The 275,750-nt window shown below is 42.2% G+C and overlaps 35 protein-coding genes, 1 long non-coding RNA gene and 2 other non-coding genes across 55 annotated transcripts; 21 read left to right on the top strand and 17 right to left on the bottom strand.

Moving 5' to 3' along the window:
• Positions 1-4,268: 4,268 nt before the first annotated feature.
• On the bottom strand, positions 4,269-5,970 carry LOC108091609. The gene is made up of 3 exons (XM_017190890.2): positions 5,663-5,970; positions 4,746-4,906; positions 4,269-4,591 (listed from the first exon to the last, which is right to left on the bottom strand). The coding sequence occupies exons 1-3, from the start codon at positions 5,772-5,774 to the stop codon at positions 4,517-4,519; spliced, it is 348 nt and encodes a 115-aa protein (XP_017046379.1). The 5' UTR covers positions 5,775-5,970; the 3' UTR covers positions 4,269-4,516.
• A 43,288-nt stretch (positions 5,971-49,258) lies between these two features.
• LOC108091605 lies at positions 49,259-50,095 on the top strand. Its single transcript, XM_017190883.1, has one exon. It carries the CDS (start codon positions 49,425-49,427, stop codon positions 49,803-49,805), a length of 381 nt encoding a protein of 126 aa, XP_017046372.1. The 5' UTR covers positions 49,259-49,424; the 3' UTR covers positions 49,806-50,095.
• Positions 50,096-53,593: 3,498 nt separating this feature from the next.
• LOC108091580 lies at positions 53,594-54,022 on the bottom strand. The gene has a single exon (XM_017190856.2). The coding sequence runs from the start codon at positions 54,020-54,022 to the stop codon at positions 53,594-53,596; it is 429 nt and encodes a 142-aa protein (XP_017046345.2).
• Positions 54,023-63,675: 9,653 nt separating this feature from the next.
• On the bottom strand, positions 63,676-64,284 carry LOC108091611 (keratin-associated protein 19-2). Its single transcript, XM_017190892.1, has one exon. The coding sequence runs from the start codon at positions 64,205-64,207 to the stop codon at positions 63,776-63,778; it is 432 nt and encodes a 143-aa protein (XP_017046381.1). The 5' UTR covers positions 64,208-64,284; the 3' UTR covers positions 63,676-63,775.
• Positions 64,285-67,807: 3,523 nt separating this feature from the next.
• Positions 67,808-68,345, top strand: LOC108091595 (glycine-rich cell wall structural protein). The gene has a single exon (XM_017190870.1). The coding sequence runs from the start codon at positions 67,845-67,847 to the stop codon at positions 68,244-68,246; it is 402 nt and encodes a 133-aa protein (XP_017046359.1). The 5' UTR covers positions 67,808-67,844; the 3' UTR covers positions 68,247-68,345.
• A 2,635-nt stretch (positions 68,346-70,980) lies between these two features.
• LOC108091597 (probable H/ACA ribonucleoprotein complex subunit 1-like protein) lies at positions 70,981-71,677 on the top strand. Its single transcript, XM_017190871.1, has one exon. It carries the CDS (start codon positions 70,984-70,986, stop codon positions 71,344-71,346), a length of 363 nt encoding a protein of 120 aa, XP_017046360.1. The 5' UTR covers positions 70,981-70,983; the 3' UTR covers positions 71,347-71,677.
• A 20,899-nt stretch (positions 71,678-92,576) lies between these two features.
• LOC108091623 lies at positions 92,577-95,477 on the top strand. Its single transcript, XM_017190919.1, has 8 exons — positions 92,577-92,711; positions 92,787-92,913; positions 92,989-93,132; positions 93,190-93,362; positions 93,423-93,629; positions 93,692-94,284; positions 94,410-94,847; positions 94,913-95,477. Exons 1-8 carry the CDS (start codon positions 92,676-92,678, stop codon positions 95,379-95,381), a joined length of 2,187 nt encoding a protein of 728 aa, XP_017046408.1. The 5' UTR covers positions 92,577-92,675; the 3' UTR covers positions 95,382-95,477.
• Positions 95,478-95,815: 338 nt separating this feature from the next.
• Positions 95,816-106,313, bottom strand: LOC108091624 (RNA-binding protein squid). 2 transcript variants are annotated; one of them, XM_017190920.2, is made up of 8 exons: positions 106,003-106,313; positions 103,527-103,567; positions 103,180-103,454; positions 102,873-103,116; positions 102,670-102,795; positions 97,503-97,610; positions 96,985-97,146; positions 95,816-96,926 (listed from the first exon to the last, which is right to left on the bottom strand). In XM_017190920.2, the coding sequence occupies exons 1-7, from the start codon at positions 106,167-106,169 to the stop codon at positions 97,073-97,075; spliced, it is 1,035 nt and encodes a 344-aa protein (XP_017046409.1). In that variant the 5' UTR covers positions 106,170-106,313; the 3' UTR covers positions 95,816-96,926; positions 96,985-97,072. The 2 variants fall into 2 exon arrangements, with proteins under 2 accessions (XP_017046409.1, XP_017046410.1); XM_017190921.2 differs by lacking the exon at positions 97,503-97,610 and having other exon boundaries at positions 106,003-106,311.
• A 549-nt stretch (positions 106,314-106,862) lies between these two features.
• On the top strand, positions 106,863-113,723 carry LOC108091630 (ras GTPase-activating protein-binding protein 1). Of its 2 annotated transcripts, XM_017190929.2 has the most exons (5): positions 106,863-107,095; positions 107,244-107,396; positions 108,802-110,397; positions 110,609-110,859; positions 110,994-113,723. In XM_017190929.2, the coding sequence occupies exons 3-5, from the start codon at positions 108,963-108,965 to the stop codon at positions 111,393-111,395; spliced, it is 2,088 nt and encodes a 695-aa protein (XP_017046418.1). In that variant the 5' UTR covers positions 106,863-107,095; positions 107,244-107,396; positions 108,802-108,962; the 3' UTR covers positions 111,396-113,723. The 2 variants fall into 2 exon arrangements, with proteins under 2 accessions (XP_017046418.1, XP_043065219.1); XM_043209284.1 differs by lacking the exons at positions 106,863-107,095; positions 107,244-107,396 and adding an exon at positions 107,708-107,788.
• LOC108091631 (ribonucleoprotein RB97D) lies at positions 111,466-115,981 on the bottom strand. Its single transcript, XM_017190930.2, has 5 exons — positions 115,871-115,981; positions 115,535-115,809; positions 115,150-115,433; positions 114,425-115,099; positions 111,466-114,363 (listed from the first exon to the last, which is right to left on the bottom strand). The coding sequence occupies exons 1-5, from the start codon at positions 115,910-115,912 to the stop codon at positions 114,356-114,358; spliced, it is 1,284 nt and encodes a 427-aa protein (XP_017046419.1). The 5' UTR covers positions 115,913-115,981; the 3' UTR covers positions 111,466-114,355.
• Positions 115,727-116,040, top strand: LOC108091633. The gene is made up of 2 exons (XR_001771407.2): positions 115,727-115,822; positions 115,884-116,040. It is a non-coding gene; the product is annotated as an uncharacterized LOC108091633 (long non-coding RNA).
• Positions 116,041-116,664: 624 nt separating this feature from the next.
• LOC108091632 (heterogeneous nuclear ribonucleoprotein 87F) lies at positions 116,665-120,066 on the bottom strand. The gene is made up of 4 exons (XM_017190931.2): positions 119,883-120,066; positions 118,114-119,152; positions 117,835-117,934; positions 116,665-117,665 (listed from the first exon to the last, which is right to left on the bottom strand). Exons 1-3 carry the CDS (start codon positions 119,928-119,930, stop codon positions 117,840-117,842), a joined length of 1,182 nt encoding a protein of 393 aa, XP_017046420.1. The 5' UTR covers positions 119,931-120,066; the 3' UTR covers positions 116,665-117,665; positions 117,835-117,839.
• Positions 120,067-120,592: 526 nt separating this feature from the next.
• Positions 120,593-126,106, top strand: LOC108091672 (serine-arginine protein 55). 4 transcript variants are annotated; one of them, XM_017190991.2, is made up of 9 exons: positions 120,593-120,723; positions 120,995-121,152; positions 121,417-121,487; positions 121,555-121,662; positions 122,145-122,226; positions 124,573-124,646; positions 124,704-125,015; positions 125,263-125,427; positions 125,605-126,106. In XM_017190991.2, exons 2-9 carry the CDS (start codon positions 121,027-121,029, stop codon positions 125,717-125,719), a joined length of 1,053 nt encoding a protein of 350 aa, XP_017046480.1. In that variant the 5' UTR covers positions 120,593-120,723; positions 120,995-121,026; the 3' UTR covers positions 125,720-126,106. The 4 variants fall into 4 exon arrangements, with proteins under 4 accessions (XP_017046480.1, XP_017046479.1, XP_017046482.1 ...); XM_017190990.2 differs by having other exon boundaries at positions 122,130-122,226; XM_017190993.1 differs by lacking the exons at positions 124,573-124,646; positions 124,704-125,015; positions 125,263-125,427; positions 125,605-126,106 and adding an exon at positions 122,636-124,099.
• Positions 126,107-127,890: 1,784 nt separating this feature from the next.
• LOC108100310 (two pore potassium channel protein sup-9) lies at positions 127,891-135,297 on the bottom strand. Of its 2 annotated transcripts, XM_017204116.2 has the most exons (9): positions 134,909-135,297; positions 132,902-133,721; positions 132,441-132,596; positions 132,243-132,369; positions 131,782-131,972; positions 131,533-131,720; positions 130,495-130,655; positions 129,942-129,974; positions 127,891-129,745 (listed from the first exon to the last, which is right to left on the bottom strand). In XM_017204116.2, exons 2-9 carry the CDS (start codon positions 133,026-133,028, stop codon positions 129,502-129,504), a joined length of 1,227 nt encoding a protein of 408 aa, XP_017059605.2. In that variant the 5' UTR covers positions 133,029-133,721; positions 134,909-135,297; the 3' UTR covers positions 127,891-129,501. The 2 variants fall into 2 exon arrangements, with proteins under 2 accessions (XP_017059605.2, XP_043065074.1); XM_043209139.1 differs by lacking the exon at positions 129,942-129,974 and having other exon boundaries at positions 134,909-135,295.
• Positions 135,298-141,060: 5,763 nt separating this feature from the next.
• Positions 141,061-142,273, bottom strand: LOC108092077 (26S proteasome non-ATPase regulatory subunit 9). Its single transcript, XM_017191553.2, has 3 exons — positions 142,164-142,273; positions 141,459-141,785; positions 141,061-141,393 (listed from the first exon to the last, which is right to left on the bottom strand). Exons 1-3 carry the CDS (start codon positions 142,263-142,265, stop codon positions 141,160-141,162), a joined length of 663 nt encoding a protein of 220 aa, XP_017047042.1. The 5' UTR covers positions 142,266-142,273; the 3' UTR covers positions 141,061-141,159.
• A 570-nt stretch (positions 142,274-142,843) lies between these two features.
• LOC108092076 (serine/threonine-protein kinase stk11) lies at positions 142,844-145,358 on the top strand. 2 transcript variants are annotated; one of them, XR_001771428.2, is made up of 5 exons: positions 142,844-143,916; positions 144,015-144,209; positions 144,269-144,429; positions 144,499-144,829; positions 144,900-145,358. XR_001771428.2 is itself a non-coding variant. In XM_017191552.2 (4 exons), exons 1-4 carry the CDS (start codon positions 142,844-142,846, stop codon positions 144,756-144,758), a joined length of 1,689 nt encoding a protein of 562 aa, XP_017047041.1. In that variant the 3' UTR covers positions 144,759-145,358. The 2 variants fall into 2 exon arrangements, 1 of the variants encoding a protein (XP_017047041.1); XM_017191552.2 differs by having other exon boundaries at positions 144,499-145,358.
• On the bottom strand, positions 145,180-149,016 carry LOC108092075 (integrator complex subunit 5). Its single transcript, XM_017191550.2, has 8 exons — positions 148,865-149,016; positions 148,027-148,802; positions 147,546-147,890; positions 147,210-147,474; positions 146,727-147,145; positions 146,027-146,671; positions 145,821-145,963; positions 145,180-145,747 (listed from the first exon to the last, which is right to left on the bottom strand). The coding sequence occupies exons 1-8, from the start codon at positions 148,969-148,971 to the stop codon at positions 145,466-145,468; spliced, it is 2,982 nt and encodes a 993-aa protein (XP_017047039.1). The 5' UTR covers positions 148,972-149,016; the 3' UTR covers positions 145,180-145,465.
• A 517-nt stretch (positions 149,017-149,533) lies between these two features.
• On the top strand, positions 149,534-159,415 carry LOC108092078 (serine/threonine-protein phosphatase 4 regulatory subunit 3). Of its 3 annotated transcripts, none has more exons than XM_017191555.2 (10): positions 149,534-149,764; positions 153,063-153,452; positions 153,518-153,705; positions 153,995-154,933; positions 155,080-155,257; positions 155,317-155,572; positions 155,639-155,911; positions 155,979-156,112; positions 156,180-156,952; positions 157,133-159,415. In XM_017191555.2, exons 2-10 carry the CDS (start codon positions 153,341-153,343, stop codon positions 157,229-157,231), a joined length of 2,952 nt encoding a protein of 983 aa, XP_017047044.1. In that variant the 5' UTR covers positions 149,534-149,764; positions 153,063-153,340; the 3' UTR covers positions 157,232-159,415. The 3 variants fall into 3 exon arrangements, with proteins under 3 accessions (XP_017047044.1, XP_017047045.1, XP_017047043.1); XM_017191556.2 differs by having other exon boundaries at positions 153,058-153,452; positions 156,000-156,112; XM_017191554.2 differs by having other exon boundaries at positions 153,058-153,452.
• Positions 159,416-159,560: 145 nt separating this feature from the next.
• Positions 159,561-160,799, top strand: LOC108092090 (cilia- and flagella-associated protein 36). The gene is made up of 4 exons (XM_017191579.2): positions 159,561-159,678; positions 159,735-159,943; positions 159,999-160,159; positions 160,322-160,799. The coding sequence occupies exons 1-4, from the start codon at positions 159,576-159,578 to the stop codon at positions 160,779-160,781; spliced, it is 933 nt and encodes a 310-aa protein (XP_017047068.1). The 5' UTR covers positions 159,561-159,575; the 3' UTR covers positions 160,782-160,799.
• On the bottom strand, positions 160,797-166,525 carry LOC108092086 (leucine-rich repeat-containing protein 40). Of its 6 annotated transcripts, XM_017191571.2 has the most exons (13): positions 166,252-166,509; positions 165,683-165,730; positions 164,660-165,042; positions 163,611-163,801; positions 163,351-163,554; positions 163,060-163,183; positions 162,826-162,998; positions 162,355-162,758; positions 161,978-162,298; positions 161,739-161,882; positions 161,491-161,679; positions 161,244-161,429; positions 160,797-161,185 (listed from the first exon to the last, which is right to left on the bottom strand). In XM_017191571.2, the coding sequence occupies exons 2-13, from the start codon at positions 165,688-165,690 to the stop codon at positions 161,080-161,082; spliced, it is 2,433 nt and encodes an 810-aa protein (XP_017047060.1). In that variant the 5' UTR covers positions 165,691-165,730; positions 166,252-166,509; the 3' UTR covers positions 160,797-161,079. The 6 variants fall into 6 exon arrangements, 5 of the variants coding, with proteins under 5 accessions (XP_017047060.1, XP_017047062.1, XP_017047061.1 ...); XM_017191573.2 differs by lacking the exon at positions 161,978-162,298 and having other exon boundaries at positions 166,252-166,499; XM_017191572.2 differs by lacking the exons at positions 164,660-165,042; positions 165,683-165,730; positions 166,252-166,509 and adding an exon at positions 163,862-164,211.
• LOC108092088 (carotenoid isomerooxygenase) lies at positions 166,072-168,902 on the top strand. The gene is made up of 4 exons (XM_017191577.2): positions 166,072-166,316; positions 166,792-167,300; positions 167,399-168,431; positions 168,487-168,902. The coding sequence occupies exons 1-4, from the start codon at positions 166,272-166,274 to the stop codon at positions 168,760-168,762; spliced, it is 1,863 nt and encodes a 620-aa protein (XP_017047066.1). The 5' UTR covers positions 166,072-166,271; the 3' UTR covers positions 168,763-168,902.
• LOC108092089 (adenosine deaminase 2) lies at positions 168,817-171,284 on the bottom strand. Its single transcript, XM_017191578.2, has 6 exons — positions 171,122-171,284; positions 170,086-170,571; positions 169,856-170,025; positions 169,592-169,773; positions 169,356-169,492; positions 168,817-169,299 (listed from the first exon to the last, which is right to left on the bottom strand). The coding sequence occupies exons 1-6, from the start codon at positions 171,189-171,191 to the stop codon at positions 168,842-168,844; spliced, it is 1,503 nt and encodes a 500-aa protein (XP_017047067.1). The 5' UTR covers positions 171,192-171,284; the 3' UTR covers positions 168,817-168,841.
• A 1,274-nt stretch (positions 171,285-172,558) lies between these two features.
• Positions 172,559-174,930, top strand: LOC108091915 (adenosine deaminase 2). The gene is made up of 6 exons (XM_017191300.1): positions 172,559-172,759; positions 173,044-173,541; positions 173,600-173,769; positions 174,027-174,208; positions 174,270-174,406; positions 174,462-174,930. The coding sequence occupies exons 1-6, from the start codon at positions 172,690-172,692 to the stop codon at positions 174,923-174,925; spliced, it is 1,521 nt and encodes a 506-aa protein (XP_017046789.1). The 5' UTR covers positions 172,559-172,689; the 3' UTR covers positions 174,926-174,930.
• A 47-nt stretch (positions 174,931-174,977) lies between these two features.
• On the bottom strand, positions 174,978-175,689 carry LOC108091925 (low molecular weight phosphotyrosine protein phosphatase 1). The gene is made up of 4 exons (XM_017191310.1): positions 175,665-175,689; positions 175,418-175,602; positions 175,189-175,362; positions 174,978-175,130 (listed from the first exon to the last, which is right to left on the bottom strand). The coding sequence occupies exons 1-4, from the start codon at positions 175,687-175,689 to the stop codon at positions 175,026-175,028; spliced, it is 489 nt and encodes a 162-aa protein (XP_017046799.1). The 3' UTR covers positions 174,978-175,025.
• A 67-nt stretch (positions 175,690-175,756) lies between these two features.
• Positions 175,757-176,574, bottom strand: LOC108092169 (low molecular weight phosphotyrosine protein phosphatase 1). Its single transcript, XM_017191692.2, has 3 exons — positions 176,458-176,574; positions 176,044-176,393; positions 175,757-175,902 (listed from the first exon to the last, which is right to left on the bottom strand). Exons 1-3 carry the CDS (start codon positions 176,486-176,488, stop codon positions 175,816-175,818), a joined length of 468 nt encoding a protein of 155 aa, XP_017047181.1. The 5' UTR covers positions 176,489-176,574; the 3' UTR covers positions 175,757-175,815.
• A 56-nt stretch (positions 176,575-176,630) lies between these two features.
• LOC108092168 (low molecular weight phosphotyrosine protein phosphatase 2) lies at positions 176,631-177,608 on the bottom strand. The gene is made up of 3 exons (XM_017191691.2): positions 177,301-177,608; positions 176,880-177,232; positions 176,631-176,747 (listed from the first exon to the last, which is right to left on the bottom strand). The coding sequence occupies exons 1-3, from the start codon at positions 177,344-177,346 to the stop codon at positions 176,652-176,654; spliced, it is 495 nt and encodes a 164-aa protein (XP_017047180.1). The 5' UTR covers positions 177,347-177,608; the 3' UTR covers positions 176,631-176,651.
• A 367-nt stretch (positions 177,609-177,975) lies between these two features.
• Positions 177,976-179,181, bottom strand: LOC108092167 (elongation of very long chain fatty acids protein 7-like). Its single transcript, XM_017191690.2, has 5 exons — positions 179,065-179,181; positions 178,895-179,003; positions 178,714-178,807; positions 178,407-178,653; positions 177,976-178,350 (listed from the first exon to the last, which is right to left on the bottom strand). The coding sequence occupies exons 1-5, from the start codon at positions 179,078-179,080 to the stop codon at positions 178,016-178,018; spliced, it is 801 nt and encodes a 266-aa protein (XP_017047179.1). The 5' UTR covers positions 179,081-179,181; the 3' UTR covers positions 177,976-178,015.
• Positions 179,182-186,095: 6,914 nt separating this feature from the next.
• On the bottom strand, positions 186,096-186,916 carry LOC108091965 (ubiquitin-conjugating enzyme E2 G1). Its single transcript, XM_017191373.1, has 2 exons — positions 186,784-186,916; positions 186,096-186,724 (listed from the first exon to the last, which is right to left on the bottom strand). Exon 2 carries the CDS (start codon positions 186,713-186,715, stop codon positions 186,212-186,214), a length of 504 nt encoding a protein of 167 aa, XP_017046862.1. The 5' UTR covers positions 186,716-186,724; positions 186,784-186,916; the 3' UTR covers positions 186,096-186,211.
• Positions 186,917-215,281: 28,365 nt separating this feature from the next.
• On the top strand, positions 215,282-234,469 carry LOC108091960. The gene is given in 13 exon segments (XM_017191366.2): positions 215,282-215,612; positions 216,436-218,782; positions 220,575-221,664; positions 223,433-226,898; positions 227,653-227,944; positions 228,912-229,205; positions 229,355-229,585; positions 230,238-231,297; positions 231,300-231,574; positions 231,671-231,853; positions 231,922-232,014; positions 232,081-232,198; positions 233,118-234,469. Coding segments are annotated over 13 exon segments (9,504 nt in total). The 5' UTR covers positions 215,282-215,580; the 3' UTR covers positions 233,141-234,469.
• A 130-nt stretch (positions 234,470-234,599) lies between these two features.
• Positions 234,600-239,390, top strand: LOC108091964 (atrophin-1). Its single transcript, XM_017191372.2, has 4 exons — positions 234,600-237,692; positions 237,755-237,828; positions 237,923-238,263; positions 238,812-239,390. Exons 1-4 carry the CDS (start codon positions 237,669-237,671, stop codon positions 239,021-239,023), a joined length of 651 nt encoding a protein of 216 aa, XP_017046861.1. The 5' UTR covers positions 234,600-237,668; the 3' UTR covers positions 239,024-239,390.
• Positions 239,391-239,522: 132 nt separating this feature from the next.
• On the top strand, positions 239,523-243,010 carry LOC108091963 (endochitinase). The gene is made up of 7 exons (XM_017191371.2): positions 239,523-239,651; positions 240,112-240,733; positions 241,210-241,333; positions 241,436-241,927; positions 241,992-242,177; positions 242,242-242,424; positions 242,647-243,010. Exons 1-7 carry the CDS (start codon positions 239,648-239,650, stop codon positions 242,800-242,802), a joined length of 1,767 nt encoding a protein of 588 aa, XP_017046860.1. The 5' UTR covers positions 239,523-239,647; the 3' UTR covers positions 242,803-243,010.
• Positions 243,011-243,890: 880 nt separating this feature from the next.
• On the top strand, positions 243,891-251,364 carry LOC108091962. Of its 3 annotated transcripts, XM_043209278.1 has the most exons (14): positions 244,041-244,326; positions 244,501-244,740; positions 246,231-246,311; positions 246,568-246,639; positions 246,703-246,987; positions 247,053-247,091; positions 247,302-247,379; positions 247,446-247,523; positions 247,592-247,669; positions 247,736-248,358; positions 248,411-248,732; positions 248,891-249,063; positions 249,372-249,827; positions 250,027-251,364. In XM_043209278.1, exons 2-14 carry the CDS (start codon positions 244,680-244,682, stop codon positions 250,459-250,461), a joined length of 2,781 nt encoding a protein of 926 aa, XP_043065213.1. In that variant the 5' UTR covers positions 244,041-244,326; positions 244,501-244,679; the 3' UTR covers positions 250,462-251,364. The 3 variants fall into 3 exon arrangements, with proteins under 3 accessions (XP_017046856.1, XP_017046857.1, XP_043065213.1); XM_017191367.1 differs by lacking the exon at positions 244,041-244,326 and adding an exon at positions 243,891-243,941 and having other exon boundaries at positions 246,568-246,987; XM_017191368.2 differs by having other exon boundaries at positions 244,040-244,326; positions 246,568-246,987.
• Positions 251,365-251,552: 188 nt separating this feature from the next.
• Positions 251,553-252,067, top strand: LOC108092099 (COX assembly mitochondrial protein 2 homolog). Its single transcript, XM_017191592.2, has 3 exons — positions 251,553-251,570; positions 251,628-251,841; positions 251,906-252,067. Exons 2-3 carry the CDS (start codon positions 251,761-251,763, stop codon positions 252,065-252,067), a joined length of 243 nt encoding a protein of 80 aa, XP_017047081.1. The 5' UTR covers positions 251,553-251,570; positions 251,628-251,760.
• Positions 252,068-252,084: 17 nt separating this feature from the next.
• LOC108092098 (protein Abitram) lies at positions 252,085-252,887 on the top strand. The gene has a single exon (XM_017191591.2). The coding sequence runs from the start codon at positions 252,085-252,087 to the stop codon at positions 252,751-252,753; it is 669 nt and encodes a 222-aa protein (XP_017047080.1). The 3' UTR covers positions 252,754-252,887.
• Positions 252,888-253,260: 373 nt separating this feature from the next.
• LOC108092097 (protein BCCIP homolog) lies at positions 253,261-254,399 on the top strand. Its single transcript, XM_017191590.2, has 3 exons — positions 253,261-253,478; positions 253,542-253,668; positions 253,736-254,399. Exons 1-3 carry the CDS (start codon positions 253,356-253,358, stop codon positions 254,377-254,379), a joined length of 894 nt encoding a protein of 297 aa, XP_017047079.1. The 5' UTR covers positions 253,261-253,355; the 3' UTR covers positions 254,380-254,399.
• Positions 254,400-254,628: 229 nt separating this feature from the next.
• Positions 254,629-258,768, top strand: LOC108092096 (putative aminopeptidase W07G4.4). 2 transcript variants are annotated; one of them, XM_017191587.2, is made up of 5 exons: positions 254,629-254,763; positions 255,002-255,133; positions 255,963-256,239; positions 257,347-257,445; positions 257,501-258,768. In XM_017191587.2, the coding sequence occupies exons 2-5, from the start codon at positions 255,120-255,122 to the stop codon at positions 258,635-258,637; spliced, it is 1,527 nt and encodes a 508-aa protein (XP_017047076.1). In that variant the 5' UTR covers positions 254,629-254,763; positions 255,002-255,119; the 3' UTR covers positions 258,638-258,768. The 2 variants fall into 2 exon arrangements, with proteins under 2 accessions (XP_017047076.1, XP_017047077.1); XM_017191588.2 differs by lacking the exon at positions 254,629-254,763 and having other exon boundaries at positions 254,832-255,133.
• A 12,293-nt stretch (positions 258,769-271,061) lies between these two features.
• On the top strand, positions 271,062-271,134 carry Trnaf-gaa. Its single transcript has one exon. It is a non-coding gene; the product is annotated as a tRNA-Phe (tRNA).
• A 253-nt stretch (positions 271,135-271,387) lies between these two features.
• On the bottom strand, positions 271,388-271,460 carry Trnaf-gaa. Its single transcript has one exon. It is a non-coding gene; the product is annotated as a tRNA-Phe (tRNA).
• Positions 271,461-275,750: the final 4,290 nt, after the last annotated feature.

The raw sequence follows: 275,750 nt of genomic DNA, 5'->3' as shown, positions 1-275,750 counted from the left end.
AAGGGGCTGGCAGGCAGGCATGTCGCGTGAAAAAGCCAAGGAATTGCCATTCCTGCATTTCTTACTTGCAATCTAAATTGTGTGCAAGTGCAATAAAACATGCATGGAGTTGTCGTTAACTTTTTGCTGGCCGATAATCCGCGGTAGTGCTCCTTTCATGCTTGGCAATAAAAACTACATGCCGGATTACAAATTAAAACATGTTGATTCTGGAGCACAGGTTTAAATTAATTGTTTGATTTGGAACTTAACCTGTTAAGCTCATAAAATATCGTTACTTAAAAAAAAAAGATTTATTATCAGAAATATTTGTTCTTAAATTTAATATTTTCTCTTTGGCTATAAAACTTATTAACAACTTCTTTCTAAAATAGTTTGTTGATTTTTGTTTGACTTTATCTAATTGAATCTTATTACTTGATATTTTTTTTAAGGGAAATGTTTACTTACTTGTTTTTATGACTTTCCAATCAATATCAGTTTCTCTGAGTGTATTATCGCCACTTGGCCAACGTGAAGCGTCCGAGTCGCCACTGTTTGCCATTCATTTTGTTTCTGTTTGCGCTTTGATTGACGGAAAGCTGTGAGCTGGTGAGCTGGAGACCCAAGAACAGGGAACAGGGAACCTAGAATGGAGAATCGAGAATCGAGAACGGGGAATGGTGAATGGAGGATGGAGAGAGAGAATCCTCGCGCTGCATGTCCTTGCGCTTGTCCTTTCGGAAAACCAATGCCATCGCGCTGCCCCAGCATTATTAATGATTTTTCCAAAGTTTTCGCTACATTTTATGCTACATCTTCTGGCCCGTTGGGCTTCGCTCCAATCTCCACTCCACTCCACGCCGCTTATTCTGGTGTTGGCCAGAATGTTGTTGGCCAGGATAGTAATGTTGTTGCTGGCGTATTGTTGATTGTTCTTTTATCTCGTCTCCGTCGATTCGTTGCGTTGCGTTATATTGCTGTGTTCCATTTGACTTTGGGTTTTGAATTTCCGCCAGATCTCGTGGGTTCATTTCCCGCCAGCTTGCAGCTCCATCAGCTCCATCTGCCCGATTTTCAGCTTCAGCTTCTGTTTCTGTTTCGGTTTCGGCTTCTGTTTCCAGTTTCTGTTTCAATTTTTGGCCCTGTTTTTGATTCTGGTTCTGGCTTGGTGTTTGGCCAGCGTATTACGCTTATTTGCCCGGTTTCGGTTTCGGTTTCCCCCGGACAACATGGCTGCCGCTCTTTGCATCCTTGTTGTGTTGCAACTTCCGCTTCCGCCTCAGCTTTTTTTTGTCCGGCAAATGTTGTCCGTTCGCCCGTCCGTCCGTCTGTTAGTCCGCCATTTCCTCCTAGATAAATACTTGTCAATCAGTTATTAATTGCTTTTCAAATTTATTGAATTTGCGGTTGCTTGCAATTTGGCTTTGCTTTCTTTCTTCTCCATCGCTTTTTGTGTGGTGGCCCTTCGTGATTGGCAGAAAATGTTGCCATCGCTTGTTTTTTGCCCAGTTGCTGAATTTTGTGCATGTCAACGGAAGGTTCATTAAGCTGCATTTTTCAGCAATTTGCTGCCGAGCTGAGTCAATTCGATAGCATTCTACGCATTTAGCATTGAAGATATTTGCCAACAAAGCCTTTCGGAAAGATAGTCGCCTTAATGGAAACGGAATAGCACACAAGCCAATTCAAGTATCTAAATGCACAAAGTGAAGAGATATTGGGACAATAATTGATTGAGGCCATGGAAGAACATAATTGATCGTTTCAAACGAAAGTGGCATGTCAAAAAGGATATTTCCTAAGCCCCCAAAAAAACATTGATGGCAAAATGGGGGAAAATTGTATTTTATTTAGCTTGGCTAAAACGAATTTAAAATAACCTCAATAGATAATTAAAAACTATCATTGAAAAAAAAATGGAACACAATTTTTATGCTCCGAAAAACATGGGTAATCGATTTAAAACTCTTTGACACAATCTCCATAATTTCCATATATTTATTCTATACGCCATGAATTGCCAAATTGAAGTTTTTCAACAAGCACACCATTAACTTAAAAATCTGTTAGATGCGAAATTTCGTTTGCATCTAGCTCACATTCAACGCTCTCATTTGGCGTGTAAATATGTAAAGCAATTTGCCACTCTGCCAGCCATTTGTTTGGCTGCCTTTCATTTCGCAGGCTTTTGCCGTTTTGATGGCGCTCGTTAATTGCATTTTCCTTGGCCAGGTGATAGACAAGCCGCGAACTGAAGTGACTGCAGCTTGGTTCTCCCTTCCACCCCCTTGATGTTCCACCCTCTCTCCCCACCCAAAAAGTTCCTGGATATCCCGATGCGAATGTGATGTGATGTGCCTGCGATGCGAGGCAATGCGATGCGATGCGATGCGAGGACAAGGACAAGACATTCGGATGTGTCGGTTGCGACAGTTGGAACAAAGCGATATTTAACCAAGGTGACAGGTGGGAAAGCGGGCAGAAAGCGGGCTGAAAAGCGGGCTGAAAACCGGAACAGTGCGCGTGAAAGGTATGTGGCCGCAGAACAACAAACAGCGAAGCGGCAACAACGAAATGCAATTAGCAAATAGATGTGGCCATGCAATGCAGAGATGCTGCTCTACCCTCCCCTTTTTTCCCCTCCCTTGTTTGTGTGTTTCATTAAAGCCACTGGTAGGTTTAATAAAAATGCACAGAGAATAGTTTTTAAAAACAAGGCTGGCATTCGGTTGAAACAATATGTTCCACATTTTTCGCTCTGAAGTAGTCTGCCGCACACATGGATTCTCGCAATGGACTCTGCGCCTCACTAACTTCAATTGCTGTGCGGGGAGGCAAACACTATACTCTATACTCTATATATATGGAGTAGAAAGCCACAACTTTCCCATAGTCACCCCCACACTATATAGAAGCCCATATAGTCCATGGGTTTGCCTTACTTTTGTTTCGCCTTTTATGGCATATGCAGATGGCCTCGTTGCAACAGCTAAAGTTGTTGTTGCTGCTGTTGCTGTTGTTGCTGCAAATGCTGCTCTTGTTGCTGTTCGCGCATCTGGCAACATCTTGTTGAGCTGTCAAAATATGCTTGTTAACAACATTTGTTGCACCGCAGCAACAACATCGTGCAACAGCCAACAGCCAGCAGCGAACAGCAACAACAATTGCAAACACGCTGAGAGCCAAGTCTGAAGACTAAACACTGAAAAGACTAAAGACTAAAGCCGGCGAATGGTGCAGCTGCTTTGGCCTAAACATGTTTGCTGAAGCTGCTACCCAAAATGTGCTACCCAAATGTGTTTTCGGGCCATTTATCATCAGCTGCCCGCTGTCTGCAATTTCAGCGGCGTTGCAGCAACAGCAACGAGCAACCAGCAACTGCAACAACATCAGAAGCAGCAGCAGCAACAGCAACAGCAGCAATATCCAGCTAAGAGCTGAGCTGGAGCCTCCAGCCTCGGCTTGAAATTCGAGCAGCGTGCGCGCACAAGGTGTCTACATTTCAACGCCCCAACTGTAGAGAGCTCTCCAGTCTCCAGACTCCAAAACCCACTTGCAACTCCTTTGCGAAAGGCCCAAAGCAACCACCGACCGGCTGCCGTTGCCGTTGCCATTTGCTGTTCCTGGTCAACTCCAGAGTCTGCCTCATTTACACTGAAATTATTCCGCATAAATCATCTTAATGTTGCGTGATTTTTAGACGGCCTTTTAGCGTCTCCCGAATGTCACTTAAAATCTGGCACATTAAAGCCAACAGGAGGAGGAAGTCGACGACGAGGGCTGTTTCAACACCAGATACGAGCATAAATCAAAATTAAATAACAGGGAATGAACTCTCCGCTCGCTGCGAGGAAGCTTTGTGTAATGGAAACCCTTGTTGGCCGAAAAGGGAGAATTTAAACACCGAACAAGCAAGAGTTCATCTACGGCAAAATAAAATCCAACTCGGAGGCAAATATTTAAATGAATAAGCAAAGGTATTTATGCTGGGTAGGTAAGTCAAGAGTTTCAGGTGTCCAGAGAGAATATCTTTCTCTTTGACAGAATTCAAATCGGACGTTAAATGTATTTCAAGTATGTATTTCTTTTGACCCAGCAAGCAGTGAAATTCTGCAGGTTAAAATTTATTTATGCCCTTAATAGGGCTCCTGGTAAATAAACCCCCGTCTTTTGAGTTGGTATTCCCTTTAGAATTTCTGCAACTCAGAGCTGTCAGTTGTGAGCTTTAAGTAAAACACACACAAAACTCAAGGCAGAACCCTCGCCAAAGAGAAATGCTGTCAAGATTGAGGCTGAAGTTTTTATTTTTTTTATTTTATTATGTCTCAGCATCTGTTGCCCGGCGAGACGAAAGGAAGGCGCACTTAATACATAATTCGTGTACACATTATAATTACAAGCGATGCGATGCGATGCGATGCGACCCAGCAGCCATAACATTTCGGTTATGGGCCCAAACAAAAAAGCTACCGACTGATTTAGCAGATCAAAGCCCACACAGGCAACACATGAGGCGAGGCACTTTGAAGTTGATTTACTTCAACTTTGAGTTGGCGTTCGCGTTCACGTTCGCGGGAATCACATCTTTGAGTTCGCAGCACAAATGATACTTTGTTGATTTGATGTTGTCAGGGGAGAGATATACGCCGCATTCCGTCGAAGAGAAAAGAGGCGAAATTTCATTAGAATCACAGCCATTCGGGGCTTATTGTTCTTTCCAGACACTTTTATTGTGCCCAGCACCCCGTATCCCGGCAACTTACGCCTTGGTTCTTCGGCTTGCAGCGGGCCCGCTGCAAGGATCGCATTATCACCGGCGGCATGTGCTCCTTGTACATCGCGTAGTGCCGCAGGACCGAACGGCAGGCGCTGAAGTGCACACACCGTCCTTCAGTCCGCTCCGGCGTCTGGCAGCTGGGACCCACTTTAGACGACGGTCATCCAGGCACAGTAAAAAATTATCATACAAAATATAAGAAAATTTCAGAAAATATTAAAAAATATCTGATAATATCAGAACATATCAGAACATTGACATAAAGCAGATAAAACCGAAGTTATTATCATATATTACAATAATAAACAATATTATACATTAATTACAATATCTAGTAAGTCTACCTCGTACCAGAAAATCTTATTTGAATTGTTTTTGAAAACCATTTTTGCATACTTTTTAATGTTTAACTATATAATATATAGCTTAATATACCATTCTTCATAATATCTGTATACTTTTACTTTATGTAGAGATATGTTAAATATGTTCTTATAAAGTTAAAGAAATTAATGAGTTTAAAGAGCTATGAAATTTTGTATTAAAAAGATATTTTAATATATTTCAGAAGAGTATTTCACTTAAAGTTTAAGTAGCGCATAATCTGAAACCGAAATTCCATTATATATTTGTTAACAATTTCTCAAATTTTTAGAAGCTTAATAATTCACATTTCTTGGAATCACTTTTCTAACAACCTGACATATGAAAATTCAGATTGTGAGCTTTGTGCATCAATTGTTATTCTCCCATGGAATAACTCAAGCTGGCACAACATTTTCCGAAAGTAATAGTGAGTTACCCCACAGAGGAGCCTACAATGTCATGGAGACATTTTGTTTTTTCACGTGTGGCTGGATACATATCCATAATCAATGGCCTGCCAGCGAACCCGGGGCTTACGTGTGTGGCCGAATGTGGATGGCATCAGGACGAGGAGTTGGAGCAGGAAGAGCAGGAGGAGCAGATTCAGGATGACGAAACCGAACGGAATCAATCGAGATGTGCGCCGCATTGTGAATTTACAATTTTCAAAAGCAGTTGTTACGCCGCAGACTTTCCCGTGGAACGAGGATGACGATGCACGGCTGGTTGTACTTTAAAGTCGCGTTAAAGTCTTAAGAGCTTTAAGCGCCGAAAACTCACTCCGATGCGAGGAGCGAGCGAAATCCAGACTAAGTCTTGGACTGGGTGCCTCGAACTGGAAGCGAGTCTCTGGGTTCTGGGTTCTGGGCTCTGGCAGCAGATTGTTGCTCAAGTAAACAGCTTGGGCTTGGGCAACTTTTGATAAGCGAGTGGAAAAAATGGGCAAATCAGGGGGGTGGGGGGTAAGGCGGGTTGGCGGGGAGAACGCGCTTATCGACGGCGTGCAAAACAAGAGGCCAAAAAATATGTACATAATATGTAAACAAAGCACACAGATACTAACCAACACAAAGGGGCAGCAGCTACAGCTACAGCAGCTCCATCCATAAACACATGTTTGAGGCGGCGCGTACCAGTTTGAACTTATGCCGGGCGCCTGCCGGGTTGCGTGGGGTTAAACGTTAACGTTAACGCCAACAGCGGAGCGGCAAATGGAAATTTATTATACATATACATGTATATGGTATGTAGATATATTGCAAAGTTCGAAATGAATTTTAGCAGCTGTGGGCTGGCAGCGAAACCCGAAAACCCTAGAGTCACCGCTTTCATTCATCTTCGCAGAAGACGAAGAACCACCAATATTTACACAGGAAGAACCTCTCCTCAACATTCACATACTTTTAATTAAATTACATAAGATGTTAATATAATATCATGTTTAAAATCAACTTTACTTTTTATGCTTTTTCAAAACAAATATCTTATTAGAATGACCATCTCCGATTTTAAAAAATTAAACGCAGTTCGTTAAGTAATCCATCACAAATGTTAAGAGCTACGTCAGTTTAAGATCGGATTAAAATTGTCAGAATTATGGCTTCTGGAAGACCATAAACGATATCCGATTTGGGATACTGATTTTGGGTCTCCTATTGCAATTCATCAGAAAATTGGAAAAGATCTGACATGAATAGGATGCAAAAAGTGGACCACCTCCGATTTGAAAAATTTGAACGCAATTCCTTCAGAATTCCCATCACAAATGTTGTTTAGTTTGGACTAGAGATAAAATTGGCAAAGTTAGTTGCTCTGGCAGTACAACTTAAAACTTCTCCATTAGTTGAAGTTAATATTTTTGTTCGTGATTGATGGAAGTCAGTAGGGAGAAGCCACCACCTTGTAAGCCGCTTACCTTGGGGCATTTCACCCCTGCTGAAAAGCACAATGCACACTCCTAATTAAGTATCCTCGGGGCGGTGGTATTGTTCAATAAATACCAATTTATGCCTTCACTTGCTGTCTTGGCCCGGCTTATAGGTGTTCCTGCCCTGACTTGCCCTGCTATTCCGGCCAAAATCACAGTCGAATTCAATTTTATTCAGCCCATGGTATCGCACACATGTGCACACGGGTGTGTGTGTGTGTGTGGATGTGCATGTGTAGTTCGGCTGCCAAAAGAGAAGATTTTAATAAAAATGTAAATTTTTTTAGTTGCCTTAGGGGTTCTTGGCGCTGGCAAAAGCCAATAAAAAAGTATTGCTCGTTATGAACTTGGCGGCAGTTTTTGTAGCTGATACCGGCATCCGCAGCATCCCCAACGCAATCCAAAACCAACTTGGCCAACACCACACCACACACACACAGGCGGTGCACGCAACTCCCATCGAAAGTATCATTTGGCCAGGTTAAAGTTTTTGGCCGCCTCCGAATGTCATGCCAATTGGCTCTCGTTCCCCCATCGCGTGCGTTCGAGAAGATTGCGGCTTTATCGAATTATAATTGCGGCCATAAAGAAAAGTTTTTATGTTTCGTTTGCATTTTAAATATTCCCAGTTCTCTGGGTTGGTTTTTTCCATCCTTTTTTTTCCCCGGAATCTTGAGACAAGCAAAGGTGGAATTTGGTTCTGAATGCCAATGTAAGGAAGTAGGAAATAATAAATGTATTGTATGAATCCAAGCAAATTATGGTTTAAACTTTCCTTTAAAAACAAAAACAATTGTTAATCCAGTTAACTTCTTCAGCGACCTCAAAAAGAACCTATGTTTTGCAATAAATGAAAGCTTTCCGTTTTATAATTTTAAAACAAGCCATTTCATTTGTTTCTTTTATCGGTATTGTGGCAAGTCTCCTTCTTTGGACATACGCACGAAGTAAAACAAATAATGATTGATTTAATGGACATCGAGACATTATCGAAGACATTGCAAAACGCTAAGCAAAGTGTTGACAGAGCCATTTGATGGGCCATAAAGCCAGCCACATCATTAAAAACCCTTTCCCGAGAGAGAAAACATTGACACTTCGACTCCGCCGGCTAAATGCCGAATGGTCCCCCATTTCAATTTGCTGCCACTGCCACTGCCACAGGCCCCTCCTTCAATCACCCCCGCATCGATCACATGTGTAAACGTTTAAGTACGATATTTAGATATGTGTTTGAAAACATGCCGGAACCGAGGCATAAAAACCCAAATGCGCATAATAAAAAGCCATCGTCATAGACTTCAACTTCAACTCCAGCCGAATGGCCCCATAACCATTGCCCATCTGACATATAGAGTCCATATACGCATATATACATATGTATGGTCTATATGCTGTATCCGAATCTGAAACTGAGAGCCGTCGTAGCCCTTTTACAGATGTGCGATAAAACAACGGGCTGGGCAACAAAAGGCATCGGAAAATATGAGAAACAAAGCATAAAATAAAACACTTCGGAACTTCGAGTTGACAATTTGAAGACGCCAATAAAGTTTCCTACGCCACCCGTTCCATCGATTTTTGTTTTTGTCGTTGCACGCTGCAAGTGCACAGAGAAAAAATAAGAGTTTAAATAAATATTACTAGGAATTCCATTACCTTTAATATTTTAAACATGCTATTAAATACCAATATTATTTCTACTTATTTTCTTCTTATTTTAACTGGTTCAAAAAAGATAAGTCTACTTAAACCAATAATTATAAAAAATTTATTTTATCTGAATTTATGTGTGATATTAAATTCTTGTCTTGCTCAAATAATCTCTCTCGTTTATTGCAATATTTTTGCTGCGTGCCGCTGCAGTTTTCTGTTTTTTCGCTTTCCCCTTTTTCACCAATAAAAATTCTTTGGAAATCATTTAGGAAAACGCATGCATGCACATCATGTGCACGCCAACGCCCACGCTTCCACTCCACCCCCTCCCCCTCTTTCCCATTCCGCCTCCGGCCACGCCCCCGCCCGCCCCCCGCACACTGGGGAGATTCCCAGAGCGGAGATAAAACGCGTGTCAGACACGACAATGCCATGGATCATGTGTCAAATTGTGACTTGCAGTTCATGGCACTCTCCGGGAGTCGCAACTAGTTACCTGCAGCAGCAGCAGCCGAGCACTTTCGCATGCACATGCTGGAAAAAACTCCAAAAACTCGAATACTCAGATACTCGGATACTGAGATACTCAGATACTCGGTTAGTCGAATGCTCAGCTCGAGGCGACGGCAAACGGCACACGCAAATGCACTTTTTGATTGCCATCGGGGTAACTTGCAAAGCAACCCAAACCCAAAATTCAAACCAACCCACCGCCCAACCATCAGTGGAAATGGGAAAATCTCCTCACACACACACACACACACACACCCACACACCCACACACCCAATCTATATCTGTCTTTGGCTTTTCTTATCTGGCTTTGGCTGTTATTCTTATGAATAGTCGAGTGCGAGGCGCACGGACACATCTGCAGACCGAAGACCAGAGACTCCGAAGTGTGCCGCTGTGTGTTGCATTGTCGTTTTATTTGATGTTGGGGTAAAAGCTTTTATCAAAAATCGTATTGCATGCAAATTAGATTCCTCTGCGATATTACCACTGTGTCTCGCCTTTGTCCGCCAATCTGGAGAAACTGCAGTCTCCGCCATTCGACTGATGGCATTGTCGCCCTGCATTCATCTCCTACTTTTTTTCTTCAGCGTATTTTCTTCTTTTTTTTTGTATTTTTGTGGAGCTTCTTCTGCGGGCCTTCTGATAAAGATACCGACGACATGCACACGACAATGCTGCCAAACGCTGATGATTCAGACATTGCAACCCAAAGCAGTCTGATGATGCTGCGCTGCTCCCGCTTCTGCTGCTCACGAGCGGCGACTCTTCTTCTTCTTCTTCTTCTGATTGTTGTTGTATTAGTTGTTGTATTTGTTGTTGCTGCTGCTGCCAATGCGATATTGCCGCTGCCGCCGTGCTTGGTCTTTTGTCGCAGGTCTCAATTGACTTGATAAACTCCTTCCTACGGTTTTTTTCAATTCCGTCGTACGCTTGTGCTTGTTAACGTCAAACGGCTACACACACAGCCACACTGCGAGAAAACATGGGTACTCACAAAGGAAAATTGATTTAATTGGATAAATACATTTTTAAGAAATTATTTTTCTTCACAGCTTAAAGATTATGAATTCTAAATGATTTATAAATGATTGCCTTAAAAACTTTTGGATTTTTATAATATATTTTGTATATATAGATTAAAATGCTCTCTTATTTAAAAGGGATCCAAAATGATTTTTTGTTTTATTACTAAATTAACCTATTTTTTGTTAAACAATAATAATAATAGAATAACTGGAATTTATAGGAATATTACAGCATTTAAGACTGTGTTTAAGTACTCCTTCCTTTCTTTCTTATTCTAAGAAATAAGTTCTAAACTTTTTTTTGTTCCAGTGCTCAAATCAGAAATGCAGGAAAATGGGAAAGGGGAATGGGGAGCTGGATAGTCACAAAGATGCAGGCGTAAAATGAGTTCATTTTTTCTGTGGACTCTATCGAGCACGTCTTATCTGAAGTCGCATACGTATTTGGCCGTGGCCAAAAGGGAGTGGGAGTTGGCCTCAAAGAGGGTATTTTATAGAGACAGAGAGAGAGAGAAAGGGGAAAAGAGGAGGCTGCACCGGCTTAAACACACTTGAATGCATTTCCATTTCATGGCTATGGCTTCATTGCCGCCAAACGTCGGCGTCTGCCGCTTTGTCTGGTGGCTATGCGCCAACTTGCCAAATAAAAGGTAGAAAAAAGCCAGCTGGGACACCTCTAGCTCTGCTCCCTGTTTGTGTAATAGCGTTCATCGAAGCTTAAGGTGTATAAATCACACACAATGCGGTCTTTTGTAGTTCCAGGCGACACCCAGCACACCCAGTACACACTCACACGTACACTCATACACACTCACACACACTGCAGTGGAAAAAGTGCGCAGCGTTTAGCTCGACGTTTTTTTTTCCACTTTTCTCCACAGTTTTCCTCGGCTCTTTTGGGTCTAAATTATGGCCCTGACGTTCCGCTTTAAATGCTGCCAGGCAGCTGGTGTCGGTTTCCGCTCGGCATTTAAATAATAATAAAATGATAATTTATTTTTAACAATTTGTTGCACTGCTTGTAATCATTTGTTAACTGTTCGCTCTCCAAAAAAAAAAAAAAAAATAGAAAAGCCCATGGCGACGAGGCGTTTAAGCCGCTTACCAGTCAACCCGTCGACCAGTAGACCACTTGAGCAAAACGGCTTGATTTGACAAAGAAAACAAAGACGGAGCAACGGCTGCCACTTGAGGAGGCACTGTGGCACTGTGTGTTGCTGCATAGTGAACTAATGCCCTCTGATAAAGAGTCAAAATATTTAAGCGGCATATTTAAAATCAAATAAACACATCAGCCAGCCATCAAAAGCTTGCTGAACTGTAAACTGAGCTTAGTTGCGCTACATTTAAGACCCAACGTCGTCGTAGTTTTCCCAGTGCCGCCTTCAGTCGACCGGCAAACGACCCACTTTTAGCCCCCGGCTTTAAGTAAACAGCTTAGCTGAAGCTCGAGAGCTCTGCATTCACCATTCAGCCAGCATCCAGCATTCTGCATTCTCCATTCTCCATCTGTATCTGTATCTGTATTTCTGCATCTGTATCTGTGTCGTCTGCAGTTGCAGATGCAGATGCACATGTACTTTTGTGTCTTTGAATCCAAAGACGAGCATGGCCCGAAGATTCGAATTTGTTTATGGCCAACTGCGGCTGCAACAAATGTAGTTACATTGCGTAGATATCTCCGTCTGTCTGTGGCAACAAATTTGTACACATGTTTCTGTCATTTTATGGAATTATGTGTAGCTCTAGACCAGTGTGATTGTGCGCCATATAAAAACGACAAACGAAATAAAATCACTTTTTTCCACAAACACACACACACACACACACACTTTTCATTCGACAGACGCACCATGGATGGGAACACACAAATAGGCATAAAAAATATTTATTGCTCTCATATAAATTATTGAGGAATTAATTGAGGCTAAACGGAGGTGATGCGGTGTGGAAATCCAGACATAAATCACATATATTGATGAATGAAAAGTGAGGTGCTAGGCCCTTGGGCTCTTTGGAATTTTGTGCATCGAGAATAAAGACGATAAAATGCCCAAGTACTCAGGTGAAAAATGGAAATGAAAGCGATACTGTTCTCCATAGAAAAGGCTACCTTTACAGACGGATAAAATTTCCCTTTTTATCAACCATCTTGTAATCATTCTTATTTTCATTCATTATTATGATTATGCATATATTTAGATTTCAAAACAAACACTTCATTGAGGTCAACAAAGTTAATTGCCTATATAAACGTTAATAATTCCTATTTTAGGGTCATCATTTTGCTTCTCTATGCGGCTATAAATTTCTAATAAATATTCATATTTTATTCATTAATGGATTTAAGGCTACAAATTACGGCAGGCCAAAATTGACAGTAATTTTAAAGAGAATATGCAGATTAAAATGGAGTAGGAATTTTTTAAAGAGTTTGGGATTTTAGTTTGGTTTTTGAAGTGATGTAAAAACGGTTTTGCAGTTCTTTAACTAGTTTGGTAGTATAAATTTAAATTTATTTAGGTTAGAGTTGTAACTGTAAGTTTAAAATATTTATCTCTTATTCTACAAATATTTATCTCTAATCTTCTGTGGCTCGAAATCAGGTTACCCAGAGGTCTTATCGCTCATCTCAAAATTATTTTACCCTTTCTGGGCAGCCATTCATCTGTCAATAAGCCCGATTACCATTCGATAATTTATTCATCAATATTTTGGTCGAACCAATAAATTTCGTAGCACCCCCATCTCTAGAATTCGGTTTTCGAGCACCTGCACGGTTCAGAGGTTAGGGAACTTTTTGATCCCAAACATAAATTTCGGAGCCATTGTGAGGTTGTTGGGGAATTTGGAACTCCGTGGACCACGAACCATAGTCGCCGAGCTCCATGTCTGTTTATCGTTTATTTCAGCAATGACAGGTGCAGCTGCCATCGACAGTCGACGAGAATAAGATGGGCAGCCATCTCCATCTCCATCGCCTTCGCCTTCGCCCCTTTGCCTTTTGTTTGTTTACCGAATCTGAACTTTTTAGCTGCTCCAACTCACTGACTGACTGACTGACTGAGCATCTCACTTTCAAGACTTGGGGGGAAAAAAAGGAGGACGACGGTGGGGTGTCGACGGGCTGTTTATGTTGTTAAATGCAAAAATGATTTCCATTAAAAACAAACAAATGGCGAGACGCACGTAGCAGAGGCCGCTGTGCGTGGTCCGACGAGTTTTTTTTGGTTTAAAATGCAATAACCAATAAAATAAATTGCCAAACAAAATGATCAAACATTAGGCGTTTTGCTTGTTTTTCATCGCCGTTTTCGGTTGCCACCGGCATGTTCCTTTCTGTTGTTTGTTGTTATTTTGTTATTTTGTCGCAAATGTCCCTCATTATTGCGTGATATTTATTTAGGTTATGACTTAAGTTGTGTCACGTTCGTCTAAATTTATATCCAATATGTTGACTATCAGCGGGCGCATTCACGGACACATCCCAATCTAACCGCTCGACTCCCTGGCCGCCCATCGAAATTTATGCCGCAGATTTGGGACTAGCGATGTATAGCAGACATATAGCCATATTCTCCAAAGCCGCACATTTCTTGCTCTGCTCCCCGATGCCGAGACAGAAACTATGTGTTTGTATAGGAAATTTATATGCAAATATTCAATGCACGTTGGTTGTCGTGCGCATTGCATTCCACTCGGCGGGGAAGCTGTACACCTCGAGAAAATTTTGAGTTAAAGGTAAGAGGTCTAATAACATTTGAAATTCTTGAAAATCCTATGCCAAACCAGATTATGGAAGGTAAACGTTGAGAGAACAGTTGGATATGCGGATAATGTTTCCTGTATTTTAAATTTGGAAAGGAGCCGATTTTATTATTAAAATAAAAAGTCGAATCCTTCAGAATAAGATTGTAATTGTAAATTAATTGCATTTATTTCTGCTTATAATCTTAATACATTTTACAATTAAAGTTCGATAGCGCAAAAGAACATTGGCACCAATTTTATTTTTTGTGAGTGAGCGGTAAGTCCTAGAGGGAAATCTTACTCCCAAGCTGCACATAAAAAATCAGTCTCAATCTCCAGAGATTTCCGTGAGCTCAGAGCTAAGAAGAAAACGACTTTTCTTGCAGTGCAGCTACCAGCAGCAGCTCAAAGCTCACGGCACACAGCACGCCACTAATTGGACCCAGCGGTTCGCCATCATCATCGTGATCGCATTTAAATGTGCTGATCAATTTACTTAAATGTTAATGGCAGCCGAGGGCGTGCCGCAAGCTGGGGGGTGGTGGCAGCAGGGGGTCAGGTGACCTAGAGGAGAGGGAGGGGGAGGGAGATAATGGTAAGCTGCGACCAAAGTTTAAGTTCAGCGGAAAGTAGAGCTGCAGGTGAAAAAGAAGGCGGAGGTGGTTTGGTTTGCCTTTGGTTTTCTGGGGTCATGCTGGTTGGCTTTTAATGCGTTTCGGCCATGTGGATGTGAATGTGATTGTGATTGTGATTGTGCGTATAAAACGAAATATGACAGACATAAAGTGAAATTAGCTGCCAATTCGAGATGGCAGCGCCGCATGCGAATTGTTTTATATTTGTTTGGCGGCAGCATTAAGCCATTAAAAAAGAGGCGCCATAAAACACCGCAAGCCGTAGCTATCACGCTGGGATTGCCATTACCCGATGTGCCCCGCCCCCTTTTCTCCACCGCCCCGCACCCCCCTCCCTTTTTTTCTGCCTTCCCTCTGACAAAGCAATCAAATCAAATTTGTTTGGCTTTGTGCGTGCTTCATTTCTCTGCCAGCTTGTTTGTTTGTTGCGCTGCTCCTTTCCCCATTTCTCCTCATTTCTCCGCTTTTCTCGCCCTCTTTCTCCGGCAATGCAGCCTAAAAGCATGCCACACATTTTTCACAACAGCTTAAGCGACGCAGCCAAATCCGCTGCACTTTTTCATTTGGCTTCAAGTTTTTTGTCTATGTCTAAACTTATTATCATTTTGGCTATTTATTTTATGGCTCATAGTGTGGCACGAGCAAGGAAAAAGGGGAGGGGAGCGGGGGGAGTGGCGCTGCTACAATTGTTTTCACATGCAAATGCTTTTTGCCCCATGCCGCCAAGCATTTATATGCAAATATATATACATGTGAGTACAACAGAATAGTAGCATTTCCATGTTTTCCCAAAAAAGTAAAGTCTGCTTGAAAATCTATTTAAAAACTGTCTTCTTTAGTCGGAATAAATGGGAAAAACAATTTAAATCTAAATTCATATGTGTATCAAAGTGTATAGCAAGATAGTTTTGAAGGCGAAAGAACATTTTTGATGCTTATTTGCCAAATTGTTTGGCGCAGGAAAATAAATGAAAATATAAATATGCGACAATCAAAAAGAAATGATATTCTTAACAATTTAAATGTATAAAACCTTTTTAATGCTTTACCAACTATATTTTTCAAATTTTTTCCAATTGCAATAACAATTTTTTTCATTTCAGTTTTATGATTGTAGTAAGAAGAGGGATCAACTGCAGAAAGAAAATCGCTTTACCTGTTCTCGAAACTATTACCATTCATTTGAATATAGCTGTACGTGTATGCCCCGGCTTCTTTTCCCACGATTTTCCTTCTCTCCGGTTCGTTTTCCACCGCCCCACAGCGAGACACACTCAAAAAGAGATTTCCACTAAAAGACAAATGCTACAATATTACAAAGGGCGGAATGGGGTATAAAAATACAGGGGGTCCGTGCTACCTTGAGTGGCTGCTGCAAATGCTGGAGGGTTGTGTCTCTACGCGTTCGAGTGGCAAAAAAAATCGCTGAAGTCGCAAAAATTATTGCAGTTGGCAACTTTGAGCTGACGCACACTCTCGCACATACAAACACTCACTTATAGAGTGCGCTTGCGATAAAAATAAAGTGACAGCAAAAACAATTGCAAACTTGTGCAATTAATAAAGTGAAAAGTGAGCAGTTCTCTCCTCCGATCGACCTCTGCGATTTAAGGTGTGTTTGTGCCGGTGGGTGGGAATGTACATACATATATATCAACGTGCGTACATATATTCCGATTATATATCCGTCGACGGAGAGTTAAAGCCCAATGGCATCGGCAATGTTTTCACACGTGTTGTCGTTTAAATATTTAAATGCGCTCCTGGCAGCAGCGGCGTTGACAACGCCAGAAGTTTTACATGTTTTGCTGTGTGTTAAACCCGAAAGCAAACTGCTGCAGCTACATCTCTTTCTCACACTCATTCTCATGGTGACATTCGGCCAGGGACGGATCCACTGGGAAATTTGGGGGAAAAGCCACCTGATTCGAGGAAAATATGAATTTAATGAGGTTTGAACTAAGCTGGATGCGCATTACTATTAAGGTACTTTTCAGCATAAAAAAAGTACGTATAACTAATTGCATAATATTCTAGATTAGATATAATAATACATTAAATCAAAAAATTCATCGAAATCATTTGGTCAAATAGTGGCTTCAAACCAAAGAGCCAACATTATAAGGATAACTTCTTTCATTATCATTCGTTAAAACGAAATCCATGTTCTGTGTAACCACTTATTTAATAAAGAAGTAATAAAGTCATAAACTTAAGATTACCCAGAGATAAGAAATTGTGTTTCTCCTTCTTTTTCTGATAGAGATCTCCCCTTCCTGCAGTTTATTTAGGATCCGCCCCTGCCAACACCTCACCACATTGACATACTCGAGGATGAGTTCGTTGGTAGGTGGATTTTTTCTTCTTGTATGAACATGCGATGCCAACATCGTCGTCTTCTTTTATCAGACAAACTAAGCGCAAAATTAGTTTTTGAACTTTTTAAATTGGTTTATTTCATGGAGTTTTGATTTTTAGCACGTTGCGTAACGAGCCCGAGAACCGCGTACCCGTAATTGGCTGGCCGTGCTCAGGAATTTCGCGGGGGAATTTCGCTGGCAACGCCGGGGAGTCCACGACTTTCTTAACGCCTTCATTAGCAGTACGTTCGTGTGTGTGTGTGTGTACTATACTGTATGTGTGTGTGAGTGTGCAAGTAACTACTCAATTTGCCCGGCAACTTAAAGCGAAATCATTTTTTCAAAATCTTTCACCTACACAATTTTGCAATTATTGTAATACGAGCATGGAGGGCATGCACTCATATTTTATGACATTTTTTTTACCGCCTTTGTTTTTTGTTTTTGTCGAACGGTGAACAGCAGCTCCAGAAAGTGTCGGGCCAGCACTTACACACACTGGCACACCCACTCATACTCACACACAAACACATATTAACTCACCAATACAGTGGCAGGAAAGGAGGGATACGTGCGAGCGCCATCCATGCTCACTTAATACCTTATAATTTGCTGTGAGTCGTTGCTTTCATAAAATATACTTTATGAACAATAATTCATACGTGTTTGTAACGGCGCGAGTGCAAGTGTGTGTTTGTCGGTGTGAGCCAGTCCGACGGTGTGTGAGTGAAAAGTGCATAAAAATCAATTTTTGCGCATAAAACAGCAACACAACAAGCAAGAAAGTAAGGGATAAGGAAAAGGAATCGAATTGGTGCTATCATGGATTTCACTTCCCTGAAGAATATAACTTGTATGTTAATTAGACATTCACAAATTGTATATTTTAAACATCACTGAGAGGCCCATAAAATATAATTTGTGCCATTGCATTGTTTTCACAAATCAGATAACTGAACTTTAATAATAATAAATTATCAAATCTATTAGCTATTTTTGCTATTTAGTTTTTAGACATCGACTTTTAATTGGCAAAGAAGTTAAAGACTTCAGCGATTTTCAATGCTGTTTGGCCTCCAATCGTCATTTATTTTTTGAAGGCCAGTTGGCCGGATTTTCCAGTCAATTCACCTGGATTTACCTGCCCGAAACGACCGCTTTGCAAATTTTGGATGTGCGGTATGTGATGGCAGGCGAGGCAAGCAAGCGAGGCAAAGGCGAAATAAAACAACAGCAACAAAGTCGCGTCCACGACGACAACGTTGCATACTTTTCAGATGACAAGAGGCGGCAGAAAGGGGGCGGGAAAAGTGGAAATGGCGGGAGAGGCGGGGAGGAGGGTCATGGGGGGAGGGGGCAACGGAATGGCTTTCTCGAATAACCCTCTTGCAGCACACACTTGAAACTGATTACATGCACAATTTTGCCCCGTTCTTTGTTCGCCGATGCCGGAGCAAAGGCCCTGGGACTGAACCAGGATACCAGCTCCTGTCCTTGTCCCCCATTTACCCACACCCCAACCCCCCTTTCCCTCCCTCCACCCCCTTTCCCACTCCTGATTCCGCCACTCCCCGCGTCCTTGGCCCCCACTTCCCATCGGTCCGGCAATTGTGAACTGCTCTGCATGTGTGTGCATACATACATATATGGCATTGTTGTGTATTCCTGTGGCCATCGTCGTCCTCGTTCGTCCTGGCTGCCTCCGATTGTTGCCGTTTCCATTGCCGTTTCCTCTCAATTCGCCAACAGCCCCACTACCACTTCCACCCACTCCACTGCCAACAATCCACCCGCTCAATGCAATTATTTCAACAAATTTAAACCTCAGCGAAATAATAAACGATTCGTTTTCAGATTAAAATGCAATTTTCATAACTTTTTGTACAAAGACATGGCCAACGGGCAGCGGATAACCACCGTCCGATTCGGATTCGGATTCCCACCATCCAAGCATGCCTCAACCCTCATCCCTCATTCCTCATCCTGCAGGACTTCAGAACTCCAGTAACGGATGAGTGGAACCTCCTCCACTAGCCACAATTACTACTTATTTTATTTATATGCCGGCGCATTAATATTTCACAAGGTTTTTCCTACCGACCAATTTTTCTTTCCTTCCACATCCACTCATTGTTGTTGCAATTTGCATTGTTGTTATTGTTCTTATTTGTTGTTGTTGTTATTGTTGTTGTTGAGATCTGCGGCCTTCCATTTATCATACATTTCCCAATTTACTTTATGCAGAATTATGGGTAAGCGTCGTTGCTGTTGTCATTCTTTCTTTTTATATATACTATAGTTTATGGTCCGCTTTTATGATTGAATTAACTTTTGTTCGGGTCTCGCGGTTGCACTCGCCGTCAATTAAGTTGCGTAGTAAAATCAAGCGATTGAGCAGACTGCGTGCATAATTAGCAGGAAGATTTTTCCATTAACAGGTGATTCAATAATTAAGCCCATCAGGACCAAGTGACGATAATTTCAAACACATTCAAGGTACATCACACACACACACAAACCGAAGACATGTCACAGCTGTGTGTCATATTGACAATATTTGATAAGCACTCGGGCATGACCAATTTGGCATTCAGGCATTCAGGCATTGAGGCATCAAGGCAACCAGGACGAAGCTGGAGACAGGAGTCCTGACCCTGACACATTGCGCCTTGCATATTTTAGACCGGTCAGGATCCATTCGAATGTCATCTTCACGGCCAGTTGGTCAGTTAATTAGGCACTGATTGGCCAATAGTGAATGGTAAATGGTGAATGCCAAATGAGATATCAAAGTGTCTATAAATCCCTCGACCGGACATGCAGCCAACGGACGACTGGAGGGGCCAAAGTCAAGTTGGTGTGGTCCTTATTAATAATTTTGATCAGCCATTTGCATAATTAACCTCCTAATCATTAGTTAAATATTCGAAGATTAAGCGATAGAATAAGGAGTCTCTTAAGATTTATTTTGAGCTGTCGATTTTACTTAATTAAATTTAGCAATTTACCTTGAATAAAGATACAAAGACTCACCTGATTAACTTGGTAAGTTAGCTTGGTCATAATATTTATGGGCCATCTATTAAAATGAAATCCATGGCCACGCCTTCTTATTGAAATTCAGTTTAAAGTGCTCCAAATACCTGGAACCGTGTACAATGGCAGCATTTATTGTCATGACTTTACCGCTGCCATGATAATGTGATATACGTCAACGTCAATTGGATCGGATTGGATTGGATGATTCCAAAGCCAATAAGCTGTCATTCGGTTTGGGGGCCAGACCTACGAGCAGCCCGACTTGATTTATTGCCGGAAAAACAAAGCCACCCCTTGAGTTGTTTCTCTTTTCTCCGCGTCGACCACCTCTCTCGCCCACTTCACATTTTCGGTCCCTGGATCTCTAAATATTATGCGACTTGTGAGTCTCGAGCGAGTGAGTGGAAAAGCTTTCGTTTTTCGAGTGTATCAATAGCACAGCATTTGAAATGAATTGAAAATACTTGAGATTGAGAGTGCGGAAACGAATGGTGTGTTGCCGTGACTCTACAGTTGCCTTTCAATCTTTCAGAAGATTACGAACTTGCCAAGGCGCACTCGGTTCGGTTAATAATAGCCAGTTGGTTACTCGGGAAAAATGTGTTTAATATACTAAGCTTGGGCTATTGAAAATCAATACTTGTCTGAAGTTCATCTGTTTACCTTGACTTAATGTTTCGAATTAAGCCTTTCCTTTCAATGTCTCGTTAAGGTCTACAAGCAATTATCTCAACTTGTTCTTTGTCACTCGAGTGTTTCTTTTTTATCTGATGTCCTTTTACTCCTTATCTGGCAGGAAAACGATTGATTGTTTGCTTTTTGTATCTGTTTTATTCCCTCTTTGCCTCCTTTCACTTTGCCACTTAAATTTATGTTTGCTCAAGAATTAAGGTATTATTTTCCATTTTTCGATAATGTTGATTTCGATAAGTTTTATTTGTGGTTAATGAACGTCCATTTTTATGGTTCACTTCTTTTTTAGAGTTTTTAATGCAATTGTATTATTTGCGGTATTAATATGAATTTGACTGACCGCCATGACAGCCATTTTGGATGTTAATACATTTTATTAATCATACGCACCAATGAACAGTCAATAAATGAGCAATGAAATTGATTTGCATTGACATTTTTTAATTCAATTATTTATACATTAAGTTAGGCAAGACTGTATAATTAATAAATAGGTATCTGAAATCATTTTTGTATTAATCATACGCACTGATTCAAAATAATCTGGAGTGACATCGTTATAAATTATATTTAACGTTAAAACCTTAAGTAATCATGTGGCGCAAACCTTTTAAAAATGTTTTATCTCCTGCATTTATTCGTTGCTGGGAAACACCCACTCAAAGAATTTATTCCACGACACATGAATATTCGAATTGTAAACCATTATTTAAACCGGGATCTTTAAATTGGTAGAATGTGCACGTAATCAAGATACACGGTTGATTTCCCGCCCTTACGCAAATAAACCCACAAAGAAGTGTTCGCATGTGTGTGTGTGGCCAAAATGCTTGATAAATACTTTCCCGGAACGGCAAAAGTTGTCCAATAAATTGGCTCAGACGGTCATCAGTCGGCTCGTCCGGTCGTGTGAAGTCTGTAATTTGCCCGACGAAAAATGTTTAATTTATGCACGTTAATGAGCCGCATCTGCAATGGAAGTCCACGGGCAGTCGGCCCATCCAGTCAATGCCTTTTATCAGATTTATTTTTAAGTGCATTTCTACATATGTGTGTGTGGGTGTGAGTGTGAGTGTGTGTTTTATGTAAATTTAATTTCATATTTCTTTAATTTGTGCTGTATGCAGTTGTGTCGCCTGCAGTGCGGACTGCATAATGATTATTTCGGCGAGGATCACAAAATTTATATGCTTTTAATTGCACTGCAATGGCAGTTTCATTATGCAATATTTCCCCACCCACCCCCAACTAATTATGCGAATTGGCCGCGTGTGTTAATACGAAAACAGTTTTAGTTTTTCATTTGCCATTAGCAACTAACCGGATGTCGAGTGTGGCGAAATTATGGCACAAAAATGCGACAAAACCATTTGGCTAATTATCTGGGCCGTTTAATTAGTCCGGCCAACACCAGTTCCGGGTTCCATCATCATCAATCGTTTTTCGGATTGGTTGGCCAGCCTCGTTGACCACAATCGAAGGTAAAGGCACCCAGGTAAATTGGCACAATTGATAATTTCATTGAAACACTCAATCAACAACTGGCAAATGGCTATAAATCGGAATGTCCCTGTGTGGATGGATCTCCACTCCTCGATTTGCCAATGTCTATATTTAAGTTTAAATGGCACTTTTCTCAAAAGGCTCAGCAGCTAACACACACATATACACACACCTACTAACACACAGACACACGCACCGACTGACTGACATCCAAAGAGACAAGCTGCCAATTCGTGCAATCGACGTGCATAAAACTAAAAGAGTCAGCACAACACAGGCAAGAAACGAAAAAACAAAAAAAAAAATACAAAAACCAGGGGGAAAAAAACATTGAAAAATCAAAAACGAGCAAAATTTTTGTTATTGCATTTGAAAATGGCAGGCGTTGCAGGGGCGTACTCAGGGGGCGTGGTCGGGGGCGGTGAATTGCCGAGCCCATGCATGCGATTGCACTCTCAGTGCTCCGCTTGTCCTTTTCCTAGTTTTTTGCTTGTTTGCCCCCTTGAACCCTCCCCCTGCTTGCCACCCATGCCCCCTTGAAAACCCCTGTCCCCCTTTCATCCTTCTTCCTGTCCAATCTTTTTTTTTCTGTGTGCCGCTTTTGTTTTTCGTTTTTGTTCTGGGAATGGCAATTGAATGGTGAAATTTCCTAAAATGCAGTTTGAGCGCACGCCTGAGACGAGAGATGAGACATTCGAGGCTGAACGACAGCAACAACAACTTTAGCAACAACAACAACAATCAGAAAAAACTGGACTGCAACAACAAGTGGAACAACAATAGACATAACAACATGCCTTCGAGTTGGTCCACGTCGTCCGTCTATATCTATATAGAGATGCCGTTTCAGTCACGAAGAATCGTGCTTTTGGAACTCTCGAATTCCGCCAAGCTGGCAATTTGATGTGGGCCGCTCTTTTGATTGCCAAACCGTAAAAGGCAAAAGTTTAATTTGAAATCAGCGTACGCAAAAGTAATTTTTGAAAAACTCCCTGGCCAGGCGTTTGACACTTAACGAGTGCGGGGGAAACTTTACGGGCAAGTGCTCCAAAAGTTGTCCACCTAAAATAAACTAAATTACGAATTGCCAAAGTTTTTTTACGTGGCGATTCCCTAATTCAGAGATTATGCGCTCATTTGAGCATAAACCATTTTAAAATCATTTCATTGATTATGATTATGATTATGATTTTAGTACTTTATGAACTAACTAACTTTTTAATTGGGTTATCTTGACTATCAAAAAGTTATCATCATCAAAATGAAATGGATATTAATAAAGATAATAAAGATTATGATTATTATTAAAAAAAGCTTTTAGTTATAAAACCTGACCTCAAATGCTTTTTAAATATTCTGGCATTCTCAATTCATTTAACTCTTATAAAATATAATGTCATATCCTTTCCCTGCTTGAATTGCCTTTGTGAAATCAGCGGCTGCAGGTCACCAGCCATATTTTTGGGTCAGGCCAAGCTCCATCTCTGATGCCAATGACCATGTCTCAATTTTGGGGAGCCCTTCATTTAGCTGCATGTGGCCCCAGTGTGCCTGTTTGTTTGTGTGTTTGTACTTTTGGCTTTGTGCTGTGTGATTTTTTGGGCAAAGTGGGCGTCAGCTAGGCGGGAATTCAGGGGCCACTGACGGGGGCGTGGCACGGCGGCGGTCAGGTTGCTGCAGTGCCAAACTAGTTGTTAGGGCCGCCGCCAGCAGAAAACGTGGAGCCAGCAAAGTGAGCAAGTGAGCAGCAAGCTGCAAAGAGAGAGAGAGCGGGAAGTTCCGACATGCCACACGTATGCACACAATGAACAGTCAGGCAGTCAGTGCATTGCTCATACGCAACGTTGGCCAACTTCCACGCCCACAAATGAAGGTATATGGTAGGTAGGTAAAGGTGCCACAGGAATAGGAAGGAGCAGGCCAGGAAAGTCGCAGTTGTTTGCGAAATGTACTCAGCCAAAAAGGTTGGGCGGTGGACAGGCGAGACAAGCAATTCACATGCGACTGCAGGCGAAACCAGCGATTTTTCCGGGCTCTCCCCAAAACTCCCCGTTCTTGCAATTTGCTGCATATCATAGCAGGCATGCCAGACAGCTGTCTCTCGATGACTTTTCCCAAATTGGCGCAAGATATTTCCCTGATGCTCGTTAATAGGCACCCTCGATTTCGCCCGAGATGCCGAGATGCCGAGATGCCGAGCTGGCCAACCCCAAAAAAGAAAGCAGCTACTAATTAAAAATGCTGCGTCTAATTTTCTACCCTTCTGGACTTTCGATCCGGACTTTTTGCCATGTGGCCTCCTGTTTACCAAAGAGTCTGGCTGTCACTGGCAGGCTGAAGCGGCTAAACAAGTTGCCTGTCCGTCTGTCTTTCTGTCCGCCCGTCCGATGGGCAGTCAGTTAAAGGCTCGTCATTCGTTTGTTTATTGTGCGCAATGATTGCAAGGAGTTTTAAAACTGCTGTGATTGCCCGAACCGGGCTTGACTTGTCCTGACTCGCATCTGAATCGAAATCACCCCGAGAATCTGCCGGAGAATCCAAATGGATGGGGTTGGGGGAGTTAGTCGATGGAGAAGTCCGTGTGCAAATCGTTGGAAACAAAAATCACATATTGTGCACACGTACGCCAGCTTAGAGGCCCCCCAGTTTCCACCGATTTCCCCGTTTTCCCCCAATTCTTGTTGGCCAGTCCCGAATTGCAGTCGCCGTGCTGAAACTGCTGCATTTGGCCGGTATGCCATGGCCATGCCATGCAATTTTTCCCAGGTAACAAAATGAATTGCCTCCCGGCCGACTGGCTGACTGCCCGACTGGATGGCTGGCTGGCTGGCTGGCAACGTCTGCTTGGGCCGCTCTGCAACTGCCGCCGGTATTGCTGCTGCGGCTGACAGTGTCGCATGCTCAAAGCGGACTATTTGCTGTTATTCCACTGATATTTTGAGAGTGCCACCGGCCACACAGCAAAAAATAACATACACACACACAGCCCGAATCGGACTTAAATTGCCGGGTCAATCGAATATTTAGTTGGGCTTCTGCTTAGGATGTACAGCCGTTGTGGAAGCTTCAATGTGGTAATGTATGGGCTTTTTCATCGGAAGGGATTTAACAGAATTATAATTCCTGGTGCAGAAATATTCGATATGTTTCCTAGGCACAAGATCGCACATTTAAATAGCAGAAAACCTGCGTAGGCAAATGCAGATTTGAGTTACTGTCTTTTGTTTGTTTTTGAAGATTTTCTAAAGGGAATTTAAACTAAAATTAAAAATGTTTAATGATTACAAGTTCCCTGGAAACAACTGAAAATCTGAAGCTTCTAGTAATTTAAATTGAATTTTAACTGAATGGAAAAGGTTCCCAAACTTCTTAGGATCTCTAGATATGAAAATCATTATAGTGGCCAACCAATTTCAGTACCTTTTTCCTCTAAGTGCTGGCCAGACCATCGAGAGTCGAGTGTGGGGCCAATAGTACATATAGATGAGTGCAATTTACCGCTAACAATGCCATGCACTGGTAGTTACAACAAATGTTAGGCGCAGCCAACAACCGCAGCCCATTCGAATGGGGAAAATCGTGGAAAGCGGGATGGAAAAGCGGGTAAAACAGGGAAAGCGGGGGGATAGAGGAAAAGCGGGGGAAAAGGACTAACTACTTGGTAGCTACCTAACGACTCGCACACAGTACCTCCACCACTACTACAACAATGGCCTATACATACTACATATGTTGACCATGGAAATGCATAAATAATGCGCCACAGCGGGTGGGGTTGGATGGTTGGATTGTTGGATGGGGTGGGGTTATATGGCCTACAACCGTTAGCCAGGAGTCACTAGCCGGCTGTGCAGGACTGCAGGTCCTGCGACTCTCTGTTTGCCATATTCGAACATTCGCATCAGGATTTCCCGCCATTGTACTTTTTGGCTTTTGTTTATTTACAGTCAGCGCAAAAATGTTTGTTATGCTCCGGGTGTCCTGCCTGTGAGCTAGTGTTAGTATTTTGCATTAGTGTGTGTGCTTGTGTGTGTCTCTGTATGCGGTTTTATTCGTGTCTGCGTGTGTCTAGTTGGATTTAGGCTAAGTAAGCCGCATACACCTGGTGACCACCCCAGACCAATTTAATACATGATGGCACGGCTGAGCTTTCAATATTTGACTGTTGCCGTTGTTGGTCGATGGTCGTTGGTTGTTTTCGTTGTTGACTTTGTTGGCTTTGTTGCATCCCGCCTAAACAACAAATGTCACGCGTTGACTCGCCTCCAATTATTCATGAGCCGAGCGTTATTAATTTGAAAGCATATTTATCACAAACGAAATCTACGCCACATGCCATAATAAATCAACGAACGTTTTTCGGTCCCACATTAAATTCGCACACTCACACTCAAAACAGCAGCGCTCAGAATAATAGCAGAAGTTAAAAGGACATATTTTACACCTCCATCCTCTTCCCTCATATTTCATTTGGTTCACCTTATCAGTAGAATAATACACAACATTTTAAAGGCAATATTGTATTGAAATTGCTTAAAATAAATTCAATTTGTGATTAAATGAAAAAAGATACTTCCAACATTAAAATTAAAATGCATTTCATTATTGAATATTTAAGCACATTTAAATTTATTGGTTATGCATTCTAAATTAAATAACCACTATAATTTTCAACACATTTGTGTATTTACATAGCCGATTACATAGATTTTGGCCTTGTGTGATGGGTGGTGGGTGGGTCTTTTCCCGTTAGATTGAAAGGAAAGGGCAGCTGGGTTCGTCTGGCCAAAACGAGTCGGTCTTGGTCTATGTTATATCCATATTTAAGCACGCCAGCTAACCGTGTGACAGTCAGTCAAAGTCTCAAGATACGAAACACTCAAGGTGATATGAACCTTTTAGCCGGGGACCTCGTGCTTCGGCGTCCTTTTGGTGTCCTTGACGGAGGTCTGCTTGCAACAAAAGCCGCAGCCAGCAGCAACAACAACAACATCAATGATGGTGACGATAAATACATATTTTCGCAGCCGCTGCTGCCTCTGCCAGCAAAAGGTTGACAACGCGTCATTATATGTCAGACATTTTGGCTGCGACTTCAAAAGCCAACACAACGGCAAACTCGTGGCCCAAAAGCTAAGTGGGCTTACATAGATCGAGCACGTACAGAGAAAATATATTTTCTAGCTTAACATTGATTAACATTAATCCTAAATTTAAACATTAAAATGATAAACAAAAACAATCACAAAAAAATGTAAATAGCTTATTGGCTAATTGATTTTAATTCTCGCAGTCAAAAAAAAAAAACAGGTAAGCTGTTGTACAAATTAGATTAAATTACCAATTAATAGTTTTAAGAGTTTAATTTAAATTAGAAATGCATATTTTTTAAATACCTATTTATGCTGCTAAAAAAGGAAAGGCTAGAAAAAAGCCCACCATTTGTGATATTGGTTTTTGCTCTCTGCAGCAGCAAGTGGGTTTCAATGCCAACGTATGAAATTCCAATTGTTTGGCTCCCCTTTTTTTTGGGGATCGGCTCCTGAGCTTCAACTGATGCTAGGTTTGGGTCTAAAAGCAGGCGGGTCGTTTCATATTTTCGTGTGTCTGTATATGTGCTCTCGGGGCAGAGCTAACCCAATTGCAATATTAAAAGCATGCCTGCCGCAGAAAGTTTCCCCAGCCAGGAAAGCGTGACGCTGCCAGAGGAACGTCGACGTTTTGCGGCTTTGCTGCGGCCGCTAAGCTGGCTGCCAAAAAACCGGAGACGCAGCCACATTGCAGGATGAACCAGGAGAGAAGGATGAGGAGGAGGGGGGAGGGAGAAAGAGGGGGTTGCGGTAGGAGGGAGGGCACGCCCGTGGCAGCGACACGTTCAAGGACACCGATGCCGCAGGATTTCACAATGTGTGACGCGTCTCGAATTTGGTGTGAGAGTGTTTGGCGTTTCGTTTCGTTTTGCTTGCTTTTTTTGCATTTTTTTTAATATTTTTTGCATTGGCTGGCTTTTTTCTTATTTTACTTTTTACTTTGGGTGTTCCGCCCGAAAATGTCAATTTACCGCAAAAAATGCGCACACACAAACACACACTCTCACACAAGTGAAGCTATACATTACCCATACGCCATGTATGGGAATATTTTTGGCTGTGCACACATATCATGCCGTACTTGTTCTTGGCCGTGTTTGGGCAAATTGGCCAAGGGTGTCGGGCTAAATGTGTAGAAGAATATTAAAATTAAATATCCCACGAGCCGTACAATGGGAATGGAATCCTTTTGATGCCATAATGAGGAAATAAACATTGATGAAATTTCTGAGCAAAGTGAATTGCAATCCACAACTTGTTTATATGTTCACATTTTATATTTTAGATTTTGCTAATCGATTCAATTTTAAATTCAAATTATTTCTTCAATAAAAGCAAAGAAAATGTGTTAAAGTATTTCGAAAGGTAAGTTTTTATACCTTACAAAATCAGTATTCAAATATCAAACGTTCAACAATTCAATCTTAATACACATGTATGAAAAATCTCTGGAATTCTTTTTATGCCACGTATACGTTGCAAAAATTACTACGAAATAACAATTATATTAACCCTTTTATTAAGTCTTTAAATAAAAAAATTTTCCATTTTCAAACAAATTAAAAAGACGAGAACATAATGAATACCGAAAATTCCAATGGAAATTGAATACCATTGAAATCATAATATGTGAATAAACGTTGACAACATTCCCGGTTATAAGGTAAAAGGTATGGTAAAAAAATGCCGTCTTTGTCCTTATTTCATTTATTTCATAATTTAGCTGTCATGCCAGTGGAATGCTCTTAAAAAAATTCGACGTTTTTCTAAAAGTCATAAACAAAATGGGATAAAACAATTTCAATTGTTCAACTAAGGGGGAAATGAATTAAAAAATATATTTAATTACTTAAAAACGTCTCTTAATTAAATAAATATAATAACGATCATATTGTTATATTACAACTTACATAAAAAATCATGAAATTCTACAACTTTTTAACATACTTTGCACTTTCTAAATTGGTCTTTACAAATCTCGTCATCATTTATCAATTAAATATACATGTTATATAACAGCTTTTAGTAAAATTTAATTTATGCCATCCATTAAGGGAGTCGTAAAAATATGCAATATACGTCCTGTCATGTAATTTGCAAACACCGCATGGTTGCGAGCCAAATTGAAGGTGATGGAAATATTTCCAATTTGATTATTATTACCATTGTGCAACCCGACGACAACGTCGATGAGTCGCCTCACTTCTTGACTGAATGGCTGAATGACTGAATGGCTGGCTGACTGAATGGCGGAATGACGAGGTGACTGTCTGACTGAAGGACTGAATGACTGACTGTTGGACGGTCGGACAGACGGACTGAAGGACCGACTGAAGTTGGCCTGACAACATGCCTATTGCCTCGACGACACTTGGCGATGACACTTCCGTGCAATTGTACGCCGCTCTTGGGTTCCGGCGATGACTGGCTCCGGGATCCGGGTTTCGGGTTCGAGGTTGGTGATTGGGGACTAGGGGTTCCGAAAACGCGGGAAACGGGCAACGTTTATTGGGTGTATGCCATGTCGTTTATTGGCCCGTGTGCGTGTCGCCAGTCCATATATGAATATTTGTGGCAATTCTTATGAATTTTCAGGGGGATGCGGGGATACGGGGAAGTGGGGAAGTGGGGCTACGGGGTCCGGGAGAAAAGTACGGCATGTCAGGCCGCACGACACGGCCGTACAGGATGCGGCAATGAGTACGGGTGTATGAATGTATGGCTGTGTATGGGTATCCTCCTCCTTTCTGGGGCGGAATACAAACGTGGAGTGGAGTCATTGTGTGAGCCGTTATTATGGCCATTTTGGTGCGCGATGATGCGCTCGGTTATTTGGTTATTTGGGCAAATCAAGCAATTTATTCGCAATTGTCGTCGACGCTGCAATTGTGTGGAAATCGATATGCGTTGTTATTTTAACCGATCATTTCCTTCGCCGCAGCCATTACACAATGAAAATTGGCAGTCGGCAGTCGGTGGTCGTGGCTATAAGTATATATATATATATATATATAGCTATAGCTATAGCTCCTGCTGTCGCCGGGGAAATTTGATTTATGCATATTTCCATATGATTTATTTCATTAGCATCATGCGCCGCTCCCTTTGGGTTTCTCCCTGCCTTTCCCTTCCTTTTTCCCAGAAATGGTGGATGCTACCTTCAACTTTTCCGTTTACCTTTTTTTCCACTCCTCCGTCGTCGTCGTTGGCGAGCATTTTATTTTTTAATATTTATTTAAACATTTGTTGCAGCTTCCTTTTTCATTTCTCGTCCGTTACGTTTGAGTGATTCAAACTTGACGTTTGCCTTTGTATAAATTTTTTCTGCCTCATTTGATGCAGAGAATGAAAAGTTTCCTTGCACCCCGCTTCCAAATGGCGAATGGAACCGTTTGGGAAAAAGCAAGCAAAAAGTGTGTAGATATATATATATCCACAAAACTTTTGTTAAGAAAATATGAATTCCAAATGAAAATATGCTAGAAATGAATTGAAACTGTAACGGTTGGAGCGACCAAAAGAGCGCGTGCACGACCGAGCATCACGGCAGAAAAATGGGATGGGGTGCTGAATGCCAATCCCTTGGCCGGTATAGTAACCCTCCTCCATTTTCCCTTTTCCCTTCTCCACCGTCGGTCGCACAAAGTTGCAAATAAAACAGCGCATAAGAAACAATATACAATAAAAAGCAAAGAGGAGCCGGAGCAGAAGCCAACGCAAAAGCTGGAGATTCCGATGCCGGATCCTGAGCACTGCCAGATGGAAATGAAAGGCAAACACGATTCAGTTAACGAGTGACGAACGCTATTGCTAACTGGGGACTGCTTATGCTCGCATGTAGGTACGTCTATGCACTCAGGAAAAATCTTATAAAATTCTTAATAGATAGTTATTCATTAAATATTTAACCAACATGTTAGCTGCCAAAAAAAGTTGATAAATTCAGAGTCAACAAAATTAGGAACTTATTGAAAACCACACTTCAATATTGAATACTATGTTGTATCAGCTTTTTATAATTAAAAAAAAATTTAAAAGAAACAAATTAAAAGTCATTTGGTAGGCTTATAGATTTAACATTCTTAAAAAAATATTTTGATGGTTTATTTTCAAGAATTCAGTAAATTTTTTAATAATATTCTGATAGACGGCGCTTTCCTCAAAGTTTTGAATCACTTTATAAAACTGTAGAAAATTGGTTACTAATTTGAGTTTTTTCTAGTACCTAAATCCATCTAAAATACATCTGTTAATGTTTTTGCAAGTGCTTCTGCGTATATAGAATCGTCTATAGAAATTGCTGCTCCTCCTGGCCGGCATCAGATAGAGCCGGACTTGGCGTTCGTGGACGTCGACGTGGATGTGGAAGTGGACGTGGACGTGGACGTGGCCTGGCATTGGCATTGGAAATGGAAATGAAAATTGGTAGGGGAAAAGTGAGAAAAGCGAGTCGCGGGGCTGGACTTTGGAATGCTGCTGGCTGGCTGGCTGAATGATTGCCTTGCCGGCCGAACTGACTGACTAACCAATGAACGGTTCAAAATGAATGACTGAATGAATGAATAAATGAACGGATGAGCGCACCTCTTCAGTTGGCTGCATTCGCAAACTCGTTCCCCCAGCCATCTCGTCTCGTCTCGCATATCTATTGAACTTGGCCGGAACGGAACCAAGGAAGCCTTGTGGCCCACTCTCTATTTACCGCAAAGTACAATGGAAGTTAGTTCCTGCGAGTCGGCTACTTTATTGAGCGTAAGTTTTTCGGCCAGGCCGTATTATTTGATGTGGTCGGTTATGAAGTCAAGCTCAGCAATTGAGGAGGAGGACTAGCGGCGAGTACATTTTGCCAGTTTGCTCGTATATTTCTACTCCAACGGCCGATAAAATTAACTATTTTGCCAACGTGCACGTAATGGGCGCATCATTTGCCACGGGCTGTCTGCTTTCCCAGCTGTCTGCACATCCACATCCACATTCACATCGACATTCACATCCACATCCTCGTCTTCGTCCTCGTCCTCGTCCTTGTTTTCGGTACTCGATTCAGTGACTGTGGCCCATTTCCTGGTTGAAGTGCTTTAAATTGCCATAAAAATGCGCTATCGACTGGCATCTCCTGCCGGCTGTTGTTATTACTGCCTGTTTTGTGCTTTTCCCTGCCACATTTCTACACTCAATTTGTACAAATTTAATTGTCTGCTGCCCTCGTCTTGCTTCTATTTATTTATTTGTCCGCCGCCGCCTCCGTCTCTTTTCTCTTTCTCTGTCTTTTTCCCTTGTTCATTTTTTCGGTTAACGCCTGCCAATGCCAATGCCAAAATGTCCAGTGTCCGCTTTTCGGGGTAGAACCTTTTATGGCGTTTTATTTATTTACGATGCGCCCTTTAAATCAATGAACCATACGCCTAGCCTTGTCGCTTAAATTTACGCACAACTTTGTGAGGAAGCGCCGAGCATCTACGAAAAAAATAAAAGTTTGCTCTGCTTTATGGGAAACTCCTAGAAGGTAACGTTTAATAAAAGGTAGTGCTTAAGCAATTCAGAACTTCAAACAAGTCCAAGTCCAAAGTACGAGTAAGTAAAGGAATATAGTAAATAAAAGAATACAGGTTGGATATGACATTTTTAGCTTTGTATTTAAGAGGCACTCAGAAGTCGACTCTTGCAGGATGTGATTCCCCTTTTTGTTTTGTGCGCGCTAACAGCAATCAGCTAGTAAATCGAATTTCTTGCCTAAAACAACAAAAACAATGGGGACAGCAACTTCTGGCCAGCATAAAAAAAGAAGAGAGAGCGGCAAATAAATACAAATACAAAAGCACGACGCGCCGGATGGACGGACAAACTAAACACTGCGTTTGTTTTAGCAGCTTCCGTTTCCTGTTGGCAGCCAGAGGAGCAGCAGCAGCAGAGGAGCAGTAGCAGAGGAGTCGCAGCAGCAACAGAGGAGCATCAGCGACGCAGTCATCCATCCATCCGTCCATCCATCTATTGGGTCAACTAACCAAAAGACTAGCCCATACGCACGGCCATCCATCTATATCGTCTCGTTCTGTCCGCCCATCGAACCATTCATCCATCCATCCCAACGTATCCCATCCACATACACATCCACATCCCCGTTCACATCCACATCCACATGCACATCCACATTGAACCAGCCGATGGAGCAAACGTCCAGTTACCGCTCCTTTGACAAGCGGCAAAGCTTCCTGTTTCCCTGTTTTCCTGCCTTCCTGTTGCTCTGGCTGCTGCTATTCCTGCTCTTCAGAATGGACAGGGCTAAACGCATTTGTTCGAAGCTTGTTTAGTTTAACTTTAATTGAATTTTGTGAATTTTGCTTTTCTTGCCTTTGCCAATTCAGTTTCTATAGGTTTTTATACCATCTTACTCATTGGGCACAAGGGCATATTGACTTGCTCGTTTGCTGTAAACAAAAGTGGAACATGTGTTAGGGGTTTCTACAAAACAAAGTTTTTTTATAACAAGTTTTTCTTAACCATTTTTTTTTAATTGGTGCAAAAAGCATTTTACTTCCATTTACTGTAAAATACTAAGAAATATCTTTTTATAAGTGGAATTCAAAAGCAAAACTTGTTCAGAAATGGAACATCATTAAGTTATTTTATTGGTTATCATTGGGTATCTGCTGCTCTCAACCTCTGTTCAATTTTTTGCTTACTTATATTGTTCTAGTTGAGTTTTCTTTGCAGCCTTTTTATTTGTTGGCCCGCTGGCCAGCTGGTGCCACCTTTATATGGGCTGAATTTATTATGGACGAGAGCAGAACAGAACAAAAAACAAAAAACAGCCGGTGGCCGGAGTCCCCTGTTCGTCCGACAATCGAATGGATATCCCACAGAGAGAACTGCGGACCGGAGCTGGCCAGGACTCCAGTGCTCCACCATATGGCCAATGGCACGAGTTTGGCTCGTAAAAAGGCTTACATAAGTCGGCCCGGCAGTGGACTCGGACTTACCTTTTTGCCAGGCAACTGTAAAATTGTCTTGTTGCGCCCGGCAACCCTTTTTTGCCGAGTGGAAAGACCGAAATGTGAATTCAATTTGTATGCCCCGACCCGGAGTTTTGAATAATTTGTATGATTTAATTTTTGCGCTTTTCTCGGAACGAGCCAATAAAACGATTTCCATTGAAAGCGTTCTGCTTATGCGGTCGATCGCCGCTTCTCCTTTTTCCATTTGGGCCTCGGTGGCGTATACGCAACACTACTAATGGCCAACATCCGAAACAAAGCCCAAAATCAAAGCGAACACCACATCCAACTGCGACGACAGCTTAAGCCAATCAACGCTTTTCTGATTGCCAAAGTCAAATATGGCATTAAATGTGTGTTCACGCCAAAAAACACTACACTGCCCATTAAATGCATGCCCCAAAAGAGCTTATTTCATTTTAACAATAGTACTCACAACCTTAGGTATTTGATTTACCTACCACTTCATTTAATTTGGGTCTGCCAGGAGATTTTCCAAAGATTACGCAAATTAATAAACAATACATGCGAAATAGAATCTTCGGAAATTAAATGAATTTTGTGGCTAAGCCCATTCTTAAGCGGATCCTTTGTTTCCGGCTTTAAATCATTCTTAATAATGAATAAGGATTTATGTGCCGCAAACAATGGGAATACAGAAAAATGCATATATTAGCCAAAATTGATTAAAACTTAAAAAGAACACTTTACAAATAATTTTGAATACGTACATTTTTGAATATTTAACAAATCCAACCAGTTATTGGGAAGTTTAGAAAGGAGCAACCGGAAATTTATATAAGCAATAAAATTCGCGCTCGAAGGACATCCACATCGTAACTGATTGCGCAATTGTTGCGGTGGCTAGTGCGTTGAATAATATTTGTGTGCGCCAACTTTTCGACGTCAGTGTTAATCTGGACGACAATTATAAGCCATATCTATTATGCTCTTTGTTGAGCTGCATAAATTATGCGCAAAGCTCCGTACTGTCCACAAAACCAATGCGGTTTCCCAGAGACCTCGCAGACCGTAGGAGTTTTATCTAAGCCCAAATAAATTTAATCAACCGCAATCGGAAGTGTTAGAATAATGACACAATAAACAATAGCAATTAAAATATCAAATATAAATCATTGTGTAAATTTACAGCCAATGCCATGAAAGCCAAATAGCTGAATGCCAAACAACCCAAACAACCCGAAACAAAACTGCATGGAAATGCACAACAGGAGTTATTACTGGCCCATAGATACGTGGCAATTTGCGTATACTCGTACATTTATTTGTTTGCATGACTATTTTTTGCGATAAAAAGTCATAAAAAGCGTGCAAATGCCAACAGGCAAACAGCCTGTTTGTCTGTTTGTCCGTCCGTTTGTCCTGTTGTCCGTTTGTCCGTCGATTTGTCCGTGTGTCTCTGTGTTTGCGGTTTGTGCGTGCAGCTAAACACACACTGAGGACCCCGGATATTCCCCAGACCCCCAAATTTTCCCCCGGAGGCGATCGAAGCAGCCGTAAACGCATGCATAAATTTGCACGCATAAAATCAAATCAAAATTCAACGACATGTGACAATTTTATGTCCACAAAATTATGTATTTGTTGAAAACACACAAGCGACAACAACAACAACAATGGCAAGCGAAGCACGACAAAACAACAATAATGCAAAGCAATGAAAATAACCACAATGGCAGATACAACAACAACAACAAAAACAACAATAATACCAGCGGCAATGTGAACAACATCGAAAACGGACAGGGGAACTGAATCCTGGAACTGAATTGAGGGGCCGAAGGACTGCGAGACCGACGGACTGCCAACAAGGACATAAGCAATAACAACAAACAGCTAAAATAGCAACATGAGCAGATTATAATGAACAACATATTCGCACGGCCGCGCCCACTGCCACATCCTAACGGTTCCCTCCCCCACAGCCACCCAACCACCCCGCAAACCCCTCTTCTACCGCTTTCATAATCGCACACGCACTCAATTTGGGAGGGAAAGGAGGGGTGAAGAGGGGAAATGGCGAGGGAAAAGCAACAAAGCGCCACGCAACAATTTACGTGTTTTGACACTAATACAAAACCATTACAATACATGCACACTACAAAAAGAAAAAATATTTCCTTATAACAAAAAGTTTGTTTGTTAAAATCTCCGATGTTCTAATAAAACAAATAAATGGGAAAGACAGTAAAATAAAAATTAAAAAAATATATTCTTATTAAAACCTAGTTTTTAAAACCCAGAAATATATATTTTTTTTCGGAAAAACAATATTAGGTTTTCTTAGGCAAAAAACAAAACACAAGCTCATTACTTAAAACACTTACTCATTATAAAACTCTTATCCAAAATCCAGCTACACAGATTTTTTCTCCCAGTGCACTAATACACACGTGCGCACACGCCCACACCCACATCCACACCAGCCACGTCCAAGGAAGGAAAGGAAGTGGAGGGCGAAAAAAGCAAAGTTTCCACATTTTCCTAATGCGCCGAGTGGCTTTCACTCAATTTTTAGGTGGCCCAGCCGAGCCCAAGATGAGTGTGGGTCACCTTTGAAGTCCGAGACGAAATTGCCGAAGGGGCATATTTAACTAGTTTTACAGGCGATTTTGTCGAGAAGAAGGACCGGCGAAAGGAAATGCCAGGACAGAACGCGTTTGCATGGCGTGACTTTGGGAATGGACCGCACCTTGACTTTAAGACAATTTTCGATGGCCAACTGTGCGCTTCTTTTGCGTTATCTTGAAGGTCCTTGGGACTCGGACCGCCGTTGCCCCCCGGGGGAAAAATGGGTCAGGGCGGCCATGTGGTAGGGATTTTAATGATGAATTGCTCGGCCGACGGTGCGTATACGTTACATTTGACATTGACATATTTTGCATTAGCATAAAAGTATGCAACATATTTTCTCCCTTCCATTCTTTTGTTTTTTTTTTGTGCTGTTTCTCTGTCCTTTGTCCTTTCGCCAATGTCCTGTCGAGAGTGCTTGGGGAATTGAACAAGGACCTGAGGGGTCGGGGAGCAGTGTGAATGAATCCCAGTTATGATGAAGTATGTCAGGAATTTAAACACAATGCCAAGCAGTTAGGCCATCGCTTTCGCTTTAAGTAAGAGTTCTCGATGCCAAACTATCCCTTCACCTTAAGCACTCTCGATCGTTTGTAATCCTTCGCCCTCTCCTCGAAATGGAAAACTTGGCCAACCCCAGAAGCTTTTGTTCGACGAGCCCCTCGAGTTAAGCCTTCCACATACGGTACTTGCAGCTGGAAAAGCATTTTCACTGCTCATTTCACCGTTAGCCATGTGAATTCCGATGTGAAAATGCGCACATTTTCGACAATTACACAAAACGCAAAGTTTTGCCAAGGCAAATATTTACCGCAAAATTTCTCAAATTCCGGCAAACAAAATCTAAGACCGAGACGCAAAACGTGAATGTTGAGCACACTTGTAAAGTCATATTTGTCTGGGAGCAAAATGGTGCAAAATTTTAAATCAAATTTGCTGTGCAGTGCAAATAATTCATGCATATTACAATTTAAATTAGGCGTCGCTTCTAAGACCAAAGACAAATACAGATGCGGGCGCAATACGAAAAAGGGGTTAAGTGGGTGGGCAAAAGGGGGTTAAGGATTTGCTGATTCGGCAGTCGATTTGGCATTGTCTTCTGGTACACCAAATGTGCATGTGTGTTTGTGTGTTTGTGTGTTTGTGCGTGTGTATGTGTGGGTGTGTTCATTTATTGACAGATTGAAGGATTATGGAATGCCTTTGATAATTTGCTGCGGCTGCAGTGAACTTTAAGCTCATCTGGGCAGGACTTTTGCTGAGCCATATGGAAATCATTTTGGCTAAGCCATCCCCACACACACACACAAACACTAACACAAACACATACACGCAAACACACTCTACACACACAATGCAAATATATTTGCAGTTTATTTTGCGGATTTCCGGTTGCAGACAAATCAAAATTTCTGCTCAAATACACAAAATGTCAGTTGGCAAATGAATGGAAATGAAACCACAGTCAGCAATGTCCTGTTCGGTCCTCTCCTGTCCTCTCATTCCGCTTGTGACAATGTGACAATGAGCGATGAACTGAAGCCACAAAAGACAACACAGCATGTGAAATTAGTTTCATCAGCTAACGCCCCTCCCCCCAAACAGCCCCGCCCACTTTTCCGGGGAGAGGGAATAAGGGGAGTGTGAGAGAAAGCTAACTACACACAATGTAGAAAATTATTGGTTTCCATTTCGATTTGCCCCCCAAAACCCGCAACGCTTTAGCACTTTGCAACTTTTATTTAAAATAACAACCGACGCAAATATTACTGTCAACTGCTGTTCACAATATTTTCCACCGCCTCAATTAAAGTGTCAGCCAACAAAACCGTAAAAACTCACACAATTCTCGGATTCGAAAAACCGAAACCAAACCCAAAATTAGGAGAAACAACAACAACAACAACAGCAACAAAAACAGCCGAGTTGACAACGAAAACGAAACGAAAAAGTAAAACACTCGAAATTGTCAAAAACTTTTGCAGCTTGCTGTTAGCCATTTGCTGTTTTTATTACTTTGCTTTTAACTTGAAACAAGATTTTTGAAGTTCGGCTTCGGAATCGGTGTTCAGTTTGCGGTGCTGCTTTCGTTAAGTGGAGTGAGTGGTTGGGTTGCTGGGTGGGTGGTTGTATTTTTGTAGTGTGGTGCCATCGGAGAATTGGCCAAAACACAGTTTGCTCATCAGCTCTCGGACATGACAACAGCAGAAATACATTTTTCCGGGGCCTGATGAGTCCGAGAATGGGAATCAAATGGAAAGCCATGCAACTGCTCCACGGTTGCCACAATTTGAAATATTAATGTGCGAATCGGCAGGGACAGGATGTCGGCAAATCAGAAAGTTTTCCATCCTTAAATGTGCATTAAACGGAACATGGCCAAGAGCCGAATGCGAATGTTTATTGACCCGCTTTCTCCCAATAGACGAAATCCCAGCGACAAACGAGCGGATCTAACGAACACTTTGGAAAATAATATGGGATATTAATTGGCTTCAAACATAAATCACTCAATTAAGAAATCGATGTTAAAAACGATATGAAATTCAATTTAAATATAAATAATATTGACTTGAAATTGAAATAATATTAAAGTGTATATTGGATACTTTCATGATTGGTTCGAAGATTTTTAAAAAAGTTATAATAATTTTTATTTTAATACATTTCAAGGAACATTTTTGTTTCATGATTTCTCCCAAATTATTTTCGCAGTGTAGGGAAACAGGAACACTGAGACTGCTGTCAAGTTTATTAGCTCCGTTTGGCAAGCAGCTACTGAAATGGCAATGCGATACAACATTGGCTGATGATTGGCTGCCTTGATAAGCGGACGGGCATTAAGCTGACAAAAAGTGTAACGAGCCAAAATGAGAGGGAATGTTTTCCCACAGAGAATTGCGAATGGCGAAAAGCGAGTTGCGAGCAGAAAATGGCGAACTCGAATGGCGAAGGGCAGCGCAAATCCTTTAACACGAAATTAAGACACATAATCCCTGACAAGCAGTAATGGCAATCTAATATGCCAACGCGTACATTTTCGACTATCCTAAGCTCGCTGCTGATTGACAAGGCCAACGGGTAGGGAAAAGTGAGTGTTGATAACCCCCCTTTCCCCCTTTTTCCAAAAACTAAGTTCCGGCTAACAAAAACGACACACAAATTATGGCACTGCCATTGGAAAGGATGGATGGATGAGCAGCCCGCTAAGCCCTTCGGCATTTTGTTTGGCTTTAAAGCAAAACTGAAGAATGAAGAATGACTTTCAGCTGGCATTACCGAATGGAATGAATGCAAATCCCCAAAATCCATCACTGCCCCCCTGCCAACACGGCTTATCTATCACTTTAATTAGAGCTGGAAACAATGGCGACCGACGGCAGATGGAAAATAATTTAATGGCCTCAGTTCAGCTAAACCTGGCCAAGGGTCGGTGAAAAGGTTAGTCGAATTGAAATAGAAAATTTTAATTACATTTTCTGCAGTACTTCGGTGCAGGCGCCGTTGTTCTGTTCGTTTGCGATGAATTAAATTTCATTTCCCCGGCCGCCCTTTCTATTTCAGATTCCGTTTCTATTGGTCTGGTTTTTGGTTTATTCTGGTTTGGTTTGGTTTCGTTTCGTTCGGTTTGGTGTTCGGTTCGGTTTGGAATGGAATGGTTTGAACCATAGGCCATGGGCCGTGGGCCATGGGCATTTGGCTTTTGCATGCGCAGCGACGCCATTAAACAGCCGTTTCCGGTTTACGCGCTTTGAGTTTCCGCTTCAAACGGCAACAACAACGACGGCATCGGAGTTGCCGTAGCCCCAATTGTTGTTGGTCGAGTTGGCGCTGCTCCTGCAGCAGCTGTTGCCTTGGTTATTGTTCGCTCTTTTGTTGGCATCGCTGTTATTATTTCGAATCTTGCACACAACACACACCCACACACACACACACGCACACTCATGTGGATCCTTGGCGCCGCCTTGCACAATCTTTAATATAAGATTCAATTCCACACAAAAGGATCGGGAGCGGGAGCGGTTCGGGGAGCAGGAACAGCTAAATTTCGCGTTCGTGTGCAACACTCTGCCGAGGCGTGGAAAATCACGAGTACGCACTGTAGCGCACTCAAGAACGAGTGCCACTGCACAGAGAAAATATGGTGTTTATAACTTTAATGCAATATATAATTCAGATTAATATAATAATAGAAAAGATTGACAGAATTATAGAAAAGGTTTGAGCTTTCAAGTGCACGGCTTTGCCCATTTTTGGAAAAAGTCATTGTCCAGCTTCTTAGAGACGATCACCACAATCATTTTTAAGTATACCAATCCCAAAACGGAAATCATTTAAAACAGTTATGGGGTTTCAAATGCTGGTTTATGGCCATTTTCCAAAAGAGCAAAAAATCGAATCCAAACTAAGGATGCACTTTTTTAGAGGACTACTACAAGCATTTAGAGGTATGACAATCCAAAATCAGACTTGAATTAGGAAAGTTATGGGCTTTCAACTTCAGTTTTTTTTAAGCTTCCCATAAATTGTAAAAGAAAGACTTCCAGGAGGCATAACTTCGAAATTTTTATCTGATCTAAAAGTGACATGCCCTTTAATTTTTGTGATAGAATTCGTAAACAAACGAAATTTAAATTTTCCAATTCGGTGAGAATCGAGCTTTACTCCTATTCCCAACATTTGGTGAAGTTTTCTCGCTGTGCACACCGACAAAAGCAATAAGCAAGCAACATTTCTATTGCATGGCCAGGGCCAAAGACGCGAGCCGCAAAACATACTCGCACTCGTGCATTTCTATATTTTTAATTAAACGCAAAAAGCCCTTTTGGCAGCACGCAAAGCGCAGCTGCTGAGGCAGAAACCCAAGCGCCCGAGCTTTTCCAGCAGCCGTGGAAATGGGAAATGGGAGTGCAGTCGAACGAGACTGGGGAAACTGTGCTCGAGCTCGACGACGACGACAACTTCAAGGTTAAGTCGTCAGCTTTGTTTTGCCAAGGAGCGCGGAGGCAAAGGATTTTCCACACCGAGGTTACTGACTTGCTGCAATCTAAGTGGAATTGCAAGGCTGAAGCCGTTAAGTGTATTAAAATGTTGTTTTAATTTAGCTTAGGAACTATTTCAACTTGGCGAAAGATGTGACATCTTTGAAATTGAATTGCTAATGAAGTGCCTTGCACACACTGCTCATTAGTTTAAGGTCGAGTTTAGATATGAAAAGAAATATAACCTTTAAGATCAAATACTTAAAGGTTATATTAAAGTTATATTTAACAAATTTATTAAAACTTCAAGAACCTTTAGCTTGAATATTTCCGACTCTGTTCCCGGAACCACATGAAATAAATTATAAAGCGATGGAAATAGCCTAATTGAGTATGAGTTCGAGCTGTTAAATTTAAATAAACCTGAATAATAATTTCCTGCATTATTACTCGAGTGTTTTTCAGTTGGTCCTCGTGGCTTTCCATGGAAAGCAGATTCAATTTGCAGCATCAAATCGTGTTCGAGGTCTATCTGACTGCTTTTATTGTTTCACCTTATTGTGCGAATCGTGATGCCAACCTCCGGAGCAATGGCAATTCGAATTCGTATTGGTATTCGTATGGGTATTCGCATTGGTATTGGTATTGGAATTGGTATTGGTATTGGTATTGGTATTGGCAGAGGTATTGGCCTTCCGTTATGCTGACATTGAGCAGGTTATGGGCCATAGCACGTTTGGGAGCTGAGAGGAAAGGCCCTATGAAAGGCCAATTAATATTTCATAAAGGCGCACGTAGCCAAGACAATACGTACACTCACACACACATACACACACACACACACAAGCACAGACACACACCCGTGGAGAAAGGGGGATCGAAGAGGGGGGCAGCATACAAAAATCCCTCAATCACTGCCAATTAATGTCAGACACAGGCACTCATATTTGGCATTCAGCCAGCCATCGAGGCAGCTCGCAACGTCGTACATAAAAACAATAAATGATTTATACATAAAAACAAAGAGCAATGCGCGCAAAAGCCACAAAAATAAAAATCACACACACACACACACACACACACTTGGACGCACACACACATAACCAGAGACAATGGAAAAGACAGAGCCACAAAGTGATGGGAAAAAGAGGGGAGGGGGGAAAAGGGAAAATGGAGGAAAAAACGACCACAGCAGGAGATGTGAAACGTGAATTTTGTGAATTTTACTGACATATTTCTACTACAATTGTATATTTTATTATTTGCCCGAAATCAAAGCCAAACCGAATAGAAAAGGGCCAACTGGAAGGAGCCGCATTACACAAGGCACATAAATATATATATATACCTACTATATATAGATATATCTTCGGTTTGGGCTTTGCTACTCAATCGAGCGTTGGGTGGTCGGCAGGCTTTAACCATGGATAAAACCGTATAGAAAGGACTAATGAAGTCGCTTTTGTGTAGCATACATTTTGGGGCAGCTAATTGGAGCCTTAAATTACTCCCGTGTACGTGAGTTATCTTTAAAGGTACGAAATCCATTCGCCAACCCCCCCTCGTAATTGCTAGTTTTATCAATGGTTTTTGCTATCGGCGGAGTGCCTGTAGATTAATTTGCATATCTATTATTTTCATAAATAACAGCGAACTTCGCTTCCTGCTCCAATCACGGCAAAAACCAGTGCCCAAAAAAACACACGCCGACAAAAAATAAACAATTTAAGTCAATTTAAATTTCTGATGATTTGCAACTGTCAGTCGCGGCCCGGGGAAATTTTTTGGGCTGCCAGGCATAAAAAAGAATCAACTAACTCACCACACTATCAGTCACACTTAGTGCACGTTGCACAGTTTCCATTTTGATGAGCACACTCGTACACTCGCACACACAACTCGTCAAACGGAACTGAAACAAAGAAAACAACTACAACAGCAGATAGAAATAATAGTTAAAATTTATTTTAGGAATTAATAACTAATTAATAACTATGATTTACCATATAAAAATTAAATGAAAACAAGTGAATACTTCATATGAAAATTCTGAAAATGTTATTAACAACTAAATATATATTAGAGATTTTCTTAAGAATAAAAAATAAAGATAAATTTAATATTTTAGCTTGGTTTTCTATTTTAAAATAATATGTATTTGTAAAACACAATACTCTTATCGTACATTTTTCAGTGTATCGACAAAACGTAACAGGCAGGGCGCAAAGAAATTTTTAACAGGCAAAAAATAAATATATATGCGGGAATATGTATATGTATGCAGGCTATGGTTTATGCCCGGACAGGAAAAAAGCGACACAGCCATAGGGCTTTTCGAGTGGCTCGATGGATGGGGAAAATAGGGAAGAAGGGGATAGTGGAAAGGGAAAAGGGGTCCGCGAAAAAATCGGCGGGAAAAGGAAAGTGGGGAATGGCTAGTTTTTGGCTTGTCCAAAGTGCAAAACCGAAAAAGAAAAACAAACGTAAACAAAAACAAAACGCGGGAGTGCAAACATTTGCACGCACGCACAAATCAAAACATCAACAAAACAAAAATCGCTGGCGAAAACCCGCGGCACGTATACCCCGCAGGACTTTTCCCCGCCCCGCCAGCCTTCCGGGTTTTCCGTGAAAAGTCTCGGCGCAACTGTATACGTATTTGACATTTTAAACGGGCCAGTCGCCACTTGTCAATCTTTGTAAAAGTTCGCATTTCACATATTTTCTCGGCCCCCCCTTTGCCTTTCCCTGTGTTTGTGTGTCGTTTTTGCAATTTCTGGCGATTTTTTAGCCAGCTTTTCTCCTCTTTTTTTCGCGCTGTTTTCCCTTACATTTGTTTTTTTGTCAACGAACTCGCATTTTTGCTGGCAAATGGCTTTCCAAACGCCAGTGCCGCAACGAGCTCGCAAAGTCAGCCTAAAAGTATGCAAATAAAATACGCGCTCTTATCTGTTTGGCATTGGCTTTTGTGTGTTGGCCAGGCCAACATGGTCGCCAGCTGATGCCGCTGTGGCAAAAAGCGTAGCCAAAACAATGTTTTAAAATGCATTTGGGCATACTTTGCACGCCGGCACATTGGCAATTGCATTCACATACCATAAGCCGGTTGGCCCCCGCCGAAAAAAGGACCCCCATTCTCGGCCAATTCTGTCGGCCATTCAGCCTTTTTGGCCCACCATTTTGGGGGTATAGAGTAGAACACATAGTATACGGGGCCCACACAACCCCGTGCGACTCCAATCAACAAAATTGAAGCCATTGGTTATTGTTGTTGCTGGCGGGGCAGTGACATGCTGCCAGTTGCGGCTCATATGTCGCATGTAACGCCCCAAAAACAAAGAAGTAAAAAAGCCAAAAGTGAAGTAGTCACTTTTGTTTGGCGCTAGCGATAAAGTTAAGCAAAAAATCACTATTGCCGGGCTTGCACTTGGGCGGGCAGTCAGCGGCCTTAAGTTGAAGGGTATGCCAAATCGAAGAAAAACTTTAAACGGAAAGGTAAATTATTAAGGTTCCTGGAGATTGCTATCTGACAGGTAAAAGTTTGAAGGCGATAAAGAAAGAATAAAGTGACTTATACATTAATAAAATGTACAAATATTCGTTCAGGTTATTTTGACTAGATCAACTTATTTATCATTAAATGAACTTTAGTCTTAGCCTTCACCACTAAAATCTTTATCATAATGAATGAAGACTAAGCTCATTTTAGTCAAAACATAAAACAATTAGCCTAAGCAAGAACTTTCTGTTCTTTTAATAAATTTATCTCCCAGTAGAGAACTTTTTGAGTTTCGCTCAAAACTGTCTCGCATGTGACAATTTCCCCCGAAGTCTCCAATTAAGCAGAGATTATCTTTAAATTAACACAATTCCCGGTGGGGGCCAAAAGTTTAGCCCGAGATCTTTTCAAGGCACGGTATAATCCGCGTCGAGAATGCAGCATTATATGAACTTGCAAGTTCTTCGGCTTTCGGCTTTCAGCTTTTGTCTTCTACTTCTAACGCTGTCAGTGGCATATATGTCTAAATAATAGAAAAGTTAGTGGCGAAGAAAGGAGAAAGCTGCACGATGCACTCAGCTCATCTCCAAAATTTATATGGAGGAGCTGCTGCAAAAATCAAGTATTCGCTCATATGTTAGCTTTATGGCGCCATTTTGTTAATTTATTTCACTTGCTTGACAGTTTGTTTTCAATTTTTTATGTTCGTTTTCTGTTTTTTTTTTTCTGTTTTTTGATTTTTTTTTGCGCTCGGTTAGGTTGTGTTCTCTGGTCTGGTTTGGTTTGGTTTGGTTTGGTTGGGTTTGGTGTTTGGTTCAGTTTGGTTTGGTTTTGTCTTTTGTCGCTGGACAGAGGGACCGGACTTTGAAAATAAGAGGGGGCGAAGGGGCGGAAAAGTGGTGGCTTTCGGGGAGGAAATAAATATTTTTTCGCATTCCTTTTAGCGGTGCAGCTAGCATTTTCTGGTGGTGTTGGTGTCGCTGTGGTTTTGACATAAAGTGCGCTTATAAAAAACCGCCAAGTTAGAAGCGCCAGAATAAAATGTCTCCCTTTTCTTTTTCTTTTTTTTTTGTTGTTTTGATGAATGCAACGCTCGCAACGAGCTGGCCAAAAAATTGCACAAAAATAGCTGATAAATTTGCGCTCTCCGCAAAACAAATGGTTAAAGTTTTAAATTGAAATTGGGCCAAAAGGCAAGCGAAATTGGTAGGGGCGCTAGGTACTGCGAGCGAGCAGCTAAAAAATGTCCATAATAAATATCTCAATCAAAAAAGACAAGCGGGCAAAAAGTAGCATCAGCATCGGAATACAAATATGGCAGCAAATGGAACAAAACGAAATGAATATGAAGAGCGCTGTTTGCCGATTTTGCTTGCTGATAAAACAAAAGGCAACAAAAAGCGTTGCACAGATTAAAAATCTAAACTAAAAGCAGCAGCGGCAGCAGCACTGTATGGCTAAAAAAAGGAAAAGTATAAGCTCTTTCCATTTTCCACCATCAAAGATTTTACTTCGCTTCGTTGTGTTTTTTTTTTATTTTTTATTTCTCGTTTGTTAGATGTTGATATAAAACAAGCGACTAAATAAAAACCGCACACACACACACATACACACAGCGAAATTCTCAGAGGAGGGGAGGGGGTGAAGGGATAGGAGGGGGCTTGGTCCTTTGGATGGATTGAGAGCAGGAGACACACGTACAAGTGCAGGTCCATTTATCTTCTGTCATTGTGCGAGTGTTTCCGTTTTTGTAATGAATGTCCAGCTGTGTGCATTGCCCTGCGGACAAGGAGATGCCTCTTTGCCTCTTTTTCCCCCCTCACCCCTACCCCCTTCCCCCTTCAACTCGTTCCGAATCCAAATCCGAATCTGGCTCTAGATCTGGCCAATGCAAAGCCAAAGCCAGAGCAAACGAGTCTGGGTCCGAATCCGAATCCTACTCCGCATACGATTCCCTGGCTAAAACTGAAACCGAATCGGGATCTCAATCTGAATCGCTGCCACTACAATTGTCGCTAGACGCTCGCTGAAAGGCGTCTTTTATGTCGCTTGATAAGATAAGCCTCGCTTAAAATATATATTCGTCGCAATGTATTTATATGTATGCAGGGATGGGTGAAGATGCGAATGAAGAAGGATGCTGTGCAGCAGTGGGGTGGACCATACGAAAAGGATAGCCATCCAGTTTAATAAGCAGATTTAACATTTCAAAATTAAGAAAAAATATATTTCTAAGTCCATTTCTCTAGAATAAAAATGGAAAATTGTGTCATTTTTAGGACTGTAATGTATACTCTTAAATATATCAAGTTTAAACCTCTTCAGCCTGCTTTAGGGCTTCCCAAAACAATTTCTTTATCATAAGAATTTTAAGATAAAGATCCCAAGGCTTTCATCCAAGCTGAACCTTTGTAAGTCCACTCTAATGCAAACTCTTTGTGGAAAAGGAACCGGACATCAAGAAAGGCACAAGTGTGCAACTTGTATGCGGCACATTCTTAATCCGGGTTTTTGTCATTACACTTTCCACTTTATTTCCGTTCGCTCGCAGATTTGCGTTGTAAGCACTGCCCCATCCCCCTATCCCTTCCCCTCCCCCTTTCCCTTTTGATCCCTCCCCCTTTTCCTGTGAATTAGGCAGATTTTCTCCTTTCTTTTCGGTAGTTTCCTTTTTTTTCAACACCATATCTTTCTTTATTTCTCGTTTGGCCGGCAGTAGAGCAATTGGAAATAATGCAGTGAGGACAGTTCGGCACAAAGACAAGGCAATGGGCAGTGGACATTGGGCAGTGGGAAATTGAGATGCAGGGACTTAAAAACCGGCCAAGAAGCGAGGAAGAGGACCCAAAGTTTGGACTGAGCTGCTCTGCCAGGCGGGCAGTAAGCTGCTTGCCGGGAGACTGCAGTTCGGGGCTTAAATGCAGCCAACTGCAAACTCAAATGCCATCAGCTGTCGGGTTCAGAATGGGTATCAGGCATGTTAACCGACGATATCGACAGGTTTTATTTCAGGTAATATTCACAAACATTAAAAAGCATACATATATCGACAGGTGAAAATGTTGTTTTCATTTAAAATGCGAATATGTTTGGGTAATTGTTAAGCTCGTTGGTTTTATAAGTTTGTTTTTCAGATAGTTCATTTAATATATTACAATCTTGTTATACTTTTTTATTTGTGTTCACATATTTCACGAATTTTTGTAACAACGTTACCATTCCCATTTTTACATGAAACATTTTTTAATTGTAAATATTAATTTACATCGCTGTTGCTTATTGCGGAATTCTATTCATCGGCGACATATTAAAATCAACCTAACGAAAGGTTCGAGTCTTTTTGCCACCTGCAATTGATTTTTCCATAATTTAGCCTGTCAAATCGCCAGAAACTTGGGCAAATAATTCACTTGATTTAGCCCACGAAAAAGCGACGTGTCCCGCAGGGCAAACGTTAATTCGATTTGAGGGCATCCTCCGCCACCCGATTGATATATATACATATATATACGAATTCCGGCGGATCCAGTTCCCCGAGTGGCAACCTCAATTTACCCATTTCGGCAGTCCCGATGGCATAAGCGAATTCATCCATTAAAGCTGCCAGCAGCGTACATAAAGCCAAACAATTCCCCTAACTACCCAAATTGATCAATTTCAATTCACTGCAAATAGCCTGGGCGTGATTTGTTGGGGTGGCTGGATTGCCAGTAATGTTGCCCTACTGCTCGGTAATGTTTGGCAATATAAACTTTTTGTACTTTTACGATATAGGAGCTCACCACTCTACCTCTCCCTCTCTCTAAAAAAAAATCAAAACAAAACAGAAAAGTATAAAACGAGGAACGACACCTTTGGCAAGTAGCTTACTACAAATTTGTCAAAGCCTGGGAAAATCGAAAACAAAACGTGGCAAAAACTCCAATCGTTGGCAATAGCACGCAGCAAGGAAAAGTTTGCATTTCAAATTTCAAGTTATCCCGCTGCAAGGAGTTGAGTTTAGTTTGTGTTTTTTTTTTCTGGAGTTCCTTTTTTCTGAATGGTCAACTCCATGGACGATGTACTTGTGACCTACGGTTTACTACTCTGCTTACCGGTTCGATTTTTTTTGTTTGCCGTATACATTTACCTCCAAAACTTGGCAGCCATGCTGCAATTGATCCAGGATCTGCTTAGCCTGTTGCTATCGATTCTCCTTTTTGCCGCCAGCTGCATTTGCCGTTTGCCGGAGGAGGGACCTTTTCGGGTGATGTCACCACCAATGCGACTCCTCCAGTTCCACTTACGCAACGTGGGATTGCTGCTCCACATGCTCCGCGAATCGCTGCGCATCCAGAGCGCCGCTTTAGGACGGCTCAGCTGGCTCTTCCACTTCTGCGCCCACAGACGCACCTGGGTGATCATGCTGCAGTCCCACTGAGCAACTGAAACTGAACTGAAAAGTTATCCAGCGAGAGCAATAAACGCTCGCAAGTGCATGAAATTTAATGCACGTTTTAGCAACTCAAATTCGCGTTTTTTACACGGTATTTTTACCAAAAGAAAGCATATTCAGTTATCAATGATGTTGCTAAAAAAAAAGGGAAGAACAACTCTTTAAAGGAAAAAACTACTTAACATGAAGTTCCCAAGATGAAAATAATGCATTGTAATTAAAAGTAGAGCAAATAAATTAATAATAAAATAATTTATATTTGTTGGTAAAATATACATATCTTATCAAATATGTTTTTTTTCTAATTTTAAAGATATATCTTTTTGATTATAAAATCAAATGAAATACCAAGTAACCTTCAGTCGACTATAGTTAACCAGAATTTTTCGGTAGGGGGAATGCCGCCAAATGCATCCGCATTCGCTTTTAGCGCGCGCAATTGCACTTGAAGAAATCCTGGGGATTTCATGCGAGAATCCATTTGTCACAATGCCGAGTACGTGAGGCAGTGCTGCAGTTGCTGCGTTGCTGCAGTTGCAGCGGTGCGTGTAAATGTGTCGTCCGGACAGAGCGCGAGTCCTTCGGGTCCTGTGGATCCTGGGGATCCATCCTTTCCATCCCGTGCAAGCTCCCATCCACATCCACATCCACATTTAGTGCCAGTGATGCAGCTGCACTGCCGGGGCTCTATCACAATGACACTTCATTTCAGTTGGCCTCTGCGGCAAGGAGTCCTCGATGCTTTGCCAAAATATATGTACTATACACATCTACATGCCCTCGCATTCGCACTTGTATCCGCATCCGCATTTGCAGCTGTATCCGTGTATCTGTATCTGTGGTCATTGCCCGAAGCCTTTGGATGAGAAAATAGCCAGCTCTGGATTATTTGAAGCCGACCCAGTGCGTTCGCTTAATGGAGTTTCTCCAAAGGCAGCCGGTGGTGGGTAGCTTCAAGCGTTTTGGTAAGGTAACCGGATTCTCGGATCGCTGGCCTTGTAAAATCTTGGATTTTGGGCCAGTTCGAATTGCATTGGGCAGAAGGTCAAAGGTTGCGGGGAATGCCTGCGGCTGCTGTGAATGATTTAATGCTTTAATGATTCAACACAAAGTAGCTTTGCATCTACACAAACTATAATCTTTGAGTCTTTGTGGTTGGATTATTATTGTTGATTTCACACACCAACTGGCGCATATTTAGCACTATTTCTTTAAAAAATACTATGCCAGCTATCGCAATTTGACCAAGAACAAAAGCCAAGGGATTTAAATTAAAAGTACTTGTGGTAGCCCTTGATCTCTGCAATCCACCCTCGCTTTCACAGATTTCAAGTGCGAAAGCGAACGCCGCACAAGTTTTCATAATCATGAATATTGTTTATCGCCCTGTGAGCAGCTCAGAGTTCCCAGCCTTTGGAAGTGCATTTGAGCATAATGAGATAGACTCCGGACTTCAGACTCCGGTCTCCAGACTCCGGCGGAGTTGAACCGACTCCGTTGAGTTGCAGTTTAAGCCGCTCGCTAAGTGCTGAGTAAAAAATAACTGGGGCCATAACAAAAGGTTTAAAAAACAAAGCGAAGAGCGGCCTTTAGACACTTGACATCGCTTTGGATGGATGTGGCTTTAAGCCAACCTCGTTTGCCATGTGGTTGGCATTAAAAACCCTTTAATTGGCTCGGCGCAGTACTTTTTATAATACGAGTATATATGTTGTTTCAAGAGTTTACAGCGTATTTACACATAGAATTACATAAATGCTGAGCGCATTAACTTTAATTGAAAAGTATTTTTAATTAATAAATTTCAACACGTTGGCGCCAGCACAGCACATAATTGCGAGTAGGCATTAAAAAGTGCCCTTTTTCCCCCTCTCGATGAAGGGCAATCATCACAACAATAACAATATAATGTCAGCACAAACAACTGCATCCGACACATATATAGTATATGTATATGTACAATATATATATAGTCTATAGTACATCGTATTGATATGTCAGACACAACAACAATGGCAAACGGAACAGCGAGCAGCGGAAAAAAGGTTAATTGACCAACAAATAACTTAATTAAATCAAATGAAAATTAAACAATTCAATTTTTAATGAGGTTCGCTGGTTTTGACCTCGTTTCAATTATGAAAAGCAAGCACAATGGGCACAAGTGGCCGGAGTAGGCTGCTCCCGGATGACTGATTGGATGGATAGCCGGGCTGGAGGTCGTTCCGCCCAGCCGGAAAATCGGAAAAGTGGAAAAGTGGCGGTGCCAACAACTGACAGCTCTATTAAAATTTCGAATACCCTTAATTTGGCCCGCCTCCTGCGTTTAACTGGCCCTTCCTCTCCCTTAAAAAATGGGCAGTTCGAAACTATTAATTACAGGTGGCTAAAAAAAAGATGGGGGAAAGGATGAGTTTTTCAAGAGTGGGTTGGACCACAGAAACACGTGTGATCTACTAATTGCTGGAGCACTTAATCATAGCTTTGAAAAGCTCATTAACTGAAATTAGGGTTCCTTGTTAAAAATATCTAAATACAACCTCAGAACACAAAATAAAAATCACACGTGTTTAAAATTGTATTTAACCAAAAACAAAGTCTTGAATTTAATAAGCAACTTAAATTTACAGAAACGTTTGTAACATTTTGATATCGATATCGACATCGCTGTAAATAAAGCCCTGTTGAATCCATAATTAATTTTTAATGATTTACAATGTGACAACTGCTTGCATTGGGATAATTTAATATTGTAGCAGATCAACTATCAAAACTGATACATTCGCTCTTTTTAACAATTCACAAACCGAATGCCGTCCTCTGCCATTCGGCTCCCGTTGGGAGTTGAGTTCATAAAAAGCACATAAATTATGCAAATTGATTAAAAAATCAGCATACCTCGGCAATAAAATGATTATAAAACAGAATGAATAAACAATAGCCACTTGGCAAGCTGCAACAACTGCAGGACAGCACTTATAGGAGAACAATTTACAACTGCCGAGTGGCAATTGAAACTAAGACCGTGGAGGAATGTATTTCATTTGATTTTGCTTCTTTCCTTTTTTTCAAGCCCCCTCGCCCTTTTTGTCTGATTGTTATTGTTGTACGTTTAATGAATTTTATTGATTGCAAATACAAAATAAGAACAGCATCACGCAAATGGAAACCATTTACAGCTTAAAAATATTTAATTACCAACAACCCTTCGAAATGGGATGGGGATTTCGATGGGGGCTGTTGCGAAATGTTTCAGGTCTTGCCACCAAATTGCAATTAATCTTCTTTTAACAGCAAACTTTTGATCCGCTTTATTTGCATTTCGCTGCGGCCCACAGCAACAATAACAACAACAACAGCAACAACAACAACAATTACAAAAACAACAATCCAAATGGAAAGAAGGTGACCGTGGAGGGAAAATAACGAAAATGCTTGTCATAAAAAATTATCAAGGGTTAAAAATTATGTTACGCGTTTCATTTTGGTGGCCGGCGAAATGATTTATGCAAAATCTGTGCGGCCCCAAAAATGAATATAAATTGTGCAATTTCATGTTGTTCTTTTCACGTTCCCTCCTCTCCTCCTTTTTTTAAACTTAGCTCAACTTTTTGCGTCCGGCAAATTAATTTAAAAGCAGTAACAATAAGTAAAATAACAAACTGCGAAAGGGTCGTCGTCGGTCCTTCCTGGGCATTATTTATAATCTCACATTAAAAGGCATTCTAATCGATTTCGGTTTTTTTTTTGCAGTTTCGCTTGTAATCCCCGCATTAGCCGTAGATAATTTTCTGATAGCCAAGGTAGCCGGGATAGTAGCCACTGTTATAGCCATAATATCCCGGCCCGGAGTTGTAGTAGCTGTACGGATAGCCGGCGAATGACCAGGAGTAGCCATTGCCCCAGTTGAAAAAGGGAAAGCCGCCGGTGATGCTGCCGCTGAAGAAGATGCCACGCCTCCGACGCCCCGACGGAAGTAAATTCCGCCCAGATCCGCTGCCCCGCACCGCAGAGCCGCCAATTTCCTGCTCCAATGACAGCAGATCCGTTTTTACATCGCCAACTGGTGCCACATCCTTGTCAACAGCCGACGCGCCACTCAAGTGCGTGCCCAGCAGCAAAATCGGTAGCAGCAACAACAGCGGCAACACTTGCAACAGCGACAACAGTGGCAACACCAACAACCGACGCTCTCGGCGCATATTTAAATATTTAATTCCACGTTGAAAATATGATATTTATGTTTAATTCAATCGACAAACCGCGTCAATGCCTTCCATACAACTGCCACTCAAAGAGTCGTCGATGTTTCCTATTTATACGTAAAAATGCGGATTCAATTTAATGCCAACACTATTTGGCATTTGTTTTAAAGCTCTGCGCTCGCTAATTGAAGCCAATGCAAATGGATTTATTTAACAAACAAAAAAACCATAAATAGACAAAAAATTACGTGCGGTTAAAGACAAAAAATGTTCTAGCAAATGAAACGCATTAGATGGGGCAATCAATGTGATGGGGTAGAAAAAACATGAAAATATATTAGACATGAAGCTTGGATACTCTTTTCGTTTAAATAATTGCTTGTATTTTTAAGTTCTGAAGATACTTTTAATTGCTCAATTAAAAACACCTGAGTAATCGTCAGGCTATTTAATTTATTTAATTTACCCCTCTTCTGTTTTTAAATCAATTCCATTTTCAGGAGGAATTGACTTTAATTTTTATTTATACGTTCGGCGTTGAATTTTTTAAATCCAACCCAAAAGCAAAAAAACAGTAATTCTGTGCTGAGTTATTCTCCTCTTTAAATCAGGCATAGTTTGTGTACAAATAATATAGATTATTTCACCTATTTGACCTATTTAACCCGATTACAAGTTCAGAAAAAAACGATAAATCTGGATTTGCGGCTTGACCTGGGACTCAAAATACTCCTGTCGTGCCGAATCCAAAATCGGTTTATGAACCGAATTATGATTGCATGACAGCACTTGTCTGATATTCATCGGAAACACCCTCGCATACCCTCACATACCCTCTCGCCCATTTGAACGACTGACTGACTGCTAGACCTTGTGTCCCTTTTCACACATTACGCATACGCCGCGTTGTTGCGTTCTTTTCTTTCTTTCGTTGGCCCGTTCATTCGGCTCGCTTTGCTAGCTCGTTGGTTGCCAATTGACACATTTCATGTTCAGATATGCGTAAATAACAATTATTGTAATTTTTCAAAGCGCTCGTTGCGAGACAAAGCGTAGACTTGTGACAATTCAGCGATAATACAAAAGCGTAACCTTAACCGACAGCGTGTGAACCTTGAACTTGAGTGACAGGGGCAAAAGGCGCCGGATTCTTTTATTTTTTTTCCCCACTCGTTTTTCTGTATATACATACTTGTGTATATATTTATTCCCTTTTTGTTTGCTCTCAAGAACTCACTCCCCTTTTTCTTTCTTTTTTTTTGCCTTATAGGCGAGGATGTGTCGATGTGCCCGTGTCGGCGTGTATGTTTGCCAATGTGTCAACATTTTAGATTGCCTTGCATGATTTGCAAGAAAAATGAAGACAATAGTTGAGTTTTACACTCTCCACTCAACAACCGCAGCAAGAACAACAAAGGGGCAAGTACCGCTGTCAGCGTGTCACGCGATTTGTTGCCTCTGAACGAATATGAAATGAATATATTTGTCATAAAGGAAAGTCATGGCCCGCTGTTAGTGGGTGTCGTCGAGTTCTTTAACGCAGATTAACAAGTGCAGAGTGCAAAGAGTGAAGTGAATTGATGACGAAGGGTTATAAGTCTAATTGAAGTCCCGTAATTTGTATCAATCAACTGCAAAATGACTGAACTTAAAGAACTTAAATTGTAGGGAATGAAAAAGTGGAAATGCGTTTTTCAGACACTCAATTTTTATTCATATATACAAAACACTTTTTATGTTGCACGAAAAACCAATTTTGTATTTCCGTATAGCTTTCAATTATTGTTTTTGAAATGCTCGTATTGAAAGATTGGTATTCTGTTACTGAAGGGATTGGCGAAATCAACACTATTTTGCCTTAAAATAGCCACTAGCTAAATGAAATTTCTAAAATTTCTAACGTAGTTTCAAGCCTAATTGCACGTAATCCTTTTTTTTTAATGAAATATCCATTACTTTTGCAATTAAACAGCGAAATTCAAGCGAGCAGCCCTTTATGCAACTGACATAAATACAGTAATTAACATTTTCTGTTTGTCGCTGTCTGTTGTTGTTTTAAAATTAGTGTGCAACTCAGAAAAATTTTAATTGATTTAAATAAACACATGTTTGTTAATTAAATGTTATGCGCAGGAATGGGGAATGTGACTTTTATTGTTTGAATTACATTAATTAAAACAGTAGTTTTTACGACTTTTAGTTTGCCATCCTGCTGTTTTGCTCGGAGACTTTGAGCTCATCGCTGCTTTTTGCTGGCTGCAAAGACTTCTGCATGTTGGCGACAGGTTGTTGGTTAATTAATTCATTATGCGCATTAAGCGGTCGTTTCGGTTGTAAGTGTTCATTAGCATTCTCGCTATTTGCATCTATTCGGATGCAATTTTCGCGTTTGTGGTAATGACATTCGCAACCATCGACGCGCTCTGGTTTTTCCTATTAGTGGCGCCAAAATGTATGCTACACTTTCATCCAGAGATTCTCAAGCCAAATGTCCGGTATGAATACACGAAAAGAAAATATATAGTAACATTAGTTTGATACATACTGAAAGTATTTTTTGATTGCATATTTCAATCAATAGAAACTTGTCTTATTACATTGATTTCTGAAGGAAAGGATACTCAAATTATCCATATTTTTTTCGAGTAACAAAATGGAATTCTCCCAATATAGGAATATGTGTATATGTGAGTGTGCGATTATGCAATTGTGTTGGTAGTCAGTCCACTGGCCCGTGCCGCCTGTCTCGGAACAAATCAAATCATCATCAAATCATTCCAAAATCGAGTTAATTCATCTTCACAGTTCATTGCGCACTAACAAATGAGAGGGAGACGGCTGCTCTGCGTGCGAAAGAGATGGAACGAGGGGATAGCGAAAGAGACGGAAGGAGAGAGAGGGAGCTTCTGCACTCGACGAACGCATTTGAATGCGGTTTTCGGCATTTTGTCAAACGCAAAATATAAGTGCATTTTGTCACTGAATGGCCAAAAAAGTGGGTGGGGATGTGTGTGTGTGTGGTGCTTCTGGTGGATAAAAATGCGCGACTGGCAAACAACGCTGCGTATAAGCGATGCCTGATTGCGTTTCCGGTTTATGAAATTTGTGGTGCGCTATGCAATAATTTCTCGTGGCTTATGTGACGTCAGCACTGATGGAATGCCTAAATGCGTGTGCCTGAGTGAGTGTTAATATTTTGTCGATTTGCGATGCAATATTTTGTCATTTGCGAGAGCCATTATGAATTTATTTATTATTTTGCCAAATGCTCTGTGAGCTGTTGATTGCGTTTATTTTACCACCCACCTCCCCCTCTCCCTCCCCCTCCCACATTTTTCCCCGTTCCGCTTCCTTTTTCGCTGTGTGTCCGTGTGATTTTCAATTCGTTTTCGGCGTACGTGTGTTTTTAGCATTTTGCGTTAGCATCTGGCAAATTAAAGTGCAGGCAAGCAGAAATTCAATCTCTCGTTTGATTCTCTCCCTCTCACTCTCTCCCTCACACTTGCCATCTCGCTCTTTGTGCCAACTTTAAATGCGGCAAAAGTCCCTTTTTTAGGCTTCTCTCTGTCTGATTTAAATTACGAAAAGCGCACGTTTTATTGTTTGTTTCAATTGCCTGCTGACGAGCCATGGATTCAAGGAACCACTCAAAAAAATATTGATTCAATAAGTGTATATCAATACGATTGTCACTTGTTTTTTCTCACTTTTTAAATTTATTTATATCAACTGTTTCATTTTTTTATATAAGTTGTGGTAAGTTGTGGTATACATAAAAAATTATTTTCCTTTGAATTGGAATTATAACAGGGAATGGTATGTGGAGTTTATTTTTTAAATTCCAAAGGAATACGAACCCTAAAAGAATTTTTTGCAACATGAATCAGTTGTTTTTTTTTCTGTGCAGAGTTTGCAGGACGAGCGTAATCAGCAAATGTGCCAAACGTCCTCCAAGTTCGCCAACCAAAAAAGGTGGGGAAAACCAAATTAGTTTAATTTGTACGAAATCAAGCAAACGTATGAGAAGCAAAGAAAGCCAAAAGGGAAAGCCATGGCCAAGAGGCGAAGAGAGAGAGAATGGAGAAACGGCTGAAATTGTCTTCAGACAAATTCTATTTAGCATTTGCAAGGACCCTGGCCAGCGAAATGAACTTGGGCTAATTACTCAATGCAAATTAAAATTCATGTCAAGCAGATTGGATTATCCTCACGCAACATTTAATGTCGCACTTAGCAAATGGCCAACACAGCGAAAAGGTGAACGGATAGCGAAGTCAAGGGCGTGAAAATGCCCCACCGGCTGAGGGGGTGGGTTGGAAAATGGGAATAAGATGAGGAAAAGCCCAAGGAGCTGCGGACCGCTTCAGAGAGCAACAAAGAAAAATCTCTTTTGAAATGCTAATGTAAAAATTCTTTAAAGAAAATTACGCAATACATTATTTTGGTTTATTTTGCATTAAAAGTCAATTTAGTGTTAAGGTCCCGTAGAAAGACGGCACAAAAAGGGCATCCCGAAAAAACAAATGCCGGTGTAGAGCTAACCAAAAAAAAAAAAACCAAAACAAAAAAAAGGGAGCTGCAAAGCGAAAAGCGCGCAACAGGATTGGGTCCTGCCAATTGGATGGACAGCGGAGCATTTCGCCAGGACATTCGTCGGCGTGGGCATGACAACGCAGCTTGGATCCAGCAGCTTCCAACCCACCCAAGTTTTTATTTTGCATTTTAAGTTGTATCCGCGGAGAAGGACACGGGCCAAAAGCTTTCACACATTCCACGAAGGACGGCAGGTGGCAAAGTGGGCGTCTTGGGTTACTACCTGATTTTGTATCTTCATTGGCATTTTCCGAGGGAAAATGTTAACATTTTACATTGATAAAACTTACGGTAATTCGTTGCGTTTGCAAGATAAGATTTTTAAGGATTGTTGTAGAAAGTCATTCATTGCTATTTATCATAAGCAAAACAAGTAAACAAACTATATCCAAGATGAATCCAGTTTTTACTTAAATCTTGATTCCGTTTCGGGAATAGCCTTTGTATAAATAGCAATGTGAATTCTCCATAATTTAGTATTCATACACCTGCGTATTATTCATTTATTTTTAGGTTAAAGAACCACTCTTCCAAAGATACAACAAAAAGGTATTGGCTTGTGAAATATATTTAAATATTGATATTTCAATCCACTTTGTTTTGTTTTTCCAATATTGATTAATAAATATTTTCCATTTTCACCCGAGAGTTTTTGAATCCAACCTAAATGGTTCCAAGTTCCCTTCCAGGCAAATGAGATCATAAGCTTGCCGCATTTAACATCACAATATGCAACAAAAGCCATTATTATGGCTGCCTTCCACTTAGCCGCGCTTTTTTTCAACATTTACGCCCGGGCTTTTCCCATTGTGAGCCGGGCGGTCCTTTTTCGTTGAGTGTCCTGCGTGGGGGGGGACTTTCCACTTCGCCATCGTCATCTCAGAGCGCGGCACGCTGCCTCCGCTCTTTATCTATTAAAACGCCTTCCAATTTGCATATTTCTGCAGCTGTAACAGCTGTCAACGCTGGACGCGACGCAGGACTTATTGTCGCAGGGAACGGCGGCTCTTAAGATAATGTCCGCCGGCCAGCGGACTCTCCAACCCACCAACCCGCCAACTCGACGACTCGCCGACTGATGTATGATGTCCTGGGCAATGGAGTGAGCAAATTAAGGCCCCGGTCTGGCAACGCAAATCGGAATTGGGGTCCCTTTTCCAAGGACACTTTTTGAAATGCGCACACAGTAATCACATACTAAATTCTCGGGCTTTTTTGGTAAGCTAGAAACTTGGATATAACATTTTTGAATACCTACTGAATGGAAATTATTTCATAAATTTATTATATATTTCGTTAAAAATATGATACCTATATTTACATTTATAATAATATATATTAAATTTAAAGGAACTTTAGTAAGTCACTCCTTGACTGCTTCCTTTGGATTGTTAAATACTTTTTCTATAAAATAAAAAAGAAAATATATAAAAGACACGAGGAAATACAGAGTCCATTCTAGGAAATATCTTGCCCCGTGGACTTTGTTTCGTTTTATTTGGTCTTATGCCATTCTATTTTGCTTTCTTGGCTGGCTTGTAACGCTGTCACATTACCTACATCAAGTGTCACTTTAAAACGCATTTTTCTTTCACCCGCTCGGGTCTCATTTTGAAGTGTTGCTCTAAGCTGTCGCCACTTTGCTTTATCTAAAGACCGTTTCGTCCGATGTCCTGCCCGACCGATTTCCCAATTCCCCTACCTTCCCCTCTCTCATCGTTTTTGTCCCTCTGGTGGTGGGTCGTGTTTGTAAACAATTCGAGGCACATTAAGTTCCAATTAAGTAACATTCCAGGCAAATCGGAGAGCTGGCCGCTGGCATTTGTTTGTGCCATCATCGTTGTTGTTGTTGCTGTTGGTGTTGGCTTTTGTAGAGGCAGCGACGGCGGGTGAAACAGCAGATTGCTTTGTTAATATTAATTTGTCATTAGTTTGGCTTACGAGCGTCTCGTTTAAAATGCATTGATAGGCCAAGTGGCTCTTATCACAGCTACAGCTGCGAGCTGTGTGTACACAACCACTGGGCTGCTATGTTGGTTAGTTGGTTGGCTTGTAGGTTGTTTGGTTGGTAGATGGGTTCGTTGGTCGGTCGCTCGTCTTGCCATCAGATAAGTTTAATGCGCTTTAAACTGTTTGGCTAGAAGCTTGCGGCCTGACCGGAGATGGGGCCCAAATCTCCCCTTTTCAGCCGGGGTCCTTTTGAAAACTAGGCACAACTGTTGCTCGGCCACTTTGCTGATGAAAGGGTGCGAAGGTATTTCGGTTGCGGCCCAACCGCAGCCTCACCTGCAACCGGACTCAGGTTCTCGTCCTTCCTGCACCCAAAAAAAATGGGAAAAAATTCTTGTTGTTTTTCAACAAGTTTTTTTAATTGTACACTTTATTGTTTTGCAACAAGTTTTTTTAATTGTACACTTTATTGTTTTGCAACAAGTTTTTTTAATTGTACACTTAATTTACCGGTATTTTGTTGGCTAACTTTTTAAAAATGTACTCCAATTGATAATTAATAAACATAATAAATCATCATTTGCCTTTTATATATTTTATATTTTTTCTTTTATAACAATCATAAGGTTATACTAAAATGAATGCTTAAAATCTGTTTGGTTCTTCCTGGACTTAAAGGTTTCTAAATTTCCCCAGTGCAATCTTGGCTTTATCTCTGACCATCAGCTAAGAGAACCTTTGTGTGCTTTTCTTAGGGTGCCACTTTGATGGACAGATCTTGGAGCACAAACCATCGAGATTTCATTTTCCGCATCGAGTGCCTTTCGCTGGACAAGCTTCTTCTGTGAATCTGTGGCTGCTCTTTTCGCCGGCCATCATCTTGTTTTATTCTATTTCTATTTCTCATTCCATTTTCATTTCCTTTTTTTACGCTTCAACGCGAACGGACTATGCCACACGTATGTGAATATATTCGTTTTTATATAAACACCAAAGGCACTCAAAGGCTTCGGCCTCAAGTGTCGACGGTTTTTATTTTACGCTACTTTGAGCTGATACACATGCAAATACAAACACACATTGCGGGGGCCACAAAGCGTAAAAATGTATAAAGCTTATGCCAACTGGCAACCCATTCGGCCCATTCGACCAACTCAGCTCAGCTCAGTTCAGTCAGTCAGTCAGTCAGTTTAGTTTAGCACAACACCGAGCAACTACGCGTAAAAAGCAAATATATATTTTTCAATGCGGCGCAGCCACGGCAACAGCAGCAGCATCTGGCTTTCAATGGAAGTATAGAGTGGAACATGGCTAAAAGAAGGTGTTATCTGATTGCCATTTTAAACACAGCGCCCGCTGCAGCAATTTCGAGTGCAATTGGCAAAGCGCTGGCCGAATCAAAAGCGATGCCCGCTGAAAGGCGAGGCGAGCGCATAAAAAGCAGCAGCCGCTGCTGGATTCAATGAATGGCTTAGCGGTTCTAGTGTTTCTACAGTTTCCCCCCTTTTCCCCTTTTCCCACTCTCCCCTCCACAAAACCCGACGGCGAGTGCCTGAAGAGACATTAAAAGATAATCGGCAGCAAGTGGAAGCGCAATCATGGTTCTCCCAGTGGGGATGAAAGCCGGACGGACACATTCCGTATTTGTCAACGGATTGTCAAAGCCGAGTTTTCAAAAGCAGGAGTTTTCAGGGAACAAAGTCCATAAGCTAGATCATTCCATTGACTGGGTAGAATGCAACATGCTGTACTCTTTTTCTTCAAAGGGTTCAAAGCTAAAATAAATAGCTAATTATAACATTAATCTTCAGAAACTAAGATTCAGAATTAAACAAATATTTAACTTAAAACTAACAAACCCAGAAAACCTTACACAAATTTAACCTAATACAGCTTACGTATTACCGAACCTAAGCAGTCATTATGGGTAAATAATTATTAATTTACGTTCAATTACTGCAACTACTTAGTCAAGCGAGAAACCTAAAGACCACAATTAGTTGACGGCATTCCAGTCTGAATTATTAACGATTCCCCCCGCGCAGACAGGACATGCAAACAGTGATGACTTTATTGGCCCACTGCAGTTCTCAGTCTTGTTCTTGTCCATTTATTCGTTCCAGTTAATTGAAATAATAATTCATGCTCACGTAGCTTGTTAGGGCATTGGACATTTCCCCCTTTTTCTTGGTTTTCTCGGTCTGTCTTCGATGTCCTGTTGCTTGTTTTTCTGTTTGCGTACGCTTTTCCAAACCGAACAGAACCAACTGTGTGTGTGTGTGTGTGTGTTTCTGTTTGCCTACACTAAGCGAAAAGGGAATGAGTTGGTCTGGAAGTGCAACGGGGCGTATGTGCAACGCAAGTCGTTTAAAAGTCACACACACTAATTAAACGGCACTCGGACACTTCGCTCGACTGCCTTGTGTTTGTGTGTGTGTGTGGCATGGTGTGGTGTGTGTGGCATAGCAAGAAGTGGTGTGGTATAGTGCTTACACTATCGGCAATTAAAATCTAAAAAGTAGCCAGCTCCAGCTCTTCCTGTCTCCATGTCTGCAGAAACCCAGCCCGATGTCCACAAAGCTTTATGTGTGTTTCTTTTTTTTCCTGCTACACCTATTTGCTTAAGCTCCTCCACCCAGTTGAAGGTAAGTGATTGAGCTCTGGTTGGTGCTGAGCTGGGCAAATAATGCGGTGCGCCACGCTAGATTTTAATGAATGAAAGCGATAATCGTTCTGAATCGCCTCAAAAGAGAACTGGACACCGAGCAAATAAACACGGTATCGTGGGACCATCAAAGTGAAACGTTTGCGTTGACTAGTTCGACTTTTATACGCTTTTAAAGATATTTTTATGGGCAAAGTTTAGGATTTCACTATCAAGATGCAGCTGACTTTTTGATGGTACAGGTTGCCAAGCACTGATTTTTATACACACTTTATAAACTTGTACACTTACTGACTTTATGCTGCATTACCACAATTCAAAACATTTGAGTGATTTTTTTGCAACAGAAAGATAATATTAGCAAAATAAAACCTTTTTTTTTTTACTTTTATTCACCACAATCACATTTCCATGTCAAATCATTATGTAATCCCAGCTTAGTTAACCACGGTTAGCCAACACTTTAAATGTTATATAATTTTTATTTAGTTGAGCCAAGTTTTTTCGTTTTTCGTATGTTTTTTCTTATTTTGAATAGCCACTTAAACGAAGGGGGAAAGTGGAGAGACGCCGTAGATGCCGCCGCCTGTGGCACCGAAGCCGCCAATGGCCGGATATCCAATATTATAGCCACCGCCATAACCATAAGGACGACCATAATATCCGCCCGCCAGTCCCAAGCCGCTGGATCCGTACAGATTGCCGTAAGGATAAAGTGAGGAGCGTATGCCGGCGTAGCTTCCATAGCCTCCATATCCTCCGATTCCCCCGTAGCCTCCGTATCCTCCGATTCCCCCGTATCCTCCGTATCCTCCGATTCCCCCGTAGCCTCCGTATGGATAGGGAATTTGGCGACTCACTCGCTCTCCCCTCTCCGAATCCTCCTGTTCTCCAGACTCATTTTGCTGCAGCGGTTGGCCAACTGTTGCGGCGATTAGCAGCGCATATAATCCAAATAAAAACCAGCTACGCATTATCCTTATGGCTCCTTGAACTGCTTGCTGGTCACTTGACTTTATCAGTGGCTTTATGAGTGCTCCTCGCTGCTCCGCTCTCCGTTGGCTAACTGTGACCTGGCCAACTCGCGACCGGTGTCTTTATAGCCTAGAACTTTGGGCATAAAATGGAAACTTTTGTTTCGCCTTTTCCGCACTGGTTGAAAGGTGGGACTTCGTCTTTGTTTGTTTTGCCCGCCGCTTGTTAGCAAAAATTAGATGCTAATGTAAATGCCATAAAACAAACTATTAAAATATGCGAGTGCGAGTACGAGTACGATGCCTTTAGACCGCAAAAGCGGAACAAAAAGCCAATTCATATGGCTCTGGATGGGGTATATACTTTTGGTGGCACGCTAAGTGGCGCTCATGAAATCGAATGGCAGCCACTGGCAGTTTAAAGAGCAAAACATTTCACTTTGCACCGCAGCCAACTTCTGAGCAGTGGTGGCTATTTCAGATTGCAGCAAAAAAGCCAAATTATGTTCTAAATATTTTATGAATTGAGAGAGCTTGGGTTTATGTGAAGAGTTTTACAGTCAGTTGCGGATCCATTCGATGTTGGTTTATTTCTAAATTTTCTAATAAATAATTGGGTAGTGTTTGATCAAGATAAATAAATATCTAATTAAACTAAATCTGTTATTTGACATCCTATTTATAAATATTTTTAATTATGTATTTAAAAACCACCAATTCACAAATTGTTTATACATTAGTGCTCTTTAATTCCTTAGTATAAAGTCATTAAAATCTTAAAAATTAAATTTTTAATTCCTCTTAAATTGCTTAAAATGCCTTTAAAGCTAGTAACTAATTTTGGCTCGTAAGCCCCCAGTTTCTCTGCTCCTGCGGTCAAGTAAGCCGTGTAAATGTGTTAATTTCATTTGAAGGTAAGTTATGCTATTGACCAGGTTGGGACCCATTCCCATTCCCATAGCCATACCCAAACCACCTCCATTTCCATTCCCGTTCGCAGACTTTAGGCAAACGCCTCCAACTTGGAGGTGCGTAAGTGTGAATTGCTGTTAGCTGTTGCTCTTGTTGTTTGCCGAGTTTGGCTAGTTTGCGAGTTTGCCGGCCAGTTTGTTTGCCTGTTTGCTGCTCCGCTGTTTGTTTTATGAGCGCGGGCCGGCCATTAACAATGCTCGATGGCTCTATAGACGGCTTGAATAGCTCTCAATTGGTTTATTGCGGTTTTTGGCGCATGTGTTTCTCGTCGAAATCGGTTGTCTAATCCAACGGCAAAGCCAAAGCTGCTGCATTTTAATTCATTTATGCAAAATGCGAAATCTCTCTACCCATCTCCATTTCGCTGGCCAAATTTGCTTATTCAAATTTAAACGCTTTTAGCCAGACCAGAAAACTGGGTCAATTAACGATGTCAACGTCAAAATGATGCACATTTTGCTACCCACTCCTCTTACAAACCAACTTCCTCTTTCCCCCTTCCCCCCTTTTCACCCTTCCGCCTTCAAAATCCAGTGGATGGCGTAAACTTCCGCATAAATTTCTACCGAGAGACTGCAACGGGAAACTCAATGGGGGAAAAAAAGAGAAGAAGAATCTCAGACGCGGCATAAATTAAAAATACATTTTTTACTCGACCACGGCCGACCCGGCGAAAAAGTATTTTGACTATGATTGTCATAATCAGCGAAGAAGCTGCAGCAGGGAAAAGAGACTCGAAACTACAAAAAAAAACTAAAAGAGCTACGCAAACATTTACCCCACAGTCTTCCCTCGCCGCAACGAACCGGAGGGCGATTAGTTAAATTACTAATTTACATTGGCCACGGGTCCAGGTGCTCGCCAACTAATTCATGAATTTTTGGGTTGGAGCTCCAAAGCAGGTTCATGGTTATTTATGCGTCTTGAATTTCATTTCGCCGAATGGAAATTCATATTTTGATAGAGTCTACGTCATTTGAGCGGGAATTTTATTTTCTGAGGTTTCTGATTGAATTAAATCTTTCAATTAAATCTTAAAAGTTCGATTAAAGAGATGGAATAACTAATAATTAAACATAGTGTTTAAATTATTTTCTTATATGTAGAATTAGATACCATATTACATTGTGATAAAACTAAAGTCACGTTTATTACTAAAACATTACCTGTAATGCTGAAAAAATCTTTCCCGCAAAATCTTTTCCTTATTTTTCTGCAAGTCCTGCTTAAAAGTTTTTAATATTTTCTTGCTTGCATTTTGTTCGTTGCTTGTTTAAAAGTTCAACACAAAGTTTCGCTTCTACTCAGCAGAAGACTATAATGTTGTGAAAAATGTAGGCAGTCTAGTCATTTTTCTTTTCCTTTTTTTTTTTAATCCCTGTGACGATGGTCGGCAATTGACGGATGACGGGTCAGACGGTAAATCAGTTTAAAATACAAGTTTGACTTGTAGCACTTTTTTCACGTCCACTTTAAGTGAATAATTGAATTATAAGTTTTTATCTGAGTCTCGGCTTAAACTTTTACAAAAACGAGACGAGTTACTTAATTAGATTTATTTCTAAAACACCAATAACAGATAATTAAGTAACTGAAATATTAGCATATTATTTGTTTGTTTAAAAAAAGATAAGTTGATTCGAATTTAATTATTAAATTAACGACAACTTGTTTTAGATGTTATATAACTGTCTGCGGATTTTATAATTTCTAAGAACCTTAGCTTAATTCTTATTCACAAAAATAAAGTTGGAAATAACAATTTGGCATAGATAAACAATCCAGTTCCTACTGGAATTATGATGACTAAAATTTTTATATTTAGAAAATGAGTGTTACTAAATATACAAAATATCGCTGATTTAATTCTCTTTCTCTAAAAAACTAACCCCAAATGAAAAGTGCTAAAGAACGGAAGGCAAACCCCGTCTAAAAATGTGTTAACTGAGTAGGCTAATAACTGAAATGAGTCAGTGCGTCAGTCAAAATGAAAACGACAACATCGATGGCATTTGAATAACAACCAGTTGCGTCGACTGTTTACCCTTAGATTTTAATTAAGTCAAACAAACGTCTCAAAATCCCCAGACTTCGGTGCAAAGCTTTTCGAAATCCGAAAGATGAATGGAGAGGCCCACTTGAGATGCTGCTTCCAATGAACACTTGGCCACTTGTCTATCGATCTGTTTTGTTTTTATTTTGTTTTGCGCATTTGAATAGAGTCTAAGACGCCTGGAGAAAGCACAGCGAGCATTTCGACCATTTCGGTCCACTTCAGACCTCCTTCGCCGTTGTGTTTGCCAAAAACTTTGCCACTGCTCCGTTTTCGTTGCCTAATAGGTTTTGCGTTATTATTATGGCGAGTGTTATTGTTTTTATTGTTGTTGTTGTTGTTGTTGTTGTTGCTCAACGCTTAGCTTAGACAGTTAATACGAATCGGTGAATCGCTCTGCCGGCAGTATTCATTTCTGTTGGCGAAACACTCGCAACTTTGATGTTCCGCCCGGTCGAACCACTTCTACTTTTATTCGCTTCCTCAGCCGGCGCCTCCGTTCGCCAGTCGATAAATTGGAAATCATATAAATTGGCTGGCCGCAGAGTAGACTCTTCATAGAATCCATCGAAACTTTGTCGGTGATTAGTGGCAGAAGTTTTTCCCCCCAAAATGCGCACATTTGTTTGCCTCGCATTGGCGACCATTCTCCTGGTCGCCGGCTCCTCGGCCGCGGTATTTGAGCCCAGTGTGGCCGCCAAGCTCCTGGCTGTGGATGCAGGTGTCCAGGCTCCTTCGGCCGCCCGACAGGTTCGTCAGTTTGGCGGTGGCTTCGGTGGAGGTCCAGGTGGATTCGGCGGAGGTCCCGGAGGTGGATTCGGTGGCGGTGGCTTCGGAGGAGGTCCAGGAGGCGGTGGCTTCGGAGGTTCCGGAGGCGGTTTCGGAGGAGGTCCTGGAGGCGGTTTCGGAGGCGGCGGCTTCGGAGGTCCTGGCGGTGGCTTTGGAGGACGTCCTGGTGGCGGCGGCTTCGGAGGTGGCGGCTTTGGAGGTCCTGGCGGCGGCTTCGGACGCTGAAAAGCAACCACAAATCATCTGTGACTGACTTAGCTTAGACCACTAGAAATAGAATGTGAAATCAGAATGCAATTCAGCACGTTCTAATTAAGCTCCAAATAAATTTGATTAACCTAATTTCCTTGTCATTTGCATGGCTTTCAATGATTGGCAATATTCAAAGGTAGATGTGGTTTGCAAATACACTAAACCAATTCTGGTCAAGTTGAAAAACCGAAAAAAAAAGTTAGAGGTGATATGAAACCAGTGTTGATCCAGATAAATACAGGAAACACTATTAAAGATTTCTTTAGCAACCTTTTATACATTTTTTAATATATGTATACTATAAGCATTATAAAGTTACTTTTCTATAAATATTTCAAGTGTGTTAAGAACTAGCAAATCTTAAAGTGAAAAAAATATGTATTATGTAATTTTCCTTCTCAGTTTCCTTGGCTTTTTCCCATATATAACAAAGCAATCCATTGAAACTTAACCGCGCCTGCTGCCACTGGCGTCTTTTATCTAGCTTGCCAATCGCGTTGGCTCGCAAAAGTCGTTTAAGATTAAACGTTTGCTGTAAAATTCCTCTTTTGACAAGCGCCCTTTTATTGTTAAAAAATTAACTTGGCTTTAAATTTACGCCTTTTGTTATCCCTTGACCTTAGCGGCAAAGGACGACCACCCAAAAACACCCAAAACACCCACCAACCACCACCCACCGCCCATCCATACAAGGGTCATACGCCAACATTGATAAAAGTTTTCGTTTTTTCTTGTTGCCCCATCGCCCCTTTTTCATTTTTTTTTTTTTTCTGGCTCGTGAAAAATTTCTCGTTACTAGAACGCAGTCTTGTAAAAGGCTTTGTTAGTCTACACTTTCACGGTATACTTTGAGAACTTTGTTAAGAGGGGACTTTTTATTTTTCTCGCTTTAATGACTTTGCATAGTTGGGCTTTAAAGTATTCCACTATTTGCTTGAAGATTTTCCTCGCAAAATTCTCTGAAGCTGTTAATAATGTTTTCGGATAATTTAGTAGTCAGTAATAATTTTACTTAGAGCTTACATTGAATAATTTTAAACATTTATTACCGAAGCCACTCAATTTTCAATTACCCTCATGCAGTTTTCACCTCATTAAAAAGGCTTTTCCGAAATCCCCTTCAGAGTATTATCAATTCGATGACCTCTTGCTGCCAGCCGCTTTTGGCCATTTTGGCGAAGCTGCTCTTATCGAAATCGTGTCTCAATAAATCTACGGCACCTTCGGATACACACCCCACGCCCATTTTTCCGTGGCCGCCCCAAACCAAGGACAACGCCCACGCAGCTGGTGGGGAAAATCGGTGGAAAAATCCGGAGGCGGGAAAAAGCCGTTCGAACTGATTATCCATGTTGACCGTCGCGGCAGCAACAGCAACAGCAGCAGCAGCAGCCGCAGCTGATTGATTTGTTATTGAAAATATTAGGCCTGGCCCAGAAGGGAAAATCGAGATTTCCCCGATATGTTTGATGGGGAAAGGGGGGATGTGGAAAAGTGAGAAGGGGAGTGACGTGGAACGTGCTGTGCGTTTGGATACGCTTGAAACTTTTATAACTTTATGAGGGCGTTGTAATTTGATATCGCAAAGTTTTTTTATTGCCTTTTATAGCCTTATAATTTGGCCGCGATGCTGTTACTATTGTTGTTGTTCTTGTTAAGGTTCTTATTGTTGTTGTTGCTGCCACCGCTGGTGTCGCCACAAGAGAGATGCTGAGCCCGTTTTGCCGGCCCATCGGGCGTATACTTGTTGTTTTGTGGCGGCTTTTTGTTTACACGTTATTTATGGCTTATAAATACGTATCGCTTTTGTGGGGTAGGCGGCGCCTGGGGCGTCTCTTCTGAATTGTAAACAACTCACATGTGGCATGTACTTAAGAAATCTCTTAATGAGCATTAGATGTCGGCAAATGAAATTACCCACATGCACATGTTTGCCTGCTATTTGTAATTGGATTTGAGACGCTTTACCTTTTCTAGTCCCGTCATCCAAATGACGGCACATTTTGATTTTGATACCAGCTTATATAACTTTGCAATTGCAAACGTACAGATGTGATTGGTTCTAATTAAGTTTGAAAATGGGGGTTCCACCCACTTCAAATGATAATAAAGAACCACAAAAAAATTCCCGAGAATATGAGTATATTTTTGTTTATCCAATGGAATTTTTGAAGTATAATGACTTTGCTAGAAACACCGGCAATTGACGTAATGATAATTGGATTATTTCTTCTTTCTCTCTTTTTAAGCAACCCATTTGAGATTAATAACCTATGTACAAGAAAAATTCTATAATAAAGTATCTATGAATCAGTATCTTAGTATCGGGTTTTTCCATTTTTTATGATGTCAATTTGGCTCGGTGGGTTAAAGGGTAATATGTTGAACATGTTATTCCCAAGCTAGAACATAATTAACAGCGAATGAGGTAAGTCATAAACAGGTTGTATGAGCTGCGCAGAAATGATGTTGTTATTTTCCTTTTTTTTTTTTTTTGATTGTGCTCAGTTGTTTACAATTTTTGCTCGGGGCTCTTGAGTGTCGGGGGTTTTCTTCGCCCATTTGATTATGCTCAGGAAATTTAATTGTTTCAGGTCGTCCGCACTCAGAACCCGTTTAGAAACCCAGATTCATCAGGCGACTGAAAAAGGCTATATAAAGCGCCTAGGCGGGAGATCAACCAGAATATAACGAACTCAACCTGAGAACGATGCGCACTTACCACTTGAATCTATTACTGCTGAGCACCGGCCTCCTGGTTTTGCTGGCCAATTTGGGGACCGCGGCTCCTCAAGCGGATGAGGATGTACAGCAACTGACTCTGGCGGATGTAAATCAGGCAGCGGAGCAGCAGGAGCAGCCGGCTGTTCGCCTGGCCAGGCAATTCGGATTCGGAGGAGGACGAGGATTTGGTAGACGAGGATTTGGCGGAAGAGGATTCGGCGGAGGAGGATTTGGAAGGGGAGGATTCGGAAGGGGAGGATTCGGTGGTGGATTCGGAAGACCAGGTTTCGGTGGCGGATTCTTCCCACCACCACCTCCACCGTTCTTTGGTGGCCCCTTCTACGGCTAAGTGTTATTAATTTAACGTGACGTCACATGTGATACGATCAGAGCAGGATTAGCTGCATATAAATCAACGCGAGCTGCTGCTCTAATTACCCGACCAAGTGCTAAGCCAGTTTTTTAATGCGACTCGCATCCGTTTAAGTGGGTCGTCCTCTTTAAATTTGCATCCCAGGTGCTTAGCCATCCATTACAATGATGGCATCCTGTAAGGGAATGCAGGCATTTCGTATCTACAGCGTTAATGGCTTACATTACCCGAAGAGACAAAACTCCATTTTATACAAAAATAAAATTTATTATAATTAAGTTATACAATAAAACGATTTTAAACTTAACCTTACGACTATTAATCAAAAAAGAGTTCAGATTTTCCTGAATTGTTGAGACTTAAATTGCTTAAGATCTCGTTAATATATTATGTTTTATTATCAGGACGAAATAAATGAAGTTTTTTCCACTTCCCTATTAAAATCCACATTTTTATAATGGCAGATTTGCAGTGAATTTCTGTCCTGAGGCAACTAGACTGTTTTGTGTTCAATGCCAACCAACGACTTAATAAAGTTAAACATTAAAAAGTATAAGTACAGTGGATAAAAGGGTTGCGGAAAGGCGGGGGGAAATTTGACCTAGGGCGCTGGTGAAATTATAAAAATTTCATTTCAAATCACGTTGAGTGACATGCAGACTGAGCACAGGACAAGAAAACTTAATCAGCGATGTTAACGATGTCAGGCTGCGGGAAACAGGATGTCATTCTGTACCATCAAATGGCTCCATTCCGGGTCGCGTACTCGTATTTTATTTCGCTCTCTACTTTCCTTTTCCCCTCGCCGTATTTTTTTTCTTTTTCTTTTTTTTTTTTTTTTTTTTTTGTATTTTCTAATTCATATGCGTTTCAAGTTTTAATTACGTGGGAAAAAAGCGAATGAACAAACGAGCGGGTGCCATCGAGGGAGCAAAGTCAGGACCACGGGCGGGACTACTTCTGGCTCCTGGCTCCTTCTTTTTGGCTTGACTGACAGACAGGGAGCATCAGCAGAGAGTGGCAGAGTAGCAGAGTAGCAGGGAACATGAAAATAACAAAATACGCCCAATCAGCCCGGCCAGAACGGAAGCGAGACGATACACAGATATACAGAGGGGTAGACAGACGGCCAGACCTAGAGACAGACAGCCGCAGAGCCACAAAAACAAAAAAAAAAAAAAAAGAGAACAAAAAAATTAAGTAGCGAAATCAGCGGGTAAAAAAAATAAAAACGAAAAATAGAAGGGAAGGCAGAAGAAACCGGAGCCCCCGGAACAACACAAATAAAACAGGATAAAGGCGTTGCATGCCAAGGATAATCCGTGCAGCACTGGTACAAAGACGAAACCCGCGACTGACAGAACCGGAAGAAAAATGGTAGCACGCAAAAATTGTGAACTCACTTGACGTGGCTCATTCCGGCTGAGCTGGTACCCTGCACTGGAAAAAATGGGTAACTATGATTAAATACACAACAAGAAATGAGAAATGCATCATTACTATAAGTTTATTCCAGTTTTTTTGTTGAAAGAACATATAATTATTATTTTGCTTTATAAAACCTCTTTTTAGTAATTTTTATATTTCCCAATTTTAATCCCAAAATTTCTTTCTCTGCACTGACATTTTTCCACCCACTGCCAAATGGCATGACGACGTTGTTTGGTGTTGACGTGTTTGTGGGTGGATTGGGTGGTCAACGCTTGTTAGCTGCGTGTGGCGGCCAAATCAGCGCTCCTTTCGTGGCTTGGCCAGAAGATGTGGCCATAAACATAAATATGCACGAGCCACTGGAAACAGCAGCTGGCCAAATTGCTCTGTGCGTGCGTGCGTATTAAAAGGGGAAGATTCCTCAGGAGCAAAAGAAAAGGAAAAAAACCAGGAGGCAAAAAAAGAGAATAAATATCAGAGTAATTAACAATTACAATGATGCGAGCGAATTCCTGTTGTTGGCCAACTCAGCTCAGCTCAGCTCAGTTCAGCTCAGCTAGACCAGGTCCTAACGCTTGGCTGGCTGGTTAACGGACTGCTTGAGTGACTGACAGTTGCTATCAGAATGTGGATGCCTGTCCGTCCAAGTGTCCGTCCAAATGTCCTTCCAGCTATCTGTCCGTCTGCGGTTGCGGCTCCTCTTTGCTGTAACTCCATGATGCTGTCATTCCCACAGATGTTTTGGGTGTTTCGACCACTGCGAAATAACAATGCGAATGGGATTGGGTAATAACATTACCGTCAGCAGCTTGTAACGTTCAGGATAAAACGTATACTTCATATTTTTAGAGCAATCTAAGAAAGAGGTGGTAGTCTTACTTTGTAATACAAAGGAATTCAAAGGGAATATATATATATATAAACCAATTATTAACGATAACATGGGAAAACATTTCTTTTGCACTAGCTAGTGTGTTACTTATTCGGCTTATCAAAATTAAAACTTTTTGAAAAGCTTATGCTTGAATAAATTCGAAAATAGCCATTATTTGAGATGTGTTTATTTTCCTGCAGGTTTTAGACGGTTTTTGATTGGCTTGTTGTGTAATTGACATATTTTAACAACTGCATAGCATTTTTTTGGGTTTTCTGTATGAATATTTTCTAATCAATGATATGCATATGTGTACATTCCACATTCTTAATGTAATAAAAGGCTAAAGAATACTATTTACATATTCAGATAATAAACGAATAATTATATTAGTACAAAGGGATTTCACGCTCAAGTGTCTATTTATTACGCGAATTACGAGAACTTTTTACCAAAACAACCCCATTAAATAAAAGCGCGTTTTAATAAACTTTAATTCGCAGCCTGTCAGGAAAATCATATGAATTAGCCAGCGTTGGGGAAAAGCACTCTGAACCTTCTCCCCCCGCAACCTCAACTCACTTTGGCCAGATTAAGGATGATTTTATTTCGGTTTCGTTGTGTGCACTCCCGCCTGCCATGTTTAATTGTATTTGCGGCGATGGCTAACACACACACCCAAATACACAAAAACACACACAAACAAACACACTCTCAAACGCAAACACAAATACTCGCGCACTGATGGGCATGTAGGCACATCCTGCCGCAAAGTTTCGCTTGTGAAAAATCTAAGAAAAAATCCCTAATTAAACAGTTTGTCAGTAATGCAAATAAACTTTGCTAAACTTTTGGACACAGTCAACGAGCGCGTTTCGTTTCCTTCTTCCTTCTTCCTCAGCTTGTTGCTTATTATTCTTTGCTTTCTTTCTTATTTCGAAATTCTCCCTCTTTTAATTTTCGTTTTTTTTTTTTTTTGGTCAAGCACACAAAAATGTAATTATTAAAAAATTATGCTAAACACGCAATAAAAAGTTGGTAAGAGAAAAATAAGAAATTAACGAAGAAAACCGACCGAGGGACACTGGGCAAGAAAAAATGTGTTTTTAAAAGGCAAACGGTCAAAATTATATATTTGTAATTTTTCTTTTTTGTTAAACTTTGTTGTGTTCATTTTGCGTTTTGTTTTGTTACCCGCCCGCATGATGAAAAGAGGGAAAGTATAAAAAAAAAGTAAAGCGAGGCTGGCAACAAGAGCAAAATTAACAATTGTTAATTTAAAAATTGCACACAAATGCGTAATGCGAAAGTTTTTGCGCTCCGCCGACGGACAGCAACCCGTATTCTTTCCCATTCCCGTTTGCGTTCCCGGACCCGGACCTTAATTCCGGATCCCGCCAGACTCGGCTTGGCCACTTGTTAAGTGTTAATGAAATAATTATGCCAACTTTTGCCCGGTCCATCCACTGGCCGCACATGGCCCATCTCTATGTATTTATGCACTGAAAATAAAAGAAGAGTGCTGTTTAATAAATAAGGAGTTTTCAAGCGCTTAAAAACGTGCTGGAAAAACACGGACACTCCAAATATTATACATATATTTTTACTAATAAAATGGAAAAGGTTTGCAAATGTAACAATAGCTTATATCCAGAGGTTTCTTTTCAGTGTATCTAGTCTGAGTTGCATTCTTATGGAAGTCTTTAGAGAGTTTTAAATGGTTTGTTTAAATAATAACTCAAAAATAAAAAATGAGTCAGAGACTCGAATTTCTGGCCACAAATTAACTCATATATTTACAACTCGTTTAAATAGAGGATACGAGAGATACGACTAACATATAAAATTTGGTCTTCTTGGGTTTTTTCAGAGATTTATATATTTCTTAAAATACAAACCAAATATTTTCTTTTCGTTCAGAATTCACGTTTGACTTATAGACCTACAGTTTTACAATGCTTGCATTTTTAAAGCTATAGTTTTACAATCTTTTTTTCTTTTTAAAAGTATATATTCTGAGTATTTTTCCTTTTTTGATCAGTGTTATGTATACTCGGCCCCTCTAGAGAGCCTGCGGAGCAGCGTTATCCCGGCAGCCACTTCAGTTTTATTGTTCCCCTCAGCGCCAAGTTGGGAACAATGAAGTGTGAGCTGGAGTGCGGCCCCTGACCTCCTGCCCTTCTGGCCCCTTGCTTATTGCTTTTTTTAATTCGATAAACTGCCCTCCGAAGACTGGAAGGAGCGGCAATGGCAGCGACCTTGGTTTCGTGGCGCCCCCAACGCCTAAAAGCAGGCAGCGCTTTTGTGCCGCAGAGGCTTTCAAACGCCTAAGCCGCTTAATTACAACGAGTCGAGTCGGGGGCACCAGAGTTTGCCAGCTATTTGCTTAAGACGCGAAAATGTGATTAACAAGTGTGAAAAGCCGCCCGGTTCTCCCTTCATTTTTTCTTCTTCCGCTTCTGCATGTCTTGTTTCGAACTTTCTTTGCGAGTTCGGGAGGTTTAATTTTGCTTGAATAACTTTAATTGATTTAGTTTGACAGTGTGTGTGTGTGTTGGCAGGGGTCCTAAAAACGAGCTGTCATTAACTTAAAAATTAGCAAAATATTAAAAGGGAGTTTGAGGACATTAAAAGCGAATTTATAAGAATTATTTATCATTCAGAAAAGTTGTTTTATTTAAGACATATCTGATATGAATGTTCCCATTTATTTATTGAAGAACGTTAAACTCCACTTCACCTTCACCTTCAAGTTGTGTATAAGCCCACAATTGATTGAATTTGGCTTTTTAAATGGCTTAAACTTCCCACTGACAGAGGACAAAGTTGGCAAAGGATTGGCGTAGTTTTGTTGGCCGCACCAGATGCATCATTATCAAGCCGAATGACAGGTGTGCGCATGCCAATTTGGGCCAGCTCTAATTGAATTTAGTCAACTCCGGTGCTCCGTGTCTTCACGTTTGTCTGTTTCCTTGTCTTTTTTCACCGGAGGGCGGGACTCGAGGAGCGGTGGGGTTGTGCCGAAAAACTTTCCTGCCCTGTCATTGTAATACACACCTTGCCGAGCCGAATGTTGGTAGCGTCTTTGGAGCCACAGCTCCTCCATTGTTAAGTTGTAGTTGTAGCCTTAGTTATAGTTGTAGTTGTTGCCGTGTCAAGCAAATCCCAAGCAAGTTGCCCCACTTGCACTCCCGGCATCGTCGACTTCTTTGCCGACTTCTTCGCCATCGACGCCACCACCTCCGCCGCCAAACAATTAACGTTAATGGATCATGGTAACTTTTTCGCCTCTTTGCCACTGTGAAATCCCAGCGGTGCGTGTAAACTGGCAAAAGTAGGGAAAGCAAACTAAGAGAACCGAGCTCTGGGCGAGCCATCAAAGATGTCTGTTGCTCCCGGTTTGGGTTTCCCACTCCCAGCTATTTTGGCAAACCTTCTTCAGCCGCTTATGCTGCAGCTTCGGATTCGGCTTTATCTGCACTCGAAAAAGATAGTTTTTCCTATGAGAAAAAGTAATAAGATAACAGCTGAAGCAATGCGAATGGAAAAGTATTGGATCTAATCAACAAACACAGTTTTATTTACCATTGAAAATAAATGATAACATATCAAGTTTCATTGACTGAAATGCATAGTTTTATAATTTCCTTTTTCTACTATAATAAGTTAGTTATTAATCCCTGACATATTTTATAGATTTTCCCCCAGTGGATCCTCCAATGACTTTCGTTCAGCCTCTTCAGGATTCCCGCCTGTGATAGACAAGGCTGGCTGCTCTCCTTTCGACACCGTCGCCAACCGGTTTTGGCCAAGTTTTGTGCTGTCTTTTGCTGTTTTGCGTGCTCCTGCTGCGCGACTCCCTGCACAAACTTTTCCTGCTACTTTTCACTTTTTCTTTTTCTCCCCACCACCCCCCTCCCCCATCGTTACTTTTCTTTTACTTTTCGATTTGTGCAAGCGAGAGGAAAGGAAGCGGTAAAGGATGAGAAAGAGATGGAGTTGCGAGGAATGCGAGGAAAATGGGGAAAGCAGCGAGCAGCGCGCGCAACTTTTAACACACTCAAGTGTCGTAATTTTGGCTGATTTTTCGCACACAAAACAATATTAATGCTGGTAGTTGCACGGCGCGGGATCGCAGAAATCCCATCCATTCACCTCGAGCCGCAGAAAAAGTTAAATGAAAAGTTTTGCTTGCGCTGCAAACACGTCGCTTTTCCTCAGCCGCTTTTCGCTGTGCGTCTGACTTTTGGGCTGCGAGTCAAGTTGCCACCGCACAGGATCCGTTTGTACACATGTAGGCCTGGCTCGGCAAATATGCCACTGGTTGTATGTGTGCGCTGAGAGTGTGTAAGTGTGTGGGTGCACGTCGCACCCAACTATTGAGCAAGTTTTCAACGAGCCACCCTGCTGGGCCTGAAATAGCACCTAAGTATAGTGGGGCTAACCCCATCAACTAATTAATTCAAAAACATGTTTTTACATTTAATAAAAAACGAAATGTATGCAGTTGATATGCAGCAATGTAGGATATGCAAATTTGAACTCCTAATTAAATTCAATACATTTACAAAATAAAAACCTCATTAAAATTAATCAGGGAATGTAATTGTAATACTATGCTTAGGCGAATATTTTATTACAGCTAAAAAAAAAATAAGGTGGAAACGAACAAAATTTAAATGCGTTTTGAAACAAAAGATAATATTACGTATACGTAGTAATTAAATTGTGAATTTCGTTGTAAATTTCTTTACAAAATTCAAGTTAATTGGAATACTATGCTTAGGCGAATATTTTATTACAGCAAAACTAAATAAGGTGGAAACGAACAAAATTTAAATGCGTTTTGAAACAAAAGATAATATTACGTATACGTAGTAATTAAATTGTGAATTTCGTTGTAAATTTCTTTACAAAATTCAAGTTAATTGGAATACTATGCTTAGGCGAATATTTTATTACAGCAAAAATAAATAAGGTGGAAACGAACAAAATTTAAATGCGTTTTGAAACAAAAAGATAATATTACGTATACGTAGTAATTAAGTTGTAAATTTTGTTGTAAAATTCTTTACAGAATTCAAGTTAATTGGAATACTATGCTTAGGCGAATATTTTATTACAGCAAAAATAAATAAGGTGGAAAAGAGCAAAATTTAAAGGCGTTTTGAAACAAAAAGATAATATTACGTATACGTAGTAATTAAATTGTGAATTTTATTATAAATTTCTATACAAAATTCAAGTTAATTGTAATACTATGCTTAAGCGAATATTTTATTACAGAAAAAATAAACAAGGTAAAAACGAACTAAATTAAAATGCGTTTTATAGTAAAACAAAAAGATAATATTACGTATACGTAATTATATTGTGCATTTTATTGTAAATTTCTCTACAAAATTCAAGTTAATTGGAATTTTAAGAACCTTAGATTCATCCACTGTGCTAAGCAGCCAAACTGAATGGGGTAAAAGCGGAAGTCGCATCGTCAGGCACGTGAGCACCGCTCAAGAGGGCCAGGAAATATGGGCGAAGTGGGTGGTGGTGCGTTGAGGTGACTGGGCGGATGTTGGTAGAAAAAGTTTGGGGCGCAGCTTAAAAGTTATTAGCGTTTTTGGGACGGGCCAGGCGCTGAAGAAGCAGAGCTAAATGAGAATCAGAAGCCAGCGCATCTACGCAGGCAACCATAAAGTACTCTAAGTTTGCCATGTTGTGCGTATGCACATCGTGAAAAATTCATAAATAATATATGTTTTAATTTTGGGTTTAACGTCAACTCTTTACTTGTTAATCCAGTGTTGGATTATTACACATCACTTCGTTATTTTAAGGTATTGGAAAGATATATCGGAGAGATGGCTAACCAATCTCTTAGTATTTCTTTTTAAAACTTTTCCATAATGTCCGAAATTTTCTTAATTTAGAATTCAATAATTTTTCTTTGCGTGTGCGTAAGTGAGTGCCCCCTTTCGTTAGTGGTATTTGAGGTGAACAGCCGAAAAATGCCACCAGCCTGCCAGGATTGCGGGGCTGCGGAGGGCGGAAGGGGGGTGGCAGGGGAAGCCAACTTGGCCCCTGGTATTCATATTTGTGTTTGGGGCTTAGTACGTTATTAAGTTGTTACGTTTGGCCTGCTACAAGCAAAAACAGCAACATTAGCACCACCGAACGCTGCGGGTGGTTAGCTCAAGTCGTTGGGAGGATGGCTGCCTAGGTGGCTGGGGTGGTTGGGTGGTTGGGTGGTTGGGGTGGCTGGTGGTTCTTGGTGCGGGAAGTCGCGTGGGTCTCGCGCCCAGCTCCCAAAGGTATTGCGTGATATTTCAATTTGTTTTTAGTTGTAAGTGGCTTAAAATGATTTAATAACTCATCAAGGGATTTGCTTGTTGTTAGGTATTTACTTTAGTTTTCGTTGCCGCTGCCATTTCCCATTTTCCTGCTATTTCCACTATTTGCGCGGACTTACCTCAGACGAACGAACGAACGAGAGAGAGTCTACAGGGTTTTGGGTTCTGGGATTGGGATTTGCTTTCGGTTTTTGGTTTTTTGGGTTTTGTGCCTTCCCCGGATCGACTTATGGCATGCGAAAGTTTTTAAGTAGTTTTGTCGTTTCATATTAACAAAGTTTCGTATTAGTTTTTGCGCTTTTTCGCTTCTTTGCCATCATTAATACAAATAACAAACTAAACTCTGAATATTTGCGGAGGGTTTGGGTTTTTTGGTTGCGATCAACTATGTGCTTTCAACGCCCCCGGAAACCTCGGGAAAACACCGGGAAAAGCCCCCAACGCGATGTTTTCCATTATAATGAGCAAAATGTATTATGCATGTTGGTATTTGTGCGTACAAGTGTGTGCACATAGTTTTGCGGCAGCTGTGTAAATATTTTAAATGCCGCTTTAGACCTAAATGCACCCCAGGGAAACCGCCAGCTTTTCCTCAGTTTCTCGCCAGCTTTTTTCCAGCCCCTTTTCATCATGACATCAAATTATGTGTGCGAATACGTGGGCGTGCATTGTTTGTCCGTGGTTTAATTTTTATACAAAAAAATCGGGTATATTGTATATGTGTGATTTGCAAAACTTCTAATAATTAACGATTTTTAGCTTTAAACCAATTTGTTTTAAAAACAATAGCTGTGCAAAATGGCAACAACAAAACAAAACACGACATTAATTCTTCCCCAGTTCCTTATTAAATTGTGCTAATCTGTAGGCAATGCCATTAAATTCAATTTAAAGAATGGGTATCCTAACTTTGAACCGCTATCATTAAGCAGTTCAGACCGACGTACAAATTAAATTAAAAACTTTTCTCCCACTAATAAAACTGTTAAGGAATCGGCAAACTTGAACAGAACAGAAGGTATTGCGTAGTCGGAAAAGTGTGATATACAGACATTCTCGCATGAACAGAATATTCCCATTTGGGTTTGGGTGTAAGGGTTTGCCAAATTTAAAATGTGCACGAATTAAGCTAAATCAATTTCGGACCAACAAATTGTATAGGTTTGTTTTGCGGGCAGGGGCACCAGAATCCCAGGCCCTCAGCCGTAGTTTTTCCCCCTTCCTCCCCTCCCCCGCAAACGCATTGTAACCAGTCACGTAGCACAAATGTATCGAGGGGGCTGGACACCGACAGTAAACTACTGACCAAGAGGCTGGGACCAACACCAAAAGCAACTCGAACGGACGGACAAACAGACGGACAAACGGACAAGCGGACAAACGGACGGACACAAGGACTCACGGACAGATGGACACTTGGGAAAGCATTCCGTTCGACTTGCGAGAACCCTAGGAAATCCAAAGTAGTTTGTGCCTGTGTGTGTGGGTGTGTGTGTGAGGAGCAACGTAAAATTTGACAAGTTGTGAAATTCTCTGGCAGCCACAGAGCGCACAAAACAAAGTTTTGGTATTCTTTGTATATTTCTATGCCAAAAATTCAATACGGCTAATTACCCAGCATCGCAACAGGCCATTTGCACAGTGGGCGGTAAGCGATGAATGGTATTCCATTCATGTATGCTTAATTGGCGACTGGGAATTTTACTTGGAATTCCCGACGCTGGATATCTATGCCAAATATTCAATTAGGCTGATAACTTTTATTGATCAACGTTTCCATTGTTTTTAGTCGTACCGTACCCTTAACTCAGGCAGTTATCGATTTCAATTCAAATATCAATTACAGGCAGCTTTTTGAAATGCCAATTTCAATGCCGGTTGCTGACCCAATTTTCATAGAAACTGCTCCACTTATTGACCATTGTGCGATCCCTTGACTCCAGGGACCGTATCTATATGACTAAATGGGTGTTTTTGTGCACTAGGGGAAAAAAATATGTAATGCTTTTGAAAATCCAATTTTTCAAATTAATTTAGAAACTACAAAGAATGTATGAAAGTAGTGTTCTTTTAGAGTTAAAAGTTAAGAGTAGTTTAATAAAGCTAGTCTGATAAATCTCTTCAAATCGAACAAATTTTTTGGGTTATAAATATACACATTACAAATATATTTAATGAGACTTAACAACTGTTGACATTGCATCTCGTCATCAAAAGCATAAACTTTTCTTTAATTCAAGTTGCCAAATCAATACTTTATAGGTGACATTTCAACCTTTCTTATCTTGATTTTGAGGTAAAATCGGGCTCATGGAATGAATTTTCTTTCCGTGAACGTGTGTGTGTGTGTATTTTGGAGTGCAAGTTTTGGTCGTCGTCTTCATTGTTGGCTGTCCTCGTCCTCGTCCTCGGCGACGTCACAAAAGTTTCTCCTCCATGTGCCTGCTGGCGGCATGTGTTCAAGAGTTAAGTTGTGTCGAGTGTGACAGAACGAGGGAACTGCGGGGCCGAGGGGCCGAAAGGAAGGAACTGGAGGTGGAGGGTCTGCGGTATTCTTTGTGTGCTGACTGCACGAATTTAAAGCTGCCACACACTCTGCCAAACTGCTTTTTGACTTCTTGCAAGGGGGCCAGGCAGCAGTCAGCTAACCAGCTGATTACTTTGGCATTTGTTTGGGCCAACTGCGGTGAGTTGTGTGAAAAGGAGAGATCGGGGAGGACATATATCCGAAAGGGGATCCTTCGTATGCTCGTTGAACGTGGAGAGACGTTTGGTTGGTTGCTGGGCGTCATGCTTTATTTATTGGCCGGCTACGATGTCATAAAAGTCATACAAAAAAATAACCTTTTTGGGGGAAGCCCCAATAACGGGCGACACATTAGCCGACACTCTGGCTGTGAGACAGCGACAATGACATCGCAAAGTGCCCTGTCATAATAATAATAATACCAACAACAACAACAAATAACAACAACACCGGAGCGGCGCACGGCAACACCCATAACAATTAAGCTATATCAAATTGAAAAAGTTACTTTTTGTCTCACAACCTGTCATTACCACCGATGTATAAAAAAGATTGCCGGTGGGTGGGATTGCCAAATGATGATTAAGCAAAATGCGGCTTGATGTTAGCATTATAGATCAAAGATATAAACACAGAAAAAAAAAAAACAGAAAATTGTTAAATGTTTTGCAAATACATTTCTGATTATGTTCAAGAAAATATTTTGAATTTGATGACATTGGTTTTTATACTAAATGCAATTTTGTATTTCTTTGGCAGAGTCTAAGAGTAAATAAATGTGGTTTGATATGCATTTTGAATTAAATCTAAACAAGAAAATAGTCTTGTATCTTTAAAAGATAAATTCGTTGTTTATTTCTTAATAGTTTCTAAAGAGCCAAACATGAATACGTATTTCGTGTCTTAAAACATTTCAAAGAAAACAAGAATTTCTTTTCAGTTTCTTCTTTTGATAAGAGTTGTTAGGTTTTATTTTGACGTTTGACTTTTTTTATATTTAATTTGTGTTTATTGAAAATTGTTTTCTCTGCATAATCATTCTCACATAAACATATTCACGTTTATGTCTTCACAATGGCTTTGCCCTTAGCCCGGTTTTATGACCGAGCAAACCGTAAATCAACGTTAATTAAATAAAAAATCGCTACGCCATGGGAATGGAGTGGGGTAATTGACTCGCTCCTAGTTCGTTTACCAATATTAATACAAAACTTTCTCATTAAGTGCCATAATACCATCGAGCAAATGTCAAAACCAACTTTCTGTCGACCCAGAGTGACTTGCTGTCCGATTCTCGAGCGTCTCGCCAGAAGTCCTGAAACAAATACGCTTTTAATAAAGCGCATGAATAGCATCCAGCGATTGCAGCACTAATGAAAGAGTTAATTGAATTTTGTGCGCGTGTGTCCACAAAGTATTGGTTGCCAGGCAGCGACTGCAAATATGATTATAATTATTAATTAAATCCGTATTGTGTTGCAGTCGGCGGTTTTTTTTTCCTTAAAAATCTCGTTCCCATTCGACTTACTGCGATTCCGAAGAATGTAAAAAAATGCAAGTAATGGTTAAGGATGCAATCGAAAGGTTTTTTTTATGAGTTTATGCGGTAAACAAAAATTTGAAATATTATAGACATTTTTATTTTTCTTCTTAAAATTCATTTGGTTTTACCAAACTAAAAGACAACAAATTTCTATAAAACCAATTTCTAAGAAAAATTTTTTAACTGCTTTTAAATGGTTTTTGTAATGAATTACTTAAGCTTTAATCAATTCTATTGTATATATGTAGACAGGCTCAACATTTCTTAGAATTCAATGAACACAATAGGTTCAATGCCTTAGGGTTTAAATGGCTCACATTTGCACTTGTTTCGGCCAAGTTTAAGCTTGGCCAGTCACTGAGGAGATTCGCCTTCGAAAGTGTTCTCAAGGAATTGGGCTTATTATTCTCAAGGCGAAGGCTTGACCGTTTCCTGGAAAGGACGATTGGTCAGTCACCGGACTCCTGGGCTCCTTCAGCTAGACGTCTGTCTGCCTTCTTGACCAGGACCTTTTATCATTAGTTTCTATTTGAGTTAAGCTACCCTGCAGTGGCCGGGCATTTAATTAACTCAACTCAAAGTTTGAATTTGACTTGCGTAAATTAATACATTGGCCATGTTATATTGGCCCCCTGTTGAACTTGGCCAACCAGTACCAGCACCACAACTATGCCCCATCCCCAATCGTTCTTTGCATCGCAGTTGCCATCAGTTCGGTATCTTCGGATGAGCTGGCTTTTTGGGGAAAACTTCACTTACCGACGAACCCTTATCAACTTTCGCTACTGCGTTCGGCTAACTTTGCTTATAAATTTCATTCGAGTCATTTGTTGACACACCAATACACACACACACAGATACATACAGAGACAGACCCATCGAACACACAGATACGCACGCAGACGAATGCACACAATACAAAAGTCGCAAGTCGCGGAAATCGCGAAAAGTTGTTGAAGTTATCTGGGCAACGCAATTTCTCGTTCCGCTGCCATTGTTTATAGTTCGCCTTTGTATTTATAAGTTTCGCCCGAAAGTGCAAATAGAATTAAAATGCGACGAGGACGGAACTAACCCAATTTCGATTTGCCATTGCAGGGTGTTTTTTGTTCCGAGAGTTTGTTAAAGGTTTTTGATAGGAGATCGAGACAGAGAGTTGAATTTTCCTTTCAAATGATTTTCTGGATTTAACGTCACCAAATGGATTCCCCCACCTTTAATATCTCTTATGTAAAGATCGTGTTTCACGGTGTTTTGTAATAACATATATCGGGCTTTTCTTCATGCCATGGAAGTTAAATAGTTTTCGACTTTTTTATGGAGCTTTATTTTGGGAAATTTGTATACCAGCTTTTACAAATCGACCTTGGTTCTTCATTCAAGCTGCGGCTGGACATTGTCCTGGAAAAAGTAATTCAATAACCGTGTAACAAAAAATAGCGCCTGTATGCAAACAATTTGTAAGCAATTTAAAACAAATGTATTTTAATTGAATTGAGAGTCGGGATTAATTTTATTAATGGAGTTTTTAACCCTGTTTGTATGCATAAAACGCCATAGGTAGCTGCGAAGTGATTTGCTTTTAAAATCATGTGAGCCGAAAACGTCGTACTTATGTTTACAAATTTCGTAATTAAATTTTAAGTAAACATCAATTCAAAGCTCCAAATGAGATTTTGTGCAATAAAACTAGATGCGGGCTGGACTTGAAAATTGAGCAGAGCGAGATGCAAGAGACGGGATGTAAAAGGATAGGAGCAGCGTTGATGATGATGACACTAAATAAAAGATTTTATACTGTTGATTTTTGCGCTTTTTGCAACTTTGCACGTTGCATTGCACTTGATCTGTGTGCCAAACGTTACAACGACACTTGAGTAGGAGTGCGGACTGAAGATGGAGGCTGGTTGGACCGGTGGACTGGCGTTGGATCCTTGGTTGGAACCCAAGAAGTGGGTGGATGGGACTCCTGGCTGACTATCCTGGCTGTTCTGGCTGTCCTGGCAGCAGATGCAGCAGTTGTTTGTAGCATACAATCAGCTCGTTTCGTTTTATTGCCAACGTCGTCATAGAGCAGCGCCAACAACACACAGTTCACATAGTCCTCGTCCTCGTCCTCATCCTCATCCTCGCCTGCATCCTCATTCTCATCCTCATCCTGGTCGTCTTCATCGTCAGCGCTGCGACGTCGCCTAGACACAAGACTTGACAGCAAAGCAAAATTGTATTTACATTCAATTAGTGCCAACAAAATTGTCTTTGGCTGCTTGCCGTAGTCTGTGCCTAGTGCCACAACCATAGCCAGTTTTTCCGACCAGGCTCACCCGCACACGGCCAAAAAATATCCCCAAACTTAAACCGTCTTAATAAAAATAAGAGAACATTTGTTATGCAACCTTGTTAGGGGATTTCATTCACCAATTTCATTTAACGTAGGTAATGGCTTTTATTTTTTCAGGCATTGTTTTTTTACGTTTATTGTAATTCTATTTCTAATTTAGTTATTTTAGTTTTCGTTTATTTCAAGTATTTTTATAGCTTTGTAATTTGAAGCTCAACACAACCAAAACCCTTTTGGCGTTTAATTCAATATTCATTTAAGAACAGCTCCTGGCAATCACAATCATATCGAGATTTTTCCCTAACTTCCAGCTATTGATGAGTTGAAACTTATTAAACTTATAAATTGACTTGAAAACGAGACCAATTATTTTTCATGGCAACATGGAATAATGTTTTTATATATACTTTTTTGCCTGTGCAGAACTTCTTTGCAAGTTGGCTGAGCGTAAATTACTTTTCGCCTTGGGGCGAGAGGGGAAAAGGGGAGGCGGTCGTAGGCGTGACCCATGTTTTCAGCTTTTTAGTTGGAAGCTAAGTAATGTAAAATTTATTTTAAATAAACTGAAAATATGTTTTGGCTTGTAGTTGTTCATTTCTGTTTTTTTTTTGCTGTTGTTATTGTCGTTGTTGTTGTTGCCCCTGCCAGGCAGCCTGCTTATTTCTTGCCAAGCATTTTATTTATGCATAACAAAGCACCACTTAAATCTGCTCAGCGTTTTACTTTTTTCCTTTCTTGGTTTGCGCCGCTGCCTCAGCCGCTGATGCTATTCGAAAGTTTGCAATCTGCATGCCAAGTTGTCGACGTTTTCACACAAACAGGCCGGGAAAAATGGCAAGGGGGGAGGAGCGGGGGAAAATGGGAAACTGGGCAGGAATAAGGATAAGGAAAAGGAAGAGGCAGTGCAGTCGGGATAGCAAATAAGAGGGGGAGGGGGAAGCAGGGGGCTTTGGTGTTTGGATCCTGCATCGTAGCCGTGTGCCGAGTGCAAGTGCCTGCGCGTTTATAACTTTTCAACTGTTGTATGAAATTTTACAAATTAGATTCATTTCTATGCATTGAAATACATTTTCAAACTTTGCAGCAGAAAGTTGCCAGGATATTTGCTGCACACACACAGAAACACACACACACATCGAGAAGACCTATAGGACTTCAGGTCTCCCAAAAAGGACGTGAGGAGGAGCCATGGTGCCAGGACAACGACTCCGACCCAGTGACACAACATGCCAAAACTCAGTCTATTAGTTTGTCAGTTTATAAAGAAACATGTATAAAAGTTTTACATATTTGCAATTTCATTAATACAAAACTTATTTGCAGGCCCTATTTCCCCCTCTCCCCCTCCTCTTCCCATTACTCGTTTCCACAATTTTTGTTAATTTCAACTTGAGCACTCACACACACACACACACACACATATATACACGCACATGTACGGAGGAGATTCATCCAAAGTTGCTGGTGGAAATTCCAGAAATTGAAATGTGAAAACTCAAACATTCCGATGATAAAAAGCGGGAGGGGGGTGGTAAATGGGCAAAAGAAATACTCAACTCGAACATCATTTGCAGCAATAAAAGAAGTCAGAAGAAGCAATGCGTCAAATGTATTGAGGCGTGGTCGGGATGAAGGGGCGGGTAAAAGGGAAAAGGATCCGCCCCCCGCAGCGAACTCGCTCACTACGACATTATCATAATTAATTAAAAAAGTTTTTTAAATCAATTTCCAAATGCCAAGAAGTGTCTGCAGAGATGTTTGATGAACCGTGGCCAAAGGGAGCAGCTGAAAAAAAATTGATAACTTTGGCTTGTCATGGGCAAGGACGAGAATCGAGGTTCCTGCGAAAATTCCAAAGCATGAAATGACTGAAAACTTGATCCACTCAAAAATATTCTGTTAATTCCTTGATTAGTGTTTGCAATGGATCGGATGTCGGTTCGGACTCAAGTTTTAACAAAATTGGAGCAGATGCGTTTTGCCAGATGCAATTGAAGATAAGTTTCTAATTTTGATTAAAACGATTGCTTTAGGGTCTCATGTTAGTGTTCTGTCTTATGAAGAAATTAAAACATTTTTCTTTTGAAAAACTTAACAGAAAGGAGCTCACAACTTTGCCATTTTCAATTAGATTTTAAAGTGACATGCATTTATTTGGCTTAACTTTTCCAATTTTTTCTAATACGTGGTCTATGCAATATAAAAACACCCTTTTAAAAGACATCATTTATTTAAAATTAATCCTTTTATAAATCAATAAAAATAGTATGAAGCTGTCCACAGAACAGTATTTTACAGTTATCGATTATCTGCCTACCGGAATAAATGGCCGCAAACATATATCCCCCATCAAAGCAAAGGGAGCAAAGGGAGTCTGGTTACCATTAAAGAAATTGAAAGTGCACCATCCAACTGGATGGTACTAGTCACTAGAAGAGCGGCAAATCAAAAGCCAGCTGCAGTGCAATGCATTTTAATTTAGCCCACAACTCACACAAAACCTAAGGGAAGTACACCCATGCAGGCACACACACACAAACAAACAAACACACACAAATAGAAAAATGCAGGTGAAACACGCGCGGAGGCAGTACATAAATAAATACTTGAACAAATATTTACAACTCTGGCGCGGAATTATAAGCAGCGCCCGAAAAGTATGCACTACAAAAATGAAGCAAGGCTCCTGTATATGTGTGTGTAAGACGGCTCACACCTGTTTGCACGAGTGCGTGTGTGTATGGCAGTTCGGGTACGTGAGTGTGTGTGTGAGTGAGTGCAAGTGCGCATAAAACGCGCCGCAGCAGAAGTGAGCAGCATTTTTATTTATTTGCCGCGGTGTAGTTTTTATTTTTCTTTGCCCATTCCCTTTATTTTACCATGCTGCCAAATTTGTGGAGCTCGATTTCTAGCACACGAAAAAAACTTTAAGAACGGAGTTCCAGTTGTTCGAAATGACTAATTAGTAACTAGAGAAATGCCTTGATGTTGTGAAGTGAAACATTATAAAAACTTTATTAAAATCTAAACTTTTTTCAACCCTAGAACGTGATAAGCTTCTTTTAATAATGCAGTGCACTGCAGTGTTTAATTTTTAGTTCAAAATAATTTTTTATAGCATACTTTTCAAAACTATTTCGGTATGCTTAATAGGTCTTCACATGAAATCAAATTCCATCTGTAAATGTTAAAAACAATTCTCAGTGAAAACTGCGCCAGCAGCTGCAGCAGAAAGGCGGTGGGCGTGGCGCACACACACACACACATACATGGAAGATAAGACTTGCAGAGTGCAGGCTTGTTTGGCAAAGCGCCTGTTTAACACTTAAGATATCGCATTTCTTGGACTCCCATGTCTGCAGATGTGTTTGTATGCCACAAAGGAGCAGGAGGTGGCAAAAGATAAATATGCATGCGGTTGCTTTATAAGGTGAACGTGTCTATATGTTTGTGTCTGTGTGTGTGTGTTAGCCATTTCAACAGACGCGCCTCCTTTTTGCGCCGCCTTTCGCGCATTTGCATGCAATAAAGATGGCGGGGCGATAACTAGGTTGCCTGCCATTGTTTGCCTTTTCCCCATATTTCTCTTTGGCCATGTATGTCTCTGTCTCTGTGTGTATGTGTGTGTGTGTCTGTGTTTGTGTTAGCCGCACTAGTTGGCCGCCAAAAGCAGCAGCAGCAGACAGCCAAGCAGCCACTAAAATAAAAGGCAAAGTCCGCCAACTGGCGTATCCTGCCACTGCCACCGATTCTTCTTCTTCTTCTGCTTATTGCGCTGCCGCTGCTGCCATGCATTATGCAGATGTACACCAGGTTCATGAATATATATGCGAGCACTTTGTCTACCAACACAAGCACACAGCAGCAGGCACTGCACTAAAATCTAATTAATTTATTAACAAAATACAGATACATATATAAATTGTTTTCATACATCAAATAAAACAACAGATAAAATAAACTTTATAGGAAATCTGAATTAAAATGTTAGCAATCAAATATGAAAATAAATAATACATATTTGCCTTTCTTTGTTTACTTTTTTAGCAGTGTATAACTCTATGCACTTACTATTGTGCGAAAAAAAGAAAGCACACAGAACGAACTGACAAAATGCCATATGTTTGTGCGCGATAAGCTGCAGGACCCCCTTTGGTCCTTCGTTCCCCGAAATCCGCCTTCCGGCGACCCCATTTCAACAGCTCAGACCTGTAATTATAATTTAACACCGCATCAAATCAAACGGGGGCTAGGCAATAAGAGCGAAACACGGCCAAATCGATGTCCAGGCCATCGCACGCACATTTTCCGGGGCAAAACGGGCAACCTGAATTGCTCAACCAGCTCGAAAGCCCGTGGCTGGATGGCTGAGTAAATCAAAAATGTGCAATAAAAATTGCAATAAAGCACGCTTCAAAGGTACCTGGCTTTCAACGATGCGGGGGAGTTGGGTGGATCGAGGTTGGAGGTTGAGAGTAAAGCTCGGAATTGGATGGCTGCAGAACCTCATCTAAGCAACGATAATGATTGCAATTCATTTTTATGAACCCCAACTAACCGTTTCCGGGTATTACGATTCTCGTACCCAATTTGCCGGCACGCGTATAACAAAATTCAATTAAAGGTCGAGATTTACAGCAGTCGGTAGCGTAATGAGCGCTTTTTATGCTAAACGGGTCATTTCAAATCAGCATTAATGCTTCGTTTTAGATTTATGAAATACGCATTCAATCTGTATTAAATTAAACATATTAAAAGTGCGGTAGACGGCACAATTGATGGTCTGCACGAGAGTATTGATTATAGATTTGCATAAATTGGTATTACGATTTAAGTAAACAATTATTAAAAGAACAATTGTTGAGTTTAAACAAACTAGGTATCTAATTTTAGCTCACTTTATATTTATTATGAAGAAGGAAGACTGGATTTAAATGTAAAGTTAAGGAAGTTACTTTATTTTATTAAAAAAATAGTATCAAACAATTTATATTTTTTATAAAAACCTTTTGATGCTTTGGATTTTAAATTGGATAAAAATTAAACTGGGTGGCCTGTGTTTCAAACTATCATTCTGCATCAATATCACTGCAGCAACAATGGTATTTGTCTAGGCATTTTCCGCATCGACTCTATAACTGAGTGCGACATTCGTGACTCTGGGAGCGAAAAGGGCATCTAAACAAACACTAGAAATGCCAGCGAGGACCGCCCTTTAGCTTATTTTTAGTCGCGTGGCCAGAAGTGGCCGGAGTGGCCAGGTTGAAGTGGGCAGGTGGGCAGGTGGGCAGATGGGCAGGTGTGCGGGGCACCTGTCGTCGCCAATCAACCTTGACTAGAACTGGGCGTTGCAAGGTGGGAGGGTCACTGCCACAACCATAGGAGTCAGCTATGCACAAGGTTGCCTTTTGCTGCTGCCGCACTGAGGAAAATTTGTAATAAGTAACTGATTTAGATGGAAAACCGAAAGGTTCAACAGTTTAAAAATATAAGAAATTTAGTAACCATTAAATCAGAGTTAAAAGCATTTAACCATGGACACCTCACAATTTTAAATACTAAAAAACCCTCTAAAATCTTCTTTAGTGTTTGAAGCAATTAAAATAATATATTTTATTCCTTTTAAAAGGGATAAATATTTCGTTCAGTGACTTGTTACTGTTGGGTGGCTCTGGATGCGGTTTGCTTGGTTGGTTGGCCAGCGATTTTCCAATAAAGTGAAATTGCATTTGATGATGCCGGGATATGTTTTTTTTTCCAATCATTCTGATATTTTTCACCCCTACCCGTTTTGTTTTCCCATGATGTTTTCCTTTACCCCAGCCATTTATAGAAAATTGAATAAAAGTGTTGGTGGCATTGCGACAAACTGGTCGACGAATGAGCGCGTGATTGGAGGCGATTTGTAGGTAGGTGAGCAAGGATTGTGCTGCAGGACCTCTGGCCACGGACCACGGACCCCGGGTCCTGCCAGCGAAGGAAGTGATTAGTGTAGGGCTCCTGCACGGCTTCCTTGCGTGAGCCGAGAACCCGGGAGCAGGAACAAAGCAAACACGGCGCAGCGGAGAAATCCAATTTGTAATGGCTAGCTGGCTGGCTGGCTGGTCAAGTTGCCTTTGATTTCATTGTTTCACCGGGTTACCCACACACTTACACACTTACACCTCATAAGGGCTTTTGTTAACCTTTTCTACATTACAAACGCTGCAACAGAAAAATCAGAAAAAAGTTTTACAGCCAAGATGCATTCGACCAAGATTAAAGAGGGCGATGACAGGGTGAGTTCGAATACAATTCGCAGTCACATGCGTTGGCCATTAAATGTGGCCAACTAATTTGAATGCCTTGATTAGGAGGAGATGGAGCTCAACCAAATCTGGCGGGGATGTCGTAAAATTCAGGGTGCCATTTTCCGTTATAACTTCGACATCTGTGCCGAGCTAAAGCAGCACGATCCCAGCTGCAGCGGCTTCGTGTCCGGTGAGTAAACACATTTGCCGGAGGCATTTCCCCGGTTTTTATGACCGTTTTATGACCCTAACCCACCTTGTACAGAACCCATTTTCACGGCCGTATTGGGCAAATATCGCAAGGTGGCCGGCATGTCGGAGTCTGAGCTCCGGGATGTCACAGACTATTTCCAAATCCGAGATGGACGGGTGGCGTATCGCCAGTTTTGCAAAGTCGTCTGCAGCGAAAGTGAGTTTTATTCAATAAATCCTTCTTTTCAGTTTACTTACAAGGTTTTGGTTTTAGCCCTACACAAAACTGCTAAATCTGATTTGGCTACGGGATTGGAGTGGAACGATCCCTGGCATATGAATGTCATTCCCCAACCGGAGGATCGACGACGACTCTGCCTAATCCTGGTCAAGATTGCCCAGCAAGTTCACATTCCGCTCATGCCCTATTTCCAGGACTATGAACTGGTTAATATATTTAAATTAGAAAAACTTTCTTAATAAGTAACTCGTATTAAATTTATTCAGATTGCCCAAAATGTGGGAGTCGTGACTGTTGCTCACTTTTCCCGAGTGCTGCACTTCATGAAGATTCCTTTATCCGAATCGGACTTCCTGCTTCTCCTCAGGCGCTATATGAAGGATGGATACCTGGTTAACTACGTGGCTTTCCTCAAGCACATAGATAATATCATAGCGTATCTGGGCGAACATCATTTGCTGGATAACTCGCATGTAAGCATTACTTTCGGTTTAGTTACTTAACCAAATACATAAATGAAATCTTTTCTGTATAGGATATAATCAGGAACTTCCCTGGACGACTGGTGGAACTAGATCTTTCGCAGCTGCCGGCAATCGATGGCTGCAAGGTTGTGCAACCGATCTTTCCGGATGCCTGCAACTTCCCCAAGAAGAATCGAAACCAGTGCGACATTCTCTTCTGCATTCAGAACTATATCTATAAGAACCAAGTGCGAACCTCTGAATTCCTCGAGAGCTATGACTCTCTGAATATTGGCAGCATCACCAAGAATCAGTTTGAACGCGGTCTGTCCAACATGGGAGTGGGAAAGTATCTGACCCAAAGGGAAATGGGTATCCTGCTAGATCGCTACACGGATCCTGTGGACACCAATCGCGTGCGCTGGCGTAATTTCGCTGATGAGATCGATACAGTTTTCACCATAAAGAATCTGGAGAAGATGCCGCAGTGCGTTGTGGAATCGCCGCTTCGTCACATCCAAGAGTTGCCCAGACCAGGAGCAGTTCCATGGGAGATTGTGCCAGCGAATATTCGCGATATGTGTGAGGATGCGATGTCCAAGATACGAATTCGCATCAAGAATCGACGACTTTATCTGCATCCCTTCTTTAGGAGTTACGACAAGTAAGATTACTTATTATGCTCCCAAAAAAATTTATGAAATCTTTTTAAAGATCATTTAATAATAATTTAATAATAAAAATAATTTAATAGTAAATTAATAATAATTTACTCATTTTTCACTTCAGACTCAACAGCGGTCATGTGCGCTGCAACATAACCAAGCAAATATTCCGCACCAATGGAATCCTCTTATCCGATCCTGAACAGGACTCTGTACTAAGACGCTATGGCAATGAACTCGGTTTCTGCTACACCAAGTTCCTGGATGATGTGGATCCCGCGGAATATGCCATGCCCTCGATGGTCACCAAGCAGGAGCTTGTGGAGTGTCCGCCATTCGCAAGAGACAATTTGGAACCCGAGGATGTCAGCGAGGAGGTCATCGTACGCATCCTAACAGATTGCAAGAGACAGGCTGTGATTAAGAGCGTTGCCGTCATTGAGTTCATGAAGGACTACGATCGCCATCGCGAAGGAGAGATCCTCGAGTCGGACTTTAAGCGGGCTTTGGATAACTCAAGTGTCATTATTAAGGAGAATGAGGCCGACATCTTGTGCAACATGTAAGTGCATTTATAAACCCTTTATATAATTTCAAATTTATTATATTATCCCTTTCCATTTTTAGTTTCCGTTCACCGCATCGCGTTGCCTGCGTTCGCTACAAGGACTTCTGCAAGGCGCTCGACGAGATCTTTATTCAACTGGACACGAACATGGGTGACCAGGTGGTCACAGCGGTGCCCCTGCTCCACCTGCCCAATCTGGACTGTGTCGACTGCTTCCTGAGCTTCGATGAGCGAACCATTTGCTCGCAAGCTCTGATGAAACTGGCTCGCAAACCTGATGAGATCTCCAACTTGAGCCAGGTGTTCAAGGACTTCGATCGGGAACAGTGCGGCTCTATCACGCAGAACCAGTTTCTGCGCGGCATCACAGTGCGCGACATGCATGTAATGCTGAGCAGCCGCGAATTCCAGGCCATCTGCAAGTGCTTCGGGGTGAAGAAGGGCATGTGCATGGAGTTCAACTACCGGGAGTTCCTCAAAATCCTCGACCTTCTCTTCTCCACTGGACAAATGAAGCGCAACTATTAAGTGGTTTGAAAAACATCCCCTCTCAAAATTCTAAGTGTACCTTTTGTGATCAACTATTAATGATTAATATTAGACAAATGAAAAACAATTTGCGGACGTTTAAGTTTTCTTTAATGTAATTCGCTTTAAAACTGCCTGATCTCTTATCTTTCAGTTAAGTTAGGTTGTAATTTCGCTTGAGAATGTTTTTTTTTATTTTTAAGGGGGAGAAACTACGCTTACACACGCATCGTTTACAATATGATTTTGTTGAAATGCTACCTAAACTGCCCATCCAGCACACACCGGCATCTACAATCTGCTCTCCATCAGCTTTTGTCGGACGATTTCATATATAGACTTTCATATAGCTATAGTAATGTATACATATAGATTTGATTTAACAATTCTTATTTTTGCAGTGGTCTATACATTGTATGGTTAAGTAGATCATGTTTCTCGCTGTGTGGCTTTAGATTTTTATTAAAATATAAATCTCTTCCCATTCAGAAGTGTACATAAATATAGATATATGTATTATGTATGTATAAATGTAGTCTATGAGCGTAATACATGTCCGAAAACCAAAACTAATCTCGTTTCCGCTTTCTGCTCTGTATTATGGTGGATTTGTTTGTTGTAGGTTGCTTCTGCTTTGTTGTCTTGTCGTATATAGTTTTCAATCGAACGGGAAGAACTCAACCCGATGTGCCAGCCAGTCAACGCTTGCATGGTTTGTTTGTTTGTTTGTTTTATAATTATTATTACATATTACAGTTAATTCATAATTAAAGTTAAACAAATACTTATCCTCTATTGTATTGTGTAATGTATGAAACAATTTAGCTGTATGTATTTTGTTTTGTTTTGTTTTTTTGTGTTTTGTTTTGTAAGTATGTTTGTTTGCTTTGTCCTCTTATGTCTCCGATTCCCTGTGCTACTGACACGTTAAACAATTACCTCGCATAATGTATGGGACTACATTAGAAAAACAAATTAGTTTCGACACACAGACAACGCGAACGTTGCACGGCATTTAGTTTGGCAAATGTTGTGTGCCACGTTCTCCGCAAGGTTGTCTTGTGGGCTTTCCAAGGGTTGAAGGGTTGTTTTGGTGGGCGGTTGGTTGGTTGGTTTGTTGGTTGGTTGGTTTGTCGGCTTAATGAGCGTGTGGCTATGAAAAATTAGCCACTTGCTGAAAAATTACATGTGTCTCTATGCCTAACTATATGTGTATGCATTTGTGTTTTGTGTGGTTTGGTCTGTATGGTCTAAATGATGCTTCACTCCTGGCGCTGCTGCGGTGAAGTTGCTGCTGCTGCTGCTGCTGCTGCTGCTGCTGCTTTTGCTTCTGCTGCTGTTGTGTTTGTTTTTGGAATGGTGATACACAACAAGTGTGTAAAGGTGTGTAAAGGTAGCTGATGTTGATATTTTTGCTCCCAGCCAGCCAGTCTATTCATTTTCCTTTTTCCTTTCTTTTCTTTTCTCTCTATTTATATATATACAATTGCATATATATGCGGCTTCTCAGTTGGTGTGCGGAGGTGTGTTGTTTTCATAGTTATGCTGCAAAAAAAAGGTATTATTAATTAACTGGCAGTGGGGGAAGATGCTTTGAACTCACCATAACAAACTAAACTAGGTAAAATTCAAATAGTTTTGCAGTTATCTGGAGAATGCGAGATACCCAATGCCCACGACCCCTGCCCTTTTTAGTAGGGCTGATGCCTTTGCTGGCGTCCACCGCCGCGCTGTTTTCCGCCGTTGAAACCTCCGCCACCGCCGCCTGTTTTAAAACAAATGTTTAAGATTTACAAGGCATTAGTAAGTTCGATTCGAATTTATAAAAGGTAGAAAGGCATGCTCAACGTCTGCGGGAAGAAAGGGGAAGGACATCCAAAGATTTCTTTAACTACGCCAAACGACTAGATTTCTTTTTCGGAAAATTTTGACCAATTCTAGGGGGACATAGCAAAATAAAATAAACATAAGTCATGAGAAGCCAATGGAGGTGAACCAAAAACAATGGAGCTCGTTTACAAAAATAAAATCATTGCGATTAGACTATATAGAGAAGAGGATGAGAGGGTCCAACAGGTCGTTGGTTAGATAGTTCGCTGGGCGCTTTTATGAGTTTAATACCTTTGGGGCCGCCGCCGCCGCGGGGTCCACCGCGGCCACCGCCCATATTGCCACCACCGCCTCCGCCGTAGCCGTTACCCTCAAAGCCGCCGCCGTAACCGTATCCGTCTTTTGGTTTGCAAGGACATTTCGTGGTTCAATCACACAAAAGTATTCGTTGATTTCGTGGATTGTGTCGTATAGAAAATTGATGAGAACACAAACAAAGCTTATCTTATAAAACTGTGTAAGACGACACGAACGAAAATGAATAGGAAGTACTACTATGTGTTGCCAACTATCTAACAACGAACATTTTCAAAATACATATTATAGAACATTCAATAAAGAGCAGGGTATTTAAAACAAATCAAAAAAAATATCCTTTTTAAACATTTTGATTTAATGATTATTTTTGTTTATGGCATGTTGGCAACACTTTTACTCGATTGAAACTGCTGAGTGAGGGGTTTTCTTTGGGGATACGTTTGGTTTGGTCAAAATTTGTACTGCTTAACTGAGTGGACTCCACGCCGAGGGGAGACAATTCAAATGGCACATACCGCGAGAGCTGGAAAGGAATCACCTTCTCCGGATCCGGAGGAGATTGTGGTGGTGTTGGGAAGAGATCAGGGGAGGTTGTGGGCGGAAACTGAAATACACACAAAATTGTTGTCTGGTTTTTGTTTTTTTTTTTTTTCGTTTTTCTTTTATTTGCTCATTTCTTGTTTGTGGATTTTGATTATAAGATTTATGGTTAAAATGTTTCTCCGTTATATGCTGTAGCTCAAGAGTACAATAGGTTTTTGCTGCTTTAACATTTGGTTGATGTTGTTGTTGTTGTAGTTGTTGATTGCTGGTACACAATAAAAATTTAAAAAACAATTTTCGCTCGCTCTCCGTTTTGCAAATTGCGAGGAAACAGGCGCAAGGCGGCGCTCACACATACATGCGGTTTGATTGGTTGTTGTTGTTGTTTCGCTCGGTTATATATAATTAATATAACTCTGGTTGTTGTCTCAGATTTTGGTTAGTTGTCGACTTGACGCGACTCGACTTATTAACATGTTTCACAATGTATTGCAATGGATTTCTCAATTCATTTCATTCGATTTCTCATTTTACAGCACTCGTTATGCATTTATGTTTTTTAATTTTTACCTCATTTTCCACACAACAATTTCAGCATTTCAATTTCAAATTAGTTATTTTAAAAATGTTTGCAAATTTGCGAAAAGAAATTTTGTAAGGTTTTTGCCAAAAAATTTGTGAATTCATTTGCTGCTCTTGTGTGTGTGTATTTTGAATGTCTCACCTCAGCAAAAAGTAATAAAATTGTTTTCTTTTCTTTTTTTTGTATGTTAGTTAAATTCCTTTCAAAGGATCTTCGGGGATTAAAAGGGTCTGGGAAAGGGGGGGAAGTATGAGGGTGCGGATTTTGTCGCGAATATTATATTCTTGCGTGTCATAGAAAACGTTTTGCGAAAAACAAAAACAAATGCAAATAGTCAACAAATTTTACTTTATACTCGAGTTAATATAATGATTATAATAATTACTTCTCGTGTTCATTGTTGTTGTTGTTGTAGCTGTTGTTAAAAACAAGAAAACTGGTTGTAGCTTAAGAATTGTCTCAGAATCGGTTTGACAATATATTAATCTTCATTCATTTTAAAATTACTTTAGTGGTTTCATTATCAATATCATTTTTTTGTAGAGTTTTTCAATGCATTTTACTAAAAACAAATATTAATTACGCTAAATTACTTGTAAATATATACGTTTTAAATGTAATAGAAAAAGGAAGATTTAATAAAAAAATGAAAAACGTTACAGTTATGTGAAAAAGTTAACACTGTGGTGCGGTTTTGCTTGTAGGATCGCTTGATTGCTCTGGTCGCTTGGTTGTTTGCTTGCTTGCATTTGGATGTCGGTGGATAGTAGATGGATATTTTGTGGCTCTACTGGTGGTGTTGTTCTCACCAACGACCCTCGGATACCGATGGTATCGGTTATTAACCGGGTTAGCCGCTAAATCGGTTTACCCGTTGCGAGAAGTTTTTGACAAGACAAAGGCGCGGCTTGCGATCGTTTTTGGATATTCGCTTTTGGGTGGTTGGTGGCTGTTTTGAATTGAACTCTCATTGGGGTTTCTTTTTCTTATGTTTTGGGTTTAGTTTAGTTTGCTTTTTTCGTTTTTGTGAGGCGAAACATCGGAAAATTCGGTATTACAATCATATAATCGTATATAAATATGTTCAAAATCATAATTACGAAAGTAATATTACATAATTAACTGGTAAAAGTGTGGGAAGTGGGAACCAAAATACCCGATTCTGTTAACTATCAACTGGATTATATTTTTTGTTAAGATCTAACTCGGTATCAAAGCTCCCGCATCCCGCACTTTTCTAGGTTTGGTGGTTAGTTATCAATTTTTCAAGTTGTATAGTAACGGAATAGAAAATTATAAAGAAACTAAAAATATATTGTTGTTAAGGTTTTAATATAAAGTGGGGCACAAAATTATTGCTATATAATTGTACGGTAAGTATATGTAAAGGTATACAAAAATTTTGTTTATATCAAAAAAATTTGTTTACACATTTAAACATCGTATAATCAGTATAATAATTAATAAAAAATATAGCATAAAATGTATAAAACCTTTTTGATTGGATAATTTTAAGGTAAATGTCAAATTTTTTTCTTAATTTGTTTAGTTTTTTTTTTACTTTTTTGTATACAGACAACTTGCTAAAAACATTGAGAAACATGCAAATTCTTTGTAAAATAATTTACTCAAAGTTTATGAATAGAGATGTGTGTAAATGTACAAATGTATATATAATTGGTACACAGGCAAACTGTCGACGCACATTGACAACATTTGAAGTGATTCATTAGCAAAAGTTAATTTCATGTTCTGCTCGATTTCAAATTCAAAGATTTACGACTTATAAAAGGTATATTTATATATACATTTGCGAATAGCAATGCTTGTGTATGTGTGATTTGCTGGTGTTGCTCGACTTAACATTTAAAAACCATAAGAAAAATTATATATGTATATATGCTTGAATTAAAATTACTAAAATTGACGAAGTGTGTTTTCATTTGTTTTGTTGGAAAAGTTTCATTTTTGTTGCTACAATTAAGATGTTGTTGATGTTGCTATTGTAGTTATTATTATTTGTCGTTGTTCAGTAAGTTAGTTGTTTTTTCTTTTTCATTTGTTCTTTATCCTGGAATCAACGTATGAACATGCAGAATGCCGCAGTGCGCTCGCGGTGCAACTAAAACAAGTCTCAAAAATGGATTGTTTCTACGTTACGTTTACGTTACGATTTTGTCAAGAAAGTGCAGCGGAAATGCAAATAAAGCAAATAAAAGAACGATCTAACGAATTTGGCCGGGGTTGCTGCAGTTCAACCGGAATGACAATATCCCGGATCCGCTGCGCTGACTTTTTGGGCCCCGGCCTTCAGATCATAAGAGCTCTGGTTGTTGTACTCTTTTTTCGTATTGTAGTTGTTTTTTACAAGGATTTGCCTTAAAATAATACTATCAAAAATAGTACCATATTTAAATGTTACTTTTTATGTATAAATATATAACATTTGTATATATTTGATATAAATATATATGGTAGGTATATTGACGTATGGTGCATACGAAAACATATGCATTGCAAAGAACGTGAATATTATCCCGTTGCCGGGATAATAATATGTATCTAAAAATATATTTATATGCTATATATAAGGTATATATATTTAAATAGACATTGAATCAAAGCTTTGATTACGCGTTTCGTTTGTTTTTGTTTTTTGTTTGTTGTTTGTTGTCGTTTCTGTTCTGGTTTGTTGTTTAGTGTTTTGTTAAACAAAACAAAAGGAGAAACTATTTAAATAACTATTTTACGGGAGTGCTGAGGGGTAGTGGGTGTGAGTGTGTGTGTTTCAACAGATTTTGGTTTCAGTTGGTTCAAACAATAACAGTTTAGTTAACAATTAAAAAAGGCACAAGTTGCAATTGCGCAAAAGGCCAAAAACGCTGGCATTTCACACAGTTTCACATAATTGGCACATGCTCCTCGTGTGTTTATGTTTCTTTGTTTGTTGTTATATCTGGGTTTTATGTTATTTATGTTTGCTGTTTGTTTGCTGCCCTTGCGTTTGAGGTATTTGTCATCTTTGGAAAGTCTGTTGAAGGCGACCTCGCGACAACATCGCTGCTGAAGTGAGTCTAGTTGTTGTTGGTTGGTCCGGTCTGGTGGTCGCACATATATGGCAGAATCCTTCCCATATATATGCCTCAACTTGAACGTCACGTCTACTTTTCTCTTCGCTCCTTCTCACTCTTTAAACAACACAATCATTTTTACACACGCTTCGTCAGTTTTATGTTTAAATGCTACTCAACTAATAATTGGTAATTAAATGTTTCGTTTAAATGAATTCTCGTTTAAAAAGTACGCTTTAAAATTTAAAACATCAAATATATGCCTTTAAAATTATACGTAGTTATATATATAAGATAGATATAAATGTGTATATAAAAATTACGAATTTGCTTGTTATATTAAATGAAGAAAATTGTCTGTCAACATACACATTTTGTTCAATATAAAATGTTTAAAATTTATATGTTAGCATAAAAGAATTGATTTTCTTGTTTGTTTTTTTTTTAGTCTACAATATTTAAAAGTTTTCTTGTTTTTAGCGACGTTGCTTTCGTAGTTGTTGTTCTTGTTGTTGTTTGTTGTTGATGTTATTTTTTGACATCTGTATGCCATATAGCCACATGCACTTATATGCAAATATGCATATATAAAATACATGCGGTATATAACTATATATATGTTGTCAAATTATAGAAATGCAGCAAAACTTTCTTTGTTTTTGTTTTTCTCTTAGTTTTGTTTGAATGGGAAACACAACAACGTGGAAATTTGTATCAGATCGGGTCTATGGCAAAAATTAAAAAGTTCATATGGTGTACTGCGGTTGTTGTTGCTTTGTTTGCTTGATATTGTTTCTGATTTTTTACTGGCCAGCCTCTTTGTGGCTCGGCTCTACTTAGAACTGCTGATAGTTGTTGCTATTGTTCTTGTTTTGATGGTAATTACTCGACGTGTTGTTATTGTAATAATTGTTTTGAGCACTATTTTGTTTGTTGTATTTACCATAACCGTAGTCATATCCATTATAGTAGCCGCCGGCATAGTAGTCGCCATAACCACCGGCACCATATCCGCCGTAGCCGCCGTATCCCGAGTAGGAACCCTGTCCGTCCCACTGGTTGTTGTAGCCTAAACCATAATAACAAGGTATTACAACGCAAGTTCATGGAATGGGTTGACTCCTTCTTTCGGGGAGTTGTACTAACCACCACGTCCTCCGTAGCCACCGCGTCCGCCTCGCATTCCACCGCGAGGTCCACCACGCATACCGCCCATCATCTGGTTCTCTGGCTTGGGCGTTGCCCGCTTAACATCGACCTCCTTGCCGGCGATCTTCTGTTTGGGCGTCTTCAGCAGATCCGTGACCACCTGCTCCGAATCGAAGGTGATGAAGCAGAATCCCTTGCGCTGCGACTTTTGCTTGTCGAATGGCATCTCAACCTCAACGATCTTTAAAAAGTATTATTATATGGATGAGTATGGCTTCCAAAGAGGGTTTAAGGATATACTTACGTTGCCAAACTGTCCGAAGTAGGTTTTGATTTCCTCATCGCTAATCTCTGTGGTCAGACCACCGACAAAGATCTTGCCGTGGCGGGCCTTGGCCTTTTTGGGGTCGACTTTCTTGCTGTTGATTATGTGCTCATCGGCGGCGCTGACCTTGTCAATGGCCTCGGTGCTTGTGAACACGATGAAGGCGAATCCTCGGGAGCGACCGGTCTGGGGATCTGTCTTGACATTAATGCTCTCGATCTCGCCATATTTGCCGAAGTGATCGCGCAGTTCCTCTAAAGAAAGAAGAAAATAAAGAATGTGAGTTAAGATTGTAAAAAAAAAAACTATTACTATTTAATACTCACTCTCCGTGGTTTCCCAGCTCAGACCGCCAACAAACAGTTTTCTGCGAAAAGTCAAAGATAAATTGGTTAGTTTTATGGTATCAAAGTTTCATCAACATCTACGGGGGAACTTCTTGGAGGGTTGAGGGAATAAAGGGAATCAGGCACGAAAATAGGTTGTGTTTAATGCGCGAGGCAAATACTTTCTTCATTTACTTTAAATTTCTCTTCTCTTACTGTTTTTCGTATTGGCTGCAAAAGAATTGATGACAGAGCAAGAATACAAAACGAATAAAAAAAACTCACCAAATTTGAAGTGAAAAATTGCTTTAGTTACTGTATTGCAATTAAAGAATTGATCGGATAGTGTCAAAAAACTTGCAAACTCGGATATGAGCGAAAGAGTTCGAGGAGCGAGCGAGCGATCGATCGAGACACAAAACAAGCGAAAGATATAGATATATATAATATATAGATATGCAAGAGTGAATTATTTAGATTTTGGTTTTTGGGTATACTTATAATTTCTGTTTTGTACAATTAACAGTTAACAATTAGTCTTTATTTAATAGGATGAGAAAAATGCAAAGGTTTTTATGCTGGATTGTGGTTGGTTTTACTTTTCTTTATTTTTCTGTTCATTTTATTTTTTATAAAAAAGAGTGTTAAAAAAATATGCATTGACACTTATGATTTACTGTGATGTACGTTACTCATATAAATTTCTGGATTTTTGGAAAGATATCTCAGCGTTCTCGGCGGATTCCCGGCAAATTTGGAACAGTCTCGTCTCACGGCGGCGGAATTTCGATTGCAATTTAGTGATTGTGCGTCATTTTTTGCGGCAATTCATTACGTTACATTCGTTCTTTGTGTTTCTTTCATCGGGCGATATAATATAGATTTTGTTAGCTTCTTAAAAACAAACGAAAAAACTGCGAGTCTCTATTTCACTCGGTCTCTCTCTGTCTCCGATTACTTGGTACTTTTTTTTGTTGGGTAATAATTTACAAGTTATACGTTAAGATACAATACAATATATACTCGTATACAGTTTACATATGGATCCAATTTAAATCGAGATAATTTGTTGATAATTTTGTGTGTCGATAGTTTCTATATATTGGCTGACTGACTGATTGATTGTTTTAGTTTTGGTTAGATAAATACCATCAGCATCAGTATCGGCGGAGCGGAGACTTTTGGAGACTGGAGTGTGGAGAGGGTTGGTATCCACCAAGTCCGCCGAATCCGTTACCCTCTTGCCGGGGGCAGGAATACGAATCCAAATCCAAATCCGATTCCGAATCCAAATCCGACATGGGCATAGCTTATAACCCTGGCCATTTCACCTTTCTCAAAACCTGCCGGAGAGGAACAAGGTTAGTTCGCTCACAAGACAACAGGATAAGCTATGATTTTGGATTTAATTTCTCGATTCCATCATCCTTCTATCCTCTGGGGATTCTCCATCTACTTCAGCGGTGGTTTCGTATTTTCGTTTTAATGTACAGCATCGTGTGACTTAAGATTAAACTTAGACGTTAAATGATCAGTAGGATGGGCAAATGAAGTGTATGCTAGACCTAAAAACAAAACCAAGGGGCAAAAACTGAGGGCCAACGTTATTTTCTTTTTTTTATCCTATAACAATTTTATCACGCAGCAAAGTACATTTTTGTTTTAAGTTACTTTTTGTTTTGGCGCCTTGGCAACTCTTTAATGACGCCGGCTGTCGCTCTCCGATTGTAAGAGAGGGAAGAGATGGCGAGAGGGAGCGCGAACGAACGAAGCCGGCAAGCAAAAGAGAATAAGTGAAAACTGCAAAACACGCACACATACACAACAACGGACGTTAGTATGTATGCATGTATGCGGCAGCCATTTTGGGTACAGAACTGGAAGAGCACAAAATAACAACGAACAGCCGAACAAAAGAGTAATGCGAATAAAAAGAAATACTTTGGCAAATACAAACATAACTTTTTTCCAACTTTTTTTATTCTTGTTTTTTTTTTTTGCAAGTGAAAGGCAACCGTATGTTTCTCTGCGTGTGTGTGTGTGTCTGGGGCAACGTGGGTACCGAACATAACCTCACAAAGGGGGCCAAATGTGCTCCAAACTAAAGAAAACCCATGTTTTCGGTGCAGAAAAATGTGTGCGCAGAGGAGAACGGTGAAAACTTTCCATGTTTCCCGACGCTATGATGATGCATTTTCCCGAAGATTCTATTAATATGACTGAAGTACAGTCGCACCTACACCACACACACACACGCCACAAGCGAGAGCGAGAGAAAACACAAAAGGGGTCAGACTTCCCCCCGCAAGGCCCCGTAAACCCCATTCAACTTCGACCAACGACGTTAGCTTCACATTTACGTAACAGAATGGGCAGTATATATGTACATATATAGGAAAAAATCTGGGGGGCACATGATCATAAGCCCGCCGTAAAAAAAAAACGAAAAGACGTGCTCCCCGGATAATGCACATACCTGTCGTCGTCGCGCTGGCCGGATGCTCCCGATTGGTTGTCTGAGCTGCCGTTGGTGGAGCCGGCGGCGGCCCCATCCCCGTTTTCAGATCCCGGACCGTCGGCGGTCACGTCCTTGGTGAAGTCCTCGCCGTTCATCTCGCTGTCCACTTGCTGCTTGTCGGCCATTGTGTGTATGTTTTCGTTTGGGTTACTAAGTTCGGGGGCTAAACAGCACGATTTTCGGTTAATCTACGCAGAGCCGTATATTTTTTACACACTCGCCAAAAAGTCGCGCGAACGAATGACGACCGGAAAATGACAAATGCAAGCGACAGCGTGTGTATATGGGTGCGGCGTTGCCAGCTAGTTGTGTTGCCAAAACCGATTATTTGGTATTATTTTCGTAAATAACATGCTGATCTACTTGCACTACCTGCAGAAAAATATCTTAGCCGTTGTACGGCTTTTTATTGGCATTGTAGGCCATAATCCACCCCTAAATTGTCATTACATGAAGTTTACAGGGGCGCGTGACCGGTAATTTTGCGATCTGGCAGCGCTGTTTTCAGCAGTGTGCACACAACCAAGACTGCCGATATCCAAAAATACCAAAACACAAAAATACTAAACCATTTAGCCAATTAAAAAATAAATATAATAAAACCTTCACCAAAATAATGCTATTTTTTGCTTTTTTTAGGCAATATATTTTTAGGCGCATTAGAATTTCTTTGAACTTTTTACTTACAGTGATCATATATTTCATTAAACTTAATAAAAATTTCGAGGAATACCCCGAGCATAAATAAAATCCGCAGAAAATACCAATTTCGCCAGCCTCCAAAACAGTGTGTACACACCCGCCGCAAAGCCGCCATCATTCACACACCAACACACGCGAATAGCAACCGAGAATAAAACGCTGCAGAGGCAAAAAAAAAAAGAGGAACGAACGTCGGTTCTCTTCTCGATTCAACACACTTGTCCAATTTCATAGCGTTTGCGATTATTTTCTATTCAAAAGCCACAACCTATGCATCGTAACTTAATTCAGCCACAACTGTGATCGCCAAACATCGGAAAATAACAAAAAGCACGTCAAGAATTGCCAAGTTAGTTATTTTTAAAAAGAAAAAAAAGTTGCAACAAAGTAGACTAGTGTGCGAGTGTGTGTGTGTTTTGTGTGCAGTTTGCAATTTTGTATTATATTTTACAAGTTTTGCCACTGATTTTTAAAACATAAATACCGCATAATTTCAGCGCTCCACTGAAAAATCCACCTCCCCCGCCCCCCGCAGGAAGATAACAAAGAAAAGTGCTACAAAAGTTGCCGATTTTTTCGGCGAATTAAAATCCAAAAGCAATACACATTGTGCATTACAACAAAAAGATTGGAGGAATATCGCTGAAAAGGTGAGCCGGCGGCGGCCTCGTGTGCGCGGTCTAGAAAAACTGGCATTTTCCATTTTCAAATTGGGGTGGCGCATAAGAAAAACACAAAAAAATTAGAAAAATGCCCACAGGGCGTTTTTTTTTTTTTTTTGCAAGGCCCTCTAAATTTTGTTTCCATTTTAGCGGCTTTTTTTTATTGCTTGTGCATAACCTAAAAAAAGTAAGCAAAATTTTGTTTTTGTAAATTTTTGTTTAAATGATATCGCTTTCTTTGTTCTTCCTACACACGCGGTTCGCTAGCAGAGAGAGATGGAAAGAGAGCCAGAGAGAGTGGCGCGTTCGTAACCGTGTGTGTGTGCCGCAACTCTTTGTGCATTATTTGTTTTATCGGCAAATATTTATAGCTAAAAGTGGTAAAGAACGTATACAAACTACTTGATATAAATCATTTAATGGTATTCTAAGACTAAATCTGATTTAAGGCGAATCCCCGCCTTCTGGCAAAGTTGGAGTTTTACAAAAGCGGCGCCACAACCTTGAAGCCTGAACATAACCTCAATTTAATTCATGCTCCCCGCTTGGCGGCTTCGTTTTCGTTCTTAAGGCATGAGGTCATTTACTTACACACACACAGATGTGAATCCTTTAAGTCAGGATCGCAGGTATAAAACTGAAAGCACGTGCAGGGTTAAATGTGCTGCGACAACAAAACAGAATGAAACTTCGGGTGACAGCTGCACTACACTACATTTTCCCCTATTTCGCATGTGCAAATGTGTGTGGGGACAAAAAGTGGGTCAAACTGCATCGCGCTGCGTCTTTTTTTATGTGCACTGCGGTAAACTGAGCTCCTGAATAGTTGACCCCTTATCCTTTTTCCCAGTGAAACCCTAGATCCTCGTAAAAAACACAGCGGGGGTCAGAGTTGTGGGAAAATTTACATGTCTTTCAATTTTAAAATGCTAATAGTTTAGATAGATTTTACATTATCATTCAGTTGTGTATGTATACAGAATAGGCTTGCTAAAATAATTGTTCGTTATCAGCATGGCTTAAGTCGATGATTCATTTAATAGATTTCGTTACCCAAAAAAATTCATCATATTTTTCGTTTGTTGAAGATTAGGAAAATGTAGTGACTCAGAAGTAATTCTTTCGCTTTGCCCTTTGGTGTTAAAAAGTGTGTAAAGTAAAACGACACCAGTGTCAAAGATCTCGCCTTATTCACACCCCTTAAACCATCTTTTAAGCCTATACATATCCAAGTAACCTTATGCTGTGCTTTTAACAATATAATTTTGAGAAGTTGACACCGAGTTCCCATCGATTATACTTTGCCAGTTTTTCAAATCTTGAAACCCAACAGAAATTCTATATAGTTCTTACTTATGTAAAGTGCCGTTATATTTTTTGAACTGTTTCGCAGACGTTTTAATCCCACACTCGAGTCCAAACAATCGACATCGATTAGCCAAACGTGTCGAGAAGTCGGGAAAGCAGCTTAACAGGACCAGGAATTGAACCAGGAAACCGAGAACCGGAGTCGAGAAGCCCGTAGTTCAGTGCAGGAAGAACCAATCGCCCGCTATGGTCATGGATGCGACCCAATCGCAGCAGCCTTCGCCGCAGTCGGTGGGACGCGAGTTTGTCCGCCAGTACTACACGCTGCTGAACAAGGCGCCCAACCACTTGCACCGCTTCTATAACAACAGCTCGTCGTACATCCATGGGGAGTCCAAGCTGGTGGTGGGTCAGCGGGAGATCCACAACCGTATCCAGCAGCTGAACTTCAACGATTGCCATGCGAAGATCAGCCAGGTGGACGCCCAGGCCACGTTGGGAAACGGTGTGGTGGTCCAGGTCATCGGAGAGCTGTCCAACGATGGTCAACCGATGAGGCGGTTCACCCAGACGTTCGTTCTGGCCGCCCAGTCGCCGAAGAAGTACTACGTGCACAACGACATCTTCCGCTATCAGGACCTGTACAACGAGGACGAGCAGGATGGCGAGTCGCGATCGGAGAACGATGAGGAGCACGACGTTCAGGTTGTGGGCGGTACTGTGGACCAAGCCGTTCAGGTGGCCGGCGATGTGGTTGCTCAACAGCCGCAGCAACAGCAGGCGCCTCCGCAACCCCAGGCCCAGGTGGTTGTGCCCCAGCAGGTGGCTCCTGTTGCGGCCGGCGGAGCTGCCCCGCAGCAGATCTTCTACCCATTGCCAGCGGGTGCTGCTGCCGGACGTCCCGTGGCTGTTTTGCCACCGGCTCCGCAGGCCGCGGCGGTTCCTCTGCCCGCGCAGTTCACCGTGCCGCCACAACAGCCTATCCAGAATGGCGTTGTGTCGCACGAGGAGTTGCAGCAGCAGCAGCAGGTGCTGGTCCCGCCCAGCGTGTCGCCTCTGGTGCAGCAGCAGCAGCAGCCGAGCGGTACTCCGGTGTTGCCCATTGTTCCAGTGCCAAGTGCGGGCTTCCAGCAATCGCCACTGGTGGCACCACAGCTCATCCAGCAGCAGCAGCAGCCTCCACAGCTGCCTCCGCAGCAACAGCAGCAGCAGCAAACTATTCAGCAGCAGCCGTTGCAACAGCAGCAGCAGCCACCTCAGCAAGAACCCGAGGAAGTCGAGGTGCCGCCGCGACAGCTGCAGAAGCCGCCCACGCCCGTCGACGACTTCAAGACCATCCACGAGCAGCAACAGCAGGAGAAGTACGAGGCCGCCAAGCAGCAGCAGAACGAGCCAAAGACTTATGCGAATCTGTTCAAGTCCACGTCCTCCTCGCCCAGCGGCTTTGTGAACGCCGCCCTGCAGCAGCAGCAGCAACTCCAGCAGCAGCAGCAGCAACAACAGCAGTCGATCAGCAGCAACACCTACAGCTCGTCGACTGGAAACTCGGGCAGCGGCAATGGCGGTCAGGTTAGCTACTCGACCACCGCCTCGTCCTACAACAACAGCAACGGCAACTCGAGGCTGGACAACGGCGGTCCGCTGCCGCAGCGCAACAACTCGATCCGGAACAACAAGGGTGGTGAGTCTGCAAAACCTCCCTTAACTTTTCAGGGTTCATTAACCTTTTGCTCGACTTCGTATAGAATGTACTTTGACTTCGAACTCGATCATATTTCAAGAGATAAAACATTTTTTTGTATTTAATTTCTCAAAGCTGTTTTCGAAAGTATCTGTTTACATTAAGGAATTTTATTTAAACCCATCAATTCTTTTTATTTATTTTTGTTTAGACTTTGAGCAGCGCCGCTCGAGCAACACTCAGCAGTTTGGTGATAATCAGCAGCTGTTCCTCGGAAACATACCGCATCACGCCAGCGAGGATGATCTGCGCGATCTATTCTCGCGTTTCGGAAATGTCCTGGAACTGCGCATCCTGTCCAAGGCCGGCAACAAAGTGCCACCGGGCATGCGCAGTCCATTGAACTACGGCTTCATTACCTACGACGATCCCGAGGCGGTGCAAAAGTGCCTAGCCAATTGCGTAAGTAGAGCAGTTTAAAACTACCTCTTTCTTTCATTTTTATCCAGGCATAATGGATAAGAGAAGGGTAATCAGTTTCAGTAGACCTTGAGCTTGGCAAATTGGTGATTAATGGTATTTTCCTCATTTCATAGCCCCTGTACTTCCCGGAGAACTCACCTGATGGCCAGAAGTTGAATGTGGAGGAGAAGAAGCCGCGCGTTCGCAACGACATGGTGCCACGCCAGCCGATCGGCGGCAACAACCTCAACAACAACATGGGGCGCTTGGGCGGCAACAACGGACCGCAGTCGCGTCCGATGGGCAACAACAATGGCAGCGGCGGCGGTATGATGCGTAACAACGCCGGCGGCAACAATCTCCGCCAAGGAGGCGGCGGTGGAGGCGGAAACGGAGCTCCCCGCTTGGGCGGCGGCGGCGGTGGGTTCGGACAGCGCCAGGATAATCGCACCGGCGGCGGCAACAACCAGTCCAACGGACCGCTGCGCGGAGCCGGAAATGGACAGAGCGGTAGTGGCAACTACGGACGTCGCTAAAGGAGTTCCTCAGCACGACATCAGCAAAAGCAAAAAGCATCAACAACAACAGCAGCAGCAGCAGCAGTAGTAGCCACAAAAATAAGAACAGCAAGAACCCAACGTTAAGAACATCGACTTCTTCCACAATGCAATCAATCAATTAACATTCAAGAACATCTCATGCAATTAAACACACAAAGACACACGCAAATCCACCAACATAAAAGTAGTTGGAGCAACAAAAACTGTCAACTGTCCTTTAAATGTTCCTGAGCGCAACTCGGGGTGTCGAGCTAAAACAAAACAAAACAATGTGTAAAAGCTAAGGTCTTGAGTCTCTCCTTAGTTTAATTGCGTTTGGCTCGCTTTTTCCAGCCAGTTCGTGCCAAAAGATACCGAAATTCTGTGCAAATCTCTGTTGTGTATCCAAAAAGAAAGCTTCAGCTCGTCAACTGCTACTCTCTACCACCCACCCCCTCACGGAATCACCTTCACCTTGAAATACGTGTATTATGTTTAAGTCTCAACCAAACACACCCATTAGATAAACACTCATCGAACAAACACAAACAGACGGAAGACACACTCACTTACCCATCTTAGCATAAATGTAAACTTTAATTTCAACTATTGTTTGGCAAACTACCTTCAACATGAATCTAACTTAAGTTCGCAGGATGAGAGAAATTGGTTTTAAAATGAATGAAAGGAGCAATGCAACACATTTTCGTTTGATTTATCATTGAATAACCACAATTACTTAAGCTAAATAAAACAAGAAATTAAAAGGGAAAACTTAAACAACTTAGCTAAAGTTATAAACAGAAAACAAAACAAAAAAAAAAAAAGAACAAAAAAATGAAAAACCTTTGTAAAATGCAATTAAAAAGAGCAAAAGAAAGACTTGAAAAATAATATAAAAAATACAAAAAAAAAAATGTAATGAAGAAATGGTAACACGAGAAAAATGTAAGGCGCGGTAAAGCAAGCTACAATAAGATCAAGCAAAAACACACAAGAACACAAACCTCTTTAAAAAAACATTGAAAATGAAACGAAAATCAATTCAGCACCCAGCCGCAGGAATGAAAAGTGCGGAAAATGAAAAGCAAAACGCATCAACGTCGACGTTCAGCGCCCCAAAAGTCCGCCGCATTTTAGAGCCTGTAAACCTTTTGCTACTTAAATCTAATTTGCAGACACTGACACATTTAACTAGCTAGTCTATATAGGGAATCGAATGATGTTGAGATGGAGAGCTTGTAAGAGGGCGAATGCGGTGCCGGCGCCGCAGCGGGGGCGTGGTTGATGCAATCGATGAGGGGCGGATGAACTGTGTTTTCGCTTTTTTTTATTTTCGTTCTGTGTAATGAGTTCAAGGTCGTAAACCAAACTAAGTCAAGCAACTTAAACGATTTGGTGTTTCCAACGCAGTTGTGAACTAAAATTTAGTACATATTTTTTAAATAAAATCAAGAAAAGCCCAAAAAAAATAAGAGAGATGAGAACCATATAAAACACAAAACTTATTATAATAGTTGGAAGACGAAACACAAGCTACTAACATTTTTCTCAAGGTAAAACAAGCAAAACATGTAACAAAAAATATATACAAATATATATATATAAATAAAACAAAACTCATATAATTTAATGTTAACTTTTAGACTTACCAGAAATCTAAATATACATATATATATTTATATAACTGCTGCAGCAAAAGAGGAAGAGAAGGCAGGAAAGCGAGGAGGGGAACTAAAAACATTTGAAATCGTGTAAGATTCTTTTGAGTTTTGTAGCAGGCGTCCGAATATTTGCCCAAGTTATTCTTGTTTTGTTAAAGCTTAAATACTTTTGATTCGTTGGAAGCATATCATTTGTTTTTGTTGGTCGACGCCTGCTCTAGAGAATCAATTGCTAAATCAATTAATTTCTACAACTATTTCTAGAACCCACACAACAAACCACTCACGTTTGCAAGCCAGACATTTTTAGCACTGTGACGGAGTCTAAAGCAATTTTAGTACATTTTTTGTAAAACGAAAATGTTAGTGTTCAAATCTTAGCTCAACGATCAGTGCTGGAAGTGATTCGTTAGCATCAACAACAAAAAAAACAGCATCAAAACAATACAATACAAATCAGAGGTACTAACTAATTATATGTAAGCATATAGAAAAAAACAAAAAAATGTCATGCTCATTTCTTAACCGAGAAAATCACATTACTGCAGTTTGTAAAGAGTAAAGAAAAACACTTAATTATAATTTAATTTATATGTATACAACTACAAAATAATTATAATAATAAAAACAACCACAAAGATTCATCGTGTTTACCAGAAAACTTATGATTTGTTTTATTTATGTTTGCCATCTTCTTGTCAAGAATTTAATTATCTTATCGAACTGATTGATTTTAGTTTCTGGTAAATGCGATTGCGATTACTCCTGAAAAACACCAATAACTCCTAGATAAGACATCTGAAAAGAAAAAAACACCACAGATACGAGGATGAGAAGTTTATTTTACCTATCAAGGCGATTCCTGCGACTGAATCCGATTTCCATTGCCTTTGTGTTGAAACAACTGAGCATTCAGCATTTAAATGAAATTGATGCGCACAAAGCTAAGCAATTGAAAGCAATTCGCATAACTTTAATCAATCACAGCCCAGTCGAAAGAATTTCCACTTTCCAATCCCAAGTCTCAGACATAATTCAGTGGTGCGTTTTATAGCGTTTCAGATATAAAACATTACGCAAATCAATTCACTCATGCAATACTTTAAATGAAAACAAAAAAAAAAAACAACAGAAATAGTATAAATAAAGAACAAGAGTTTACGATTTTAAGTCTCAAAAATTCCCGTGTGCTTTATTTTTCTTTTTCTCGAAGGAATCGGATGTAAATCGTTAAATATCGAAAGTAACATTAGCAATGGATTACGAGCAAACGTAGATCGAGTTCTCATAATTTTAGATGCCTGCAAAAGATAATGGGATAATTTAAAAAACACTTTTCAAATCATTATTAAGATAACGTACCGTAGGCTGGTGATGCAGCTCCATTTTCAACCTTCGGGTTCATTAACTGTGGCTGAGCTGGCTTGAAGATCTGGCAGTCCTCGGTGGTTGACTTCTTAGTTGTCCCGGATCCAGTGCCCAATCCTACTGTCGATCCTCCATCTGCATCACCCCTGGCTCCCATGTCTAACGTGGCACTCGCAGTTGACGCCTGGATGCACTTGCAATCGTTGGTGGGACCAGGACCATCGGCGGTCGAAGTCTGGGCGTGTTTGTGCCCAGCCTTTGGTGGCCACTCGCGGACCTTGCTGGGTTTCCACTCGTGGTTAGCATATTTCCCAGGTTTCGGGAAAACATCTGGTCCGTATCCGGAATGAATGTTTAATGGTGGCTGCGGCTGATAGTGACGATTTGGATTGTAAGTGCCGTAGTGAGCGGTGTTCACCGGTTTCACTACAGATGTCACATAGGAAGCCCAACCATTGATGAACGCCGATGGTGGCAGGAGGGCTTGTGCCAGGTACGGATTGTAGCTAGTGCTGCAGCTGAAGCTGTCCATTGAGGACGGAAGAGGAGCCATGTAGCGGTCACGCACCGATCCGCTGATGGGGAAATGGGGGCGCTTGCTGGGATCCGGTTTCTGGGTGGACCTCTTTACCTCCACCGTGTTCAATTTGATCGAGTGCTTGACTTGAGCTGGAGTAAAATAATAATTATTGTGAATGTTTACATTTTTACCAACCCACCTAAGGCCCGTTCGGCATAGACGGGATCCTCAAACTCCACGAATCCGTATCCTCGCTTTCGACCTGTATCCTTGTCCATTAGCAATTTTACGGTGGTAACCCCTCCGAACTGCGAAAAGTACTCGCGAACGTTTTCCTCATCGTGACAATCCTTGAGACCGCCCAAAAAAATTTTGTTTGATACGACTCCCCCGTTTCCAAGTCCACCAATTTCGGGAATTATGCCACTTCCTCCTGGCTTGAAGAACTCGTGACGTGGCAGGGCACGCTTGGTCTCCACAGCTCTTAAAAAGAAATAATTATTAGGATATCTATATGTTAAACTAATTAAGGATCTACTATTTCAAATGAGATAAATTAAAAAGGTGATCTTTAGGAATCTTACTTGTTATCAACGTTGTGTGGCCGAGCCCTCTGGACATTTTCAACGGATCCAGGCTCGACATAGGTCACGAACCCGAATCCCCTGGAGTGACTGGTCACCGGATCTCGCATTACAACAGCATCGGCCACAGTTCCGAACTGCTGGAAGAAACTACGCAAGGTCTCAGCGGTCGTTTGGACAGATAATCCTCCAATGAATATCTTGCGCATGTGCTCGTCATCTTCACCTCCACTGATAGGTTTCGCAGTAGACACGTTGTGGTTCCGGACTATGCACTGTTTTGAAAATGTGAGGATTTTTTAAACCTTGATTTTACAAACTCCTAAAAGATTCTACCTCTTGCTGGCAGGAATGAGTTGCACTATTATCCGCGTCCATGTTGGTCGGTGATGCAGCAAAGAAATAAAATCGGACAGCGTTTAAATGACAGTAGCCGAGTTAAAGTCGTTCGAACGTCAAAATAAATTGTTAAGTCATTAAATGCAACCTTGCAATAGTTTTTGAACTATGACCTATCGTACCAGGGCTAAAATATGATTGTCACTCACATTCAGGAAAACAAAGCATAATTCGGCAAACGCTTTATAACTTCATACCTAAAGCAAATAAAGCTCTGCTCACCAAAAAAGTCGATTACACTTTCTGTGGATATCCTCCCAGCAATTAATAACAAATTTGTTTCATTTTGGCATACGTTTTTTATTGGAAAATTCAGAAATAAAAGTGCTGTTAGTAAAATACCGATTAGTTACCTGCACTTACCTCCGAGTTCGAACCAACTGAGTCGGAACCGACACCAACCAAAGTCCAAAGCGAGTCCGAGCGTCCGCTCTTTCGGCTACAAATTAGAACTTATATTTGGGGGAAACGAACCGGTGCGGATCGCAGCGCAGATTTCGTATCCGGCCCGGGAGCATCCGTCCGTGGCCCGGCCAGTCTTGCAAAGAAATAGGCAGTGCATTAGTACGCGGTTTTCCCCGAGGGTTATTTGGGGGACTCTAATGACGGTAACTATCCCTGCCCGCTACCCTGTCGATCGGAACCCACTGGGTTCTCTAGTTATCGCCCCGGATTGTGCTGCTGCTTCTGCTCCTTTTCGCGAGGATCTTGAGATCTGGCTCCTGTGATCGTTTCTGGTGGGTAACAGTGGTTAGGATTTTATTTAGCTTGTATCTTGTCGCTTTTGTTTCTCTCTCGTAACGAACTAATTACAGAACATTAAGATTTTTATGGTGGTTTTTTTCTGGCTTAGCGTAGCATCTACTTCTTAGTGGCTAACAGAGTTGGTATGTTTCGTGTTTATAGATTTTGCTTGCTAGGACACAGCGCGGCATTCGCCATTCAGGAATTACGATCTCTTTTCATTTTTCATTGCAATAAATTATAATATAAAAGTTCTTACATGTACAAAAACGTGATTACAAAATACGGTTCTATTTGATTTCTTACAATTCGCTGGATCGCTATTAAATAAAACCAATTGAAAATACAATCTAGCTGTGGGCCAACCCGACATGATAAAGTTCAAGGTACTCTACCTTCAAAACACCCTGTTTGCAACTGGTTTTCTCAATGAGAATCCGTTTCGTCGCTCAAATTGTTTCTATGGTAGTCAATTTTATAAAATAAAATTAGTTTAATTTATATTTTGTTGGTTGGTTTCTTTTCTTTTCTTTTCGTTTGTTTTCTTTTTTGTTATCATCATAGTTAAAACTAAGCGTTCAGGGTTCTTAGCATCCTAAACATGAATTGATCAGCGAATTAATGTTTACAAAAAGAGAGACAGCAGCAGTCAAACTGTGGGACAATTGGCGTCGGTTCGTTTCGCTTTTTGCTGATTTGCTTTACGAAGTTGTTTTTGATTTGGCCCGCAGGTTTTGGGTGCTGGCCCGAAAACTGATTGCTTGCACTTGCACACACACTCGGCCTGGTTTCTGCTTCTCGATCTGGGTTTCTTGGGTCTGATCTTGTCTGCCTGGTCTGACACACACCTGCTACTGATTGCCTGCCTGTGCCTGAGACTTTCATTTGGATTGTGCTTGTGCTTGTGCCTCTGCTTCTGCTTCTCTGCCTGCCTAGACTGCCTGTTTGTCGTCTAGCTTGAACTGACTCTCTCTCTATGTGTGTTTACCTAGTTGCGAAAAAGGAGAAAATTTTGCATTAGCTTCGATTCGATCCGATTCAGATTGATTGTTTTGATTGGCTTCCAACTAGCTGCCAACAACGACCAAAGATCCGAGCGTTTTAAAATATTCGATGGAATGTAATGGAACTTGGGTCCATTATGTGCATATATTTACCTCGTCTAGTAACGTCTATTGCCGCCGCCCATGTTTCCACCCTGGCCGCCTCCCGAATTGTAGTTGTTGCCACCGAAGCCCTGGCCGCCACCCTGGTTTCCTGTAAGAAATAGAATTGTGATATGATTGAGTTTAATAATTCTTATAATATGAGAAAGCAAGACAAAAATGGTAGTAGCCAAAAGCATTACCAAATTTGGTTTTTATACATACATATATTTAAATACAGTTCTAGGCCAAAAAGAGTATGAAAAAAGTGTAAAAATTATTATAAATTACCTTTGTTGAAACCACCGCCGCCTCCACTTCCACCTTGGCTGTACGGCGCCGGGCGGTTGTTGCCAAAGTTGTTGTTGCGCTGCGGACCGCCGCCGTAGCTCTGCTGGTAGTCGTTTCCGAAGCCACCGCCTCCGCCATTACCGCCCCAGCTACCGTTGCTGTTTCCACCGCCGTAGCCGCCTCCGCTGCCACCGTTGTTCCAGCCGCCGTTGCCGCCACCCTGGTTGTTCCACGGACCACCGCCGCCACCGCCCTGCTGGTTCCAGCCGCCTTGGCCGCCACCCTGGCCGCCGCCGAAGTTACCGCCGCTGTTGCCGAAGCCGCCGCCTCCGGCTCCACCCCAGTTGCCGCCACCGTTTTGTCGGCTCTGGCCTCCCCAACCGCCACCGCCGCCTCCCTGTCCGCGATCACCCTGACCACCGCGTCCGCCAGGCCGAGGGCCTCCTCGTCCTCCCTGGCCACCGCCTCCTCCGCCACCACCACCGCCGCCCTGGCGGTCCATATCCTGCTTGGCAATAGCCTTCTTGACATCGAGGCTCTTGTTCTTGATAGTGTGATTCTTCTGGAGGATGATCTTGTCGACGGGATCGTAGTCATCGAACTCAATGAAGGCGAACCCGCGCTTCTTGCCCGTATCCTTGTCGGAAACGATGTTCACGCCCACAATCTGACCAAAGTCCTTAAAGTACTCGCGCAGGCACTCCTCATCGTGATCGTCACGTAGTCCGCCCACAAAGAGCTTCTTCACAGTAGCCCCTGCATTTGGAGCATCGATCTCCTGGCGCGGCACAGCCCTCTTGGGCTCGACGGTGCGTCCATCGATCTTGTGCGGGCGCGCATTCTGGGCATTGTCGATCATGTAGGACTGGGAGTACGTAATGAACCCGAAACCGCGAGAACGCTTCGTCTTGGGATCCTTCATCACCACCACATCCACAATGTTGCCCCATTTCTCGAAGTGAGACTTCAGACTGTCGTCTGTGGTGCGGTAGTCCAAGCCGCCGATGAAAAGTTTGCGCAGCTGCTCTGGCTCGGTGATCTGCGGGTGAAATTAAATGGAATTCGGGTTCATTAAAATAACAAATGAAAAGGCAATAAATTGGCTTGTATCCGAATTCATACATTGTAACGCCCTCATTTTAAATTCCGCAGTCGAAAAAAAAATTCCAGACAACTTTGCATTGCTCGGTATAAATTAGCGTTTGAAAATACATGATCGCAATTAAATTCAGAGCAGAGAAGAAATAGCTAAACTAAGTAATATCAACTTAATGAAAACTTTCCTTAAAAGTTCGCAACTTAAATATTGGGCAAGTTAAAAAATTACTCATTTTCTTGTTATTAAGAAATCAGAAGATAAATAATATTTAATCAATTACCCAACTGAGTCATCCAGAAAAAAAATTATCATTAAAAGGAATTGTTTATGATAGGAATTGCGGTACCTGAATTAAAAACACGGGGCGAGAAAAACGCTGCCCGCCATTTTCTTTTTTACTATTTGCACCGCCATGACAGCTCGTGCGTGTGTGCTTGTTTCGTTTTTTTTTTTTTATTAATGCACAGCCGGTATCGTCTTTTGTTAATTGATTATAAACATAATTCACCGAAAAAGGGTCATCAAACTTGTGAGGTGTCATTAACCGGCTGAATGCCAACAAAGATGAATGGTCCACTTAATCGCACCTATTCAATTGTCACCGAAAAAGCCGCGTTGCAATTTTGTCGGCGTCGACATTTTGCATACATAGTTTCTTTTGTTAACTCACCTCATCGCCATCATCGTAGTTTCCATTGGAGTCGTTTAAATCTGCCATTCTTGTGTTGTATGTGTGTAATACTCAGGTATCTGTTAAGTCCAGCACAATTTGTCAGTTTTTCACTCTTTCTCCAGCAGACGCCCGAAAATTAAAGTGTACAGCACGCACAATGGAAAATATAGCAATGTGACCAACTTGCAAATGTCCTAATATACCATATCGCGTTTCTGAATTTTGGAATGGGGAAATAAAACGATAGTAATATTACAAATTTAAAAATTTCTAAGAAAATATTATATATTAAATTATGATACATTTTAACATAGCATAGACATTATTAATATTATTTACATTCTTACAGCTTATAAAAAAACTTTATTATCACGGAAAGATATCGATCCCAAATTGTTGATTATTATTAAAAACCCTTGTTATTTCTGCTCATACTTCCATTTCATATCATTTTGTGGTTGTTACATTTATTTAAAGAAACAAACGTAGAACGAGAACTTGTTTATTATCAGAATCTAAATATAGAATTCTTAATCGTGGTGCTCCATAAAAGTATAACATTTTTAATAATACATATATAAATCGAGCTAAAAAAAAAAAAAAAAAATGAATACCCTTAATTTACTGCAAGTGCATTGCCCGCCTAAAACATCGATAAGCAAAAACAATCGTTCCATTCCACCTTTGATAACATTGCCAAACATCGTTGTCGTCTGTCACTTTCACTTCCGTTCGTGTCGAGTCGAAGCGTTTTTTTCGTGTGGAAAAGAAGCCAGAAAAAAGAGAGTGCGGAAAACGAGTAAATTGTGAATTTACCTTTAATATTCTTCAGTAAACGGTACGTGCTAGTGAATGTGATTAAAAAAGTAACGAAATTGAAACGCTAGGGCCTTCAAATTGTATTGATTATTTTTGCGAATATTCTGTACACCCGGTACTTTGCGTACGTGTGTGTGTGCAGAGATCTGTAAATGCTAGCCGCCATCTTGGCAGAACATATATACACACGCATGAGTCGAATATATTTTTCTTGGAAAGGACAGTCGAGCAAAATAGAAGCCGAAAAAATATACGTTCCTTCTAAGTTTTTTTTATATAAAATATTTCAGCGCCTGCTTGAGACACGTAAATATCTGTAATCATGGTGGGATCTCGAGTATACGTGGGCGGTTTGCCATACGGAGTGCGCGAGCGCGATTTGGAGCGCTTCTTCAAAGGTTACGGCCGTACTCGGGACATTCTCATCAAGAACGGTTACGGCTTCGTGGTGAGTAAATAAAACTAAAAACTTGAATAAATTGTTCAGCCGAACTTAGAATGCTCATGCAGATGTAGTATGCGATATAAAAAAGTGTGGTCTCATTTTGATATTTTAAAAAATAACAATGTTGAATAATAGGGTTAGTATTTCTATGAAATATGTACATATGTAGTATAACAAAAATTGTACAACTCTGTTAGAGCATTAAAAGCAAAAGCTGCGTGACTTCGTATTAAACCCATAATCAATAAACACTAATTAAATTTTCAGGAGTTTGAAGACTATCGTGATGCCGACGATGCCGTTTACGAACTGAATGGAAAAGAGCTGCTAGGCGAGCGGTAAGTTATTAAAACAAAAAGCCCGCGAAACGGAGTGACTCATTGGATTGTGCTCTATTTTTTGCAGCGTGGTTGTTGAACCCGCTAGAGGAACCGCTCGTGGCAGCAACCGCGACCGCTACGACGATCGATATGGTGGTCGGCGGGGAGGCGGGGGCGGTCGCTACAACGACAAGTAAGTAGAGACCTGAAGACCAAACTAAAGTAGCGACGATAACGTTCTCTAACTTTGTTTGCGTTGAAGTTTGCCCTAGAATTAGCATTGCCAAATTTTCGTTTAAAAAACCTCTTCACACAGATAAGACCAGTTTAGACCAGTTCGAGTTGTATAACATTTTTTAAATATTTTTAAATAACATTTAAACTGATGTCCTCTGTGTGGAAGGAACCTCAAAGACACTGACTTGCTGTTTATCTTATTATTTCCACGACGCTCCGATTTTCTATGCATATTATGATTTTCTTTCTTTGCACGATACCATTCCGCATAGTAATTAATTCGTTTGTTCTGTTACGCATAACCCGAGTGTAAATATGCATATGTTCGAATATTCACCATCACCGTTGATTTTTGTGATGGAGCAGCGGAAGCAGCAGCGCAGTGTCAATACTAATTAGCGAATCCATTCAATTATTCACCAGAAACAAAAATTCCAGATCATCCTCTCGTTATGGACCACCCTTGCGCACTGAGTACCGCCTGATTGTGGAGAATTTGTCCAGCCGCGTTAGCTGGCAGGTAAGTGAGCATGGATCGATGCATCGGGCTGTGGTCTCGATAATCACTGTAGCTTAGACTCGAGGAGTGTAGAAATAGCCCTAATAACAGCTAACCGATTGAAATGGATCACTATTGCACCCACTAATCAACCTACCCCCATCCTCCAATTAAGAAACCCCCAACCTTTCAAGCCCTGTTTTGATTTAGATTACTTTCCCGGTGTCCCCCAGTTTTTTTTTTGTTTAACTCCTCCACTCTGACTCCAGCTATCTTTAATCCGTAAATTTTGCCATAAGTTGTACAGTTGACCTAGTCTTAAGTAAAACGAAAACATAAGAAATACTGCTAAAACCCTGGTACTGATCGGTGTAATCTACCCACCATTATTTCTCTCGCACACACCAACCGAAACCGATAAAAAAAAAAGAGTTTGATGTGTTTTTGACTGAGAGATTCCCTCCTCGGCTTGGGCCGAAACTAAAACCGCACCGGGCACACGCAACCCGATAGAGAATCGAATTGAGTCTAATTGAAACGCCGTGAGAGAGACAAACTAGTCACCGGTTGAGAGTGTTTCCAAAAAAAACCGTGAAGTTGTGGAAGACAGAGAGACAGTCCCCCCAGAGCAGCCCCAGATTGGGTCCGATCTGCGATCTACGATCTGCGACCTTCGACCTACGACCTCCACGATGCGCCATCGCCGCCGCCTCATCCATCAGTCCGTTCCGAAAAGCAAAGAATAAGTTCGATCAGAATCGAACCCAATAAACACAAACAAAACAGAAAACGAAAAGCCTAAAACCCAGACGATGACGATGGACGATGATGAGCTGCCCGGGTCCAAAAGGCCAGCCCACGTATGCTGATATTTGAAAGGCGTTGGCTGGCCTCTTGCGTTAGGTATTTAACTCTCTGCTAAACAAACATTCACAATTTTAACTAAACAAAACAATATTATATAAAGAATTGTCAAATTCCTTATAGCCATTGTGAGTGTGAGGGCGCGAATCGAACAAATCGAGTGTGGTTAGAGATGAGAAGCTTGCTTGAGATGATGTGAGATGGTCTTGGCGACGATGTGATGAGAGATGAGCGCATTTGACGATGATCGATCGAAGACGATGACGATGCTGGTCGCGCATTAAATCAGCCAACTTTGGCTAGAGCCTCCGAACTTAGTCCTTCCCCCCAAAATCTTCTGGCTTACGGCTGCTGCGGCTCCGGCTCCGGCTTTCTGGCTTTTTTGGGTCCGGCTAACTGCTACCGGCTACCGGCTACGGCTCCGTCTGCGGCTGAGACTGAGACAACCGACTAGACAACCAACACAACCCGTTGGAGCAGCGAGAGCAGCGTCCCGAAAAGTATTTCTTATTTTTGCAGTTCGTTTGTGCGTGAGGCGCCGAAGCCGCTGGTTGTCCGCCGCTGGTTGCCCGGCTCCAAACTGCTCCAAATGCTCCACTCTCCGGCCCTCTGGTGGTGCGGTGGTTCTGGCTAGCGATGTCTGCTCTGATCTGATCTGACCTCCTGACTGTATCCGGTGTGTGGCTCCCTCCGAAACGAAAACGAAAAACCGCAACACTTGAATACTTTTTTGCCATTTATAATATTCTTATGTTGTACACGTTAAAACCAAACCAAGTACGAATCCAAACCAAAACCAAAGTAACAAAACGTAACGAGGTCTGGCCAATCCATCCGCTCCGCTCATCTGACTGACTGCCTGGCTACGGTTTACTCTGGCTGCCTGGTTGAGTTAACGATGTTCGATCGGACTTTCGATGAGGTCATGAGGTGTCCTTGGTATCCATTGGCCCACAGTTACTAGGCAGACAAACTAAACTCTCGGTGTAGAAACGATGTGTGTGTCCTCCTCTCTCTGAAAGCGCATTAAGTAAGAATTCAATTACAACTATTTTGTTAACTTTAATTTATTTCCAAAAAAACCAAATCAACTCTCTATATATATATACTATCAACCACTGTTAACTATGATTGTTTACGCTTAAGTTTTGTGCCGCGTGCAGCGTGGAGTGTTTGAATGTTCCGACCGGAAGCTCTGGGCACCTGCTCGCCACTCCTCCTTCCCCCGAATTCCAACCGTAGGCAGGCGCGTCAAGGGCACAGGATAGAAGAACACAAACACAGGGCACAGAGAGATGAAAAGACAGAGAGGGACTTGTGTGAGACTGGGACTTGGTTAGGAGCCAAAACAAACCGGAAACATTCAAAACGCTCCAACTGCTGCACGGGTCGTGTCCTTTGAGTTGCAACCACTGCTGTCGGCTGCCAAATGTGCGAGATCCCTGCCAGTGCTTAGCTTTACTAATTCGTATCTTTATATTTCGACTTTCTGCGTCCCTGCAGGATCTTAAGGATTACATGCGCCAGGCTGGCGAGGTCACCTACGCCGATGCCCACAAGCAGCGCCGCAATGAAGGGTAAGATCCTATTTTAATTCAAAGAAATAACCTATATTAACATATTTCCTTTTGCAGTGTGGTTGAGTTCGCCTCGTTGTCGGACATGAAGACGGCCATTGAGAAGCTGGATGACACCGAGTTGAACGGCAGACGCATCCACCTGGTCGAGGATCGTCGCGGAGGACGCAGTGGTGGCGGCGGCGGCGGCGGACGTGGACGCTCCCGTTCGTCCAGCTCTCGCTCGCGCTCCCGTTCCCGCAGGCGCTCCCGCTCTCGCCGCTCGTCGCACTCGCGCTCCAAGTCGCGCAGCCGTTCCAAGTCCCGTGGTGGACGCTCCAAGTCCAAGTCGCCAGTCAAGTCTCGTTCTCGCTCCCGATCGCGTTCCAAGTAAGTGCAGAATTTCAATATTAATAGAGGGATCGTACTTAATTGAACTTTTTATAAATATTGAAAGTTCTTATTATATATATATCCTGTTAATGAATAGTAAGACCAGGAAGATCCTAATGTTAACTTAAATTTGAGCTCACGCATTTTGGTTTTGAAACATACTATATGGCTGATTAATTACGATCCCTTATTATAGATTGTTCTTTGCTTACCCACTTAATTTATTTCTCCTTTTGTGCTGCAGCAAATCGCGGGACGTGTCCAAGTCCAAGTCGAAGTCCCACTCCCGCACCCGCTCCCGTTCTCCCAAGCGTGAGCGCGACTCCCGTTCCCGCTCGCGCTCCGTCTCGAAGCGCGAGTCCCGCTCCCGATCACGTTCCAAGTCCAATCGCCGCGACTCCCGCTCACGGTAAGTTAGCTACACCCGCTGATCTCGGCTCCATATACACATAGACAGTTCACGATTCTTTCTTTCGTGCTTTCTTTGGTTTTGTTTGGATGCACCTGTTGTTGTTGTTCGTAGCCCACCAACTGTGGTCGTTCAAAAGCTGGTACTATAGTGTATTATAATGCTCTTCCATTACAGCGATCGATCCCCATCGGCTGACAACAAGTCGCGTTCCCGCTCCCGCTCTCGTTCGGCCTCGCCCAAAAATGGAAACGCCTCTCCGGACCGCAACAACGAGAGCATGGACGATTAGATTAGTTAGCTGTCCCCATTAATTTTAAAGCACTTGATTTTAGACTTCTACTATAACTATTCTACGAACATCAAACACTCAGACACCTTTATTTACCCTGCGCCACTTAAACCAAAACTAATGAAAAACCAATCATACAAAATCCACAAATCAGGTCATTTTTTAATTACCACCAAATTTGGCATATATCCTTTGTCGTCCCTTTAAGAATCCCACATTAAACTGCTGAGAAACGACTGAGATCAGTAGGTTGAGCAATAACTATGTGTAGTTGGATTCGAGGCGCCCACATTATCCATGGAATTACTGCGACTTGTACAACGGAACACCTAAAATTGTCTATACGAAGAGTGATTTCAATAAATACGGATACATTTAAATTAAAAATGTTGTTTGAATAAAAGAGGGGAGTGCTTTTTTAAAAGTAAATAATAAATAAGGTACTTCGAATTTAATCATATATAAATTTAGTTTATTGTTTTTCTGTTTTAATTTCGGAATATACACTGACGAGCAAAACTGTAACACGATTTCATTGTTTCAACTTCAAAGGTCTGTAACTTTTTTTCTAATGCACGGATTTTGAAGATCTTAGTCTTGTTTTGTAGGTTATATTATTTACTACTATTAAGTAAAATTCAAAGCCATTTGATATCAGTTAAAGAAAATGAGGCGCCAAACTGTAAAAAAAGTCAAATGTTACAGTTTTGCACTCTGGTTATTTTTTTAAGAAAAATTTTTATTAATGATTTTTTAATAGTGAGTTCACATCCCCTTGGTCTTTTTTAGCTCTTCTATGCGTCTGGGCTTATTTTGGGTATACCATCGTATCATTTCCGGGGAATATCATTCCATACGCCCTGTTGCCGCTCTCACAACTCCTTCATTCCACTTGGAGGAACTGCATATTTCTCCAGCTGCGATTTCACATGACTCCACAAGTTTTCTGTTGGATTCATGTCGGGAAATTGTGGTCGCCACTTCATAGATTGAAATTTCTGTTTTGAAATCCAATTTTTTACCAATATGGACGTGTGCTTGGGGTCGTAGTCTTGCTGAAAAACGCATTTTTCGGCAGAAAGACCCACCTTTCCAAAATTCCTTTGGAAGATTTTCTTGTAAAATGGATAGAAATTGCTCCTTCCGCATTATTCCATCGATTATCAACAAGGAACCAACTCCATTTAAATTAATGCTCCCCCAAACCATGGAACCGCTAGCGGTTTGTCACTCATTCCTTGGTGACTGGATCGTGGGATCTCTAGTCCAATACCAAGAGCGCCCATCTGACTCGAAGCGATTAATTTTTGTTTCATCCGACCATAAAACCTTGAAAACAAAAGTATTTTGGAATTGCTTGCTTTTTAAGACACTGGTAGCAATGGCTTACAGTATCCCAATTCGCTATCAAGCACGGTGGCGGTTCCATCATGGTTTGGGGGGCATTCATTTAAATGGAGTTGGTTCCTTGTTGATAATCGATGGAATAATGCGGAAGGAGCAATTTCTATCCATTTTACAAGAAAATCTTCCAAAGGAATTTTGGAAAGTTGGGTCTTTCTGCCGAAAAATGCGTTTTTCAGCAAGACTACGACCCCAAGCACACGTCCATATTGGTAAAAAATTGGATTTCAAAACAGAAATTTCAATCTATGAAGTGGCGACCACAATTTCCCGACATGAATCCAACAGAAAACTTGTGGAGTCATGTGAAATCGCAGCTGGAGAAATATGCAGTTCCTCCAAGTGGAATGAAGGAGTTGTAAGAGCGGCAACAGGGCGTATGGAATGATATTCCCCGGAAATGGTACGACGGTGTACCCAAAAATGCCCAGACGCATAGAAAAGCTAAAAAAGCCCAAGGGGATGTGAACTCACTATTAAAAAATCATTAATAAAAATATTTCTTAAAAAAATAACCAAAGTGCAAAACTGTAACATTTGACTTTTTTTACAGTTTGGCGCCTCATTTTCTTTAACTGATATCAAATGGCTTTGAATTTTACTTAATAGTAGTAAATAATATAACCTACAAAACAAGACTAAGATCTTCAAAATCCGTGCATTAGAAAAAAGTTACAGACCTTTGAAGTTGAAACAATGAAATCGTGTTACAGTTTTGCTCGTCAGTGTAAGTATATTACAAAGTCTTATTTTCACTATTTCGCATTATTTGCCTGAATTAAAATTACAATTTCAATTGATTTTATTTTTCTTGAATTTAAAGAATTCCATTGGTTATTTAAATCCCATTGGCTGAAATTTATTATATGTAAATATTTAAAATTTGGAAATTAATTAGCACGCTAAAAATGGTCAAGTTAAATAAAGTACATAACTAAGTTTTTAAACTGACAAAGTTTCGGTTCTAACAATTTATCGTTCTCTTTAAAGTAATTACTTGTATTAATTAAGTATACTATTATATACAAAGCACATAAGGATAAAAGAGAGATTTCTTTGAAGCGTTTGACGTCTCGAATGAGCATATTGGGTTTTCTTTATCGAAAAATCTATTTTAAATGCGAATGCCGTAAAACAATATCCACGGGGGGAATGCTTAACTAAGTGTGGGAGGGGGGAATTCGGTTGGACATTATCTACAACTATAACTAAATGCATTCTTTGCATAAATGCGAGAGGGGGAGGTCTTGGGGTCTGAGACGGTATGTCTGTCTAGCACACGTACGGTGCAAGCATTTGAATGCCCTTCTGCGACTAACTATCCCGTACGCGTGGGTTATTTGGCACATCGCGGAGTCACTTGAGCACTGGAGTCGCCTGGAATGGTTTTGGCTTCTAGCTAAGTAGTTCGACACTTGGTTAGTTCGAGGATGTCGCCTGAGTTGCGGCTACTAACTACATGCGCATCGTAATCGTAAACTAATATCAAGTTTGCCCTCGAACAGTTCGTAATCATGATAAGTCTGAATAAAATGGATTTTTAAACGTTATCTAACATTAATCGGCTATAGAGTATTTACAGCATTAATTTGACACTTCATTGCGTTTTATTTTGGCTCCGGGATTGTATTCTACGTTAATATTCACGATTAGTGGAAAATCAGTTAAAAACACATTGAATTTCTATTTTGAGTTTCTGGTGATTTAAAACAAAACATTTTTTAGTTCGTATGTTGTAGGATTTTCTTGGTTCAAATTTGGATCCTCTTTACTTCAAATAAAATAAATTACTTTTAAAATATCTGGCCTATGTAAACGTAGCAATAGGTACGCCGGTTGATCTTGGCTCCAGGTTATCGGAATCGGTATAGTTTTGCTATAGGCTACAGATGACTGGATGTTCGGTGTTAAAATAGAAAGCCTACAAGTGGGTGTTGCCGTTCCATAAACTTTCGCATCGCTTCTAGGTTCTATCGCTCGGAAATGGCAGTGGTTGACATTCAATTGTATAGTGCCCTAGTTGTAAGTGTTGTATATGTAAACATATAGGATTAGTCTCTATCATGTCCACTACGTGTTGTGTGGATTAATGCACTAGTTGCACACACACACTGTAAATGCACACACATAGCATAGCACATATCGGGGAGCCTACGAAAATTGCACGGTTATCCAAACGCCCAAGTCAATCGTGTCCTACATTCAGTTGCGAATCTACATAAGTATTTAAGTACTATTTAGAGCCTTGTTATCACTTTCGATTTGTAAGTCGTTTTGTGGCGAGGGCAGGTCCACAGGACTTAGGCCGCCGATTCGTTGTTCCTGCAAACCGCTTTAGTCCTCCACCAGTATTTCATATAGCCTCCTTCATCGTGTTCCTAGATGCGAATGGATAGAAGCGAGACATTCCGCTTCAGCAGAGTGTGCGGTCGCAGTTCGATGCTCGTCGTATCGGCCATGTCCACCATGTCCACGCCCATGTAGCTGCTGTCCACGGTCCCTCGATCGGCCAGCGTGTGCAGGCTCTGGGTGTCGTAGTCGTAGTTCAGGTCCTGCATCGGCACCACCTCCGGCAGAAGGTGTCGGATGTGGGTGGGCGAGCGCCTTAACTTGTATTGATTTCTGTTGGGTGAGATATGGTTATATCGGTTATATGCAGTGTCTATTTTAAAGGTCAAAACAGCAGAATTGCAGGATGGTTCATATAGCCTGATTCCATTTAAATATTTAACTATAATATGAACGTTATAATTTTATTAAAAATAACTAATCCGTAAAATCAGGCTACATATTTAATCGGATGGAATGGAAAGCTTACTCTGCGTTTTGGTTCTTTCCCAAGTGGTTACTTCTGCAGAGGTGCAAAACACAAAGTGCAATAAAAACAAAAATGAATTCACATATTCACAATAAACAATGATCCAAAGAGGCTCAGAAGTTAGGCAAATAACACTGAGGTTAATGAATCGCCAAAAGAATGTATTTGGAAACACACAACTTATAAAGACTAAAATGTATTTAAACATTTCCTCCTACCTCTGATATATTTATACTTTGAAAACCATGTCCTTAATTACCTAATTAAGATTTTGCTTACATAACTAATGAAAAACTTGGCAGGGGCAAACTCACTCGACCGTAAGTGTGAGCGAAAGCAAGCTATATTGTGGCAACTGGCTAGACAAAAAAAGGGAAATACTAAAGGTCAATCCTGGTGGTGAAAGGGTAAGAGCTTTCGAAAGCCCTCAGACACCGACGAGTCCTATCTCAGGGCACATTAGCCACTCTCTAGATAATAGAGCCGGAAAATCCTGCCAAGTGGCCTGTTCCCCTGAGCCTCTTTCCCAATCCGGCGATTACGAGGTACGTACCTCCTGTGCCGGTTTCCATTAAGACACATGCAGTGGCACGAGCACATGGACGAGGTGTTGCTTCCGTTCAGGGATTGGCCGTCGTGTCCTTCGTAGCCGCTCAGAATGGATCCGTTGGATGTTATCACATCGCCCTCCAGCTTCACGGCAACTTGCAGCGCCTGTAAGGGTTCGTTATATACAATCGTTAGATATATATCCTATATAGACCGAGAGGGGGTGTTCGAATGCCGAGTGGGTGGAGGAGTATAGCGTTGAAGACTGAGGAACGGTATTCGTGTGGTTCTGCTTGGAGGATTGGTGGTGCTGTTTCTTGTTCAGTGTCGTACAGAGAGAGCCAGGTGGTGAAGTAGTTTTGTGGTAGTAGTTTGTGGGAGTTGGTCAAAAGTATTTGGAATCTGAAAAACCGCAATCACCTCGTTGGTCCATAAACTGGACTTGGACATAAACTAAGCTCGCGTTTTGCATTTGATTCGATTCGTATCATTATCGTTTCGTTTCGTTTCGTTAAGTCAAAAGCAACCGAAAATATGCGAAAAAAGAAAATATTTATTCGATTTTTATTGGGTAGCTCTCGCATTTTGGGCCTGCATTGAATAGATTGTATAAATTAATTTGTTCAAAACATTGGTAAAAGTACGTAAGTAAATATCGAAAAAATTGGGAAACCGAAGGTGCAAGATCAATAGTTAGCCAAGTGTGCAGCAAAGTGGCAAGCAGATGTAAAAAAGCTATGGTTAATTCAACGAGTTTTGGTACAAAAGGTACGAGAGTATGAGACAGATGGAAGTTATACGAGTACTCGAGTAGAATGTACGAAAAAACGTTTTTAAAAAATTGTACATATTATGGAATCTAGGGTACAGTGAAGCGTTGGCATAAGGAAAAAGCTGGAGAGAGAAGCGCTTGACTACCAAAAAGGGGCCGAATGAATGTACGAAATTAGTAAAATCCAAAACAGTCCTCAAGTCTACGGAAATAAGTCAATCGAGTTGCTCGAGTTAATCCCGAGCCTCCAGACCCGGACTCCAGACTCACCTGCATGGCCTGGGCCTCGTCGCGTCGCTCATCCTCGGTATTCATTGTAACAAACCTAAGTACTAACAAGTTCAGCGAGGCGGCCACGATGGCCAGGCCGAATAGTATAAATATCAGTGCGAACATCACGTACTCGGGCTTCCTGTTCAGTGCATTGTCCCTCTGCAATGCCACCATGTCACCAAAGCCTAATGGATAGGGATCAGAATAACATATACTACATATAATCCAGAGAAACTGATCCCTTACCTATTGTGGTTAAAGTAATAAAACAGTAATATACTGAATCGAAGTAGCTCCAGCCCTCGAACTTCGAGAAGGCCGCAGCACCGCCGGCTATCGTCAGCGAACTGAGTGTGGTCACAACACATATAAGGTCCACTTCCGAGGCGACGGTCCTTTTGCAGCGCAGCGAGGAGCGGACCGCTTTGATAACATAGCTGTGATGGGATTCATATAGATATAAATACAAGATAAATGGGTCAATCCAAATAAAATAAGAAGAAATGTAGTAAAGTTAATTGAATTTAGTTTACAATGTTCATGCTCTGAAAATATAGCTATTGATTGATAAGAAAGCAATATAAAATAAAAAAGGATATAAAATAGAGTAACTTAACTACAAACTAAGAAATGCTAGTAAGAAGCAATCGAATTGTAATGTATGTACGTAACGTTAACGATTTAAACCTCCAACCACTTAACCTCACCTGCTCAGTCTATTCACTCTTTCTCCGATGCTCTGGAACATAACGAGGCCCAGGGGAATCCCCACAATGGCGTAGCACATCGTGAAGAGCTTCCCGCCCACCGTGCTGGGCGTCGAGTGTCCGTAGCCTGAAATGGTGGGTCATCATGAGTGGTTTGCCCTGCTGGCGAACGACAGCACAGTTGGTTAGGTAACCCACCTATGGTGGTTAGCACCGTGGTTGCATAATAGAATGCACCAGTGAATTTCCACTGCTGGCCGGCCTTGTGCGATTCCGATTTGAGCACCACAGTCTCCATGACTTTGAAGTCCTCCTGTGAGATATTGTATTTGCGTATTATCATGTCCTCGGCATCTGCAATTGGTAGAAAGAAAGCCGACACACAGTGTTAATGACGTAATTCACACGAATCTTGACGGTGGGTAATACTCGTCATTTTCTTTGGTTAAATTTTATAAAGCACTCAAATAAAAAAATATCTTACTCAATGATTTAATCTTTAAAGTGAAATTGAACCCATCTTTAAAAACATTCTTAATTTAGTTACCTAAGGCACATTGATTAAAACCAAATATATTTCAAGAAAATAATTATAAGCAATGCTAATGTTTTTTTTTCTCTGCATCCTGAAGGATGTGGCACTTGGGTGCTGCACTCACCTTGCAGCGCCTCCCAGCGACGCTTTTCCGTTTCCGATTCGAGGGCGTCAAAGACGGCGGCGCCGACGAGCAAGTAGGTAAATGTACACACGATCAAGGATATCGTGCGCACATTTTGTTTCTTCATTCTTCATTTAGGCGAGTATTGGGTGGTTGATCGTTGGTTCAGTGGCGTCGCCTCCGTTTGCGGTACAACTGGCAGAGCTCTTCCTGGCCGACCTGGCTCACCTGGCTAACCGGGCTGCACCTGCCGTCGTCCATATGGGTTTCTCTGACGCCTCCCGTTCGTCCTGCTTTCCGGGCGATTGCGAGTCGCTCTCAAAGGACGAACTTCCCAAATTGGGTTAGGTCCTGACGTCCGTCTACCGTTCTCACTCTTGCTTTTCGCTCTAGTTTTGTAGTCTCTCTCTTAGGTTTTACTTCTTCTCTTTTCTTTTTTTTGGCAAACTCACTTAGCACTTTGATTGCATTAAAAATAATATCACTCTGGGTTGTGTGTGTGTATGTGTGTGTGTTTTGAGTGGGGGAAAGGTTCACGTTTTAGTCGGTTAGCTGTGGGCGAGGACGAGGTGGTGGCGTTTATTTCTGTCACAGGCCGTGGGCCTTTGTCCTCGTCGCGTTCGTTGCGCCGTCCATGTCCTTGCGTTATTTATGCTGCCAGTGCCTGCGAACGTAGACGTGAATGTGAATGTGCATGTGCAGTTGCGGGCCATGCTGCAATCCTTCATCGGGCGGCGCTGCTCTCAAGGATTATGCCACTGCTCCTTCTGCTGCGGGTGACGGGCGCCATCGCGCTCTAGCTCCTGCCGCCGTGTCCTTCCTGCGTGGAATGGCTTGAATTAGGTTTATGGCTGGGCTAAAAATAACGCCTGCAACTAATCTGTCACCGTCAATGCACAGCCCCAACTACACACTCTCTCTGGTATTAACTTATGCAAATAAATGTATTCTAAACAGTAGTAGAAAAAAAACTTTAAAATTACTTTGATTTTAACTGGTTAATCTTTATTTCAATACAATTTTTAGGTCGCTTAAAAGGCGTTTAAAAGTATGCTATAAAAAAAGAACGTAACTGTTCGAGGTTTTAAAATATGTAATTTTGATTTTAAAAATAAAATTGTTCTATTTTTGAGATTTTAAAGCACCTTCGGTTATTAAAGAGCATCCTTCAATGCGATTTCGAGCTATTATTTTGAGCCGCGCTGTGTGTACACTTCATCTCACCTTACTCACACACTCGCACACCACACAAACATGCAAATGAAAAATTCATTTGCATGTGTCCTTCGCCAATGAGCGTAAGGATTTGTGGACACACTGGCGGACTGGCATTTTGGCAACGTGTGAAGCTGCGAAATCTCAGCTGTAATTGTTGAATAATTCAGTTTAAGACGCGGGATAATGAGACGCCGAAAAATGAAAGCTCTCCTTGAAAGTGCGTGAATGTTTTTGTGTGCTTGGCCATCTAACGACAATTTATTGATGAACAATGAGGCAGCATTGCAGTGTCCTGAATTATTCAAGTGTGTGTGTGTGTTTGTGTGTGAACATCCTTTTCAGAGTGTGTGAGAGAGGTTCAAAGCGCGTTGAAGTGTACGAACACAGTCGCACACACAGCAACAAAAAAAAGCAGAGCAGACACAGGCTTTTTTTAATTCATCGAGTAGAGTAGCCGAAATGTTGGTCCTTCGGTGCGGATTGTGGGGGTTGGTTTTCCCCTCACGCACACACACAAAACAGACACACACACGGACGTAAAGGATGCCCGCCCTTAGTTAACTTTTTTGTTAGTTTCCTCGCTTCTTGTTTGTTGTGCTATTTCGCGCAGCTTTCCCCGTTCCCATCCTCCCCAGGATTCCTCCACAATTCCCATGCACTGGCAATGACAGTGACACTATCAAGAGAATCCCCCACTCCGCCTCCCTCCTGTCCTTTGCGAAAAAATAAGGACGAGAGGCAGAGTCCTCACATCTGAATTGTTCCATTATGTAAAGCCCGCACACATACACATCCTTTCCGCGTGAACAGGATAAACTAGCAGGAATCGTAATTTTTTGTCGCCGCACAACAAGGATCCTTTGATTCGCCAACGATAATTGCACAAAATCCAGTCAGCGGCGAACCCACAATTTTTTCACTACCGTAATTTGGCTCCGTTTGGGCCACACTTTTGTCGCCACTCGGATTCGCATCCGTAATGCTCTCGATTTGACGGCTGCGGAAGCTTTGCTCCGGCGCACAAAACCGTCGGCTGCTGGCAGGGTTGTGAAGGATATTCTAGGTAAAAATTATAAATGTTTTTCACCAAAAAGCCAACGTGTTTCCTCTATTTTTACTTTTATTTCTTTTTAATGGCATACGGATGCTGCGGCGCGGGCGAAAAAATTTTTAAAACTTTAACGTTGTGTGTTGCTTAAATAGATTTTTGGCCGAAAGCTCGTCCTACGAACTTCTCTCCACGCAGCAATTCTCTCCCAATGTTAAACCTCTCTGCGGGTTTTACATTTTAGTAACCGGTTTTGCGAATCCTGCGAGAATATAGGGTTTGAGTCTAAGCTGAAGTCCAGCCGAACAAGTCGGAAATCTTTAAATATATTTAAGCAGTAGTTTATATAATTTTGAGATTCCGAATCAAGCAGCGCTGCCGACACACGTCAAAATAGCTACTTAACTGGAATTTAAAAATATTTTATTTTACAAAACTGCAAGAAGGCTCTTGATGAGATTCGGTGGTGCCGTGGACAGAAAAACCAAAAGCAAAGCAAGAGGATCTCAAATTTTTTCTTTTGCGCACTCTTCGTGTGCTAATTGGACTTTGTCTAGTGCAGACGTACAACTACAAATACTCATCTGTAGACGGTCACCATTCACTCCGCGCGCTGCCGCGCAAGAGGGGTAATGGATGGAAATCTTCATTCTAACTCTCAACCTAGCGGTAAGCAGTTTGATTATAAAAAAATGTTCCAAATAGCTGGTAAAACACCTTCGGAGATAAGGGAAGAGATCATCAGTTTACAACGCCCACTGTGCTCAAAATCTGCGAGCACTAGTACTATAACCTCAATGCTGGCTACAGCATCAGATGCGGAAATCAGCAGTGTTTGCTCTTCCGCGAGTATGGATAAAACTAATGTTTATTACTCCCAACGCTCATCTGGTAATTCATCCCCATTACCCAGAGGTGGGGCTGCAATTGTCTCTCCAACTCTTGGTGATAATTCAAAAATTTCTTCAACTCCGTTTTCTGATGCTGCTACCAAGTTGAAGCTAAGCCAAAGCCATCTGTCGTACAAGAGGAAGAAGCAACTTTCATATACTCCTTACCCTAAGAAGGTGCACAAAGAAAAGTTATCTGGATCACCCTCAGCATCAACCAGCAAGGCAAGCTCTAGTAATAGGTTTGCCTTACTAGACATGGAGGTGGACCTAGACAGTGACAGACCTGTTGAGGAAAGAAGTAATCTTTCCTTGGCAGATGCCCAAACAGATTTAAATGATGATATGGAAACAATTGTCTCAGATAATGAATTTGAACAAAATAATTCTAATGGCAAGAATAATCCCAACAATAATTTAAAACCACCACAAATTGTTCTAAGTTTTGTCAACCTTAACGATCTATTTGATGTTATTTCGGGGATCACTAGTCTAGATAACGTTATCGTTAAAGTAAATCAGGGATCTACAGCAAGAATATTTTCCAAGGACTCTAAAACTTATAGAGACATTGTTGATCATTTTGATGAAATGGAAATTGAATTCCATACGTACCAAATGAAGGAAGATAAACCACACAGAATAGTAGTTAAAGGGCTTCATCATAGCACATTAACTAGCGAAATTGTTGCCAATTTTAAAACCTTAGGTTTTGAAGCTCTTCAGGTGCATAACCCAAGATCTAGGTCTGACCCAGATGAGAAACTCAACATATTTTTTATCAATATTAAGCCATGTGCTAAAATTAATGCCATATATGATATAGTAACTCTTTGCCGCCAACGAGTGCGAATAGAAAGGATGCGTAAAAGATCTGAAATAGCTCAATGTATTCGTTGCCAAGAATTTGGACATACAGCGAAGTACTGCCGCCGGCATCCTAATTGTGCTCGCTGTGGAGAAGATCACCATACAAAGCAATGTGTTCGTCCCCAAGATCAACCGCCTACATGTATGCACTGTAGAGGGAATCATACAGCAAGCTACAAGGGTTGCCAATCTTATCAAGAATACCTTAGGCGATCGATGAGTTCAAAAAAACAATCAACGCGACAACATCCACAACAAAAACGTCAGCAACAACAGCCAATCCGAGAGCAGCAATCTCAGCAAATGCCTAACTCTTCTGCCAGCAATAATATAGGCTTATCTTATGCCTCTATTGTAAGAAATGGAATTGGTCATGCCCAGCGCCGTCTACATGATCTCCAAGCGCAGCCGCAAGTACAAAATTCGAAGAATACTCAACAACAACAATATGTGCTTGACGTTCAGTCTATATTGGAGCAACAGCAACAGCAATTTATGAAATGGCAACAACAACTTCAGCAACAGCAGCAGCAGCAATTCTTTTTGTGGTTACAACAACAGCAGCAGGAACAACAAAAGCAAAACAAACAGAACAGCCTTCGACTTGAAAGACTTGAAAATATGGTTTTCGAAATGGCCAATTCTATTAAGCAGTGGACTGGGGGCAAATCAGTGCTTCACAACAACGTTTCAGCCTCAAAATGAATACACTCAAAATCCTTATCTGGAATGTCAATGGCATTTCAGGTAAAGCCAGAGAAGTGGAATTCTTTGCGCACAACAACAACATTGATATTATACTTTTAAGTGAAATTAGGCTCAATCGAGGTGAAGTTGTCAAAATTTTCGGATATTCCTTCTATCCAGCATATAAACCTTCACGACATAATCAAGGAATGGGTGGGGCGGCGGTATTGGTAAGAAGCTCTCTCAGTCATTTCCCACAACGTATTATAGAAACGAAAAGCATTCAATTGTCTTCCATTAAAGTTGCGACCGGCTTAGGACTCGTGGATGTAAGCGCAATATACTGTCCTCCAGGCCAAAGAATTGTAGAAAGACATTTCACTGATATACTCTCTTCTTGTGGTCAGAGGTACATAGTTGGTGGTGACTGGAATGCTAGACATTGGATGTGGGGTGACACCTACAATTCACCCAGAGGCCGTGAGCTGGTTGAATCGATTTCAGCCAGAGGGTCCAAAATACTTGCCACTGGTTCACCAACGAGATACCCATATGTTCCTAGCCACACTGCTACTTGCATCGATTTTGCTTTATACCACGGAATTATGGATTCTCAAATCAATATCTGCCAAAACTGGGACTTGGAGTCTGATCACATTGCCCTTATTGTTAATCTACTAACAAATGGTTCCAATATCACCCGAAGCCCTCGGTTAATAACAAGTCGGACTGATCTCACTTCTTTCAAACAAATTCTTGATAACTCCTTTCAACTAAATTCTGCTCTGGACTCACGACAAGACATTGAGAATGCAGTTGACACTCTAACTAATAATATTTATATGGCTGCTTCTGCTTCGACGCCTTTGGAACCGGATTATCGTCCTATCAATTATGGTGTTGTTCTCACAAGGGAAGCCAAGGCGCTAATTGTAACAAAAAGGCGCCTTCGAAGAAGAGCAATTCGTTCTCAAGATCCTGAAGACCGTATTTTGTGGTACAGAGCTGCAATGCAACTTCGAACCCTTTTAAGGAGACTTCGAAGCGATTTTTTTGAGCATAAATTGTCTTCCATGGACTACACGGTGGATGCAAATTATTCACTGTGGAAATGTACAAAATCGCTTAAGCGCCAGCCCCTTAGACAGGTTCCTGTTCGGTGTCCCAGTGGTGAGCTCGCAAAAAATGAAGTGGAGCAGGCCAATGCTTTCGGTCTACATCTAGAAGAACGCTTCACTCCGTATAGCTTTGCATCGACAGTTCAGGTTAGCGAGACCCATCAAACTCTGGAGACGCCTCTGCAGATGTCGTTGCCAATAAAGCCTATAAGGATTGAAGAAATATCTGAAGTTATCCAGTCCTTACCGAAAAATAAGGCTCCAGGAATTGATAGAATTTGCAACGTAACGTTGAAGGCCTTGCCCATAAAAGCGATTCTATTTATAGCTTTAATATTTAATGCTATTATTAGGACTCAAGTGTTCCCAAAGCAATGGAAATTAGCAGCAATTCAGATGATCCACAAGCCAGGTAAGCCAGAGGCTGATCCTGAGTCTTACCGTCCGATAAGCCTCTTATCGTCCCTGTCCAAGTTGTGGGAGAGACTCATTGCCAATCGAATAGCAGTTATCATGAATCGAGACAATATCTTGCCAGACCACCAATTTGGTTTTCGAAGAGGACACGGCACTGTGGAACAAGTGCATAGATTGGTGAAACATATTTTGCAGGCCTTTGATGACAAAGAGTATTCCAACGCAGTTTTCATTGATATGCAGCAAGCCTTCGATAAGGTGTGGCATGTTGGACTTTTGCTTAAAATCAAAAACCTCCTACCTGCCCCCTACTATGGTCTTCTGAGATCCTACCTAGAAGAACGGGAGTTCAAGGTCAGAGTTAGGGACAGATACTCTGATAACTATAGAATGAGAGCAGGAGTACCTCAGGGCAGTGTGCTTGGGCCGCTGCTTTACTCTTTATATACAGTGGATATACCAAGCCCAAACAGACATCACATGATAGATCCTTCCAAAGCTTTGATTGCTACATATGCAGATGACATTGCAGTCATCTACAATTCCAGATGTCGGAGGGAAGCAGCAAATGGAATACAAGAATACCTTAAGGATCTTTCTGCTTGGTGTAAACGTTGGAATATGAGAATCAATCCGCAAAAAACTACGAACCCCTGCTTTACACTGAAGAGACTTGTATCTAACACCCCTGAAATCCAGCTAGAGGGAGTCAGTTTGGAACAGCCGTCGCAAGCAAAATATCTTGGTATCACACTGGATAAGCGCCTTACGTTCGGACCACATCTGAAAGCAACAGTCAAAAAATGTAACCAAAGGATTCAGCAACTGCGTTGGCTTACACACAGAAGGAGCACTTTGCCGCTGAGATGCAAGAGGGCAGTATATGCATTCTGTATCCTGCCAATCTGGCTTTATGGTATTCAAATTTGGGGGATCGCAGCCAAATCGAACTACAAAAGGTTACAAGTGTTGCAGAATCGGTTTCTACGTACCATTACTGACTGTCCCTGGTATGTGCGTGGCACGACACTTCACAGAGACCTAAATCTACACACTGTGGAAGAACAGATTGGGAGACACACAAGCCGATACCGAGATAGATTAGAAAGACACCGCAGCTTACTGGCTAGGAATCTACTCCCAGCGAGACCTTTGAGGCGTCTCAAAAGGCAAGGCTTTGCCAAGACGATAAGGAATCAATAAGAAAATACTATATATAATCCTCTTCTTAATGCTGAGGTTTGGTTTACTTTTCTCATTGGTGACACCTGTGTTGTTAAGTACTTTAATTTGCTGTACAGATTCTGCACTAAATAAATAAATAAAGAAAAAAAAAAAAAAAAAAAAAAAAAAAAGTAGTTTATATATGTATAAATACAAATTGTCTGGTTAAATGTTTTACACTATCAGCGTTAAAAAAATGTCTTGTTTTTTTTTATTGACTTGAGATGTTACAGTTTTAAAAGCACTGCGCATAAGCTCATATGCAGGTTGATAACTTAGCTAATTTCGAATTCCTCTGCAGCTTTAAAATTTGGATTCAAGATTGATAGAAATGGTTAAAAGCCTCACACTTCCTTTTCCAAATTCTGTTGGCTCCTCGATCTCTTTTTGCCTTTTAGTCCTCTCTTTTCAAGCTTTAACTTTAATCTCTTTTAAAGGTAAATATGAAAAAAAAGCCTACAGTTTTTTATTCTTTTAAAAAAATGAGCTCCAGCTCAAAGAATTATTATTCGTCACCCATTCAAAAATAACTTTTATGCTCCAATCACCCCAGTCTTGCCTACCTTCGGCAAATCTCTCTACTCTATGGCACAGTGACCTGACTGTCAATCACCAAAATGACTCCGTCTAAATTGGCCTAAAACCCCTTCTGAAATCAGGCTACCATCCGAAAATCAATGTTTACAATTAAGGGTAAAAATGTCCAGTGACCTGGCCATGAGCTGATAATTAAATGCAGAGCAAATATACAATGGCAATTCTGTCAAAGCTTAAAAGGTAACTAAATCAGTGCTCCATGGCCTCGGGCGGCAGGACGATGTTGCAGCCAAGAAGGCCGCGTCCACTCCAAGTTTTTGGCACTAGAATCAAATCCAGCTGCTGGTCACCGCGTTTCACTTTGAGATTGACATTTTGGTTCTGCATGTTGCGCACCACCTCGCCAATTTGGCCGAGTTCACCTTTGAAATTATTGCTATTGATGGAGCCAAAACGCAAAATGGCATCGCCCACACAAAGGCCCTGAAATGGTAAAAAAATTGACTTCAAGCAACACAATACTAGTTAATTTTACTATTTGAACTCACAGCTTTTTCGGCGGGGGAATCGGGACTGACTAGGTTGACCACTACTATGGCACGGGCAGGTGCCAGATCTGCAAAATTAGCTCCGCCTTGTGCTCGGTCACTGTCCAAATCCAGAGCAGAGGCGCGGTTTACCAGCTCGGGATCTGTGGTGGCAATCTCACTGTGATATTGGTTGAGCAGGCTTTGAATTTGATTCATCAGCTCTTTGTGGTCGTTCTGCAGGCAGATGATCGTTTGGCGGGCCTGACGCACCTGGTAAATATCGATGTCGTTCCGCGGAAAACCTTCGGCATCCACTAAAGGGCCACTCATTCCGACGTTGTCGTTCTATAAAGGATATAGAATATTAAAAGGATTAGATTAAGGTAGGTTCAAAAGATCCAAGACAAGTTTGTTTAAAATAACCGATGGTGTATACGGTTTTAAATTTTATAAAGTATATCATATATAATAAGAGTAATCAGCATGTCAAACAAAGATTTGTAATCCAATGAATAATAATGAGTGCGTCCTACTGAGTAGTCTCTGAATCAAGATCACCAACTGACCACTATCTTCAATTGCCTTTAACTATTGCTTCTAATTTTGTTTGCTCCTATAACTGACAACTCAGGATTATCCTTCGCTGCGTTGCCAACGGCTTGTTAAAGTTGATAAGCCCACCCAAAGTACAGGGTAACGACATGAGTGCGCGAGTTTACTTACGGCGGCCAGGATCTGCCCATTTTTGCTGATCTGCGCCTCCAATTGCGTTTTGGCGGCCATCAGGCGCTCTAGCCGAACCTTGGTTGTGATCCCGGCGTCCATGACTTTCTCGTTGCTTGTTTATAAGAGTGAGTTTTCAAATATTATTTGTTATTTCGTCAATTGTTTTCGTTCCTCGTCTCGCCAACAACAAAAACAATTGGGTGTGCTTTGCAGCCCTGGTGGTTTTTCGGCCAATGTGACCGTATTGCTCAAATCGAAATTTGGCCAAAAAATAATTGTTAAACAATTTTCGGAAGGGGAAAATAACAAATTGAACCGAGAGTAAACACAGGAATTAACAAATTTATATGAAAAATAGAACATCAGTGGTGGCCAAAAAGGGGGAACGGAATTCCCGGGGATTTTGCGTAAACTACGGACGACGACGACAACGAGAGACCTCGAGAAATCGCTGTGCAATCAATTCGAGTGTATTTGTGCGAGTTGATTACAAAAACTAAAGGTATTTTGAGAGGTGAGCGATAAAAACGCGTGCTTGCTGGTGAGGATTGAGTGTCTCGACTGCCCCCGCCCACAAAAATCCCACCGACTCGTGATCTCCGGGGCGCTCCATCGACTGTAAACCACCGGAGTGGGGTCACCTGCGCTATGTGATCAGTGGGGCTATCCGGAGGTTTATGCAATGTTCTAGCTCACCGCGGAGAAGCAGCCGGAGCGGGAAGAGCCAACAGGAGCCTGCCCAGATGACTGTGACCACGATGGAGGCGCAGGTCAAGGCAGCACACCATCACCATAACCATCATCATAATCACGGAGGAGGAGCCCAGCACAAGGACGAGGAGGAAGATCCGCCCGTCGAGGACGAAATGACCGTACTGCTGGCCAACAAGAACTATCACTATGAGGTCCCCTCCGAGCTGGACGACGAAGCCTTTGTTGAGCTTAAAGAGGATACGCAAGCCGCAGGCGCTGGCTTCTACAATCCGGATGAGCTGCTTCTCGAGGAGCAACCGCATCCACAAGTCACCTGGCTAGACGATGACGAGATCGAGACATTAGATCGCGTCACCCTGGACATGGGCAACATGTTCTTCAACCGGGTTGACAGCCAGGACATCATCTATCAGCAAAAAAAGAAGAACATCAAGATGGTGGGCAAGTACATAATGGGCGATGTCCTCGGCGAGGGTTCCTACGGCAAGGTGAAGGAGGCCATGAACTCAGAGAACCTCTGCCGGCTGGCGGTGAAGATCCTGACTAAGCGTAAGCTTCGCAGGATCCCAAACGGCGAACAGAATGTCACGCGGGAGATCGCTTTGCTGAAGCAGCTGAAGCACCACAATGTCGTGGAGCTGGTGGATGTCCTGTACAACGAGGAGAAGCAGAAGATGTACCTGGTGATGGAGTATTGCGTCGGCGGGCTGCAGGAAATGGTGGACTTTCAGCCTGACAAGAGGATGCCACTCTTCCAGGCGCACGGTTACTTTCAGCAACTCGTCGACGGACTCGAGTATCTGCACAGCTGCCGGGTGATCCACAAGGACATCAAGCCGGGCAATCTGCTGCTCTCCCTAGATCAGACGCTAAAGATATCCGACTTCGGAGTGGCCGAGCAACTGGATCTGTTCTCGCCCGACGACACGTGCACAACGGGCCAGGGATCTCCGGCCTTCCAGCCACCGGAGATCGCCAACGGGCACGAGACCTTCGCCGGATTCAAGGTGGACATATGGAGTAGCGGAGTGACATTGTAAGCCAAACTAAAATAACTAATATTCTGAAGAGAATTGGAATGTTCCTGTCCACCTTCATTTCTCTTTCTATGGCTCTACTAAATTATTATTTTAGATACAACCTGGCTACTGGACAGTATCCCTTCGAGGGCGACAACATATACCGGCTGCTGGAGAACATAGGGCGAGGTCAGTGGGAGGCGCCTGATTGGCTCTACGAGATGGATGCAGACTTCGCCAAGTTAATCTTGGGAATGCTGCAGGCTGATCCCAGCAAACGGCTCTCCTTGCAGGAGATTCGCCACGACACGTTAGTTGGGACTCTATTTGAGAATTGTTCATTTCTAAAATGTCAATTGGTATTCCCAGTTGGTTCATGTCCGCCCCACCGGTGACCGGCCCACCGATACCCATTCCCCCGCTGAAGGGCGACAAGTACCGCAACTCCACAGTGATACCTTACCTGGAGGCCTACCACTACGGCGATCAGGACCAGGAGGATGTCTACTTCACCGAGCACGACGTTAATCGTGAGTATAAAAGTCCCTAATGTGTATTACTTTCTTGTGATCTTCAATAACCATCGCTTGTCCACACAGAGGAGCTCGCCCGCCAAGCGGCAGCTGCGGCATCCGAAATCCGGGCCAAGCAGTCGGCGGCAGCACATGCCGCCTGCCACGCCTACGAGCCGCCTTCCACAAGTGCTGCCGCCGCCGCAGCCTCCTCCGGAAACCCACTGGGTAATGGAAGCAGGGAGGAGGCGCCAGTCAAAAAGAAGGGATCGGCGCTGAAGCGACGAGCCAAGAAGCTGACGTCCTGCATCTCCGTGCGCAAGCTGAGCCACTGCCGGACTTCGTAGGCGCAAACCAATTGCCGCCACTAAACTTAGATGCTAAGAGTAATCGAAAGGAATAACTTTGTTAACAAATTGTGAGGAACTTTTTGGTTTTGTTTTCCCCTTTTTTGTTGTCCTACATTCGCCAAGTATTTGTAACCATAGAACCATGTAGGAATGCCAGGAGCACCCTGGACGCCCGAACGATTGGAGCATCAGCAGAGACTCAAAGTTAGCTGATGTGAGCAGTTACTTTTTATGGGAAAGGAGGGGGAGCGATCGGGCGACACGAAAGCTATATATCCATGTGACAATACTGTGTATTATATGAAACAAATGAAAGCGTAAATTAGTCGTTAATATATGATGTACTGAAAGGCGGCGGAGGATTGCCGGATCGAGATGGTGCCCCATCGGTTCGCACACATAAAGAAACATGTTCAAGTGAAATTGTTGTTGGCTTCGTTATATTCTAAAACAAACTACACACACAAATGATGCGATTTTCAGGCGCCGTCGGTACAATAACTGCTGGACAGTATTTGCAAGGCCTAGGTTGAGATTTTAATTTTTACAAACCAATGAAACGAAAATAAAAGAACCCATTGAAGATCAAAATACAAACACTGCATTTAGTTCGCACCATCCACACTCAACACAATCCAGACTCTCCATTCCATCCACACACACGCTCATGCTCACACAACATTAGGCTAGCTAACTACGGATGCTTAATCTAGTTCCACGATCTGCAGCCGGGCCGTGGGATCCGGCTCGGAGTTCCCCTCCATAAGCTCGCCCATAATGAACATCTGGTGGTAGTGGTGCCCCAAGGTGGACAGCTTGCGTTGCATTAAATGTCGTAACGTATCCACATACTGTGGCGGCACTTTGGCCTGCTGTGCGCTCGTGTTGCGCCAGTGCAGACCGTTGTTGTCCACGTGGAAGAGCGCTGGAGAGGGGACATGATCCTTAAGGTAGTTCCAGATGCACTCGCGCAGCAGAAGGGCGATCTAATAAATAGGAGTTAGTTAATATACTTTTCACTAAGATAATTGGAACTTGATTGGTATAAATTAATCCTACCTCTGCAGATTCAAAGTGCTCAATGATGAGATGCAGATTGGTAAGTGGCGGTGGTATCAGTTGGCTCATAGCCAGCAGTTGCAGCATCTTTTTGGTGCAGAGCATCAGCTCATCGTTCGCAGCCGTGGGCTGAAATCTATTGACTGAAAAGAAAAACATTTTGTTTAGGATTTTACCAATAAGTTAAGGGAATGCATTAAACCTACCATTCTTTCCCCGCCAGTGATGCAAGCAGGTGGCGCAGAGCGCCCGCAATAACACGGAGGAGTAGCAAAGTGCCGGTCTATGACCCGCAATCAGTCCCAAAACCGCCCATAAAACGGGCGAAGTGATAAACGCTCTTCTTATTTGCATATCCCGCTCCATTGTGACCCTTGTGAACTCCTCATCCGGAAAGGGCAGACCGTTGTACATGACATCCGTGGAGACCAGCTCAACTAGAAGGAGTGAAACCAGCGAGTAGCCCTCCACATTATTTGGCTTCTCCAAATCGGCGCAGCAAGCATTTAATGCCTTCAAATAGAGCGCCTGTTTTTCCGCATCGCAGTTTCTGTCGTTTGTTGGCAGTACGGGTCGCAGACCACGTCCAATAATCCCGGAATGAAGCACAGATCGGTTCGAGTTGGCGCCAGAACTGGTGTGCAGGTTCTGCAGAATGAGCAGTTCGTGCTCAGGTATTTGCAGCTCATCTAGTTCGTACTCCTCCAGTTGACCCAACAGATGACCGTGATAAAAAAGGGCACCCTCAATCAGTTCCCGTAGGCAGACAGTTCTGGCAATTTTTCTGGCGGAGCACTGTCGCTGCAGCAGAGTGAATGAGCGATGCGAGGCAGCCGCTCGACGGATCACAGCTGCAACACATAACTCGATTAATAAAAGGAACATATCGCAGCAACAATTACTTACTCTGTTCCGTTAAGCCCACAAAAAAGTACTTTACGCTGAGCACGGACAACTTAAGGACCAGTGACGTTCGGAGGACATTGTTGCGACTGCCAGCATCTATGTTGTTCAGCAGGTCGACAATCAGGTGCGCCAATCGCATTCGATCCACGTCTTCATCTTCCGCTTTATCTTCGCCCGACTCCAGTTTTGGTCGCTTTCCATAGTCCTTGCCATTGCACATGTCATTGTTGTTGTTATTGTTCGTCTGCTGCGCCTTAAATTTCTCCGCACTCCGTTCAGCTGCATCTCTGTCCATTTTAAGAACCAATTTGTTGACGGTGCAGTCAAAAATTTGGATGATTTTGGGCAGGCATTCGTTTAGTGCTTGGTTTAAATGCTGAGCTTTGATATAAGGAGCCACGTTTTTGCTTTTGTGCATCCTGAAAGTGTTTGTTAAATAAGAAAGTTAGTGCTAACGTTTCGAGAACTTAAATATCTTCTTACCTGGCAAGTATGTTGAGGTTTGAGAATGTGTTGAACGCTTCTGAAGGTGTTCCCGGTGGTGCTGGCAACCGATTGTTAACCTGAACTTGCAATGTAATATCTTCCAAAACCATTTTAAAGCCAGGCGTAAATCCCGGAAAGTTAACCATGCCACTTTGGCCACCCAGCAAACGAATTAGAGCGCCTATACCATTGGGATTCTGAGCGTAGGACTTCTTGAGAAGCTGGGATATCGTCTGGTAGTAAATGTGTGGATGCTGGGAGGCTAAAATGGGGGAAAAAAATTGTAAGATCGTTAGTCTTCTCAAGTACTAAAACAATGTTATTTCTACTCACAGACAACCAGCAGCAATCTCACGGCCGTTTGCTGCTCGAAGAGATTGGTGCTGAGGCAGCTTTTCCACAGCATATACTTTGTTTCCTCATAAGCCAGATCTACCAACAGCGGAAAGTTTCGCTGGTTCAGCACCCACTGCTCCAGTTCCTGCATCGAATTGTCCAAAAAGTCCTGGCACCAAACGTACTTCTCGGCCATCTTCGCTGCCGTAATCAGCAGCGTGGCTCCGTGTTCGTTTAGCCGGAGAACAGCATTATTTAGCGTGGGCTGCATGCCGGCGAACATCTTATTGCTCAGCCAGAGCGGCGACTTTTGTACTATTACCTCGCACATGTCTTCATTATCTGCAAAGATACAAATTTTATATTTTTATAATATCTCGTACTAAATTGCATAACAGATTTGAGCCCTAAAAAAAATCGTTTATAAAAACCAAGAGTTTTTTTTAAGACAAGAATTATTTCTTTAGCCGGCACTCACATATTTCAACTAACACAGCGACCAAGCTTTCCAGAATCGTGTCGGAGTAGTTGGTGGTGATCAGGAGGAAAGGAACGACGGCCACATCAAGTGGTTTTTTTGGCGCAAAACCATCCTTAAGCATTTCGCGGAAGGCGGCTCTCAGCTGCTGTTCGTGGCACGAGGTCATGTAGTCTAGAATGCCCGCCTCCGAGTCCAGGTGACAGCGATAATCCTCGACAAATCGCTTGATGCCGCACTGCAGGATCTGCATGATGATCTTGTAGGGAAAGCAGCCACCTAGCCTGGCCACAATCCAGTCAAAGGTCATGGGAAAACGGTGAAAGGCGTTCAGCATGATCTCCACGCAAGCCTCCTCCTCCGGTTGGGTTAACTTTCGGAAGCAGCTGTTTATGAGGGTCATCAGGCCGTGCATGGCGCTGCATTCGAGCCAATAGTTACAGCTGGCCGTGATCGTCATCCGGCGCTGAGTGTACTTATCCGAAAGCTTGGCCACCAGTTCCAGGCTCCAGTTGGCAATTAGAGGCGACCAGGCGGGCGGACCCTTCCACACAAGACTCTGCAGAGCCGTCTTGACCAAGTTGAAGCTTTCGTATTCCGGAGCACGGAGTTGCTGTTGGCGATTGCCAGCTTGTTTCACCTGTGATACCGGCATTCCGGTCTTTGCGTCTGTCATCTCCGGCGAAACATACAGCTGCACACTAATCTCGGCAAGCAAAGCAAAGTACTCGAATACTATGTCCCGCGTGGCGGGTAGCTCCTCCAGGAATCCCAGCCTGCAAAAAATCCGGCGTTTTGTTTACTATGATTTTTTCGGACTCGGTTGGCTGCTACTCACGCGAGCTTTATGAGATTGGGGCTGGTCAGCAGCTGGGGACAACTGTGGCCATTGCTCACAGTCTCTATGAAGTGCTTGAGCTGATCCAACAGGTTCTGGCGCAGCATTCTGTCGTTTCAGGCATCGGGAAAGTAAAAAAGTAAAGTTGGCCAAACGAGCTAGGGATGAGAAAAATATCAAAAAAAATATCAATATATCGATACATTTAAGAAACTAAGAATTTATATCGTACAATTTTTTAGCCATATTTTCGACTTATTTCGTTTATAGTCTAATTTGTTTCCTGAGAGCCATTTTTTTTACAGAGTTCAAAGATTTTGTTTCATATAGAAAATGGGTGTGTTCTTAACTGTAGTGGAAGCTTTTCTTGTTATTGCTAGCTATGATTTTCAGTTTCGCGGGTATTTGTAGAAGGTTGCCGGACTGTCATACCGGCATTGTTGCAGATTTACCGCTCATTGGGAAAAATACTTTCTGTATTTGGACTCGGCTTTAAATTTTGGTAAAATTCGAATTTGGAAAACAAATTTTTGAATGATGAAGAATTTGTCTAATTATGTTACTTGAAAATTACAATTCCCTTGTAGGAAGCAAATATCGAACCATTATCGATTACTGTTAAAATTTATAAATGGAAACTAGTTCATCATTCAGTTATAGTTCACGAGTCGCCATATTGAAATTCGTCGTTCGGTCAGACCAACGCTCTAGCGTCGGTCCGCGGAAAATAGCAAAAATCACAATTATCCGGGCAGTTAGATTAGTCGAAAATAGCGCGTGGCCCCCCCAATAAATATGCGAAAGCGTAAATTGTACATAAACTGAACTGAAAGCAGCCAGCGTGCGAAGCACTGGAAGTTAAAAAACGTCAGAAACAGAAACGAAACAAGGAATTGCAGCGTGAGTGTATAACTTTTTGGTTGGTATTGCCCCCGCGCTCTCTCTCTCTCTCTCTTACACCGCACTCTCTCTCCCGCTCTCTTGCCCTCTTGCGGCTTCTGTGTTGTCTGCGTGCGAGTGTGTGTGTTTGAATTTAAGATTGACTGTGACTGTGTGTTCTCACGTACTCCGCGGATGATTAACGGCCTTGCGGAGAGATCGGACTAAATATCCCGGCTATATAGCCCATATTGGATCCCGATCTGGAATTGAGGGGAAGTTCTGCTCCCTTGGCTGTCGGCCCCCCTTTTATCGCACTTTATGCAACAACGCAAACGTCGGTCGTGTTGAATTTCTCCGCTCTCCGCTGTGTGTAGTGTGTTGGGTTTTGGGCAGCGTGGTGAGTTTGTCATCGTCTGTTTTTCTTTTTCCTGCGTCTTGTGTGCGTTTCAATTAAATGCAAAATCGGTATCGAGGAAATGCGGTATGGATACAATACACACATGAACAAACTATCGAATCAAAACAAATTCTGTTTGCAACAATAACAACAACGTGCGGCCAACAGTGTGTGGGTGTGCGCGTGTAGAGTATGTGTATGTGTGTTGGGGAGACGGCATTTTTCTTTACCACACGCCTCTTCTTCTTCCCCACAATACGCTGCAATTTGTGCGATTCTGTTTTGCGCCTGCCATTCGCAATAATTTTATTGAATGAACTGCAAAAGAGACGGCCCAAAAAGCGATGTACTTGCCAGACGTTGTGTCTGTGTTGGTAATCTGTGTGTGCTGTTTCGCGTTGTGTGTGTATCGCGTATGAAAATACATCAACTGTTGGGCAAAAGAAATGGGTAAAAAATAAAGAAAATTGGCTGAATTTGCAATCGCACCGGAGAGTGTTTATAATTGTGAAATTTTTGAGTTCTCCGCCCGCTTCTTTCACCCCACCTCCTGTCCCTTCAATGCCACCCCAAAAAGTTGCATACATGCACACGCCTTCGATTGTGCGAGTGTGTTGGTGTGAGCGCGCGCGTATTCCGCACACATTGTCATGCATGCAAAAACAAGATACGACGCGTTCGTAATCGTCAGACTCCTGAATCCCCCCTTTCTTTACCTGTCTTCCTGACCCCCTATTTTTTATTGCGAGAGAAAGAAAGAAAAGAGATATCCGTAAGGAACAGGCGCAATTCCAATTTGGACTGCTTTGTTTTTTTTTATAGAGTCCTGCATCCTTCGCATTTTCCTTTTCACCATTTCGGTCTCTACTTTTTCACGCCTTCGCGGCCACTTGCAGCTTTCGCTCGCGTGAGTCTGTGTAAAGAACAGGAAGAGAGAATCAAGACTCCATTATACAGTTGCGGTTCAAATAACGACATAGCTTAGTTTTATTATAGGGAAAAGGAATTAACAATGATATCTTGCGAGTTGTATTAAAAGGAGATTACATCGCTTCACTTAAATTTATAATGCATTATAATACTCTGATCACCAATATATAAAAAATTATTAATGCGAATCTAGATTTTAACTACGTCCTGTTCCAAAAAAAAAGAGATAAAAATATTAATTCAATAGTTTTAGCAATTCAACAAACAAAAAAAAAAAGAAACATCGCATCATTATCAATATGAGTCAAAAACGACATTATCTTGATCGTAATTGGATCTCTCCCTTACTCTCCGTAAGAAACCCAATTGTTGCTGGGGCGAAAAATACTGCCAAGTTGTCATATTTGCCAGACTTTATCGATGACTCCAGGGCAATTTTTCGCACACAGATTTTCTCTTGGCACTTTGGCAACCTTCTGCTGGTTATTAATAAAAATTTATAATGACCAAATCTCTGGCTCTGTGGCACTTGGAAATTCTCATGTATTCTCATGTTTTTTTTTCGCAGCTGATTGCGTAAACCGCTCGCGACGTTTGTTTTGAATTGCTGTTTTTGTTTTGGTACCGATTCTCGGGCCTATAAGTGTGAAATCTCTGGCTCTCTCGCTCAACTCTCCGGGCGTTATCAGTGCGGAATTGGCCTATGGCGCTTCATTGAAACTGGTGTGGGGAAGTATAGTATGGCGTATAGTATTTCGTTTCGTTTCTGAGATCTTAATCGTTGTGCAAATCGCTGTTGAATTGACGAAGCACGCATTTTGTGAACGTCTTGCAACCTTGGGTGGGCGGGCAACGGTGGGTGGCGTGGATTTTCACTGTCGATCTGGGGTGACGTAAATATGTTTGCGGTGGATTGCCAACTTTGAGGTGGCGCTCTTCAACGATGACGTAGCTCTTGCCGTTTCTGTTTATTCGTACTTTATTTTACACTTGCCCGTTGATTTTCGGCTTGCACAGAAAGAAAGAAAGAAATGTTGATAACTGTATCTGAATAATTATTAATTTCACCTACATTTTGTATGTATGTATGTCTTAATTTATTAAAAAAGTACAGATAACATTTGATGGGGGGGATAATCCCAAAAAATATTAAGAAAAATGTATTCGATTTTGACCTACTAACTACGATGCAATTAATATCTTTTTATCTGTGTAAGAATGGATAGTTTTGTTTGCCCTCCACAATCCCACACTTTGATTCTCCCGCTCTTCCGCTCTTGCTGTTTGTTTTCTTCGCGCGCGTGTTTGCACTCGCCGTGGGGCGAAAGCGCAGCGATAATAGTTGCTTATACATACATATATAGTATACCCCACTTATACCGAAAACTAAATCGCACAGATACACACGCACACTGTTACAGGCCTAGATCTAATGGAAAACGCTTAATGTTTGTAAACATACCGGGAACAGCACATTTCTTTTATTTTTTTGTTTGTTGTAATTCGCATCTAAATCTGAATGGTCTTCTCTTCACTTATCTCTCTCTACACTCTTTCTACCGAAAGCACATACTAGAAACGTAGCTTTCACATTTTCATTCATCGCGAAATTTCCCAGGAAATGTTGCAAATACTTAACGATAAGGTATAAGATGCATTTTCTAATCCCTAACCTCAATTTTATGAATCGGAATAAAACTGAAAAGTTTTTTTTTATCAGTTTGTGTGCCTACAATATCAAAAGTCTGTGTAACGTATCGCACTTAGTATTAATTTAAACTGTTAATTCTTGTTGTGTTTAATGTACGGCTTACTACTGTTCTAGTAAATAATTATAGGAGCCTTCTTGAACTACCAAATAATTAAAGTGAAATAGCGGTAGGCAAATTAATATATCACAGTAGTCTCTAGATTTTTGAGATAAGCATATGTTATTTTATTAAGCATTTTATAATATTTCATTGTATTTTACAACATCTTTCAGTGCAGTCTCTTCGTGGGCCCATCCCAATCCCATTAGTCCCCACCCGGCGCTGGAGTGGTAGCCTAACATGGATATAGAAGACAAGCATAAAAATTAGCCGAATCCTTTGAATTCTAAATTCAAGATCCTAATTTAAATTAGCCAAGTAGCATAGCATAGCCTATAGCCCCTAGCCAGAAGAACGGTTCCAAGCCGACAGTATTCGCGTTTATAGGTCAGTTAACCGAATTCCAAGGACATCAGCGAGTAACTCACCAGGAGAACTCCCAGGAGCAACATCATCATGACGACCGACACCCGCCGACGCGTCAAGCTGTACGCGCTCAATGCGGAGCGCCAGTGGGACGACCGTGGCACGGGCCACGTGTCTTCAACCTATGTGGACAGGTTAAAAGGTATGGTTACAAAGCTCAAAAAAAGTGTTTGAAAGACTTGTCATAACTTTCTTTAAATATTTCAGGCATATCCCTTCTGGTGCGTGCCGAATCCGATGGATCTCTGCTTCTGGAGAGCAAAATACAACCGGATACCGCCTATCAAAAGCAACAGGACACCTTGATCGTCTGGTCCGAGGGCGACAACTTTGATCTGGCCCTGAGTTTTCAGGAAAAGGCGGGTTGTGACGAAATATGGGAAAAAATATGTCAGGTACGTGTCTTAGAGCAAAGCAATAAGTATTAATTCATTTAAGCTTTAATCCTAATAGTTCGGGACCTAAATTTTTAATGATTTTAGGAAACATTATTCAATCGTAATGATTCAGCGTCTAAATCATTATCAGATTCAAGAATAATTTTATAGTGTAAAATTCTCAAAAAGGTTACTTTGCATGACCTTTTACATTGATAGAAACATAATTTGAAAAAATTACAACTTAGGCTTTATGAGAGTAATTTGGGTAATTTGATATTAACTTCGTTATTAAACACTTCTACAGGTGCAAGGCAAGGATCCATCGGTGGAGATAACGCAGGATATCGTGGAAGAGTCGGAGGACGAGCGTTTTGAGGACATGTCCGATACGGCGCCACCCATCGAGCTACCACCCTGTGAGCTCTCCAGGCTGGAGGACATCTCGGAGACGATACAGAGCTGTCTCTCCACGCCGCTGCGCAAGGAGAAACTGTCGATGGCTCTGGAATCGGAGAGCTACATCAAGAAGCTGTTGAACTTGTTCCATGTGTGCGAGGATCTGGACAACACAGAGGGTCTGCACCACCTGTTTGAGATCTTCAAGAACATCTTCTTGCTGAACAAGAACGCGCTATTCGAGATCATGTTTGCGGATGATACCATCTTCGATGTGGTCGGGTGCCTGGAGTATGATCCAAGTGTGGCCCAGCCGAAGAAGCACCGCCAGTATCTGAAGCAATTAGCAAAGTTCCGCGAGGCGGTGCCAATCAAGAACCAAGACCTGCTGGCCAAAATTCATCAGACGTTCCGGGTGCAGTATATCCAGGACATCATTCTGCCCACGCCGTCGGTTTTCGTGGAGGACAACATGCTGAACACTCTTTCCAGCTTCATCTTCTTCAACAAGGTAGAGATTGTGACGATGATCCAGGATGACGAGCGCTTCCTGCTCGACGTGTTTGCGGTGCTTACGGATCCCGCCACCGGCGACATGAAGCGTCGCGACACAGTCCTCTTCCTGAAGGAGTTTTGTAACTTCGCCCAAAACCTGCAGCCGCAGGGCAAGGACTCGTTTTACAAAACTCTTACCTGCCTGGGCATCCTGCAGGCGCTGGAACTCACTCTCGTTATGAACGACAAGAAGACCAAATCGGCCTCCATCGACATTCTCACGGCCATCGTTGAGTTCTCGCCGCTGGTAGTGCGCAACTATACGCTTAACCAGGCCAACAGGCCTGAAGGGGTAAGTTTATCTAATAGATTACGATATTATAGCTTGTGTGTAGGTCCAAACAGAATGTGAGACAGTTCACAAAAGTTTAAGGTTTCAAAAAAATGGTTATTCTTTTATAAACTAATATGTATATTTATTTTACTACATTTACTTAGGAGCGTATGCTACTAAACATTGCCATCGAGCAAATGCTGAACGATTCGGAGCCGGAGCTTGGCATTGCGGTACAGCTAATGGGCATCGTCAAGATCCTGTTGGAACCGGAAAACATGCTCACCGAGAAGGGCGATTTCCTCAACTTCTTTTACAAATACAGCGTCCAGACGTTAGTGGGTAAGTTCGACGTTTTGATTGTCTACAATTACAGGAATTACCTTCTTAATACTTTAAAGCTCCATTGATGCTTAACACGATGGGCGACCGTCCGCAAAATGAGGACTATCAGACAGCCCAGCTGCTGGGCATCGTCCTGGACATTTTGTCGTTCTGCGTGGAACACCACAGTTATCACATTAAGAACTTCTTACTCCAAAAGGATCTCCTTAAGCGAATTCTGGTGCTGATGAAAAGCACACACACGTTCCTTGTCCTTGGCGCTCTGCGACTGCTGCGCAAGATAATTGCACTTAAAGACGAGTTCTACAATAGGTAATTAAATCAAAGCTGATTTAAGTAAATAAGAGTGTTTACTAATGGGTTTTTTCTTGCCCACAGACACATTGTCAAGTGCAATCTCTTTGCGCCGGTTGTGGATGCCTTTATTCGCAACAACGGCCGCTACAATCTTCTGGAGTCGGCCATTCTGGAGCTGTTCGAGTTTATAAAACTCGAGGACATCCGCACCCTGTGCGTCTACTTCGTGGAGAACTTCAGCAAGATATTTGATGAAATCGAATATGTGCAGACATTCAAGTACTTGAAGAACCGATATGACCAGTACCAGGATAGGCTTAAGGACCGCGATAAGATGGAGAACCGAACGGACGGGTAAGTGTTTCTTCAGCGCCTTGTGCCCCAACACAACGTGAAAATCTTTGGGTGTATTATCTTAAAGTGGCCTGCCCATCATCCGTAGCGGTGGCCGGTTTCGTCGAGATCAGCGGCAAATGGAAGAGGAGGAGGAGATGTGGTTCAATGAGGAGGACGATTTCACCGAGGAAATCGACACGTACAACAATGTCATGAAATGTAAGTAATAGAAGATTACCAAAATTTACGTTATAAGAAATATAATTAATAACCTTTTGTCTTGTAGCCGTCAGCGAAAAGAATGGCCCGCAAACGCAAAACCAGCAAAAATCCTCTCCGCCGCACAGTACGTCGCCGCATAGTGGATTGTTGGGTAACCTGAACACCACCGCGTCATCCACTGCCACATCAGCCGCGTCAAGCGCACCGGTGGCCAGCGGTAGTAGCAGCCCCGAGGCAATCTCTGCCGACGAACAGACGCAGGCGGCGGTACATTTGGCCGCCGCTGCCAACATTGCCCTACAGCACCACCAGCAGCAACAGCAACAACAGCAGCAGCAGCAACAGCAGCAGCAAAACCCATTCCAGCAACAGACACAGCCCGAGATTGCGGAGCTGCAACAGCAGCTGAGCAACGTGGAGGCGCCACAAAGCCAAGAGATGGAGCTGTCACAGTCGGCTGCTGCTAGTTCATCGCCCACATCATCTCTAGAGGCATCCACGTCATCATCATCGTCCTCATCCTCATCGTCTTCGTCCTCGCCGCCGGGTCCATCAGCGGCCGCAGCTCTGTGCGATTCGGCGACAGTGGCAGCCGTGGCAGCTTCACAGTTTCTCACAACGATCGCCACGGCCATGGCGGCGTCTGTGACGGCGGCGGCGGCCACAAGCAACTCCACCAGCCTGTCACCGGCCCCGGCTGTCTCCAGTCCGGATATCGAGAACGCCGATGCCCAGTTGCCGCCCAGCGATGATGCCAGCAGCCCGGTCAGTGCGGAGCAAGATGCGAACGGCACAGACTCCGCCAGCAGCGATGCGGATAAGGCGACGGCCAAAAAGGTATGTTGAGAATTCCAGATGTGATAGAAATAAAGATGAGCGGCGAACTACTGTCCACTATTGTTTTATTTTATATTTTTTTTTTTGAGTTGCTTGCAAACTTATTGCTATTCAACCAAACTATTCCAAATGTTGAATGTAAGTTTTTAATTTATCAAACCGTTGAAAACAATTTCACAGGGTTTGGTGGACTACGAGAGTGATTCTGGCGAAGATGACTACGAGGAGGACGATGACACCGACGGGCAACAAGCACAAAAGCGCGTGCGTCTGGCATAGTTGGCCGATGACGAGCACGGCGGCATCAATTATAAATTAGTACACACATAACAGAACCCAACAAACCACGGCAAACAAGAAACAACACACAGATCCCCATACACCAACGAATGTTAGGTTTGCATTAGCGGCAACGACAGACAGCACAGCAGACAGCCGTACGATGTAAGATCGAACAAGAAAATATACAATTAAATTTTAGCATAAAATTTATTTTAAAGGAGAAAGCAAACAACCTAAAGTAAACGAGAAATTATAAATCTTACTTTACTAAATTAAATAACTACATATAAATATATATATTCAAATATATATGCATATGAAAACACAGATAATTATAACTGATCAGCATCCACAGGCAGAAGGAAGATGCATTTGAGTGCAGTGCGTGTTGTTCGAGAGTTGGAAAGCATTAACGAAACAAACCAAAATAAAATGTATTTAGTAGTTAAATCCGACACAGAGGATACACATCTGTGGAGGAGCCGTCAAGTGGTGTGGGACATTTGTATACTGACAGTATATCCATTCGCATGTCCCTTGTAAAACAGCAGTTAACAGATCCTGTGAAGTTGGCTGCTGGCCGAGAATGTTGTGGGCAAACCAATCCAATTTTGTGCAATATTTCAATGTTGGTATTTTAAGGACAATTGCAAAATGTATCTTACCTAGATTAGTTGTACTGTTTAGATTTAATCACTTTTACTATCCTATGAGAACGATTACCTGCCAATCGCACTATCACACAGCGCTGTTTTCAACTGACAATTTGAGTAAACAGTTCTTATCGCGGAATCAGTTGTAAAAGTCTATATTGTAACCAGCGCTGTATTACAACAGACCTAATGGTCTAAGGGAGTCGGGAAAATTTTCCGATTACCTCATTAAACCTTATCAGCGGTGTAACGTAAATAATTGTCAATAATTTTAATTTTAAATTTTAAACTATTCCCAAAGCAGTGAAATATGTATCGCACTATAAATCAGTGTAGGTTCTGTTGCAATTGTTTTCTAAATACCAGTTGCCATGGCCAACTTGACAAATTTTGTTAACCCCTTGAGTTAGACGCAGATAACACTTGAACCCAATGATCCTTGTATATAATTTAGCCAGTCTCAATATGCGATTAGTTGATAACTGTTCTTGCACCACTGACGCCAACATTAAACAGATTTGAATAATTTGGATTTGAGAGAAATCGAAAGTTTTGCACAATATTGAGCAGTTTGAGATCCAAACTCTTGTAGGTAAAACCAGAAAAGCGTTGTCTGACTGTGTAATTAAAAACAATTGTTGCGCTACCCTTGCATTATTGAACCACAAACACACATACACACCACACACATCAATAATTAAATAATTATAATGATAAACAAATAGAACGTAAAGTTAAACTAAAGTGGGGCAAACAAGCATCAGCAAACAAATAACAATAAAGTAAAGTAAAATAGTCTTCTTACGTTTTCGTCTAGGTTTTTTTTTCACATTTAAATATAATATTAATTTGTATTAAAAGAATGTAGTAGGGCTCACTTTGAACACACATACATACGCTCGCTTACACTCAAACCAACCGACATCCCACATCCACACCGACAGAAAGTAATAAAGTTATTTGTTAATAATCGTATTTGCCATGTGCGTTGCGTACTGTACTACATTTATTTATTTTAGTGTTTAAATGAATTTGTCACTGCAAACGGTTTCCCTAGAGCAACCGATCGTTCCCCAGCCTCCAAAGCCCTACGCAAAATACCTATATTATAGTCTGGGAGAACGAGTATCCATACATGTATCCTTCCAAGTTGATGTTTTTGTTTGATTGATTGATTGATTGAGAAACATTAACGAACCGAATCCGCAAAGTGCATAAACAAGAATGGAGATAACAAGAAACAGAAACGAACACAAAGGCAAAAGATAATGAAAACTAAACTTAAACGTAATGCGACAACACTATAGTTTATACATAGTATTTATATGAATCGTGTATTGTATATGATATGCTGTCTAATCCCTAATCCTAACACATACCCATTTCGTCTATAATTTGAATATTTTATTTAGTTGTTTAAACATCCGTGCGTAAAAAGCGATATATATAACTCTATATTATGATTATGAGTAAATTAAATAATAGTTTTTAATAGTTTTTAAACAGAAACAAATGGCTAAGCTCTCAACGTGTTCTTTTATTCAATATATATGAAACACCTGATGTCAGGTGTCGGGTGGTTTTTCACTGTCATGGCAACCGATTCAAGGACCAAACAAATGTTTCCAGCAAATGTTGACTAAACTTTTCGGATTTGTGTTTAGTGACTTCATTCAGTTGTATCGAAAATGTCCGTTGAAGACTCTTGGGTTTTTGATTCGTTGGTGTGCTTTTTGCACGGACCCGTTTGGAACGCCCCGCTCCAGACTTTTATAGAGCAAAAGTCCTTGGGTAAGAGTGCTTCTTGAACATTGGTGTGTCATCAATAACTTGAGGATTTGGTGCAGTCTTCGATCCCAATCTCCAGTTGGATGAGAACAATCCTGATATACTCCAGATTCACGAGGAATACAAGAATCTGGTGGACTATATGCTGGGTAGTTTCATGGAGGAGATGCAGATATCGCCGGAGCAGTTCGAAATGGCTTGTTTGGAGGGTCGACAGCAGGGCCAGGGTGAGAACCCCTTCCAGTTCCACCAGGTGCTGTTCCAGCAGGTGATTTTACATGCATATTCTACCGCTGCAGTTTCCATGAGATGGAATCTTTCAGATTTGGGCCGCGAACGACCTTAAGATATTCATTCGCATGATGACGCAACGCAATGTAGAACTTCAGCTGCAGGCCCTCGATCTCATCGAGAAAAATCAATTAGCTCAAAGTACCGCCGAAGAGGGGGATGACCACAGTGCGGACGCCTGCTCGGATCCAGGGTGGGTTATTACTTCACCTCAAGAAACTAGTCTTATGCAACTGCAGCAAAAACTTATAAAGCGTTTTGTTTTCGCAGAATGAAAACCAATCAATTTTATTTGATTTTATATTACCTTTTTAGTATTAGCTGGTTTGTTTATAATATTTATCAAATTTAACAGTGACACCGCCTCCGAGGTGGAACAAATGATTGCAAAGACGGTGTCCGATGAGCTGGAGAGTCCGGAGGCAGCCCTTACCCCAGATCAGGATGCCAACCTGGATCTGGTTAACGACAAGTTTCAGCGCCTGAATCTGTTCTTCGAGCAGGAGGACCATGTGGATCCCAGTGATGTCGTGTCGCGACAGGAATATCTGCGTCAACAACGCGACAAGATTGTGGAGATTAAGAAGCAGACGCGGGCCAAGCAATTGCAAGAGACCATGTCCCGGGGAACACCCCATGCGCCAGAGGGAGCACGTCCCAGTTCCGCATTGGTGGCCCAGCAGCTCCTGGAGAACGGCGGTCGGACCAAGGAGCTCTCGATGCCAGCTCCTCTAGAAGCCGAGGAGAATGCAGCTCTGCAACTCAGACGCAATCTTGCCAAGCGCTTGCGCAGCGAAGTGGTGGAACAAAAGTGAATGCAAAGGACGCTCTATTTTCTCTACTATTCCCATTTATTGCAGATGCTCAACCAGAATTAACAAGGTGACATTAGGTATTGCGACATGCAGACTAGTTCAGTTGGTGGATGCACAAGGTGTGTGTTATGTTTTACTTGCTCCGTTTTCACTCGCCCATGTCCGCACACATTCCAGATTCGAGGAGTGGGTTGTGCATGGACATGGCCGGGTAAAATGATCAATTTCGGTTACGCTTTTCGTAAAAATAAACATATTGCTAGTGAAGTGTTTCTCAAAAACTGTGCAGATTACTATTCTATGTGGGTATGCGATCCCGCAAGTAGGACATGATTGCATCGGTGCCCTTCATCAGGATCTGATGGCGGGGCTGGCGAAAAGGGTTTCCCACCAGTTCCAAGTGCCTGAAATGTATTAAAGGGTTTTAGTTCGCCAATGAATTTTGCAATCAAGATATCTTACGTTATGTTTGTCAGATTTCCCAAAATGGGTGGCACTGTATCGATATCGTTATTGCGCAGGTCCAATGTACTTAGGCGTTTCATGTTCTGCAAACCTGACACATTTAACATTTTGATGTGGTTCTCACTGGCAATGAGGATCTCCAGACCTTGTAACTCGTACACACAGTTGGGAATGAACGAAAAACTGAAAATTGAAATGGAAGACATAGTAAAGCTTGAAACTCATTTTATGATCGAAAACCCACCGATTGTTTGCAATGTTTAATTCACGCAAGGTGTTTAAAACACCAAACTCGTTTGGCAGATCATTCAACAGATTGTTGGACAAGTTCAGGAAACTTATACGTGTAAACTGGGAGATGAACTGGGGAACATATCCAATGAGATTATTGGACAGAACTAGCTCCGTGACCTGATCTTTCATGAACTGCAGGCTGAAAAGAAACAAACATCAAGTTATTGGGTTGAATCCTAAGAATATTCTTTATCATACCCGTTGGGCAAAGTGCTGAGCTGGTTGCGCGCAAAGTCTACAACATGTACTCCCTCATCCTTGGCTAACTGGAATACCTGGTCGGGTACTTGGGTAAGCTCCTCCAGATTGACAGCTAATGTACGTGTATGACGTAATTTGTACCTAAAAGTAAAGGATATATTTAAGTAAGTATTGAGACAACCAATAGCTTTATGATGGTTATAGTAAGAAACTTTTGGAACTTGGTGATACACTACACCCAACGAGGATGCACAGCTAGCTGAGAGGGTTCGTTTTGGGAATAGTTGAAGCATTGTTGCTGCTGCTGCTGGTACATAAAGCAGTTCGGATAGGGAAACTCTTGACGCTGTTGCTGCTGTTGCATAAAAAGTGATCTAATATGGCCATTTCGATGCTGCTGTCCGTAGCTCTCGGGTTCGTATATGTGTCCCTGCGTTTGGCGATCATACTCCTGACAATTCCTTAAGGGCTCATGTACAAAAAATTGTTGGTGCATTTGCTGCTGGCATTGATATGGATACTGGTATTGGAATCGTTGCTGCTGTTGTTGGTGAAAGCTGCAGCGGCGGATATCAATTTGCTGCCATGGCTGAAAAAAAATATATTTGCATACCTATCCGGAAAATTGCCGGGTATTTGATCATCGGCGTCCGTTTCGCCACCACGTAACCGTGTTACACTTATACCCGCTAAGGAGGAGGCACCATCAGCGCTACCTCCTTCCTCTTTGGATTTGGCCAGTGCTCTTTCATGGAGAGTCTTTAGAATCCTCGTCGTTCCACACTGCAGGATGTCACGACGGATCGTCTTAATGGGATTGCCCTCCACCTGAAGGCTTATTAAATGCGCCAACGAGGACAAGGTTACAGGTAGCACGCTAATTGTATTATTAGACACATCCAAGCGGTTCAGATTGCGCAGCAGGCATAGCTCGTCGGGCAGCTCTGTTATCTTGTTGTCTCTCAAATCAAGTATCTTTAAATGTGGCAAATTGTTGCACATTCCTTTTGGTATGGTCTGAAATGGGTGATATATGTTTATATGAATAACTTGCTTTGTTAATCAATTTCAATTACTATATAACCTTAATATAATTATTGCTGGCATGGAGTTCGCTCAAGGTCTCGTTTCCCTCGAAATCTGGTAGCTCCAAAATATCGTTGTGCTGCAGATAAAGGCATTCCAGTTTTCTCAGCAGTCCCATGTCTTCCGGCAAGCAGGTCAGGTCGTTTTGCATCAAATCAATCTTTTGCAAAGCTAAAGAAAGGAATGGATTTCTATCTGGATTAGAAAGTTCCCTGAGAAGGCCAGCACTTACAGCGCATATTAACAAGATCTGGCGGCAGTTCCTTGACGTGGTTATAAGGCAACAGTAGCGCAGTAAGACGCACCAGGAACCCAATGCCGCCGGGCAGGGACTGAATGTTGTTATGCCCGCCGTCCTTTTGTTACAATTAATTAGCAAGCAGTAGGTTATAGGGGAATACATATTTGGAATTAGTCAAATATACACCACAACCAGTATTATTTAGTTTATTATTGAATATTTTTCAGGTTTAGTATATTAAGTAATTTATCTTAAATTCAACTCTTGCTACACCCAACTTACCAGAAACTCGAGCATGTGAAGGTCACTAATGTCCGGATGGATTTCGTCGAATTCATTGTACGATATATTGAGATGTCGCAGCTCCGGCAAACTGTAGATCTCACGGGGCAGCTGGCTGAGCTTGTTGTGGCTGACATTCAAGCGAATAAGCTTTTCCAGTTTCCCAATTTCTGGTGGCAACTCCACTAAAGCATTATCGTGAAGCTACAAAAATAAAAGTTTAAGATTTTAAAGACTCAGATTACGTTTGAATTTCATACTGTAAGCACGGTTAGCGACTGCAGGTTCTCGATTTTGGGCGATATGTGCGTTAAGGTATTCGAGCTGAGGTCCAGGTTGTTCAATGGCACTTGGTTCCACCAAGCATCTTCCTCCTTGATAGTTAGCTGTTCCAGATTAACGGCCTTGCTATCCGCATCTGCCTCATTTATGTCGTAGAGTCGCTCGGGCACTGAAAAACCAGATATGAATTCAATTAGAGAGCGCTTATCCTGCGTAATCACTACACTACAGGTTTCTGTGCGGGAAGGAGGTTCTGGATCATCCAGTTCCAGCTCATCATCCGGATCCTCGCTCTCCAGCTCGTCCGCTGAGGAGGCCATCTGAAATTCACGAATCTGGTAGTAGCGTCGTCTTCGCGGATAAGGACCGCACATGCAGAACGAGGTGAGCTGTTTCCTGGAGGACGCAATCTTGGGAGATGCTTTTAGTACAAGTCACACAACCGACGTCGATTAGCTCACTGGACAGACTGAATCGAGCGATGACTGGCTTGTGGACGCACCTCTGGAGCACCTTTATGGAATGAGTCGAGGCGCGGATGTCGTCCAGTGAAGCGGCAAATATGTTCCCTGCCTTTTTTGGACGCCTCCAAGGTCAAGTTCGAGATCTCGATCGCTTTCGCCTCACATGAACTGGAACCACAAGGCGCTGCTGTCAACGAGGCCGGGGCTCCATGACTGACACCCCTGGTGATCCATTTGTTGCGGGACCATGGACTTCCAGCGACGGAGCTGCTCCTGAGTCACCACTGCTTGCAGGCGCCTCAATGTAGCTACTTTCAATCGAATAGTGCTGTCGAATTTCTGTGACTCGAAACTATTTTAAACAATAAACATCTCTTAAGTTATAAAAACATCTATTCTGAATTAATTTTATAAGAAATGGTTAAGAAAGAATGACTATACATTGTCTGGAAACTTATGAAATATTAATTTTAGGAATTCTATCATGGTTCTTAGGTGTTTGAATTTACAATTTCGAGTTACAGATTTTCGACCCCTTAAATATTAAATCCCTATGGACTCACCTCTAGCCAGTGCCTTGTTAGAAAGATTGAGAGTGCCCGACTTGCGGGCCAGTTTCCACAGTTGCTGGGTGAGCACGGAGTCGTCCTCATCGGTGGTCCTCTCATGGAATACCGGACGAAATGAGTAGTTTGACCGTGGGGAGTGGGCAGTAGGCTTCACACGTGGACTTTGGGCACAACGGGGAATCCTGCTTGTAGTCGAGTTACCTCTGGCGGGCTGGCGACCCCGTCCACTGCCGGTTTTGTCGCTCATTTCGCAGGGACAACCGTAGTGGGTGAAGCAGGAGTGACCAATTTCAAAGTCGCCGCCGAATGCAGATGCCTGGTTACATTCCTGTGTTCCGCGGAATGCGTCGAACTCCACTTCCTCGGGACCACTGAAGCTGGCGGAGATTCCGGAATAAACGGTTCAGTGGGACGTTTAATAGCCACCGAATCACAGGTGAATTCGGTTTTGTCAAGGTTTTGCGTCGTTTTATTTTGGCTCACTGTCAGCAGTCAGCTGTTTTTTGGGCGCTTTTCAACACTAGTTGTAGGTTGATTGCCAACGGTAATTATTTTTAAATCACTGGTGGCAGTTATTTCGTATGTGCTTATTTAGTGCAATATTACTAATGTTAATTTTTATAATAAAAATAATAAAATTTTTATAATACATAATAAAAACCGAATGTGAATTTTTAGTAGCCAAAAAGTTGTACAAAATAACAAACAATAATGTTTCGTACACAGACAGTGCTGCCTAATTCAAACTCCTAATAAAATATTTCAAAATTCCTAAAACAAACTTCTACCTACAGCTGCATAAAATTTAAATAGAAATCAATTGACTTTCCCAAGAAGCGGCGGCGTTTGAGACCGCTGCACCTGCTCAGCATTTAATTACTCATCTAGATAAATGGAATTAGGCGCAGATGTCCCCTAGAACGGTAATTGATTTGATCGTGAACTTAAGTCTGGGCTTGCTGTGCGCAATCCGCAAGCAGCAAGCAGATTAAGAGCTTAGGGTAAGTCGGTACTTACTTCATCATCTTTCGGGGACCCGTTTGTCAATCTGTTTGGCTTCTGTTTCTGTGGGAGACACAAGACACCCGGTTACTTTGGAGCAAGGTCAGCCGCAAAAGTCAGTCAGTGGGGTGTATTAGATTTCTGTTGGTTAGTTCTACAAAAATAGTGCACAGAACGCCCCCCCAAGTTCACTCAGACCCCTCGAATGTTTGGTTGCCGAAGCGGCAAAAATGCTGAGCCACTTGTCTTTGCGCCATGCCCACTGCAATGGGCCTCGGCTGGAAAGCGTCTACGGAACAGGGGGCATTCTACACCGGCGTGGCCACGTCGACTGTCAATCAAAATTATGAATAATGTGGGTTCAGTTGCCTCCAATTGGCGGTCTTTCCCATCCACATGGGCCATCCATCCCCTGTCGAAAGCGACGAGGTGCAAACCCAGCGGAGAACTTGCCAGTTGTCATTCGGAGCTCATTGCAAGCGGACTGCCCACGTGAAAAATATAGTTTCGGTTCGGGATTGCATCATTCAAGACTTAGTCGGACGGACTACTACTACTCGAGTCCAAGGAGTTCCCCGACTCACCCTCGGAAAATATCCACGAAATGGCGGCCGGTGTCTTCAAGAGCTTTATGCGAGACTTCTTTGCGGTCGGTTAATGGAACTTAATTTAAAACTAAAGAATTTGTTCAAAATTTTACCAAAGGCTTCCAAAAGTTATCTAAAGCGTGCTGACAGAATTTCAAAAGAAATCTAGGGGTTATTGGCAATAATAGCCTGAAGTTGTACGCAAAAAAGTGGTATAAATGATTTAGAAAAGCCATTGGCCTTTAAAGCCATTGAAAAATAGTGTCTCAATTATGTAATTACATACTACTGTAAAATTATATATAATTTAAAAACCCTCTATTACTTGAGTTGCTCCTACATATTTGGTACCTATTGCATTGCTTACCTTTTCGAGGTCCTTGGGAACATTTCCAGCTGATGAAATGTTTGGAATGTGGGAAAGCTGGCCACCAGCCGACTGGATAATCCCTGCTAATCCACGGCGAAAGTGCAGCTGGCTTAGGGCATTTAATCAAGGCAGCGAAAAGCGTTTAATCCAAATCCATTCGGCCACAGGTGAAATACGACGACCAGCAGAATGATCCCCAAGCGGAACGACTTGATGGCAATGGCCGGCTTTATCCCAATTGCTCCTCGGATGTTTGGCTGAGATCTTGCGAGCGGGAGATAGTGGATCCCATCGAGGGTCATCATAGTGGACACATTCCGCAATGGATTAGTGGCAGCTTGCTGCGAAATGGACCTGGCAGCTGGAAGGTTGGGGACATGACCTTTGGCCATCTCTTCGACTGTTCGGCTTTGTTGCATCGATTTGCCATTAAAAATGGAAGAGTTACCTACCAGAATCGGTTTGTGGACACGGAAACGTTGCGAAAGAATCGTTCTGCTCAAAGGATTGTGGTCACTGAATTTGGAACGGCTGCTGTCCCGGATCCTTGCCACTCAATCTTCGATAGATTTGCTGCCATTTTTCGTCCCGACAGCGGCACAGATAATTCAATGATTTCCATTTATCCCTTTGGAGATCAGTATTATACTTTTACTGAGACACCTTTTATGCATAGGTAGGTGGATTTAAAATTTGTTGAAGATAATAAATAAATATTTGTATTATTAAATTATTATCATATATATACATATATAATACATATAATTATTTTAGAATCAATCCCTGTACCTTGGCCACCGAAGCTCGCATCTGCACCACCGACTTTGTGGGCGTGATAAACCACACTTCGCATCCACATGTCCTGCCCAGTGGCACTGTCTTTAACTTGGGAACCACAATGACCCGATCTGGACCGGCTTACACCATCCTCTGTTTTCCGAACGGAAGGCACATGTTCGAGGACGCTCATGTGGTGGCCACGTTGCCTTGCCGATGGAAATTACATCCTGGTTACATGCACACTTTCGGGTTGACGGATCACTACTTTGTGATTGTGGAGCAACCACTGTCTGTTTCCCTCACGGAGTACATCAAAGCCCAGTTGCATGGCCAGAATCTATCCGCTTGTCTCAAGTGGTTCGAGGATCGACCGACACTCTTTCACCTTATCGACAGGGTTTCGGGAAAACTGGTGCAGACCTACGAATCCGAGGCCTTCTTCTATCTGCACATTATCAATTGCTTCGAACAGGATGGCCATGTGGTGGTGGACATCTGCAGCTACAGGAATCCCGAGATGATCAACTGCATGTACCTCGATGCCATTGCCAATATGCAAACTAATCCTAATTATGCCACTCTCTTCCGGGGACGTCCTTTGAGATTTGTCCTGCCTTTGGGCACCGTTCCTCCAGCAAGTTCCGGAAAGAGAGGTTTGGTGAAGTCCTTTTCCCTGGCTGGCTTGAGTTCTTCTCAGGTTAACCGAACCATGAAGCACTCGGTTTCGCAATATGCCGATATAACCTATATGCCCACCAATGGCAAACAGGAAAATCCTGATGAGGAGAGCCCGAAAAGAGATCCCAAACGAGGTCGCTACGAGGAGGAGAACCAGATTAATCTGGTGACCTTGGAGGGCAGCCAGGCGGAGGCTTTTCAAGGAACAAGTGCAATCTTCCTGCGTCCTGAAATGCTTTGTGATTGGGGTTGTGAAACACCCAGGATCTATTACGAAAAACATATGGGCAAGAACTATAGGTATTTTTATGCCATAAGCTCCGATGTGGATGCAGAGAATCCGGGAACGGTAAGTTATATAATAAGCATTAAGAGTGAAAATCATAAAAATCATATTTTTATAGCTAATCAAAGTGGATGTAAAGAACAAGACGTGTTTGACCTGGTGTGAAGACAACGTGTATCCCAGTGAACCCATATTTGTGCCCTCTCCAGATCCTCAATCCGAGGACGATGGCGTTATCTTGGCCTCCATGGTGGTGGGGGGACTCAACGATCGATACGTGGGTCTCATTGTTCTGTGTGCCAAAACCATGACAGAGTTGGGTCGTTGTGATTTCCATACCAATGGACCAGTGCCAAAGTGTCTCCATGGATGGTTTGCCCCCAATGCTGTTTAGAATCTTTTTCCAACTCCTTAAAAGGGATCATCCCAGCCAGTATTAAACATAGAATTAGACTAGTGACTTTTGTATTAGCTTAAAACTTTGGATTCAATACATTTGCAATAAACTCCTGCCATTTGCGCTGGAAAACCCGATTGATCTTCCGCCGTTCATCAGAGGTGAGAACTGAGTATTTCAGGGAATTCAAAGCCAGTTGTTTGAGGAATCGCAAATCTGCTTCCGCCGGAGCCAAGGCCATAAAAGCGTAGTAAAAATCGTAACTAAGACCCTTGGCACCCCAGACGCCAGGATCATCGGAGGATATCACGATGGGGAAGTTCTCGGCCACCAGGAAACTAGCAGGATGGTTTCGCAGATCCCAGACAAAACCCAAAACTTGGTTCGAAATGGGATTCACTTCGATGGCAATGTTCCTCTTTTTGATAGTAGACCATAGTTGTGGATGTTTAGGTAGAGCGAATGCGTGACCTATGCGCTTTGTGTTCAACAGAATAGCATCCATCATGTTCCAATCAGTCCGCCCATGCCAATCTAGGGGTTAATCACTTGGGTTATCTACTAAAACAAACATTATTTAATTAACTTACTTGTCTCGCCGGCATGGAAAAAGTAGTTGGCGGTGCTGGGCAGATCGGAAAGTTGGTTTACATACTTATTCAGCGGATCTCCTGTGTCCTCCTGACCGATCAAATCGAATCCTATCACAAAGTTTGGCTTGGCATGGCTGTGAAAAATATTTAGAAAATATTTCAAAAGATAAATATTGTAAAATTAATTATAAACAATATAATCTTGTAAAATATTATAAACTACATAATCTTACTGCAGCTGTTTAAATGTGGTTATGCGTCTCAGCATTTCATCCTCTGTGGCGCGATTCCGTTTGGCATAAATCACTTTTAGGCCAACAAAGTCATGGTGCTTGGCCTTGAACTCTTCCACAATGCGTTCCAATTCGTTGGCTACCTCCAAAGTGCTCAGAGTGCGGTTGTTGTCGTCGTAAAGCTGAGTAAATCATTAGAAATAATTTAATAATTATTATTTATTATTTTGGTAGGTGAATGTTCTCTTAGTCAGAGTTACTCACAGGCGACAGGGAAGCTCGAATCTCAGCATAAATAATATTATCCTCGCATAGCTCCTCCAAAAGGCGTTTGTGGTAGGCACAATATGTAGGTCGATATTTGTAGAGTCTGTCCACGGTGGTAAAAATATTCTCAAAGCGCTCCCAGATCTTTTTACGATTAGGTAACAGCGCTATTGATTTGAAACACTAGGTAAACAACAAATAAATTTAAATAGTGTATTTATTTTTACCTTCTGGCCGGGGACCATGCATGTTGATGTGCTTCTCCAGCTGTCGCTCATATTTTCCACGATCCTCGGCATTTATTCGCTCCGTACACACATTTTGCACCTCGCTATGGCATCCAGTTTGATCGTAGGTAAACACCAGTAATCCATCCACATTCCGACAGGTGTAGAGATTGTTGGTGGTGGTCAGGTTCTGGATGATCCATCGTGAAGTGACCATTCCCGTGTTGTGACCGTGCAGAAAGGCACCTTTTGGCATCTTTTGGATCATCCGGAATACCTCACTTTGGCGCACATACTGTCTTCCCTGGAAGAAATGCATCGCCGGGGCATATTTCTCTGGGGTTTTCAGGCCCTCGGCGATCTCCGCCCGCTTGGCATTCATCAGGATGCTGTTGGCCTTCTCCTCATCGGATGACAGCCAGATATTGCCTCCCAAGGAGGCCACTCGCTCCGCTTCCATTATCTGCTCCCTCAAAGTCTCATAAGCTGATCAGATTAAAAAATGTTCAAAAATGTTGTAAAATTTTTTTTGTAATGTTACTCATTTAGTATTTTACATCAATTTGTTTTGTTTAAAACGAATTAATATATCTATAGATATTTTTTGAGCTAAACATTTGAAGCGTAAATAAAAACAATTTACAGGCTTATTTTGTTTTTCCACTTTCTATGTTTTTGAGTCCCATTCTATTTATGTTTTTTGTTTGCACATTTGTTTTCGTGATAAGAAGCTGTAGTAGTTGATCGACAAACAGAAACTGAATTGAAAACAAAATTGTTTTTCTTTAGAACGTCACAACCAAAAACTAATTTAAATAAAATGTTTTTTGGAAATTCCTTTGTGATATAGGACATTGGTTTTAATTGCCATCACTTTGATTTACATAACTAAGTATGCAATTTTAAGCATAAAGTGGTTTTATATTTCACTAAACTTAAAAAGAATTGATTTTTTAATTTTTGTTTTCAGTTAGAACACAAGTAACGTAGACACTTTTTAAGGAAGCAATTTCCTGGTAGATCCTTTGGAACTTACGTAGATCGGTGGCCTGCAGCCTGCCGAAAAGCATAGCCACATGGACCAAAAAAAATCCCAGCAGCAACATTGCCTTCTAGTAATCTCAGTTGTGTTTTTTAGAATTTACGCCGTATTTATTCGATGTTTGCCTCTTGGCGATCGCGGACCAACTGATAGTGCCTTCCGTTTAAATCTGACCCGTATACGGCTTGTGCAATTTCCATTCTGATCATGATCTTGGTCGCTGTGGGCATCAGTGGCATCTGCTGCAGTTCAATGACGGAGATTATTCCGCTCCGGAATGGGGCGCGAAATGTTTGAATGCCCCCGGGTTGGCACTTTCGTTGACACTGGCCCCCCTTTCAATTTGCAAATAAATTTCATGACGTAGCATGGTCAGTGCCAAAATGCCCTACGCAAAAGTGATCCTATATATAAAGCTTAAATGAATATGCAAATCTCGTTGGGAGAAGCATAACTATTGCTTATATATAGCTCATCTATTAAACCAACTTGGCCGGACATCTATGATTTTATCAGTAAAGCAATGTTTTTAATACATTTGCGGGTACTTTTTTGCATATTGTTGACTAACACAATTTGCTGTGTTTACCCGCCAAAAATTAAACTTGACATTGAATGTGAAATGGGGGCATCAGGGCATTGATCATAAAAGAGAAATCTCCTGGAAATATAATACCTTTCAAGGCGAAACCAACTGGGAAATATTTGTTTTGCAAGTCCTTAAATCTACTTCAAAGATTTTCCGTTAATAGAAACTATGTGGTTCACATCAGAATAAATTATTTTTGTTTTCATTGACTTTCCAAAACAATATTAACGCTATGATGTTGCATTTTTGTAGATAATGTCATCTGTGATTAAGAATTAAACAAACAAGTTAAAAGCAAACATTACAGGCAACGTAACTGCCTTTCCTAAACAATCTTTTTGTGTGAGATCGGAAATAATTGGCACATCTGTAATTACCGTAAATGGTAAAGCTTCCAGACCACTGTGAGGGGTTTCGGGGACCCGGAGAACTTATAATTCCACAGCCGTATGCCCCCAGAAACCAACAACCGCGTCCGCCAACGTCAGTGAAAATTTGCCAAAATAGAAAAATACGAATAGTTAAAAATCAGCGAGCGGTGGGCTCGTGTGCCTCCGTCATTTTAAATCACTTAATATGTGCGGGAGGTAGTCAATCACACAGGTATATGGATGATAAAGATACCCAAACAATCCAGGTACTAGAATGAAATTGCTCGGGAGCGTTGTCAACCGTTAAGAGTCGCCGAGGGTGGTGGCCACAGCTCAGATCTTTAATGAGCAGGCTGATTGTGTCAAAATTATGGTTTGTTTTTGCTTTTCTTGGTTTCCGCAGATTGAACAACCGCTTTCGACGATGGTAACCTCAGTTCTAATCGGACAGTTCAGCCGTTCGGTCGCAAAGAGAAAACAATTCCGCCTAATAATAATAAGTCAACGTGTCCGGAATCGTGTCAATATTTGGATAGTGAGCTCATTGGCTGGATATAAACTCAAATTAATCAAAGGACAGACAGTGAAAGTCCTTTAACACGATGTGGCGATTGCTGGTTGTGCTAGTGCTCCTTATTTCTCAAAACCAGATAAAGGCACAAACCTCGCTAAGTATGATTTAATCTTTTGACCGTATATGAAGTTTGGAATTCTTGTGCAGAAATCTACATTTGTGGAATTTTCAAATTATTTGGTGTTAATATTTAATATTTGCTCTGTTAAAGAAGTAGTGAGTGTAATGGGAAAGGGTTTTCACTTACGATTAGAATTTTTAAAAACAGATAGCAAACAAGTAAATGCTTAAAGTGCGATATTTTAGTATATGAATGTGCCAATAAATCAAAGTTTTCGCAGTATTTTCGTAAGTGTGCTAACAAATCTTAACATATTTATAGGCTATGAACAAGCTCGTCAGGCGGTTCTCACGGCGGAGGAGGAGCTAATGACTGGTGGACACACATATTTAAATACCCAGGAGGCCAAGGTGGACGACATATTCATGGAGTACAAACTCGGAGAGCTGGCGCAAGGATTCCGGAATGCCGATCAGAATGCAGCCGCTCTGCATTTTTTCAAGGGAAAACCGCTGATCGATCGAAGTAATATCTTTCGGTTTCTTCAGAAGATGCCGAAGGGAGCGGTTCTACACTTGCACAACACCGCTTCCGTGAGTTCCAAGTGGGTGGTGGATGATCTTTCGTACATGCCAGGTCTACTACGATGCACCACAGCCACGGGTCGAAGTACCCTTTCATTCCGAAGGACACCGAAGGAGCATAAATGCCAGTCGCAGTATGTCCTTGTTGCCGATGAGCGACGCAACTCCTTGGATCGTCAGGTGTACGATAGGAATTTTGAACGCCTCATCAATTTATATACTCCGGTTCCAGAATGTAAGTTAAAGGATTGATTGAGAACAGCATCCTTATTAATCCTTTGCACTTGATTCAGTGGAGTACCCTACAATAACCAAGGTTTGGGATCGATTCCAGGACATGTTTGATGTCCTCGGAGATGCCTTAGCATATCTGCCAGCTTTTCGAGCCTACCACTGGCAAATGCTCGAGGAACTTTACAATGACAATGTGATGTACGCGGAAATTCGCACCAGCTGCAAAGAGGTTAGTAACGATACCTTGAATAGGCATTTTAATAATGTCTTTTAGTGCTATTAATATAATAACTAATCTGGCGTATTAAATCATAGACATTTTGAAATTCTATTTATTCACATCGAATAAATATATATGCAAGGGTATTTCCAAATCAAATCATTATTTACGGCATTGGAGAGTTCCCACTGAACTTAGATAAAGCCACTTATTTTGATTCATTGGAGGTTTTCCCTAAACACGAATTGATTTATTATTATTTTTAGCTTTATGACGCCAGTGGCCGCACTTTTCCCCGGGAACGTACAATCCGTGAAATGTATGCACTAAATGACAAATTTGTGAAGCTGCACCCCGACTTTCTGGGTTTTAAAATTATATTTGCGGTTTATCGTGGTTACGAAATGGATAGGCTTAAGGAAAAGGTTGAAGAGTTTAGACAATTGCAGTAAGTATATCGGTTATACAAATCGTATAAGGAAAAACTAATTTTAATAGTATACTTCTAGCGAACTTATGCCCCATTTTGTGATTGGTTTTGATTTGGTGGGTCAAGAGGATAATGGAAAACCACTCTTTACTATATTGCCTGCCTTGAGGGATTTGCCGCCCACAGCTCGTTTATTTTTGCACGGTGGAGAAACCAGTAAGTGAAGTCTTAACCACATCTTACCTTTCATTAAATAATCATTATCTTACAGATTGGTTTGGTGCCTCAACGGATATTAATTTGCTGGATGCATTGCTGCTAAACACCACTCGAATTGGCCACGGTTACGCTCTGGCCAAGCATCCCATCCTAATGAATGCCGTTAAGACCCGCCAAATCGCCGTGGAGGTGAGCCCCATTTCGAATCAGGTGCTGCATTTGGTTTGGGATCTGCGAAATCATCCGGGTGCCCAGTACTTGGCTCTTGATGTGCCCGTGGTGATATGCAACGATGATCCAGGATACTGGAATGCCAAGGGATTGAGTTACGACTTCTACTATGCCATAATGAGTCTAGCGCCCAACAATGCGGGATTGAGGGTGCTCAAGAGTCTGGTGTGGAACTCGGTGAAGTATTCCACTTTGACGGAGGAGGAACAGACGCGGGCCTTCCGAATCCTAGAGCTCAGCTGGTCGCGTTTTATAGATAAGGTACTGCAAGGCAGTGTATTCTAAGTGGAGTTGTCTACGGAAATAAACAACCAAAGAAATCCCAAAACAGTTTTGATCGATTCGAAAGTATGGAATGATATTTACAAGACTTTTAAATTTTAGGTTAAGCCACAACATCTTCTTCCGTAGAAATTAAATATAATAAAAATTTTTCGCAGCTTTCCAGGATTTGCAGATAGGCAGTATTAAAACCTCCCATTCCTTGGCTCTGTAAAGATATATAGAGTTTTAGTTTTGTTGATCAAGGTGAAACCTTTTCAATTTACAAAGTATGGATCCACGATAATCTCATCCTCCTTTCTTCCAATGTAGCTGCCCAGCAACTGAATCTTGCACTTTGGACTGGGATTCAGTTGAGATGCCATTTGCTGAAGTTCCATCATGTTGCTATTGTCCATGCCGAATATGTAATCAAAGTCATAGAAATCTTGTGCTGTTATCTGAAAGGCAGTTTAAATTTATAATTGGTTTACTAGTTTATATTAATATATTTACCATCCGACTCATATGGTTAGTTTTAAGTCCATGTTGTTTCAGTAACTGTTGCCCACGTCCCTGAGGTTCTAGTCCCACATTCCAATCTCTGAGGCCAGCACTGTCCACATGCCAATCCTGAAGATTCCGCTTAAAAACCAAGTGCTTCAGGATGGCCTCTGCCATTGGAGAGCGACAGGTGTTGCCTTAATTTTAAGCTAATTTCTTAATTTGCAATTGAAAATAAGATTTGTTTGCAGAGACTTACCAATGCACACGAACAGAACCTTCATACTTACTCTAGGAATTGCAAGTTCCGATGACTAATGCAGCTGATTCCATAAATAATATATAAACTGGTTCACGATTTGTATTGGCATTTATTACTTTAACTATATCACAAAAACTATACATATTGTTTACTTCTGCAGACGTTCTTTCATAAAGGCGGCACAGGCGACAACACACTGCTGATAGGCGGTCTCAAAGCCCTCCGCTCCGCGCTCCTGGAAGGTCAAAAGAAAGTTATATTAATATAACATGGATCCTAATTGTAATATAACATCTTAAAAATAATATCTAATATCCGTCCTTGTATCTTAGAGCCCTATCTTATTTAAGTGAAGTCCGCCCAACGACGATCTTACATAGTAGGGATCCTCAATGATGCGGTTCTTCTTCTCCAGACCGAAGTCCCCTAGCAAGAGGAGCTCCGCCTTGGAGCCCTTGGGTGCCAGGCGTCGCAACTCGCTCATGTTGTCCTCGTCCATGCCGAAGATATAGTCGAACTCCGAGAAGTCCTGCTTCTTGATCTGGCGTACAATGTGGGTGCACTTGAGACCGTGGTTCTGTAAGGTGCTGATGGCCCGGGAATCCGCCCGGTTGCCAACGTGCCAGCCTCCGATGGCTGCGCTGTCCACCTCAACGTCCTTGACCTTCGCCTTTTCCAACGTATCCACCATCACGACCTCTGCAATCGGTGAGCGGCAGATGTTGCCTGTAAGGTCAAACGTTCACGACTTTAGTTACAGGTACTCATTCTGTAATCCTCCTTTTATTACCCAAACAAATCATAAGGATTTTCTTAACCATTTTTTAAAAACAAATTACTCGAGCGATTCACAAACAATTTTGTGTGTTGACTTTTTCCGGCTCGGGGAGGGAGGTTCCGAGTTTTGCAGCCCTGGACCAACCAATTAGTTGGCAACGCGAGCAACAGCTGAGTGCCGGCTCGCTTAACCCATTGGTGGTTTCTTTACATAATCTGCTTTAAACGCGCCTGCTTTAAAAATTGCTTGCAAGCAGTATTACACTGTTGATAAATTTTCTCGAAAGGTTCTTCGCCAAGATTCTGAAATTGAGGAACAAAATAATTTAATGCTAAGCAGAAAATGTTACATTTTAAAACTTTAGAAAATACCCATTTGATCTTTTAAAAAATCTAATAAGTTACTTTCATTTTCTTAAATTAACTAATGCTTACATAATATGGGTCTTCAATAATACGTTCATCCGGCTTCAGGCCAAAATCCCCCAGCAGAAGAACCTTGGCGGTGCCGTAATCCGGAGCCATTCGCTTCAGGGCAGCGAGATTGCTTCGATCCATGGCAAGGATATAGTCGAACTTGAGGAAGTCCTTTGGAACCAGAACCCTTGCCCTGCCATTGTACTCGATGTTGTGACTGGCCAGGATATTAAGAGCACGTTCATCTGGTCTCTTGCCGCAGTGCCATCCCTCGATCCCGGCGCTCTCCACGTGCCACTCCCCCTGCATACCCGCCCTCTTTACTACGTCACGCATCACAGCCTCGGCGATTGGGGAGCGGCAAAGGTTGCCTGCGCGTGCAGTCCATTTGCATATTAATTAACGAAAATTTCAAGGATTAACGTTGGGAGATACGCACCCACACAGACCATCAGTACGCTGTTCTTTCGCGATCTCCTTCCCATGACTCACAGTTGGATATTTTGGGATTGGCCCTTTGTTTTCCGAAATCGACAAAGAAATTTGAGAGCTTATGGTAACTCAAAATTAAATAGGTGTGCTGGAGTACAAAAGTGTTCAAAAATGTGTGAACAAAAAGGTTGCTGGTTTTTAAGTAAATATGACATTTAAAACTATAAACAATATGCTAGAATATTTTACAAAAATCTATGAACTATAAGAACCCACTATTATTTAGATTTTTATTTTTTATCTCTTATACAGTAAAATCCTGTTATAACGACTCCGCTTATAGTGTCCGTCCGAGTTGTGCAACGAAAACTCGATGGTTTGGATGGTCCCCATTCTAACTTATATGAAAGGGCCTCCGCTTAGAGCGTTTCCGCTTTAAGCGACAAACCGCTTATAGGAACGAAATTTTTCGAGAAAATTGATAATTTTAACCACACTGAGCAAGTGGACAAACGTAATGAACGCTGGCAGTACCGTTTCTTCGTGCTGGACGAGAACGCCGGACTGCTGTCATACTACACGGTAAGTGGTCGCTGTAGAGGGAGTGACTAACCCCAGAACCCATTGCCGCGGCTGTGGCCTTATCTTATCTGCACTAGGTACATTTGAATACACACACTTGTTGGTTGTGCACTTTTATTGCGTGATTTGTTTGCGTGGGATCACTTCCCCACTTCGGGCGAAGGAGACAGATTCTTGCAGCGCTGCGAGACCTGGTAGGCACTATTGTAGAAGTCGAAGAAGCCGTAAAACATGCCCACAATAACGGCGGTGAAGTAAATAGTATGATAGAGCGGCGTGGTGCAGAGCACGATCTGGCAGACCAACTGAACCAGGATTAAAGCGAACTGCGTCATTTGCATCACAGTGATGCTCTTCTTGACGGGCCACAGGGCCTGCACCAGCTTCTTGTCGGCCACGGCGGCCAAGAAGTAGTAGGAGTACATGAAGACGTGGACGATCGAGTTAAGAAACACGCTGAAATAAGCGGCGTCGCCTGTGGAGTATTGGACGCTTTAGAAATAGATAATACGTAAAGAGGAAAGGACTCGCCATTCCCGTTGTGGTTAATAAGCATGTATATCAGCGTCACCGTGGATAAATGGTGAAAGACGTGAAGCTTGGACACCTGGTTTTGCTTTTTGCGCAGCACGAAAATTACGGTTTCCAGGAGCTCCGAGAGCTTCAGCCAGAAAATGAAGAAGGCCAGGCTGTAGTAGCGGCGCACATGCTCAGGACTGCTTCCGATATCGCGGCACTTCCAGAAGTACAGTATGCTGTTGTCCGTGATAAATAAGATCTACGGAACTAGAGCCATCAGCCGCCGCAGCATGGGCGTATTTAAGTCCAAGCTACCCACCTCCTTGATGACGTACACGCAGGACACCACCTGGAACAGATTATGCGCGAGGATCAACCACTTTAGCTCGTAGGCCTTGCGGACCTCCATGAATCTGCAAAGCGCAAGCGATTAAAAGTTTGTTCAGGAGATTTTGCGTACGCGTTCAAACGAGTGCGTTGCCATTATCATGTGGACTTACTGGGGACCCGCCTTGGTGACGAAGTAAAGGTAGAGGCTCAGTATTGTTATCATGCAATAGGGTTCCGTGTAGACCTCCGATATCTGCACAACTGCCGGCAAACTGGCACCTGCAATGCGATTGGACACATCAAAACAATCTGGCTGGTTGTTTAGTTGGTTGAGGTTCACTTTTTGACGCCTCCATGTTAATATATTTAAGTGTGCTCTGCGCTGTATCCTTCAGCTTGCGAGGGTTTGTCGGGTTAACTGCTGCTCCACCGCTGGCGCAGAATTTAGCACGAAAAGTCCACTAACCACGCTTTTTATATTCCCCGGCATTGATTAGAATTAATGAATTTGTATACTAAAAAAAAAACACCTCGGAAATTAGAATTTAAGATTGTTTCCTTGATGTACTGATTGCAAATTCAAATTTTCGATTCTTTATGACGACCAAAAGTATACGTAACAACAATTGGATCGAAAAGCCAGACACGTGTGTGCCATCCTGACCCCTGTAGTGTACGGGGGTGCTGGTGAGCTAATTCTATCTCTATCTTTCGATAGTCGGTCGTCTATTAGTGGATGGTAAATACTATTAGAGAGGACCAGAGAACTGCAAAAATCACTATTTTCTTGATTTAATCATACGGGAACTTTTTCAATCAACTCAACTCACTGAACAAAACACGGGGATGAGTAAAAATCAACTCATTTTGCCGTACACGTCATTGTCCTGAACACGAGCCGAACGATTTGGAGTGAAACAAAAAATCGCTCAGACCCGAGTTGATTTAAAATCTACAACGAAAATGTGAGCGCATGCTAGTTTGATCGGCTGATCCGAACAGTGTGATTATTCGGCTATTGAGCGTACGAATTTTTTTCATTCAGCCGAAGCCGTTCTCTGGAGAGGACCTTATAGACCTTATATCATGGAACAACTATACAAGGTAGTCTCGTCGGCTGCAAAATCGTTCCAGTTTTTTCCCCCTATCAGTGTTGCCAGATTAGGAGGTTTCCTCCTAAATTTAGGAGGTTTTCAAGCTTGTCGGACGACTTTTTGGAGAAAAAAATGTCTAGGATGAAATTTAGGAGGAAATAATAATTTTCATTAAAAAAACGGTAAAAAAGACTTTGAGGAAATTGAACAGGTCCCTGCCAACATGAAGCCAAAAAATTGGCTATTTATACGCAATTGATTATTTATTATTGATTAGAAATGAGAGCCAGAATCCCAGATAATATTTCGATTTTAGAAAAAAAACTCTGTATTTTCACCAAATGCGTCCAGCCAGGTTAAGCAGGATATATCTGAAGTTGCTGCACATTTCAAAGCAATTTGTCTCGACGTCGACGAGACAACGAGACAATGGAATCTTTTACATCGCCTTGAAATAAAAAACGTCGAAAATTCCGATTTATTCTGGGGAAAAGATTTTGATTATTGCGATGCTTCTGGAAAACCTAGATTTAAAAACGTTTCTAAATTAGCTGTTGCATTTTTATCACTGCCACTATCTAATGCTGCGGTTAAGCGAGGATTTTCAATTTTGAATATAGTGAAGGACAAATTGCGCAACAAATTGGCTACAAGAACAGCAGATGCGATAATGCGTATCAGGTTTCTCCTAGTGGGCAATTGTACAAAATTTGAACCATCGACAAAGATGATGACAATGTCAAAAATGTTATTATTTTAATAATATACGAGATTCCTAAAATTACTACGTTTACATTTTTTTGATATCTTTGCAAGTTTAGTAGCAGTATCGATTTAAAACTTTTTTTTATTCTTGCACGAAATAAGCTTGGAGCCACTGTATGTTTTTGAATTGAACTTATTAAATTTTTTGGTTTTAACTAAAAATTAGTTTGAATTATTTTAAAAACCTATTACAAACACAGCAACCATAAAATAATCAAAAAAAAATTTTTTTTTGCTCCTTTTGCTTAGTGCGTCTTCCGGGTATAACGATGAAATACCGCCGGTCCCTTGAAAGTCGCTATAACCGGATTCTACTGTATCTTGTAAGAAATGGATTAGTTGGTCTTTAATTACCATATGCTGCTTTTAATTTAAAGGGTGAGCTATCTAACCTATACTCTATAAAACTATAATTACCAACGGTGAGTTTAAATTAAGACTCAAAAATCTCGAACGCCAGACAACACAGACGAAAACCATTACTGAAATCACGTAAACACCTCTGGGATATAAACAACCTCCGGATTAGGCTACACCCATAGTTGGAGGTCAGGATGCGAGCGGAGTTTGCTCGTTACACGTTGTCAAGTGGGAACAGGCTATATCACACCTCCGGCACTTCCGGCTGGCTGGTGCATGCACCACATCCTGTTTACCCGCCGTGCGTATTTACTCCGAAACTCTGGCTAAAAACTGCGCTCAAAGCAACTTTAACTATTAGCATTTAATTAAAGTTCGTTTGCCGCCGACAGACGAGGTCACCTCCACCCACTCCGCTTTTTCGGGGGGAAACTTTCTGGCCCAACGGAACGAGGAGGTGATGAGTTCAGCTTGTTCTGCTCTGGGTTTTGGAACGGGTCGTCCATGAATATGCAAACTGCACCTGCTGCTCAAAGGACAGACTGCACTTAAAATGTGTAATGACTGTCAAGGAGAAGCGAGAGGTCTCGGGCTGAACGTGAACTTAAAGCAGATGACCAGAGAACTCTTTACGGCAGAGAAATAAAGTTGCTTTTTAAATAAATTCGGTTTGAGCCGTATGCAAATTCAACACAACCATCGGGGCAAACAAAAGCCAGACGAATTGCATGTGCACAAACTTTGCCAAGTTGATGTAGATGTAGTTGTTTTTGTTGATGTTGCTTTTCCTGGCTGTTGGGGGCGGCTTTGATGGCATCAAAGTGAGCTTGTCGTTCTGCAGACAAATGTTACGTACTCTCGTCACACTTTTACATATGCAAATTTGCCTTGCCGGAGCATTGCTGCAGTGCGTCCTCCACAATTGACAATTGTTGAAAATGCAAATGGAAATGGAAATGCCAAGACATGTGCCCAACAGCCACACCAGCAATTCATACATATGCCCCGGATAATGGTGGCATGCGGGGGGTGGTCTTTAAGGTAAGGAGGTAACGACAAATGCAGAGGCGTTGTCTCTACTATCGTCATCCGGCGACGACATCTCCTCAGATAAGATAAACGACTGCAGAGTCAACAGAAACAACTACAAAGAATGGACAGTATGTACTTGAAAAAATACAATAGCCCGAAAAATTACTAAAAAATATGAGTGTAATGTTTAGAAACTATTCAGCTTAAAAAAATGTATAAATAAAATAATAAAAATACATAAATTATTGAAGGCTATATTAAAGATAAGTCGACATTATTTTAGTTATTTGTCCAATTCATTTCGTTTTTATTCTCCGAATAACAGATTCCTTTATAAGTTACTCAGTAAATTCTGTTGTTCAATAAAAAAAGATTGCTATCCACAATTAAAAAAAAAAAAAACATTTTTTTCAGCATATTGTTTTCAGCTAACAACTTCTACAATTTATCTAAGTGCACTTAGGGAAGGTTAGTGTAAATAAATGAAGACGGCAATCGTAACCCACCGCAGGCCGAAATAAATTCTCAAGTGCAAATGAGGTAAATGACAAGAGGTACAAAACCGTCATAACCTGTGAACCGCCCCTCCTGCGACCCGAAACTCCCACTCGGTTGGCAGGCGAGAGCAAACATGTCCAAGATGAACATCCATTTTGCATTTGGCAAATGAAAAGCGGGAAAGTGGGAAAGCTACAACTGATGTAGTGGCTGGCAGACAGCCTGTCTATGCATCCCGCTATCTCTTTCCATCTGGGCCAGTATCAGATATATCTCGTGCTCTCTGTCTGCCTTTTGCAGCTTCATCAAATATTTAGCGCCAGCCAGGCGGCTTCATCTCGAGGGGCAGGAAAGGGGGGCAAACAAATAAGCGCATTCATTGTGTTCGTTCAGTGTAAATACGAAACGGATGTAGCACTGCTTGGAAAATAACAACATTGGAAACTTGAGAGTCGACCTCGACTGGTGGGTACTGTAAACATTGCTCGAGAGCAAATTTATTACGTTTGGGAAGATATAATGAATTATTATTAAAACAGCTTCATTTAATTTTATTAAAGAAGGAAGAGCCCTATGAGAACTAAAGACCAACTATTTTTACTGAGATTTATGTTTACTTAAGCAAAGAAGCAATGGATTTTTAAGGCTTCATAATCTTATCCTATCCACTTTTTATCTGTCAATTTACCAAATTATTAGTTTTTAATCACCAAAAGTTAACTTTTTATTTGCAATAACTGACTGCACTAAATGGACTGCTAACAGAGACAAATTAAAAAGTCTGGCTGTCAAAGCATCGCTTTCAGAACTAATGAATAAAGCAAACTTTGGGGGAATCGATTTTGTTCCTTGTTTATACCTAAATTTTATAGTCCTCCCGCACTCTCTCCGATTCCCAGCTGGATATACCCCTGCAGCAGATGCTATATAGAGAGCAGGCGAACTACCCTGCAACAAATTGGGGGTGTGGGCAGTGCCAACGACCAACGAGCAGCAGCAGCAGCAGCAAAAGCAACATCAGCAACAACAGCAACATCAACCGGCACAGCCAAAAAGCCGGCAACAACAAACGCCCGCGCGCGAGCAACATGTTGCATGTTGCTGCCGTACCGGCAACATGAGCGGCAAACATTGCAGTTGCGATTGCCGGGGCTGAGTTCTCTGGCTGTGTGTGAATTTATCTCGCCGCTACTTGAAATGTTGCCAAGTAGCAGTCGGCAACATTAGCAGCATTTCGAAAACTTGTTTTCAACGTAGTTGGGTTTAGTTTACTTTGAGACGGCGACGCAGGTGGACGTGTCCGAGCGAGAGTGCGAGTGAAAGAGAGCGAAGAACGCGAGCGGAACGTAAGCGGACCGCGCTATAAAAACCCAATAACAACAACAACAACAACATAGCAGCAGCAGCAGCGAAGTACAAACGGTTCGGTATTGTTTGTCTTTAGTTTTATGGCGCGCGCGTCGCGTCAGGTAGTTTTTCAGATATATAAATTTTTTTGTGATTCGTCTCGCGGCGGTGTTTTATGCCTGACAAAATCATCGAGCGTGTAAAGGTTGTACTACTACCAAAAAAAAGTGGCTTAAACTCGCCGTGAAAAGTGCTAGTGTTTACCCTTTGCCGGGATTACTCATTGCCGTCGCATCATCCTCAGCTCCTCAACTCCACAGCTCCACAACTCCCCAACTTCGGTTACAACTTTACGAAGTCCCGAAAACCAGTATCTGAGCCCGAGTATCTGCAAGATACGTGAGGCAGTCCAGACCACATATTGGAATTTACTTAACACGTATGCAACAACGCACCAATACCAAGCGGGACCCATTGGATTTTCGAAACTAAAACAACTACAGGGTAGGTAATCGGTAATCTCGGGATCCGTCTCTTCCCGGGAAAACGAACCACTCACACTTGTCCAGCTGCGAGTTTCCCCTATTTCCACCCTCACTTAAGGAAACTTAAGGAAAATGACCTGCAAATGTGGCTACCTGTTTCGTGATGGCCATTGGTTTTTTCCCATTAGCCGCTAGAAGATTTCACTGCACACATATCGAAAGCTATGGCTATTTATAAATACCCTGCGTTTTGGGGCCCAGGCTCAAATCCGGTTTTCCATGCCCATATATCCCCGGTTGATGTCTGGCGGGGCCGCAACAACATCACAACATCAATTCAATTTCTACTGGCTGAGTGAGTTTTTAACTCTCAGCAGCAGCAGCAGCAGAAGAAGAAGAAGAAGCAGCAGCAGCAGCAGAAGAATCTCCAGGTCGAGCAGCATCGTCTTCTCCGTGATCTCTGGAGCTGGTTTCTTCGAGCCGTTTTCTTTTCCCTCGCTTTGTTTTCTTTCGCTTCGTTTCGTTTTCGTTTTTTACTATTTGCCGATCGTGTTGATCATGATGCTGTGCCTTATTGCCGCCAAGATTTTTTCTGCTTTTTCTGCTCTTTTTTTGCTTTTTTTTTTTGTGGATTTGCCAATGAAGGTGCATGGCCTTATTTACCCAGTTTCCAAATCGCTCACCGATTTCTGATTATTCCATTTCTGGGGGGTTTGTTTGTGGTATTCGCTGAATCACACGGGGATCATTTGAATGTTTTAGCCAGACAGTCGCTGAAATCGGGTTTTATTCGGAGTCACACCCATGGCGAATAATGGCGAGTAGTATCCCGCACCGGAATTGACTCACGGCCAAACAATGCGACATGCGGAGAATTGCTGTGGGGCCACCACTGGCACGAGCAGAAAAGAGAAAAAATCAAAATGCAAAACTTGTTGCTAATAAAAAACAATTACAACAACAGAAACAAGTTCAGCTAACCACAAAAATGCTGGCGGCTAAAACTCCAGAGTCGTTGCCCAGGAGCTCCGCACACCGAAACAACTCGGAATACGAGTAACGAGCCATTGCTGATGTTGCTGCTGTCACACTAGCCACCAGCAACACAAAAAGCAACAGCAACACCAACAGCAACAGCAACATTGGCAATTTGTTGTTGCTGCACAGAGAAAAAAATCACAACAAAAGCGGTCAAGGAATTTCCTTAACAGAAATACTTTTATCTGAAATCAAGAAACGCTTTAAGGCAAGCATAATAAATTTATATTGAAAGCAAATGAATAAATTCCGTAAAATATTAACCAGACATTTTTAAACTTACTTAAGTACAACATTTTCTATGTATTGAGTTGCCCCAAAAAATCTCAAAGATTTATTATTCAATTGGCTTGCAAACCGCTTAACAACTAGTCAAAGTCACATACTTCTTAATGTCATAAATAATTTTGTTCTCTGTGCCAGTGTAGTTTTTTGTCGCCATGTGAAGACCATAAAAAGCGGCCAAGTGGCCAGCTGCCCCGGCTCTCTTTTTGTGGAGACTACAAACCGAAGAATTAGCGGCCATAACTGTGTCAGTGTGCAACTAGAAGAGGTCTAAAGCCTATTAAGCACACTGGCTTAAGATCGGTCGATGTCGGGAGATAATACCCACGGCTCCCGGTCGATTAAGTGTAATTAATGCCGACAGGTGTCACTGAATTGGCGCAAGCTCAAAGAGATTGCATTGCCCTAATTGGCTCCACCAATTAGGAGTGGCTATTTGCCACTTCAAAGAAGGGGGAAAGATAGCATAGACTTCAACTAGTTGCTCTCTTTATTCACGTGATTAGCATGTGGACCGCACTGGATTGTTTCGACTGTCGCCTCCTGTTCTGTTTTTGTTTTCCGGGACTTACGATTAGACCGATTAGACCTCCTCCTGACTTCGACGGACGCACCGGGTGACCTTGCGCTTGAACTCGGCGTAGTTCTCACGATACTCCTTGGCCGCGTCCACATTGGCGGCCGACTCGTCGTTGGGATCGGTGAGCATGGAGATCACCGAGAGGAGGATCGTCTCCACGGTGTGGACCGGCAGCCAGCGCTCCTCGGCCTTCTCGTAGCCCCACTTGTCGTCGCCTGGCTCGTGAAGGATCGAGATGCAGACGTCGCCGGCCTTGTCGATATTCGGATGCCAGATCTCGGTGACGAACTTCATCCGCGGCGGACGCAGCGGATACTCCTTGGGGAAGACCAAGTGCGCCTTGAAGCAGCCGCCCTCGTACAGAGTGTCCGGCGGACCGATGATCACCACCTCCCACTTGAAGATGTCCGAATCGCTGACCAGGCCGGCGGAGAATCCCTCGACGGGATTGCGCTGCAGCTCGGAGAGCTGGCGATTGAGCAGTAGCGATGCTTGCAGTTCGGACATGTCACTGGACTGCAGAGATAACCACTATCAATTGGGGAAACCATCCAAAGGGGGATCCCAATACTTACTGGAATTTTGTTCAATTATTTCGAGTCACTTTCTGGTTTACTTCTACAGCTGCTGAACTACGCTCAATGCGACCTGCCAGCCAACCGAGATAGTTGAGGCGAGGCTACTCTGATATTAAGGGAACTGCGATCTGGGATTTGGTCGTTATCATTTTAAGCTACTCCCACAAACCCTAGGTGCCCAGCATAAAACAACTATTATTTATCACATAAAAAGTGAACGCATTTTCTATGAAATTCTTTAAAAATACAAGGCTACTTTTATCAGTTACAAATGCTGAATTCAAAATACACACTTATTATTTATGCTTCTTTAATAACGTTAGGTTACCATTTCACAGAAGCTTTTTATACTTTAAACTGAATGTCAGTTAAAGATCAGGTGGGCCTGTCACCTTTAAAAAGCAGATTCTTTTTCGGTTGAATAGCTTGTCGTAGACTTTTTATTATAAGAAAACATCGCTCAGCTTAATCGTTTTTGTATGTACTGCATACCTTTTCAGCACATATTTTTACAGTACTTAACATTTAAGTTACACAAGAGACATTTAATAAACTTGAAGTGCTTCCCAGAAACGAAGCACAGAATGCCTGAAGGCCCTAAAAGATCAATTCGAAAACTCTGGCAAAGGAATGTCTTTCTGCAGACTCCTAACAATTGTTGGCTTTTGAATGGCGACGCAAAGAAACTATCTCTATAGAAATCCCCTTGAAAGCGACTCGAAAGTTGGCATTATAAGCTCTTTGCTCTTGGCCTGGAATGGTTCCAAGGAAAGTCCCTCTTTCCTTTCATTTCCCTGCATTTCATGCAATTACTTGGCTACTGGTGCCTCTTTTCCTTTTCCTTTTTCTATATTTTTTGTTTGTGCCATTGCTGGCTGAATGGAAATTATGATGGCCGCCACATTGTTGCCGGTGGTTTTAGCCTTTCGTAATTGCGCACAAATGTTGGCCGAGAGTTTCTTGCTGGCCTGCAACTTCGACCACGACATGTGGCTGCCCCTCGCACTTGCATCCATCGACTTTTCCGCAACTCTGCGGTTTTTCCTTTGCCAATTTTTTTTCCGCTCTTAGCTGGCATTTGGAAATCCGCAGCTCTGGCTGACTATCGCTAACTGAAATTATGTTGCTGCAAATGTGTGAATCGTTAATGTCTTTTTGCCAGCTGGGGAACATTGCGCTCGGCGTTTCGGCACTGCCGGTTTTTCAAGTTTTCCATGCTGCGCGTTTTCATGAAAAATTCCAAACGCGTTCGCGTCGTTTTCTTTAATGCATTAATATTGTTGTAATAATATTTACCTTGCCTCGCTGCAATGGCCGAAAGCAAACTCCACAACGTGTGCAGTTCTTCTAACAGAACCGAGTCGGATTCGAATTTGCTAAATTATCCAGAACGTGTAGAGGGGGGGAAGGGCGGGGGGTAAAACATGTTTGGCCGGCACATAAGACCGACAGCTGCTGCTCGGCCGGTTCGCCAGCTCTTTCCGTATCTCGGAATCCATCCGACTCTGCCCATTTAAGTGCCACATGTCGGAGACGTTCCTCCAGATCCCGCAGGGAAAGCGATATGACAGCGCGAGCCGGGAAACTCACACGTGCCACAGCGAACTCGAGTTTCCATTCGGCTGCTGCACTGGGGGAAAAACGCCCACAACGTTCCAGATTAGAAATCTAGGGGAAATCGGGTGCTAAACATTTCGGCAGATAATTAAAATCATTTAAATGGAGCATTTAATAAATTTCAAGCTGAAACATTGTTCGTATTGTTTAGAGAATAAATTATGGCTTTCGTTGTGACATCTTAAATTGAAATTTCATCAGTCAAAAACATTATAGTTGATATTCAAATTCGTCTTTTATTTATTGTTTGTTTATTGAGCAATAAATTGGCGCTTTATTCATTTCCTTTGAGGAGTATTAACATTCAAATTTATGATAGTGAACATTTGGTTATTCGTTTGTATTATTCCTCTACGTTGAATTCATAAAGTTTTCCTAATACAAAAAAGTTTTCTGTTTTCCGGGCGTGTTATGTATGTTTTAATTTTTTTCCGTGTGTGAAAATTGTCGCGCTCATTGTTAAAGTAATAGGGTGGCGTTGCTCGGCGGTTTTTCAAATGATTTCGGCTCACTTTGTTGAATTGATTTCCAATATTCATTAAGACGCCCACACGCAAGTATAGACAATTTCCCGGGTTCGTTGCCATGGCATTTGATTGGAGAGCGGGGAGGGAAATCCATTAAAACGGGGGTGTTTGAACTTCATCTGCTCGGTGGTTTACCCTCAGGTTTTTTTTGGTGGGCGTGGCGGTTGCATGCGACAATTGTACTTCCGGCAATACCTGCTGGTATTCCACTCCTCAATATTCCCTTTGCACTCAGCTGGTTTTCTCCCTTTGCTCAAACAGTTCTAGCTTCTTTTTTTCTGAGTTTTTTTTTTGGGTTTGGTCTCTGTATTAAGCGAAAGCAGGTGCTCTTCTGGCTGCGTGCCTTAAATTACTGGCTCATGTTGCGTCCATCAAACAGCTGACGGCGTCGATCAATTGAAATTGCTTTTGCTTTTCCCCTCCGCTTTTCCATCGCCCTACTAAGTTGCACTGGCAGCGAGTTGCTGCGGTTGGTTTTCTTCGCTGATGACTTCCTGGATCTAATGACGGGGCAACCTGCTGATGAATTGTCTTTCGAGTCGATCATAAAATATATTAATAGCTTCTGGGAGCGAGCATGCATCGTTATTGAAAAGTGAGGGGCCAGAAAGAAAGTTTTATGAACTCAGCTTTTAGTGTAAATATAAACAAAAGGTGTATAAATTTAATAAAGATCTTAAAAATGCAAATAATAATAATTGAACTAAATGGTATGGGCAATAAATAAGCAAAACACTGAATTTAAAATTCACTTGTTGGTGGACTTGTTGAAGTAATTAGCTACTTTGAACACAAATAAAAACGCGTACATTAAAAACAGCTCTTTGAGCAGGAAAATGATGAAAAGTTGGCAAAACACAGCACCTCTCTCTGCACTTCTCATAAATTCAACTTAAGTGAGTGACCAACTGGATTTTAGTGCTTTATTGGCGCTCTGAGTTATGCACACCCACTTTTGCCGCCCTGGGCACACAATTTCCAATTGCATGCAGAAATATGAGGCGGGATTGCTCAGCTCCGAGAACTGGCCATTATATCGTTCCGCATTGAGGGAGCAAAACAATGCCGAGGAGAGAACTCAATAAATTGCAGAAAAGCGAAAAGTGGAAAGAACAAAAAATAAACAAGAACGAAACAGTATAAAAAAAAAAAAAAAAAAAAAAAACAAAATGAAAACCAGCTTTCCACTTGCAGTTTTAATGTGTTTTGTGCGTTGTTCCTCGTTTTATAATTGAGTTGGCAGTTGCAGCTAAAGTTGGAGCTGCAACCGTGCACTCCTCCCTCTTCTAGCTGCCCCCAAAAAACAACCCACCACCCACCCAACCGAAAGATGCCCCCCATTTTGCGGAGTTTTTCCCCGGTGGAAGTGGAAGTTGCAATCGGGATTCGGGCACGTTGCTGTGCGCTCGTGTGCACTGAATGCGAAAAAGTTCTGCACACTTTTCGACTGAAACGCGATATTATTATACATACCCTTCGTATTTTTATTATTATTTTCATAATACCCAGCCCGTTGCGGACTTACCTTTGTGCGCCGCATTGAAATGGAAGCGCAGACTCAAACTCAAACGCTCGGGGATCTGGTGCACTGCTGCCAGACAAAAAGCGCCATCCTTGCGGTGGTTCCGTAATGAGCGTTTCCGTCAAAGCCATTTTCTCCTTCACACACTTGGCGAAAAGTAGTTGCCTAACCATATCATAACCAACCAAATCAAAAGACCATTTCATATTCCTGAAAATTTACCACTCTTTTGCTCTAATTTAATAATTGTGTTTTCCTTTTTCTTTCAGACTCTGCCTGATTTTATGGTAAGTTTATTTATGGCTTAGATTTCAAAAGATTTTGAGAATAAGATTTTAATTCTCAAAATCTTAACCCCCCCCATTAAAATCCCCTCTTCTCATCCTCCTCCCATTTTTTTTGAGTGCACATGGCACTTAATCCAACGGTGCCGCATTTAAAAGGGCATTTTCTTTCTATCACCACACGGAAGACCTAAAACTGGATCGACACTACGTAATTGCTCAATTTCTTGCTTCATTAACGTGTTTTCCATTGCATTTAGTCGGTAATTTCTAAGGCCCAATGAAAGATCGCCCAGGAAGCCGGCAGCTCTTAATTTGTCCGACCCTAAACGCTGGTCGTTTCCTATAATTTTCCAACAGCGACTTTGGAGCCAGCAAAGTGTGAAGTGTTAAGCGTTATGCGTACGAGTGTTTCATAACTCATACATAAGACCGACCGGCAAACAAATGAGCAAAAGTGTGCTACTGGAGTCGGGAATCCAGTCCAGTCCGCTCCGAGGAGCCCCCTTCAGCCAGATGAGCCGTTAGACAGTGCCGGTGGCGCCCCCAGAGTTCATTTACTCCGCTCCGCCACCAAGAAATTTCTATAAAAAATAAAGAAAAGAGTGCGGGGAAAGAACGAGTCGAAAAAGACCGACCAACGTTATTTGTAGTTTTTATTTCTTTTATTTCTGTGCACTCTTCATATTTTTTGTCCATATTGTGCTAGACCATTTCGTTTTTAAAAGCTTTGCTGGCCGCTTCTGCTGTTCCGGGTGAGGAGTGGGGGTCAGAAGACTAGGGCTTGAAAAAATCCAAGCTTGGCCTGAAAAAGTGCTTATTAAATTTAATGACAGCACGTTTGCTTGCGAAAAGCGATTCGACGATTTTTTGTGTTTTTATTTCAGCTTTTTTCCAACCTTTGGTTATATTGCTTTTAGAGTTGTTGTGTTTTTTTTTGGTATTTGGTTTATTGAGGGCTGTGGCTCATTGAGAGCACTCGGCTCATAACAGCACAGACTTTAAGTTTAATTATGTGGCAGAGCTTCTTGCCCCGAACTCCATAAAAGGGGTCGTTACGACCATTATAGTTATACTCTTTCAATTGAAATGGTAACAAATTTTATTGTTCGTCAGCCTAAATGGAAAAAACGAAAGTTATCTTTGATTAAATCATCATTTCCTATCTTTTTGTGTCTATGAAGACAAAATTAAAAGATACGAAACTATTTTTCCCGACCAATAACTTTGTATATTTTATTCCGATTCCAAAGTGACGTGCGTCTAAATGTTTCTAAAGGAATTCCAAAACAATTTGCGTTTAAAATTGTAATTTTGGAGGCGGTAGATTTTTAACCTCTGTTGGTGCGATATAATTCCAGGTTTTCTGATGGATTGCAGAAAGCCATGTTATTAATAATTCCGACAGACTACTATTGTTGGCTGAGAGCTTCCATCAAGGCCTAATTGCATTCAATTACCAACCCAGTATTTATTTCTTTAAGGTTTTACCAGAAACAACAGCAATTTTTCAGCTCCTTTCCGACCTGTCACAATTTTATCGGATCCTGTCGTGATTTTCTGTAGACCCCTTTGGCCAACTGTCGCCTAAGATTTCCCACAATTATGAACGACAAGCGGGATAAATTTATGACTGACTGCGAGCTTGGCATTTGCAGTTAACAGGCAGTGAAAGTATTTTAATTAAATGGCCGAAAGGGGGGACTTCAATGAGCGCTTTAGACCTGCAGGTTATGAGCTGGTAATTTGCAATTTCCCCGCGAAAAGACATGGCTTATTATTCAACTGGTTTCTTGGTATGTGGAGCTGGGGGGGAACTGCTCGTTGAACTTCAAATTGTGCGCGAAAAAGTGAAATTCACTTTTGGCCCGCTCTCCACACTCTTGTCGGTAAAAGAGTTAATGAACTGAGGGCCAAAACAGGAAGCAACTTTGTAACATTAGCACAGTTCCCCTTCTCTAAGACAGAAAACTATGCTAATTTCTTAGCTGCTGCTGCTGCTGCTGCTCGGGATTTATGAAATGAATTCATTTTCGTTGGCAAAACAAACGCCTCGCGGAAGGGCGTCTTCGGTTGCGTGTCTTGGTTTTGGCCACAACTGTTGACTTTTATTCACACAATTACAGCCGGCGCATTTGCATTCGCTTCCTCCGCCGCCATTCACCTGTTAGCCGAACACCTGTCACGCTCCACTGACTTCCCGAGGGAGCCGCTTCACTTGCCAACAATTAAGAGACAAACCCTTGACTTTGGCCAGCGATATGTCTTCGTCGAGCCTTCAAAGTTCGCCCACTGACCCGTTCGCCCATCTAATTAGCTTTCTTTTGACAAAGCCATCGCTGTGTTTTTTTTTTGGTTTCACGTCTTAGGGTTTGTGAATTAGCATTTTCGAAGCGAGCCAAGTGGACTTGGAAATGCCCAACTCAACTCAAAGCCGACTCCTATAAATAATTCAAAACTGACCCGCGGCTTTCATTTCATTTCTGTTGGGTTTCGTTTTGTTTTCCTCCATTTGTTTTCCAGGTGACGCAGCAACAGTTGTCTCGGGAACCTCGGTGGGAACCTCTCGAAGAAGTCATAAAACTAACAGTTGAGCGGAAATTAACACAGATACTCCAGGCCAGTAAGAGAAGAGCCCTCCAGCTTGGTTCGGGCCAAACAACAATCGGGTCTCTATGCGATGGCCTCACCTTCCGATTGAGATGTAGATGGGTGATTCCAGATAGCCGAGCGACAGGTGAACCAAGAGGGGATTACTTCAGTGGTCGGTGGTCTAAATAGCCCTCGGATGACGTTGCACAACCCAGGTAATATGTAGCCATCATTAGTCTACAGTTAGTCTTTGATGCCAGATAGGTCTTTGGAATTCTCGGTGGCAGTTAAGTTGCGGATTGGGCACACGGTTCATTGTCAAGTTCTTTTCTGCTCTGTGGAGATCTTTTAGGGGAATAAGAAATACCTTCTCAATAACTAATTGATACGCTTTCGGGGAGACTTCCTTTGCGGATCTAGGTTGCCCAACTACACTTGCTCTAATTAATACAAAGTAAGTCTAGAGATCTTATCGTATTAACCTGCATTTCCTGTCGGCCACTGGAGAAAAGTAAATAAACTTGTTTTGGAAATTAGGTTTGCCATGAGGAAAAACATACCGTTTTATTTAAATTAAATTTAAGATCTATTTGTCAATGATTTATTTTAAATTTATAATACAAACGATTCTAAATGGTATTAAGCAATTCAAGTTTTAATCCAATTTTAATATATAGTTGCTTGTTAGGAATATTCCTTAACGTGACTCCATATTTTGAAAAGATTTCTCCTTGTGTGGTCTTGTCTTCTGGGCTGCTTGGCATTGTTTGTGGCTGTGCGTTCCATTTCGCTTCTCTGAACTTGTTGAAAGCGAGTAAAATGTGCCAATTTTCTATATATATACTATATCTTTATGTGCTTGTAATGCAAGAATCGGAGAGAGAGAGAGGGAGGATGGCTCGTCCATACATGGCCACTTCATCACGCAGCGTTGGCCAAGCGTGCTGTTGTTGCTCCTCCGGCCAAATGCAACTGAGCGTCGCCGTCACCAGCCGGCGGCCCCAGCTTCAGACCCCCTCTAGTCAACCCACCCCCCCTCTGATCCCCTCTCTACTGATATCCCCTTCACTTGGCAAACGCCCCTGCCCTTCGGCAGTTGGCAGCTTCTATTGTTCTGGCCGCTCGTGCTTGTGCTAGATTTATGCACTCCATAGTAGACCCCATTCCCCGGACAGTTTCGATTTCAATTTAAAGCGGATGCTCGCTTTAATTGCAGGCCTGGCGAATTATAATTCATAAGTGGCCTGCTGCACCGGGACGTTTCGAGTTGCCATGGATATCCCCGGGTGGCAATGAACTTGCCGATCAAGTGGGTGTAATCCATACATTCCGGGAATCGGATATTGAGCAGGGCAATAAATTGCCTTCTGCTTAGCATGACTTGCGAAGCATGATAAATTGAATTTTCAAATATTTATTAATACAGATAAAACTTTAACAAAGTGTAGAGGAATTTCTTGAAAATCTCACAACAATGCAAGTAAATAGTTTACTTTGATACAAAGTTCACTAAACAAATTATGTTTCCCAAGTTCAGGATTAAAATTTAATCAGTTGGCGGTGGCAATGCAACTGAAAGTCTTATAAAGTATTTATACATTTTCCTCTTTTCCTTGACCTTTGAAATTTCAAGAAAGTGCAATGAAAATGTCAAGATGCCACTGCATCTGGCTGCTCAAGAATCTCACTTTTCCTCCAGTTCAGTGGCCTTTGGCAACCGGTGCACTTGACACAGCCACTGTGAATGCGGCTAAAAGTGCAACAGCAATGGCCATTGGAATTGCAATTGGCAATGCAATTGATTGTGGCAGCCAATCGAAGGGGATTGATGGCAACTGGACGGCGACTCACTCACTTTCACTGATCGAAAGCGTGAAGCCAAAGTTTAATTGAATCTGCAGCTGGTGCGCCGATGCTCCGCTGGCTGGCGGCAACAATGATTGGTGGCATTCAATGGCCGTGGCTCCCACCAACTTTCAAACTTGGCCATTTGAAAGTTATTGGCCACAAGTGCGCACACACATGGCGCCCATTGCATAGATACATAGGTACACACAACACACACCACATACACTCTCTTAACTCGAAGAAACTCCAAGCAAACTGAACGTGTCAGCAAGTCGACTCGAGGTTTCGGGCCATAGAAAAACTTTTGGCCCGGCTCTTCGAGCTGAAGTTGCGACAAAATCAATAGGGAAACTTCGCAGCCGAGCCAGCAGCATTACGTTTAAATGGAAAATGGGGGGCGTGTCCCCGAATGCAGCAATTTGTTATATTCAGGCGTCGCCTTAAATTGGGTCACCGAAAATGTTCAATTATTCGAGTGAAATGCAGTCTTTAGGGAACGGGCGGAGGTCTTTTTTGGGTTTTGAGAAGAGGGGGTTTCAACCAGATTTTTGGGCTCAAACAAACTCGTTTTCGAAGTTGATGCAAGTATGATTTTGCTGGCTCACTTCCACAATGCGGTTTCGTTTCATAAATTTTATGGGTAAAGTTTACTTTAGAGAATTTGTCACGCACTTGATGGGGAAGCAGAACCATATAAATGGTAAGCCTAAAGATAAAATTCTTCAATTTTCTGGTGATTACTAAAAAAAGAAATTAAAGACTTGCACAACTTAATACATTTATAAAGAAAAGTTTGTATACTATAGTCATTAGCTATAATTCCATAGTTCCCATTCACCCAAGATTATATTTTGACAGCTCTGCTTTTATTGACTATAACTTTATGACTTTCCATAACAAGGTTACATAATTTCATTAATTTTGCATTCAACCACAAGAAAGCCTTTCGATGCCCAAAGCGCATTTGGTCTTCGCTGCATGGGTGATTTATTTTACTTCATTTCTTTCCATCCATATTTTATGAGTTTTACAACAAGTTTATAAGCTCCAAACCCTTCGGCACACATGGGAATGTGCGTGTGTGTATGTGTGTGTTTGCCCTGCGACTTTCCATTTGCAGAGATTTCCACATTTCACATTTTCGGATTTGAGATTTCAATATGTAAACGCCGATTATACCAAATGCGCCATGAATAAAATTCGTCTCGTTTCGATTCGATGGTCGTTTTCAGAGGGGGGCGAAAGTCCAAATGGGATTTCGTTTATGAAAGAAGGCGGAAAAGAGGGAAAGGGGGAGGGGGGTGGCGGAAATTTTTAGGTGAGAGAGACCCATTCACTCTGAAATTTGAGCCGCGGGCTGCGTGGTAAATCAGTTGCCGTTGCGTTGGCCAAACATTGCACAAATCTATGCAGTTGCACGAACGCGGCTCAGAAGTTTGATCGATTTTATTCCCGGTTTGTATAGCACTTAAAAAAAAGAAGAACGAAAATCTGGAATGAAGTTGCATATAATAAAGTTAAGCCATTACAATTTTTTTAAACAAATTTAAAGTATGTAAGCATCATAGGTTCAAAAGGTTGTTGTTTAGATTGTTTTTGATTAACCCATTTTATAAACCCTCAACCCTTTTTTTCAATGTGTACGACCACACCTCTCCCTTTGGCGTTAAGTGGGGACTTTGGGGGCGTGGCCCTCTGAGCAAACTGTAACATTTGTGGTTGGCCTCGGGACTGACCGGCCGCACATAAAGTGGCATAAAGGGCGCGTCGCCGTCGCAGTGGATTGCGTGGCCTGGCTAAATGTTTCGAACACTCTGCGGTCGCCGATTGTCAGTGGACCGAGGTTTAGTCATGGGGCAACTAGTGCAGCTCATTATTGGGTTGTGCCACCGACATCATTTGGTTGATTTATTCTGCTAAACGAAATCAATTTACTGTCGCATTTCAAATATTTGGTTTCCGTTATTGCGCTTGGCCCATATTTCAAATTCGGTTGACTTCGCTGATAAGCGCATCGCGATGTTGCAACTTGATGACTGGAAACGCTGACACAAATGCGTTGTTCAGCCACTAAGCAGACACTCCCGCAGATGTTGCACTCTCGTCGGTTGCAGCCTGCTGCCCTGGCAATTTGCTGTCAAATTGTCGCAAATTCTTACAAGCGCCGCTCATTAAAATTACCCAAATGCCAGCTCCAATTGCCGTAGTGCTGCAAACCAAGAGACCGAGCGAAAACGGAGTCGCATGACAAATGGCAGCGACGAGCTACAGACAAGTGCCACCTAGGGATGCAGGCAGAGAAATTGGTCTTGCAACGAAGTTGAAAAGACTTTAACAGTATTTGACTTACTGGTACAACATGAAACTTTAAATTTTATTTCATGGTTAATTGCTTTATAAGAAATGCTATTAAAACTATTTATTATATTATTTAGGAAAGGTAGATATATATTTTATGTATTGTATACCTTAAATATCTTTATACCCTGAAATTGGCTATGCAAAGTATTTTACAATTAATATAACACTTAAAGGATTAATAGCCCTGAAAGTACAGATATATTTCTCTAAGTGCCTTATCTGTTTCATCGCTGAGCAACTAAGACGATTTGGCAATGCAATTTTCGCCGGCCAGCTGCAATGGCCGTGGAATTGGCTTCCTCTGCTTGGCCTCCTCAACAAATTTGTCGCTGGCTTTTGCAACGTGATTTTTGGTGACTTGAAAGCAGCTGATAAGCGAGCTACTTGTCCGCCGATTTCCGACTGACTGAAGACGAAGACTGACTGTGTCCGAAAATGAAACCAAGAGTGAGACTGAGACTGAGACTTTTTACACAGATAAAGAGCAGACAGAAAGTGCTGATTGCGAGTATTACTTTACAATTGGGAAGCAAGCTTGTAATACAAAGCGCGGACAAAATGTGCTGATCGAGCGGGAAATTGGCAAATGAAGCGTGGCTTATAGAACTAACGGAACTGAATTGAACTGGCCGGCATTAGTCAGGTGGGCTCATACCGAGGATCGAACCATGGCCAAAAGCTGAGATGGCAAAATTGGCCATCGAAAATGCCGGCACGATCACCTCGATTCGTTCGATCGGTTACTCCGATACTCCGATCAAGTTAAACTTGTGCACCTGCACAGCCAATCAGTTGCGCAATGGCCTGGCAACTCTGGTTTGCCCCCTCCAATATCTGCAGATACCCGTTCATAGATATCGTAGATAGTTCGTGGCCAGGCTGTCAACGGATCGGTTCAGTCTGGTCTGGTTTAGTTTGCCATTGCCTTGCACAAAATGTCATTCAGCTCATTGAAATGGAAAGCTAAAAAATTAACATTTCAAGCGGACACACAGAAACAATTTACGTACAAAACACCAATTGTAAATGGAAAATAACTCAAATGAGAGATGAAACTGGTCTAAGCTTAGAATAGTTTAGTACCCTCTATAACTTTTTTTTGACCTTAGAACATAAATTCTAAAATCCAAATAAAAACGAAAAATACGATTTGTTTTCAGTATATTACCTTAAAATATTACTTTATTTATTTCTTTTCAAAATACTTATAAACTGTTTATCTCCAATGGTGTTATAAACCATTGTGAGTTATAGAACTCAAATATTTATTATGGCTAGTTGTTCTTAATGGTTACTCATCATCATTAATTAAATATACCCCTTGATACCTCATTTATGAACGATACATATATTTAGCAGATCCATTCTAAACAGCTGCTCATTTGGCATTCTACGTACTTGCCGAGTTGCCGGCATTTGGCGAGTGTTACGCGACTATGAGCGCTCTAATTGTGCGCTTGTTCGTTCGGCCAACACACGCGCACACACACACACAATCGCATACAGTGAAGTATGAGCACAAAAAACTGCTAAAATACACAGCTAAAGCAGCAACTTAAACAAGAAATAAATAAAACAAAACAAAAAACTTACTGCGACATGCAACACTGCACAGGCGGGGAACATTTAGCTGTGCTGAAAAGTCAAACAAAACAGCAAAAAAACGAAAAAAATCTGAAAGAAAGAAAAAAAAAACAATCGAAATGTACAGACAAAACACGCGACTGCCACTGCAGATAATTTGGCATTAAGTGGAGTGGAAATGCGTAGGAAAATATGATATAATCGGGCGGAGAATATGGGCGTGCATGCATGGCCAAGCATATGGAACCGTTTTGCATTCAAGATCAAGTTCAAGTTTGGAGCGATTATCGTTCCCCGTTGATGTTTACAGATTTTCCGGTAGTCAGCTAGCCAGCTATTTCGTTTTGATGGGAAACTGGCAATTGGCATTTTCACAAACCGAACGACGAACACCAACCGCAAGAGCCTTGGAAATTAGCCAAACGGCGCAGAGAAAATCACCTTTTGACCCACTTTAAAGAGCCAAGCCATCGATGTGGCTGAATGTGGCTATGGGGCTATGAATGTGGCTGTTGGGCATAATGAGGCAAATGATGTTGCAGCCCCAGTGATTGATGGGCAAAAGGCGCACTCACTGCTGGAAATCAATCCCTAGGCGCTCTGTAATGAGGATGTAGTTGATGTTGCTGCGGCAGATACTCAGATACACAGATACTATCGTATCTGCCAGATACGAACTAGGGCCCCGCGGCTCTTGTCTTAGGTGAAAATCAACGGAACGAACGGAAGTCGGTGGCAATTTGTGAACGCAAATCATGTTGTTACACACAAACTCGGCTGCCGATGGCTGGGCAAAATGTCAAATGCGAAAAGCAGATGCTAGTCGTTTGCCATAGGTTTTCTTCTATTTTTCTCTTTTTGCATTTGTGTTTTTGTGGGGACTTTAACAGCACGAACGTGACTGTTGCATTAACGGGCATTAAATCGCGCCTGAGATTGCAACTTTAAGTTGCTGTTCTGCTAAGTGTGTCAGCCATTGGAGGCCTGGAAACACCAACAAGGTGCAGCAGCGTTTCACGCACACTTGAGCCGCTCTCACAGATACGAACGCACACAGGCGCACTTAATTATGCATTAGGCTGCTGCATTGACAGCGACACTCTGGCAGGAGAAAAAAAAACGAGAGGAAGGGTTCAACGAACCCAGCGACAACGACAAGGGTTAATGAATTCCCCCGGGTTAAACGGGCTTATGGCAGAAGTGAAAACTATTGCATTTTTAATGCCTGTCCTTAGAGAACGAGTTTCTAACTTAATTGCAAGTGGTTGGAGAATTACTTTTCTTTTATCAAAGCTTTTAAAAAATATCATCTATGATGAATAGAGTATCTAAAAACATAAACAAGATTCAATTCATTATACAGTTCTTATTTCTGTGCTAAATAAATTGTGCAGCTGCAATTGCAATTGACTTTTGTGGTTGCTAAACACTTGTGCCTTATTTTCATAGGCAATTTACAAAATAGATTGCTTTACACATTTCCCAAAACGTAATGCGGTTAATACCTATACGTAAGAATTAATCTCCTTGTTAAGTGTTTGCTTAACACTAGATAAAATAAAGCTTTTCTTAACCTAATTAAGAAGTGCTTTAATTAAAACTAAAGAGCAAACACTCCTTTTGCCTCTCAAGTTCGATAATTTGCATTGGGTATTATCTGCAAAAGATAGTTATAATTTACTCAAAGCCTCCTCACAAAGTGCCCACAAGGGGTAATCCGATAGTTGGCCTACTGTTTCTGGCCGAATTGCAAAGCGTGTACCTGGCCAAAAGACCCCACAAGTGCGATAATTTAAATCAGCTTACCGCCTGTCCGGCCAGCACTCTCCATTAAATCAGGCTCCATTGTTTACGACAATCAATTGCCACCTTAAGATCCCCCGATGTTGTCGGTTTTGGCAACGGATTCTGGTTTTAGGCTTCTGGCCAACTGTCAAAGGAGGTTGCCGTAATTGGCGAAATACGTTCGCCGTTCAATGGAGCGTGCAGTTGGTCCGCTGGGTGCAGGTCTGCTGTCGCCGGTCACACTTCGATGGGCCCAAAAAGGGGGTAATGGGGGCTTTGGGGGTTAGACTGCCCCCTTCCCATACTTCTCCCCCCTTTAAACAGCTTAACCCACGCATGTGGCCATTGTGTAGATTTCAATTGAAAGTACTGCACGCAGAATCGCGAACAAATCGATGTTGCCTCCATGTTGCTGCAATACTGTTGTTGTTTTCGCTTACTGACCACTGACTAATGGCTTAACCCTGCAAGCCTTTCGAAGAGAAATTTATCCCCTATCGCCTAGAAGACACTTCTTAGTCACTTCTGGAAGATAGAAAGACAATAGAACACATTTTACAAAAACAACATACACATCTATCGCCTAGAAGTCACTTCTTAGACACTTCTTTTTTTCCAAAAATTTCTATCGTCTTTCTATGTTCCAGAAGTGTCTAAGAAGTGACTTCTAGACGATAAAAAACTCTTGTTTTTTTTCCAAAAATTTCTATCGTCTTTCTACCTTGCAGAAGTGTCTTAGAAGTGACTTCTAGGCGATAGATGTGTATTTTGTTTTTGTAAAATGTGTTTTATTGTCTTTCTATCTTCCAGATGTGACTAAGAAGTGTCTTCTAGTCGATAGGGGATAAATTTATCTTCCAAAGGCTTGCAGGGAGGGAATGTGTGCATGTGCCTGGATGGCTCTCTATTTGTGTTTATGTGTGTGTGTGATTGTGTTCCTGTGTGGGTGACGCATGGCAGCTGTGTGGAAATTTATATTGCCTACTTTTCGGGGAAGCGAGTGCTCCCCAAGTGCAATTGATTTTGTTTTGCCTCCAAGTTGCCCGCACATGACCAACATTATCTCCAACTGTGGAGTCTAACGGCGTCATTACACTTACGGAAAATAATTGGTTATTAATTAGAAAATGGTTTCTGATGTCCTTTATTTATTATGATGTGTATGTGATTACCAAAAAATGTTTAGGATAAAAGTATTTATGTATATCCTTAGGGGATATATTGCTTTGATAAGAAGTAAAAAATATTTTTATTAAAATAATTAATGATTTTTTTTAAAGATATATTGATAAAAATGTTAAATAATGTAAATATTTTTGCCTTTACTTATATTTTGCAATGTTAAACGTTTATCGTTCTTAAAATATATTTTAAATACATGTAATGTATTTTACATTCATTGTAAAATATGTTATAAACATTTTGTTGAGTGTACGCCATCCTTACGCCTCGTTGACCAAATAAAGAGAGACAGAAACAGAAAGAGTCGTGGGAGTGAAACGGAAGACAGTGAATCCTGGCCGCACGAGCGCCTTGTTTATTGAATTTGGGCGCTTTTGTGAGAGAGTGACAACGACGACGGGCGTTGGGCTCCTGCAATTGAGGATGTAATTTTTGCATGTCTCCGGCATTAAATTCTGCACCACCCCCCGCTCAACCCCTCCTATGCCAGTGCTTGGCATTCCCCAACTGGATGTGTGTGCTCCTGGGCAATTAGGGCTATGACATTCCGCTCTAAATCTCCTGCACACTTTGCTAATTGTTTCCAATTCCACAAACACACTCGTACAGTGGACCCCCAGATAGCCGACAAGTAATTGCAGCTGAGGTCTGACCTCCGGCAAATTGCCTGCGAAAGTTCAGAGGGATAAGCTTCAATTATAATTGTTAAATGGCATGCCGTGCCATGTCCAAATAGCTTTGCATCCTCCCTTTTATTAATTTGACTTTGACCCAATTCGCTTGGCGAAATGCTAATTCAATTGGCCAACTCATTTCCTAGCACACATTTGATTTGCAGTCGCTTTGAATAAAAGCTGACCCCCGAACTACACGTTTTCCATTCGATTCGGTTATTCAGTGCTGGGTCCGAACTTTTGGCAGGTAAATGCATTTTTATAGCCATTGACTCCGGCTTCAATTTCATTCACCAGTTTGGCCAATTTGAGTTTGTACACTAGGAAATAAGTATGCAACCTATATTTTTAAAGAACTTAAAAACTTTTTTATACTATTTGTGCACTTTTATTGATAATATTTGAAAAGGCTTTGTTATGAATATTTGACTACAAATACTGCTACCATAAATGGTAATCTGATTAAAGTTGTTGGGCATTTATATCTACCTATATATGTATAAATGTAGTAATTTTAACATATTTGTTAAACTTTTTTTGGGTGCACCTAAAACATAGCAAACCTGAATCGAACTGAACCGATTCAAGGGAGCAGAGCTCGACTCAAAATACGGCTGACTGGGAAGCGCGTGTTTTGTCGTTTTGGCCGCACGTGACTTGAGTGCGTAAGAGTGCCTTTCCCCCTCCGGCGGGACTTCCCCCGAAAGTGCCCAAGATCTGGACTCTTTCACCCTCACGCATCACTTTGCATTTGCGTGCAACGATTTCTGTGTTAGTGGCAATCGAAGCTGACTTCTGTTGCCTCTTGTTTGTCGCCTGCCTTTTGTTATAGGCTTTTAATTGACATACGCGTTTTTTACACGATTTCCCAGTACTTTCTGCTCCTCAACCGATCCGAACCAAACCGGCTGCATACTAATGCCTTTCTCCTTTCTTTTTTCTCCCTTTTGCAGTTACCGATGAAGACGACCGCCTGAGCTGAGTCTATTGGCCAAAGCACATCGCCTAACCCCAGAGGTGAGTTATTAGCAGTGGATAGACCAGGTTCAGTTAATTGCCCTCGCATGCGCTTCGATGATAATTAAAGCCGACAGCCCAGACGGCTGGATTATTGGCATTAGCACCGATTTTATGACCTCGCACGCGCTCCAAGCTTCCAGCTCCTAGCTAAAAAATCGACCCATTCCTCCGACTTCATTAGAAGCTGGATACAGTACTTTGTAGCCAGCCGTTCATAACTCATTTCTATGCTGTCGGAGTTTCTTCACTGTATTTTCGGGCTAAATTAGAAATAAAAGCTTCACCTTTGCTGATGCTTTTTGCATAAACAGAAGAAATCCAAACGGGTTCGAGGTTTTTACGGGGAGTCGGGGTTTGTGGCATGTGGGTGCCATGTGAGTTTGCGGAGCTTTCACTCGAAGCATTCAGAGTGGTTTCCCGATTTTTGGTATGAGCCGAATGCATTCGTAGCAAATATAAATAAAAAACTTGGGATACGTAATCAGAACTGAAAGAAAGCTCGGCCTAAGTGATACTAAATAACTCAAAGGTGCACTTCAGAAAAAAATTAAGTAAGAAAAAGAAAATAAAAAATTTAAAGCTACTAAAAGCTGTTCTTAACATTTGTTAAGTGCTTTTAGCTTAATTTTATTTTATAGAAAAATACTTTAATAATAACACTGATGAATAGTGAGCAACTTGTCTTATACGTAATTAGTTTCATCTGTAATAATTTTGAACGTATTTCTTTTATTATTAAGGACAACTCTTTGATTCAACCTCGAAGCTTTTTCCAGAGCTTTTCCGAAGAGGAGCTTTCACTCCAAGTCCTGTCGTCAGCTGTGTGTCCTTTGTGCCGAGCTCCTCGCCGAGCGACGCAAACTCGAACTTCGCCAGGCAGTCAGTCTCCCAACGAGCCTTTTGTGGCACAGAACGCGTGTGCTCCTCGCCGAAAGTTGGCCAAAACGCAAAAACGGCAGCGCGTCGGGAGGCGGTTTGGGGGCAGGAGGCGGTGGGCGGGGCTGGCTCGGTGCCACGCGCAATCCTAAAAGTAAAATGAATTAGAAATTGTGCGCGCTCCGCTGTTACATAAACGAGGCAATATTTTTGCGCCCACAAACACACACGTAAAGTTTTGCCCAAAAAACTCGCGTCCTGCGAGAGTGAAATTATCCTGGCCAAGTTGCCGTAGCCGTTGCCATTGCCTTTTGTTATTCCACCGAGTTCGCTGTGGTCGTGCTGATGGTGCTCACGTATATTATGTAAATGATTATGTGCCAGAAACGGAGCGCTGCGACTCACGAAGACCAAAACCAAACCTTCGTCGTCATCAGTCGTCGTCGTCGTGGATGTTTTAGCCGAGATGTGGAGCCGAGCCCACCACTGTTCATAGTCCGTATTCCGTACTCCGTATTCCGTATTCCGTAGTCCTGAGTCCTGAGTCCTTAATCTTCCCTTCTCACTCCTGAGTGGGCGGAATATCGAGGGCTGGTCGCGTCCACCTTTGCGTTCTGGTTTCACTGGACACCACAATCCCCAAAGTTCGGCGAGTGAAAGCCTCCACTTCCATCAGGGCCTCACCTCCGTCTAAAAGTTCTGAGCCAGCGCGGCTTACTTTGCCTACAAAGTGTTCGCCTTTTGACCCTCTACTGAAAGAAAAAACTTTTTATTAAATCAGGAATTAGAGCTTCAAGCTAAAAAATATTTTATATTAAATGCAAAATTAAGGAAGTTAAGCTAAACATTTTATATTTTATTATATATGGTTACAGATTTAGTTTTATCTATTTAAGAAAGAGTTGCTATTCTGAAAATGTTTGTTTTTAATCCAAACATGTAGGTTGTTCTTAAATTGAAAACATTTTTGAGGAAGTAAAGTTCGAGTGAAACTTTTATAGGAAGCTTCTTCAGTTTGAAAGACATTTATTTCCCTTAGTGTATCCCTTTGCTTTTGGCAAATCCTTCTTTTTAGACGACACATGAGTGGGACTGTTTATGTGGGCGGCAGGCGGAAATACAAAGCGGTGCGGCACCTGCAGAATGTTGGCAACAACGAGGACAAAAGGCAACTAAATTGTTGCCAAGTTCTGCTATCTTTGGCAGCTCGCTTGGCGGCTCCTTTTTAAAGAAATTTATTATGCCTGAAAGCGAATAATTTACACACACCCACACACTCGTCTCGCTTTTCGCTTCGCCTCGTCTGTAATGAATAAGTTATTTCAAAAATGTATCTACATATTCACCAGGCAGCGTTGCTATCTCCTGCATATTAAGCAGACAGCAGAGGCAAAAACATGGCTGGCAAGGACACCCAGCTCCTGCTTCCTTGAATCCTAGTGCATCAGCACATGGAAGAGCCAATCTGGCACTCGCCAAACGCTTAATACAAATCAAATTTGAGCATTAATTCGACTAATTGGCGCTTGGAAAAGCGGGCAGCGGTCGCGTTCGATGGTAAATTGAATGAAAAGCCCGTCCGGCGGTTTACTACGGTTTATTCAATTAAACTACCCCTTTTCGTTTCCCATCTGTGGGTAGCCATGCATTCAAACGGTGACCACGCAACTCGGAATATGAGCACTGTCCTCTTAAATCGGATTTACTCGTTGGCGGTCCAGTCGGGCTCACAGTTCTGGCCAACTTTTCAGTCCCGCAAGTTGGCTTTTGTGAAGGTCTTACAAACCAATCTCTTAAATGTTACGAACAGTAAAAGTTCTGTAAAATCAATGTCGTGCACTCATTTTAATTGTTTGCTTTGGGTTTTGTAAAAGCCTCACGCAAAGTTTTCAGAAATTACAATAATATTGTAATGCCAAAAAATGTGTGCGTGCTAAACTTATTTGCATGTCCTTGTTAGGTTATTTTTTATATTCTTTTCATTAACTTACTAAATAAATTCATTGAGACCTCAGTCCTCGTTATTAGAAGTTTACATTTTATTGCATTAGGTTTCTTATTTAAAGGTTACAATTACCATAAATGTTTATATTTTGTGGTGCATTAAATTGTCACGCAACATTATAATTAGGATTATTTTGTGTGCATGTTTAACGTATTAAATTTTCTAATCCAGTTAATTTAATTTATACCAAATTTAAATGCTGGAATCGGGTAATGTTCCTAAAATAACGAAATGAAATCTGTGTGGTAAATGAATATTACATTCGCTTGAGTTTTCAAGGTTAAAAGTAGCTCTGAAACAGATTCAAAACTTTGCAGAAAGCGAAAGCTCTCTGCGGTTTTCCTCATCAAAGAATATTTTACTTTCAGTGAGCTGGGTGTTTCCCGGAAAATAATTTCCCAGTGCTCAGATAATAGCGTTTGACTTTAATTAAATAATAGATGTGCGCTGTGTTTCCAGGTGAAATGAAAATTACAACTCGTGCCCATTTCCCCCAATAAACATTTCCACATCGCTTTTAAGAAGAGAAAGAGAGAGAGAGAGAGAGAGTGCGGGTCTGTGTGCCCGATTTTTCACATGACTTGCCATCCTCTGCTTTTCAATTTACGCAATTTCATAATTTTCATAATTTTATAATGGCCTTGCCTAATTCCTCGGCGGCGGAACCCAGATTCGCGATGTTGTGCATTTCATTTAGCAATTGCAGTGTAAAATTAGATTTGCACACGAAACTGCAATCAGTTGGATGTCTCCTCAAACTCAACCTCCTCGAATTCCACTTAATTTGGTGCGTGTTCCGCGGATTGCTGCTGATTTTGAGTTTTGCATGGCTCAGCAATTAAAACTTGGACAGCCGATTCAGCCGGTAATCATGGAAGGCATGCCAAGGCAGGCTGGCAGGCAGGCAGGATGTCTTCCACGTTTTCTGCTGCGAGGAGTAATTACCGAAGTCATTATGTTCCTGCGTCACCGATTTCACCGGCGCTTTTTCCACGTGGTCGGAAATGGGGCAACTTCTGCTGTCGGGGCAAATGTCAGTGGCAAAAAGTTTTGCTAAACTGTTTGAGTTGTGCAGCCGCAAGCGAAACTGTTTGCCAAACTCTGCACGACAGCCAGCCGCTCCCCTTTCGCACTTTTGAAGTCCATACGTTGCGAAAACAATCACGCAGAAAAAAAGTTTCCCGCTTCTTGACTTTCGAATTTGAACTTTACCTTAGATCCATGAACTTGGCAGATATTTGTTTAAATATTGTGTATATTATTCATGTCAGTTCCATGCAAAACTTGTTTTTCTGTGTGTACGATTTGAAACCCACTGAACTTTGGCGTTCGACTCCATCTAAGCGAAAAGCCAAGCAGTCAAAGTGCATTTCGAAATGGATTTATGGTCGGCCAACGGGGCGTATGGTTGATATTTTAGTTTATTGCCAAAACTGGCGTGCAAATGAAAATAGTTTGCTTGGCCCCATGACTGCTTATTGAATTTGCTCGACAAAAATTTGGAATTCAGAAGGCAAGGAGCCAAACAAAGGTTCTGGTTGTGGGTCAAAAATTGCAAATGTTCAAATTTATTATATGGCACACAACGAATCGAAGGGGATCCCTGTGCTCGTGTTTGTTACAGAGTGTTCTTATGTCTTTTATAGTTTTATGTGGAGCATAATCAATAACAATTTGCATTTATATACAATGGTCTGAATGGACGACGTTCTGTTCACGACGAAATGGACGGGGCCATCAAGTTCCATCCAGACAAATACCCACACTCTCGAGCAGCGACCCAAATATATGTATATTGTACACAAGAACTGAGTAGCAGGAAAAGGAAAACAACAAATATCGAAGTCAAATGCTGAAATATATATGAGAGTATGAGTAAAGGAAGACAGCTGTACAAAAAATAAAAGAAATTTCACAATGCAGTGGAGAATATATTAAGCGAACCGTGGGTGGTAGAGAAAATTAAAGATTCCTTCAGAAGACTCTTTGAAGAATTTTACTTCAGTAGATAAAAGCAAAAAGAAAAGAAATTAAAATCGTAATTTTGTTTGCTTATTATGATGAAATATTTTCCTTTTCAAACAAGCTTTCCTTTTTTAGTTAGGAAATGACCTTATTACGTAGTAAAATTTCTCTATTCTATAGAAATATTTATAAACGCACAGGACTCCAAAACGTAATTCCGATTACAATAGCAGAAAACAATACCGAAAATCCTGGTTTAGTGGTGCACTGCTCGTACACTTTTATAGTCTTCGATATTCCTTTGTCCCTATTTTTGGTCAACTCGTTTTACTCCTTTCTTGCTTCTATTTTTTCGACAAGCTGTGCAAGAAAACGCCAAACAAATACACAATAAACAAAAGCGCTCGAACCCAAACACACAGTACCTCCACCCGCAAACACAAAGCAAACTTTTGAGACAACTAAAAACGGCAAAATATTTTTGCTTGTCTTTGTTTCCAGGATGGTTTTTGCCAGGGAGAAAGGGATCGAAGTAGGAGGGAAAGGGAGAGAGGTAGAGGGAGTGGTGGGGCAGTCATAAACATGGCACACATCCTGGAGGCAAGGACTCGAGTGGCTTTTGTGCTGCTGCCAGAAGCGGAAATGGGTAACAGCACCGCATGCGAAATGGTGTGAGTGGGCAGGATTTTCCACCGCCCGTATCCCGGTTTTTCCTCTCTCTCCCTCCCCCTCATTCCCTCTCTCTCTCCTCCTCTTTTCTCGACTCCTGTGCGTGCCACGTATTTAAATTAGTATGCAACATGAATGACAGCCGCCATTGCCATCGCTCATGTTTCCCTGATAAACTCTTTTTGAGTGTACCCTGCAGTTCTGGATGTCCACTGTGGACTTTTTGCAATTAAGCAATCAGTGTGTAGGAAAGGAAAAGGGATATTCCTAAGTGTTCCTCTCTTTCTCACTCTTATAACACGAATCGTTGCTTGTACCCGACGGCGGCCCGACTCCAAATTTGTCTTCTATTCTTTCGATCGGAGAAAAATGAAACTGCGTCATTCTTTTAAGTAGTGCGTCGACGATTGGTTGTGAAATTACTTCACTTGTGCAACTGGCAGCGGAAATGTTTAAAAATCATGTAAGTGTCGTTAATATTACAAAAACATTATGTTTTTTACTACAAACTTATTTAAATCTTTTTAGGATTCAGCCATACATATGTCCCATAAATTCGTTTGAAAGGTAAGTTTGCTTTAGATTAAAAAAAGTAATATATAACATGTAATAATAAAAATATTTGTACCATAGATGGACGCAAAACAGCCGATGTCCTGCAAATACTCCACAGAAGTGGTAAACAAAAACTTTCGAATTTCATATTATTTATGTACTTATTTCTTATATTACAAAATAAGATAAATTAATAAAATAAAAAAGAAGAAAATATATATATATTGTTTTTCATATGAATTTGGGGATGACATTTTTAGGCTTGACATAGATGATTTCGCTAAGGACATCCTCGCAAAAGCCATCGTTGAAAACTTCGCCTCCACGTCAGCTACGAAAGCAACAATGGCTTATACGAATTTTCTCCATACAAAATTCGTATAAGCCACCGACGACTCGTTCGATGAAACGGACAAAAAAGTCATCGAGAACGACATGTATCCCGAAAACGGCGGTGCCATATAAAATGTCTCTATAAACTCGCGCCGCTGCGGCTAAGGCTGCTACCCCCGCTGTCGTCGGTGCGGCTTCGCACACTTCTTCGACGACAAAGCAATTTTGGAACTGCAGGGTATGTATGTACTCGTACGAGTGTGTGTGTGTTTGTGTACATGTGTGTGTGGGAGTGCCATGTCCTTGCCTTGATTTGAATTTTTAACTTGTGCAAGGCGCAAATGAAAGCGAGCATTAGCGAAATGCCAGCGCTCCTTGCTGTCAGATGGCTTGATGAAATTTTCACTCGATGACTTATTCAGCTTCCCACGCTCACTTAGCGATTTTCCCCTTAACTCTGAACTTTGGCTTCCTTTCGGCGCCGGGATATAGGCATTCCGGTGATAATCACCTTGGAGACAGAGGAACCATCTTTGCTGCCCTTTTGGCTGCATTCACACCATCGCTGCTCCTCGAGAGAAGGACGTGCCGGGTATCCTGATTGTGGGTTACAGCGAGATAAAATGGTATTGCATCTACCAGGAGGACAACAAAGATGGTGATGATGATGATGAATGCACGTCTGTTGCTCCTCGCTCGTTTGGCATCCATGCCAATCAAGTCAGCAAGGCAGCCAGGAGGCTCTAAGGACAACAACCCACTACGACAACGACAAAAGTGAAAGCAACAAAATCTCCATCATCAAGTGTCATTCTGGGCAGAAGTTGACGCATACATAAGCACACTGAAACTAACTAGAAAGGAAAAACTGAGATATATAATGAAATATCAGTAGGAGGTTTTAACGAAACTAAGCTTGTTTTCATGTTCATAAAATTCAGTGGAATTTATTTTAAATATAAATAGTTTTTTTAAAACTTCTTTATTTGTCTCCCAACTTTTCAATTTAATTAAAAAATATATTTGGTTGTGTATTTAACAATGCACCTAAATAAACTCTAATGGTTACCTTTTTTTTGTATAGATAAATTCTGAAATTCAATTAAATCCCATTTTTTTCGGTTTGCATTCGCTTTATTGAGGCATATGTCCGTGTGCATCTCTATCCATCTAAATGTGTCCCTCTCGTTCGCCCCTCCCGTCCAACTTTATCCATGAATATTTATGCTTTGTTGCAAGGACCTCCTAGCCGGATTGTTTAGGATGTTGTTGTCGGTTTTTTGGGGCGAAAGGAGCGGTGAGGGGGTGAATGGGTGAATGGGTGCTCCAAACCAGCCGTTGTTCTTCAAGAGCACACACTGTCTGGCAAATCAAGTGTGCAAGTTTGAATTGGGGCGGCTGCTGTTGCTGCTGCCGGGCTTAAATGTTGTTTAAACAAAACTTCTGATTCCATCATACTTGGCAAACTATTTAGGCACCGCCCTTTGCATTCTGCAACTTGCAAGCACCGAAACAAAATCCAATTTCCGTTGGCAGGTACATAAACCCCTCAGATTTGGAAAATATCCCTTGGCTGGCATCAATTAATAACTCATGCCCCATGGATATGGAATGGGTCCTTTTCTGATTTATGCTAGCCATCGGCCACAGAATCGTTACGATTTCAGCTTAATGCATCGGCCGCAAAAACAGATTGCAGTCGAATGCCATTAAGCATTATCCGCCAGTGACACACAAACACTTGTGCACTCAATTTAATGATTGATTTGAGTTTAATTGCTTTCAATTGTTTTGCGGAATGCAAATTTTACAAACGGTCAATTGCCCAGGGAGATAAATAAGCAATAAGCAATAAGCAAACATTTTTCACCCGTCACAATGACGTGTGAACCGAGGCGATTTGCCGAAGTACCGGCCATTCCGGCCCCGGGCAAATATTATGCAACACTTTTGGCCCAATTTCGCCGCATATCCCTAACACCACACTATATAGTATCTCCGCCCATTGACAACTCATCAAAAGCGACAGGCAAGGTCATGATGTGCCAAATACCCAGGGGGCTTTCGAGAAAATGGCGAAAAATAAAACCAAAAGTACATAAGACCCTTTTGCAGAGAGAGAAATGTTCTTTTTTTCCAATCGGAGGGGGGTTTTTATTTACTCAAGTTATGTTTATCAACCGGAATAAATTCTTAGTCAATTTGTCACAAAATTTCAAGAATGGTATGCACAAAAAGCTTTACGTATACTTAATATTTCTGGTTAAAAAGAGAAAAACAACATGTAAAGTACACTACAAACTTTCATTGACTTTGTACTTTCAGACTTCAACTTAAAGTAGAAAAGCTTGTATTTTCCCTTGCATTTCTGGGAATTAAAGTTTTCTCTCTCTGTCCTTCGATCTGTGTGTATCTCTATGTGTGGGCCATTTTTCCTCAGCGCTCCCAAGTTTGTCACACTTTCAGCAGCGCGCTCAGATATTTGCCGACTTCGCCTGTATCTCAACTTTTCGCTTTTCTTGTTTATTGATTTTTCCTACCCGACCCACCCAAGTTTTCCCGTTTTTCTCTGGCATTGTTTATTGTTCCACTTCGTTTTCTGGCGCTTTAACTACTTTCAAATCTTCGCTTGATGAGTATTTGTAATTGCACTTAGAGTATTACAAGAGTTCGCGAAATGGAGTGGAGTGGTGGGAAAAAAAGGGGCAGGTCTCAATACTAATTAAGTTGGCCAGTTCGTGGGCCGCTTTTCCGACTGCTGGCCAATTCAGAACTGAACCGAACTGAAGTGAAGTGGAGTGCTTGGCTGCCATCTGCCCTCCCTTTTTCCCCTTGGCTCTTGAGTGGCACTTGTCGGCGGTGGTAATGACGTCAGTGCGGACAGTTGGTGGCTGGATTGCGGGGAAGGTTCCCAGCAGGTGTGTCTCCTTCTTCGACGGCATGTTTCCTGTGGGTGACAGACAGGCTGTTGCATATGTCACAGCAATTAGACTCGAGCTAAAAATAAATGTGGGACAGGTTGACCCCGTGCAGAACCCACGTCAAGATATATTATCTGATAGACGGGGTCACGACCTAAAATTATAATTATACGTATCGCACAAGCGTATCAGAAATAATTGAATTCCACTGCGCATACCACAGGTCGTATGCGCGATTTTATTGAAATTACCGCTCGAAAGAGAAACTCACATGCCAATCAAATGCCAAACAAGCGAAATGGGTTCGATTATTGGCATAGTTTAGGCGCCATCATCGTTTTCATATCCCTCTGACAGCTTTTAAATATTTGAACCAATTTCCATGGAACAAATATTATGAGCAATAGCGAAACTTTCCATGGAGTTCCCAGTGTAAACACATTTTGGCCAGATGACCTCTAATCGACGCTATTGTAATTTGTTATATAAATAAGCATAATATGCTGTGTATCATTACCATCAGTGCCGTCGTTTTTGGGGCTGGCCGAGTGCCAGATTTATATCATCTTTCAGCATAACATTCACTATACGAGTTTATATGTATATATATATATATACCGTAGGTACAGAATGTGGGCCATTTATATGCACATATTTTTTGGCACATTCTTGTGCCCTCCCCGTTGTGTGCATAAAATATTTCTGCGGTAATTTTTCATGCTCACATTAGCGGCGTCTGTCAACCGAAAAACGGGAAAACGATAGCTGCGGGGTGTGTTTTTTGGGCGGTGAAATGTGTTGCAACATCAAGAAGCTGCAAGGCAGCCATTTTGCTCGCTTCTCGCTTTTCCCCAACCCGTATAAATAAATAAAATCCAGCTCAAAGGACCCCAGAGGGAAAGGAGAGTCCTGTCGTTTAATCGGTATTGATTTTGTATTGTTGTTCCGCCGACAATTTTTCATTGTGCGTTCTGCTTTGGGCCACGTCTTCTTCTTCCTTCGAGTTTCAGCCATTGCGCTTTTGGCCATCCGGCGATGGCGGTAATTGAAAGCCATACAAATTGCCGCCCGGCTGGCAAGGCAATTATAAAATTGTTTGGCCAAAGTTGATTGTAGCGTAAAATAGACGGGAATACGGGGCTCTAACTCGCACATACTGGCCAAGAAATAGTCTGGCCATGAATGGCCGTTAACGTTGGATCAATTGCTTATTTATTGCGCAACATTTTCAACAGGATTTTGCTTTTAATGCTCGAGTCAAGTTTCAGGCACTGAGAGAAAGTCATCCTTACTACAATAGGGAATTGTATATTAAGATAGGTTTTACTTTTTAAAGGAAGAATTCAACTTGTTTGGTATGAATAATTTGCTTCCTTTGCTACGGAAATACGTTAGCATAGTAAACATTGTCAGTTTTACTACCATTTTTCCCCCTTTTAACGATTTTTTTCGCACTGCTTGGTTTTTTTTCATTGTCAGGGATTCATTTAATGCCCAGACAGACAAGATAGAAAGAACAGAAGCTCGGCTGGGACGAAATGTTCAGCATTTTTGCCCTTCCGCTGGTGGCATGTGGCATGTGCCGGAGCCTCAATAAAGGCAATCCATAATTCATTTGGTTAAATGCATTCGAAACGGGCTCATTGCAGATGCATCTAGCCGTGCACTTCGTCCTGCATCTCGTAGTTATCGACGTTAAATTGCATTAAAGTGGTCACTCGATATGGCAGTTATCGAGTGTTCGGTGTTGTTTCACAAATGTTTGCCGTGTGTGTCGTATCTGGATTTGTCCACTCGATTTGTTCACTCGCATTAAAACCGAATTCGTGTTCGATACTCGACAAGGGAATTATTGTTTCCTTGGAGATGATTTATTTTTTGTTTACCGCTCTGGGAAGCTCGAACGAATTTATGATTTTTCTGATTCCCATAGAGTGTGCGGAAAATAAACAAATTTGAGGCTGGCACAAAACAGAATTAAGCCAAATTAAGTTTACCACTCCCCGAAAATCAAACACCAAAAATAAATCGATATGAAAAATAGACTCTTCATTTGGTTTGACTTTTGGCTTTGGTTTTATTTCTTTTGTACCAAATTTTTGCTCTTGGCAAAATTGCCACCAACCGACGGCGAATAAATCTGTGGTCCGCCTCCAACAAAAATAGACACATTCGCAGTTTCAATTGCAACTTGGCGGCGGCAGTGATTCACATTTTTTTGTCTGCGGCCCCCAAAAAAATCTGAGGCCCATACACGCGAAAAGCGACGCAAAAAAAAGAGGCCGCCACATTTCAATCGAAAAGTTTTAATTGAGTTTTTGCAGCCAATCGAATAATCAAATCAAAACTCATTACAATAAAAGCGAAAAGACGGGCGCGAGAAAGAAATTAGTGCAATTGAATTAAGGCAATCGGGCCAATTAAGTTATTAAACGAATTAACGAATCACACGTCACAAAAAATAAAGTGCAAAAATGTTTGGCTGCATATATCAGCTTTGGGATTGGTGAGTAGCGTAAATCTCGTAGATCTTGCGGTTAAGTTCCCCCACCCCATTTTACACCCCATTTCCCAACTTCCCATCTACCCATTTCCCGACCCCCTTCCCATTTTCCGCTGGGAAAATGAGGCCCTGCAAGGTCAGCCGTGTGTTTGTGGCTGAAGCGGCGACTGCAGTTAATCAATTACGGTCAATTACGCGCTGAGCCAGTTGCATTTTCCACGGCCTCCGTGTCTTCCGCAGCTCGCGAATTTCACAGACTAGAGCTTAACCCTTTGACAATCATGTGTGGCATAACTGAAATGCTTTGCGGTGCCGCAGGAATTTCTAGTGAGCTTAAATACTCGTGGAGGTGCCTTCAGTGGCTAGGAATACAACCTAAAAAATAGAATATTAGTTTGAATAAATTACATTCAATAAAATTAATTTGTAAAAAGTTAAAAGAGTCTTTAAAATCTAAAAATTATATAATTTTAAGGGTCGATGGAATGTACAAATATAAGCTATACAAAATCTTTGACAATGCTTAAAAAAGGAAACAGTAAAAAAATATCCAAGAACAAATCTTTTTAAAATGAATGACCATAATTCAAATTCTTCACAATAAAAAAAAATATTTTATACTAATCTACTGATAATATGTGATGGATAGATAGATTTACAGAGTTCTAATAACATATATATTGTGCGCATGGGTTCACTGGGGTTAACTGCCTGTTCACACAAGCAAATTAAACCCGGCGACCTCAGCTGATTGAATCACAGTTCCGCCTGGCTTGCGAATTTCCTCTGATCGGTTTTCCGCTTTTTCTCTTTTTTCCGCCTGCAGGTTGGAGGCGCCGCCGCTCTTCACCGCGGGCACCATGGACGCGAAGAAGCTGCAGCAGCTGCAGGAGGCAGCGATCCTGGCGCAGCAGCAGAAGAAGCTGCCGCTGGCCTACCAGACGAATCTCGTGGACTACCGCACGGCGGCCTACAGTCAGGCGCTGTACCAGCAGTCGCCCACGGCCACCAGTTCCAGTGGCGGAGGACCCCTCTCCCCCATCGACATGCAGCCGCAGTCGAAGCACCACAACCTGATGAAGCACGGCGGTGGAGGAGGAGGAACCTCCAGCAGTTCGCACAGTTCGCCGTACCACCAATCGTATTCGAGTAGCGGTGGCACCGCCGGCGAGCAGCTGTACCAATCGCCCACGGAGCGAACCTACTTGGCCGCCGCCGGGAGATTGCAGGCCAGCAATGCCATGGCCGGACACCATCCGATTTCGGCCCTCCAATCGCAATACCAACAATTGCAGGCGGCCAAAATGCAGGCGCAGTTGGCCACCCAAAGTGAGGCTGCCCAGCAGCAGCAGCGAACGTTCGCCATGCGACAGGCCATGAACCCGCCCACGAACCATTACCATATGAGTCAGTCGCCCAGCATGGTGTCCAATATGACTGCCATGAACCAGCAGCAACAGCAACAGCAGCAACAACAGCAGCAGCAGCAGCAGAGAGCTCCTCCCTCTTCGCTTAATTTGCAAAATCAATACCAACCTGCTCAGGGTCCTCTCAAGTTGCAACAACAGCAGCAACAGCAGCAGCAACCTGCAATGCCCAAGCACTACCAGGAGCAATTGTACGCCCAGCAGCAACAGCTACAGCAGCAGTTGCAACAACAGCAACAGCAATTACACCAGCAACAGCAGCAACAACAGCAACAACAGCAGCAGCAACATCGCCACAAAAACGACCTGCAAACGCCGGGCAGTGAACATGGCACCGTGTACATCCAGCAAAATCATCCCGGTCATGTGGTGAACCAGGCCTGTCAGACCCAGATATCGGCGGTCAAGCCCAAGGCCACGCCCAGTTCGGAGGAGTCCTCCTCCTCGAACTCGGCCAAGAGTCCCAGTCACGCGCCATTGGATCGAAAGAAGAGTGCCGGTTCGATTCAGGCGCTGAAGTCACCGATTACCAAGCGACCACCCTCCACACCGGTGACCCTTTCCGGTTGGCTGCACAAGCAGGGCTCAGACGGGCTGAAAGTGTGGCGCAAGCGGTGGTTCGTCCTGGCCGAGTACTGCCTGTACTACTACAAGGGTCCGGAGGAGGAAAAGCTGCTGGGATCGGTGCTCCTGCCCTCGTATCGCGTATCCGCCTGTGTGCCCGAGGACAAGATCTACCGCAAGTTCGCCTTCAAGTGCGAGCACCAGAACATGCGAACCTATTGGTTGGCAGCGGATAACTCCGAGTCCATGATGCAGTGGGTCAGAGCTCTGGCGGCGGCCAGTTTGATGCAGGCACCCAGCAGCGGGGAATCGGAGCCGAGTGTTAACTCCTCGCTGAATCACAGTGGCGAGAACTCGGATTCCGGCATTCATACATTGCAATCTCATCCGGGTAAGGGACAACCGACGCCTTCGTCCTCGGAAAATACAGGCAGCACTGGAGGAGGAGGAAGTGGAAGTGGACAACCTCTGTATGCCAATGCACCACCCAAGCCCAGAAGGATCAACGATGGTGGCTACTCCTCACCTTCGCCCGAGCACAACGAACAACAGCAGCAGCAGCAGCAACATCCTAGTCGCCGCATTATGTCGCCCACGCAGCAAATCTATCAGCAGCAGCAGCAGCAACACCAACGATCTCAGCAGCAGCAACAGCAGCAGCAGCCGCAGCAACATCATGCCATCTACGACACGCGAACGGGTCACGTTTCCACAGCGTTGCAGTTGCAGCAGGCGCAGCAGCAGTACTCCTTGGATCATCTGGAGGCGCAGTTCCAGCAGCAGCAGTTGGACATGGAGGAGCAGATCGCTCGGTTGCAGCAACAGCGAGCAGCAGAGGAGATCTACGGCGAGCGTGAGATGTACATGGCCAAGTTAATGCAACAGCGGCAGGGTCCCAATGGGGCATACCCCACGCAGCAGCAACTGTTGCAGGCGGAGCGGCGAACTCCGGATGCCTACGGGCGATCCAAGCAGCAGCGACTCTTTGCCGCCGCAGCAGCAGCAGCGGATTACGAGGACATCTACAACATGTCGCAGCTGGCGGGCGGAGGAGCCATGTCCGCCCAGGAGGCGCTCATGCAGGAGGCGGCCAGCTACCGCCGACCGCTCAGTCCGCCCAGCTACGATGGCAGCAAGCACGTTCCAGCGATGCCGCAGCGGTACACGCCCAACCATTTGGAGGTAAGTTAAACAAAATATAGGGAAGTTATACTCTAAAGAAGATTAAGTAGAAATTATCATTTAAGGTAGGCAAGTTACTGTAGAATGGGAAAATAATTATCATATAATTATAGGAAACAGGTTTAGTTACCTAAGCACAACAGATTTTTGGTTTTGTACATGAAACTTTGCAATTCATTTTTAAAATAGTTTTTTAAGGCTTTTCACAACTGAGAATTTCCCATAGAAGATATATTCGTGTTCTGAATTAAAACTTTACCTTAACAGCAACTTGAATCGCAATCATCTTATTAAAGCCTCTTTTGAGCAGAAAAGTAATGAGGGGAAAAAGATGTCATCAGAGAGAGGATTTAATGGCACAAACAGCGAGTGCAATTCTCAAAGGCAATCAAAATGGCAAACCACTGCCCCCGGGGCAGCAACGATCTGCGATTCCGATTGCGATTGCGAATGCGATTGCTATTGCTGATGACCTGCCACTTGGCGTTGCATCCCCGGCTTTATGGGTACTTTCAGCTGGGAGCTGCGAGCGAGGGGGCGTGGCAAGGCGGGGGCCAAAGGTCAGCCCACCAAATCATCTGCGATGCCACTTGATGTTGTCTGATTGCCGCAAGTCGTGGCAACTGCAAGTGGCAGCACAAAAACCAGGGGAGCGCAACCGAGGAGGGGGCGTTGAATATGATGGGGTTTTATTTCCTCACCTCTTCTCCCCTGACCCCTGACCTAGTTGCCAAGTTTCTGGCTGAGACTTGCACCTCCGCACGTATCAGCTTTTCACTTTTATTTGCCCTTGCAGCCACGGCAACCTGCTCCTTCCGAGATAACTCCTTCGCCTTCGTTCTCATCATGCCCCACCGACTCCATAAAGCCAGCGCACACACAAAAGCCGCCGCTTGCCACCGAAAGTGCCTCCTCCATTGATGGACGGCAATGGGAATGGAAGTGGGGATTGGGAGTGGAGAACACCTCCAGAGTCTTTCTCGGAAAAACTTTCGGTTTCAAGCAGCTGTCTCGAGTTCGCCGCTCACAATTTAATTGGACTTTAGTGTGTCAGTGGGTTGCTCGCTGAATTGCTGACGTTTCCCCGAAAGGAAGAGGCTCCGCGTCTCCCTGATTCTTGGCCACCACCACTGCTGCAATTCCCTTCGAGTGCAACTTTATGCGGAGTGCAGTGGGTGGGTGGGGCAGCAGTGTTTAGTGGGTCAGGTCAGGGGGTCCTAACAACTTAGCCGGCAAATGAGTCGCGTGCATGATTTATGGCCGCGGGTTCCCGGCCAAGAGACCAGCTGTGCCGCCTCCAAAGTGTCGAACAAGTTGCGAGCCACGCCAGTCTGACACACTCGAGCAAAGAGCTGGCCCAAAACTTTAAAATTGCTTTTATAAGAGGAGTTACAAAGGCTTAATATTACTTTTAAGACCAATTTTGCATACCTAAACTTTGAAAATTAAGGTATCATAAGTATGAAGGTGGAAAGAACCAAAAATATCAGTTGCTTGAAAAGCCTTTTAAAATAATGAGGTATAAAAATTTAAATACAACGAAATTAAAATGAATGGTATTTATGTAATGAAATGATGTATAATATTTAAATAAGAAATCTTTATAGTTACAAACTCTTAAAATATTTATTTAGTAAGTTGTTAGTTATAGTTTATTTATAGTAATTGAGTCTTCAAATTTCTGCCAGTGCATTCACTAGTTAAAAATGCAAAAACCCAATTACCTACTGTGCCATTACATAACCCTTTCTAACCTGCTCCGCCTCTTGCGTTTTTCGTTGCCTCTTTTTAGGCCAGCGGTGCCGATCAACTAATCAATACCATGGACTTGCGTGCCCGCTCGGCGGCGGCCATAGTGCGTCCCCATTCGGCGGACTTTCTGGAGTACGAGGCGCGTGCCGAGGCGGCTGCAGCTGCCGCCGCTGCTGCAGTGGCACAGAGCCAGCTGGAGAGTGGCAGGGCTCCGCGGCCCAAGTCCAGTTTGGACATCAATCGCACGCCGGACAGCTTCTACTACTCGGAGGCGAGTTACGCGGACAAGATGCGGAAGAGTGCCCTCTACCTGCAGAGTGGCGGAGCTGGAGCGGCTCAACCGCAGCAGGCGGGCAACTACCGCACGGCAGCTGGGGATTTCAACTCCGGGGTGAACACCATTGGCTACGAGAATCCCTACGAGCGGGCCTACAAGCGGCAGGAACTTTTGGCCGAGGCACAGGCGCAGGGAGGAGCCGCCAGTAGCATGCCACGGATGAGCAGATCCGCCAGCCAGGGACGCTCGGTGGCCTCCCAGCTGCAGTCTCCCCAGTCGCAGGAGGATCTGCCCCCACTCAACGTGCATCCGGGTTCCATTTTCCCGCCATCGATGTCCACGCAGGAGATCATCAGCAAGAACGAGCAGTTCCTGCGATCCGCCAGTGCTCGTCTGCCCAAGAGATCTGGCGGCATGGACGATGACTACTCGGCTGGCAACTCCACTACCACTTCACCAACTGGAGGAGCAGGTGCCTCCAACTCACCGCAGCACAATCAGGATGGCGAAAGGAAGCGAGAGGAGTCCATGAAGCGGCTGCTCGAGTGGAAGCAGCGCATGCTGCAGTCACCTTTGACCCGGAAGGGCATCCAGCAGGGCGGCAGCAACATGTCCGCAATGTCCAAGCTGGGCAGCAATCCGAACATCCTGCTCGCCTCCACGGCCGTGGCCAGTGGAGCACGCTATGCCCCCCAGGCGGGCAAAACTGGACTGGTGGGCAATGGAAATGGTGGTGCACAGGGAGGTGGCAACCAACCTTCGACCTCTGGTATTCAGCGATCCCGATCCGATAGCCAGGCCAACGTGGGACCCGGCGGAGTGGTGTACAACAACTACTCCTCCGATGACGAGGGTGAGTGCCACTGGTCAGCGATGACCTCCTATTCGTACTCCCCATTCTGCTTGGCTTCAACTCTGTCCCTTTGTAAAACGTCTATATCTTTTCTGTGACTGTCTCTATTTCGTATATATAACTACGTTTGTGCGAAAGTTAATTCACAAAATATGAATATAATACTTGAAAAGTAAAAAATCAAGTTCAATTAGTAAACATATTTAAATTATTAAATTAAAATCAATTACTTTGAAAGATCAATTTTTTAATGACGGTTATTTAATGAAAAGATATCTCTTTTTTTCCATTTTTTACTCCCAACTTTAAATTGTGATGAGTGAGTGAAATACATTTTAATCAACTAGCAGCTATCAATTAACAATTTAAATGTCTGTAAAGTAAATAATGAAACAGCAAAACTTTTTCTTTTATGTCTTAATAAAGTACATTTATAAATTGTGTTTACTCAACAAACAATAAAACTTTCGCATAAACGTAGTGAGTATCTCTATCTGCATCAGTATCGTAACGTATCCGTAGCTGTATCTATGTATCTGTATCTATAGCTGTTGCTAACCGCGCTGCGTTCCTTACTTTATCTTTACTCTTACTCTTACTCTTACCATATTTTGCTGTTGGCTTCGCTTTCAGTTAGTTGCATGTTATGTGGCAGGCCTTGAGCTGCCTGCTTTTCGCTTTACTTTGTAGTCAGACCAAGTTGCTTACTTTTAATTGCGAGCTGCGCTCCCCTTCCGCCTGAGAACTTTAGAAATCTATAAATAAAGGACCTCGTCTGCCTTTGACAGCAGACTTTCTCTGCTGTAAAACATTCATAGAACTGACCATTAACTATTTATAAGCCTTACCATTTTCAATGCTAATTAAACGTGTCCAGACGCTAGACTAAATAATTGAAAGCTTCATGTAGTTAATAACTGTGTGTTTTTGCACTATTTTGTGGCCTTGTTTTATGTCTTAATAAATACGTATAATTATAATATACAAAACAGAAAGCAATTTATGTCGAAAATTGAAAGCAAACAAAGATACCTTCCTGCCGTGCGCACACAACTACACACAATCACACACACACACACACACAAAAAGACAGAAGCAAATTGAAAAGTATCGAGTAATCAATTTAGAATTGCTGCCAAAAAGTAGGCAACACGTAGTACCAACTGCTGGCCAAGTTTAAATTTGTTGGCCGAAAACTAAAGTTAAAATGTACACAAAGATTTTTTGTTTTTTTCTCTCATTGGAAAAAGGAGGGTAAACCGTAAAACCAATATTTCTGTAGTCCATAAATCTCTTTCTATATTTGGAAATCTCTATCTTTCATGGGTTTAGTAAACATTTTTGGCGTAGTTTCGTTTCGTTTCGTTTCGGATTTGTTTCATTCATTCATATATACATATGTTTTTCCATCATGACAAACGGGTGCTTGGTATTTCCACTACTAAATGCCGCTGTAAACTTCGCACTAAAACCCAATAAAACCAAAAAAACAATACAAATAAAACCAAATTAAACTCAAACTCAATCTGGGCTCATAGCGCAATCGACCACCCATTTGATTGATTTTAATTACATACCAACCAGCAAGATATACAAAAATGTTTTATATTTCTTCTTTTTCCATACCGTACATAAATAATTCGTTGTGTATACGTTGAACTTTGGTAACTCTTAAACATGAAAAAAAAACGAAATATTCCTCAATTTGTAAATGCTGTAAAACTCGCAATAAAAACATTAACAAAACGCACGAATCGCTAAATCGCAGCTGGGCCTGTGGATGATAACTTGTATAGTGCGACGGCAGGAAGGTCAACGTCAAAAGCAAAAGCAAAAACAACAATCGCTTCGCAGGCAATTGTGGCAACAACAACAACAGCGGCGTTAGCGGTAACAAACCTTAGTAGCAGTAACAGAAATCTAGAGAGTCCCAGGCCAACAGAAACAACATCATCATCATTATCACCAACGCCAACAAAAGCTGGCGGCAATGCAAGTGCAAAATTCCAACTGAAACCCATTTTGAAAGTACACGAGGCCAGCAAAACCCGCATTATTCAGGTGCAACCCAAACAAAACGAAGAGAGGCCAAAGCTCCGATTGCAATTGCCCAGGGACAACAAGGATGTGGAACAGGAGAAGGAGGAGCAGGAGATGGATAACCAGGATGTTAATGCGGAGTCCGTGCCCATTTTGCCAAAGAAAACGGCTCCCAAGTCGCCGCAGAATGCCAATTATGTGCCCGTGTACAACAACAAGCTGGTCAGCAACTACGAGAACATGGAGTTCGGGAAGCCAACAGCCGAATGCAAATCCCCGGAGGGCAATGCAGCGATTACCGATCCCGAGGAGACGCCCATGCTGATGCAACTCAAGTTGTTCAAGGAGCAGCAGGAGCAGCAGAAGCAACTGGAACCAGAACCAGAGGATTTGGAGGACCTGACTCCGACAGCGGAAAGTAAACCCATTCCGGGGGAGGAGAGAAAAGAAGTTGAAAAGGAGCAGCCATGTATGCAGGATGTGGAGAAACAGAATGAAGAGGAGGAGGAGCAGGAGGAGGAGGAGGATGAGAGCACCGCCTGCGAGGAGTACACCGATGATGATATAGACGAAGCCCTCGCTCAGGACGATGATGATATAGAAGATACCACTGTGGCAGCCAAGGAACAAGCGGAGGATAAGGAACTGCAGCAGATATATGTCAACGAGCCCATCACGCCCACGGACCAGCAATTCGACGAGAGCCACTACCTGCCCATGACGCCCAAGAAGGTGGAACTGGGTCAGCCAGGTGTCCTCACTCTGGTGGCCACACACGAAACTTACGCCGAGGAGGAGGAGAACCACTACGTGGAGATGACGAAGGGCATCGAGGACGAGGACTGCCGCAGCAACTATGAGATAATGTGCCTGGCCAGCAGCAGCAGCAGTTCAGCGAGTGCCTTTAAGTTCAACGCCAAAACGGAGCCCGTCTACATGGAATTGTCGGGGGTTAAGGCATCTACTCTGCCCTCCAATGAGGAAGCCCACTGCTCCTCGGGTCGTTCTACTCTGAAGAAGGGCAAGAAATCGGGCACGGAGACTCTGAAGAAGAAGACCAAAAAGCGACAGGGCAAGGACATGCCGGATATCCTTAAGCCGGCCAAAAGCGCACTGGCTTTGGCCAGCGACAGTTCGGATGCGGATGACGAGAGCAGCAGGCAGCAGCTGGAGGCCAAGAAACTGCGCTCCAGATCACGTTTCAGTTTGTCGGACACTTTTAGGCCAGCCTCGTATTACTTGGGTGCCTCCACGCCCCTCAATAATTATGCGGAGAGTTCGGATAGTGAGATACTGCCACCACCTCCCATTCCAGATTCACCACCACCCATGGAGGAACTCAAAACGGAGGAGATATTCTCCTCGGAACATTATGATACAGTGAAGCGAAAGGACAGCACTGGTAAAGTGAACATCTCCTACGAACAACTGCCTAAGATGCATGCCAGCAATACTTCGTTGAATCTTCCAAAAGCTGTTCCAAGTCCTACTCTAAAGAGTAGTAGACTCTCCTTACCCGATCACTTTACCAAGGTTAGAGTTACTCCACAGAGATTGCAGATGGCTCCTAATCCTCAGCAGCAACATCATGCTCGAACTTTATCCGATTCCAATTATAGTTGCCAGTTAACAGATAATAGTAGCTCACGTACCTCCTCCGATTTGGATCTATATAGAAGGAGGGGACAGCAACCACAGCAGAGATGCACCAGCAACAACTCACTTCCCTTGAGCAGTGAAAATGAGTCCGTGGAGTTCCGGCAGAGATCCGATTCCGAATTGGATCGTCAGCGTTCCAGGAGACCACTTTCCCAGGAATCTATTAGCGAAATTGAATCCCTAAGCGAGCAGTTTGAGGAGACCCTGAGTAGCCACGAATTGGACACCTACCTGAGTCATCTGCACCTTTCGACTGGACAAGCCACGCCCACTAGTCACCTCCTAAACGATGCTAATGCTGCCGCAGGAGCGGATATCCTGACCAATCTCATCAAGCCACCGAAGACATTCCGTAATGCCGAGGACGAGGAGCAGCACTTCTATGGGAACATTCACTTTCTCTCCTCCACCGATTCCATTCAGCAGTTGGGTGAAAGTGGAGCAGCAGCTCTGAGGATCCTGCACAGTCGGAATAACAGCAATATATCCACCCAATCAGCTCCTTACTACTATTCTGAGTTACCAGCACCGCCTCCTTTGAATAACCAGCGGGATATCCACGCCCATGGATTGAACATCGCCCACATCCACAATCCCATCGATAGACACCAGTTCAATGTGGATGCCTTGGTGGAGAAGGATCAGGCAATCGATAGTAAGAACATTTACAGTGGCCAAAAGGACAACAACGAGAAGCTGAGCAACAAGAATCTCAAAATGAACAACCGACAGCTGGTGGAATCTACAGAGATCCCGGAGAGCAGCGGAGGTAGTGGTGGTGCACTAAACCCGGTCCATTCATATCCATTCACAAGTACTAAAAACACAAATCTCGCTCGTAAGACGATTGGTGGTAGCAACCCGTCCGATGATGGAAACCCTAACGATGGTGCTGGTGAAGATTCGGAGGATGAGGAGTCGGAAACGAAAGCCACACCGAATAATGTGCATCCCAACCTCTCAGTTTTAGGTGGCGAGTTGCTCTGGGAGGAGGACGCCCTGTGGCGGGAGAGTTTGCGAAGGGTTAGCCAGCGGCATGCGAGATCCCTGGATGATCTGGACAGGATTACGGCAGCTCCCCCAGCTGCCAGTACACCCAAAGCGAAACTGAGTCGCGAGGTGACCTATGTGAATGACAGCCTGAAGCCGCGACAGCATCCAGTGAGCAACGAGCACGATGTCTATGTCCAGCTGATGGCCAACTCACCGCTTAATCAGAACCAAACCGATTCCGATGTGTACGAGGTGCTGCGCGAGGAGACCGCCTCGAATTTGTCGCACAAATCGAATGAGCTGGATCGCGAGACCATTCGCCAGTGGGATGCCATGTCCAGTGGCCTGATGAAGAGCCACCACCACGGGAGTGGCGAAACCACAGGAACGACAGGAGGAGCAGCAGGAGGAGGAACACCATCAGGAATAGGAACACCATCAGGAGCAGGATCTGCCCACCTGCCCCTCACTTCGAGTGTGCGTTCCATCGTCCAGCAGTTGAACAATAGTGCTGTCGAGGATGCCAACGGCAATCCCCTGGCGATGGGAAAAAAGTCGAGGACGAACAACAACCACTGAGGCCACCGCAGGCAGGATATCACTCCTGCTCGCCGCCGCCCCAAAAAATATGCAACACTTTTCGTAGTTTCAATTCAGATTCTCGCTCTCCATTTGCCATTTTTGGTTTTCGCACTCTGCGAGTTATTTAATGTGTCTGTTGTGTATTTGCCCATCATGTTTTCCAGTTTAGATAGTGCTATTTGCTCTATTTGTTTTGTTGACTGTCACTGTTGTTGTTGTTGTTGTCATTATTGTTGTGTTGTGTTGTTTTGTTTAATTAATCAACTGGTAAGCAAACTTATATATTTTTATTTATGAAACCCACTTATCTCATTAAGTCATTGAAGCGCTTGTACATATTTACGCCACTCACTCACACATTCTCACCCAAGCACCCATCCACCAAATCTGTAAAGTTGAACAAATCCATAGATAGATACTTTTTGGGGCAGTTGCAAATATAGCAAGTAGGAGCCAACAGCAGCAGCCACAGATAAAATACATGTTGCAACACATTCTTTTTCCACACAAACGTAGTCTCGACAAAAAAAAGAACTAAAAATGTAAAACAGAGCCACAAATTACAAGCCAAATTAAATATTCCGTACAACTGCTGGGCATTCGCTAACCGATAACTGATTGCTTTCCTAAATATTTCGCGCACGCATTGAAACTATTTTAAGCCCGCCTCCCCCGAACATCCGAAATATTTATCTAATTAATCCTATTCGAAATTGTAGCCTCGATTTCGGTGCGCAATGTGAACAATCTGCCGGTGGGCAATCTCACCGTGAAGCCGGATCCCTCGGATATGCAACACGAATCCGCATTCACTCCGTATTACGGCGGAGCTGTGGAGACCAAGTACGCCAAGAACACCGTGCTCACGGATCGCGGGTTGTACGCCGGAAACGGAGTCGGATTGACCACATCCACGCCCCAAAATCATCAGCAGTTCCGGATGAGGCGCACCGGAAGCAGGGCGGAAATCGATATGCTGGAACGCGAGACGAGCAGCCAGATCAGGGTAAGTTCACATTTACAGAGGGATAACCTTTGCGTTTAATTTAAAAAATATTCCCAATATTTGAAAGTTTAAAATCCCCTCTTAAACGCAGGAATCACTATAATGCAAGCATAATTTTAGCATAGAACAGGAAACCAAATTAAATTTTAATTAGATATTTCCATTATTGCTAGCGGTCTTTTATTTTCCTCCGTTCGCATAAATCTGGTGGAAATAAGCAGAGTTTATATTTCTGTAGTATAACCAAACAGAATAATTGTCATGAAAATTCAGCTCTTCTACTAATTAAATAAAATTATAGTGACACATAAAGCTTGCCTCCATTGAATTAAAACTATGGGTTATAAAGACAAAAGACAAAAACCAAACCAAAATAATTATAGCAAATTAGAACACAATGCAATAATAAAGCTTTCCGCTAATTTTAAATTTTATTTTTTTGCTACCAATTAAACCAAAAGTTCTTAAAGGGATGTACGATAAATTGCTTTGCAACTCGTTGTTTATAAAATATGGTGGTAAACAACTAGAAGCAGTTGCTTTTGAATTTATTAAAGCTTTTGAATGGAATAGCTACCAATTGGGGTTAGAAATAGAAATGTTGTTTGTTTTTTTGGGGGTAGAAACGAATTAATTTTAATAAATTCACAAAACCCACAGAACTTGGATGTGTCGGCCGGGGATTTGCTGAGTAGAACCCACGAGGAGCTGGTCCTCCTGCTGATCCAATTGAGGAGACAGAGCAGCCAGACTGCCAGGGCGATTGAACAGTGCTGCAGCGATATTCACGATGTGCAGGTGGATAAACAAATACAATTCCATGTTTATCGTTGGGCGGTTTTGGCTTACTTCTGGTGCTGGTTCTGTGACTAACTCTATGCTTTATCTATCTAACTTTATTAAATATTAAAAATTATAAAATGTTCCTTAATATACCATATTACATAATATATTTAAATCTCCTCAGAATCGATTGCGAGGAGCCGAGGGTTTGACCAGAGCCGAAAGCATCCAGCGATTGGACTACTTGAAGCAGCACCTTTTGGACTTGGAACGGCACTATGAGAAGAGCAAGCCACTGGTCAATTTGGTGGACAACATGGTCAAGCTGGGATCCCTGTATCGAAATGATGCAAATGGTAGGGCCCAACCAGCCACTTTGGATCGCCTGGAGTTCAATCAGCGAATGCAGGAGCGACAAATGTTGCAGGAGGAGCAGCAGCAGTGGGAGCGACTCAGTCCCAATCAGGCGGAGCTTCAGGTAAGTTTTCAGAATATGTATTCAGTAAATAATGAACAAAATATTATATAGTGTTCTTTATAAAATTTTAAGATAAATTTCTACAGAAAAAAGCGCAATGCAATGAATTTTAGACTTCATAACATTTATATTCCTTTTTCCGAATTCAGGCCAAGGTGCGTGAGCTCTACCAACTGGATCAGCTGCTGCAGGAGGAGTCCGGCACCCTGCAGAGTCTGCAGCGGGACAAGGAGGACCTCGAGCGTGCCTTGGGAGGATTGAGGGCCCGCATCCACGACAGCAATGCCACGCCCATGGCCTTGGAGGCGGCCAAGAAGCAGCAGCACATCCTGGAACGCGAATTGTCGCGGGTCCATCAGCTACTCGCCGAGAACTCAAAGGTATCAAAGGTGCCTAGTAGAAGTTTTTTGCATTTTGTGTCCAGCTGCGTGTTTTACTTGTCTGCTTGAGCTTCGCATGTCGCTTATGTAACTAACAAAAAACTAATTTTTTAGGATTCATTAAAAGCAAATATTTGAAAGAGTATTACTTAAATTCACAAAAGAAAGTAAGGAGAATAGACAAGCAAAAAGTTTTTAGTTTTATAGTGAAAACAAAGTCAGTAAAACTATTTTTTCAGCCAATCAATTTTATTGCACTTATACAAGTCATTATTAATTCCGTTTTTTTTTTTGCATATCAATCATATTTAATATCAACAATTTTTGTTATTCCTGTTTGTTTTACATATTTGAGCAGGGAAAAATGAATTTATTTAACTAAAAAATAATAAAAATATATCATTCAATATATGTAATTAATAAACGCTTGAACTAAGGAATATATTATGTGAATTTTATAACAATTAACTTTAGATGTGTATACAGTATACCAGGATTACCAGGATAGGATTTTCTTTCCTACAAAAAAGGTCAAATCAAGAGCTCAATTGGTAGGATTAATGCAAAAGACTTCTCGTGTTTGTGGCCGCTGCTGCATGTGTGCCTTCCCCATGAAAGAATCACCCAATTAAAACGTTATTCTACCTTGCAGAAATTGGAGCAGACAGTGGCGGGAAACGCTCGACTGGAGCAGGAGCTTCTCCTCCTCCGCCAGAAGGTTCAAGCTACAAGAGGAGGAGCCATCAATGGAATTGGAGGCGATGGCCCGCACATTAATGGCGACCAAAATGCCGCAGTTTTGGCATCGGAATTGGAGCGTGTGCAATCTCTGGTTGGCGATATGCAGAGGCAACGCCACGAACTCAGCTCGGCGGTTCGTCAACTCACGGAGAACTCGACCAGGTTGTACCAGGAAATTGGCAACAAGGAGATGAATGGCGGTGGATCCACCAATGGCAGTCTGAAGAAGCGCAGCAATTCCACAAGTTGGACCGAAACCGATTTGGATGCCAATATGTTGAGATGTGGAAGTCGCCAGCAGCTGAATGACTCGACCTTGAACCTATCCACTCCCCTCTACGTGGACACCAATAGTTCCACCAAGTTGAGTGACTATAACCGATACAATGGCGGTGGCAGTAGCGATGCTTTGGAGATGAGCGGAGTGGACAGCGATGGCTTTCTGGACAGCAATCCATTTGCCATTGGTCTGGAGAAACCGGAAATCAAGACAGTGAGGATTGTGAAACGTGAATCGGAGCGGAGGAATCGCGATCGCAGTGAAAGGGGTTTGAGTAGCTCCATTCAAAATCTGGATCAGGTTTTGGAGGAGGAACAGTATGCCCAGCAGCAGAGGGAACAGCAGCAGTTGTATGCCCAGCATCTGGAGGATCAGATGAGCAATGGCCACCACAGTCGCTCCAAGTCGCTGCCACGCAACTACAGTGAGCCCCCGAAGCAGCGGCACAGTCGTCACCAGCAGAATGGCAAGCAGAATGGACACCACTACAGCAATGGCTACGACTACGATCGGAACAGCAACTACGAGCACCAGCCACCACCGCCACCGGCACCACAGAGCAATGGCCACCACCACCACCATTCGCAGAGGGACTCGCAGCGGGAGCACCTGAATCCACTGGCCAATGCCTACTTCGCCAAGCAACTGCAGCAGCAGGTGAATCCCTCGAGGGACAGTGCCCGAGTGGCTCTCCGACCAAAACGGAGTCATTGCAGAGCCTCAACAAGAGCCTGACGGACATTTCTCCGGAGCCAGTGTTCCAGAGCGTGGCTGCTCGCCAGATCATCAACGAAATGTCCGCGGGATCGGCTTCCGAGGACACCGAGAAGGTGGTGGAGAAGGTTCCACCACACCACAAGCACAGAAGGGCTGTTCCTCGGGAGAAGAGGCGACACTACACTGCGCCAAACAATGTCAACCAGAAGGCCATGGAGAAGGTGCAGGCCGAGAACGATATGAATCGGAATGTAAGTGGTTTGGGAAAACGATAGGGATAGAGATACATTCAGAAATGGTTTCTTCAGGATTAACATGTTGTTTAATATTTATTTTTCATATTTTAGAATACCAACTGGCGTGCTCGTGATGATTTGGACATGGAGGTGGCTTTAAGACCTCGTATGAATGCCCCTGATGTGGTTCGTTCTGCTTTGGGACAGGGAGAAAAGATTTCGGAGAATACCATAGACAACTTGCTGCTGGCACCCAACAAAATAGTTATACCTGAGCGTTACATACCAGAAACAGTAAGCAAAAAATAAAAATATAATTTACCATATATAATTTACTCATAATAAATTTTTATACAAAACAGACGCCCGAACTTTCGCCGGAGGAGAAGAAGCGCCGTCAGGAGAAGGTGGAGTCCATCAAGAAAATGCTCTCCGAGGCGCCCATAAGCAGCAATGTAAGTCTATTATTTTAGCAGTAGATAATATATTATTTAATATTATAAAATTATTATTTAAACCAGGAAAACGAGAGCCTGCCGCCGAGCAAAATCACCGCCGAGAAGAAGCAGCGCGAACACCTGCTGCAACTGAACCAAATCCTGGCCCAGCAGGTGATGCAGGTCAGCAAGATTGTGGCCGGTAAGTACAGTTGACCCAGGATTAGTTTAGGTCTCCTACCAGCAGATTACCTTTGCGTTAAGTTCCAATCGATATCCCAAAAGCAAACCCCAAATTCAAACGTATACGCAATGCCTTGCAGTTGAGTTTTCGTTCCATGTTTATGTTCTTACTAATACGCTCTCCGAATCGAAACAGTTATCTACCAATATATATGTATATACCTAAGCGTTAATTCAGTGTAATCTAACCATGCCAGAAGACCCCACCATTTTCAAACTGTCAACTCTATGCTCTTCTAATCTCTATATATGTATCTTCTTTCGACTCTTTCTGATTTCTAGATGATTAATGATAATACATATCATATGCATACCATCTAATCTAAAGCGTTAAGCCCCCGTTCGAAAACGAACCCCAAGATCATGACCCCCACCTCATTGCGTGCTCACCGGCGTCTACCAAGTTCATAACCCCTTCTCACAACACACAATATTCCACCCACACTTCACTTCAGACACTTTCAACAGTCAATCGTACATTTCAAAACATTGCCAGTGGCCAAAACCCACATTGCCCTCTCATGCATTCGCATTCGCATCCGCACCCGACCAGTTTATGTATAATTAATCATAAATTAAGTAACCATCGATGAGAGTTCCATGAACTTCCGCAAGATTGCATATTTCACATATTGCGCATACGCAGTGTTGCCCGGCCCAAAAAACATATCAAGCTAAATAAAAGAAATTTTTTGGTCTTTTCGAATGGAGGGAATTATATTCATTATTTTTATATTTATTATATTTTAAAATATATTTTTGAGGTATATATTTACTGTTTAACTAACTTATATACTTATTTAATTATTGTATCATTTCCTGCATTTGCATTCGTATAATTTTATATGTTTATTTGTTTGTTTTGCATATTTTTCTAGGAAATCCCACTAGTCACAACTAATCCGCAAGTAGCCTGTCGAGTTGTTTATGTTCACCTTTTGTGTTTACCTTTGCATTGCATTTAATTTTTGTTCACGTTGTGTTTTTGCAATTCGATTACTGAGAGGGTTCGCATCACGAGACGCGATAAGAAAAAACAGAGTTTGTTGTTCGAAACATTCCAAACATACATATATGCATACCTAGTACGTTACACCTAAGTAAACAGTGACTACAGCAATAACAGCAAACAAGAACACACGCGAAGTTGAGATTTAAAGCATGCTAAACTCACGAAAAAATAAAAAACAAAATTAAACTCACTCCAAACAAAACGCAACAAATCACTACAAAAAATACTAAAACTTACAAAAAACAAAAAGAAAAACGATAACAAGAATAAACAGCAACGCAATAGCAACAAAGAACAAGTACAACAACAACAAGCACAAGAACAACAACAACAGATATACGATTGCGTAAGTCCAGGTTTGTACACGTTTCGATTATACGATATTCATAAATAAACAATAAACAAGTACTTAGCTTCCAGGCCATGCATTTTAAATATATAATCACGCCCAAAACTCTGCTTAGCCTAGAAATAAAATATTGGCCAAATTAATAAACCTGCACGCCATAACTATAATTGTAGCCGATAAGCTCCTAATGAGAACTGCACTCCAACACAAACCCACACAAAACCTAACAAACACAACAAAATTAATTAAATTAGCTAAACACCAAATGAGCACAAAGCTTAATAATATCACCAAAGTGCAATTATATTGGAAAGTCAGGAAAGAAAGGGATTAACAAAAAAATACAAACAAAAAGAAATAAAACTGATTTAAAAATTTTTGTGCAACAAAAATAAGGTCAGTAATTCATCTCGAAATTTAAAAATTAGTTTTATAAAGTATTAAAGCTTAGGGAAAAAATTGTATTTCCAATAAAGTAAATTTAAAGGTAAATTGTTTGCGAAAGTTTTGAAAACGAATTTAATGCAAATTGCTTAGTTTCCAAACTAAATTTCTGCACTGCCTAACATGCGTATAAAAGTTGTCCAAAAAGTCAAAGAGCGATAAATCGAGTAAGTATGGCTCAAAGCACCAGCTAAGACAGCAAAGCAGCTCAGACAGGAGTAGCAGCCAACACACAAATGTACTTCCTACAATCGAAGTTAAAAAAGAACACTCAAACCAAACACACACGATATATATATACTTCCGAATGGTTATCGGTGTACTTTTTTGTACTACAAACTTTTACAGCACGCTTGGGAAGGTTTTTGGTCTAAGAAAACAAAAATTTTGGACTTGGTAAACTAACTCTATTCTCATTTTGTCAACCCACAGAGAAAGCCATGTCGAAGGCGGCCGAGAGATCAAACCAAGATGATGAGCATCGATCGGAGTCACCAAGTGAACCACTGCCGATATTCCAGCAACGCGACAACTTTTACAGCTAAACACGACAACGTCAACTAATTAACTAACTCCGATTAGCGAATATATATGGTATATTATTCAGGCACAATATCCGCTGCATTTATCTTGAGAATCAAACTAGAAAATTTGCTAACAATTTTAACCGAAAATCGTATCAATTCTTGAATGTGACTGAGTTTTAGGAGCGTTACAAATATCTGTTGAAAAGACTACGGAAAATCGAAATCAGAGGGCGGGGGATGCGGGGGAAATTAACGAATTTTTGTGAGGCGATTGTTATTGCGTAAATGATACTAAGCATATTATTATTATATATATACAACATATACAATATGGAAATCAAAGATTCAACATATCACTGTAAGCGTGTTACAAGTCATTCAAACAATATCAATTACACACAATTAGAGGGCGTTCTTGAACTGTAGGAAATCGGATCGGTATATCCGCGTAGGGTCAGCAATTATGTACGAATTAAATCGGAGTTGAGGAGAATCAAACACGTTCCTGAAAGGCTTATAAAGTAGAGAGTGGCGGCAGGTCAAAACTTATTCACGACAACTAATACAATAACTTTGAAGACTTTTGTAACGGACTTTTCGAGAGTAGCGCATTTTCTCTACAAAGGAACAAATGAAAAACCAAACAACCAAGAAACCAACCAACCAACAGGCAGTTACATTAATTGTGCCACTTTTGGAGCCAATATTAATGCATTTGATATGAACAAGTTTTTAAGATCAGTCAGCAGAATATCAACAGCAGTGGCATCAAAACATCATTCCTATAGTACAGAATCTAGAACTCTGGCAGAACGCACAGCGCACTCAAAGCACTTTGAACCTTCGCAACTTTCCCCAAAACGTACCTATTGCAATTATTAATAACGGATTAATATAAATACGCAACTGAGGAAAATATAATTCAATTGTATTTTAACGAGAACATATAAAACGGCAATGCTGAATTACGACATGCATATATTAATTTAAAGCTATACATATTTAACGAGCATAATGCTATAATATACACAAACGTACACATAATTATTTAAATGTAGGTCAATTAGCCAGGCAATTAAAGGGAAGTGGATGAAGTCAAATATTTGATCATGTTGATGAATGTTTTTAAACAAAATTGCAATACAAGTCAATGGATAAAATAATACGCAATCGCTGGTTGAACTTAATGTCTATGTAACTTTAAAAGTTTACGAAATCGCATAGCTCTATTCACAATTATACATACTGAAATAATCGTACTAGCCCACAAGAACAAAAGAACAACGACGATAAATTGTTAATAGAGAGAGAGGAGAATCTAAATGGAAACGATCCCTGCAAAATTGTACAAAAAAACGTTTTAAGTTATTAGCTTTTAGTTGTTATTATCTATTGCTACGTATGGTTTAAGGTTCTTTTATCATTATCGCTAAGTTCCCAATGATTCCACAAGTTGTTTGTACATTTCGCGGTGCTATATGGATGTGTATATGTAAATTATTTGCTGTCAAGTTTTCCCCTAAGTTTGTGCACCCACAGAAAGAATTAAGGCAAAGTCAAATTATATATATAGATATATAGACACTGTCAGAAATGTAGATTGTCGGCTTAAAATTGCTATTGCACCAGGCATAGAAGCACTCATAATCGCCAGATACCGAAAGTAGGAGGGAAACCCATTTAAAAACAAACACTCAAAAAATATTTATTGCATATATATATATAAATATACATAAACATATACATAAATGCTGTACGTCATAATTTGATAAGAGTTGAAGACGATAAACTGCGAACGAGAAATGTTATCAATAAAGATTATAGTTGAAAATTCAATTGCGCCTTTGTCTCCATTGTAACACCCGAAGGTTTTACGGAACAGGAACTCGACTGGTCAATTATTGTCCAGCCTTATGACGAATCTCGGCCCCAATTGCCGGCTAAATTCAAGATCAATGTTAAGGGGCGGACTCTCCGTCTCCGCGCTCGTCGTGAATCACAATGAGCCCAGCCGCTGACAGCTCAACATTATATATTTATTTTGAATTGTATTCTGGGCCAACGCTTCTGGAATCACAAATAGAAACAGAAAGTCGCCGCTGCGGAAATGTTCGTGGGTGGAAAGGCAGATTTATCGGGTGAAATGTGGACCATTCGATAACTTTCTAAAAGCCTTATCACAGTTCGATATCACATTAGCATAATCGTGACTCTTGTGGCTCAGCGAATCGCCCACCAGGTGTTTTCTTGAGTATTCAGACTACACTCGAAAAGGTTCTGATATAAAATGTCAGGCTTTTTTAAGAAACTAGTATTTATGAAAAATATTTTTAGGCAATAGTCAACATTTTTAGATATCAAGTGGCTGTTCTTCTCTACTTGTTCTATTTACGCAACAATACTGAGTTTTATGGAATACTGTTTGCATTTTAACAATTAAATAATTAAAGTATAAATTTCACAGAATTGACTTTAATAATTTTCGGAATCAACTTAATTACACCTTCTTGACTTTCCCAACCCCAACTAGCTTGGTTTATGATCATAGTTATAGTTAGATTATTTCTTCATGTGTACTTCCTAACAATTTGCGACAGATGCGTTAATCTGCGGTGCTTTTTGCTTTGTCGTACAAACACTTTGAATGAGCTTCAATTCAGCGACCGCAAAATTAACAACACTTTGTCACACATTAACTGGCAATTAAGGTACGTTTGCGGCTATTCCAGACCAACATCGGCCCGTTGCAGGCTGGGCTAATTACAATACGCTCAAGAGACAACCGAGCTTTGCATGTAGACGCGTATGTAAATACGGTTTGGGTATTGAAAACCTGAATTATCATTGACCGATCAGGTTTATGGCGCTGAGCTCCGTTGATGCGCAACAAAAGCAACTCAAAATCTGAGTGAGTAAGGGAGCAGCAGATAAAAAAACCCCATCGGCGACATTGTCCAAGTATTAATTGTGCGGAATAAAGTGAGACGCCCCACGAGATTTAGTCGATGTTTTGCGACTAAAGAGTGCGGTTCAAGCAAAGCGTTCAAGGAAGATAAACTGGTTAAGTGGAGCAGCCCGAGGTATTCAGAGTGCCAGTATGTTAGCCTCGTTCTCCGTCCGTGTAAGTCCACAGCCCGTAAATTCCCAATCCCCGACACCATTTCAATCGCATATTTCACCCAGCTGGCGCTGTTCGCCGTGATAAGCTCGCAGACTCCGCAGCTCCAAGCTGCTCCGTTCCCAGGAATCGAGAATGCGTCAGTATCCCTATCTCTTGGTCCCCTATTTTCTCCGCTTTACCTGCCTATGTTTTTTTTTTTTTTGTTTTTTGTTATTCATTCCCGTTTTCAGGGCCTTCAGCAGCCAAGATTTATTGGCCGAGGAATCGGATGTCGTTCTTAGCCAGGTCCACGTCCAGCACAATCGGCATCGTCGCCATCACGGGGAGGGCAATTACCACGACCACCACCACCACCACAAGCGGCACTGGGATCAGCATTTTCCGGGTCCCGGCTCGGAGTGCCATCACCATGGCGGATTTGGGTTCGAGCATCCACCGCATGGACCACCACCCCACGGTCCACCCCACAGATTCGAGCCACATGGCTTTGAGCCCTTCCCAAATACTTTTGGAGCACCGGAGTACGAGGCGCACCAGCGACCATTTCAAGCGCACTTGGAGCCCTTTAAAGGTAAGTATTATTCAACAAAAAGAAAATAGCCTATATCATAATCAATAGGGAGTTAAATTTAATATGGGGTTAACATTTTCGAAATCAAGAGTGCTTTTGATTGTTCACACTTTACATTTATTTGCTTAGAACTTTACAAGCAAACTAAATCGTTTTTCTTTGTGTATTCGTTTTTTTTTTCTTAAAGCTTACTTTCACTATCTTTCTGATTATCATATTTGTCTTTCTTTTGCATACAAATTTGCTCTGTTGTTTACTTTATTTTATGGGATTTATATGACTTTACGGCATTGTATATACGCAAACACACTTATTCATAAATAAAAATTAAGAACCGTTTAGATAAATAATGCGGAACGTTGCCAAAGTAAATTTAGTGATAAATTTGTTTTGTTTTGACTAGTAAAATATAATTCTATTTTTTATATTATTACCTTCTGAAATTTTTGAACTATTTAAAAATTAAATTGGAAGTAAAAACATAGCACTTTTCTATTTATAAACCAATTTTAGTGCAAGATTTTAATAAATGCAATGATATCTTTCAGACGACAAAGAAGGACCTAAAGAGGTGATCAGGCAGCCCAGCCCAACCAGCGTAGCTCCTTCACCTGCACTACCTTCACCACCTGTACCACCCACCGCGCCGCCTTCAACCACCACCACAACCACCATCAGAACCACCAGCTCCACCACCTTGGCTCCATTAACCTCCAGCACAGAAGAAGCCCCCTTGGCGATCGACATTCGCATTGGGTGACGACCTAGACTTAAGCCGCGACTCTACTTAATATCTTGTGTCATTAAAGTAGCTAACAAAAAACCACAAGTTATCTATCCATTACCATTATAATCGGGCAGCGAAGCCTGGATGCGCACAGCGTAACATTATCCAGGCCACTCGAAGGGATCTTCGTTGGGGCCCTGAGTGAAATATATGGTAATTCTAGAGCATAAACAACGGCAGGGGGTGACAGTAAAATAAAATGCGAATGCAAAACAATCGGAAAGAAAGTGGCAAAACAACAAGCTGAAACGATCTGGAAATGAGCACATTGAGTCGGCTGAAATACAAAAGCCCGTTCTTCGCCCCGCGACCATTCCCGGTCTTCGGCGATTCTTCGGAGAATCGCACCGCTCACGCACTCTACGCAGGAACAAAGGCGCAATCCAAGAACCGGACTGCAAAAAAAAAAAAAAAACAAATACAGAGTGAAGAGTAAGAGCCTCCCACTATAAAAGTCGAGCTGATTTCAAGCTCGACTGTCATTTGACGCCAAACGCGCGTCGCACGCAGAACACCCGAGATATTCCCTCCGATTCCAGTATATTTTATTGTATTCAAGTCTTGGCTGACAAACGATCCTCATAGGAGCATTAAGAAATGGGTAAGCCTGACCGTGCATACAAAGTGCAAATCGGTGAATGAACTTGAGGCGTGCAGCATTATGGGCACACAACCTTAGCAGTTCCATAAACACAAACCCTAGCGGCGGATCGGTCGATTCACTTATCGACTCGGACTACATTCAATTATAAATGCACGTCACGCCGATCTCGAAAAACAAGTCGTAACTGGGAACCGGGAGAGGCTTTTACGATTCTTTTACTCAGAAAAGCAACAACGCCGCCGGGAGTGTTTCTCATCTCTCAGGATTAAAATAAACTAATCGGTGTGACTATAATAAGAAGAAAGAGTGCGATTTGAAGGATTTCTAAAGTTTCAGGCTTCAAAAGACAGCTTGAGCAATGAATTTAGTTTTATTATGGGATTTGTCAAATATTTTTAGGAATCTTAATATAAGAAAATCTTGTAATATTTATTTTTGAATTTGTAATTTTATTTAGTGCATTATCTGGGGCTCCTGCTGCTTGGAGTGCTCTGTTGTTGGCCAGCCGCCATTCTGGCCAATGATCAGCCTTCTCGAATCGTCTGCTACTTCAGCAACTGGGCTGTTTATCGACCTGGAATCGGTCGCTATGGATTGGAGGATGTTCCCGCCGACATGTGCACTCATCTCATTTACTCCTTCATCGGTGTCAACGACAAAAGCTGGGATGTCCTTGTAATCGATCCAGATCTGGATGTGGATCAAAAGGGATTCAGCAAGTTTACCCAGCTGAAGAAGAGCCATCCCAATCTGAAACTCGAAGTGGCAGTGGGTGGTTGGGCCGAAGGTGGTTCGAAGTACTCGCAAATGGTGGCTGTTCGGGAACGACGACTGAGTTTCATACGCAGTGTGGTACGCTTCATGAAGCAGTACAACTTCGACGGCTTCGACTTGGACTGGGAGTATCCGGGAGCCACGGATCGCGGTGGCAGCTTCGGGGATAAGGATAAGTTCCTGTACTTCGTTCAGGAACTGAGACGCGCTTTTGATCGCGAGGGTCGAGGATGGGAGATCACCATGGCAGTTCCGGTGGCCAAGTTCCGGCTTCAGGAAGGTTACCACGTTCCGGAATTGTGCGAGTAAGTAGATTTAATGTTCTTTTAAATTCTGGTTGAGGTTAATATTGTCGTGTTATTGTTAATTTCATAGATTCGTTTTCAAATGCGAAAAATGGGTTTGCTGCATATGAACCAAAATTCACTAGTTCTAAGTTCATAACTTTTATAATTTAAATCCGATTTCGATGCGGCATATCTCTTAAAGTTTGTATTTGAATTCTTTAACAAACTGCATAATTAAAATTTTTGTTTATTTTTTGGTCAATTTTTTAAAATTTTTGTTACAAGCCCTTTCCGAATTTACGAAAAGTGAGTTAGTAAGGGTATATAAGCTTCGGCTCACCGGAGCTAGCTTTCTTTCTTGCTTTAAATATTTTTTAATAAGACTAAAAATTTGTATAACCGTTTTTTTTTGTTTTTACCAACTGCATGTCAAGGCAACTTGCACAGGCCCTCTGTAGAGTTCCAGAACTTACGTTTCCCCTAATTTATTGCAGGTTGCTGGACGCCATTCACGCCATGACCTATGACCTGCGGGGCAACTGGGCCGGATTCGCCGACGTGCACAGTCCGCTCTACAAGCGCAAACACGACCAGTACGCCTACGAGCGCCTGAATGTGGTAAGTGGGATGCAAATCGGTCAAAGGACTGTGCAGGGGGAGGGGAAGGGGGAGGGGTTTTGGCTGATGGTGGTGCCAAACTAATTAGCGTTGCCATTCAAGAACGACGGCCTTGCACTGTGGGAGGAGATGGGCTGTCCGGCCAACAAGCTGGTGGTGGGCGTCCCCTTCTACGGACGAACCTTCACGCTGAGCAACTCGAACAAGAACTACAACATGGGCACCTACATCAACAAGGAGGCGGGGGGCGGGGCACCAGGTCCCTACACGAACGCCAGCGGCTTTCTGGCCTACTACGAAATCTGCACGGAGGTGATGGACAAGTCAAAGGGCTGGACCGTCGAGTGGGACAGCGAGGGAATGGTGCCCTACACCTACAAGGACACCCAGTGGGTGGGCTACGAGAACGAGGCCTCCATCCAGATCAAGATGGACTTCATCAAGCAGCGGGGCTACGCGGGCGCCATGACCTGGTCAATCGATATGGATGACTTCAATGGAATGTGCGGGCAGAGGAACGGTTTGATGCATATTCTTCACGATAACATGAGGAGCTATCGCGTTCCGGAACCAACAAGGGAAACAACACCTAGGGTAAATATGATATATATGAACTTATTTTATAAACTGTTCTAACGGATTATTATTATTTTTTTAGCCTGAGTGGGCAAAGCCACCAGCCACTCCTCCTAACCCAGATGAAGGCCCTATAATCCAGACTGAACCAGCATCTACCACTACCAGAAAACCAAAGCCGAAACCCAAGCCAACTGCAAGCCCAGTTAGCACAACTTCTGCACCTGTGACAATTGCCAGTAGTAGTACTCAAAAACCAACCACAAAGGTAGAAAACTATAATGAATTATATAACAGAATTTATTTTAACTATTTTTTTTAAATTTTTTTAGAAACCCAAAAAGCCCAAGAAGCCACCAACCACTACAACGACAACCACTACTCGTGCTCCTGAAAAAACCACTGAAGAACCCGAAGAAGTTGTGGATCCCGAGCAACCAGTGGGATCCCAGTTTGATCCCAGTGAAATCGATTGTACCAACCGGGACTTTGTTCCACATCCCAACTGCCGAAAGGTTAGTATTGCTCATAGGATTAATAAGACTAAAAATAAATGTAGAGTGAACGGTTGAGCCATTTAAAAAATATTGCATATTTTCTGGCTATGGCGACCAAATATGGCAATTATCGTTTATTTAAAGCATTTTGTTGCCAAGCTATTTTTATGTAAATCACAGAAATAAGTTGTATTAATTTGATTTAATTCTATTTATTTATTTTTTTACTATTTCTTACAGTACTTCCGCTGCGTCCACGGCAAACCCGTTGAGTTTGAGTGCAAGGAGGGCACCGCCTTCCACACGGTCCTGAATGTCTGCGATTGGATCGAGAACAGCGACCGCTACTACTGCACCCGCATCAAGAACAAAAAAGAGGGCAATGAGGCCCACTAACTGTCCCAAAATATATTTATAATTTATTCTAAACGCACACTTTAGCATAGGTTGGGAAAACTAATTTACACCTAGCAATAGATCTTTAAGTATTTTAATTAAATAGCAACATAGAGATATAAAGAAGATCGACCGGATTAGGCAGACGAGACGAGAACAATAACAATAAATATGAGTTTAGAGACCGATAAATCATAAACTAAACGAGCCGTTCAATGAAGGTGTGAGCCATCGTTTCGCAAATAAGATAATAAGTGAGGGGGCTAAACGTGCGTTACATAATGCGGCGATGAAATGGGGATTACGTATACGTAGTGCACCCTGCCCTGCCGCAATTCGGATGAGAATTTGGCAATTCTAATTACGCTAATAAACGCAATGACTTGGGACAGATTCTCACTTGTCCGCGGCGACGTGAGGTGAGCTGCACCGAGGATTTTCAGCCTTGGAACAACCAACCAGCGAACAGCTGTTCGTGCAATCAACCAAAAAAAATAGCAATGATAAATGCCACAGCGAGAAGTACAATTTCGATCCTTAAGATTTGGTTTTCATAAAAGAGTTTATCTGGTGAACGGCGAACGTGAGGGAAACGGAACTTAAGCATTTGTGACACGAAACAAATCGCAAAGAGCCCAAAAACTTGATTTCGAAATGTTTTTGGCTCAGAAGATGCTCTGAGTAATATGCGGAATGAGCACCATATTGTCTAAAATTAAACATTCCTCCAAAACGAAAGTGCCGAGAGAGAAAGTGGATCTTGGGCAAAGGAACTATCCAATCAATCAAAAGAACGTTCGTAAAACCGGGTGAAATATTTAAATAATTTTGGATACACTTTCCAACTCGAAAGCTATTAATTTCCCTCAGGTTCGTCCCGAGAATCCGCCGGGTCGTTCGGGAAAATCCGAGGAGAGAGCGCAACCCGGCGAGAGGAAATGAAAGGAAAATGGATAACACAGAAAGAGCATTAGGCGAAAAGCCACTCACTCACTCAACTGTGTGTGCTTTTGACAAATATTCGTGCTACGAAAATATCAAAATCGAATAATTTTCGCGGTCACAAGGTAAATTCATGGTATATGCATGTTGAGTTACGAATTGGTTTTGGACCGGGAGAGATCGTCTCGTATACTCGTGTACGCCACACCGAATTTTCCTCCTTTCAGTTTCTTCAGACTAGATAGAAAATAGATGTGATAGGTGTTGGGAAAATTTGAGCTGCCCTGTTCAAAATCAAAAAACGACACGCACACGACGTGCACAGACGACCAAAATCAAAACGAAGACGACCACGACGGCCAGAAATAAGCAAATTATTTAGCTAACAATCGTCGAAAGGGACACTAAGGATTACCCAGCCGACGATTGTTGGTTAAATTTTGCTAACGGCAGCGCGAGAACTATTTTCAAATAATAAATATATATCTTAAATAATAATAATAATAAATAATCGATCTGCAAAGTGAATGAAATAACGAACAAGTGCAAAATTGGAAACCCACTGAAACTGTGACAAAATTTGTGCGAGCCTAATTGAATATCTATTCAGATACCTATATATAAACACCAGATTCCCAATACACATATATATCCTATTTGCATATATATACATAAAAAGAAAAAAAATATCCATTGGCTCGCCTTGGCTGGCCTTAAATAATCGTTGATTTCCAAATTCTTCATTCTTTCATTTAGTGCATTTAAACGAGCGCATATATAGCGGATGCATATATATGCAGAAATACGAGCAAAAGTGTTAATTCTAATTTTCCCTAATTATCCATAATTACGGAAAACTTGCAAGGAGAATTTATGACGTGGCTAAAGTGCTAACCAAGCTGGAAACTCGAGGATAATTTGTTGTGTTGATTATTATGGGGCGGCTAACAATTTGGTTCCTCCTGGGACTAACGTTATTCGCCGTCTCCAATCATGGTGAGTATCCTGGAATTCACAAATCTTATCACCTCCTTATATCTCTGTTATATAAGGCAAAAGGGCGAGGTGGCACTTTCGGGTTTCTTGACAGATTTTCACGCAGCCTGGGCAGGCATTATGCAATTTTATAACAAAAAGCCAAGAAAAACAGAAAGGAAACGTCTGTGAAAAAAAATATGTATTAATATACGTTTAAAAATATTTGCCTGAGTTTGTGCGTTCTCAGAATTTGTGGGTCGGTGTGTTGGTGTCTGCAAACGTCAGTGGACGACACTTTGGGCATTAGTATTAGCCCCGTACACTTGACTTGGCCAACGACTAGTGGCAGCACAGATACAGATATAATTTTGCCGACTTTTTTTTTTGTTCGGGAGAACTGAGATTTGTGCGCCGCTTGGTCGCTCTTCGTTGTCATCGTTTGTAATATTTTTAAATTTAGAAATTTTTAAGTTATTTTATTTGCGCTCAGCGAGCGCTTTCCATCTATCTATTTTGCCACCCGTGTGTGCGAAATGTCTCTGTGTATTTTGTTTGGTTTGCTCAAGTTTGCAAAACTGCCACAAAAAACATTAGGGAAATAGATAGAAAAATGAGAAATGGCGCAAATGCCATGTACTATACAATATATATTATGGGCTGGGATGATGGGCTCGATTGCAGCAACAACATAAACACAATATGCAGGCAGGCGGTCGGCGAAATTTGTATAAATAATTCTATCAATGCGGTTAGCAATGAAATTCGAAATTGCTCAAATAGCTTCCTGCCCACACACAACCTGAAATAAATCAAACGAATTATGCGCCGACAGGCGAACTGCACATTGAAAACTGATAGGCAAACTCATTTGTATCGGTCTTAATTTGTCCCAGGTTGTTGGCTCATATATAGTTTGGTAAATTTTCTAATCCCCGGCAGACATTTGTCCTAATTTTCTGAAAATAATCAAGTAATTAGCAGAGCGACCTCACCACCAGTCAGTCACTCAAAAGGCGACCTTCCATTACCGAAAGGCAAGTGATGAAGATGTAGAATATTCCATTGCAAATGGAACGCCCCCGCATCCGGATTTTCAGAGCAGTAAGGTGGCCAAGAGAAACAAAAATACAGAAGTAAGGCCAAAGTGGGCGAGCAGCCAACAGCCAACAGCCAACAGAATGGTACAGAAATTTTTACTCATCCACAAGCTGGCGAAATGTGTTTGAGTTTTCATCTTTTAAAAATAAAATTCATAAATCCGCCGCATATATTCGAAAGTGTGTATGTTTGTACACGTCGAGTACCATAAATAATGTCAAGTTTGAACAGATAAAATGACCTCGTCGCTGGCGCTGACATCAAACTGAGAAAGTGCGACCATTGTTCTTCGATGAGCCGATGAGCAGATGAGAGATGAAAATAGCTTAGGGCCTTTCCTAGGGCTTCCTGGTTTCTGGGCCATGCTCGGATTACAAATTGACCTGTCACGTTCTCTCGACCATTTTCAGTTGGGTTTGTTAACGCCGATGTCGGACCAAGCGAATCAGAATGTCGACCCTACATCGAAAAGGCCATACATGAATTGAAAGGTAAGAATCTAATCTTAAATATCTTAAGAGTTATAACAAGTTTAAGCAAGAAACATATATTTCACAATGTATCATCAAATGTACCAAAACAAAAGTAACTAATTTTTTTGTGGCACACCAGATAATAAATTATGTTAAATGGACCATTTAATTATATCTAAAAATCAGAATTATATCATTCCCCAATTCTAAAAAAATTCTACCATAAAACACCTAATTTATTTAATCTTTCGCATGTTCTTTATAATTTTAACAGATGGTGTCAGAGATGGATCTGGAGAACTGCAATCCGATCAGCCACGTGGGGACGACGATGATGACGATGATGGTGGGCTATCCGCTGTTGAAAAAGACACAATTGAAATTGAAACTGTCGAATTGGATTCCACAGAGGACGCGAAAAGTGCCAACGATTTGGATGGAGACGGCATACCCGATGACGAGGACGATGACATCGATGGGGATGGCATACCGAACGACAAGGACGATGATATCGATGGAGATGGCATACCAAACGACGAGGATGAGGACATTGATGGCGATGGCATCCCGAATGATGAGGACGATGATATCGATGGCGACGGTGTGCCCAACTCCAAGGACGAGGACATCGACGGTGACGGTGTGCCCAACTCCAAGGACGAAGACATCGATGGCGATGGCAAAGCAAATCACGGTGAGTTTAATCAGTAAGGAAATTTATCAAAGTTTCTTAATAAATAATTATAATTTTAACCACAGAGGACGATGATCTAGATGGCGACGGCACCCCCAATCATGGTATGAGTTAATTGCATATTTTTCACAGCTTTAAATATATATTGCCTTATTGAATCTTTAAGCTTTAATAATTTTTATTTGATTTGCTCAATTTTTAAGCTTTTTTATTTGCAGATAAGTGCTACGATCTTGTTTTGGTTTTCAGCATTTTCGATCGCTTTCGTTTCTTTCTAATTTGACTAAATTCTAATGAATAATTGAATATTTCAGAGGACGATGATCTTGATGGCGACGGTGTGCCCAATGAGGAAGATGATGATCTAGATGGTGATGGAAAAGCCAATCACGGTTTGTTAATAATAAGGTTTTTTTTTTTTTTGTAAAATAGTATTTATTACCATTGTTTGTTCACAGAGGATGAAGACCTCGATGGTGATGGAATACATAATGACGATGATGAAGATTTGGATGGTGATGGCAAAGCAAACCACGGTAAGAGTTTTATAACTTCTGTGCCTAATAAATATTAACCATTACTATCTACCTTATCCTTTTTCCAGAGGACGAAGATATTGATGGTGATGGCGTGAAGAACGAAAAGGATGATGATTTGGATGGCGATGGCACCAACAACTCCCGTACGATTTATATTATTATATAATAAAATATATTTAAAATCTAAAAACTTTCCCAAACTTCTTCAGAGGATGAAGATCTGGATGGTGATGGTGTGCCGAACGAAAAGGACGACGATCTGGATGGCGATGGCATCCTGAATGAGCACGACGGCGACGTGGATGGCGATGGAGTTCCCAACGAACACGATCACAAGGACAGTGGTGAAAATGCCGATACCGACGACGATGGTGACGAGGAGGAGAAGGAGGTGAAGAAGCGCAGCAAACGCGAAGTGGATGCTGCTCCCGTTTTGGACATTCAAGCTCCTCCCAGTCCTGCCGATGAGTTCCCCGTAGAGGAGGAAATCGTCAAGGAGGAATCCGCCGAAGAGGAAGCTGAGGTCGAGGCTGTGAAAGAACCCGAAGTGGAAGCTGTGCAGGAACCGGAAGTAGAGGAACCAGTCCAGCAGGAAGAGGAGAAGGCCGAGTCTGAGGAAGAAACGGAGGAGGAGAAGCCTGCTCCTGTCGAGGAAGCTGAGGAGGAGCCTGTCAAGCAGGAAGCTGCCCCTAAGGAACCTGAAGCCGTTCAGGAAGATGCCGTGGAATCTGAGGAAGCTCAGGAGGAACCCCAGGCAGATGCTGCCAAGGAAGCCGCTGATGAGGACGATGATGATGATGACGACACCAAGCCAGAGGACGAGCTTCTCTGGGTAAGAATCTATAATTAAACCATTGGTATTTGTATTAACTTGTGTTTTTCAGGAGGGAATCATTCCCGAGAACCGTCGTAGTCGCCAGCACATCACCGAGCTCCTCCAACTCGACGAGGAGTTCAATGCCCGTGAAAAGGCCACCGATAATGTGGCAGAGATCATCCTGCGGGACATCAAGCGCATCTATGAGAATGCTGTCAAGCCCCTGGAGACTCTGTACAAGTATCGCGATCTGAGCAACCGCCACTTCAGCGATCCTGAGATCTTCTCCAAGCCACTGATCCTCTTCATGGGTCCCTGGTCGGGTGGCAAGTCCTCCATCTTGAACTATTTGACCGACAACGAGTACACCCCCAACTCTTTGAGAACTGGTAAGTTAAAATATCAATTAGATCATTACAAAATTTAATTAGAGTTCCTGTTCTTAAGTGTTTTCTTTTTTGAATAAGTGTAAAGTTTTTTTAATCTACAAAAAACTCCTAAAAATCTATTTTGCATTCCTCTAATTCTTTTCCCTGTTCCTCGACAGGTGCTGAGCCATCTCCCGCCTATTTCAACATCCTGATGTGGGGCAACGAGACCGAGGTCCTGGACGGCACCCAACTGGCGGCGGACTACACCTTCTCCGGCCTGCAGAAGTTCGGCCAGGGATTGGAGGAGCGCCTGCGAGGCCTGAAGATGAAGAGCAAGATTCTCGAGAAGGTGAGCCATAGACCACGGGCTATCTGGCAGGGCAGATCAGGGACAGAAGTATCTGAGTATATAGTAGTGGATGGCTAGTGCGCCCAAGCGTTAACTTGTCTCCCAGGGCAGCGGCCCGTCGATTGGGAAACTGCAAACAGCTGGCCAACTGCCAAACGAAATTTATAGATTTTAGCACACCAGGCTGCATTAATTTCGTTATTAATAAATTGAAGCGGGAAGGGGCGGGGTCGGACAACAAAATACAAACAGACAGTTGTAGTAAGACAAAGAATTACTATATTTAAGCACTTGCCAATGCTTTTCAGGTCAACATCGTCGAGATACCCGGCATTCTTGAGGTGCGCAAGCAGGTTTCCCGCGTCTTCCCCTTCAACGATGCCTGCCAGTGGTTCATCGATCGCGCGGACATCATCTTTCTGGTCTACGACCCGGCCAAGTTGGATGTGGGTCCCGAGACGGAGGCGATTCTCGACCAGCTGAAGGGGCGCGAGTACCAGACGCGCATCATCCTCAACAAGGCGGACACCGTCAAGCCGGAGGAGTTGCTGCGCGTCCAGGGCGCCCTCATCTGGAACATCTCGCCGCTGATGTCCTCGGCCCAGCCACCCCTCATGTACACCACCTCGCTGTGGACCCATCCCTACCAGGATGGCGCCCCAGCCCGTCTGCTGCTCGCCCAGGAACGCGCCTTCCTGCGTGATTTGCGCACGGCCATCGACAAGCGCATCGAGCACAAGATCGCCAGCGCCCGCCGATTTGCGGTGAGTACTCGGGCGTATACGTAATGTTTGTTATTCCATATTTTACATGGTTGTAAAGTAGAGAAGAGTAAAGTAAAAAAAAATACGTTTAACATTTTTAATAACTATGAAATCAATTGATAGCTTTTTAATTGGATTTTTTTTTTGTTAAAGAATGTTCCAAGAAAATAAACCTTTTTTATTATTTTTCAATCTAAAGGTGCGCGTGCGTAACCACGCAAAGATGGTGGACTGCTATTTGAACACTTTCAACAACCACAAGACGCTGTTTGGCAACAAGAAGCGCATTGCCGACGACATCATTGACCATCCGCAGAACTACCACATCTACGAGGGCCTCTCCACGCTGACGAACATCTCGCGCTACGATCTTCCGGATCCGGAGGTCTACCGCGACTTCTTCCGCCTGAATCCGCTGTACGAGTTCAAGAAGCTGAGGGACACCTGCACCTACTTCCGCGGCTGTCCGATCACCAAACTGGACTTGGCCATTGCCTACGAGCTGCCCGAGCTGGCCGGCAAGTACAAGAAGATGTCCGAGTCGGCTTTGGCCAGCATCGAGGCCCAGCAAAGGGATGGAGCCCAGAATCTGAACCAGAATCAGAATCCGGCCGATCCCAAAAAGACGAGTTGAGGTGTTGGCTCCACCAGAGGAGAAAACCTGCCATTTAGTTTGTTTTAGTGAGGGATAGAGAGAATGTGACATCGGCACCGGTAACCGTCTATAGAGAATTAATATCGAGAAGGGAGAAATGGAGAAACCCATAATATCGGTAGAGAACAACAGCGCAAGACATTAAACAAGGCCATTGTTTAAAGAGGAAGGGAGAGAGAGGGACCTTAAGAGCGAGAGAGAGGCAAGAGCGATTTGAAGTAGCAACGGTTGCTTAGAGGACTTTTGATTTCAACCGCATTGCAGGAGATCTTTACTTTCATTTATTATAATACACTTAACCGAACTGAGAGCTTTATGAGAGGGAAACTAATGCAATATCGAGAGCAAAACACACAATCACACACAGAATATTTACACATATTTCCGAGTAGAGAGGTAACATGGAGTCTTTTCTAGGCGAGTAGATAAGCACTTAACCCATAACTGAGAGCAATAACTAATAGACGAATTATCGACGATTTCTAACCCATAACACATGACCCACAATTAATCCGACCCCTCATCGGCTAGCTACCCATTATAATTCCCAAGGGCCCAGCTTATTCTTTTCTTTCCTCGAATAGTAGTGGACAACAGCGCAGTGTTTTGATTTTGAGATCTGAGATTTGAGTTTTGAGCAAATGGAATTTCGTAAAGTTTTAATTTTTGTTTTTTGGTTCCTGTCCCTGACGATTTTTCGTAGTTGATAAGACTTTTTTTGATAAAGCAAACAGTGAAGACGATAATATTGAATTTAACCTATTTAATCATGAATGAATTAGACGCATGTGAGATAAATCAAACTTATTAACGAGCGTGAGCAGCTCAAACACACAAAATACAAACTCAAATAAATAAAAACAACGGAAAACCCCAAGCAAATGTGAGTTTTATTACCTCTGAAAAGTTGATTTTTTTGCATGATTTTATAGGTCAATATCCAAGCCTATGAACGTAATTTACATCCAGTAAAATAAATAGGTAAACTTTTTGATGATAGATACCGTCGTTCTATCCTTCAGAATTGACTAGATATGGCTAGGATATAATTTTCCCGTTTGAATGATTGGCGGGTTGTTAACAGTAAGGTGAGACCATATTAAGAATTAAGTATTTAAGTTTTCTTTAGTATTTTCGGTTAACAGAAAACCACAGAGTATGGCCAGATGAAAGAAACTAACAATGTTATAACATCTGTTTAAATTACCTAACAAAAATTGACAACACGCGAATTAGAAATCAGGAAACGAAAAATTAAAAGACCCGGAGCTGCTGAAAATGCATACGGATCTTTCCGCCCATCTGCATACTCCCGCCTGCAACAAGTTAATTGAGGAGCTTCAGGCCTGTCACAAAAACGTGAGTAACACCCAGGAATTACCGGAAAAGATTGTACTCCTATACTTTGGAATTCTACTTACAGAACGGATTCGGGAAATTTTTGGGTGTGTGCAACTCCATTGATGACAAAGTTGTCAAGTGCCTGAAAAAAGAAAGAATTGCTAGATCCGCCGCAAACCGAGCCAAAGCCCGCGAACGTCAGGCAAAATATAAGGAACAGTTGCTTCAGGGAGAAGCCAATTAGCAAAAGAATCTAACAATATGTCAGTCCTATCGGAGGATCCACTGGAAGCCTTTTACTTCGAGCACGAGGAGCAGGAGATTTGCGGACAGCCGGTTAGTCCCATAACAGATGGATACCAAGAGGATTACCCCAGCGTTGTGGATCGCTTCTTCACCAGATATTACTATTTTAAGGGGGAGGTTCCCTACCAAGTCCTCTACCACTCCAATCGCATTTGCCTGATATGCCTGGCTCCCGATCACCCTGCATTAAGTCAGGGCATCTCGTCTGTAAACTTCGATATCGGTAATGTCGATCGCAGCCAAAATGTGGTTAAGGGCAAGGGAAAGAAGGGCGGTATGATCCTCCAGGCGGAGTCCACCTTGGCCTTGGTTACCACCGAAAACGGAGAGACCTACAAGGTTCCTAGCTGCATTCGGGGCAAACTGGTGGAGGTCAACACCGGCTTGGTGGAGGAGCCTAAGCTTCTGGAGCAACTGCCCGAGGGAGCTGGCTATTTTGCTATCCTGCTGCCCAAAATCGAGAACTGTGATGCCATCAAGGCGAGTCTGCTGACTCAGGAACAGTACGAGGAGCGTTTAAAGATCCAGAAGGAAGTACCTAAAACTAATACCAGCGATGACACGGAAACCCGTTCTCATACCGAGGAGATCGTAAAAAGGGAACTGGTTAATTCAGTGGCGTAGATAGCTTTTTGATATGGGGGGGGGATATGCACAGTCATCGCGAAAAAAGGGGTGGTTCTTTTTCAATTTTGAGAGTTTTACCATTAATTGCCGTATTGCACATTGAGACAAAATAAATATTGGCGCTTCAAAAATGTTATGCTTACATTAAAACACATGCCTGGAAAAAATTCGATTTTATCATCTTATAATTCTCAGACCCAAGGGGGGGATTGATCCCCCTGATCCCCCCCCCTATCTACGCCACTGGGTTAATTAATTCTGACCGTAGATTTCTATTTTAATAAACGTAAAATTTATGTTATAAATTTTCATAAACAAAGCACATTACAAATATATTCATTTTAATTTTGTATTACTTAAGAAAAAAATTTAATTGTTGATCAAACGTAAACATATTTCTCATGTAATTGTGTTGAATTATTGAAATAACAGTGTCTGTTAAGCAGTTCGTATGGCATAACAGAACTCCGAAACGGTTAACAGCATTTTAAACATGGTTGGTAACGCGAAGCAACACGTGTGAAACATAAACAGCTGTTTACGCCGCTTAATTTTCTATAGGAAGCAAAACAAGAAAGTTCATAAAATAAATATCTAAAATGTCTGCGAATAAGCAAAAGAAATTAAATACAATGGAAGTAGACCCCAATGAGGAGGACTCCAGTTCTAGCGAAGATGACGATGACGACGAACCGCACCCAGATGCTTACAGAGGCAACGAGGTAAGTAAAATGGTCACATAAATACAAAAAAACATGTTTCCAAGTTTTTTTTTTATTACTTAGGAGGTGCAAATCGACTTCGAGGGTCGTGCTCCGGTGGATCCCGATGCCCAGGGTATCTCCCAGCTACTGCAGCGTTTGTTCCTGCGTGCCCATATCAATTGCAATCAAATGGCGGATCTGATCATTGGTAAAATATTACTTACCCAAAGTTCCTGTAGCAAAAGGAATTTCAAATAAATTGTTTTCACTTTTAGCTCAAAACTACGTGGGCAGTGTGATCTGCCAATGCGAAGATGAGGGCGCCGAGAGCGAAACGGATGACGACAACATGGTCGAGGATGGAACTGTGTTTGGTATCACCTCCGTGCTGAATTTGACCGCCAAGAAGGATCAACCCAGCATCGCCCAGTTGAGAACCTACTTGCTCGATCGCGCAAAGTCGCACGCCTCAGCGCAAGTGCAGCAGAAGCTCAAGGAGATCCTGGATAACGAGCAGCACCACGTGGGATTCCTGGTCAACGAGCGGTTTATAAACATCCCCGCCCAGATCTCCGTGCCACTTCTGCAGAACTTGCAACTAGAAATCGACGCCGCCAAGGCAAAGAAAATGAAGTTTGACTTTGGCACTCTGCTGCTCCTGGTTAAATTCTACAGGAAGGAAGCCAAGAAAGGAAAGCCTGCCGAGGACAACTACACGAATGCCGAGGATGAGTTGCTGTCGGATCGGGCCAAGTTCTCCTTTGAATATTCCGTAGCCTCTGAAACAGACTCGGGGATGTCTGGAGATTGGCTGGAAGGCGATGCTGTGATGACGCCCTACAGGAAGCTCCTGGTTCTGGAAGCCAAACAGTTGCCACAGCTAATTGACGACATACAGAGATTTATTAATGGAGAATAAATGCTTTTCTGTTTTAAGAATTGTTTCTTATGTTTTGAAGGGCTTCAAAACACAATCGGGAATTACGAAGCTATTTGGAGTATATTTTTTGTAGGCACCAAGAGGAAGTGTTTTTAGTAGAAACCCTTTATCATGTTTATTTTATAGCCGGCAAGAGTACCAAAAGTACGAACAGAAAGCTTTTTAGGAAGTTCACTTAGATTGGCAACGCGGGCAAACGGCAAACAGCTGGCCGGCATTTGAAAGCTCTCCCCCACGCTAATGCCGGTTGGTCTACCTCTGAAAACCTGGCTGACGTTCCTTTGTTTTCGCTTTTGGCCCAGAAACTGCATCCACCGTGGACGTGACTGCCAATAGGAAACCCACAACTCCCAACCGAGCGACGTGAGTAGACTTTGACTTTGTTGTTTACGGGTTATATCCGAGTTCTAGTATTACATTGTGATCATACTTTGCGATTATTCATCGCTCGTGCGATTTGGTTTCGTCCAAGTGGCGAGCAGCAATTAAAACGAAAGCCCGGTTGTCAAATGTATAAAAAGCTTGACCACCCAGCTAGAACATTGCAAACCGCCCCAGAGCGTTATCAGAGCAGCTCCTTATCGCCAGCTTTTCGTTCCAGATCCCGCTCCCAAGTCTCCAGTTTATTCCAGCTGCAGCGCTTTGTTCCCATCTAAAAATTCAGTGACTGCCCATTTGCCGATCGACCAAGTCGCGTGAGCTGCCATTAATCACTCGTTATGGGTATCGAAAAGTGAGTACAAACTGAATTAACAATTAGTGGGTGGGTTTATATTATGGGGACCTAGTTATCTGGTCGCGCTTGGCGACCGATTGGGAAAGCTCTCATGAATTCGCCATCTTTTACACTAAGGGTTAAACGTTTAGTACACTAAAAATCAAAATTACTTAATACCAACAACTTGTTAGATTGCCATAAGTTGGTCTTAACTTTTGGCATACAAAAGAATAACATTTTTTAACACTTATTTTAACTTATCATTACCCAAATGATAGCATAAAAAGATAACCTGTTGTTTGAAAATGAAAAATCCCAATTTTAAAATATTATTATTATTCATACATGTTGTTTTGCTATCTTATATTGTTTTGTTCAGTAGGAATTTGACGAAGCAGATTTTTATAAGCTGATCCATATTAATCGTATAATTTATGTTACGTTTATTGTTTTCCTTGTATTAATATATTAACCGCAGGTACACCTTTCCTCAAATTGGGGAATTAGTTTATGAGTGCAGCCATTCCAAAGCCTTATCGCGATTCTTTATAGCACTTAAAGTTAAGATAATCTCAGCGCCAGGAGTGTGGGTAAAATAAAAGAAAAACATTTCGAAGACATTGACATGGTTATTTTTTGTTCAGGAGGGAATCCTATAAAAGAAATTAATAAAAGTACAAAAGACTCAGGGTCGTTATGTAATGTCAGCAATTGCATCAGTTAATAAAGCCACTGTGTCGTGATAAAATGCATTACAATGTGGCGTCATTGCATGTATTGTTGACACCTCGATATGTTTCTTAATGAATACGAATGACGATTCAGTTGCGCACTTCATTTCCAGAATTCTACCATGCACCCTCCGGCTGAACAAGCTGATGAGCGCGGCGGGCAGCGACTGCCTTTGCATCATCGATCGCAACGCGGTTCCCACCGAGCTGAAGGCTGCTTTCGAGGAGCACCGCAGCTTCGACAAGTCCTTCGACAGCAGCATATCCTGCTTCAAGGCTCCCAATGTTGAGCAGCCGGTGGTCTACGCACCCGTCGCTGAGCTCACCGACTACGATGATGTGAGGAGCTACCAGGAGGCGGCCAAGAAGTCCATGCAGAAGGTGCTCAAGGTGGGTGTTATAATTAGGGGAGGGTGGTCCCATACCGACCGGTCGTACCATACCGACCCCCCCATGTTTCTCAGAGATGGCGATGCTAGCCGAATTGTCGGTAACTTCAGTGAAAAGCTGTTATAACACAGACATTTTGGAGATAGATAGCCACTTTGACTTATTTTGTTTCACTGCAATTTTTCCGTTTGTTTTGTTTCAACGCCTGTGACATTTATTTTTGAGCTTTACTGAACTTGAGCTCAAAGTTTTTTTTCTCCGCATAAAAATCGGAGAGTAAATTTTTCTGATCGTTGATAGTCCTAGCTTTCCCTCAAATAATTAGAATTACATCGCTCTTTGCGTCTTTAGTTAATGCCGAGCACTTAATCAGAAAAGGTCGTGGTGGTCCGAAACCGACCGCTAGGTGATGGTCCGAAACCGACCCCCATTTATTGGCAGCTTAATATGTCATAGCGTATTTTTGATGGAAAATATGAAAAAGTAAACAAGATTCAGTAAAGAAAAGTAACAGAAACAGCAAAAACATCAGAAGAAAGCGAAGAGACAGTCATCAACGAGCGGCTTTCGAAAAACTACGCGAAAACAACGCGAAAACTTACTATGAGAAAGAGGACAACTCAGACTTCATCAATTGTCTACATTGCCCTTTATTTCATACATTAATTTTTATTTTCTGGAAAGAACCTTCAATATATTTCTTAATAAACGTCAAAATCATTAAATTCTATTTTATGTTATTAAATTTTTCTGTTAAGAAATAGGGGGTCGGTTTCGGACCACTACTTTTGAGTACGACCAAAAAGTAGAGTTTTATATTTGCCTGAATATCTAACGCTTCAAAGCACCTACGCACTTACTAATCATTTAGATGTACAGTAAACTGATCCCTCTACATAGTACTTTTTTGAACTGAACTGAAAAATTGATTTTTCTCACCTTTATCGCCTTTGCCTTTTAGGGGGTCGGTATGGGACCACCCTCCCCTACTAACAAATTTAAAGGCAGATTTTGAGCAAATGCTTTCGCCAATTGAAGAAAATCTTTTAGGAAAGTGATACAAAAATGCGATAGATTTCATAATGCAATTACATTTTTATTTCCCAGGCTGGTTTCACAACTCCTTTGCTTGTTGTTCCCAAAGTGAAGCGTTTCCCTGAGGCTGAGCTCTGCACCGTTCTTGGAGCTCTCGAACAGCTTTATGTGGTAGGTACTTCTAAGTGTTTAAAATCCAATCATTTAATAAACATCTTCCTTAAAGCCCATTCAACTGCGTGAGGCAGGAACCTGCAAGGATTCCGGCGTGACTACGCTCAGTCTCCAGATCGACGATCCCAAGGCCGATGAGATCCTCAGGGAAGCCCAAATCCTCGAGGCTGGTCGCTTTGTGGCGCGTGACATTGGAGTCGGAGACCCGGAGCGCATGACGCCCATCCAGGTGGAGAAGTACATCAAGCCGCTGTTCGAGAAGCTGAACGTGAATGTGATCAGTGATCCGAAGATCCTGGAGAAGGAGTACCCATTGTTTGCTGCCGTCAACCGGGCAGCAGATGCCGTGGAGCGCCATCGTGGTCGCATCATTTTCCTGGAGTACAAGCCCCCAAAGCCGGCGAGGAAAACCCTGATGCTGGTGGGCAAGGGCGTGACCTACGACACCGGCGGTGCTGACATCAAGGCCGGAGGAGTGATGGCCGGCATGTCGCGCGACAAGTGCGGAGCAGCAGCTGCCGCAGGATTCATGCAGGTGGTCAGCAAGCTCCAGCCGGAGGATATCCATGTGGTGGCTGCTCTCTGCATGGTCCGCAATTCGGTGGGCGAGGAGTGCTATGTGGCTGATGAAATCATCACCTCGCGAGCGGGTCTCCATGTGAGGATTGGCAACACCGATGCCGAGGGCAGGATGTGCATGACTGATGCTCTCTGCCGGATGAAGGAGATGGTCGTGGAGCAGAATCTCCCCGATCCGCATATCTTCACCATTGCCACTTTGACGGGACACGCTTTCATCTCGGCTGGGGAAGGTCAGTCGATTGCCATCGATAACAGCGTGGCCCATCGGGAGGATCATGCCAGGAAACTCCAGGCTGCCGGTCAGACCTTCGGCGAGCCCTTCGAGGTTTCCATTCTCCGTCCCAGCGACTTTGCCTTCAATGCGGGTAAGGTGATTGGCGAGGATCTCGTCCAGGCCAACAATGCTCCATCGGTGAAGACACCGCGCGGTCACCAGGTGCCCGCCGCCTTCATGATCATGGCTTCGGGATTGGACAAGCACGGCTTGGACTCGGAGGTGCCGATCAAGTATACTCACATCGATATTGCCGGCAGTGCCGGTGAGCATCCATCGATGCCCACAGCTGCCCCTCTGGTTTCCCTTGTGAAGACCCATCTGCAGAAGTAGTTCCCCTCGAGCTCATTGTCATTCGATGGAGTTCTGTACTTACCCCATATATGCATAGCTAACCAACAATATTATCTTTCTGTCCACTTACTGCATCACTGTTCTCAATAAAAACTAAATCAATAAAGTTATTCATGTGTTCAAATAATGTTTATCCTCAAATTTGTTTACATATTTGTTTACTATTCCACTAAGAAATAGTTAATACCCTAAAGATATTATTGTTTCCTCTTTTGATTCAACATTACCAAAAACTCCATTGTTTAAGGCTTATAAGAAAGTCTTCGCGGTAGTCCAGGTTTTAAAATTCCTTTTCTTTTTATTTCTTTATTGTTTCTTTTTGTTATTACCGCATTTTGCTTGTGCATTGTTTGCATAATTGGCGAGCGCCCTGCATTTCGAGCTCTGGTTGGCCATCTACGATCCGCCTTTTCTTCGCAGCGCCTTCTTTTTCAGCTTGGCCCACAGCCTAGAACCCGTTAGCCGCTTCTTGGCCATGCTCTTCCATCGTGCTTTGGGCCTCGTTCCGGGGAGCTTGGGCCTGCTGCAACATGTTGTTGGCTCCTCCCGTTGGGGCCACTTGTCAGCTGTCGCATGTGTCGTGGTACCGTTATTGCCTGGCTTCGGAAACTCGGTCAAGAGTGTCTCATTCATGCTGTGATTGCATAATATACCGTTGCCTCTCGTTGGCCTTCTTCTGCCGGGCTGCCAAGCTACCAAGCTGCCGGGTCTTCCCGTTCTTGGCCTTCTCCCGTCGAAGCAACTTGGTTTCTTCGGTTCTTGGTTCTTCCTTCTCTTGGGTGCGCTTCTCGGTTCTGGGTTCTGGGTACTGGGTAATTTATTGACAGTCACACTGGCCACTTTTGGTCATCTGGCCAAGTCGCTGGACTTTGGCTCTGACCGACCGGACTAACGGTACTTATTATTGATGAACGTAGAAGTCTTTTTCGTTGACTTCTCCACCATTTCGCTCCGTTAGTGTGAATTTATTGCCAAGGCGGCACGAACCAACAAACACACAAAAAGCAAAAACCAGTGGCAGGAAAAAAGAAAGAAGATCTCTGGACACCGGGAGCTCTCTGGATTGTTGGCCATGTAACGGGCCGCAAGTCAAGACTTGACCTGATTATGGCAGGACTGGTTAACGGCTTCCTGAATGCTGTCATGTTCGAGCCAACTGCTGAATCTGGTTCATATTTCAGGAGATTAATCGATCGAAGACTTTGGCACCAATTTGTATTCGTTTGTATTTCGTTTATTTGTGATTGCAATGGAAAGAAAAGTAATTCTGTCAAGAAGAGGGATATATGAACAATAACTTATAAATTAAGATGATAATTTGGAATGCCTTTAATTTAAATATACATTTTTTCAATGCAAAGAAGATTCATTTAGATTTGTATTTAGAAATCCAAAAAGTAGACAACGCTTTCTGCAGCTACTTGCAATTGCAATCTATAGATTTATATAACCTACGATCCGCACATTTCAAGCTTATTGAAGTCTTCGGGTTTCCATATATTATGCATTCGATACCCATCGAACAGTGAATCAAATCAAATCGAATCAGCTGACTGGTCGGTTGGCTGCCCCCCAGTAAGACATCAACAAAAACAACATCCCCGAACACGGCAAAAAAACAGCAATGAGGAACCGCAATCCGGTATGGACAATCACCAAAACACCTTGTCAATTGGGCGCTTGTCTCTCGGAGGAGGCAGACGAACTGGCTCCAAATGTGTGTGCGCAGTTTGCTCCCCGATCCATAAAGTCGCGAAAACGGCAAATGAAGAAAACAAACCGCTGGCGATGTGGGAACTTGGGACGTCGGCGGTGGTGGCGGCGGCATTAATAATAGCAAACAACAGACAAGCAACACCAAATGAGGGGGTTGTGTTGCTGTTGCTGCCGCTGCTTGTTGCAACTCTTGCACCGGCAGCAGCAGCAACAGCAACAACAACAACAACAGCAACAGCAGCAGCAACCACTTGGAGCAGCAAACGACAGAAATGATCTTAAATGAATGCGGAAGTTTTTCTTGGGGTTTCGTAACCAGCTACAGCAGCAGCAGCAGCAGCAGCAACTGCATCAGCAGCAGCAGCACCAGCAGCAGCAACAGCAACTGCAGCAAACAGCAGCAACACCAAAGAGGTCGCAATTCCAGTGGCAGCAATGTTGCTACATTTATGTACATGTGTTTGTCGGCCAGTCGATGCCGTGAGCCCATAATCATAGATGCTGCTCTTAGCTGGTGGCTAGGTCGAAAGCAGCCCAGTCCCAGTCCCAGTCCCCAGACCCCAGTCCATGGACATATTAAAATTAATCCAATGATTGCAGCGGCGGCCGCTTGAAAATTGTTAGCCAATTTGGTAGGACCTCGCCGCTTGGCCTCACTTGAGTAAGCAGGGAGCGTGTGAATCGGAAGCTGAGCCAGCCAGCTGCCAATAGTCATTTGATCCTGGCCAAAAGCTCGGCCAGTTTCCCATGTGCCCAGCCATTTGGAATAAAATGATGCAGCATCAGCAATATAAGCAATATCAGCAGAAGCAGCTGCTGCCTAAATTCGAAGTTCAAGGCTGCCAGGATCCATATTGAATGTCCTCCCCCGCCTGCAGTTCATCCTGTTCATTCATGACCCACGGACGAATGCGCCTGGGTGGGCCAACGCAGAGATCCTGGCTGGGAACAGACAAATTTCTGCATAAACCCATAAATATCAAGTTGATCTAAACGGGATATCCAGAGGCGCCGGCGCCCTGAACTTGAAAATCCATGTAATCCATATAACAAGGCCGACAAGTCACGTACCGAGCAGCTTGACAACTCATAAATAAACGCTAAATTATGAACTCCAGTCGAATTTGAAATGGGAATTGAAATGTTTTTGCCACACCAAAAGATTTTCTTTTGCCAGCAGTCACACAGAGAAACACAAGCAATCGGCAACCCGTAGCAGTTACAACTACACTTACAGAAAATTTTACTTTAATAGTCAAAAACGTATAATTATTTGCAAGGCCTCCTTAAGCCATAAAGGTAAATGTGTTTTTTTTATTTGTTGTAACAGCAAAAGAGAAATAAATTATTTCTTAACATTGACACCATTTGATTTCTATTTGTGAATATTAAATATATAATATTAATATTCTATTTTTCTTCTTAAGTTGTATACTTTATATTAATCAGCATCCCTTTGTGAAGGGTTAAGCATATCAAACGATTTTCTCAGTGTGCAAAAAAAGGCGCCTCATAATCCATAATATTGTGTCATGTTCATGATCAACGCGGCCTCAGCCTTGGCGAGGAAAATGTGTGGCCGGCCCACACCTTGGTGGCAAAATTATTCGGAAAACTCCTCGGCGAGCGAACGAAAGTAAAAAGAAAGGCCCGAAAACCAAAGCCAAAAACCGACAACCGAATTCGACCCGCTTGCCGGCTAATGAAGTGGTAAAAAGGGGCTTGGAAAACGGCATGCCATTGCATTTCGTTTGCTGTTGCTGTTGTTGTTGTTGTTGCTGGTGTTGCTGTTGCATTTGGGTACTGGTGTTGCTGTTGCCACCAACGCCGGTGTTGCAGTATTGCTATTGCCATTGCCTCCTCGGAGTTGAGCGCAGTTGGCTTGCCATTTTTATGGCCTCTTTGGGTAAAATGTTAACAACTGCGCCGAGGGAGGGGGTAAAAATATGAATTTTTACTTTCACCGCATGTGGCAAATTCAGGTTTGCCAGCGGGCTTGAACTTGAGAAAAAGGCAAAGGCGGCGGCAATTGTCAAGGCTGCCAAAGGTCACAAGACCCAGTCGAACGAAAGGTGTGGTCGAGTCAGATAAGCGAGTTGTAACACCACGAGATACTGCTAAAAAAGATATCCCTATTGAGATGGAAAGTGTAGATAAAAGATGGAATACATTTTCAGTTTTTAATAACAAATATCAAACACTCCCAAAGGTGTTAAAAGGCGTTCGATCTGTTTCCTGAATATTCAATTACCATTTTTTGATTTCCCAAGACAATTTTCATTTGATTAAACTTTAAATGACTGCGAGTAATATTTTTTAATGAGAAAATAACAGGGAAATTATAGTGATCAAAAGCGAACGCAATACAAATTATGTTGAAACCATGAGTAATTGAACTTATTAATATGTAACAAAACACTTCCTTGCACCGCAAATAAAGGCAAGGCAAGTTGTATCTAAATTTGTTTTAAAATAAATAGATTATTTTTTTGGATAATCCTTAATCCTCTTTTTTTACTGCAACCTTTTCAGTTATTTCTCCCAGTGCTTCGCATACAAACGCTGTTGTGGCGAGATCATAATTGATTGCTGCAACAAATATTTTTATGGTCAGGGCCGAAATCACTTTGGCCCAGCGAGAGCGAAGTTTGCCAGGCAATTTGCTTTTAATCTAGCCTGATGAAGATGTCCGACGCGATGGGATTAGCAGACCACAAAAGATACGGCCAGGGAAACTCGACACCCATACAGCCGCATTTTCTGTTGGCCTGCAACGTTTCCGCATTTTGGCCCAAAAGAGCGAGAGAGCAGAAGTGCTCTTAAGCTTACCATTTGCCACTCTTAAGCTCCAACCGATTTTCGAGGTTCGCTTCAAACTGGCTTACTCGGCAGCGTGGCCGGGCCCAAAAGGTTTGAGCCAGGTTCGCTTCGGCCCGGTTGGTTGGGGCCTCGGCTCCGTGGAGGCAAAACGTCACTAGGGTGAACGTACTCGCGGATGTTAGTGGGTCACTATTTGTACGGTCAACGAACCTTTGGCCGCTTGTAAATACAACAAAAGAAAAAGCCCGGCCAGCAACTTGCTTTCTTTCTTAACTTTTCTCACACAGCAAACGAGCGGCGGGCCAGGCGAGATGACTCTTCTCGTCTCTTGACTGACTTGACTGGTTGACTTGCAGTCGTAATTTACTTGGGCTATAGGTTGATCGTCAACATACCTCCCCCTTTCCCCCTTTCCCCTGGGGAGTCTCCTCCCCCTTCCCCGTCGCTGGCATCCCCCGGCTTCAGTTGCATCCTGCTGGCCTGGCCGTATTTGTTGCCATTTTGGTTGCATTGCCAAGCTGAAGCTGAAGCTGCAGCTGCATTGCTTGGTGTTCTTATTATGCCCCAAACAGGTCCATGGGAGGCTCTTTTCTTGGGCTTTGGCTTTGGCTTCGGCTTCGGCTTTGGCTTTGCTTTGGTTTGGTTTGGTTTGGCTTGGTTTTCACATGATTATCATGATCATCATTACCATCCGCAGCCACATTAATATCGTCATCTTCGGGCCAACTGTGCGAAAGAGAGGGAACGATCGGAGGAGCGATCCGAGCGGCGTTCACATGCAAGTTTTCGCCGGCTGGCTGGCATGACTTGTGGTGTTTGACTTGTGTGTAAGTCAGTCCATAGAAATGCATTTCCGCATATTTTACACCACTAAAAAGTCCAAAAAGAAGGAGGAAAAAAAATTGGAAAAAAAAAAAACAACAACAGACAAAAACACAAACAAAAACAAAAACAAAAAGAAAAACATATACACATGTTTGTTTACTCTTTTGTTGTGGGGCGTTCGTTAGCTCCATCTCCGGGTAATTGAAACCATAATCATTATCTGCTGCCTGCAGCCTTCTGCGGCCTCTCAATCAGCTCAACTCAACTCAACTCAGCTCTACTCAGTTCAGTTCAGCTGAGATCGGTTCAGTTGTTGCCGCTCCATTATAATGGAGTAATTATGGCGTGTCCGAGAGTCAAGAATTTTCTGCACTGGACTCCAATGCCGAACAATTCCCTTTTGTAATGATACGGGGCTTATCTGCGGGTCCTCCCCTGATAAGGTGTCACTGAACCCCACATTGAGCTCCACTTTGTTTACCATACCCCATTCTCCCGGTCATTCTCGATCATTTGCATTATCTCCGAATATTCATGCTGGATTCTCGAAAGCCCATCCGAATGGGAGAATTATTTAAATAAAGCTCTGCGAGGAGCATTTAAATGGTAAGCACATGCTATACTGGTATTTGGCTTGATTTGCATCATTAGAAACGTGTGTTTGGAATAATAGTGACCATAAAGATATAAATATAATTATGAAAGTAAGTAGTATCTATGGATATTCCTCAATTTATGTGGGATCAGATATTTACATTCTATTTAAATTCTACGCTGACCATTTTTAGATAGTATATCGATTTCTAGCGACCTTTCTAATCTCTCAAAGTTCATACGAGTGCTAACGTATCCATCATCTTTACACTTTTATGAGCAACCATCCATCAACTTTCTTCCACCGACCTGAGCTATCTTTCTACGAACTTCTTTATCATTAGGAGTGCACGATCATGCCAATAAAAGAAAGAAATCACGGACGCGATCGTTCGCCATGGTAACAAACTTAATGCATTCCGCGTTAAAGTGTCAATGATCTCGTTACCGAAAAAGAACGAAGAGCTTCAAACATTTCACGCACCGGAGTTCATTGTACCACGGAATTGGACGGAGGGCCACTGAGACATGGCTACCATATGGTAGACACCTAGATACAGTCTAAATTCCGTAAAATATACGTTTCCAAAAACTAATTTGCTAGGGCTTTCATTAAATTCAAGTCTGGGAATTATATTAAGCGTACGTAAACTAATTGGATGAATTATACCATTTCTATAGTATATGTCCCTTGTTTTTTGAACTAAACAAAATAATCTAGAATCTTAGAATGTGAGTTTTTCTATCTCCATGATTCGGTGCAAGTTATAGAAGTCTGACTGTAGGCCATAGAGCGTTGAAAAAAGGGAAGAAGGGGGCAACTCCATTGGTGGTAATGGCCAAATCATGCACGAGCTTTTGCAGAAAGAAGATAAATTAATATGGTCAGCATGTCATGAATTAGCTTTCTTCCTATAGCTGCGCTCCGACTTTAGACTCCGGCCTCTAACACATGGCTACCTATCCCAGAAACAAGGCAACAAACAAATACAACATGGTATAACACAGCGCACACAAACTTTCACGCAAAACGTCCATTCAACTCCGGGGCTGAAATAGAAAAAGAATCAGAATCAGAATCAGAAGTAGAATCAGAGTCAGAATCAGAATCAGAAGCAGAATCGGAATCAGAATCAGATCCAAAAGCAGCAGCAGACCATAGACAGGGATAGCTATACGAATACGTATAAATTCCCATAAATCAGCTGTGAGCCAAAGGGTCAAATACCTCATGGCGAGCTAAAAATTACACACGAACATGTGTTGAAAGGAGAAATTAAAACAAAATTAGTTTTACACGCTGACCGGCGAGGAAAAGAGGGGAAAATAGGGCAACAATACGGAGAGGGATTATACACGCTGCACTTTAAGCTATTCAAATTGATTCACTTAACGTAGGGTCAAAAAAGTACATTCACTTAAAATATAATGAAGGGTTCTTAATACATGTAAAACTTATAGCATTATAATAAAAATAAAACAAATAAAATATTATGAAATAAAACAATTTCAGGTAGATTTTCTAGTTTTGGTTTATTTAATCTATATCATATCGACTTTTGCCTAATTGCCTTTGAAATCCCATTTATCACGCATCCGCCACGCCCCCCTCAAAAAGTTTGTTCCAATTCTGTTCCACTTAAAAAGCAAAAGCTGCTTAGATACGAATAGAACTTCCTCTGAACTTCTTTGCCCACATATATGTTTTAAGTATGATATGATATGGGTTCTTCACTGGAGGATCATTGGGAATCGGAGTGTGGGAAGAAAGCGCACCAGCAAAATTATACAAAACGAAAGGCCAGTGAAAACGCTTAAGCATCGGACCTGACTTTTGTGTGGCCATAAAAATGCGTGAGTTACGTTCGGGCCAAGAGCAGAAATGAGAGCCAGAAGCACTGGAGACGTCACTCAGTCCGTCAGGCAGTCAGTATTTCGGTCTTCCACATTTTCGGACTGAACCGAACCATCGACGCTGCTGGAGTTTGGCCAAACTAAATGCAAAGCAAATTAAACATTGCTCGGCCTGACCTGCCCCCAACTTTTAAGTGCACAGAGAGAAACATTTATTCTCCCAAAAGGGAAAACAATTTATTTTTTGGGTTTTGTAATTTCTTATTTCCTCCAAATCTGGTTAGATCCATTACCAAACTCAGAAGCACAACAAAATTCCATGAGACTTTAATCGATTGTCAGCAGAGCCATATAAAAGAAACATAACCTTTTAAGGATGTTATAAAGTGTAAAAATATGTAAATAATATACGTTGGAAATATTTGTTAATTATGATCTTATTTCTTACTGTGAGCTGATCCTCTGGCCCCTTAACCAACCCACCCCAATCTCCTTTTGTTGGCCAAAAGCACTGGGATCCGCCATGGTTTTCATGATGATGATGACGAGGTTGTGGCTTTGGCTTTTTGGTTTTTGGTCCGCCGCCGCCACCGCTGCTACGTTTAATGCGCCACGGTGTTACCAAAGTGGCAACGACAGTTGCGGCCATTCACCTCCCAAAAAACCAAATATCCGCCCGTGTGTGAGAGCCAGCCGGTGGCACACATATGCAGCATACAAAGTGTGTAAGTCGGGCCCAAAAGAATGAAATGACCATCCGCGGTGTAACCAAGTTAAGCCAAGCTCGCTAGGCCCACACCCATACTTGTGCAGACCCACGTTCACGGCCGGTACGTGTGAGTGCGTTTTGGGCATAAGTGTGTTACCAAACTTTTACACAAGAAAATTTAAGAAACGATTATCTAAGTAAATTACAAATTAATGTTTACGTCAGAAAGATTATATTATTAATGTAGAAATTTATTTCCCTTTTTTTAATAAATATTACAGATTAAATTACATTTTAATTAATCTCCAGAATTTTACATTACGTAAAAATTTTTCCCAGTGCACTCTTATTTGGGGGCTTTTACTTGGCAGTATGGGTACTTTTTTTGGGCTTTCATTTGTGACCATGCCATGACAGATTACAAGGCAACACACACATAAGCTCGTTGTAATGGATTTTGGGCCGTGGAAACGTGTTCCGCCTTTTTGGCCTGCTTCTCTCGACAGGGCCAAGGAATGATTGACATTGGGCAGGGTCGCCATCAGTCGCCTGACATGCTAATGTACGAAGGAGCTTGCCGCTCCAAAACAAATAAGCCAAACAGCCGAACAGAAAGAGAGAGAGAGAGAGATATATGTGAACAGAAAGGGACGGGTTAATAGATCGCGGCTTAAAACCGGCAAAAGTTCAAGCAAAACAAAATCAGCTGACACCCAAAGAGTAATTATGGGCTTGTAAGAGAGCAAACAAACAATTCAGGCCTGTAAGAGATTGAAAATGATGAAAGAAAGAGAGAAAGACAGCAACAAGAGAAGAGATTGCAATGCAACTGGCCTCAGAAATGCGGAAGTGTATGCATCCGTCGTTCATGTAATGTGAGAAAGAGACGGGGCGCAGTGAAAGGAAAGAGAGGGGCGATATTGAGAGATCAACTGGTTTGCGGCTGTTTGCGTTTGTGTGTTTGTCACTGTTTAGGCAAACATTGTTTATAACTTGTTTATATAAATATTCTTAATTTCGTGCGAGGACTGCAAGCTGGCCCCCAACCGGCGTCGTTCTCTTCCCTCTCTCTCTCTATTTTCTACATCTCTTTCTACCCATGAAGATCACGGATTTATACATATAGTGAGTTGATCAAGCCGATGTGTGCGATAGAGAGCAAAGAGAGCGCTGGGTGGGCGAGACAGGGAGCGAGCATCGTTAAAAGCGCAATTAATTGCTTACAGCCAATATCAAATCAAAAGCGTTTTAATGAATTGCACAAATTTGTACAGATTGCCTGCCGCTGATTTGTTGCGCGTTGAAAGGGGGGAAATGAAAAAAAATGAGTCGATGGGTCGAGGTTCAAATAAAAACTACATAAATGTCACAATGATTCACTAGCGGAAAAGTGTAATTGCCAGAGGAAGTAGGTTAGGTTCTTGGAAATTTAAATTACTACAAAGGTAACCTTTAGTACTACCAAGGGAAAAAAATCAATGTGATGACTTAAAGATAAATACGATCATATGAAAACAATTATATGGATAAGATAATGGACCTCTAGTCCACAAAACATTATACAATATAAAAAATTCTTGGGTATAAGCTAATTGGCATATTTGCTTTGTTCTTGTTATTTTTTAAGCTTAGAAAGTTTGGAATTCCCCAAGCAAAAATTATGAAATAAACCCCGCAACTAGGTTCATGGGAAGTTAAGTAACAATAATAAAACACCCTTTTTAAGACACTAATAATAACTTTCCGGGGGACTTGCCTATTCCCATTCCCCACCTCGTTCAAGCAAATCGATTATCTAACATAGTTCACAATCCATATCGCCGGGGAGAAGGCGCTCACAACAAATTGGGTATATCATCATTTTATTTATAGCCATCAATTACCATTTATGCATTTCCAATTAGCCTGGTAGTAGGTGCTGGGGGACTCCACCCAGTTGGGCACAAATGCAACATTCACACGTGCAACAAAAGCGGCAGCAGCAACAGCAACAACAGCAGCAACAGCAGCAACAGCAACAACAGCAGCAACAACTGCTTGCAACTATGAAAGCATTTTCCTATTCCGATGCATGACATTAGATGCGCTCTCCCATACACGAAGTTACATATGCATGAAAAGAATCCCAACTGGTAATGAAAATAAAGTGCACGTCGCATGCGGTAATAATAACAATAAAATAAAATAACAAATTACACGCAACACTGCCTCGGCCTGGGACTCTTGACTGGGGCCGACTTGGCCTGCACTGATAAAAAAAAGGTGAGACATTAGGAGATCAAATGAATATTAAAAGAATTGTAAACAAAAAGAAGAATATGCTAGCTTGAATATTAAATTAAATATTATAATTCTTCCAAGTCAATTCATTTGATCATTCAGAACCTATTGTGATCGTACGAATATAATGATTGCTCGTGATTGCTACTTTTAAATTCAATAAAAAGCTGATATTTAATGGAATCTTCTTTTTTCCAAGTGATATTCGACTTGAATTTGAGTTCGACTTGAGGTTTGGGACTTGGCCAGGCGAGCGATAATTACGGAGACACGGCAACAAAGGCAATCGAGCCGACTCACTGAAAACTTGGCAGAAGGAGAAGCCGCTGGTGCTGAGAATCGTGTGTCCCCATTTCGAGGAAAGAGCCAGGGAAAGCGGGATCGGGATCGGGAAGGGTTAACTTAACCCGGGGCTTAGAAAGCTGATGCTGCTGTTGCCGTGGCCAAAATATAAAAAAAACTAAAACCGGGCAGAGGTTACAACCAAGGGCAGGGGCTCCATCGAAGCTCCAACTTACAAATTGGCTAAGAGAGCGGCTCTCTTTTGGGCCGCTCTTGGTTCTAAAGAGTCGGTGAAATGTGGCCAGCACAGACGGCAAACAAACTCACAGACACACACACAGTGGTAAAGCCATATAGCTTAGTTGTGCAGCTCAGACAATCTGGGTCACATTTTGCCATTGAACCGGTGACGTCACAGCGGGGCAACGACCGCAAAGCACGACCAGCTACAACAACAATAGCAACACAGCAGCAGCAACCAGCTACAACAACTAAATACCAACAGCAACAACCACAAGAGATCCAAGCAACCATTGGAAAGCGTGCAGGCAAACATTTTACAACGACAACTTGGGGGCTTTGGAGCCCAGCTTCATTTCTGGTTTTCTCCGCTGTCTGATTTGTTGCCCAGCGAGCAGAGTTGCCTGCGCGTGTGTGTGTATGCGACACCAGCCCCCTGTCCCACCTTCTCTAGGTGCCACGCCTCCCCCGCCCACAATAGTTCATTAGATGCCATGTGCCATCGTGGCGGAACCAACATGATTTGGCTGCAGACAAAGAAGCAGCACTTGCACAGGAAAAATATATATTTAACAACAAATATTTAATAAAGTAGTACACAAACATCCTAAAATCATTATTTAAAATATATGTTTCTTTGAGTTTTTTGCTATATCAGTAGTTTTTCAAATCATTTCAACGCAAATAAGAACAATCTAAATTTGAGTTATTTGCCTATACAATTTTCCGATTGGTAATCAGTTTCTCCATTTAGTCTAAACTTGATTTTTTTCTCTGCAGCCACGGGAGACTTTCAACTAAATCCAAGAGCCGGCTTTTTGCATTTGAAATGCATTTGACTTTGATGGCTTCGGCGCAGGCGCTGGAGCTCTTTGCCCCCGAGCTTGCCTCATTTTCTGGGAGTTCTGCACAGCGGCCCCGGGCAAAAGGTTCTATTTTTAATATGCCTGCGATTAGATAAGCTCCACCACAGCAACAACGACAAAACGTTGTGGCAACAACAACAACATGAAGGGCGGAAAAGAAAAGGACAGAACATGTGAGGCGGAACTATTTGGAACTTGGGTTCCCCACTGTCATGTGGCCGAAATAGCTCAGTTGGGAGAGCGTTAGACTGAAGATCTAAAGGTCCCCGGTTCAATCCCGGGTTTCGGCAATGCTTACTTTTTGCATTTTTTTTTTTTTAAATAGGTATAATATCTTATCCTCTGAGCAGAAATATTATATTATTTTAATAAACATGTAATATTAAAAATAATATTAAGAATAAATCATAAATCTGTACTGATTCTTTTGAAAAAACCTTTTAAGACATGTGATTACAAAAATTTGTTTCTATTATTTATTTTATAATAGAGTCTTCAATTAAAATACTTAGAGTAAAATAAGAATAAAAAAAAAGTTTGATTTGCCGAAACCCGGGATTGAACCGGGGACCTTTAGATCTTCAGTCTAACGCTCTCCCAACTGAGCTATTTCGGCTGCATGACGGTGGGGAACCCAAGTGGCAAGCAGTCCCGCCTGCTATGCTCTGTCTCTTTCTCCCACTTGACGATATAGGTGTTGCCGCGGGGCTTATCTTATCGAAATACTATTATATTGACCTACTACACGCGCCTCCAAAAAAACTGGCAAAAAAGCCAAGGTCACGGACAAAGATCTTTCGCACCAAAGTCAAAACATTGTTTGGAAAAATAATAAATATTCCATTTCGGTTTGTTTTCTTAATTTGACTCATATGTTTTATATTATGTGTTAGAATTTTAATCTCTTAAAAGTATTTATTTGATTCTATGTACTTCATTTTATTTATATTTAAAGTGAACCAAAAACACATTTCGTTCTGCCACGCAGATCGATTGAAACACATTTAAATGTCCTTTAAGTGCGGGATTTGGCCGTGTCTGGGGTCATTCATGTCCAGTGGCATGTGGCTGTCAATCATGCGGTGTTCGCAAAATTAAACTAAGCCGGCGCAGCCAATGCCGACCTGGCCAGCGGGACAATGGATGGCCGGGATGGTTAGGATGGTCCGAATGGCCAGGAGGAAAGGTGCGGATTAAGCTGCATAATGGGTAGAACGACTCAATCAAACAGCAGGCTAAACGGACCAAGGATAGGGAAAAGTGAAAAGGGAAATGCAAATCGCATTATTAACGCAGCCGCTGACACATTGGACCTTGGCCAAGCAACAAGGACCAAGGACACAGGACCATTGTCCAGTTGACTGATACGGTCCATTCCCGGATAAAGCAAAAGTGTGACGAATGCGCTGACAACAATTAGGAGCTAGTTGAAAAGGTGATAGCGCCCAGGTAGGAACTTCTAGTTTCAAGTGGACAACCGATTGGGGGGCGTGATGATAGATTCCCGGCTCGGCAGCTGCAAATAAACTTCATGCAAAAGAATATGGACCGGATTCAAATCTCATCTCGTCCGACCGGCGGTGTCCAACAACAGCTGCCAAGTGGAGGACGCGTGCTAGGCGACCACAAAAGCCATTGGCTCGAACTGAAAGGGATTAGTCGAATAATCGAATGGAGAGATTGCCACGACCCACGCCCCAGAATATCGCATATCCGTTTGGCATAAAAAACCAAATTCTCCATGGCAACTGGCACGCACCACATGGCGCCCCTCGCTGTCTTTTGCATAAAAAAACCGTAAGAAAAAACCGAGGGGCTCGGGTTTTTTTTCTATAATTTCATTGTTATTTTTTTTTATTGAAAGTGAAAGATGGTAGGAGGCACCCTCAAATTGCAGCAGCCAGGAAGTGTGGCAGCCGCGGAACAAGAGAGCCCAAAAAAAGTGAAAAGATCCTTTCGAGTTTGCGGTCGGGGTGCCAATTGTCTGTAGGCTCAGGTTTTTTATGAGGCTGCCTATCAAGGAAATCATTTTCTACCGTCTTTGTGTTCCTGTTACACTAAAAAATATAAATATATTTCACTAGGGATTCAAATACTAATTTTATGTGGTATAGTTTGAGATTTTGAATTATATAAAAGTAGTTAGCGTTATAAACTGTATTCTTGTATTTTTTTTTAAATTTCATTTAACCTTTTACCATTATTTTTCTTTCTTCATCCGTTGCATGCAGATTTTCCTCAGTGCACACACAGAAAAAACAGCAGCCTAAGATCTTGTTTTGGTCCTGTTTTTTTGTATGCTAAACAAGTCCCTTTAGGGGTGCGTCTGCAGAGCCCTCCACTCTCGTTTTCGTTTGGAGAACAGTCGGAGAGGCAGAGTCCTATTCCGATTCCGAAACCGATTCCGAGTCCCTCAAGCAGATGCGCTTAGAATTTAGAAATATGCAAACTTGTATCAGGACCTCAGCGCTGGCAGAGCGTTGAAGGCGTCTTGCGAGCCACTCGCATCCCGCACACACATTACACGCGATGTCTGTAAGGGTTGCCGCTAAGCACAGCGACTAAGTTGCCGCAAGGGGTGACATGTAAATTTTTGGTAGATTTGTAGTACAAATTCCTGTAAAAGCTACTGGGCTAGCAGCTATCGCCAGACGGGCAACATTGTTGCCCAAGTTACAGAGGCCCCAACAATCTCAGCCAACGCGGTGTGGGCTTTAATACCAAACAACCCCCGTGGCGCTCGTTTACACTATGTAGCAATCTGATTTTTTGTTACAAAGTACTCACAAACACTCTGGTAAAAAATCTCTGAGGGGGTGATAATTACAGTGGAACAAGATTTAGACGCTATAAGCACAAAAATAAGCTAAAAAATACATTAAAAGCAGTTTACTATTTGATGTAAAAATCATAACCTTTTCTATTTTTATAGAAGGTAAATTTGTATTCTTTTATTTGATTAATAGAGAATAAAGATCTCTTTTATAGAATTTATTCCTTTGGATAAAAGATTTTCCCAATATTCATATTTGCTTAAATTCAAATAAAAAACTATTTTGAAACCCCACTCCACTGTGCCCCACTGCGCATGGTAAATCCTGCTCCACTCGAAATCCCCATCACTTTCTCCTTCTCTCCGCTCTCTTGGCGGCTGCGCACAAGGCGAGTCCTTCGCTGGGGAGTCCTGCATCGGAATTTATCCACCAACTGTTCGCTTCTGATGGCCTGCTACCAGAATCTACAATATTTCTTTTTCTCCAGCGGAATGCGACGCCCACGCAAACGCTAATTTAGGCGCCAAGTTTGTCACGCGGCGCGTGCATTGATAATATATGCAGACGCTCCCTCACGTGGCAGGGACATAAAAATTTCTTATCATTATCGTAAGGGTAATAGGCAACCAAAGTTGGCCAGTAAGTCGGGGGCGTTAGTGGGAGCGGGAGAAATAAAAAAAAAAGCAAACGCCGTACGAGAGATTTTCCGGCATTACTGGCATTCATAACTTGCTCTAGTGCAATGGCACTCGAAATTTTCTGAGCATTGCGCATGTCCTGCGAGGAATTAGAATGGCCTCTCGAGCCTTTCTGCTAACCTGGTCGAAATCGACGCCGACAAGTTGACTGTTTTCGCATTAAAATGCCAGATTTATTACCCGAGAGCGAGAGCCCGTCTAATACAACCTCTAAGCACGCTCTCGGCGGCATTTTCTTTTTCTAACATTTCTATGCGAAATATCTGGCTAGCAGGCGTTGAGAATTCCTAGACGGGGATTGGAATGCGGCCACTTTGGCCGCCACGAAAGTTTTGGCTCTGGCTCCTCCTGTTGGCCTGACAACGTGTGACGAAAATGGAAATTTTCTAATGGCCGCCCACGCTCGAGTTTTGTGTTGCCGAAAAACGCCTTCCGGCCCCGGATCGAATCGGAGTTCTTGGCCGGGCTGCGAGCCTGTTCGAATGGGCCAGAAGATTGATGACTTGACGTTTTAATGACGTGCTAAATGCCCATAAAAGTCAGCGACAGCTCTGCCATTTTTATTTCTTTTTTTTTCGGGGGCCTCTTCGATTTTTCTTTTTATGCCATCATGGGGGGCAATACACACAATTTTTTATCTGAAAACACATGTCTTTGGGCCTGCAAGCCTGCTCTTTTCAGCTCGAAAATATTTTTTTAAAGTCACTCAAAGCGGCCGAGCACTCACACACATGGGAAAAAGGTGGTCGATGTGACTCATTTCCCCGCATTCCGCATTCGACACGAATGTATTGCCTACTTTGGAGGGCTTAAGTGCCCCTCTTTATGGCCTCAAGTTTATTGGCAAGTCGCTTCATAATATGGCCTGTATTTATATAATATACACACACACACATGCTCGATTTTTATGGGCCGCCTGTTGAGAACAGCTGGGCACCTGGTGGCCTAAAGCCACAAGTTGGCACTTTAAGATGCGGCGCCATTTTGAAACTTTTGCTGGCATTTAAAACTTGGCTCACGCGGCGTATGCGCAACTTTTGCCAACCGCAATTCCGGGAGGAGTTTCCTGCGGGATTTCGCCTGCTACGCGATTCCTGGTTGCCGTGTGCGGCACATGCAACGGATCAATAGCCCGCTCGGCCACGCCCGTCGAATGGAATGTGCGATATACAGACGGATATCGGGGATTCGTAGCCAAACATGCCGCACATGCGGAACTGATGCATTTTCATTTACCAGGCGATCAGGCCTGCCAAACCGGAAGTGAATTTCTAAGCTCACTTCCGCTTCAGCCAGCACATTCCATCGTCGGCTGCTTTATCCTGATGTCCTGGCATTCAGGCGTCCTAACTGTCGCCCTGGCCAATGTTGCCATGGGGCCTTGGCCATGGGCTCCAAACCAAAAGAAAAAAAGAACAAAAAAAAACAATAAAA

The sequence above is a fragment of the Drosophila ficusphila genome, unplaced genomic scaffold, assembly GCF_018152265.1.
Source record: "Drosophila ficusphila isolate 14025-0441.05 unplaced genomic scaffold, ASM1815226v1 contig_791, whole genome shotgun sequence".
Lineage (NCBI taxonomy): Eukaryota > Metazoa > Arthropoda > Insecta > Diptera > Drosophilidae > Drosophila > Drosophila ficusphila.
The sequence above is the reverse complement of the archived record's forward strand: the minus strand, read 5'-3'. Positions and strand labels throughout refer to the sequence as shown.

Excerpts from the sequence above, each read along its gene's own strand:
- LOC108092076 (XM_017191552.2), top strand. The coding sequence starts at position 142,844 with ATGCAATGTTCTAGCTCACCGCGGAGAAGCAGCCGGAGCGGGAAGAGC. Across the intron at positions 143,917-144,014 it reads TGGAGTAGCGGAGTGACATT|ATACAACCTGGCTACTGGAC; the intron begins GTAAGCCAAACT and ends TTATTATTTTAG. Across the intron at positions 144,210-144,268 it reads CAGGAGATTCGCCACGACAC|TTGGTTCATGTCCGCCCCAC; the intron begins GTTAGTTGGGAC and ends TGGTATTCCCAG.
- LOC108092168 (XM_017191691.2), bottom strand. The coding sequence starts at position 177,346 with ATGGGAAGGAGATCGCGAAAGAACAGCGTACTGATGGTCTGTGTGG. Across the intron at positions 177,233-177,300 it reads CGTACTGATGGTCTGTGTGG|GCAACCTTTGCCGCTCCCCA; the intron begins GTGCGTATCTCC and ends CTGCACGCGCAG. Across the intron at positions 176,748-176,879 it reads TTATTGAAGACCCATATTAT|AATCTTGGCGAAGAACCTTT; the intron begins GTAAGCATTAGT and ends CCTCAATTTCAG.
- LOC108091915 (XM_017191300.1), top strand. The coding sequence starts at position 172,690 with ATGTGGCGATTGCTGGTTGTGCTAGTGCTCCTTATTTCTCAAAACCAG. Across the intron at positions 173,542-173,599 it reads ATATACTCCGGTTCCAGAAT|TGGAGTACCCTACAATAACC; the intron begins GTAAGTTAAAGG and ends CACTTGATTCAG. Across the intron at positions 174,407-174,461 it reads TTTGCACGGTGGAGAAACCA|ATTGGTTTGGTGCCTCAACG; the intron begins GTAAGTGAAGTC and ends ATTATCTTACAG.
- LOC108091609 (XM_017190890.2), bottom strand. The coding sequence starts at position 5,774 with ATGCGGCGCACATCTCGATTGATTCCGTTCGGTTTCGTCATCCTGAAT. Across the intron at positions 4,907-5,662 it reads ATCCACATTCGGCCACACAC|TGGGTCCCAGCTGCCAGACG; the intron begins GTAAGCCCCGGG and ends CGTCGTCTAAAG. Across the intron at positions 4,592-4,745 it reads GCAAGCCGAAGAACCAAGGC|TATCATTTGTGCTGCGAACT; the intron begins GTAAGTTGCCGG and ends AAATCAACAAAG.
- LOC108091672 (XM_017190990.2), top strand. The coding sequence starts at position 121,027 with ATGGTGGGATCTCGAGTATACGTGGGCGGTTTGCCATACGGAGTGCGC. Across the intron at positions 121,153-121,416 it reads AGAACGGTTACGGCTTCGTG|GAGTTTGAAGACTATCGTGA; the intron begins GTGAGTAAATAA and ends TTAAATTTTCAG. Across the intron at positions 125,428-125,604 it reads CGCCGCGACTCCCGCTCACG|CGATCGATCCCCATCGGCTG; the intron begins GTAAGTTAGCTA and ends CTTCCATTACAG.
- LOC108092086 (XM_017191571.2), bottom strand. Across the intron at positions 162,759-162,825 it reads CCAGCAATAATTATATTAAG|ACCATACCAAAAGGAATGTG; the intron begins GTTATATAGTAA and ends CACCCATTTCAG. Across the intron at positions 161,430-161,490 it reads TTAAACATTGCAAACAATCG|TTTTTCGTTCATTCCCAACT; the intron begins GTGGGTTTTCGA and ends TTCAATTTTCAG.
- LOC108091580 (XM_017190856.2), bottom strand. The coding sequence starts at position 54,022 with ATGCGCCGAGAGCGTCGGTTGTTGGTGTTGCCACTGTTGTCGCTGTTG.
- LOC108092089 (XM_017191578.2), bottom strand. The coding sequence starts at position 171,191 with ATGTTGCTGCTGGGATTTTTTTTGGTCCATGTGGCTATGCTTTTCGGC. Across the intron at positions 169,774-169,855 it reads TTCGAGCTTCCCTGTCGCCT|CTTTACGACGACAACAACCG; the intron begins GTGAGTAACTCT and ends TGATTTACTCAG. Across the intron at positions 169,300-169,355 it reads TTTCCATGCCGGCGAGACAA|ATTGGCATGGGCGGACTGAT; the intron begins GTAAGTTAATTA and ends ATTAACCCCTAG.
- LOC108092098 (XM_017191591.2), top strand. The coding sequence starts at position 252,085 with ATGTCAGTCCTATCGGAGGATCCACTGGAAGCCTTTTACTTCGAGCAC.
- LOC108091965 (XM_017191373.1), bottom strand. The coding sequence starts at position 186,715 with ATGTCCGAACTGCAAGCATCGCTACTGCTCAATCGCCAGCTCTCCGAG.
- LOC108091595 (XM_017190870.1), top strand. The coding sequence starts at position 67,845 with ATGCGCACATTTGTTTGCCTCGCATTGGCGACCATTCTCCTGGTCGCC.
- LOC108091597 (XM_017190871.1), top strand. The coding sequence starts at position 70,984 with ATGCGCACTTACCACTTGAATCTATTACTGCTGAGCACCGGCCTCCTG.
- LOC108092099 (XM_017191592.2), top strand. The coding sequence starts at position 251,761 with ATGCATACGGATCTTTCCGCCCATCTGCATACTCCCGCCTGCAACAAG. Across the intron at positions 251,842-251,905 it reads TTCAGGCCTGTCACAAAAAC|AACGGATTCGGGAAATTTTT; the intron begins GTGAGTAACACC and ends TTCTACTTACAG.
- LOC108091623 (XM_017190919.1), top strand. The coding sequence starts at position 92,676 with ATGCATTCGACCAAGATTAAAGAGGGCGATGACAGG. Across the intron at positions 93,630-93,691 it reads ATTTGCTGGATAACTCGCAT|GATATAATCAGGAACTTCCC; the intron begins GTAAGCATTACT and ends TTTTCTGTATAG. Across the intron at positions 94,848-94,912 it reads GCCGACATCTTGTGCAACAT|TTTCCGTTCACCGCATCGCG; the intron begins GTAAGTGCATTT and ends TTCCATTTTTAG.
- LOC108092097 (XM_017191590.2), top strand. The coding sequence starts at position 253,356 with ATGTCTGCGAATAAGCAAAAGAAATTAAATACAATGGAAGTAGACCCC. Across the intron at positions 253,479-253,541 it reads ATGCTTACAGAGGCAACGAG|GAGGTGCAAATCGACTTCGA; the intron begins GTAAGTAAAATG and ends TTTATTACTTAG. Across the intron at positions 253,669-253,735 it reads AATGGCGGATCTGATCATTG|CTCAAAACTACGTGGGCAGT; the intron begins GTAAAATATTAC and ends TTTCACTTTTAG.
- LOC108092075 (XM_017191550.2), bottom strand. The coding sequence starts at position 148,971 with ATGCTGCGCCAGAACCTGTTGGATCAGCTCAAGCACTTCATAGAGACT. Across the intron at positions 147,891-148,026 it reads CGCTGTGTTAGTTGAAATAT|ATAATGAAGACATGTGCGAG; the intron begins GTGAGTGCCGGC and ends GTATCTTTGCAG. Across the intron at positions 145,964-146,026 it reads TCACTGGCGGGGAAAGAATG|TCAATAGATTTCAGCCCACG; the intron begins GTAGGTTTAATG and ends TTTTCTTTTCAG.
- LOC108091925 (XM_017191310.1), bottom strand. The coding sequence starts at position 175,689 with ATGAAGGTTCTGTTCGTGTGCATTG. Across the intron at positions 175,603-175,664 it reads GGTTCTGTTCGTGTGCATTG|GCAACACCTGTCGCTCTCCA; the intron begins GTAAGTCTCTGC and ends CTTAAAATTAAG. Across the intron at positions 175,131-175,188 it reads TTATCGTGGATCCATACTTT|AGCCAAGGAATGGGAGGTTT; the intron begins GTAAATTGAAAA and ends ATATCTTTACAG.
- LOC108092088 (XM_017191577.2), top strand. The coding sequence starts at position 166,272 with ATGGCGGCCGGTGTCTTCAAGAGCTTTATGCGAGACTTCTTTGCG. Across the intron at positions 167,301-167,398 it reads GAGACACCTTTTATGCATAG|AATCAATCCCTGTACCTTGG; the intron begins GTAGGTGGATTT and ends TAATTATTTTAG. Across the intron at positions 168,432-168,486 it reads ATGCAGAGAATCCGGGAACG|CTAATCAAAGTGGATGTAAA; the intron begins GTAAGTTATATA and ends ATATTTTTATAG.
- LOC108091962 (XM_017191367.1), top strand. The coding sequence starts at position 244,680 with ATGGGGCGGCTAACAATTTGGTTCCTCCTGGGACTAACGTTATTCGCC. Across the intron at positions 247,380-247,445 it reads TGATGGAAAAGCCAATCACG|AGGATGAAGACCTCGATGGT; the intron begins GTTTGTTAATAA and ends GTTTGTTCACAG. Across the intron at positions 249,828-250,026 it reads CCAGCGCCCGCCGATTTGCG|GTGCGCGTGCGTAACCACGC; the intron begins GTGAGTACTCGG and ends TTCAATCTAAAG.
- LOC108092169 (XM_017191692.2), bottom strand. The coding sequence starts at position 176,488 with ATGGTTAAGAAAATCCTTATGATTTGTTTGG. Across the intron at positions 176,394-176,457 it reads AATCCTTATGATTTGTTTGG|GCAACATCTGCCGCTCACCG; the intron begins GTAATAAAAGGA and ends TTGACCTTACAG. Across the intron at positions 175,903-176,043 it reads TCATTGAGGATCCCTACTAT|GAGCGCGGAGCGGAGGGCTT; the intron begins GTAAGATCGTCG and ends TTGACCTTCCAG.
- LOC108100310 (XM_017204116.2), bottom strand. The coding sequence starts at position 133,028 with ATGAAGAAACAAAATGTGCGCACGATATCCTTGATCGTGTGTACATTT. Across the intron at positions 132,370-132,440 it reads CACGGTGCTAACCACCATAG|GCTACGGACACTCGACGCCC; the intron begins GTGGGTTACCTA and ends CCACCATTTCAG. Across the intron at positions 129,746-129,941 it reads GGAAAGAACCAAAACGCAGA|AAATCAATACAAGTTAAGGC; the intron begins GTAAGCTTTCCA and ends CTCACCCAACAG.
- LOC108091963 (XM_017191371.2), top strand. Across the intron at positions 240,734-241,209 it reads CACGTTCCGGAATTGTGCGA|GTTGCTGGACGCCATTCACG; the intron begins GTAAGTAGATTT and ends AATTTATTGCAG. Across the intron at positions 242,425-242,646 it reads CACATCCCAACTGCCGAAAG|TACTTCCGCTGCGTCCACGG; the intron begins GTTAGTATTGCT and ends TATTTCTTACAG.
- LOC108092090 (XM_017191579.2), top strand. The coding sequence starts at position 159,576 with ATGTCCGTTGAAGACTCTTGGGTTTTTGATTCGTTGGTGTGCTTTTTG. Across the intron at positions 159,679-159,734 it reads TATAGAGCAAAAGTCCTTGG|TCTTCGATCCCAATCTCCAG; the intron begins GTAAGAGTGCTT and ends GATTTGGTGCAG. Across the intron at positions 159,944-159,998 it reads ACCAGGTGCTGTTCCAGCAG|ATTTGGGCCGCGAACGACCT; the intron begins GTGATTTTACAT and ends GGAATCTTTCAG.
- LOC108092167 (XM_017191690.2), bottom strand. Across the intron at positions 178,808-178,894 it reads GTCACCAAGGCGGGTCCCCA|ATTCATGGAGGTCCGCAAGG; the intron begins GTAAGTCCACAT and ends TGCGCTTTGCAG. Across the intron at positions 178,654-178,713 it reads GCGTGTACGTCATCAAGGAG|ATCTTATTTATCACGGACAA; the intron begins GTGGGTAGCTTG and ends CTAGTTCCGTAG.
- LOC108091631 (XM_017190930.2), bottom strand. The coding sequence starts at position 115,912 with ATGGACGCGGATAATAGTGCAACTCATTCCTGCCAGCAAGAG. Across the intron at positions 115,810-115,870 it reads CTCATTCCTGCCAGCAAGAG|TGCATAGTCCGGAACCACAA; the intron begins GTAGAATCTTTT and ends TTTTCAAAACAG. Across the intron at positions 115,100-115,149 it reads CTATGCCGAACGGGCCTTAG|CTCAAGTCAAGCACTCGATC; the intron begins GTGGGTTGGTAA and ends ATTTTACTCCAG.
- LOC108091964 (XM_017191372.2), top strand. The coding sequence starts at position 237,669 with ATGTTAGCCTCGTTCTCCGTCCGT. Across the intron at positions 237,693-237,754 it reads TAGCCTCGTTCTCCGTCCGT|CTGGCGCTGTTCGCCGTGAT; the intron begins GTAAGTCCACAG and ends TATTTCACCCAG. Across the intron at positions 238,264-238,811 it reads GCACTTGGAGCCCTTTAAAG|ACGACAAAGAAGGACCTAAA; the intron begins GTAAGTATTATT and ends GATATCTTTCAG.
- LOC108091611 (XM_017190892.1), bottom strand. The coding sequence starts at position 64,207 with ATGCGTAGCTGGTTTTTATTTGGATTATATGCGCTGCTAATCGCCGCA.
- LOC108091632 (XM_017190931.2), bottom strand. The coding sequence starts at position 119,930 with ATGGCAGATTTAAACGACTCCAATGGAAACTACGATGATGGCGATGAG. Across the intron at positions 119,153-119,882 it reads ACTACGATGATGGCGATGAG|ATCACCGAGCCAGAGCAGCT; the intron begins GTGAGTTAACAA and ends TTTCACCCGCAG. Across the intron at positions 117,935-118,113 it reads CGGCGGTGGTTTCAACAAAG|GAAACCAGGGTGGCGGCCAG; the intron begins GTAATTTATAAT and ends TATTTCTTACAG.
- LOC108092096 (XM_017191587.2), top strand. Across the intron at positions 256,240-257,346 it reads CCATGCAGAAGGTGCTCAAG|GCTGGTTTCACAACTCCTTT; the intron begins GTGGGTGTTATA and ends TTTATTTCCCAG. Across the intron at positions 257,446-257,500 it reads CTCTCGAACAGCTTTATGTG|CCCATTCAACTGCGTGAGGC; the intron begins GTAGGTACTTCT and ends TCTTCCTTAAAG.
- LOC108091624 (XM_017190920.2), bottom strand. The coding sequence starts at position 106,169 with ATGGCCGACAAGCAGCAAGTGGACAGCGAGATGAACGGCGAGGACTTC. Across the intron at positions 103,117-103,179 it reads ACTTCGGACAGTTTGGCAAC|ATCGTTGAGGTTGAGATGCC; the intron begins GTAAGTATATCC and ends TACTTTTTAAAG. Across the intron at positions 102,796-102,872 it reads TGGCTACGGAGGACGTGGTG|GCTACAACAACCAGTGGGAC; the intron begins GTTAGTACAACT and ends ATTATGGTTTAG.
- LOC108092077 (XM_017191553.2), bottom strand. The coding sequence starts at position 142,265 with ATGGACGCCGGGATCACAACCAAGGTTCGGCTAGAGCGCCTGATGGCC. Across the intron at positions 141,786-142,163 it reads ATGGGCAGATCCTGGCCGCC|AACGACAACGTCGGAATGAG; the intron begins GTAAGTAAACTC and ends TATCCTTTATAG. Across the intron at positions 141,394-141,458 it reads ATTCCCCCGCCGAAAAAGCT|GGCCTTTGTGTGGGCGATGC; the intron begins GTGAGTTCAAAT and ends TTACCATTTCAG.
- LOC108091605 (XM_017190883.1), top strand. The coding sequence starts at position 49,425 with ATGGTCAACTCCATGGACGATGTACTTGTGACCTACGGTTTACTACTC.
- LOC108092078 (XM_017191555.2), top strand. The coding sequence starts at position 153,341 with ATGACGACCGACACCCGCCGACGCGTCAAGCTGTACGCGCTCAATGCG. Across the intron at positions 154,934-155,079 it reads AGGCCAACAGGCCTGAAGGG|GAGCGTATGCTACTAAACAT; the intron begins GTAAGTTTATCT and ends ACATTTACTTAG. Across the intron at positions 156,953-157,132 it reads ATAAGGCGACGGCCAAAAAG|GGTTTGGTGGACTACGAGAG; the intron begins GTATGTTGAGAA and ends ACAATTTCACAG.
- LOC108091630 (XM_017190929.2), top strand. The coding sequence starts at position 108,963 with ATGGTCATGGATGCGACCCAATCGCAGCAGCCTTCGCCGCAGTCGGTG. Across the intron at positions 110,398-110,608 it reads GATCCGGAACAACAAGGGTG|ACTTTGAGCAGCGCCGCTCG; the intron begins GTGAGTCTGCAA and ends ATTTTTGTTTAG. Across the intron at positions 110,860-110,993 it reads AAAAGTGCCTAGCCAATTGC|CCCCTGTACTTCCCGGAGAA; the intron begins GTAAGTAGAGCA and ends CTCATTTCATAG.